Genomic DNA, 207362 nt, shown 5'->3' on the forward strand with positions numbered 1-207362 from the left:
TGTGCAAACTTTAAAATTTAAATATTCATTTTCTCTAAGATCCAGCTCAGTAAAAGATTACCCCAGTTCCCTGCAATTTTAAACTACAAGATCAAAGCTAATAATTTGTTATAAAAGTTATATATTGAAAAGAAATAATGAAAAACACAATTGGGAAATATTTAAGAAAAAATATGCAGGACTAGCACCTGCTGTGTCAACCCTGTTCCCTAAATTCAATCAATCATATACCCACTGGCATAACCAATAGATAATGCCTTTAAACAGTAAATTAAGCTGAACAAAACCAGCTCAACAAGGTTAAGAAATAAATTTCACATCAAGGTAGTATGCTTTATTTCTGAAACAGTTCTGTAGTTCTTACATTCAGATCTATTTTAAATGTTTCTTTGTTAAACTCACTCGTATTCACCTGCTGTTTTTTTAAAGATCTGTTGTTTAAAGGTTAAAATCTCTGTAAAACCTAAAAATGTTTTAAAATTTGCTGAAAATGCAACAAACTCTCAATTAAAATTTATTTAAAATAATACCCTCCACTGATGTTACTTTTACCCCCTGAAAAACTCCAGAGGAGCATTAACAAAAGATTTAACTACTGTGCAAAATTTCTTCACGAAAAGTGTTTAAAGGCTGGTGCAAAATGGGAAGCAAATTCTAAACAAGTTTGGCTTCTTGGAAACAAAAACCGCTGTGTCTGAGAAGAATAATCGTCAGTGATTCTCCAGAAAGAACCAGCCTTCATCTTTTCCGGCGACAGGTGCGCTTGTGTTCCGCATGCCAGTGCTCCTGCTGACACTTGATTGAGCAGTAGGATGTGTTCCAGCAGCAGTGGTACATGGCCTCCTCCTCACAGTTGTAGCACTGCAGGCAAGAAACCATAACCAGCAGTTAAACGTGGGATGAAATGCATAGGAAACTGGGTACAGTGATTGACTGACAGACTTTTGAAACTGTGCTTTTAAAGCTCTTTCTGGCTCAAGCTTAAACTAGTATCACCAAGAACATCAGAACATGTTTTCTGTCCTGAGCAGGATGGCAGGAAACAATGGGATGGATGACCGAGGCTCAGCACGCAGTCCTTTGTCAGCAAACTCAAGCTTACTTGGGCACAACATCAACTTTTTCATCTCCACTAGGTCATTCCCGTCAGGACACAAGCGTAAGTAATTTCTATTTTCTTAAAAAGGTCCTGAGATTCTGGAAAGATGACAGAGCAGAAGCACCAGGATCTCCCTTCCCACCTGGACAACAGCTGTACTGTAGAGTCTGTCTGAAGTAACTATTTTGGAACTCTGAAGTCTACTGAAGGCTTGAACAGCAAGTTATGGTTAATTTTGGCTCTTAGCACAGTAACAGCTACCTCTTCCCTATTCTCCACCCAAGCAGCTGTGAATGGAGCACCTTATGGGAGCCAGGGTGGGCAAAAAAGATGCTGCTTCTGGTCACAGAAATGGGCGGCCATTGCTGTTCCACCCCCCGCCCCCGCTGTCACAACTCCTCCAGCTGAAGTGACTTCCAGAAGAGTTAAAGGGCCACTGCCATTTTATTCCCCCTTTTGCAAGCCAGACATTCAAAATCAACTGCATATACAGGAGAAATCAGAAAGTGAATGTGCGTACCCAAGGAGAGGCTCAGAAAAGACCTAAGAAGACATTTAGTTTACACCTCAATCTGAGCTTTGGCACAGAAAGGGACAGCCTACAACAATCAAAGAAACAAAAACAGCAAACTATGAGGAGGAGAAAATGAGTTCCAGTTACCATATTACTAGATTCAAATGTCTAGTGTTCAACAAAAAACCACAAGGCATACAAAGAAGCAGGAAAGTATGACTATTCAAAGGAAAAAAAAAAAATCAACAGAAACTGGCCATGAAAAAGACCTACTGGTAGATATATTAGACAAAGACTTTAAAACAACTATTAAAGAAGGTCAAAGAACTAAAGGAAAATATGGAGAAAGTCAAGAAAATGATGTATGAACAACTGGAATCATCAATAAAAAGATAGATAGAAGCCAAAAAGAAAACGTGGAGCTGAGAAGTCATTAACTGAAGTGAAAAACTGACTTCAGGGATTCAAAGGCAGATTTGAGCAGAGAGAAGACAGGACAATGGAAATTAACAAGAGAGGTGAAAAGATTGGAGAGCAAACAGAGCCTAAAAAGACCTGTGGGACACCAGCCAATGGACCAAGATATGCATCATGGGAGTCCCAGAAGGAGGGGAGAGAGAAATGAGCAGAGAGAATACTGGGGAAGTTTTTAGCCAGTATTCCTTCAATCTGATGAAAGATATGAATATAAATATTCAGTAACTCCAAGTCAGATGAACTCAGAGAGCCACACTGAAACATGTTGTAACCAAACTTTTGAAACTCCTGAGAGCAGCAAGAAAGAGGGGAGCTGTCGCACACAAAGGATCATCAATATGTTATCAGCAGATTTCTCATCAGAAATTCTGGAGGCCAAAAGACCTGATATAGTCAGAGTGCTAAAAGAAGGAAAAAAACCTGTCAGTTAAGAATCCTATATGCAGCAAAACTCTCCTTTGTACCTGCAAGAAGTACTCAGGGGGTCCTGCAGGTGAAATGAAAGGACACTAGACAGTGACCTGGAGCCACGTGGAGAAACAGAAGATCTCAACTGTGGTAAACACATGGGCAATTATAAAAGCCAGTACTATGGCTTACAATGGCTTGTAACTACTTTTTCTTTTCTATGATTTAAGAAACCAAGATTTAAAGAAAAAAAGTTATTAGTATAAAAGCTAGTATTACTGTAAATTAGTTTGTAACCCCAAATCTTTTTTCTACATAAGTTAGGAGACTAATACATTTAAAAGAATTTTTAATTTATGTTTTTGGGCACACAATGTATGACGATGTAATCTTATAACATGAGCAATCAAAAAGGGTTGAGATGGAGCTGTAAAGGAACAGAGATTTTATATATGTTATTAAACTAAAATTGCTATAAATTCAAATTAGAGTCTCATAACTTTAGGCTGTTAAATGTAATTCCCGTGGTAACCACAAAGAAAACTGCTGTAGCATATAAACAAAAGGAAAGGAACTTAAACATTTCCCTACAAAAAATCAACTAAACACAAAAACAAGAATGCAGGAAATGAGGGTCAAAAAAGTTATGGGGCTTTAAATTTACACAGATTAAACTCTCCAATCAAAAGACACAGATTGGCAGAATGGATAAAAACATGTCTATAATATGCTGTCTAGAAGAGACTCACTTAAGACCTAAAGACACAAATGGGCTGAAAGTGAAAGGATGGAAAAAGATATTCCATGCAAATTGGAACCAAAAGAGAGCAAGGTAGCTATACTAATTTCACACAAAATAGACTTTAAATCAAAAAAAGGTTACAACAGACAAAGAAGGACACTATATATTAATAAAGGTTCAATACAGTAAGAAGACATAACAATTATAAATATTTACATACGTAATGACTAAAACATAAGAAGCAAAAACACACAGTTCTACAATAATAGAGACTTCAACATCCCACTCACACTAAGGGATAGAACCACCAGACATAGGTAAGGAAATGGAGGCCCTAACACAATAAACCAACTAGATCTAACAGATACACACAGAGCACTCTGCCCAACAACAAGAGCACACATTCTTCAAGTGCATGTGGGACACTTTACAAATTAAGTCTCAACATATTTTAAAAGGTAGATATCATACTAAGTATCTTTTTTGACCACAATGGGATAAAATAAGAAAGCAAAAACAAAAGTAAAACTGGAAAATTCAAAGTTGTGGAAATTTAAAAAAACACTTTTAAACAACCAATGGATCAAAGAAAAATTTAGGTTATGCAGTGAGGCAGTGCTCGGAGGGAAATTTATAGCTGTAATATCTACCTGAAGAAAGATCTCAGATCAGTAGCCAAAGAGTCCACCTTAAGGAATTAGTAAAAAAGCAAGCTAGAGCAGAAGTTAGCAGGAGGAAGAAAATAAATAAATAAATAAAGATTAGCACAGAGATCAACAAAATAGAGAAGAGGAAAATAATAAAGAAAAATCAACGAAACCAAAAGTTGGTTCTTCGAAAAGATGAACAAAAGTGATAAACCTTTAGCTAGATGGACCAAGAAGAAAAGAGAGGACTCAAGTTACTAAATGAAAAATAAAAGTGGGGATCTTACTACTGATTCTACAAAAATAAAAAAGATTGTAACAATGCACTATTAACAATTATACACAACAAACTGGATAACCTAGATGAAATGGACAAATTCCTACAAACCCAAAACCTACCAAGACTAAATCTTGAAAAAATCTGAATAGACCCATAACTAATAAGCAGATTGACCTATTAATCAAAAATCTCCCAATAAATAAAGCCCTGGACCTGATGGCTTCTCTAGTAAAGTCTACCAAACATTTAAAGAGCTGTCAAACCGTCTCATACTTTTCTCAAAGATGGAAGAGGAGGGAATATTTCCTAACTCACTCTGTGAGTCCAGCATAATCCTGATACCAAGCCAGACAAAGACACTACAAGAAAAGAAAACTACAGATCCACATGCCTTATGACCATTGAGATAAAATCCTCAACAAAATACTAGCAAATGGAATTCGGCAGCATATTAAAAGAATTACAGGGCTTCCCTGGTGGCGCAGTGGTTAAGAATCTGCCTGCCAATGCAGGGGACACGGGTTCGAGCCCTGGTCTGGGAAGATCCCACGTGCCGCAGAGCAACTAAGCCCGTGCGCCACAACTACTGAGCCTGCGCATCTGGAGCCTGTGCCCCGGAACAGGAGAGGCCGCGACGGTAAGAGGCCTGTGCACCGCGATGAAGAGTGGCCCCCGCTCGCCGCAACTGGAGAAAGCCCTCGCACAGAAATGAAGACCCAACACAGCCAAAAATAAATTAATTAATTAAAAAAAAAAAGAATTATACACCAATGATGTGATGCGACATATAAGAATCAATCAATGTAATACGCCACATCAACATAATGAAGGAAAAACCACATGGTCATCTCAGTCAATGAAGAAAAACATGTGACAAAATTCAGCACACGTTCATGATAAAAACACTCAACAAACGGGAACAGAAGGAAACTACCTACCTCCACATAATAAAAGCCACATATGAAAAACCCACAGCAAACAGCATACTCAAAGATCAGGAACAACGCCAAGATGCCCACTTTCACCACTTCTATTCAATATAGTACTGGAAGTCCTGGCCAGAGCACTTAGGCAAACCAAGAAATCAAAGGCATGCTAATTGTAAAGGAAGAAGTAAAATTATCTTTGCATATGATATGATCTTATATGTAGAAACCCTGAATACTCCAGAATGAAGTTGCTAGAACTAACAGATGAATTTGGCAAAGTAGCAGGATACAAAGTCGATATACTAAAATCAACTGCATTTCTATACACAAACAACAAACAATCTCAAGAGCAAATTATGAAAGCAATTCTATTTAAAACAGCCTAAAAAAGCCAAAATACTTAAGAATTAACTTAACCAAGGAGGTGAAAGACTTGTACAATGAGAGTTGAAAGAAATTAAAGACAACATAAATAAATGGAAACACATGCCATGTTCATGGATTGGAAGACTTAATATTGTTAAAATGTCAATACTACTGAAAGTGATCTGAAGATTCAATGCAATCCCTATCAAAATCCCAGTGACATTTTTATAGTAGAAATGGAAACACCCACCCAAATTTTCATATGGAACCTCAAGCGACCCCAAATAGCCAAAACAATCTTGAAAAAATAAAACAAATCTGGAGGAATTATACATCCTGATTTCAATACTTACTACAAAGCTACATTAATCCAACCTGTTAAGTACTGGCATAAAGACAGACATACAGACCAATGGAACAAAATAGAGAGCACAGAAATAAACATATATGGTCAATTGTTTTTTGATGAGGGTGCCAAGACCGTTTAATGGGGAACAGATAGTCTTTTCAACGAAGGATGCTGGAAAATCTGGATATCCACATACAAAAGAATGAAGTTGGACCCTTACTAACACCATATATAAAAATTAACTCAAAATGGGTCAAAGACATACATCTTACAATAAGATCTTAGAATTAAGACAGTAAATCTCTTAGAAGAAAATAAAGAACAAAAACTTCATGACACTGGATTTGGCAATGAATTTTTGGATATGACACCAAAGGCACAGTTAACAAAGAAAAAAATAGACAAATGGCACTTTATGAAAATTATCCACAGAATTAAAAAAGCAACCCACAGAATGGGAGAAAATATTTGCAAATCATGTATCTGAAAAGGGATTAATATCCAGAATATATGGAGAACTCCTAAGACTCAACTCAAAAAATGGGCAAAGGGCTTGAAGAGACATTTATCAAAGATACAGGAATGCCAATAATCACATGAAAAGATGCTCAACATCACCAGTCATTAGGGAAATGCAAAATCAAAACTACAGTGAAACACCACCTCACACCTATTTGTATGACTACTATCAAAATAAAACAAGAGTTGGTGGGGATGTAGAGAAATTGGAACCCTGGTGCACTGTCATGTGGGAATGTAAAATGGTACAACTGCTGTGGAAAACAGCATGGTGGTTCCTCAAAAAATTTAAAATATAATTACCATAGAACCACGCAATTCCACTCTGGGTATATGCCCAAAAGAACTGAAAGCAGGATCTCAAAGAGATATTTGTACACCCATGTTTATAGAAGCATTATTCACAATAGCTAAACCATGAAAGTAACCCAAGTGACCATCAGTGGGTAAATGGATAAGCAAAAACGTGTTATATACATGCACTGGACTACTATTCAGCCTTAAAAGGGGAGAAACTTCTGCAATATACTGCAACATGGATGAAACTCAGTGCCGTTATGCTAAGTTAAATCAGCCAGTCCTAAAAAGACTGTGTGATTCACTTATAAGAGGTGCCAACAGTAGTCACAGTCACAGACACAATGTAGAATGGTGGTTACCAGGGGCGGGGGGAGAGGAGAACAGGGAGTGACTGTTTAATAGGTAAAGAGCCTCAGTTTTACAGGGTGAAAGAAGTTATGGGAATAAGATGGCAGTGACGTTGCACAACCTGAGTGTATTTAATAGCACTGAACTGTAAACTTAAAAATGATTAAGATAGTAAATTTATTTTACCACAGTTTTTTAAAAAGGCTCTTTACCTCATATTTCTTTCCATTTACCACCCCCATTTTTCTGCTCCCCTTCTCAAACATCTTGGAAGAATTACCTACACTTGTTATTTCAGATTTTTCTCTTCCCCTCTTTTTTAAGCCCACTGCAGTCTTTCACCCGTGCCTTGCCACTGAATACGCTATTATCAAGGTCACTTATGGTCTAAAGCCAGTGGTTAATTCTCAGCCTTTATCTTATGGGGCAACGTCTGGAGAAGTTTTGATTGTCACCACTCGGGGGGCGGGGATAGAGGCTTAGCTGCTGCTAAACATCCTACAGTGCACAGGAGTGTCCCCGATTTTTTGGTCCAAATGTCAATAGTACTCTGGTATATTTCCTGTGATTTTACTATGTCAGCAATTGTGACTTCAGTGAGGTTACTATTTAAAAAGTGTGGATAGCATGTTTTAATTTTGGAAGTAGCTGTAATAGTCAGATTTGGGTTTGAATCTTAGATCTGTGCTAATTAATCAAGTGAGTTTAGACCAAGTTCATTTAACTTCTTAGTTTCCTCATCATCAAATAATACTTCAGGCAGCACCATCCCTTCTATTACTTAATGCATTCATCATTTTGTATTTCTGCCTTTCTTTGTGGATATATTTAAAAGATGTATCATTCTTAACTATGTTTCTCTTGATTGTATGCCATCTTAACATCCACTTTTTGGGTATCTGACATACCTACATACTCTCTTGTCCTACAGTACTGTACTGCTTCTTACAATAATGTAGGATTTAACTATAGTACAAGAATAACTATAATACAAGAATAATTCTAAATCTTTTACCAGTCTACTAGAAATGATATACGAGCAGAAGTAGCTTAGGAGGGTGAGTCCCAGCTCTACCAACCAGGTTTCTAGTCACTCTGTTTAATCTCATAAGCCTCAAATTCCTTATCTAAAAAAATGGGTATAAATAAAAGCAGTATGGTTTGGCATAAAAACAGACACATAGATTAATGGAACAGAATAGAGAGCCCAGAAATAAACCTATGCCAACATGGTCTATTAATTTATGACAAAGGAGCCAAGAGTATACAATGGGGAAAGGACAGTCTCTTCAATGAGTGGTATTGAGAAAAGTTGGGTAATGACATGCAAAAGAATGAAACTGGACTGCTATCTTACACCATACACAAAAATCAACTCAAAATGGATCAAAGCCTTTAACACAAGACCTGAAACTATAAAACTCCTAGAATAAAACATAGGGGGTGGGCTTCCCTGGTGGCGCAGTGGTTGGGAGTCTGCCTGCTAATGCAGGGGACGCGGGTTCGAGCCCTGGTCTGGGAAGATCCCACATGCCGCAGAGCGGCTGGGCCCGTGAGCCACAATTGCTGAGCCTGCGCGTCTGGAGCTGTGCTCCGCAACAGGAGGGGCCGCGATGGTGAGAGGCCCGCGCACCGTGATGAGGAGTGGCCCCCGCTTGCCACAACTAGAGAAGGCCCTAGCACAGAAACGAAGACCCAACATAGCAATCAATCAATCAATCAATTAATCAATAAAAAAAAAAAAAAATAAATCTTCAAATCATTATAAAAAAAAAAAAAAAAAAAAAAAAAAAAAAAAAAAAAAACATAGGGGGTAAACTCCTAGACATTGGTCTCGGCAATGATATTTTTTTTGTTTGACACCAAAAGCAAAGGCCACAAAAGTAAAAGTAAAAGTAAAAAGTGGGGCTACATCAAACTAAAAAGCTTCTGCACAGCAAAGAGAACCATCAACAAAATAAAACGGCAACCTTGGAATAGGAAAAAATATTTGCAAACCACATATCCCATAAGAGATTAATATCCAAAATACATAAAGAACTCATACAACTCAATGGAAAAAAACCTCCCAATAACCCAATCAAAAAATAGGCAGAGGACCTGAATTGATATTTTTCCAAAGAAGATATACAAATGGCCAACAGACACATAAAAACAGCTCAACATCACCAATCACCAGGGAAATGCTAATCAGTATCAGTGATATATCACCTCACACCTGTTAGAATGGCCATCGTAAAAAAAGACAAGTGTTGGTAAGGATGTGGAGAAAAGGAAACTCTTGTGCACTGTTGGTGGGAATGTAAATTGGTGCAGCCACGATGGAAAACAGTATGGAGGTTCCTCAAAAAGTTAAAAATAATACTACCATACTATCCAGCAATTCCATTTCTGGGTATTTACCCAAAGGAAATGAAAACAGGGTATCGAAAAGATATCTGTGCTCCAATGTTCACTGAAGCATATTCACAATAGGCAAGATATCTATATACAACCTACATGTCCATCAATGGATGAACGGATTAAGTAGACATAGTTTGTATGTATGTATATATATTACTACACACACACACACACACACACACACACACACACACACACACACACACACACACACACACACACACACACACACACTGGAAGGTTATTCAGCCACGAGCTGGGAAGGAAATGCTGCCATTTGTGACAACATGGATGGGCCTCAAGGGCATTATGCTAAGTAAAATAAGTCAAATATCGCATGGTATCATTTATATGTGGAATCAAATAAATAGGTATAATAATACCAACTTCAGCTATTTCATCAATGGTAAAACGTTATAAAAAGCAGTATTATAATTCTTTATTTTAGCCACCTCTTCCCATTTCCTTGATTCATGAGTAAACTTATGGGAACTTCCCCTTATAAGTCTAGTGTCTGTTTTCTAGCTTTCTCTCAACTTTGCATGAAGACAGAATTAAAGACATGGTGTTGGGGCATTCTGCTTGATAAGATCTTGAGCACACCTTAATAATTCCATCTAGTGATATTTATATTTCATCATTCATCTGTCTTTCCTTCTAAGTTATCTTCATATATTCTTCTAAGTTATATCTGTTTCTCTTTTCCTTCTTGTCAAATCTTCATCAAAATTTTTAAAATGTTTATTTTCCCTCATGAAACATTTACGTATATTTAAAGACTCTTTTCAGAATGTAGTCTGGATCAAATGAAGAATCACAAAACTTCATACAGTAATTCATCAAAATTAAAAGCAAGTTATGAGCTTTTGGGAACAAAACTTTGTCCACATAGCTCAGTCAGTTGGCAGAGAAACATCTGTATGCTCAGAAGCTGCTGATCTGGGCGGAAGATAGGAGTCACAAACAGGACATAATAAAAAATGAACATTTGTCAGTTTTCCAGTTAAGTTAGAGACCCGTGAGATGTTACTATCATAAAGTAAAAGTAATCGATTTCTTTACTAGAATCTAATGTATAAATGTTAAGTGCAGTAAAATCTGAAAATCCTTAGTTTGCTATTACGATACTTACATTTACAATTTTACAAGTTAGATATTACCTGTCAGGAGTTACCAGCAAAAGTCAGGGCCAGCCCACTTATCAAAATAAAATACTCGCATAGATGGAAAAGTTATATAAATCAGTTATACTAAATATGTTATGTCCCAAAGTATCATATTCTCAATTTAACAAAATAATCCTGAGCAATACTCAGTAATGTGGGATCTGGAGTTTAAAAAAAATCTTTTAAGTTAATTAAAGTTGACAATTTCACATCAGCTCTTATTTCAGGAGTAATTTTTGCATATGCCATATATATCTTTCTGAATTAATTTTCATCATACCTATGGTATATTTTTCAGAAATCAGATTCTAAGAAAATAGTGGTATTTACCCACTGCTTCTTCTTGGTCTGAGAAATTAGTTGTTTGTGCTGTGTTGCTAGCTTCTTGATTTCTTCTACAAATTCTTCTTTACACTTTTCCTTTACTTGCTTACATTTTCTGTCTATCTCACCCTGCATATTTGCTACAGCTTTATTTACAGCTTGTCTTTTTTCTTCTTCCATTTCAGAACGCAGCTGAAATGAAAAAAAAAGTTAACCCACAATATGTCAGCTCATAATTTACACAGACCATTAAGCAAAACCTTAATACATAGTTTCTACTTAACTGATGTACCTCTTCCCTTTATTTCATTAAGGGCTATAAAATATTTTAGATGAGAAAAGTACTACTGTTAATTAAAATATTATAAAAAGATATTTTATTATAGTCCTAGTTTTAAAAAACAGCTACCTGGTTGATGCCTAAGTGACAGAAGCTAAACCACAATAGGAAGACTATTCTCTTATCCTGCCCAGATGTCTGAAGGCAACACTGGCGGTGGAGGCTGCGTTACCTTTTCTAGAGCTTCTCGTACGACTCTTTCAGTTTCTCGCTTGTGATCAGACTTCATTCGGTCTTTAAAGTCATTGAAAATTTTGGTGTATTTGTCGTGGCACATGCTTTGACACACTCCGTCACTGGTGGTCTGGGTGCTTCGATGCAGCATTCTTGGTGAAGAGGCACTTAACTTCTTGGTCTGAGTTGATACAGAAACTTTTTCGATTGGCTGAGGCATCGTGGGGATTTCCTGGCTGGAACTGACTGCTTCTGTTTCAGGCTCTGGTTCCTAAAGGATAAGGAAAGTGCTATAGAATTCACTAGTTCAAGAGCAAGCTCTATTAGGAGAAAAACAGAGTGATATACATAAATAGCCACATAAAAAACTGCAGTTCAAAAACCATGTAAGAAAATGGAAAATTGTTTTGTGTATTTTACAATTAAAAATAAATTTAAAAAAATTTAAAACACATGCAATTAGTAGGTACAATAATTCTAAACAGGAACTTCATTTACAATTACATATCAATATTATGGTTTTTCTTTTCAAAACAGACTAAACAAAAAAATTTATCATACAAAATCATTATCAATTTATAGTCACTTCTTTGGTTTAGGTTCTTTAACAAATACCCTAAACCACTTCTCACTGAATATGTGTGAGGATTTTGCCCATATTTACACCTGATTTTAAAATATGCATGGATTATATAATTTTAAAAGGCTGAGCTCAGCCATAGTTTCCTCCAGTTTTTAAATGTTGGCCTCATTGATTTGTTGGATAAACACTTTGTTTTTTATTAGTGCTATGAGAAAATATCAGAGTTCTAGAAAATACAGCAAAGTGCCCTCCCACTTAGCCAGCCGTGGTCACTGCTGTTTAACTGGTAAGGAGACTTGCAGCTCCCGTGTGTTACTCTATGACGGGAACAGTGGGAAGACTGGGTCCAACTTGGTTGCTACAGGTTGACTGACGGCAATGCTTTTCGCAAGGACCTGTGAGGAGCACTGCCTTGATCACAACTGTGAAAATATTTCCTGTTTCAATTGCCACCTGGACACTGCAAGGCAGGCAACTTACTTCTTTTTTGGGTTCCACACTTTGATTACGTCGTCCTTTCTTTGTTCTCGGTTCTTGAGTGACCTTTAGCTGTGGGCATCATAAAAGTAATAGCACATTATTCCCGACACTATGAAACACTTCTCTGCTGCTAAGACTAGCCAGGGACCCACAGGTCAGGGGGGAGCACTTGTTCCCTTCCGCATTAGCTCTTTCAAGACCACGTGGTTGGCACTCACGGAATGATTCCTCTGGGCCGAGGGCTTGAAAGAGCTAATGTGCTGGTAGAGTCAGGATCAGGGCTGGTGGTGGCTTCCGTGTATTGGAACTGGTTCTGGTTTCTTTCGCAGAGCACTTTACAAATGTTACAGGAAAGGAATAAGGAAAGTCAGAGTCTGCTCATTCCAGGGAGGAGTGTGCGCTGACACCTGCACATGCAGAACAAGAAACGACAGGCTCTCACTGGCGCCTCGCACCTGCTCATTACTGGTAGAGGAGATGCTGGATTCTGCCTCCTCCTCCCCTCGGTCCTCATTCTTAGACTTCCAAAACCTCCCTTCACGAAGGAAGCGCTGATGCAGCTCCAGCTCATCACAGGCCTTCTTCCAGCCCATGCTGCGCTTAACATGCAGCCGGTGAACGTTGACTGTGATGTCCTGTATGTTTTCAGAAGGAATCCAGGCCCTGTGAACAACATTGAAAGGGATGGTTAGAAATTTCCAAAATGGGAGGGACTTCCCTGGCCGTCCAGTGGTTGAGACTTCGCCTTCCAACACACAGGGAGCTAAGATTCCACATGCCTCGTGGCCAAAAAACCAAAACATAAAACAAAGCAATATTGTAACAAATTCGATAAAGACTTTAAAAATGGTCCACATCAAAAAAAAAAAAAGAAGAAGAAATTTCCAAAATGGTAGAAACTCTACCCATTGTAAAGTACAATTTGTGGCTTGAATAAAAACTCTTACCAAGTAGAAAATAGGTGAAGTGACATTTGTTTTTCACAGTCATCAAAGCAAAGTTCTCAGAATGGGAGTGATTCACAGCTCTTTTTAAAATGTTCAATATCTCATTGTTTTGAATACTGTAAATTATTCAAAATCTAGCTATTTGCATGTTAGAACTATAGAATCATTTGTAAATGCCCAGAAATTTTCATGAGACACATACAAAATGAGGGCATCTAACAACTAGTATCTAGTAAGTCATCACATTCCTATTCATCAGATGAACCATGACCAACAAATGGAAAACTGTTTGTATCATTCAGCAACCAGGTACTCAACTGCGAACACATAAGTTGATCTAAAACTACATTTGGTTCTATTGGGAAGAATGCTAGAAATTTAAGAAAATTTTCCTTGGTGCTAATCGCTTGACTGGACTTAAATTAGCATCCAGCTCAACCAAGGCTTACCGTGTGCCAGTGGAAGGCACCACAAAGCACACAGTGCGTGGGACCTATGACTGTTCCCGCCTCATTTGACAGCTGGCAGAGATGCTGCCAAAATGGGGTTAAGGAAAGCTATTAATTAGCAGCTGGAACCCAGTGAGGGTCCTCACTGTGCCTAGTTTATTAAGCTGGCACTTCTATATACATTGCCACTGCCTTTAACTGAGAAACAATGATAAAACAATGCAGCACAGAGTCGAGGTGACTCTGGGGTAGTCTGGAGAGGAAGAGGGTTTTGGCTGTGAGTGGTCACAGGTTTCATTTGGGCTCCAACTTGAAGGAGGAGTAAGATTTAAACAGGGGACCATATGAGGGGAGGACTTCTAGGCAGAAGGGATGTCACAAATGAAATAAGAAAATATAAGGATATGTGAGCCACAGTTAATAAGACATTTTCTAGAGCACAGGGTACAAGTTGGGATCCAGCACTGCGAATACACAGATTTGCTCTTTTCAGTCTTATTAGGAGTTTCACAAATACTAGACCTATGACTGTTCTGAAGGGATCTTACTGAATCCCGGCACATATGCCTAAAGCCAAAAATGTAGACTTCTAACTTGCTTGTACAAACTAAGCTGTTTGCTTTAGAATTTAAAAGCACATTTTAAATATATAATAATCCATAGTTATATGGTAATGATAACTGAAATTGTTAAATTTGAACCTATTTATAAATATTACATTAACAGTGTCATCTGACAGTGCTTTATTAGAAACCAAAGTAAACTACACTTTGAAAAAGAGTGCAAATAAAATTTTGCTGGGCTTCCCTGGTGGCGCAGTGGTTGAGAATCTGCCTGCTAATGCAGGGGACACGGGTTCGAGCCCTGGTCTGGGAAGATCCCACATGCCGCGGAGCAGCTGGGCCCGTGAGCCACAATTGCTGAGCCTGCGCGTCTGGAGCCTGTGCCCCGCGACGGGAGGGGCCGCGATAGAGAAAGGCCCGCGCACCGCAATGAAGAGCGGTCCCCGCACCGCGATGAAGAGTGGCCCCCGCTTGCCGCAACTGGAGAAAGCCCTCGCACGAACCGAAGACCCAACACAGCCAAAAATAAATAAATAAATAAATAAATAAGAAAATCCTTTAAAAAAAAAAAAAAGAAAATTTTGCTTGTGGAAGAGTTCCTTGCCATTAGATCTTGTATTTATATTATATTTACTCTTTCAGTCAACAAACATTTATTGAGCACCTATTACATACCAGTCAATCAATAAAAGTGTTAAAACAGTTTTTAAAACCAGTATGTTTTTTGAGAGAGATTTCTGTTATAAGCAGTGCTGACTACCTGGAATCAATTTGTGACCTAGGAGAGAATCTTATCCCCTTGGATATATTTAGTCTATCGAATCTATTTAATCTACTGAATTTATTAAATTTATTCAATTTATCTATTACCAGGTGGAACCCAGTGAGGGTCCTCGCTGTGCCTAATTATTAGGTTGGCACTTCTACATACATGGCCACTGCCTTTAATCTATTGAATTTAATCTACTGATCTAATCTACTGAATCTATTCTTAACATGAGACTTAAGTCTCAATGCAATTCATAAAAACATTCCTATTCTCTCTTAATCATCTCCATTATTGTAGATAATCAGATTTCAGTTTTAAAGAGTGTCACTGAGCATGCAATCTGACCTACACTAAAAATAAAAGGCAAACTGCACCCTACAATTTACAGTAAGTTTAATAAAAAGAGGTAAAATCGAATCTGGCTATGCCTACACATCTGTCAATCCAGAATTCTCTGAATATATGCACAATAAAATGGCTCAGTGATCTGATGGCAAATGAACCCAAAATGTCCCCTTTCTTTCTTCCCTGTGCCATTGCTCCCTCCAACTACAGGCAGCAGAAAGATTTAGCCCTGCTGACAGTCAGACCCTATCAGCTACTTTTTTTCCTCTGACAGGCAGAACCCTGCATACCCTATGAAAACCCTGCCTGTACTTACCAGGACCACAGGCATCTACTCCCTGAACGTTACCACCTGCTCAGGGTTCAGGGTCTAGGGAGGGAGCAGCATGTTCTGGTGTGAGCATACAGAGGGACTGGTCCAAAATCATTTATTTGCTTAAATTTTTTTTCTCCCACCTAAGTGTAGAGACATGATAAACTGGCTAAAGAATATTTACTGTATTTATTCATGGTGATCTCTGCGTAACAATGTGGTATTTAATACCACTGAACGGCACACTAAAAAATGTTTACAATAGTTTTAAAAAAGTATTTATTAATGAAAACTTGCAGCTGGGGGCCCTTATAGGCCATCTCTTCTTGGTATATAACATGTTGCTTAAGTAATTAAAACTCTATTATTTTTATAGAGTTCATTTTTTAATATATCAATTATTCTAACATGATAGAGTATCATTTTTAAGGTATGTACCCATCATTCACTTCAAATATCTTGCTGGGTATATTGTAACCAGGAAAAGCAAATGAAAAAGATTCATAGTAAAATTGTATTTATAGTAAAATTGTAGATCTTTTATTTTCTAAAATAAAGTCCTTAGAGTCCCATCTGTCTATAATTTTTTTAGATAAAATCTTCCAAGAAATAAGAAGTTTGGGGGGAAAAGACTCTGGAAATGTAATTTTCTGTTTTAATTCCCTCTTCAGATGACAAACTTACTCTAAGGACCCAAGTAAATCAGCTCAAATATTCTTTTAAAATATTTTCTGCACAGTATATACTGAATGATATAAAACAAACTCACTCATATTATTAATAAAATACCACTCATGGTTGAAGATACTATAAAGTTGTTTTAAAATTAGTGAAAAAAGAAAATATAGGAAAATTCTGATTATCAGATTGTTCTCATCTGGTAGTATGGTTTTTAAAAAATAACTGAATTCTTCATTTTTCTAAATTAACTGTTTATTTAATGAAATTCAAAAAACTAAGTCAAATTTTTCCCTCATATACATTCTTAGATCATAACATTGACACTCTCCTGTACTCCTGAGTTGATTATTTTTGTCTATGGCTTTGACAGAACCTTGAAAGTACGGTTGAAACTACCGTAATGATATTACAATTCTATGAAATGAACACATCCTGAGAAGCCTTCCACTTAACTCCTAATATGGATTCAATCCCACCATTAACACGCTTCGGAACTCAACAGTGTCAACTATTGAAACTGTCCTGTTTAGTAACCATTATCTGAAATACCATGTATAGAAAGCACTGTTAGGTGCCCAGTCAAGTTATGTGCTGATTTGTTTTTTAATTTAAAATACACTTCAGGGCTTCCCTGGTGGCGCAGTGGTTAAGAATCCACCTGCCAACGCAGGGGACATGGGCTCGAGCCCTGGTCCAGGAAGATCCCACATGCCGCGGAGCAACTGAGCCCGTGCACCATAACTACTGAGCCCGCATGCCACAACTACTGAGCCCGTGAGCCACAACTACTGAAGCCTGCACGCCTAGAGCCCGTGCTCTGCAACAAGAGAACTCACCGCAATGAGAAGCCCGCGCACCGAAACGAAGAGTAGCCCCTGCTCGCTGCAACTAGAGAAAGCCCGCACGCAGCAACAAATACCCAACGCAGCCAAAAATAAATAAATACAATAAATAAATTTATAAAAAAATAAAATGAAATACAGTTCACACCGTTTCTAATGGCAAAGCCCCCAGAGCACTGGTAAAGCAGGACTGGGCACCCCCCACGACTCCTGGAGGCCCAGGGGTGATGGCTGCACATGATTACCTCTGGTGGTGGTGACCGAAGAAGCGGACGTCAACCTGATTGTCCTCTTTCTGCATGACTTTGGCCGGCCAGAATCCAAAACCTTTCATTTTAGCCCAAACCAGTTCATGATTAGGTATCTGGAAATAAAATGTTTTACCTTGTCATACTACTTTTAAAGTATTAAATACAAGAATATCATTAATACTGAACTACGCAGTCAAGCATAATCCATTATTTTGAAAATATTTTTTTTTCTAACTCCTAAGCACACAGAACTTACCCCCACCCCAGGATTGACTGATTTTGCCTCCAAGAAAAACACCAAAAAAATTAAAATTTGCATAAGCAATGTGGACCTTCATTTCGCAGAAAAGACAGTGAAAAGAATCTCAATAGCCTGTGGCATCTGGAATGAAGCCAACAGTGTAACAGTGGCAAACAGAACACCCTGACTTTGCTTCACGAAATACAGTCCAACCCTGGGAGCCTATAAGAAATGGGAGAATTTTAGGCCCTCCTCCCGATCTATCAAGTCGGAGATGCAAATTTTAATGAGACCCTCAAGTGACTGAGGAGCACAGTAATGTCTCGGAGAGTAGGGGCTCTCAGGCAGGCTCTTACACCATGGCCGGGGGTGGGCGACTGCCCCTGGAACACTCCTTGAAATCATGCCATTTTAGGGGCAATCACACAGCTATAAGTATATATAAAGACTTAGATTTCTTGTGAGAGAATGAGAGGAAAAGCAAATTTTTACTTTATATATTAAGGGATTCAGTGTTTATTCCTAGTCTTGAGGGTCCTCATTTTAAAGTCACAAATGGATACTGATCCCAAGTTGTTTTCCCCGTGTTTCAGTTTTTATACTCATTAAAACCATACATACCATGACACAAAGAAAAATATTTAGAAGGATTGTAATCTTCAAGCAAATTGGAAATAAACTTCCTTAGAGTAAGACATCAGACACTTAAGAGGTTAAAAAAAAAAATCTCAAAATTTTACATACACAAGGATAGCAGAACCAATTGTCAGGACGAGCATTTGATAAATAGAAGCAATTCTTGCAAAGTTGTAATTCATCCAGCTGAAAAAGAAAATCAACTATTTAGCCTACATAAAATACACACATGCATAAAACTATATAAAATAGATCCATGCAAATTAACATTCTCTTTCATGTATACAGTCTTCAGTTTTGTCCCTTAAGCTTAAAATTCTAATTTTCCAATGAATAATACCAGAAGAGCCTGCCACTTTCTTCTTGGAACCTCCCGAAGGTCCCAGATTGCACTTGGAATAGAGGACAGATTCCTTAGGGGGCCACTGCATCTGACCTCTGCTTCCCCAGCCTCACTGATACCTTTCCAGTTCAGCACTCAGATTAAAGGCTATTTCCTCAGAAATGTCTCTTGATCTACCCATATAAAATATCCGCTACCAATAAAAGCAGTCCCTACTTTGCCTCATTCTCTTAGTGTTATTTTCTTTCATAACATTTTTTTATAACTTGTAAAGAAACCTATTTTGTCTGTCCTTTTCTTGAGTCTCCCTCTTCAGAATACAACTGTATGAGCAGGAAGCCAGCATCCTGATTCCCATTTTATTCCTCCTAACACAGCACATAGTAGACACTCAATAAACATGTTTAACGAATTTTTTAAAAGTCATATTTGAAATGGAATCAAGAAACAAAACTTTTTATATAAATTGAGACACTTTTGCAAAGATAGTATGGTTATAGATGAGTGTTTCAAATAAGAAAGACCACCCAAAAAATCCTTCCCTAAATATATATTTCATTTATTGTATAAATATGAATGCTGTTGTTTGGACGCTTTTTTGCCTGTGTAGTGTAGTAAGAACTCAAATTTGAACCTTTCATTCCCAGAGGGTAATGTTTATTGAGTGCCTGCCCAGTGCAACACATTTACATGTAGTTATATAACTAATACTCTTTAGGGTAGTTAAAGAGGAGAAAACAAAGTTTCTGTTTCTTCTAACTAGTAGAAGTTACTTAGTAACTAAATCTAACTCCCAGGATTTCTCTGAAAATAGTTCTGCCAGAATTCTTCCCTCTGTTTGCGTTATTTGCCATGTATGTCATACATGGAAATAAAATTATATTTAAAGAAAATGGCAAAATTAAAATGTACATATCAGAGTGGAATTCTGAAATAGATTAATGTGGAATATAGCAAGAGTTTAGTTATTAGGCGTGGATAGTACCTCATGACATGTGTCTTTATAGAGCATCCTTGCTATGTCAGCTTGCTCACTGTCTGCTGTAATTAAAGACAGGTATCTATTACCAGTGATCTAGAAACACAAGACTATCAAAATTAATACAGCCATTTAAATTTTCTGTCATTTTTAACAAAAGTGGACACATACCATTTAAAACAAAAACGTATATTTAAAATAAAATTAAGGCAGTAAAAGAAAATGCTATCAGCAGCTTTAATTTTATATCCAATATAACATAATACTCTAGGTACAGAGGGACCTCTTTCATTACTTTTGAATGAGGGGATATTAATGCGGAAAATCAAAAGTAATCAAAGTGCTTATAAAAAGCCTTTCAACTAAGTTTATAAGTTTATATATAAAACCATGAATATTATTTAGTGTAACTAGAGTTCTGCTTTTGGCCAGTCAATTCTATAAGCTATAACTCCATTACCAAATATTTTTAAGTTTAAACCCTAACATTATTACTTACTTACAGATCATTCAGGTATTGTTTTAATGTAATATTTTATAAAAGATATTTCTCGACATGGAATGTAAATGGTATGAATTTTAAAAACTACACAAAACAAAAAAACAAAAAATATTCAACCTCCATAGAAAATCACTGTGTTGTGGAGAAGCAATTGAGCATCAGCTTTGAACTCTTCGTAACTTCGGTACTTCCCTTCGTTCACTTTCTGCAGAGGGAAAACAACAAAATGGCAAAGGGTTAATGGTGAAAACACCTGTCGGCATTACAGCGTTAGAGTGCAGGAAACAGGCGAATTTTCCAGAATGGCATTACGACTACTCCTGTGTCCCATGGTACTGACAGAATGTGCGTAAAAGAAACCCACAACTCCGTCTGCAGTTAGACTATTACAGGATGGTGAAGTGCACAGAGCCCACATCCTGCAGCCACGTTGTCCCCGATATTTATTTACTAGCATGAACTCTGCAGCGTGAACACCGCATTCTGTAATAACAAAAGCTGCTGCTAAGCACTGTAAATAACGAAAGCTTTGGTCAGTGGGGTTGATGAGACCCTAACTACATATCTACTATTTTTATAACTCAAGAGAATAAAAATTGAAAGAAGAGCTGTTAGCCTCTGTGACAGTTTGCCGTTACCACAAAGAAGATACGGTTATAATTCTGAATTGGGATTAGGTGCTGATGTATAAATAATTTTAAAGTCCTAGGAGGTCCTCTATGCACCAAGGCAAATGATGGTTCTGTCTGGCATCAAGGGTCACAGGGCTCTTTTATGAATATTGATATCTGAACTCCACCCTGAACTTCTCATGGCCTTGGGCTCACAGGTGCTCAGGCCTTGGCATTGTGCAGCGCTCCCAGGCTACCTGCCTATACCCAGGTGGGGACAACCGCACCCCGCAGTCCCCAAGCACCATCATAGCTCGTATTTTGGTCTGGACTGTGAGCTCCTGAAAGCATGAAAATCATGTCTTCCTCTTCATTTTCTTTGTGGTGCTTCTGCTCATGGTCAGCACTTGCTAACAAGGCACCATCAGCCCAGCCAGCGTGCTCCATGGACCCAACAGGATCAGATTGCAGAACGTGGGGAGGGGCCACACAGGGAGAGGGCAGGAAGGGCAGCTGAGTTCTTCATTGTTCTCAGAGGCTCAGAGTCAGGAAAAGAGGCTATGCCTGAAGCCACACAATCTAGGGGTAGGAGGTAAAATTTAAATTGCTCGTTTTTATGAACAACCTTCATTTATCCCTTTCTTCCACTGAAATAATACACCTTCATTCTTCCTCAGCTATTAAGCAGATTAAGAAATGAGTAAGATGATTTTAAATTATTCCTATGGTCTCCCTATTATGGCCAACCATAAGATTTTAAAACTTCAAAACGATACATAGGTACAGAATTAGTAAATCTGCAAAGCTAACTGGAAACAGAAAGTGTTCACTGGATGTTATTGCAATTTGTAATTAAATATTAACCAACCCATTAACAATCCTCAGCTAGAGTAGGTAAAAATAAGAACTTCATTAAAGAAGGATAAAGTTTTCTAGTTAAAACTTTGTTTTGTTCAAGTGCATGTCATTGTGTTTCCCAAGATCCTAGATCAGTTCTATGTTCTAATCTTCCCTTGAGAGAGACTCCTAAGTACTGCTTCTGAAACTAGGAAACCACATCCACATGTTAATTACATCTGGAACATTACACTGACCAGGCTACAATGCATTTTCTTTAAGCAGCAAGTGTCAAGAATCAACAGGCTGCTGAAAACCAAGCCTCTTACAAGATGACCCCTAAAGAGCACTAGAGGGAGTGCATGCCATTCACAAGGGCAGCTGCTCAGGCAGGAGGGCGGCAGGTGCACGACCAGGGCTGTGCTGTCAGGGAGCTTTACCTCCTGAATGGCAGGGACGTCGACCGCCGAGTGCACCAGCCGCCGGTACATGGGGTGTTTGTTGTCCTTCCCCTTTTTATTAAGGTCAATAGCCTGAAAGGTCATGAGACACATCAGTTTAAACGTGGCTAGAGAGAGGGGTAAAACATCAATTTCTAAACAACAAGTACTTTAGAACTTAATGAAAAATGTACATGCACTATAGTTTAATGTGGCATTCCTTAAGGTTTGAATAGAAAGAACAGTTATTTTGGAAAATTCAATTTCATTTTAAACACTAATTATCAATGAAAATGTTCATTCTGATAAATGGAATTTTAAAATATAAATGTTTCTAATCTAATACAGCTAAAGAAATGCCTGAGTTGAAAACAAAGACAAAACAAATTTAAAAGCCTTTTATAGAACTATTTACTGCACAAAAGAAACGGGACAGCAGTGGTTTCCACCCCTCATACTGCTCTATGCATATTTGTTCCTTGTCAGTCACTAACTTTTAAGGAGTAAGCCAGAGTGAAATATGTTCTGGGCGATTCTGAGAGCCCCCCTTACAGGACTCACCCTCTCCTTCATGCGGGAGACGATGAACCTCAGGTACGTACTCATCTCCTGCTTGTTCGTATTTTTCTTCTTGATGCTCTGTTGAAGATAGAAAAGGCCAAGATAAAATCTGATCATTTGTAAGTCTATATTCTTGTAAAAGATGTCTCATATAAAAGATTATAGTATGCAAAGATTTTCTTAAAAGATGTACTATTTCCAACATTATCTGATGCAGAGAAATCTTCAAAATTTGCATACCAAAAACAACATTTAACAAGGTAAGAATTGGAAAATATTATACTGTCCTTGACATAATAACTTAGAGAACTATGCATTGTTTTCTTGATGTTTTAAAACTTCAACCAATTTTCAGGTGAAAAGAAATAATGACAATAACAATAATGATATAATAATGATATAATGTAGAATCACTTATTTTATTAAAAAAAAATCAATGGCTGAAATCCTTTAGGGAATATTTTAAAATAGCAATATTGAATAGTGAATTTCAACATAACATTATTCTCTGTTAAAAAGATTATTAAATGTCTGTGTCACAAAGGAATTACATACACTGCAGCACACACATCTACATAACTATTTTAAAGTGTTACGGATCTCTTCAGTAATAACTCCAATTTCTGTTAGTCTTGCCTAAAAGTTAATTAGGTTCCTTAATTTATCTCTCAGAAAATTTAACTTTACATGAAGAAAAAAAGACAGGATTTTTTACCTTTTATGTCATTTCTAGACAGCTAGGAAACAAGGACCAATGTTCCCATTTCCCTAGTCAAGGTTAATATAATATACCATGACAGACACTGGACCATAAGTAGACTGCACTGCAGAGGACTGAGCAGGTTTTGGGCCACTATTTAATAGACGCTTTAACTTTTTCAGGCCGTTACATTATGAGTCTCTACCCAGTGGTATTATTACTTACTCCCAAAAGAATTTTATACACAGGAAGTCATCTCAATATGCTAAGTACAATGGAAGAAGGAGCAAAAATTTCTCATGTCAATGAGAAACCTTAGCTATGGCTTAAGCAAACTGATTATACATACACAACATTAAAATATCTGCCTAAAAAGTGGAAAACTGTTTTCTGAGCTGGAGACTTACTTTCACACACTTCATGTTTGACATGACCCCCTCCCTCCCTCCTCACCTGGATTCTTTGGCAACACAGTCAGTGCTCTCCTTACTCAGCTTTATTCTATGACCTGTGCCGTTTTATTATGGAGCAGTTTTTCTCAACCCCGGATGTACCTCAGATTCACTGGTGGACTCCCATAAAATGCAGCTGGGCTCCACCCCTGAGCATCTGAATTGGAATTTCTAAGGGAAAGTTCATTCATTTACTGTTAATTCCTCAGGTGGTTGTGACATCTGGCCAAGACCAAGTACCAGTGGTGTAGATGTGGAGTTTAAAATGCAATGACATTTCCTGAACCCCAGGTTTTATAATCTTCGGGGAAAGGGACTTTGATGTAGCTTGTAAATTCTCATTTTAAACAAAATCCCCAGTGAGTCCCAGGCACACAGACACATGAGAACTATTAACTGCTCCCTCCTGTAAGCCAGAGTAAAACAGTGGATCTGAAACACAATCAGCTATTAACGCTCTTGCGTAAACACTCTTGCTAGCACGGCCATCCCTCCAAGCACTGCTTTCTGTACTAAACAGCTTGATGAGCTGCTGGATATAGGGAAGAAAGGGTAGGAAGGCCAAGAAGGCTTTTTCCTCACCTCTTGGGAAACCTATATTCCCTTAAAAAGAGAGGAGAATAAAAACAAATGCTTCCAGGGAGTTTCCTGGTGGCCTAATGGTTAGGATTCCGGGCTTTCACTGCCGTGGCCCGGGTTCAATCCCTGGTTGGGGAACTGAGATCCTGCAAGCCGCATGGCATGGCCAAAAACAAACAGACAAAAAACCAAATGCTTCCAACTACATGCTCTATCATGCCAACTCTGAAATATTTTGGTTGCACTACTAACACTGCAGATCCCAAATATCGTTCTGATCGTTAAATCATACAACTGTGTATAAATTCAGGTATAACAGCAATCTATATCAGATTAGAAGTCTTGTAATACTATCTGTGGGGCCATGGTTCTTTTAATAGGTAACATATTATTCAGGTGAACTATACAACCAGCACTGTATGTAGTGCTGAAATATTACTTTAATGCTCACTAAAAATTGTGCCCAACTAAGCAGGGTGGGAACACTCTCCTCTCTGGGGCTCCCACTGAACACCTCGAGCTCAACCAGGCAGTGAGTGCTCTTGAAGGCGATGTCCACTAGCGCTGGGACGTCTGCAGTCACTTGAGAGGCGACGGTGGGGATGGGTGCTCACTGCATCCCCTGCAACGTGGCTGCTGCGTATTCTACACACGCACAGGAATACATTTTTCTCATTTCTGCACTCTCAACATCAACCTATGAAGTACTTCACTGTTAGTTACAATCCAACTCCTTTTGGTTTTAGAGCCTTAGAAAATAAAGCAATTCAATGTTTCTCTGTGGGTGAAATTTATGCAGTGCTAGAATCAGAATATCTCTACAGGCATACCTCGTTTTATTGCACTTGGCAGATACTGTGTTTTTTACAAACTGAAGGTTTGTGGCAACCCTGCATTGAGCAAGTCTATCAGTGCCCTTTTTCCGACAGCATTCGCTCACTTTGTGTCACTAGGTCACATGTAGTAATTCTCATAGTATTTCAGACTTTTTCAATATTACTGTATTATTATATTTGTTACGGTGATCTTTGATCAATGATCTTTGATGTTACTATTGCGAAACGATTATGACTCGCTGAAGGCTCAGGCGATGGTTAGCATTTTTTAGCGATGAAGTACTTTTTAATGAAGGTATGTACCTTTTTTGGCATAATGCTATTGTATACTTACTAGTTTAAACATAACTTCTATGTGCATCCAGAAACCAACTAGTTTGTGCAACTAACTTGATTGTGATATTTGCTTTACTGTTGTGGTCTGGAACCAAATCTGCAATACCTCCGAGGTATGCCTGTATAGCTAAAATATCCTAACCAACTGGTTCTTTCTTTGAAACAAAAAATATTGAAACTTTTTGAAACAGTAGGGAAAACCCTATTTTACTTTGCTTAAGTTTAGGTAACTGTGCATTACATTGTTCATGTAATTCCCCTGTTTAAATGAAGGTCTATTTTCAGTTCCTATTTTCTTTCCATAGAGTATCTACAAAATACATGGGTATTACATGCTCTCAGAATGCTTTTACTTTGGTTTCACCTGTTTAAACATTTTTAGATTAATTGCTAATTTAGCATAACCACGTGCAGCAACATTTCTTTCTGGGAAGACTCCAAATGTACAGAGTTCAGGCCGAGGGCCTTAATTTTACAAAACTATAATAAATGATAAATTAGAGGATAAAAATCTGATTTTGTATCATGTTTAAATTTGCTTAGAGTAAGGTGCTAGAGTATCTCTCCTCTTCAGTGTGCAATTCAAAGTGGCGATATATGCTTAGAAAAGTCACTATATTTCAGCAAAATGTAAAAGGAAACAAGGGGGATGGATGACTTTCTGTGGCTAAATGGATGTGACCCACCCCCACCCTTCACAGCTCCAACTCTGGCAAAATATTACTACCTAGAAAGTCTCCTACACATTTTATAAAGTGCCACCCAGATTTAGGCATCCCACTTCAGTGCTGATCACCTCTGGTTGTGCATTAGAACCGCCTGGGAAAGCCTTTAAAAAAACACCAATGTCCATTTATACAAAGTTCTGGAACAGGCACAACTTATCTGATGGACACAAATGACAGTGACGCCCATCTGGTATGGGGTGGGATTCAATGGTCATGTCGGTGGGATTTGGGTGCACAGCTATGTGTGCATTTGTCTATTTCTCAAGTGGCATATTCAAGACTTGTGCAAATCACTGCAATGTAAATTTTACCGCCAAGGAAAAAGCCACCACTGTCTAGGTGCCACCCAGAGATGGTGCTGACACTGGTTTACAGAGGAGCCTGGGCACTGGCAGTCCTAACACCCCAGGTATTTCTCACAGGCAGTCCTGACTGAGAACCACTGCACAGCAACATAAGAGAGGCTGTTTCTTTACACAAACACACATAGTGGCCCAACTCACCTCTGCTGCTGTCCCGAGAGGAGTCAAGAGGCAGAGCTGCGAAGCTGGCTTCTAAAGTGACACCAGATCTAGAAGCCTCTCTGTCTACTTGCTCACACTAACAGAAAGGCACCTCTCTTACATTTCAACTATTTGTTGGTTCTCTTCAGTTAACATATTAGAAACTTCAATCATTCTGGCTGTATAGGAGTCACCAAAAGAAGTTTCCTATCCAAGGAGGATTACTTTTTTGAAAGCCTCTATGTTAACTTGTTTATTTTAATTTTTTTACTTGCTGCCCAATACATCTTTTCTGGTGACAGATATGGGATTCTACTGAAGATGTAGGGCAAGAACTGAAGTGCGTGTGAACACTCCAGTTGGTAGGTGTATCCAGGAGGCTGGCGGAGCCCACTTCCCACACGTGCAGGCTGAGGCACTTGCTCAGAGAAGGGAAGCAAACAAAAGAGAAAACCCTGAACAGATGCAAAATCTCTTCCAACAATTTGTAGGGATGAAGCACTTGTCATAAGATGCTTTCACATTTGCTAAACTTGTGGGCTTTCTTTTTAACACTTTCTGGTTAGGATTTAGAGAGTTGGTATTTCGCAAAGGAAATCAACAGAGCACACAGCTCTGTCCAGAGCTGCACCCTAAGACTTCTAGGGACATCTTAGGTAGCATGTTGTGAGCTGCCTTACGTGACAGTCACAGCAGAGTTAGTGCCTGTCAGCCAAACCAGGACATTGGTGTGGCTTGAAAAAAAGCCACTATAAGAGAAATGAAAGAGGTAGCTTCTAAGGTAAACACCATTCTGCTGTAACATAACTAAGCAGAAAGCTCTTGACAACAAGGTAAGAAAAACAGAAAAATAGTGCTGTATAAAATCTGCAGATTATTTAAGATCCAATTCTTTCTCAGACTTCGAAGAACTGCTTTGCAGACCTCAGAACTCCTCAGTAAAGGCCTTTTTGTAAGAGTGACAGCTCAGGATCCACCAGAGTGAAGCCCAGTTAAGTTTTGGTAACTACCCATATCACCTGGCAGCATACAGGAGTGACTTCTGTCAATATCTACAAATAATAAAGAGCGAAACTTCCTATTACATGCCCAAAGTTGCTGCAACCATTGTTAGACGACAGAAATCATGGCCGAAGCTGTGTTACAAAGGTGGATAAGACATCCACTAACCTAAGATGCACTTAGGTATATTACAGATAACCGAGGGGCTGCTTCCCTTTAAGGGAAAAATAATAGAAAATCTTGAATATCTTCTTGAGTAAGGAATTCTTAAGCCAGTTACAATAATTGCTGGATTATAGCAAATCAAATGAGCCTAGGTAGATACCACAAGACAAAACATGAATAAAGTAATTCAGCCATGCTCAGTGCCTTACAGTGTTTTTTGGCTGGAAGCAGGTAGGAACAAGTTTTGATCCTGTCAAGGTTTATCCACAGCTGATTATTGATAACAATGCCCAAGCACCATTATTTGAAGGAACATTCAGGACTGAATGGTCTGGAATTTTCAATGTGCCCTAGAAACATAGGGCACTTCAGTTGTAGAAACATATTTTAGCAGAGAATTAATTTCTGGAAATACCACTTCTATACACCAAGTATCCAAAAGAAAAAAAGAAGTGTAAAATCAGAAATCCAGGGGTCTTTTCCTTAGATAATATATTTGTGCTGCTCACCTCGCCAAATCCAAGCTCCCAAGTCTGTTATTAACAAGGGCTTCCCACTTTCTTGGGGATTCCCAACACCCAAAATGTTCTTCCCACAGCAGGCTGGACCAGAGGCAAGCAAACTTCTGTGAAGGGCCAGATGGTAACTATTTTAGGCTTTGAGGACATTCAGTTGGTGGCTGTCTCGACTACTCAGCCCTGCTACTGTGGTGAGAAGACAGCTATAAATAATGCATGCATTCCATGAGCAGGGCTATGTTCCAATAAAACGTGTAGATACTGAAATTTTAATTTCTTATAATTTTCATGTGTCACAAAATACTATTTCTCTTTTTCTTCAACCATTTAAAAGTATAAAACCCACCCTCAGCTCATGAGCAGTACAAAAACAGGTGGTGGGCTTGATTTGGCCCATGGGTCATAGTCTGCCAACCCCTGGACTATAAGTTCTATGACAGCAGGGTCCATGACGGTCTAGTTCAGTGTTCTTTTGCCAGGGCCTCGTACAGTATCTGTCAAATAGTAAATACTCAATAAATACTAGTTGAATTGAACTAATGGCAGTCATTACTAACCAACTTCATTGCCTCCTAGAAAAAAACATCCCATGTAGTTGAACTCAACAATACAAGATCCTTCCAAAATGTGAAATACTTATTCACACCCAAGCCATGTTAGCACATTCTAGCCACTATAAACCATTTTGTTAATGTACCATTTCACTGTCAGATGACACCTAAACATGGCTGATGTCCTCTGACAACCAGAGGCTCACTTGATGTTAGTGAGCGTGCAGGAAAGCTCCTGAGCCTCAACCCCAAGGATGTGTTCTAAACAAGCACATCCAGTGATTCTGCTACAGATGGCCTCTGGGGCTTACTGGAGAAATACTAGTCTGCATATAAATTACCTATATTGTCAGAGGAACCAGGAAGCTCCAAGCTCTCCTCCATAACTATCTGTAATCACAGAATAGAAATGAATCCCAATGAATTTTAGCTGCACATAAATTGCCTATGTTAAGAAAATCAGGGGCTCTGCAATATTCTCTATAACCACTTGTAATACTGGAATACAAAGGAATCAAAGAATTTATAAGAAACTCAATATTTGAGATTTTAACAGTAGAGCTGGTCTGGTGGGAGTGGCCCCAAGCCCTACTATTTCTCCTCTGTACCACTGGGACCCCAGCAGCCCCTCAATGACAATCACTTTCTAGCACAGTCTTCTAAAAATATACCAATGTTCAGTCTTGTTCACCCCCAGTACCGACACACTGAAATTAACTCTCCGCTACAAGAGCAGAAGAACAGAACACCACACCTGCTGCCAGCACCAGCAATAGGAACTTGGTTGAACACTTCTGCATTCGGAGTGCATGACTCCCTACAGCTCCATCCTACATCTCCCATGGCCAGTCCAGCAACAATCATTTGCACTTGAGTTTCTGGCACTAGTTTTTTGGGTTTTTTTTTTTTAAACTTAAGTTAAAGGAACTTAAGTTTAAAAATCTCCCCTAGGCTGTCACAAATATGCCTTCTTACTCATAGGTAAAAGTTGAACTTGGAGGATAATTCAAACCACAAAGAACATCTTGAGGTGGATTCTTGGAGTGTGTTGGCAAACATGACTCTACTCCCAAGCACTCCCTACTTAAGAAGTTGCTCCTACAGAATCACTAACGCACAGGGTTTCCAGACTTCTTCATAGAGATTTACAAAACAGCACTGAATGCTACTTCAGCTGTATCTATATTTATTAATTTTAACAGAGTCAACTCTTTGCTCTCTGATTGAGGTTGGGAGGTTTTGACTAAGTTCAGATGATATAATCAGCTTTGTATCTGCCAGTCTAGGGTGATTTACCAACTATTAAAGTATAGTCTCAAATTAATTTCACAAGTCACACAACTGACTGGTATTGTGAAAACATGGAGTATTTCTATATCCACTACATCCACATAGAAATTGCTATAATACTAGCTATAGAGAGAAGGGTGTCATGTTATTCTTGTTATGTCAGGAATTTTATCATTCAAGATTAAATTTACTTTTGGACATAACTTTAAGTTCTTTTGCAGCATGTTACAGGGATTTAAGAATAGGAAAGGGACATTCGAAAAAGTTTATGGAACACAGGTTGTGTCTACTTGTTCCTTCCATCTTCTACCAACACTAGTCTTTAAAGAAAGAACAAGATACAAAAGGCAGAGGGAGGACGGAGTCTTCAATGGAGTAAACCTTTCCGTTCTCTCTTCTGAAAATAACTTACATGTCTCTGTTTTGGGGTCGTGGAATAAGTATCATATGTTCTCTGCTTAATGAGGCTGACAACCAGCCAACATTACACTACCTACCTCCCCACTCCTTCCCCTACCTCCCCACTCCTACCTCTCCACCCCTTCCTCTCCCGCGTCATCACCTGCAGAGACAATAAAAGGAAATTGTGTGCACTTTGTACATATTTTCAGTACATCAATACTGGAAACATTAAATGAGCTTTCTATTTATCTAGATTAAGTTGTAACCATCTTGATGTAGGAACCAGCCCAACTATTATCTCTTTAATCCCTTATAGCTAAAAATAAAAGATAAAGCTCAACTAACATTTTTTAAAAGCCACTAAAAAGATACATCTCAAGGACAAAATACACCCCAAACATTTCACACTCACATCCAACCCTTTCTGACTGTAACTTGTTAAATTCATTATGGGGAGGCAATGTGGAAAGTGTGGAGATTTTTTCTTTCTTGCTTGGCTCCAGGTAGTTTTATAAAGAGCTTATATAACAATACATGAGATTTTACAGTTTTATATCCTAGATCCAATTTTTAAAATCCTTTATCAATGTTCCCATTACTTTTTCCTCTAGTAAAGCCCGGAATGAATACCAAAACTGCCTTATAAAGTAATTGGTTCAGACAAAGATCTTCTTAAAAATTAATTTTCTACTTTTGTGAATATAAAAATAAGATCCCATTGTCTTTAAAAATTGTAAAAAAAAAATTTGATTAATGTTCATTTGTAGCTTTTAATACTATGATTGTCTACATTTTTTAAAAACGCTTCTATTTTATTTAAAAATCAAATCTCTACTCCAGAATTGATAATATATATCTTGAAGGTAAAGGTACTTACTTTCAGGGTGAAAATATTAATAAACTTCCCACATTAAAAAAGGAAGACTAATCAGAAAGCAAGAATAGTTACAGTTTCACAGTAGATACACAGAGTAAAGAATATACGTTCAAAATATTTTCATTTCGCATTTTGTCCTGTTTCACTCTGAACATTAAATGAGAATTCTCCTTAATTTTGAGATTTAAAAAAACTATACTGCCTACATACCCAAAAGAATGAAAAATGAATTCAGAAGTAAATTTCTATCTCCACTTTCAAGAAATAGCTTTCATCATGAGTCACAGTACAAATGACTCAAATATTACTTACCCAGAACTAAGTTAACGGTGACAAGTCAGTATGTACCCATGGTGACCTCCTAAATAGCAACTTAGTCTTGGTTTAGTTTTAGTAAACAGTTAAATTCCCTTATTTTCAGTAGCTGTCTAATGAGTATACTGTACCCCATGTGAAAAATATATATATACCTGGGGATTAACATCCAATCTAAAAGTTAATTTTAAATGCTTTCTATAGACTTCTTTCTGTATATATCTATTAAGTTTCCTGTAAAATAGACATCTTCATTCTAAATATTTTAAGGAGAAGCTGCAGTAGTAGGGAGATTTTAGGAATAATTCCTACTAGTGTAGCTCCCTTCCTCGGATCTCCTTAGATGGCCTACTAGTCAAGCATCAGAGAATCAGGCGCTGCAAATTTGGGAGAGCTTTGCGGATTAGATGTAGAACCAAAGTATTCTTAAATAAGTAAAATTCTCCCATATAAATTCTTCTTCATTTTCTTATCTATATTTTCTTGTGTTTCTGTATTTTATTAGTAGGCTAAGTTGATTCACCATACATTTGTACATTAACACACATTTTCAAGTTTGTGACCCTTAAACAGAGAAAAATACCATATGAAACATTTGTGGGCAGATGAGTATTTTATAGTTTTAAAGACATACTGGAATAATATATCCCCTATCCAATACTTTGAATGGTATTTTTCTTTTGTGACTTAAGTTGATCCCTTCATATATAAGTCACGACAAGTGCATCATAAATGGGATGTAAAGTGAACCAAAGATGTTAAGGATATAAATAGTAATACAACATTTTTATATTATAAGACAATTATAAAAGCCTAAGATATGGGTAAGGGAATAAGAGGTACAAACCACAATGCATAAAATAAATAAGCTACAAGGATATTTAGTACAACACAGGAAATATAGCCAATATTTATAATAACTAAATGGAATGTAACTTCCAAAAATTGTGAATCACTATGTTGTACAACCTGAAACATATAATATGTATGTCAACTATACCTCAATTAAAAAAAAAAAAAAAAGACGTCCCAACTTAAAAAAAAATCTTTGGATGGATTTCACTGGAGCAGCACAGTGGACCAAATATGGAAAAGGAGGCAAGGAGGTCACTGCAGACTTCCCATTCTAGTACTTTCCATGGGAGCACAGTTCAGAGCCCTACATTCTGCTCCCTAATGACAGATTTTAGTCCAAACATAAAATTTTCATTTGTCTGAATTTGAAAGGAGCAGTAACATGAATCTACAACTCCTTAAAGTTATAAAAACAAAATTCATTTATGTAAGGAACATGAACATATTAAAAGAGGATGGAGGAAATAGGGACCTTTCAAAATACTATTGTCTCAGAACTGTTAGCCTGGAAAGTGCCAGCTATTTTGTTTTGCTATACAGTTTCCGCTGCAGTTGATCTTCTGATTTTTAGGAAGTACCAGCTTAATAGCAAACACAGCACTATCAAATATTGTAGCCATTGATCTGTGCACTATACGTTACATTGCACCACACTGTAACTTACACAGCCACAATGCAGTGCTTGCTGTACAATCTGCTGTGCAGAGGAGGGGCAGCAGGGCGCAAGCTGGTTTATAACCTTGCTTTAGAATTCTTCCAAGTCGTAACTATGGCTTGATGGGGAGAAAAAAATGCCAGGCCACTCATGAGGCTGACATTTTATACCAAAATGTTTCTCTTGGAGTACTATAGGCATTTAGGTATGCAGTTATAACACTGCACTGTCTAATACAGTAAGTAGCCATAAGCCACATGTGCCAAACTGAAATCCAGTTCCTGGGTCTCCAAGCCACATTCAAGTACTCAACAAACACATGCCCAGTGGCTCCTACTGGACAGCAGAGGGAGAACACTTCCACGCCCATAGAAAGATCTACCAGAGAGCTATGGTCTAAAAGGCAACATGGCGCCAACCTGGGGCGTGGTCTTAGGGTTTCCTGTAAGATGTCACCTTGCCCATGTATTAAAAAACCCAAGTAGATATCATTCACATAGTACCATGATGTTTACCAGCAGGGCTGGAGGCCAACAAGTGTGCAGTGCGTGCACGCACACACACATACATGTACATGCATAGCTGCACACACACAAGACACACGCATGAGTACACACGTGTATGCACACAACTCTGACATGCCTACACACATACACATTCACACACAGACATGCATTGCATACACGTATGCTCACAGGCACACACGCACACACAGTCTTGTGCACACACACAGGCCTGCCTTCTGCAACTACAGCATCAAGGAAAAAATGACTTTGTAACCTGCAAACTATATAAATGAAAATGAAGGAACATTAAAATGAGAGATATCCATTTGGAGCCTATCAAATTGGTAACAAAAAATTGGAGAATACTTTCAATGTTGGTATAAATGGGTATAATCTTCTGAAGGACAACTTGGTGATTTTTTTAATCACAAACTGAAATGTGCCTATCCTTTAAGAATTCCACTTCAATGAATTTATTTATCCTGTGAAAGCAATCAAACAGAATTAGGTAGACATACGTAAATTAATTCTTTTTAAAAAATATAATTGACTACATTTTGTTTTGAAGATATATCCTTTAGGCAAATAAAATCATTAAAGCAATTTTCACTTAAAAGTTATGGTTTTCTCATTTTTTTTCCTGGAAAATTCATGGCTATTTCAGGAATATAAAATTCAAATATATCTAAATATAACAAAATATAAACTTCAGTTTCATACAGAAATAAATTATTATGAGCAGACTGCTCTTCCAGGTGTAAGGGGGGCACGATCCCAGACACAGTGGTACTGGTGTCCCATCCCCCGCCCACCTTGACAGGTGAGTTTCAGTGCAGTGTTGCTGGTCAGACAGCACATGGAAACAACATAAATGTGCATCAGGGAAGCCCTTTCACATTGTAGAAAAAAGATGTCTGGGACATTGTTGAGGAAGCAAACTGGCTATGATCCAGCAGTGTATGTAAGCCATCAATCCATCCAGTTACACAGATGGATACAAATGGATGTGCATGTGCGCACAGAGAGGTCTGTGAGCACATTCACCTATGATGCAGTCTGCAGTCGCATTTCTGGGAATTTTATTTTTTTGCTTTATCCTCCTCTAAATTATTTGATTTTTTTTTTTTACAGTAAACTTTTAAAAAAGTAATTAAAAATTCTTTTTTATTTTCAATTAATAAGAGTTCTCAGTAACAGGAGTGTGAAACAGGACATTACTTGAACTTTTTTCAAAGCAAAATGCTAATCTGATATTCATAGGCTCTATTTCAATAACAATCTACTGTACTTGTAAAATAATAGTTTAATTATTGTTTAGAAAGGCAGACATTCCAAAGAAATATCTTCAGGGTTCTGAGATTCTTGAGATTTATTATGAAAACTGAAAAAACTATTCTAAATTGAGAAAAATTCCCATCATTGCCTTCTTAAGATATTTTGGAATTCATCAGATATATGATATAAAGTTACCTGAGCTGAAGTGAATCTGGTAACACAGCTGACAGCTGGGTGAGAGGTAACCTATTCAATGCTGTAAGGGACAGAGGTTATATAAAAACAAGTCTTCTGACCACTATAAAGTATTAGAAATGTTTTCATCTTCAATTTTATATAGCAGTGATTGGCTTCTATCCACTATTTTTCCTGTATTGAAATTTGGCCCTTGCATCTCACCTTCAAAATTCCTTATTAGTAAATCTAACTAATATATATTCTTTCCAAACATTAATTTCAAAGAAAAGTAGAGAAGTCATTATGCTGACTTGGAACCATAATTTTTAAGTTTCGGTCTATAGACTTAGTTCTCTTAGTCCAAGAATATTTAAATCTGGTCAGTCACTCTCATGTTAGATTATTAAAAACAGCTTTACTGGAAGTCTTGACACATCGTTTAAAAAAATAAATTAACCCAAAACCAACCAAAAAAGATATTTAAAATTCTCTTAGAATCTCAAGGTTATTATTATCCCTTTTCTCAGGAAAGAAACTGTTAGCACTTATCCTTTTCTTGAACATAACAATTAAAAAAATAGAACAGATCTAACATAGAAATAACTATCTCTTTGGAATTTTTAAAGCTCAAGCTAAAACTCACCATCCCCAACCCAGACACAGGCTTTTTGAGTCTAACAAAAGAGTAGCTCACAGTCTATGAAAGGAATATGTGAATCACAATTTTTTATTGACTCATAGCATCATTTCAGTAAGCATAATTATATCACAATGTGAAAATATCTAGCCTGACAAAGACAAAAAGAAAACCAAAGGAAAGAAGAGAAAGGCAGGATGGGATTGGCTAAGTTCTACTTTGGCTATCACATTTCTGTGTGAGCCAGCAACTCACTGAAATTTAAAATTTTTCATCTTATCAGTAAAGAGTAGAGCAAACACATTTAGAAAATGGAATCTGACTACTTGATAGTGAATTCTGATGGAGAAAGCATTACTCATTTTCTTCAAAGGTTTAAGTGTTCAACTTCCATTCTTCATGTAAGGAATATAAAACATCTACCATAACGTTTAACCCAACCTCAAAAATCCCAGTGTTTTTGTTTAAATTCTTTACTATGAGAATATGAACTAAATATTAGATATTAAAAAGCTATGGCTATAAAGACACAGGTGTGTCCAGAATTGTATTTCCTAAGTCCCTGAGTCCCTATTATTTGATCAGTGACCACACCTCTTTTATATTTTCACTACATTAATGCTTTTGTTCTTCAGATCTCATTAATTCTTTACTTCCTCTAGTGTAAATTGTTACCAAAAACCAGGAGATATTTACTGGTAAAACACAAATCCATGAGAGTAAAATATGAGTATTAATGCAGTTCCCACATGACCAATAACACTGATTTCTTGTAGCCATTATAATTCCTGCAGACCTCAAAGAGGAGGTCTATACCTTGAGGCCTGATACTGATCTATTCAGACCTAGGGATTTATCACAACTTATCTAGCATTTAGGCATTTGATTACAAGTCATCATTACACATTTTTTAAAATGCGATCCCTATGGTCTTTTTTTTCCTGCCTACTGAATATGTACAGTAGTGCTGTTAAGAAGCATACCAAGGTAATACAAAGCCACAGACACTAAGGGAAGACTAGAATGATCACTGTACTTTGCTCATCGTGCTGGCAAATGGGCCAGGAAATTTTTAGCTGATACCAAAGAGGAGATAATTATAAAGACAAAACTTTTTTTGGACGAATAAATGAGTATTATAAAACATATTCACCAACAGGACTCATGAGTAATCTGGGCAATTTGCATGGTTCCAAGTAAGTATCTCAACAATTGTAAGTACAAAACAATAGAAGTTCCAATCAAATAATTCTTTACTGGTCACCATCAATGCCATACATAATGTAGTGTTTAGGCATCTCACATCACTCATATACACACATACCACATCTGCAACCAACAAGCACAGCCATGTATACTTTTCAATGGGGAAATAATATGAATGAAAATAATTGTGGGAAGTACCTATTTTACCTACCAGACTATTTCATTTTGTAGAATTCTTTATATACAACTGTTCCATCCCTCCACCCTCCAAATAAAAGAAATAAACTAACCCATGATATGACAAAAAATAAAGGCAACATTACATGGATATAAAATGGGAAGTAGATACAGAACGTTTCCAACAATGTGCCTTTTGCTACCTGTGTTTTCTGAGCAGCAGAGAGGACTGACTGAACAGACCTTGGTATGGGAGAGTGGTTCTTGATTCCTAAAGACTATCCATTAAAGAGTCACACAATCCAGAGGGAATTGTAAAGTAAGAGAAGAGAGTATATTTTTACATGATTGAAACTTTCTAAAATCCATACCCTGAATATGTGTCCTGTGATATTCATTTATGAGTGTTCTATGTTCATTAACCAACATTGCAATAGATAACCCCCACCCTCCAGTACTTTATCCATTAACCTGGCAAGACCACCTGGGATATCTTTGTGCAGCTATTATTAATGAATTCCACCCCTCTGACCAGCACATTAAAGCTCATAGGTACTCACCCTGCAAACTGGGCACTGCCAGTGACTACTGCTGTCTCTAAGCCTGTACTCATCAGACAAACACTTGGAATGATACACACGAAAACACAGGTCACATATCAACACCTCTCCAGGCAAATGGCATTCAAAACAATACCAGTCATGATTTTCTGTTTCCCAGTCCTACAAAAAATACAAAATAGTTTCGTATGACATTTTGTCAATATCTGCAATGACTAAGAACAAAATTGAAACTAAAGTCCATCAGAAGTTAGGCATTATAAACAATTTTAGACATTTACTGTGTTAAAACAAGAGGGAAAAAATACCTAGAAATTCGCTTCTTTAAATTTTTAATTCTCTCCTAAACATATTAATATTCAGAAATATCTTAAGGTGATCTGATAACAAAACCAGTCCAAAATGAAATAAGTCCAAAGCCAATCCCAGTTCTAACATTATCTTTCGTTTTTATATAGTCTATGGGATAATTTCTTCAGTAAATGGAATACCCCAAAGCAAGATCTATAACTTAGTATTTCAAATAAACAAACCTCTGTTTTGTTCTGATTTTTTAAAAATATACTAAGTACTTAGCATACTTTGGGAACAGAGAGAATAGTAATAAATGGTGATGCTCACTATTCTTATCTTCTCATCCATGGTATTGGATGCTTTATTGAAAATAACCATTAATCAGAATGTCCATGTTCTGATAGGTTGTCAAATTTTCAGGGTCTGTTGAATTTGGAAAAATAAATTGAAAATGTGAAACTAAAGGTTTAATCACATTCTCCAAAGGACATTACCACAAAAAAAAACAAAAAAGGAAGCAGGCTTATTTTCTTATTGGGACTATTCCTGGAAATAAAAGACCATAACTGCAGGTATACAGGTTTCTTCAACATTTTCTTTTTTGTTACACTCTTTTTTTTGTACAGCCAGTACCATTTAAACACAAACAGGAGAATAGTGTAAGTTCCCTTAATTTGGAATTCATTCTTCATAAATATCACTCTTAGCTTTTATCAAAAAATACCCCTGTTAAGAGTGATGGATTAATTCTCAACCTTCTTTTGTAGATGTGGTAGTTGCATGAATAAGGGTTAAACCCACATTTAGTGTTTTCAAGGCCACTTCCCAATGGGAATCTTGAAATTTCAAACTTGGGTTCTGCCATCATTTTTCTTTTTATAAATCACTGTCTATTCTGCTTCTGGGAGAGAGCAGCTTTTTCATTCCCTCTTACATCAATAACTCCCCCAATAAATTGGCTTCGATAGGGCACTTGTCTAGTAAGCACTGACTCACTGGCACCTAAGGTCCAAATGTATTACTGCTTGACCATATGAGAAGGCTATGTCTCTCTCCTTCAAAAGGGAAAGGAGTTGCTACTGTTCTGAAATTCACACCTTCCAACCCACATTCAGAGTCATGGCTAAAGTACATTAGTAAGTTCTACAAAAATGTAAACTTTTTGGTTTGCTTTTTAGTAAGAAATTGGCGGTCTTTATCAACCAAAGTAATAAAGAAAAAAGCATGACCATTTTTAGTTATTTGCTGCAGATGTATAAACTCTGGAGATTTACTATGGAGGAATAATTTCAGTCAGACTGCTTAAAAAATCGTAAGATACTGATTTGACAGAAAACCCTAATCTGTGCACAGTAGGAAAAAATCTCCCCCCAAAAAGTCTGACCCAGTGATGCCACAGAGACACAGTATAAGTTGTGGTTCCTGGCTGTACTAAGATAACAATCATTGGTGCACCCCTTTCACAGAGCTCATAAGTAAGCTGCATTTTAGCTCTCTCAATGTTTGTATCAAAAATCATTGATGATCTAGGTTTCAATGGAGATAAGATTTTTTTTTTAATTAACTCTTCCCAAGTTTAAAACAAAGGATTTCAGAATATTTTCCTCATATCTGTTCAGAAACATCTTAAAGGATTTTCGTGGCTTATATATACTCATTATTAACAAAAGAAACTGCCATTCTTCATCATTTGAATTGTTTTACATTAATTCATCTTCCTGTGATTCTCAAAATGGTAGTTACTAGGTTAACTAAGAAAAGGAAGCAAGAGAACACAATTTTGGTGCATAGCTCCAGCCTCCCCATATCACCTCCTACCTTCGTCTATCCCTACCTTCTCCCATCCACCTATGAAACGAGGATGAAAACGGATCTTTCTTCAATGGGGTGTTTAATTCTAGACCTAGTTTTTCATAAAAATTATAGAAATGAAAGTGTAATACAAATGAAGTAAAAGTAGAGAAACATTTGGATATATGTTTATATAATGGCATACAACTAACTTATCTGATATAAAAGAAAGTATGAGCTGGGAATGTATGTGCTGTTCATTCTTTTAATCACTGCAATAGCTGTTTAGAATATACAAAACATGCAAAAGTCAAGTTCAAAAGTTACTACATTCTGAATCCAGGAAACATTCTTCTGAGGTATAAACGATATAAGCATGTTTATTATAGGTAGAGTTGCCTACGGTTTGTCTTTTAGTAAATAGAATTCATTTATACAGTGCTTTTGACTAATACTCAATAATGTATGCCAAAAAGCTAAGCTTGCATTTTCACTGGATTTCACCAGAAATCAGCAACTACTCTACATTCAGTCTGATCAACATCATAATATGTGAAATGCCACTTCAATACAAGAAAGTTTTTAAAAAGCAAACCTATGAGCACAAAATCCAAAACTAGAAGCAATGTAAAGATAGTATGGTTTTAATGAACAGTTCTAGCAAGAGTTAACTAAGCTAGCCTAAAGAAAGAGAAATTTAATTTTTAAAAAAGCAGAATTAAAGTAAAATAACATAGTGCAAAATTAGTTCACCTTGTTTGGGGTTGCTGTCCTGGAGAAAGGCTGCATACTGTAGGCCTTTCAAAATAAAAACAAAATAATCTTGGTCTCTCTACTATAACTTTGCTCAATATCAGGCAATACACAGAGCTAAAGGGATTTTGTACATGGTCAAACTGTTTATTATTTGCTTTACGACATATTATTTCGCAGATGATATCAATTGATAATCTATCAATGTGCTAATCATTAATGAAAAGACAGTAGCATGCAAACTCAAGAATCATCACTAGTTTAAGAGGAAACTTTTACACTACCACAAAAGCTACAAAATGGACATAGAGAAAATCTATAGGAATTCATGTGCCATGAAACCTATAAAGATGTTAGAAAAACATTTTACTAACAAATTCAGTGTCATTATAAATTTGCACAAGATCATGAATGTATGTCTTATTGATCCGAAACTGGTTCAAGCTGGACTTTTCTTTAAAAATCAGGAGTGACGAATGTAAATGTGGTAAACTCGATAATTCACCACAGTGTGAAGTTTATACAGGCTGTCTTCAGAACCTAGTAGAAAACATTCTACCACCAAGAGGCTCTGTCACCATTTATAGCGTTCAGTTAAGACTCTGGAGCCAGACTGGCTCAAATCCCAGCTTATAGGGTTTTTGTAAGAATCAAACGAGCTAAAATGCTCGTTAACTGTTAGCTGGTGTTATTAAGATGATCTATTTGCTATAGAGCACAAAACGGGAATTGACAAGTCACAAAATGATGTGACACTTTCAATTATACACGTGAATTTCTTCTTCAGGACCTTAAGTTCATTAAGACAGCTGACTCTGTAAGCAAGATGGAGCAAAAACACTGTTAACTTGACTTTAGAGAAAACACTGAAGCAAGAGGGCTCAGTGGGAGAACTGTGTCTGGACAGGGCCTCCCAAACTATCTACCCTCATATTCAAAAGAGAGTTCAGCTTTTAAATTAATCCCCTATTTCTACATAATGAGCAGATAAATCTTACATCATCAAATATGTGTTTCATGTGGTATTTTAACATAGATACAATGTAAAATTAATTAATTCTATACAATTCTAGGTTTAGTTTAATTCTGTTAATAAATTCAGTTCATCATTGAGAGGTAAGAATTTTAAATATTATTTTTTAAATTAAAATATTAAAACATTGCTTAGTGAAATAAAATTTAGAAAGAGGGCAAAAAAAGACAGAACTCTCATACACACACACACAAGGTGAAAAGAGTATAACAGGATAGCGTGACCCAAAATATTCTATTAAATAAAGTGGAAATTCTTCACCAAAGCAAGCATAACCTCTAAGTACATTACAATTTGTTTTGCACATAGAACCATAGTATAACTGTTTTCTAATTAATAATCACCAATACTTCACTTACTACTTAATACTTTACTTACTTAGTAAATAAACAATTGTTTATATTTTTGTATCTGATGCAGGTAACGACCTTTGGAAGAAATGTGTAGTTCTGCACATAATTAACATAAATATAATAAAATATATTTCACATTAAAAAAATCAACAGAATCCAAGGGATATGAAGTTTTGGACTTAGGGTATTTAAAACATATGACTGATTAATTTATGACAACTATAATTATAACAAGAAAAATGCAAAGATGTAAACTTTTAAAAAAAAAATCTTACTTCACTGTGCTATATTTATGAAGTGGGCTAGGAAAGTCAAGCTGTTTGCGGGCCTCTCAATGTTTTTTTCAAGAACAAAGCAAGGGAACACTTCTGGACAGGGCTGTTTAATGGTGTGATTTCTGAAGAATAAGACATAAATCCAATCCTACCTCTTATACAAAAGATGTGAGCTTCCAGCCAAGTTTTAAGAGGTATATGAACCTTAGTTTCTTTTAGACTGGTCCTTTTGAATCAGGAGAAGCAGATGAAGATGGAAAGAAGTGCCTATCTTGTCCCTCTGTAAACTAAAACTAAATCCACTTATCCCCAATATAACATGTTAATCTCTTCAAGAAACCATAAAATTTGTATTTTCATTAATGATGCTTCTTAAAAGGTATCAAACCTTAACTAAAGACCTACGTAAAAACTAGCATGAGGTCCTGCTTATCAGCAGAACAAACTGGATTATGTAAAAAGTACTGAAGCTGAAGCAGGGCTGACCAGCCAAGACCTGAGCTCATGTCTGCAGTTGCTCTCAAACCTGGTGGAAGGACTTTAACTGAAAATGTAAGCTGTGGTTCCTAAGCTGATACTTTATTTTTGGACTGGCATTAACCACGCAAGAAGAAATGAGACCCTGAGTCCAGATCTGGCAGGTAAGTAAAGAGAGAAGTAGTCTCATAGCAAACATCACCTTTTTTACACTTTAAAGTCATCCTCTACACTGGTGACCAAATTATTTAATGTCAGATAAAAAGTATCTGTCAAATTATAGGAGAGAATCATAGCTTTGTGCCAGGGACGATGAATCAAGTTGGGAGTCACCAAATAAATAATGTCAACTGCCTCAATATTAAAACACATGTTTGATATGTTTTATCTGCAAATGATCCATAACTCAAGGTCACCTGCCCTACTATACTCATACAGGCATACCTCGGAGATACTGCAGGTTCAGTTCCAGACCACCGCAATAAAGCTATTATTGCAAGAAGGTGAGTCACACGAATTTTTTTGGTTTCTCAGTGACATAAAAGTTGTGTTTACACTATACTGCAGTCTATTAAGTGTGCAATAACATTATGTCTAAAAAAACGTACAGACATTAATTTAAAAATACTTTATTGCTAAAAATGCTAACCATCATCTGACAACGCAGGGTTGCCACAAACCTTCAATTTGTAAAAAAGCACAATAAGCCAAATCACAATAAAACGAGGTATGCCTGTATTACATTAAATATTTTTATAAGACCTTCCTATCTTTAGTGGGTTAAGAGTTTAACTCATAAGAAATTAACTTGTATTTATTACAAAGGGAGCTAAATACCAAACTCAACTCAGCTGAGCAATGGTAAAATTCTGCCCAAGAAATATATTTCTCAAGTTGTTAGACTAGAGGATGTGAAATATCGTGATCAAATATGGATTGAATGTAGCCATCCATGTACATTAGTTTAGAGCAAGCGGATGATGAAGCAATCTATGGAAACATGTAGTCTTTCTTTAAAAAAAAAAAAATCAAAAGAAACAAGCCTTGATATAACACAACAGTTTCACACTGTGCCCAGGTCTACTGGCCTTTTACCAATATAATTTCAAAAGCTTTAAAAACGATCTCTAGAAGAATTATTCAGATCATGAGTGAATATTAATGACAGAAATCTGGAAATTAAAGATTACCATAGAAAACTTACAAGAGTGTTGCCCAGGTTCAGCAAGATTGTCGTTTTAAAAATTGGTTGGTACATATACCTTTACTTGTTTAATTTTGCTAATATTTAAGCTAACCATTTAAAATTGAGAGAGGCCTCATTTTTAATAATTATGTTTTTCATTCTACTATCTCAAATGGACATATTTAAAATATCACCATGAAGATGCTTGTCTACTGCTGAATTTTATCATAGTTTCTCCAAATACATTATCACTTCAATAGAGATACAAATGGTGGTTAAGATCAGCATCTCAGAATGTCTAAAAATCATTCCATTCCTAGCAGAAAGAATCTCAGTACAATGGAGGCTACTCTTTGACTTACACAGGCTTCCTCTTAAATGGTTATATATAATTATATCCTGAAATAGTCTTAGAGTTAGGCTTTTATTACACGATAGCTGGGTTTAATAAAAATAATATTATTCAAGATATGCATATTTCTCAATTGCATCAAGTTTTAAAAAATAAGCATTGGAAAAAAGGTAGCGAGGCGGAATAAAAACATGACACAACAGACTCTTTGCTCAATGACGGTTGAGTGGCCTAAAGAAATGACACTCTTGCCTACCTTCTCTTTCTCAACATAATCGTGGCCGTGAATACAAGAGGATTCCAGCCTCTTTGCTAATACAAGGTATCTCGAGGGATATAACCTGTGGGACTTATCAAGAGGAATCAACTTTTCCCCCACCTCTGAGCTATAGCTACTATTTTTAGAGGTTATACAAGGAAAAGAAGAAGAGCTTTACTACCATTTTTCAAATGACAGAACTTCCTGAGTAAAGAATCTTTGTAACTTTGAATAAAGGTTTAAAAATGAATAGCCAAAAACTCCTATCCCTTTCCTTCCCAAGGCCATATATACCTACTTGACTTTTTCTTCTCTTGATAATGAGTAGAAAGTGAACAAGATAAATAATAACGTACACCTTTCAATCTAAAGACTCAAGCTTTTAGAGGAATCATATCACATACAAAGTGGAGAAACTATAAAGGAGAGTCCCAGACTGAAACGCCAGCATGCAGGGCTGTCACTAGCCCACAAAGTACCTTTGTGCCAATTAGAAGGTTGACCCTTCCCTAAGACTGATTTTGTTAGAACAGGCCGCTTTACTGCCGTATGCTAGAGATCTGCTGAATAAACATGCAAGTACCTGATGTCTGAGAAGTAGATGGCACTTCCTAAGCTGTGCGGTTCACAACCGGCCCCAATACACAGCAGCCTGCATGCACAGGCCACACAGTCCCTACAAACACACAGAGCTGGCCATTGTAAGATGACTGTGTTGTGCCAAGCGTGACCCATGTCAGTCACGTGTCCTTCTAGAGTATTCTTAGGGCGTGAAAACTGTAGCACACAGACAGCCCCGGGGTCGCCAGGTGGTCCACCGGCCATAGCCATGAGATGCACATATAATTAGTTTCATCATTTTATAGCTGCGCCTTTAATATAGATCCATCATCCTAAGGGAAAATCTCGTAACAAATCTTGTGTTTGAGGTTACGGGTTAAAAGTAAAAAAAACCGTGATGGGAATTTTTGCTTGCTGTTTAGTAAGAAATTTGTGTGCTTCTGCTACACTATATATAGGCACTTCTTGTTTTAAACATACTTATTCACTGGTCAAAAACTTGCTTTGAGTACATAGCTATATGCTTTCTATAGATAATCTCATTTAATCCTCAAAACAATCAAATGAAAGCAATATTAATGTGTCCCTGTTACAGCTGAGGAATGAGGATCAGAGGTTAAGAAATTTCCTCAAGGTCACACAACTAAAAAAATATTTGAGATGGGATTGAAACCCCCATCAATTGTAACATATATGACCTTACCTCTTTCAACTACACTACATTGCCTATGCATTTTTAATAGTTGCATATTTCATAAACTAGGTATAATTTTTATATACTTAGTTGTACTTAAATCATATATGCATACTTGGTATAAAAATGCTTGTGAATAAGAACCAACCAGAATTAATAAAATCTGTATACACTGTTTGATTTACATGTAAGATTTCATCTAGAAAAAAGAAAAAGGATGATGCTATAAAAATATATGCAGTAAGAACATGTAAAAATAAAAGTAGAATACAGAACCTAATGCAGTCATGAACATACAACTCATTAATTGCTTGTTGAATTAAACTGAACAAAAAAACCTCAACTTGAAGGGGAAAAAAAGCACATGGAAAAGGACAAATCTAAAAAGGAGAAATAAAATCGCTTTTATGAAAAAATGTACACATGATCCACAAACCAAAGTCCTGTGGATTAAGTTGCATTTACTATTGGTTAGTTACTATATAAATCTCAGAAATTATTGGGTTGGCCAAAAAGTTCGTTCGGGTTTTTCTGTAACGTGTTATGGAAAAATCTAAACAAACTTTTTGGCCAACCCAGTATCAATATACCCTTCTGTACTAAATCTGTGCATGGCTAAGTGTTTTAGGATTAGAAATTTTATATTATCTAGATTATTTTGAGTGTATAATAAGCTATCAGTTAACCATGGCCCTCCTTTAAATGTCTGCTGTAGATAGATTTATGTCACTTGACATTATTATTATTATTATGGCCTAGCACCCAAAGTTTCTTTATTGGCAAAAAGCTTTACTTTTCTGTAAGGTAAAGAAGAATTAGCTTACAGAAGAATTATGCTGGTATAAACATTTTCACCTAAGTTTTCAAGAACACTTCTAGTGCACAAATCAAGTGATACCAATGAAATTAAACATTTTTTTCTTCCATGTTTTCTGTTTGTGGAAAACGTGAATTTTCTTTCCAGAAACTTTCAAGGCACATAATAAATTGATAATAACAGTGTAAAAAACTAACAGCTTCTCTAAGTATATAACTGATAGCTGCCTCTGTGGACCAGCTCCCCACAGAAAACAGTGTTCTTTGTTTATTGCTCTCAGACCTGACAGGTGGGTGTCTGTGTGTTGGCTCAATTGCCTAGAGCCAGAAAGGGAAAGACAATGTTTTGGGGAAATGTTTCCACAAATAACCAATTTTAAGATTTTGTATCATTTTTATAATTTTAGGTTTTAGAGAATTCATGATAAAACACTCTCAATGTATCTAATTACTAAATCTATTCCTTTCAGAACTAAAAAATTAATGTTTATTATATTTGAAAGCTTTCCTTTACAAAAACAGACTTTTCATGAAGGTATTAGAAAAATCAAAAGCAAATAAGGTAGGAAGACAGAAATATTACACATGAAACCAACCTTTACATTAAAAAAATGTACTTCTATATGTGCCCCTAAGTAAAAAAGTATATATCCCTTTCAAATCTGTCTAGATGGCATCAACATTATCCTCATCGAAACATTTTTTACTAATATTTACTGAAGAAAACGCTTAGGAATACCATTAAATTGTGCGTACATTAAAAGGGCTTTCCTTTGTTTTATTTTTCAGATTCAAGGTAATCTAGACAGAAAAAGCAGGCTCCAAGTTTTCTCGTAAAGAATCAGGAAGGAAAGTATCCATCCTACCAATACAGGTCCTTAATGTTAATAAAAACTGTGGGAGTGAATATTACTAAACTTCTGAAAATAAATTTCTATGGGTTATATTTAAATAACGTTCCAGATTTATAAAATAAAAAAAACTTACAATCTCATCGCCTGGCAACCAATATCCTTCCTGTTCGATACCAGCTTTTGAACCTTTGCAGCCCACTGTTAGCGTTTCCACAATAAGACCATCTTTCACAGCCAAGCTCAGCTGACGAGTGGTCTCTTTTGGATGCATACCGTGGACTCGAGACATGTACCTGAATACAGAGGAAAAACAAATTTAAAATCCCTTAGTACTAAAAAATAAAAACGAATAAAAATAAGAAAATAGAGGTGATTTCTCTTTTATTGTGACATACTTTACAGAGCCCTGCAGAAAGAGAGAAAAGCCAGTCCTCAATACTTAACTCTTTCAATTATCACGAAATTTTAAACCTTAAATCTACTTTGTATATTTAGAGGAATATTTGTTCAAAATAGTTCCAAACTAGCATATACAAATCATTTAACAGATTTTAGTCACACATCCCATTTAGTTCTAGCCTCTGTAGCAACTGTCACTAACCTCCACTCTACAGATTCTAAGTCTAGAATTTTATAATCTTCAAGATGTTAGAATATAAAGTACTTTTACTCAAAACTTAGGGAATGACACTAAAGAAAATACAGGAATTACACGAGTGGTTGTCAACATATAAAGAAAACAAGAATGCATGCTGTGATCAATAAGGCAAAAATGTGATTTTCGATTAAAAATATTTTGAACTAGATCACTGAAGAATACAAGCTCTCCCTGATTTATAGTTACATGGCATATTTTTTAATTAAAAAATTTTATTTCAAACACACCCTATACCACAGAGAATAATACTGCAGATTCTCTTGTACTCAGCAATCATACTGAACACATGGCATATTTGCTTCATATCATTTTGTTTTTTAAGGAAATAAAATGTTACAGCTACAGTTGAATTTGTGCCATTTTCCATTCCCCTCCAATCAAACCCCAACACCCTCTACCAGTAAACTAGGATATCCCAAAACAAAAACATACTATGAGACAAACCAGGCTGGCCTCAGTCTCTCCAGAGAAACATTCTGTGCTGGAAGACAGGGCAGAAGTGCCCAAGGGTCTGCAAGAAAATTAAGTACGACACAAGGATTCTGTATCCAGTTAATCTGTCATTTAAGTATCAAAGCAGTCAAAACAAATCATTTTCAAAATGCAAGGGCTTCCCTGGTGGCGCAGTGGTTAAGAATCCTCCTGCCAATGCAGGAGACATGGGTTCGAGCCCTAGTCCGGGAAGATCCCACATGCCGTGGAGCAACTAAGCTCATGCGCCACAACTTCTGAGCCTGTGCTCTAGAGCCCACGAGCCACAACTACTGAGCCCGTATGCCACAACTACTGAAGCCCACGGGCCCTAGAGCCCGTACTCTGTAACAAGAGAAGCCACCGCAATGAGAAGCCTGCGCACCAAAACGAAGAGTAGCCCCTGCTCAAGCACAACTAGAGAAAGCTCCTGCGCAGCAACAAAGGCCCAATGCAGCCAAAAATAAACATAATTAATTAATTAATTTTAAAAACAAAAACAAAAAAACAAAATGCAAGAACTTGGGACATCCCTGGCAGTCCAGTGGTTAAGACTCCACACTTCCAATTTAGGGGTTGCGGGTTCGATCCCTGGTTGGGGAAATAAGATCCCACATGCTGCTTGGCGTGGCCCAAAAATTAAAAAAAAAAAAAAAGGAAGAACTCATCACTGAAGAAACTTCTAAACTCAGGGGATGAATTTCAAGCAAGACAAGGAGTATACCGTGGCAGAGGGACTGCAGAGCCTTCTGTGTCTACAGTTCGTGGAAGAGAACTGTTTTCTGTTTAGGAGATAAATAACTTTATATAGTGCTGTTTTCTCTGCCAATGCAGTTAACTGGAGGATAAGAAGGAAGTGACGTGGGGAGTCGCAGCCCCACTGTAGTAGGAGAAGGGCAGGAGAAGACAAGGTGGAGTCAGTCCACACAGACTGATTTGTCAACTTTATTGTCAGTCAACGGAGACAAATCATGCAGTAGAGGTATAAATATACTTTGATATATAAAGGTCAACACCAATGGAAATAATCAACTGAAGTTTGGAATATGGGAAGGGAAATGGGCAAAAGTGAAAATGTACTAATTTCCTCACTGTTCACAATAGGGAGCCAACAGAAATTCTCTTAGGAATTAAGCACACCACTGCATTTAAGTTTATAAAGGTACTCTTTGAACAAAAAAACAAAATTTCTAAGTTATCTGAAGAAACTCATAAAACACACATTATGTAGTAAGACAAAAACCAACAAAAGAAAGGATATTAAACATGAGGACCAAAACCAAACAAGTTTGTCTTTCTAATATATACAAATTGCCTAAACTCAACAATTAAAAGAAAAAGACACATTGGATCACAAAACAAAAAATATACTATCTACAGGAGACACACTTAAAGTGACTTAGACTGAAAAAGAATGGGCAAAGGCCTATCATAAAAATGTAATCCAAATGAAACAGGGATCAATACTGCAATGGATAGGATTTGGAAATCAGGGCAAAAATCATTTTTAAGAAAGACAAACAGGGCATAGGTAGTTATAAAACAAAAACTATAAGAAATAAAGGAAATATGGACAGGAATACAGAATTACGAGACTTTAATTCACTTTTCTCAGTCCACAAAAACATCTACTGAACAAAATTAAGTATGGATACAGAAGACCTAATTCATAAGACAGATCTAATTGATTTTATTCTGAAATCCAAAAAAAACTTGTCAATAGGTCCCAGAAAGATTCATTAAAATTGACCATGAAGTCAGCCATAAAAATGACCTTGGGACTTCCCTGGTGGCACAGTGGTTAAGAATCCGCCTGCCAATGCAGGGGACACCGGTTCAATCCCTGGTCCGGGAAGATCCCACATGCCGCAGCGCAACTAAACCCATGTGCCACAACTACTGAGCCCGCAAGCCACAACCACTGAGCCCGCGCACCTAGAGCCCATGCTCCGCAACAAGAGAAGCCACCACAATGAGAAGCCCGTGCACCACAACGAAGAGTAGCCCCCACTCACTGCAACTAGAGAAAGCCTGCACGCAGCAGCAAAGACCCAACGCAGCCAAAAAAAATGACCTTAATAGATTCCGAAAGTGATATAGACATTTCCTAGTTGCAGTGAACTTAAACCAGACATTAATAACGAAACTAGAAAACTCTCATAAACCACTGAATCAAAAGGTTATCTGAAAACTGCAAAAAATCTAAAAACAATAATTAAAAAGCTAAAGCAGTGCTAGTGAAAAAAAAAACACAAAAATTGTAGAACAATTAATCCAAGAGTCCCTCCTCAGTGAAAAATAAAATGAAGCCATCATTAGCTAATCTAATCAAGAATGAAGCCACAAAGCACAAAAACATAAAAACTAAGAAATGCAGAGACAAAGCCATATATAAAAGGGAAATTAACACAGTCATAAGCAACTACTTTGTTCATTTCTGTGCGAAGATATAATCACTACGATATTCTAGGAAAATATAAATGACCAAAAGTTGACCACAGAAAAAAAGAGAATACTTAAAAAGGCCAATGTTCCCAAAGAAATAAACAGGGGAAGTTGGCAAATAACTTGTCCAGAAAAACACCAGGTAGGGACATATTCACAAGGTAATTCTATCAAACTTTTAGTGACCAGGTAACTCCAATGCAATTTAGACTCTTCCAGGACATAATAAAGAAGGAAAGCAAGGAATCTAACATAATAATGGTAACAAAACCCCACAAAAATTGCATAGAAAAAGAAAACTAGTGTCCCATAGGAATACTGGTATAAAAATCCTAAATAAAATATTTGAATATACAGTCTAATATTAAATATTAACATAAATTAATGTTAATATATTAATACATTCAAATATCAAAAGAATGTACCATAACTGGGTATTTAATTCCAGGAATTCTAGGAAGATTTATTATTAAGAAATCTAGAAATATAATTCACCCCATTAATAGATCGAAAGTGAAAAATCACAAAATTTCTAAACATGTTGAAAATTATTTAGTAAAATTCAACGTCTAGCCCCTAACAAAATAGGAATGAATAAGCACTTCCTTAACCTGATCAGGAATATCCAAAAATGTCTTTGACACTCTGCCAAAGGGAATAATCAACATAGCTGAAAATAGAGAAAGAAATGAGGTATAAAAGTTGGTAAGGAGTTAAAATGATCATTATTTGCAGAATACATAACTATAAAACCCAAGAAAATCAGCTAGTGTGCTATTTTAAATCAAAGAATTTAATCAGTTATTTGGGTACAAACTAATACACTAAAATTAATAGCATTCATATACACATACATAACAAAAAACTTTAGGAGATTTAAAATAAGACAAGACCCCAATTATTTACTACAGCAATAAGAAAAATAAAATACTTAATAATAGAAGAAAGGACAAGATCTATATGAAGAAATTTTTGAAAAGCTACTGATATAAAAAAAAGAGCAAATGGAAAGACATGCTCGATATTTAGATGAAAGACAACAAAATCCAAATTGCCTCTAAGATAATTTAACTGAACACCACCACAAACTAGGCAAGTTGATTCTGAAGTTCTGTAGAGGATTAAACAAGAACTTCTCAGCAATTCTGCTTCTAGATATTCATCCTATAGACATAGTCAGACACGTGTGAAATAATACCCAAGGGAGGAAATTCATTTTAGCATTTTTGACAGCAAGAAGAGATTAGAAACATCTAAACATACATCTTAGGGGCCTGGCTAATTTATAATATAACATGCCAAGGATTATTATATAATCATTAAAAGAAATGAAGCAGTGTTACAGACATTAAGATGACATAAGTTCTAAGATATATTATGTTTAAAAAATCATGGGGCTTCCCTGGTGGCGCAGTGGTTGAGAATCTGCCTGCTAATGCAGGGAACACGGGTTCGAGCCCTGGTCTGGGAGGATCCCACATGCTGTGGAGTGGCTGGGCCCGTGAGCCACAATTACTGAGCCTGCGCGTCTGGAGCCTGTGCTCCGCAACGGGAGAGGCCGCGCGCGAGAGAGGCCCGCGCACAGCGATGAAGAGTGGCCCCCACTTGCCACAACTAGTGAAAGCTCTCGCACAGAAACGAAGACCCAACATAGCCATAAATTAAAAATAAATAAATAAAAAAATCATGGTATAAGGGATAATATCCAAAATATATAAAGAATTCATACAATTCAATAGCAAAAAACCAGGCAGAGGACCTGAATAGACACTCCAAAGAAGACATACAGATGGCCAACAGGTATATGAAAAGATGCTCAACATCACTAATCATCAGGGAAATGCAAATCAAAAATCACAATGAGATATCACTTCACACCTGTTAGAATGGCCATCACCAAAAAGACAGGAGATAACAAGTGTTGGTGAGGATGTGGAGAAAAGGGAACCTTTGTACAGTGTTAGTGGGAATGTAAATTGCTTTAGCCACTATGGAAAAGAAATGGAGGTTCCTCAAAAAATTTAAAATAGAACTACCATATCATCCAGCAATTCTATTTCTGGGTATTTATCTGAAGAAAATGAAAACACATCTGCACCCCCATGTTCCCTGAAGCATTATTTACAATAGCCAAGATATTTACATGAGACAAGACATGGAAACAACCTAAGTGTCCATGGACAGACAAATGAATAAAGAAAATGTGAGATATAGATATATAATGGAATATTACTCAGCCATAAAAAAGGAAATAAATCTTGCCTTTTGTGACAACATAGATGGATCTTGAAGGCATCATGCTAAGTGAAATAAGTCAGACAGGGAAAGACAAATACCATATGATCTCACTTATATGTGAAACAAACCAAAAAAAAAAAAAAAAAAAAAAAAAAAAGCTCATTTGATACAGAGAACAGACTGGTGGTTGCCAGAGGTGGGGAGTGGGGAGTGGGGAGGGGAGTGGGCAAAACGGGTGACCGTGGTCAAAAGGTACAAACTTCCAGTTATTAGATAAGTAACTCATGGAGATATAGTGTACATCATGGTGACTATAATTAATAACACTGTACTGCATGTTTGAAAGTTGCTAAGAGAATAGATCTTAAAATTCCTCATCACAAGAAAAAAGTTTTTTGTAACTGTGTGGTGATGGGTGTTAAACTAGACTTATGGTGATCATTTTGCAATACATACAAATATTGAATCATTATCCTGTATACCTAAAACTAATACAATGTTATTTGTCACTTATACTTCAATTTTAAAAAAAGTCAGTGAAAAGAAATCATGTATAAAATGGTACAATTTTTCAAAAACATTATATAATTATCTCTGTATAAGAGTTCTAGAGGTATATTCTAGGAACTGTAAAAGACATTACTTCCAAGAACAATGGTTCAGTAGGCAGGGGCAGGAGGAAGACTTTTTTTTTTTTTTAAACAGTACTCCCTTTTGATTTTTGTTCATGTACCTATCGGCTAAAGACTATTTTTACGAAAAAGTAGCCACCATCTACAATCCATCCAAATGTACGAAAGCTCCTTTCTCCCACACAAGTTTGCCAATCTTGGGCAGGTCCCCTCCTTCCTTTCTAAACTCATCTTAGCTCTTCTGTCCTTTATTCCTCCATAATAAATTTAAAGTCAATTGGCAAGATCCATGAAAAACACTGCTGTGATTTAGATTAGAGAATAAATACCATTACAATATTAAGTAATGTTAAGTTTCACTGATGAACTTTGCATAATTGTTAATTTATTTATAACTTTTTCTATGTCCTTAATAAGGTCTTATAATTTTTCCCCATAAAACTCTTGCACATCTTTTGGGTTTTTCCTAGGTACTGCATGTTTTTTGTTTCTTTTGAAAAGAGGGTTTTATTTAATATTTTCTGGTTGCTGGTTGCTGGTACAGCAAGGTTGGGAAACCCTGCTAAACCCTTATTAGTTTTAGGTTTGTCTAAGTACGTCTACTGAACTTGTCTTTTCTTATTGTGCTAATTAGGACTTCCAGTACAATGTACCCTTAGGTAGTATTAATATGGGTATCCTTGTTTCAGATCTTGCAAGGGATTCATATAACAGTTCATCATTAAACACAACACTTGCTGAAGGTTACTATTAGATATATTTTATCAATATAAAGTGATAAATATAAATATGATGCTTGCTAAAGGATATTGGTAGCTTTTATTAAGAAAATTCCTTTCCAGTCCCAGTTTGCTGTTTTAACAAGAAACGCATTATACTTTATTATTCCTTGATACATTTTAGTCCACTGAATTTCACCACACAAATGGGTCTTCTTAGCCACTGTGCACTCAAACAGCAGTAGAGCATGGATGAAGGCACAAGAAAAGAGAACTTTCCTTTCTCTTAGTGACAGCATGTTGGGCTTGACTTCCTTAGTTCAGAGCAATGCCTAAACTTGAGGAATTCCTTACTTTTTCTCACTTGTTTTTCTCAAAAAGTAGAACAGAACCAGAATGCTGCAGATGTTACACAAATGAGGAGTAATGTCATCTTACTGAGTATTATAGGCTAAGCATACTGGATAAGCCTTAAGACTATCCAAGGTAATTATAAATATATTCTGAAGGATTGAGTGACTTAAACAATACCTTAAATATAACAAAGGGTCCCAACCCATTTTTCCTTTTCTTAGATCATCAAGTACTCAGGAAGGTTTAGTTCCTGTGAAAATACTTATGCTAATAATTCAGGTTAAGGTCACTCCAGGTCTCTCATTTTCTTACCTGCTACATATCCATCACAAGGACTGATCTTCAAATAAAGAGACAAAAATAGCAGTTTGGGTTTGAGATGCATTTACAATGGCCATCTAGTCTCCTATTTTAATTTCACTTAGTATAAATCATGAAATAGTATGTAAATGTCTACAATTTAAATATTATAGTCAATTTCTCTGAAGTTTTTCAACAGCTTTTTAATTGTTTCCCATCCTATCCGTTTGCTTTCCAATAATTTCCCTCCCAATGTCTCTCCTAGGATGCTACTTTCCAACAGGTGCTGAGCACTGAAGTGTGCCCAAGCAAAAGGCTGCAGAACTCAGGGTTATTTCATCTCCCCTGAGATAATTCTGCATGTTCCAAGACAAAAAAGTATAGTTGATGGAAACAGCCATTGCTAATTTAACATTTTTACAAAAGTAAATAGTCTTATGAATCATAATTTCCTAAAATTAATTATCTATCTTTAACCATTCTAATAATGATTCAATCTCAGAAACTTGTGTCATGCAGTTTGAAATGAGTATATTGAGAGATGGGCACACTAATGAAAACAATATAACTATGATCATATCCTGCAGAAGGAACCACCAAAAAACACACTGGTATGTTTTCTGTTAATTAAAAAATATGAGGAATGCCTTGTATTGTCCTCCTGCCCCTTACCTCACGGGTCCCCAACCCCCAGGCCGAGGCCTGTTAGGGACCGGGCCACACAGAAGATGAGCGGCGGGCAAGTGAGTGAAGAAGCTTCATCTGCTGCTCCCCATCGCTCCCCATCACTCCCATTACTGCCTGAACCACCTCCCCGCAACCCCCGGTCCGTGGAAGAATTGTCTTTCACAAAACTGGTCCCTGGTGCCAAAAAGTTTGGGGACCGCTGCCTTACTTACACCTTCACACTATCATGAAGGCTAGAGGCCTCCATTTTGATGGAAATATAGCAAATTTATTTTAAGTGTACTCTGGATGATCTGGATAAAATCAGTACTGCCCCATAATTTCAGTACCTAACGGCTCCCAACTGGCCTCAGTGAACTGGCTCAGGGGCTGAAAAAAGACTCAACTGAAAACATCACAATCATAAGTTTTGAGACAAAATTTTAAGTGAAGATTGATCTAATTTCATGATGTTAACAGAGATTCTGAATATAAAAGCTATGGACATAACAGAGGAAAAGATCCAAAATATCTGACTAGATAAGAAATGTGAAATTTCTCCATGACATAAACATCACAAATCTATTTTTTTTTCTAGCCTCTGGAGCAACTACCACTAACTTCCATTCTGCAAATGAAAAGCAAACAATAAAATGGAATATTTTATTACAAATATGACAAAGAGCCTGTATTCTTAAAATATAAAACTATAACAGCAAGAAAACTATTTCACCTGTCAAGTGAGCAAGATACTTAAAATTATTCTCAGTGCTGGTAAAGGTGCATTAAGACAGCCACTCTCAACACAGCTTTGCTAAAAACACCGTCTGGAAAGTACTTTCTCACAGCATCTTATAGATGGCCCTATCATTGGACTCAGTAATTCTACTTCTATGGAAACAATCTGAATGAGATATGGGATTTATGGAGAAAAATGTTCCTCACATCTGAAATTTTATAGGGAAAAAAAAGGATCTAAGTGTCCATAATAGTAAAATAAATTATGGATATAAAGTAAGTTATATATTCACCCAATAGAGCAAAATGCACCTAATAAAATTAGTGTTTTAAGAAACACAACAGTGTGAGAAAATGTTCATGGTATAATATTAAAGATATAAATGGACAAGATTTTAAAATATATACATGTATATACATACAGGAGAGAGAGTTATACTACTGTCATGGTTGATTAGGTCATTCAGATCAATGCTCATTTCTCATTTCTTCACCCTTCCCATCCCCTTCTGATACATACTACCTTACTCTATTTACGTTACTTAATTCTTTTTCTAATTGTCCCCAAAATATTTTTGGAACAAATGAAGTTCTATAAAATATACTGTTTATATTTATTTGATACACATATGAATATACTATACATACACAAACTAAAAACCATCCACCATCCATCCTTCTTTATGGCCCCAGTTACAGGTATTCTACTCTTAGGTATTTATCCAAACATACATCATCTACACCAGTACATAAAAACACATTGTAACTTTTATCATAATCCCAAATGCCCCTTAGCAGGTGACTGGATTTTAAAAACTGTAGCATAGGTACTTTCCTGGCAGTCCAGACTCCACGCTTCCACTGCAGGGGCGTGGGTTCAAACCCTGATCAGGGAACTAAGGTCCCACATGCCATGCGGTGTGACCAAAAAGTAAAACAAACAAACAAAAAAAACTGTAGTATATCCATATAATGGAATACTACTTAGCAATAAAAAAGGAATAAACTATCAATATATGTAGCAAATGAATCTCAAAACATGCTGACCAGGAGAAGCTAATCACGAAAAAATATATACCATACGATTCCATTTATATAAAATTCTAGAACAAGCAAAGGTAATCAGTCACTGTGACAGAAAAGCCAATCACTGCCTGGGGCTGGGGAACAGGTGAACTGACTATAAAGGACTACAAGGGAACTTTCGGGGGTGATGACAACTTTCTATATCTTGATTAAGACGGTGGTTACACAGGGGCATTAATTTGCAGATGAAGAAAGGAAACTGACTTCCTTGAGAAAACACAGCTAGTTAATAGGAGAGCTGACAACAGAAACAGTCTAGTTCTAGTAGAGATTTCAAGCTTTCTGTAGCAAGGACAACTGGCTACAGGAAAAGAGCTGACATTCACTCAACATTCACAAGTAAGGTTAAGGCTGCTGAGTGAATGTCATGTGCCAGTCACTATCTTTTGGTGCTTGGCGTATACCAATACACAAAACAGAAAAAGATCCTTACCTATAAAGCTTACTTATTGGTGGGAAGAGGTTGCAGGGGCCGAGGGCAAACAAAAAATGGCACAACTAAATATTTAAGAGTAAACTATACGGTGTGCTAAGGGCCCCTAAAACATCTCCAAGAGTTACTGACTCTAAAGTTTGAATTCTAAAGAAGCAGGCAGACTCACTATAGAGAGAAAATTAAAACTGGATCCTTTTCTACCACCGCATAAAAAGAGAACTACAGATAAAGACCTAATTCTTGTGGTCTAATTAAGAAGAAGGATTCCTTAATAAAATTTCAAAAGCACAAAACATTAGGCAAAAAATATTGAATTTGATCATATCAAAATCTAAAATTTCTGTTCAACAAAGAACACTTTGGGAAAGGTTAATAAACAGATTAACAGAATAAGAAAAGATATTTACAAAAAAAGCATAAAGTGTATAGGAGAATTAACGGCAAGAGCTTCTACAAATCAACAGAAAAAGACAACCCCAATGGGAAAATGGGCAAAGTATAAAAACAGACATCCACAGAAAAGAAAGGCCAAAACCTTATAAGAACACCAAGAACTGGTGCTCTCATTAATAAAGACAGAAATGTAAATTAAAATATCTGAGTGACAAAATTTATGCAACTGGACGTCAAGTATATGCAGACGCTTGCAGAAACTCTGTCCTTGTGCACTACTGAACATGTAGATGGGCATCCTTTCTTGAGAGCTTGGTCAAATTAAGTGGATGCATTTCCTATAGTCAAAGTGTTCCTGGATACCCACATCAACAAATTACGCATGCAGGTCAAAATTAAACTGTTACATGTAACTGTGAAGAGTTGGAGCAATGCATGGTTATTTCCAAGGTGGAGGGAAAATGGAGACAACCTGAGCGTCCATCATAAGGAAATAATTCAAAGCATGAGGAGACTAGTGAAAAAACTGAAAACACCCAAGTTATCCAACCAATGGCAGCATGATGATAATATGTACCCAAAGGGTTGTAATAAAAGCTGAACAAGGTAATGAATGTAAAGCGATCAGACCAGTGCCCAGCACTAACCCACTCTACACCAATGGTTCCTGTACCAACCACTGTTTATCCTCTAAGCTTTCACCTTCATTACTTATATTACTGAATATTAAAACACTTAAGAGTTGTTATAAGAATTTAATAAATGACATATGGAGGCAATACAAAAGTAAAGGGGAAGAAGCATGGCCTCTTAAGTCACCAGGTCTCAGTTCAAATACCAGCTTTACAACTTACTAGCTATATGACCCTGAACAAGTGATTTAACCGCTATGCATCCCAGTGGGCATATCCTTAAGTAAAATTAATAGTGTCAATCCATGCGGTTGATCTGAAGGTAAGATAATGTAATGTAACCTCACAATAAATGTTTATCTTACTACTCATCCCTCCTCCCTCCCAAAACATAGCACGGAACAGTCTCACCAGATGGAATACTGTGCAACCATTACTAATAGTAATTTATGGTAACCATATAACAACAAGGAAAAAGGCTAAATAATGTTGAGAAAATAATAAGCATGTGAAAAATGACAAGAAATACATCAAAATGGGTCCCTTACTGGAATTGGAGTAGAGAAATTACAGGTGATTATTTCTCTGCTTTTTATTTTTCTGCAAGTATCCTACAATATGGTTATGCTACTTTTAGAAGTTTAAAAAAAATTTAACAGTAATGCTCTGCCACTAGGTGCTTTATAGACACAAGGATGGATCAAACTATGTAAATCAACAAACGTTAACACAGCACATTAACAGAATGAAAGATAAAAAAATCCTATGATGACCTCAATAGATGCAGATAAGGCATTTGACAACACTCAACAGCTCTTCATGATAAAAAACACTCAACAAATGGGGTACAGAAGGAAACTACTACAGCATAATAAAAGCCATATATGAAAAACCCCCAGCAACCATCATACTCAATGGTGAAAGACTGAAAGCTTTTCCTCTAAGATCAGGAACAAGACAAGGATGCCTGCTTTCACCACTTCCAGTCAACGTAGTACTGGAAGTTCTAGTCAGAGCAATTTGGCAAGAAAAATAAATAAAAGGAATCTAAATTGGAAAAGAAAAAGTAAAATGATCACAGTATTTGCCATTATCTGAAAAGGAAATTATGACAATAATTCCATTTACAACAGTGTCAAAAAGAATAAAATACTTAGGGGCTTCCCTGGTGGCGCAGTGGTTGAGAATCTGCCTGCTAATGCAGGGGACACGGGTTCGAGCCCTGGTCTGGGAAGATCCCACATGCCACGGAGCAGCTGGGCCCGTGAGCCACAATTGCTGAGCCTGCGCGTCTGGAGCCTGTGCCCCGCAACGGGAGGGGCCGCGATGGAGAAAGGCCCGCGCACCGCGATGAAGAGCGGTCCCCGCACCGCGATGAAGAGTGGCCCCCGCTTGCCGCAACTGGAGAAAGCCCTCGCATGAACTGAAGACCCAATACAGACAAAAATAAATAAATTAATTAATTAAAAAGAAAATCCTTAAAAAAAAAAAAAAAAAAACTCTTAAAAAAAAAAAAAAAAAAAAGAATAAAATACTTAGGAATTAAATTAACCAATGAGGTGAAAGACTTATACAATGAAAACTACAGAACACTGCTGAAATAAATTAAAGACATAAATACAGCTGACCCTTGAACATCATAGGGGTTGGGTGCGCCTACACCCATACAGTCAAAAATCCATGTATATCCTTACAGTCAGCCCTCCGTATCTATGGTTCCACATCCATGGATTCAACCAACTACAGATCATGTAGTACTGTAGTACATATTTATTTTTTTAAATGTCTGTGTATAAGTGGACCCACACAGTTGTTGTTCAAGGGTCAACTGTAAATGGAAACACATCCCATGTTTCTGGATTGGAAGAACTAATATTATTAAAATGTCAATATTACCCAAAGCAATCTATAGATTCAATGCAATCCCTATCAAAATCCCAATGATTTTTTTTCAGATATACAAAAACCAATCAGAAAATTCATATGGAATCTCAATGGACCCCAAATAGCCCAAACAATCTTGAAAGAAGAAGAAAAAATTGAAGGACTCATACTTCCTGATTTCAAAATCTACTTCAAAGCTACAGTAATCCAAACAGTGTGGTACTGGCATAAAGACAGACATACAGACAATGGAATAAGATAGCCCAGAAATAAAATCCTTGCATATACCGCCAAAGGATTTTTGACAAGGGTGCCAAGACTACTCAGTGGGGAACAGTCTTTTCAACAAATGGTGCTGTAAAAACTGGACATCAAAATGCAAAAGAATGATGTCAGACTTTCACCTAACAGCATATACAAAAATAAACTCAAAATGGATAAAAGACCTAAATGTAAGATCAAAAACAATAAAACTCTTGTAAGAAAACTTAGGACAAAAGCTTCACAACACTGGATTTGGTGATGATCTCTTGGATATGACATCGAAGGCACAGGCAACAAAAGAAAATATAGTCAAACTGGACTTCATGAAAATTTTAAAATTTTGTACATCAAGAGACACTACCCAAAGAGTTAAAAGGCAACCCACAAATAGGAAAAAATATTCAAAAATCATATATCTGATGAAAAATTATTATCCAGAACATACAGAGAACTCCTAAAACTCAACAACATATAAACCTGATTCAAAAACGGGCAAAGGACCTGAACAGACATTTCTCCAAAGAAGATGTTTAAAGGGCCAATAAGCACATGAAAAAATGCTCAACATCACTCATCATTAGGGCAATGTAAATCAAAACACAACAAGACTACTTAATGCACTGTGGTAAACGAAATGGGAAGGAAATCCAAAAAAGAGGGATATATGTATATGTATAGCCGATTCATTTTGCTGCACAGTAAAAACTAACACAACACTGTAAAGCAACTATACTCCAATTAAAAAAAAAAAAAAAACACAATGAGATACCATTCACACCCATCAGGATGGCTACTATCAAAATAACAGAAAATTATAAGTGTTGACTAGGTCACAGAAAATTTGGAACTCTTGTGCACTGTTGGTGGGAATGTAAAATGGTACAGCTGCTGTGGAAAACAGTATGGTGGCTCCTCACAAAATTAAAAATAGAATCATCATATGATCCAGCAATTCTACCTCTGGGTATATACCCAAAAGAATTGAAAGCAGAGTCTCAAAGAGGTATATGTATACCTATGTTCATAGCAGCATTGTTCACAATAGCTAAAACATGGAAGCAACCCAAGTGTTCAATGATGGGTGAATGGATAAGCATAAGGTGGTCTATATATACAATGGAATATTATTCATCCTTAAAAAAGAAGAAAATTCTGCAATATGCTACAACATGGATGAACATGAGGACATTATATTAAATGAAATAAGCCAGTCACAAGAAGACTAATACTGTGTGATTCCACTTATATGAGGTACTTCGAGTAGTCATAGTCATAGGGACAGAAAGTAGAATAGTGGCTGCCAGGGTCTGGGGGGAAGGAGGAGTTATTGTTAAATAGGTAATGAGTTTCAGTTTTGCAAGATGAAAAGAGCTATGGAGATGGGTGGTGGTGACAGCAGCACAACAATGTGAGTGTATTTCATACCACTGAACTGTATACTTAAAAATGGTTAAGATGGTAAATTTTATGTTCTGTATACTTTACCACAATAAAAAAAAATTAAAAATAATAATAATGATCTGCCACTATGTGCTTTATAGATGGATAGGTATACAACAAATATTTTAAAATTGCATTGAACAAAAAAGTAGTAAACTTCAAACCTAAACAGCATCATCAATGAATTTATTTTTAAAATTAGATTTTACTGTGAAGAACTAGGTTCTCCCTAATTCTAACATTTAACCTGTAACAAATAATTTACTCATACAGCCTCATATTCTTTACCCATATAGTGGGGCTAATATGAATGTCAGAGTTGCTGTTAGGGTGAAATGAGATAATATGGAAACACCAAGTAGATGACAATGTTTTTAAAACTTCAAAGTTTGCAAGGATACAAATATAAATTCATTAAATATCAAAAGGAAACATTTAATGGTTAGGAGCTTGGACTAAGACATTAGATCTATATTCAAATTTCAGTTCTACCGCCAAAAACCTGTGTGGCTGTAGGCATTTTATTTCACCTGCCTAAGCTTCATCATCTTCATCAACAAAATGAGGGTAATGACAATAGACCTCACGGAGTTCCAGTGTGAAAATTAAATGAGAAATCATAGAGGGCATTGTGCTTGTCACAAAATAATGACTCGATGTTCTCAATTATTATAATCTTCTTTGAAACTACTTCTTCAGTTAATGCAACCGAATATTTATTATAATTAAGAAACCTTTTCTCAGCGTCTTGTCCAAGCTACTATGCTTCATACTAAGATCCAAAGGTAGGAAAGATGCATGCCCTACCCTCAAGATGCTCACAAACAGCAAAGGAAGCAGAAATATTTTTTAAAGATCATAAAAGGCTATAACAAATAATAAAAATTCAGCTTTATACATATATTACTATGTGAGCAAAGAGTAAGAGTAACGGGATTGGTTATAGTGAGGAATAAATCAATATCTCAAAGGAAATCATGTTTGAGTTGGATCTTAAAAGAAAGGGGATGCTCTGTCCATTAATGTAGGAAAAATACAAAATAAAGAATCAAAATAATAGGGTTCTGAGGCAATTGAGAACAGTCTCATCAGATGGACTCTGAGTTGGGGGAGGCAGGTCATGGAAGGAAGGAAAGTTAGGGTCCGACTGTGAAAGGCTCAGCACTAACACCTTGTTCAAGTATTTGCACTTTACGTACAATGGGGAAATCAAGAACATAATCAGACCTAAAATCTAGAAAATTGATAAAATGTGAGGCTTAGGTCAACTTAAAGGTGTCAGAAATGACTTCCTAGGAGATATGTCTTGAAAAAGGAGTCTGTCTGGAGGACAAGTCCAGGAGGACCGGCATCCCAGCCAAGTGTGGAACACAGCAGAGCTGAGGCCCCCGAGAGTCCAGTGCGTCTGGAGTACAGGCCATTCTGAGCAGGAAACAGCAAGAGGTGATGCAAATGAGGAAGGCCGAGGTATTGACACCCTGCACAAGGGATTGGGAAAGCATGGGCAACAGAAGAAGGCTTTCAGTTGTGGAACATTTGATAAGATGGTGTTTTTGAAAAACATCTCTGACACCAATGACGGGAAGAGGAAACAGACTAGCAAGACCAGGAGACCAGAGGCCCAATTAGGAACCTGCTGCCACTGCAAAGGCAGGAAATTACACAAGGCTAAAACCCAGGCCAGGTGGGGAAGAGCAGACATTTAAGAGGACCATTCAATCTATCCAGTCTAGGATACTCCAAACACATTTACCATTCCCCTCTAGCCACAGGATTAAAAAAATCTCAATGCTGGCATTAGAGGCCCTCCTAGTCTGGGCCTCTCTGCCTTTTCATTCCCTTTCCCCCAAAACTCTACAGTCCCTCTGTTTTGACTCCCCTCTCTGCCTCACCAAATCCCATCCAACTTCCAAGTCCTGACCAATTCCATACCCTCCATAAGGCCTCCCTGACTCTCCCTCAGTGACTGCCCCCTCAAATAAGGTCTATCATGTTATTAATTAAACATTCCACTCACATGGGGCTGAGCTGTCTTCTGTCTGTGATACCTCTCCTATTATTTGGTACTACTGTTTTATTCTTTAATGGTTATTGACACTTTTCTGTGCCTTGTCTGTATGTTTCCATCACAGAACTGCAGAGAAATGTGAAACATGAAAACAGCTAGACAACAATCCAAGCCAAGGCGAGTGCCACTAGAAAAAACTCACTGTAGAACTGTGGATTATGGTTCTTCAGAATCAGTTACTTCTTCTGTAAGGCTGTTATTATGTAAAATAATAATAACAATGGTAACAGTGGTAAACTGTACCTGCCAATCTGCTACCATAAGAAGATATGTAAGAAAGAATAAATCAATGTAGACTGAAATGAGAATGTAGTTATGAGAATGAAGAATTCTTGGAAGTACATATACAGCATAACATTAACTGCTAATTTTTTAAAACTAACTTTATTTTCAAAGAAGTAACTTAGGCAATGGCCATTTTCCTATTCTATAATAAATCTTATGAGGGAATAGAAATTGACAAAGACAAAATTATAACTTAACAAATAGTTCCTAGAAATCATGGGTTTCATAAAACTGAACTGTAATAAATAAATAAACAAATAAATAAATAATGTGTACCTAGTTGCAACTTCAAAGGCAACCTACACATGAAGAAGACTTACAGTTTGGGCTTATGTCTGTCTGTAGTGACAGGAAGAACTCCAGGAGAACTCAAATTTCAATGCCAAACATGTCACAAGAGGTCAGAGGTCACATTTTCTAACTGGGGTTTGACCCTAAAGTAAGCAATACATGTAATTAATTGATGCCCTAATCTGAAACATTAACTTGAATGGGACTAAGTCAACCAATCCAATGTTAGTCTAATCATGCTAGTCACAAACATGGTTACCTCTAGAAACACAAAATCAAAGTTATTCAAGACAGGAAAGAAAGTTTCAACTGCTTTTTCCAACAGTCAACAAAAAAAATTAATTTGACCTCTCCCAATGACACCAATAATGTTAGCCAATAATGCTGGCAGAGACTAATATAAAATCCATACTTATTTCAAAAATATGTCTTTAAATTATAACTATTACTTAGAATACCTATGAAACTCTAATGCTATAATTATCCAAATTAGATATGAATAATTTGTTTGGATTAAAGAGGAAAAAATGACATGTAACTTATTTTTATTGGATATTAAAATATAGGTGACATTTTTAAAAATAACCTGACAATGAGTATTTTTATTGGATATTAAAATATAGGTGACATTTTAAAAAATAACCTGACAATGAGTATTTTTATTGGATATTAAAATATAGGTGACATTTTAAAAAATAACCTGACAATGAGTTATGAATCATATTGGGAATCTTAGGGATTCAAAGTTTAAATTTCATTTCTGTTACTGATTTGTCATATGAATCTTCACCTCTTTGCTCCTTGATTTAAAAACTGTAAAACACAGGCTAACATCATGATTTTAAACATAAAAATATTTTATAAATATTTGTTTTATATAAGTGCTAAGCAATCAACTATTTCAAAGCTTTAATTTCATTACACCTATCCAAATTTCAAAATATTGATGAATTCATATGTGCTACTTATAATTTAGCATTTATAGACCTTTAAAAGAGAAGCTACTCTTGCCTATGCTTATGTTCATCTAAACTGACTAATGTATATTCTTTTTTATGATAAAATGAATCATTTGTTTCCATCTTATGATGATTAAAACATCACAAAACATCTTTCAGTTTCTAAAAATATAAAATGTTTTTTATATTTTATAAAATTGTGGAGAGGCCAAAATTTATTTGTGCTTATTTAGTTTCCGAGTGCGGACATGTATGGAATTTTATATCATCATTAAATCAAATTTATAAACATGAGCTTTTAAATCAGAGGCATAGGTTACCCATTAATTTTAAACAATCAAACTTCATCCCATACATGTATTTTGATTTCAGATTGACTCTTTTTATAAAAATACATCCCCAAATAACAGAACTTGTCAAAGAAGTTTCTCTTAGTGATGTTTTTTAAATACTTGAAATATTAAATAAATCTCAACAGTGATTCTCTAATTTATAGCACCTTTTCTACTCCTTTTTGAACAGAAAACTAGCAGATTAAAAAAAAATAAAAGTAAAAGAAAGTGGTAAAAAAGACTCAGGACTCTTTCCAAGGGAGGTGTACTGACAACTAATAGGAGGCTACTGCTATGAACCCTGAAAGTTAGACATCATCATATTAGGTGGAAGAAACATTTGCAACACAGAAAAATTATCCTATTTTGTTAGAGAAATTGTTATTAGTCCCTAATTGTTCGATTAACTTGGAGGACCTGAAGCTTCTACTCATGACATTTCTTTTTAAATTTCAACACAAATTTAGTATTTTAATGATCCTTTGAAGATGATACTGCTGTAGATTCTGATGTGTCTAGTGTTATATACAAAAATGAAAAATGTTCCTTGAATTTGCCTCTGCTAGAAGGAATTTTTACCACTTTTAGCTCTGCTTTAGGACTTCAGAATATACGCAGTACCTTTAACAAATTTTTTTTTTCTTGAGAAAAACAGCAAGACTGCTGTGAGCTGGGAAGATGGTAGAAGTAACATGGTTTTTAATGTCTCCCAAACCCTCTACATAAAGTTACTAGAAGAGTTAGCAAAAGCAAACAAACAACCCAACCCCTGGACAACATAAACAACAAAATTAGTGATGAGAATCCCCATGAATCCCGAAGTCTTAGTAGGTGAGGACAAATCTCCAAACCTGCAATTGCAATTGGTATTGACACCTGTGCAGGAGAAAGCAAGGGACACAACAGACCACCTAATGGAAGTGAGTATAGGAGGATAAAACAACCAACAGGCAGTCATTGAAAAGCAAAGTGGGTCAATTCAAGAACAGCAGTTGAAACTGGGTAGGGTTTTACACGCTTCCATTTGCAGGTAATTGATGGTAATTTGTGAATTCATGGTAAAGCCTTAAGGGGCTAGAACATAGTGAGACCTATTAACACTCAAAATTAATAATCCAAAGCTCCCTTTCAGTACAGAGCTCCACAGTGCAGAGGAATTGCTAGTAATAAAAGTACCAAACACTACTGAAGTCTGGTCATAAAGATCTCCAATGTAAGGACAATGGGTACAAAAGAAATAGCGATTCTGGAAGAAGGTACAGAAGAAGCAGGAAATCATGGTAAATATGAGGCCATATTGTTAGCTCTTCATAAAAATGACATAAGAAGATGCTTTTAGAGCCATATCTAGAAAAACTATTCTCAACCACCTTTCCCTGACACAAGTTCTGGAAGCTTGATTTCACATGAAAGGACTGTGGTTGAAGAAGCAGGACATCCTTAAAATGAAAGCACGCCTGAGAGATGTGCCTATAACACAGATGAAAACTGTAACTACTATTTTAAAACACGTGAAAAGACATTAACGAAGATGATGTAAGATATAGGAAAGACATAAATCAGAATTAGAAAAACTCAGAAATGACTTAAACATGCGAAGTAAATGAAAAAATTCACTTCAGAAGTAAAAAGTCCAAAGTAGAAGGCACACAAGAGTGAGTACATAGCAGAAAAAGTCATAAGTAGACGTTGTAAAGAAAGAAAATATTAAAAACCAAAAATATATAGTAGCTTTATTCATAACTGCCCAAACTGAACATTACAAATATAGAAGACAGGAAAAGAAACCAACACAGTATAAGAGAAGGCCCCAATAAATGACAACTAAACAAGGTAATAAAAGTCCATGGATGACACATATACAATTGACCCTTGAACAACACGGGGGTTAGAGTCCGCCTCACCCCCAACACAGTCAAAATCTCCGTCTCCCTTTACAGTCAGCCCTCTGTATCTGCGGTTCCACATCTGGATTCAGCCAACCATGAATCATGTAGTACTGTGGTGTGTATTTATTGAAAGAAATACGCATATAAGTGGACCTGCACGGTTCAATCCATGTTGCTCAAGGGTCAAACTGTTATCATTTTTAAAGTAAAATTTTCAATATTTCAAAAAAACATATTAAAGGGACACTGTATACCCAACAAAACAACCTAGAATGACCAACATTGAGACACAGTCAAGTTCCTAGACTTCAAAGAAAAAAAAATCTTTGTGAATCTAGGCAAAAGGACAAAGTCACAACAGAAAGAAAACCAACTTGTCATCAGATTTTTTGATGGCAATGCTTTAAGCCAGAATAGATAACATATATAAGAACCTCAAAGAAAGAAAATAAAAGCTAAGGATTTTATATCCAAACACATTCACTTTCAAGTGAAAAGGCTGCAGACCAACTGTTATTATAACATGCAAGAACTCAAATATTTGTCCCCAGGAAGTCCTGATTATGAATCTACTAGATGGAGCTGCCACTATGTAAAACTATGAAGCTTCCTCAGAAAATTAAAAATAGAACTACCATATGATCCAGCAATTCCACTCCAGAGTACTTATCCAAAGAAAATGAAATCACTATCTTAAAAAGATATCTGCACCCTCATGTTCATAGCAGCACTATTTACAACAGCCAAGACATGGAAACAACCAAAGTGTCCATCCACAGACAAATGGATAGAGAAAATATGGTATACATGCACCGTGGAATATTATTCAGCCATAAAAAAGAAGGAAATCCCATCATTTTGTGATATCTTAAAAAGATATCTGCACCCTCATGTTCACAGCAGCACTATTTACAACAGCCAAGACATGGAAACAACCAAAGTGTCCATCCACAGACAAATGAATAGAGAAAATATGGTATACATGCACAGTGGAATATTATTCAGCCATAAAAAAAAGAAGGAAACCCCATCATTTTGTGACAACATGGATCAATCTTAAAGGCATTATGCTACGTGGAATAAGTCAGACAGAGAAAGATAAACACTATATGATCTCACGTATATGTGGATTCTTAAAAAACTAAACTCACGGATACAGAGAACAGATTGGTGGTTGCCAGAGGCAGGGGCTGGGGGTGGGGGTGGGCAAAATGAGTGAAGGTGGACAAAAGGTACAAACTTCCAGTTATAAGATAAATAAGTTCTGGGTGTGTAATGTACGGTATGGTTAACAATACAAAATTGTTAAGAGAGCATAAAAAGTTCTCTTCACAAGAAAAAAAATTTCACAACTAGGAGAGGTGATGGATGTTAACTATATTTACTGTGGTGATCATTTCACAATATAAACATGTATTAAATCATTATGTTGTACACCTTGAACTAATACAATGTTATATGTCAACTGTATCTCAATAAAACTGCGGGGGTGGGGAAGTGAAAAACTTTTTTTAAAGAATGTACTAGAGAATGAACTTTAGATATCAGTGGTGAGCATGAAATACACACTTACTTGGAGAAGTAAGACTAAATGGCAGTTGTAAGGAAGAAAGTATAATATGTAACTGCTATTTTCTGTGACAGTTTAGAATTAGTACAACTGTTTAAAGATGGGTAAGACAACTTATATGGTTTCCATGAAATGTATTATTAGTTAAGTGTTGATGCTATTATTCTCAGACAGCTTGGGATGCAGTGTTGGATGAAACAATTGAGTAACTACATGATATTCTAAGATGTTATTATCCATGATGTCCTAAAGAATCATGACTCTTACTGTGTAAGAAAGGAGATAAAGATTTTAGATAGCTCAGTAAAAACCAGTAGCCGTAAATTCAAGGGGAAAATATCAGTATGAATTCATGATGTAGTCTTTTTCTTTTACAATTATATGTATTTCCTAACTCGTCCACTAAAAGGCCTAGAAAGAGAGACCAACCTGGCAGCAATGAGCACATTGAAGGCCAAAAAATGCTCTTGAAACATAATTTCTAACTGCGAGAAACCAGAGACCCCTGGAGAAATCAGTGGTTCCTGGACTGGGGCAGGGTGTATCCTAGATGAGCCTGAAAAAAATCTGTCGTGTCAGAAAGCAGAGAGGAACTTCTGGGGCCAACATGAAGAGGCTCCAAATTGTCAAAGAAGGGAAAAGTTAAGCATCAATAGGGATTATATCAGAAACAGACTGAAATACATCAAATGTATTGAAACCCATGAATTCCAAATGACAAAAAAAAAAAACCTAATTGGTTGCCATTAGAGGATGCTATTGTGAAAACTGGTAGATAAAAGAATCAGTTATTCTACCTTTCTGATATGAACGATACCACATGGTAACCATATACTACATGATGGGAAGTTTATGTCCTTACAGAATTATTCCAGTTAAAAAAGAAAAGATAAAACTAGATTATCACTATTTTGCAATCCTTAATTAATTACTGGATCTAGCCACTGTATACCAAGCTTAGTACTAACCTCGCCAGAAGAAATACATTATGGCCCCCTGAGGGCAGAACACATCACCACCTATGAAGAAGTCTCACCCCCACCCCCAAGCCTTAGGATCAACTATTAATTTCCGTGAGATTCAAAGGAATGAGCAGCAGGTTAAAGTACACCACAGGGATGAAACCAGTGAAGGCAGACTACAGGAAACAACAGAGTAAATGAACCAGGTCCTTAGATAAATAAATTGCAAAGGAAAACAACAAAAAAAGATGAATGAGAAACCTACAGATTAAAAGATATTTCAAATAAAAACAAGCAGAACTAAAACATTATACAGAGGCAAACTACGGTGTTTAGGATGTGCCAGGCTTCAAAATATAAAGAGCCATGACCCCAAAGCCCAGACCTTAATGCGTGACTGAAGCTGTACAGTTTGTATTTTTATGGAGTCACTCACCAGTCAAATAGAGAATGAAACTTAATGACTACATATACATTCTTCACATCAACTCTACTAAAGCCTTCAGTAACTTAGATATTTGGATAAAGATTAAGGATACCTCTATGTTCAGACTTAGTTGTAACTAAGCAGAGCACCTTGATTTAAAATTAATCTAAAGCTTGAAAAGTATTTACCTATTTAGAATACAGAATAAGATTATTAGGCTTTAAAGCAAAAGATCTGACTTCCTGTCATGGTCCAATTCTTCTTCCTAACTTACCTTGGCAAGGGTTACAAGCAAGGAAATTAACACTGCTGAGAAGCCAAGGCACTGAGCTAGGCAATTATCTAGACAGCTCCTTCCCGGGGCTGACGGTCTGGCAGGGAAATCATTACACATGTGACTAGTGTTATGAAAGAAGTACAAGATGCTCTAAATGCACCCCCGTAATAAAAAGGAATATGACATACTCTCAGATGAGATGAGGCAGAAGAAACACTGGGAACCACTCAAACACTTACCCTCTGATTTTCTCAGTATTTTTTTCATCTTTAGATAAGGCTGATAAAACAATGACTATTTGGCAGGTAAATGAATTTACTCATATCTATCTTAAGATCTATGGATGGACCTTAGCACAGGAAGGTAAATAAGCCTTGGCACCCTTAAGGTTGTACTGATGAGGAAAGGAGGAGAGAGAATGTTTATGGACAAGCCATTGTGCACAACGAGAAGAGGTGTGCAGTGCTGTCAACAGCCTCTGCATCGCTCACAATTTAACATGTATACACAGGTACACACGTTACGGTCATCCAAAGACTACTCTGACACCCACATCAGCAACCTTGTCAGCCAAACTCTATACATGTCACCTGGAGTTCCCACAGCTTCCTAGAGAATGTCCCTAGAGCTTTCAGAGAAAGATGCCATGGATTAATAAGAAGTAATAGCCTGTAAAGTTGAAATAGTTCAGTCAAGATTAAATGACTTTAATTTAAAAAATTAAATCCAAAGAACATTATCTTTTTTCTACATTCTTCTGTAAGTAATTTTTGATATACATAAACTATGGTTTTTTTAAAAATCCCAACCACAGGAAAATACTTAAGGCTTTTTTTTCTTTGAGGTTTTTAAAAAAAACTTTTATTCCAATATCACCAATATTAAAAGTAATTTAATTATTATGCACTATTTATTTTATTCTTATTTTCCACATAGCTGTTACCTATTTTTTTCCCTTCTATTCACCTATAGGAGCTAGGAGTTGTACATGGGCAACTTTAAAATATTCAAAGGGTTAAATATAGAGTTAAAGCAATATATAGCACCATCTTTCTTTCTCATGTCCCTTCCCTCTTAAGTAACCTTTATAATCTTCTTCACTAGAATATGGCTAAGTGACAAAAATATGATACTTAACTTTGTTACTTATGAATAACGACAAAAATAAGCACTTAATTAAATGAGCTTCTGTAAATCATCTGTTTTCCATTTTTATAGGTAGCATCTAAAGGATGTGTTGGAGAATAAGTATAAAGAAAGTCTATTTAAATTATGAAAAAATATCATTCAAACATTTTTAAAAGATTAATTTAACTTTATTCCTTTAAAAATACCAAACAAAACAAAATCAAGTTCTATTTGAAGACTCCCTTATAATTAGTACATAACATGTAAATAGAGTATTCATACAGTAGTCTGATTTTTTTCTATTCTGAATCTTGGACTACCAAGATAAACAGCATTGGAAAATAAAGAAGAACTTTCTTCTGTCAACTGAAGATTTATTTACTATAACTTCTAAAATATAAAATGAAATTGTTAAAAATTCTTGGTTAGTGTGCTACAAACTAGTAAGATGTTACTATACCTACACCAAGCTATATAGTAGCATATATTATTCATACATTAAAATGAATAATGAACAGTAGACTTTTAGATAGCTTACATAAAATCAAGTGATTAACTAAAAGCCTTTTTAATAAAAGACAAATAAGGACTTGTTTTCAAGAGTTAAAAAATTTTTGAGAACTAAAAATCTATTAGTGTACTATTGGAAATAGTACACATTGATACTTTACTTATCTAATATTCATTTATACAACCGCTAAACACAAGTTGCTTGTGTATGTTTCAGTATTGATTTCCCTAACAACTTTATACCCCTGTAAGGGAAAGTGTCTAGTACTTTGTAATATATGTTAATTAGCATAATAAATAAATAAATAGTCTTTGGACCTTTTCTCCCAAAGTCTTATATAAAATTTTACATAGACCTTTTTTGATTAAAATTACTTACTTTGTAATACGGTCAATGTTGGCAATTTGCTTCTGATTCCGTATAATCTCAATGGCTGCCCAAAGATGCTGGATAGCTTTTGTGTCCGCCTGCCGTCTTTTTGTTAAGCGTGCCATGACCTGTTTACTCCTTCAGCTGTAGCAATATACAAAAACATAAGGGAAAAGCACGGATTACAAAATGAATTACCATCAACATAAGTAACACTCTCAGCACCTCAATATATGGTATGGCCAACTTTTTTATTTTCTACCATCCACATCACCAATTACTCCATAAAACTTTTCAATTCATTACTTCACAAAGAATGACACTACAAGACCAACAGTAAAAAAGGTCTTCCCAAGAAGAATGAGTGGCCATCTTATACCAATATGTCAAAGAAATATACATTTAAAATTTATTATAAAGCAAAAATGTTACTATATAAAATTTCATTTTTGATATTATATTGTGTGTAATTTGACAGATCAATGCAAAACGGAAATTAAATGTCCGAATTGTAAGTACTTTAGTTTATTATACTCATGGTTTAAATATTTTAATTCAATATAGACATATTCATAATGAAAACAACATTCCTTTTTTAAAAAAATAAAACCATAAACAGAGAATATAGAATAGTTGTTTCTGGCTGAGGTGTGAAAGGCTGGGGGTTGGTATACCAGAGGATGACATGGATGGACCCACATTATTAGAAATGTTCAGATGCTTGGATGAGGTGTTGGTCATTCATTATGTTATTAGGAAACAACATTGCTAATTTATTCAAATTTCAATATTCTGAATAGACTGAGGAAAATGGCCACCAGCTGTGTCCTGGCAAGACTGGGGGAAAAAACGGAGTTGCAGCCTGAATGTCTGATGAGAGATGGTACTGTAAGAAGAGGCCACATGCCTGGACTCTCCACTGGGCACAGAGGGACCTGTTAGGCACCGAGACACCTGACCCCTAAATCATACAGGTTATGATGTTGAGGCCCTTAGGCATAGGTAAACATCAAAGTTTTGGGGATGGCTGAAATCTCCTTGACCTGACCTTTCCTATCTTTTAAGAGGAGAGAATAAGAAAGGAAAATTCATTCTTAGCACTTCATTGTATTCCATGACTGGCCAGGAGAGCCTCATGAATCTTTTTCTCCACCTCTACATTTCTTTTCACAGCTAAATCAATTCTCCCTCTTTCTCCAAAAAACCCAAATAAAACCAGCAGTTGCCATTAAAGCTTAACTAGAGATTCTCTTCTGGTGAGTCTAGGATCAGTTAGGCTCCTGAAATAAGAAAGTGCTTTTCAGAATTACAAAATCAATTAAGAATCAAAAACAACAGCAGCATTCAAGTTTTAAAGAAAACTTAAGGAAAATCAGTTGGTTCAGTATAGACTTCAATATAAAATTAAGAGATTTTTAAAATTATAATTATTATTTATGAATGTCTCTGTTCTAGAAAGTAACCACTTTAAAATGTACAGAAACTTCTCAGTTTAAGTGCACTTGTATAGGAGTGTCAACTTTCCAAATCTGATAAGCAATATGGTATGGAATTTATTGGTAAGAATATACAATGTTAGAAAGTGACATCTAATGGTGAACTGTAAAAATACAACTTGTCAGATTATACAAATACTCAGATAAAATTTCAGTCATTCTTACACACTTAAAAAAATGTTGCCTATTTTGTGTAAGGCAATAGCTATACACAATGAAGTATTTTAAAATGTATAAACTCTAGTCCTTGACAGAAAATAACATAAAACTGGCAAAGGCAATTTGACATATACATGGAACTACTAACCGTAATGTCATATATGACATAAATGGTACAAAATATATGCTGTGAGAATTCAGACAAAACAGATACTACTTCTAGCTTAAGTAACACTACAAAATGGTAAATATGTGGGAAAATATAAAATTTCTTAATTTCTTGAAAAGATAATTGGCTGTTTAAAGCAAACAAAAATAATTGTTAGGTATCATTAGGTTTATAACATATGTAGAAGTAAAATATAGATGACAACCCAATAGCACAAAGGAGGGGAAGGGGTAGTAAATAATTATATCATTGTAAATTCTTACGTTTTATGTGAAATGGTATTTATTATACTAATTCAAGAGGAACTATGTTAAATCGAGGATGCATATTACAATCCTTGGAACAAACACTAGAATACAAACAGGTACAGTTGACATATATATAACTCAACTTATGTTTTCAAAATACATATAAAGTTAAGAATAGTTTATTCAGAAATACAAAAGATATATAATGGCAAAGCTAACATTTACAAATACTAAAATAAATAGCAAATATAACTATTTACATAACAACCAGAAGAATATAGTAGACTAGTAGCAGAAATTCTAAAAGTGATGTCACTTAATTCCTAGAAATGATTAAACTCAAGATTAAAGAATTAAGCAATGCTACACTTCAGGAAAACAGATGTAAAGTCAAAGCCAAAGATTTTTGACATCTACCTACACCGAGTCACACAGGTAGATATGCCTGGTAATGAAGGTACACCATAAAGAACATGCTCATAGTTACAGGAACTCAAGGAGAACACTGCAAAGATGCAAACCCAAGTCAGGTGAATACAGTGAAGCTTGGAGACATGTTATAAAAGTACCAAAAACAACCTGACTTATTAGGACAAGATCTCTTTAAAGTACAATCACTGAAATTCTCCTTTCTTATGAAATCTAAAATCATTCATTTCAGGCACGCTTGTTACATGTTAGGCATTCTTCTATGCTCTGGGAATATAATAATAAGGTAAACAAAAATCCTTCCATTAGCTAGTAAATATGATTAATAATGTGGCTAGATATAAGACAAGGATAGTAATTTAGGTGTCTGTAAATAAAAAGAAAATCTTAGAAAATTAGTTTCTTATATTCTAGGCACCTACAGCTTATCGTATAAGGCCTTTAACTGATTTTGGCCAAACCAAATTTTAGTCTATTGTACCTGAATGTATATTATATTTCTACTAAACTGAACTACTCAAAATTTCTAAATGTGTCCCCAAACTTCATAACTCTATCCCTTTGTTTAAGCAGTTCTCTCTGTCTAGAATGTTCTCCCTGCCCCTTTACTAATTACTAAAAATTCCCTGTTCTTTCTAGGACCTACTACGATGCAAATGTTCCTGACCAACGCTTTCACAAGAATCAAACTCAATTCTCTTGTGTATTCTAATTGTAATTTGTTTATTCATCTCTTACAAATGTATTGCCTTGTACAAATAATTTTAAATTCCTAAAAAGAATTTATTAATTCAAGTAAGGAAAAGACGTGTCTTGTTTATTTTTCATCTGTCTTCCAAGGTGCACAGCATAGTTATGAACATGATAAACTTCTGATATGGACTTATAAAATTAAACTTTTCCAGTTATATTATATAAACAATAAAGTCCCAGAGTAAGCCTTCGTTTATGTTATATCAAAGATTAAGACATCAAAAAGAAAGATCAGAAAACTTGTAGAGATATACAATATAGTCCTCAATCTTTTTTTTTTTTTTTAGCTCCAACACATCTGAGGAATATGACAGACTCACAGTGATTCTCAAGACTTCTATAGTTTAAAAAACAAAAAAAACCCCAAAAACTTCCCAGTAAACTTACCAATTTCATTTATTGTGGTAAAATACACATAAAATGTACCATCTTAACCATTCTTAAGTGTACAGTTCAGTGGTATCAATACATTCACATTGCTGTGCAACCATCACCACCATCCATCCCCACAACTCATTTAATCTTGTAAACTGAAATCCTATACCCATTAAACACTAACTCCCCATTACCCACCCCAGCCCCTGGCACCCATGATTCTACTTTCTGTTTTTATGACTGTGATGACTCTAAGTACCTCAAAGAAGAAGAATCACACAGGATTTGTCCATCTGTGACTGGCTTATTTCACTGAGCATAGTGTCCGTGAGATCCACCCATACTGTAGCATACTGCAGAATTTTCTTCCTTTTTAAGGCTGAATAATATTCCATTGCATGCATATACCACATTTTCCTTATCCATTCATCTGTGGATGGACACGTTTTAGCTATTGTGAATAATGCTACTATGAACATGCGTATACAAATATTTCAAGACCCTGCTTTCAATTCTCTTGGGCAAATACCCAGAAGTGGAATTGCTGCATCATATGGCAATTCTATTTTTAATTTTTTGAAGAACTACCATACTGTTTTCCATAGCAGCTGCATCATTTCATATACCCACCAACAGTGCACAAGGGTTCCAATTTCTCCACGTTCTCATCAACACTTATAATTTTGTAGTTTTTTGACACTAGTTATTCTGATGGGTGAAAGCTGGTCCAAGTAACTTTGGCAAGCCTCCAGGCAATACCGGTATTCTTTATCCCTACAAATCCAATTTAATGCAATCCCTTCCATCTATGTAAGTACCTTGTTTCCTATCATACAAATGCTACAAATGGGGGAAAAAAAGATAAAAGAGAAAGCAAATCAGGAAAAACTTATAAATAAGTAAAATTAAACAAGGAATTCTTGGTGACACATACATATATGGGGAAACTTTTTATTGCAAGGAAATGATAAACATGACAGGACAACAAGAGAATAGTTGCGGGGGGGGGCAGGAAAAAGAGGCTGCATTGAGGAGGAACACACTGGGAAAATACACAGCATCAAATATGTTCTGATTTTTACTTCTGGTGGAGGGGTGCAAGTTTTTGTTTTATTTTTATGTCATCTAACATAAATATATAAGTATTTTAAAGTATTTACATCAAATATTGCATAAAATTTAAAAATTAATCTCACTGTATAATGTGCATTTCTTTGTGACTTAGTTCAGGTTAAAATTTTCCCAAACTCTACTAGCAATTTGAAGTTACTTTTTATTGATAGTCTATTCATGCTATTTTCCCATTTACATATTAATTTCTTTACATATTAAAGTTATTCACAAAATACTTTTGTCTGTCTTTTAGTAAACATTAAATGAAATTATACTGAAATCTAGCTATGTATTCCCCTTATGGTCACCTTTAATGATTAGAAGTCCTTCCACACTCAAGTCCGAAAAATATTCAATTGTATTTTCCTCTTTTATACAATTTTTTAAAATACTGACTTCTTAATCCATCTGGGAATAACTTTTTTTTTATATCTTTATTGGAGTATAATTGCTTTACAATGTTCTGTTAGTTTCTGCTGTACAACAAAGTGAATCAGCTTTATGTACACATATATCCCCATATCCCCTCCCTCTTGAGCGTCCCTCCCACCCTCCCTTTCTCACCCCTCTAGGTGGTCACAAAGCACAGAGCTGATCTCCCTGTGCTATGCGGCTGCTTCCCACTGGCTATCTATTTTACATTTGGTAGTATATATATGTCCATCCCACTCTCTCACTTCGTCCCAGCTTCCCCTTTCCCCCCTGTGTCCTCAAGTCCGTTCTCTACATCTGCATCTTTATTCCTGCCCTGCCACTAGGTTCATCAGTACTGTTATCTGGGAATAACTTTTTTTTTTTTTTTTTTTTAAACAATTGGTTTTTTGTTTTTTTTTTTAATTTTATTTATTTATTTATGGCTGTGTTGGGTCTTCGTTTCTGTGCGAGGGCTTCCTCTAGTCGCGGCAAGTGGGGGCCACTCCTCATCGCGGTGCGCGGGCCTCTCACCACCGCGGCCCCTCTTGTTGCAGAGCACAGGCTCCAGACGCGCAGGCTCAGTAATTGTGGCTCACGGGCCCAGTTGCTCCGCGGCATGTGGGATCCTCCCAGACCAGGGCTCGAACCCGTGTCCCCTGCATTGGCAGGCAGATTCTCAACCACTGCGCCACCAGGGAAGCCCCTGGGAATAACTTTTTTAAGGTATTAATATTAATAAGCTTTATTTTTTTAGAGCAGTTTTAGGTTTACAGCAAAATTCAGCAGGAAATACAAAGAATCCCATGTCCCCACACTCCCACAGCCCCCCTGATTATCAACATCCCAAACCAGAGGGCACATGTCTTAAAATCAACGAACCTACAGTGACACACCATTATTACCCAAAGTCCATAGTTAACTGCTGGTGGTGTACATTCTATAGGTTTTCACATATGCATAAAGACATTAAAATGCTATACAGAATAGTTCCTCTCTCCTAAAAATTCTCTGTGCTCCATCTAGTCATCCTTCCCTCTCCCCACAATCCCTAGCAACCATTAATCTTACTTCTCCACTGTTTTACCTTTTCCAGAATGTCATATAGTTGGAATCATACAGGATATATAGCCTTTTCAAACTGGCTTCTTTAACCTAGTAAAATGGATTTAAGGTTCCTCCATGCCTTTTCATAGCTTGATAGCTCATTTCTTTTTAGTGCCAAATAATGTTCCATTGTCTAGATGCCCCTCAGTTTATTTATCCAGTCAACTTGAAGGACATCTTGGTGGCTTCTGTATTTTGACAATTATGAATAAAGCTGCTATAAACACCCTTGTGCAGGTTTCTGTGTGTAAGTAAGTTTTCAGCTCTTTTGGGTAAATACCAGGGGGGGTTATGACTGCTGAACTGTACACTAAGAGTATATTTCGTTTTGTAAGAAACTGACAAACTGTCTTCCAAAGTGGCTGCACCATTTTACATTCCCACCAGCAATGAATAAGTGTTCCTACTGCTCCACGTCCTCATCAGCGATCGGGGTTGTCAGTGTTTTGGATTCTAGCCATTTTAATAGATATATAGTGGTAAATCAATGTTGTTTTAATTTCCAATTCTCTAATGACATATGATGTTGAACATCTTTTCATGTGCTTACTTTCCATCTGTATATCGTCTTGGTGAGGTATCAGTTCAATTCTTTTGCTCATTTTTTAATCAGCTTGTTCATTTTCTTAATGCTGAGTCTTAAGATTTCTTTATATATTTCTACCAGTCTATGGCTTGTCTTCTCATTCTCCTGACACTGTCTTTCACAGAGCAAAGGTTTTTAATTTTAATGAAGTCCACTTTATCAATTATTTCTTTCATGGGTCGTGTCTTGGTGTTATATCTAAAAAGTCATCACCATATCCAAGGTCATCTAGGTTTTCTCCTGTTATCTTCTAGGAGTCTTATAGTTTTGCATTTTACATTTAGATCTATGACCCATTTTGAGCTAATTTTGGTGAAGGACATAAGGTTTGTGTTTAGGTTCATTTTTGTATGTGTGTGGATGTCCAGTTGCTCCAGCAGCATTTGATGAAAAGACTTTGCTTCGTTGCATTGCCTTTGCTCCTTTGTCAACAATCAGCTGACTATATTAATGTAGGTCTATTTCTGGGCTCTCTATTCTGTTCCATTGATTTATTTGGCTGTTACTTCACCAATACCACACTTTTAATTACTATAGCTTTATAACAAGTCTTGAAGTTGGGTAGTATCAGGCCCTGATTTTGTTCCTCTCCTTCAATACTGAGCTGGCTATCTGGGTCTTTTGCCTCTCCATACAAACTTTAGAATCAGTTCATCAATATCCACAAAATTACTTCCTGAGATTTTGACTGGGACAGCACTGAATCTATAGATCGAGTTGGGAAGAACTGATACCTTGACAATATTAGTCTTCCTATTCATGCACAACAGTTATCTTTCCACTTATTTAGTTCTTTGATTTTGTTCATCAGAATCTTGTTTTCCTCAAATAAATCTTGTAATAATATTTTTGTTAGATTTATACCTAAGTATTTCATTTGGGGGATTCTAATGTAAATGGTAATGTGTTTTTAACTTCAAATTCAACTTGTTCATTGCTGGTATATAGGAAAGTGATAAGACTTTTTATATTAACTTTGTATCCTACAATCTTGCTACAATTGCTTATTATTTCCAAGAGTTTTTTTGTCAATTCTTTTGTATTTTATTCATAGACAATCATGTCATCTGCAAACAGAGACGGCTTTATTTCTTCACTCCAATCTGTATGCTTTTATTTCCTTGTCTTCTCTCATTGCATTAGCTAGGAATTCCCAACAATGTTAAAAATGAATGGCGACAGGGGACATTGTTCTTGATCTTAGTGGGAAACCTGTGAGTTTCTTACTGTTAAGTATGGTGTCAATGTAGGGATTTTGTAGATAGTCTTTATCAAGTTGAGGAAATTCCTCTCTATTCCTAGTTTGCTATAAGTTTTAATTATGAATGGGTGTTGAATTTTGTCAAATGCTTTTCTGTATCTATTGAAATAATCACGATTTTTCTTCTTTAGCCTGTTGATGTGATAGATTACACTGACTTTCAAATGCTGAAGCAGGCTTGCACACCTGGGATAAATTCCACTTAGTCGTGGTATATAATGCTTTTTATACAATATTGGATTCAATTTGCTAATAGTTTGCTGAAGATTTTTACATTTATGTTCATGAGAGAGATTGGCTTATGGTAGTCCTGTTGGGGTTTTTTTTCTTCTTGTACTGTCTTTGTTTGATTTGGATATTAGGGTAATGCTGTCCTCAAAGAATGAGTTAGGAAGTATTATCTCTGCTTCTACCTTCTAGAAGAGATTGCAGAGAATAGGTATAATTTCATCCATAAATGTTCGGTAGAATTCGCCAGTGAACACATATGGTCATGGTTCTTTCTGTGTTTGAAGGTTATTAATTACTGATTCAATCTCTTTAAAAGATATATGCCTACTCAGATTGTCTACTTCTTTTTGTGTGAGTTTTGGCAGATTTGGCCTTTCAAGGAATTGGTCTATTTTACCTAAGTTATCAAATTATCAAATTTGTCACCACAGTTATGCATAATATCCCTTTATTATCTTTTCATGGTCCAGAAGCAGTAGTGATTGCCCCTCTTTCATTTCTGATATTAGTAATTTGTGTCGTCTTTTTCTTTCTTTTTTTTTTTTTTTAGTTAACCTATCTAGTAACTTCTGATTTTATTGATCTTTTCAAAAAACTAGCTTTTGTTTTGATTTTTTCTATTGATTTCCTACCTAAAATTTCATTGATTTCTGTTCTAATTCTTATTTCTTTTCTTCTGCTTACTTTGAATTAATTTCATCTTCTTTTTCTTGCTTTCCAAGGTAGAAGCTTAGATTGCGGATTTTAGATCTTTCTTCTTTTCTATTATAGACATTTCTCTCAAAGCACTATTTTCACTGCATCCCACATTGTGATAAGATGTATTTTCATTCTAATTTAGTTCAAAACTTTAAAAACTTTCTCTTGGGATGTCTTCTCTGACCTGTGTGTTGTTTAATTTCCAAGTATTTTAGGGTTTTGAGCTATCTTTCTGTTTTTGATATCTGGTTTAATTCCATTGCGGGCTAACAGCAGACATTGCAATGATTTCTATTCTTTTAAATTAATTAAGATAGACCAGAATATGGTCTATCTTGGTGAATGTTCCATGTGAACTTGCAAAGAATGTGTATTCTGCTGTCATAGAATGAAACAGTTTATAGGTATCAATTACATCCAATTCACTGATATTGTTGTGAAGAATTCAACTATGTCCTTACTGATCTTCTGCCTGCTGGATTTGTCCATTTCTGACAGGGGGGTGAAAAGTCTCCAACTATAATACTGCATTCATCTATTTCTCCCCACAGTTCTATCAGTTTTTCCTCACATATCTTGACACTCTGTTGTTAGGCACAGAGACATTAAGGATTGTTATATCTTAAGAGTATTGACCCCTTTATTATCATGTAACAGCCCTTTTTATACCTGATGTCATTCCTTGCTTTGAAGTCTGCTCTGTCTGAAATTAGTACAGCTACTCCTACTTTCTTTTGGTTAGTGTTAGTATGGCATATCTTTCTGTATCCCATTTCTTTTAATCTATGTGTGTCTTCATATTTAAAATGGGTTTCCTGTAGACAACATAGAGTTGGGTCTTGTTTTTTGATCCACTCTGACAATCTCATCTTTTTATTGGTATAGACTACTGACATTTAAGGTAATTGATATAGATGGATTAGTAGTACCTCTCAGATTTGTTACTGTTTTCTATTTGTTACCTTTGTTCATCGTGCCTATTTGTCTTCCACACATTCTGTCTTTTGTCTTTTTAACTGAGAACTTTATATGTAACAATTCCCTCTTTCTTAGCATATTACACTTTTTTTTTTTTTACTTTTTTTAGTGGTTGCAATATACATTTACAACTAACCCAATGTTTATTTTTCTGATTCACATGTAGTACAAATACCTCATAATATAAAATATTCCTAATCTCTCTCTTCCAAACCCAATATTGTTCCTGTCATTCCTTTCACTTATGCATAAACATACAAAAGCATGTACAGTTGACCCTTGAACAACATGGGTTTGAACTGTGCAGGTCCACTTACACGTGGATTTTTTTTCCCCCAATAAATACTACTGCAGTACTACATGATCTGCAGTTGGTTGAATCCACGGGTGTGGAAACGCAGATGTGGAGGACCAAATGTAAAGTTATATGCAGATCTTCCACTGTGTTGAGGGGCTGGTGACCCTAACTCCCACATTGTTCAAGAATCACTGTACATGCACATAAGCACACATAATCAAAAACACTGTTGCTAATATTTTGAACAGATCTTTTAGATCAATTAAGGATCAGAAAAATAAGTTTATTTTACCCTCATTTACTCATTCCTCAATACTCTTCTTTACGTAGACCTGAGTTTCAGACCTGTATCGTTTTCCTTTAACATTTGTTGTAAGGCGGTTGCAAAACTTTAACATTTGTTCTGGCAAAAAAACTCCATCAATGTTTGTCTAAGAAAGTATTTCCCCTTTACTACTGAAGGATAATTTCACTGAGTACACAAAATTCTAGGCTGGTGGGGTTTTTCCCTCAACAATTTAAATATTTCATTCCACTCTTTTTGCTTGCATGGTTTCTAAGAAGTCAGATGTAATTATTGCATTTGCTTCTCTATAGGTAAAAGGGTTCTCCTCTGCTGGCTTCTTCAGGATTGCTTCTTTATCTGTAATTTTCTTAAGTTTGAAAATGATATACCTAGGTGTAGTTTGGAGGGCATCTATCCTGCCTTTGGAGGGCATCTATCCTGCCTGGTATTCTCTCTTTTTTTTTTTTTTAAACATCTTTATTGGAGTATAATTGCTTTACAATGTTGTGTTACCTTGTGCTATATAACAAAGTGAATCAGCTATACGTATACATTCTCTCTCTTGAATGTGGTTTGGTGCCTGACATTAATTTGGGGAAATTCATAGTCATTACTGTTTCAAATATTGTTTCTGTTCCTTTCTCTCTTTCTTTTCCTTCTGGCATTCCTATTATGCATATGATACCATTTTGTAGTTGTCCCACTGTCCTTCATGTTCTGTTTTATTTTTTTCAGTCTTTTTCCTTTTTTTTTTTTTTTTTTTAAAGGATTTTCTTATTTATTTATTTATTTATTTATTTTTGGCTGTGTTGGGTCTTCGGTTCGTGCGAGGGCTTTCTCCAGTTGCGGCAAGCGGGGGCCACTCTTCATCGCGGTGCGGGGACCGCTCTTCATCGCGGTGCGCGGGCCTTTCTCTATCGCGGCCCCTCCCGTCGCGGGGCACAGGCTCCAGACGCGCAGGCTCAGCAATTGTGGCTCACGGGCCCAGCCGCTCCGCGGCATGTGGGATCTTCCCAGACCAGGGCTCGAACCCGTGTCCCCTGCATTAGCAGGCAGATTCTCAACCACTGCGCCACCAGGGAAGCCCCCAGTCTTTTTCCTTTTTACTTTTCAGTTTTGGAAGTTTCTATTGTCATATCTTCAAGCTCAGATGTTCTTTCCTAAGCTGTGTCCAATCTACTAATGATCCCACCAAAGGCATTCTCTATTTCTGCTATGGTGTGTTTGCACTCTAGCATTTCTTTCTGATCTTTCTTGGAATTTCCATCTCTTTCAGTATACATGTAATCTTAAATATTGTCCACTTTTTCCATTAAAGCTCTCAGCATATTAATCAACTTTTAAAAAAATTCCCTTTCTGATAATTCCAACATCCCTGCCATATTAACCCACATTGCAATGCTTGTTCAGTCTCTTCAAACTGTTTTCTGCCTTCGAGTATGCCTGGTATTTTTCTGAAAGGCAGACATAATGTACTGGGTAGAAGGAACTTCAGTTAAAGGCCTTTAGTAATGGGAGGGAGTTGAGTATTTCACTTTCCCAGGTCAGTTAGGCTCTAACCAAACACCAGATGGTTAGGCTCTGGTAAAATAGTTTCTCATGAGGGCACACCTTGTTAAGAAGAACAGAATGCTCTGGCATATTTAAAGCTGGTTCCTTGTCCCTATCCCCGATGGAATCATGAGAGGATTGTTCTCCAACAGTCTCTGTGAGAGTCTGGTAGAACTCCCAGAGAAAAACCCCACAGAAGGGTGAGGAGCCCCTAAGACTGGGTCCCACTGGGTTTTTCACTCAGACTTGTCTGCCCTGAGCCTCCAGCAATTTGTCAGTTACATCCAGGTTTCCTTACCCCAGCACTGGTTCCTGCAGAGGTTTCTGTTGGTAGGTTTTTGTAAGTTGTGATTCTATCTGCCTTTCTGTCTCTCCAACTTTTGTGGCAGCAATTTGTCCCGTGGCCTAACTTTTCTCATGGATCTCAGTAGATTTGTTGATTTTACAGTTCTTCAGTTCGTTACTTGCTATTAAGATAGAGTGACAACTTCTAATCATCTTACATGCCCAACCAGAAACTGTGGAATTACTTTTTGAATATGACTTAAGATGAAAGTATAGGTTTTCACAGAGGTCATCAATTGTAGTAGCACAATTTACTGAAAGATTTCTTCCTTCTCTAATGGAATGTGATACATTCCTAAATTATATACTAAATTCTTATCTATACTAGCATTAGTTTCTTTGATGTGTTTGGTCTTTTGTTAGTATCCCATAATTTTATTTAATGTGTTTTATTATTAATTATTATTAAGTTAAAGTTATAATTATCAAGTTGTATTCAGTTATTATTTATTATAGCTTATTTATTATAAGTTACATATATAAAAGTTATCATTTTAATCAATTCCATGTTGTCTTTCATTGCTACATAATTATTTCATATGTGAGTATTATCTGCCCAACATTATCAGTTTTTTGAAAGAAGGCCATATTTTAAAACCTCCTTATGTCCCTAACAAATTCTACCACAAACTGTACACTAAAACACTTACTCATTGAATACATTCCCCAATAAGTCTTGAGGGAAAATAATAATAATAATACAGGGAAGAGGAATAAAGCTAGCCTTTAATAATGATAAATGGTTGACTACTAGGTCTTAAGTAGACTCAAGAACCTCCAAAACAATCAGCTGCTGCCCAAATTCCATACATGACAAACAGAGAAACAAACTTACAGGAGGAGTTCTAGATGATGCAGTTATTAAACACAGACTTTAAAATAATTTTATGCTTGATATGTTCAAGAAATTAAAAGATAATTCCAGCAGAGAATAAGAAGCAATAACAAGAAACTAAACGGAAAGGACAGAACTGAAGAACTACAATACCTAAATCACTAAACTGATGGGTTTCGCATCAGATTAGATACAGATGAACAGAAAATTGGTGAACCTAAGAACTATTTCAAAAGAAAATATCCAGAAGAAAGCATAGAGAAAACAAGAGCATAAGAGACATATGAATATGATAATAAGGCCTAACTTATATTTCATTGCAATCCCAAGAACAGAGAAAAGAACTGAGCAAAATTAACTTTCAAAGAGACTGTGGCTGATAATTTTCCATTACTGACAAAAGATGTCAAGCAACAGATTCAAGAGTCACTACCAGAAAGCAAAACCAGATTAATGCAAAGACAGCTACACCTTGGCACATCATAGTAAAGCTGCTGAAAACAAAAAGACAAAAAGAAAAAATATTTTAAGCAACCAGAGGAAAAGTCATAATGCCTTCAAAGGAGCAATAATACAACTGCAAGTTGACTTCTCAACCAAAACAACAAAAGTCAGAAGATAATGAAATAATACCATCAAAGTGCTCAAAGGCTGTAACTGCCAACCAAAAACTCTAGGCCTGCAAAAAAGAAAGGTAAATAAGATATAGTTTATATAAACCAATACTTCATCACCAGCAGTCCAACAATACAGAAACTAAAGATGTTCCTCACGCAGAAGGAAAAGAATCCCACATAAAAAGTCAAACTGCAAAAAGGAACAGAAGACCTTTACACACTGAGGACACAGTTACTACCTCTACTAGAGTAATCAATAAAAGGACAGTAAAATAATGAAGACCTACCAAGCTTTTGATGGGGAAAAAAATAATACAAAATGCTTCATCAACACCCCTGCCAATAAAGAAGAAAGAAAAAGGAGGAAGATATATAAAAGCCATATACTATGATGATAGATTTAAACTCAAATATATCAGTAATTACATTAAATCTAAACAGAGCAGCTTCAATAAAAGATAGCAATTTTGAGCCTGAATTAAAAACAATGATAAAACAGAAAGCTAGCTACATGCTGCTTGCAAAAGATACATCTTAAATACAAGGACATAAAAAGTTTGTAAAGAAAAGGGTAAAAAAAAAAGTATCATGCAAAAATATTATCAAAAAGAAAGTTGGCAAGAGTGCAATAATGTAAAGTATTGTTAAGAAAAAAGAGGGTCACTTCATAATAATAAAAAGATCCAGCTTATTAGGAAATGTTCTAAATTTTATGTATTTAACATAATCTTATAACACATAAAGCAAAAACTGACAAAACTGAAAGAAAAAAATAGGCAAATCCACAATCATAGCAGGAGATTTTTACATACCTCTCACAACCACTCATAAAACAAAGAAAAAATTACTAGGCATATAAAAGATTTACAAAAACATTTAACAAATTTGACCTGATATATATAAACCTCTGCAGCCAATACCTGCAGAATGCACATTCTTTTCAAATGCACACGGAATTTTTACAAAATTGATCATGTGTTGGGTATAGCAAGTCTCAACAAATTTCAAAGGATTGAAATTATACAGTCTGCTCTCTGTCCACAAGAGAACTGAAAAAGTCAGTAACAAAAGATAGCCAAAAAAAAAAAAAATTCCTATGTTTCTGAAAGCCAAAAAACATACGTCTGAATAGTTAACTTTAAAAATTCACAATAAAAATCAGGAAATATAATGAAAGGAACAAAAATGTAAATACTAATTGTCAAAAGTTCTGAGACGTACTTAAGTTTATTGCCTTAAATGTGTTAATAAGAAAAGGAGGGGCTAAAAGCATCTACCTCAAGAAATTACAAAATAAAAACTCAAACCAAAAATGTAGAAAGAAATTAAACACACACACACACACACATATATAATAAAGAGAAATCAATGAACTAGAAAACAACCATACAAGACTTCCCTTGTGGTCCAGTGGCTAAGACTCCATGCTCCTAATGCAGGGGGCCCAGGTTCGATCCCTGGTCAGGGAACTAGATCCCACATGCCGCAACTAAAAGTTCGCATGCCACAACGATGATCCCGCCAAATAAATAAATAAATACTTTTTTAAAAAAGAAAACAAATATACAAAAGAGAGATTCAATAAATGGAAAAGTTGATTCTTCAAAAGGGCAAAATTGACAAACTCCTGGTGAAACCACTAAACAACTACCAAAAGAGTTGTTTTTATTTTCATAACTCTAGGAGGTGGATCCAAAAAGATCTTGATGCAATTTATGTCAAAGAGTGTTTTGCATATGTTTTCCTCTAAGAATTTTACAGTATCTGGTCTTACATTAGGTCTTTAATCCATTTTGAGTTTATTTTTGTATACGGTGTTAGAGAATGTTCTAATTTCATTCTTTTATATGTAGCTATCCAGTTTTCCAAGCACCACTTATTGAAGAGACTGTCTTTTCTACCTGTATATTCTTGCTTTTGTCATAGATTAATTGATCATAAGAAACAGAAAATCTGAAAAAGCCTACATAACTATTAAAGAGGTTGAATAATAATTTAAACCACACCTCTGCCAAAAAAAAAAAAAAACCAAAAACCACTCCAGAACCAGAGTGCTTCACCTTAGACTCTACCAAACATTTCAAAAAGAAAAAAACACCAATCTTACAGAAACTCTTTCTGAGAAAAGAAACATGTACAAATTTGTGATATGAGATCAATGTAACCTTGATATCAAAACATGACAAAGGACACTAGGACAAAGTAAAGTTAGAGATCTATCTCATTCATGAACATGAATGCAAAAATCCTAAATGAAGTACTAGCAAATCAAGTTCAGCAATACACAAAGAACAATACAGTGTGACCGTGTTTGTTACAGTCATAGCATTTCATGCATTAATAGACTTAAGGAAAATAACCATAGAATCAGCTCAATAAATGCAGGAAAAAACTGAATAAAACTCTTCATTCATAACCAAAACTAAAAGCAAAATAGGAATAGAGGGGAAACGCCTTAATCTGAAAAAGGGTACCCATATAAAACCAACAGCAGAAAAATCATACTCAGTGAAATGTTGAAAGTTTTCTCTCTGCAAATGGGAATGTGTGACGATATCATACTCACCACTTCTATTCAACATTATACTGGGCTCTTTCCTTAATTTCTCTCTCTGCTCTTTCATTGTTAGTGTACAGAAATGCAAAAGATTTCTGTGTATTAATTTTGTATCCTGTAACTTTATCAAATTCATTGATGAACTCTAGTAGTTTTCTGGTAGCATCTTTAGGATTTTCTATGTATAGTATCATATCATCTGCAAACAGTTTTACTACTTTTTTTCCAATTTGGATTCCTTTTATTTCCTTTTCTGCTCTGATTGCCATGGCTTGGACTTCCAAAACTATGTTGAATAAAAGTGGCGAGAGTGGACATACTTGTCCTGTTCCTGATCTTAGAGGAAATATTTTCTGCTTTTCACCGTTGAGTATGATATTAGCTATGGATTTTTCATATACGGCCTTCATAATGTTGAGGTATGTTCCCTCTATGCCCACTTTCTAGAGAGTTTTTAATCATAAATGGGTGTTGAATTTCCAGAAAGAGAAACTAAAACAACAACCCCATTTACCATCGCACCAAAAAGAATAAAATACCTGGGAATAAACCTACCTAAGGAGTCAAAAGCCCTGTACTCCAAAGACTGTAGGACACTGATGAAAGAAATCAAAGATGACACAAACAGAAAGATATACCACGTTCTTGGACTGGAAGAATCAATATTGTCAAAACGACTATACTACCCAAGGTAATCTACAGATTCAATGCCATCCCTCTCAAACTACCAATGGCATTTTTCACAGAACTAGGACAAAAAATTTTTAAATTTGTATGGAAACTCAAAAGATCCCGAATAGCCAAAGCAATCTTGAGGAAGAAAAATGGAGCTGGAGGAATAAGGCTCCCTGATTTCAGACTATACTACAAAGCTACAGTAATCAAAACAGTATGGTTCTGGCATAAAAACAGAAATAGAGATGACTGGAACAAGATAGAAAGCCCAAAAATAAAACCAATGCACCTATGGTCAATTAATCTACAACAAAGGAAGCAAGAATATGGAGGAAAGACAGTCTCTTCAATAACTGGGGCTTGGAAAACTGGACAGCTTCATGTAAAGAATAAAATTAGAACATTCTCTAACACCATACACAAAAATAAACTCAAAACGGATTAAAGAGCTAAATGTAAGACCAGATACTATAAAACTCTTAGAGGAAAACATAGACAAAACACTGACATAAATTGCATCAAGATCTTTTTGGATCCACCTCCTAGAGTAATAAAAATAAAAACAAAAATAAACAAATGGGACCTAATTAAACTTAAAAAGCTTTCGCACAGCAAAGGAAACCATAAACAAACAAACAAAAAACCCCACAGAATGGGAGAAAATATTCACAAACAATGCAACAGACAAGGAATTAATCTCCAAAATACACAAGCAGCTCATGCAGCTCAATATTAATAAACAACACAATCAAAAAATGGGCAGAAGGGACTTCCCTGGTGGTGCAGTGGTTAAGAATCCTCCTGCCAATGCAGGGGACATGAGTTCAATCCCTGGTCCGGGAAGATCCCACATGCTGTGGAGCAACTAAGCCTGCTAGCCACAACTACTGAGCCCGTGAGCCACAACTACTGAGCCCATGTGCCAAAGCTACTGAAGCTCACGTGCCTAGAGCCCATGCTCCGCAATAAGAGAAGCCACTGCAATGAGAAGCCCACACACCACAACGAAGAGTAGCCCCCGCTGGCCGCAACTAGAGAAAGCCCGCAGGCAGTAACGAAGACCCAACGCAGCCAAAAATAAATAAATAAAATAAATAAATTTATTAAAAAAAAAAAAAGGGCAGAAGACCTAAACAGACATTTCTCCAATGAAGACATACAGATGGCCAATAAGCACATGAAAAGATGCTCAACGTAGCTAAATATTAGAGAAATGCAAATCAAAACTACAATGGATCACCTCACACCAGTCAGAACAACCATCATCAAAGAGTCTACAAACAACAAATGCTGGAGAAGGTGTGGAGAAAAGGGAACCCTCCTACACTGTTGGTGGGAATGTAAATTGGTGCAGCCACTATGGAGAACAGTATGGAGGTTCCTCAAAAAACTAAAAACAGAGCTACCACACGATCCAGCAACTGCACTCCTAGACATATATCTGGAGAAAATTCTAATTCAAAAATATACATGCACCCCAATGTTCATTGCAGCACTTGCTTACAATAACCAAAACATGGAAGCAACCAAAATGTCCATCGACAGATGAATGGATAAAGATGTGGTACATATATATGATGGAATATTACCCAGCCATAAAAAAAGAATGAAATAATGCCATTTGCAGCAACATGGATGGACCTACAGAGTATCATACTATGTGAAGTAAGTCAGATAAAGACAAGTATCATATGATATCACTTATACGTAGAATCTTAAAAAAAAATGATACAAATGAACTTATTTACAAAACAGAAACAGACTCACAGACTTAGAAAATAAGCTTATGGCTACCAAAGGGGAAGTTGGGGGAGGGATAAATTAGTAGGAGTTTGGGATTAACATATACACACTACTATTAAAAAGATAATCAACAAGGACCTACTGTATAGCACAGGGAATTCTACTTAATATTCTGTAATAATCTATGTGGGAAAAGAATAGATAAATGTACATGTATAACTGAATCACTATGCTGTACATCTGAAACTAACAAAACTTTGTAAATCAACTATACTCCAATATAAAGTAAAAAAAAATTTTTTTAATTGTACTGGAAGGACTTCTCTGGTGGCGCAGTGGTTAAGAATCCACCTGCCAATGCAGGGGACACGGGTTCCAGCCATGGTCCGGGAAGATCCCACATGCCGTGGAGCAACTAAGCCCGTGCGCCACAACTACTGAGCCTGCGCTCTAGAGCCCACCTGCTGCAAACTACAGAGCCCACACACCTACAGCCCTGTGCTCTGCAACGAGAGAAGCCACTGCAATGAGAAGCCTAAGCACCGCAACAAAGAGCAGCCCCTGCTCAACGCAACTAGAGAAAGCCCACGCAGCAATGAAGACCTAATGCAGCCAAAATATAAATAAATTAATTAAAATTGTACTGGAGGACCTAGTCAGTGCAATAAGACAAGAAAAAGAAATGATACATATGGACTGGAAAAGCAGAATTAAAACTACCATAATTCAGAGATGACATATTTCTATCTATAGAAAAATCCCCCAAAAATCTACAGATGAATTATTAAAATAAGTGACTTCAATAATATAAGTGGATATAAGGTATATACAAAGAATTATTTGTTTCTGTATACCAGTAATGAACAATGAGTAAATGAAAAAAATTAAAATTTTATTTACAATGTTACCTAAGGAAGTCGGATCTAGTAGTAAATCTAAACAAAAGATATGCAAGATCTCTATTCAGAAATCCTTAAAACATTATTGAGAAAAAGTAAAAATAACCTAAATAATAGAAAAATACAACATATTCATAGATTAGAAAACTAATACGGTAAAAAATGTTAATTCTTCCCCAAACTAATTCACAAATTCAGTTCAATTCCAATCAATAGGCTAGTGGAATTTTTGCTGTGTAAATTAACAAACTGATTCAGAAGTTGATACGGAAATGTAAACAGCCAAGAACAACCAGGAACAAAAAAAGATATGGATAACAAATAAGATATAATTGGAAGATCTGATATCACATATCAAGATTTATTGTAAAGCTACAGTAATTAATAAGACAGTGTCCAACAGGAATAAGAACACTCATATAAATTCACGGGAAGGAACAGAGAATCTGAAAATAGACTCATGTATATATGGACACCTGATTTATGTGACAAAGATGGCACAGCAGAGCAACAGATTTAAGACAACTCTTTCCATAAACAATGCTGGGTCAATGAGATGATCACTATGGTGGGAAAAAATCAATCAAACCTTACCACAACAGATCAGAGGGCAATTATGGAATGGTGAAGAAAATCAATGTGTTTGTCCTCCACCTATCTGTGTATTTTTTACTCCTTCAACTAGAATGCAGACTCTATTTTCAAGAAATCTCCAAATTAACATAATAGTACATCTATTCTTTAAGTGATGCTTCCCTTCCTCTACTCACTAAAACTGAAATGCACCACAAAGAAAGGAGATGTGGGCTCAAAACACGGTGGGAAGTGAGGATGTCAGGAGCCTCCAGAAACTATGATCTGCCCACCAAACAGCTCTTACTTGGAAAACCTCAAACTAAGGTGCTTTGGGTTCATTTAACCTTTTGGCCTTATGTTCTAAGACCTGATATCCCATGCCTAAATGGAAAAATGAAGCCTCTGAAATGTATACTTTGTACTTAATCCCTGGCATTTGTTAGATCTGTAAATGGATCAGATAATTTAAAAGATTCTCACTTTAAAAATGTAATGGATTTATTAGAATAATCAAAACTACAACGAGATACCACCTCACACCCATTAGGATGGTTACTAGGTTACTATCAAAAAAACAGAAAACAACAAGAACTGGCAAGGATGTGAAGAAACTGCAACCCTTGTACAGTTGGTGGGAACGTAAAATGGTGCAGCCACTGTAGAAACAGTATGATGATTTCTCAAAAAATTTTAAATAGAATTATCATAGGATCCAGCAATTCCACTTCTGGGTATATACCCAAAAGGACTGAAAGCAGGTTCTCAAAGAGATATTTGTACACCCATGTTTATAGCAGCACTATTCGTAACAGCTAAAACATGGAAGCAACCCAAGTGTCCAACAATGGATGCACAGATAACAAAATGTGGTCTACACACACAACAGAATATTACTAATCCTTAAAAATGAAAGAAACTCTGCAATATGCTACATGTATGAACCTTGAGGACATTACACTCAGTGAAACAAGCCAGTCGAAAGAAGACAAATACTGTATGATCCACTTACATAAGGTATTTACGGTAAAAATCATAGAAACAGAAAAGTTTAATCGTAGTTGTCAGGGGTTGGGGAGAGAGTGGAGAGTTATTATTTAATAGGTATAGGATTTCAGTTTTACAAGTTTAAATGAGTTATAGGGATGGATGGCTGCACAACAATGTGAATGTGAATGTGAAATATACATTTTTAAATGGTTAAGATGGTAAATTTTACATTACCTGTAGTTTACAAGAAAAAAGATTTTTAATGTAACAAATTGTATGCCTCTGTGTTTACTCTTGGTTTTTCATGAAATCAATGGCCACGTTCAGAACAAAACCTGAAAACAGTCCTCTCGTTCCTATCTCTCTATCACAAATCCTCACCCCCACCATTTTCATAGAAAATCTTCCCCAGTTGCTATTACCCAGGAAAGGAAATAAAATATTCCATTTGTGAATTTGAGCTATGGCCATCTACAACCCGGAAGAGCAAATCTGACTTCACAAAAGGTTAAAAAGGAAGAAGGAATCTGGTTCATTCACAGATCTAACAATCAAATGCCAGGGATTAAGTGCAAAGTATACATTTCAAAGTGGAGGGGAAGGTAGGGGAAGGAAAGAGGGAAGGGGAAGGATGGAGGGAGAGGAAGCAGGGGAAGGGAAGAAAATTGATAAAAAGAAGCAAAAGAAAAGGAAGACCAACAGGAGCTGTGGAAAATAATGGGTTTTTTTAAGTTGCCCTGGTTACAGTGTGCAGAATGTATAAGAGAGGAGAAAAGATCACCAGCACTTAATTTTGGACTAGGAATGAGGGAGAGGTAAGTGTCAAGGTTTCTGGCTTACATGGCATGATGTATTGGGGTGTTTTCAATTGAGATAAGGAGTTTAGGATGAAGATCAAGTTTGCATAAGGTAGTGGTGTGTGCATTGGTTTGGGGGCCTACAAAGTTCTGGTTATCTTTTAGACATACCAGGGGAGATATCAGATAGGCATATGGAGAGAGGGCACTGAGAAGTTGAGAACATGTGTTGAAGATACAACTGTGTGAGTTACCTACATAAGTGCACTAACTGAAACCATCACTGTAGATTAGACTACCCAAGAGAACTTGGTAGAGAGAGAACATGGATCAAGTCTTGAGGAACCCAACATCTAAAGATTAGATAAAGGACATTTAACTTGGGGAGAGGATGCATGACCAAACAAGTAGGAGCAAATCTAGGGGAGCCCTCTTAAATCAGTGAAGACAGAATTTCAAGAAGTGCAGACTGCTGCTGCTAAGTCAAAAAGCAAAAAGAATTTAAAATGTCCACTAGATTTAGCAAAATGTTGGTCACTGGTGACTATAACAAGAGCTGTTCTGGTGAAGTAATAGAGCCCCAATCCAGACTGGAGAGGGTTAAGGAATAAGTAGGAGGTAGAGAAATAGAGAACAGAACTCTCTCCAGAAGACTGATCAAAAAAAAAGGGAAGGAGGCAGATGGAGAAGTAGCTGGAAAGAGATGAGAGGTCACCTGAAGGTCTGTGGTTTATTCAAATTTTATTCTCATTTAAACTAAAATAATACACGTACACGATTCTTTTTTTAAATTAAATAGTCCCACCCCTTGCTACCCCAACTCTGCTACCCTGAGGCAATCACTTTTAGTTCTGTTTTTGGTACTTACCTCAGTATTTACAAATAACACAATTATCCTACCCTTATTTATTGATTTCCTGCTCTATGTCATTTAATCTCTTTCACATACACACCTCCCCCCCACACACACACCCTTCCTTTTAACTTTTCAAGAAAGTTAGACCCCTACCTCTGATTAAATCAGTATCAATGATTAAACTATTAGGAGAACCCAAACATGCCCACAGCTAAGACGAGCAGTTTCCTCCTCTCTATCTCGTTGTAGTTTTGATTATTCTAATCACTGACCAACACATTCAACTGCTCCAAACCTTAACCTGCCTCCCCAGCTCCCAGAAACCCCGGCCTCTGCTTGGCTCCATCAGGACAGTTTTCACAAAGAGCTGGGTGATTGTGGAATTCACCTCCTAAGCTTCTTCACCTCAGGGATCACAGTCTTACATTGCCTACTATCCAGTGCCTAGGAGCTCATATATCTCATATATCTCATCCAGCTTCACAACTGTTTATGATGGGAATGCAAGGCTGGTACCAGTTCCTCCATCATGGCTGGAAGTGGAAGTCTAAGCTTCCTCCTAATACCCCTGTTTTTAATGGGTAGCACCCATTTTCAGGTGGGACTACTTCACAATTGCTCTGGGTGCCCTTTACAGAAAATACACTTCAAGACTTCTCAGTAGAGGACAGGGTAGTGACGTGGATGAAGGTGCTGGAGGAGGGAGCTGGGCATAGAACTGTACACACTAGGGTGAATCACCCTACTCTTACTGCCCCACCACACACACCACTTTCCCTGCCACCAAAGGGACAAAGTACTTCTAATTCTTGAGATTTCCAGGATTTTGAGACTCAAATTGGCATGTTTTTTGGTCCTTCCCTCTGCAGGCACTTAGCTATCCAGACTGCTAAATCAAAAACACTTCATCCACCTTCTTTCCAGTTTCTAAAATGTTGATGACACCTCTTCTGTGCTCTAGTCTATCTCTTTCTTTTTGTCCTTATAAGATTAGGTATTTTTACTCATTTCAATAGGGTTTCAGGTAAGAATACATGTTCACTTCATCATGTTCTGACAAAGCCAGGTTTGAACTTTTATTTCAAAATAGAAGACTTGAAAATGTTTGAGATCCAGTAAGAGTATTCACTTGAGAGGCTAAGGTTGACTACACATGAGAGAGAAGGAATGTATCAACTTTCTGGAAATCCAGAAGATGAATACAAGTGAGAGAAGTAATCAGCCTTTACTAGTAACATACCATATGCAAATTAATAGTTCTCATCATATTCAAAAGATTTCTTAACATTTTTAAATCTAGAGAATCCTAAGGAAAGCACTCATTTTTTGGCAATCCCATAAAGTTATTGAGATCAATACAAATTCAATAATGCCAGAACCTAACTGGGGAGGTAAATAAGTCTATTTGAATAGAAATTTAGGGTGCATATTGGGTAATTAAAAATTTCTCCATTTTGAAGAACAAAGCTGGAGACATCAAACTTCCGGATTTCAAATTGTATTACTATAGCTAACCACTGGTGAATATTTGCAAGTCGTTAAGAGAGTAGATCCTATGAGTTCTCATCACAAGGAAAACAATTTTTTTCCTTTCTATATGAAATGATGGATGTTAACTTGTAGTAATTATTTCACAATATATGTAAGTCAAATCACTATGCTGTGTGCTATGCTTACACCTTAAGCTCATACAGTGCTGTATGTCAACTATTTCTTAATAAAACTTGAAGAAAAAATCTTAACTAGAGACAAAATCTATATTACAAAGCTATGGTAACAAAAAAGTAGGGTACTAGCATAAAAACAGACGCAAGAGATCAATGGAACAGAACAAAGAGCCCAGAAGTAAACCCATGCACATATGGTCAATTAATACATGACAAAGGAACCAAGAATATACAATGGGGAAAGGACAGTCTCAAAAACTGAACAGCCAAATACAAAAGAATGAAACTAGACCACTATCTTATACCATGCACAAGAATTAACTCAAAACAGATTAAAGACTCAAACATAAGACCTGAAACCATAAACTCCTAGAAAAATATAGGGGGTAAGCTCCTAGACATCTGTCTTGGCAATGATTTTGACACCAAAAGCAAAGGCAACAAAAGCAAAAATAAGTGAAACTACATCAAACTAAAAAGCCTCTGCACAGCAAATAAAACCATCAACAAAATGAAAAAGTAACTTGCAGAATGAGAGAATATCTGCAAATCATATACAATAAGGCATTAATATCAAAAATATGCAAAAACTCAGACTTTCCTGATGGTCCAGTGGTTAAGGATTCTGCGCTTCCAATACAGGGCGCACGGGTTTGATCCCCAGAGGGGGAACTAGGATCCCACATGCCACGTGGCGTGGCCAAAAAAAGAAAAAATATATATATACAAAAACTCATAAAACTCAATACAAAAAAGAAGTCCAATTTAAAAATGGGCAGATGATCTCAACAGACATTTTTCTAAAGACCACATATAGGTGGCCGACAAGTACCTGAAAAGTTACTAGATATCACTAATCATCAGGGGAATGCAGATCAAAATCACAATGAGATTATCACCACACACCTATTAGAATAACTATTATTGAAAATACAATAAATAACAACTATTGGCAAGGATATGGAGAAAAGGGAACAATCAGGCCCTGCTAGTGGGAATGTAAATTGGTACAATCACTATGGAAAATAGTGTGGAAGTTTCTCAAAAAGTTAAAAATAGGGCTGCAAGGTGGCAGAATAGAAGAACTGAGAGCTCACCTCCTCCCACAAATACATCAAAAACATATCTACATGTAGAAAAATTCTCACAGAACACCTGCTGAACGCTTAAAGAAAATCTCATAAAACCAAAACTGCAAGAAAGATCACCACGTAACCAGGTGGGACAAAAGGAAAAAAAAAAAAAGAATTGGGATGGGACCTGCACCCCTGGGAGGAAACTGTAAAAGAAGAAAGGTTCCCTCACCCTGGGAAGCCCCTTCACCAGCAGGGAGATCAGTCGGGACAAAAAGGGAGCTTCGGAGACTCAGAGAAGAGCACAGCAATGGGTTTGTAGCAGGCAGAACAGAGAGAGACCAGCATAGATGGTCCATGCCCCTTGGTGCATTCCCCAGCCGGAGATGCATGTCTGCTGGTGTGCGAGGCGGTTGGGTGCTGAAACTAGGGCTTCAGAGGACAGACCCGAGGAGAGGACTGGGGTTGGCTGCATGGAGACAGCCTGAAGGGGCTGAAGTGTGGTACAGGCTGCAACCAGGGTGTGTACACGGACAACGCCTGGGCCCACCATAGAGGTGAAGCGCCATAATTAAGGGGCATGCAAAAGGGAGGCGGGCCTGCCACAGCAGCCCCTTTGCATGCTCACAGCAGGCAGGGCACCACCTCTACAAGCTCTGGGAGTTCACAAGCGCCAGCAGGTTGCCCACATGTGGAGGCAGGACTGAATTCAGAGCCCATCCCCAGGGGCCACATGACTTAGAATCAGGGCTGAAATCAGAGCCCTCTCCCCACAGCTATGCGCTCCACGGTTTACGCTACCGTGGCCGGCTTTGTAAACTCAGCACCTGTGGGACAGCCGAGTGGACTATGGGTGCACTGGTGCCTGGAGCAAGTCCAGCATTAGCAGCTGTAGGCTTTGTGGGTGTGCATGCACAGGGATGGGGTTGGGGTCTGGGCTGCTTCCATAGGTCCCACAGTGGGTCCAGGTACAAGACTACTGCAGTCCTGGTACCTGACTCCAGTGGATCTGCACCTATGGATCTGCACACAAAAGTCCAGGACCTGATGGTTTCACTGGAAAATTCTACCAAACACACAAAGAAGAACTTATACTGATCCTTCTCAAACTCTTCCAAAAGACTGAAGAGGAGGGAATACTCCCAAAGACATTCTATGAAGCCACCATCACCCTGATACCAAAACCAGACAGAGATACTACCAAAAAAGAAAACTACAGGCCAATATCTTTGATGAAGATGAGCACAAAAATTCTCAACAAAATATTGGCAAACCGAATCCAACAACATATAAAAGAGATGATACACCACGACTAAGTTGGATTCATCCCAGGGTCACAAGGATGGTTCAACACATGCAAATCAATCAATGTGATATACCACATCAACAACAACAAGAAACCACATGATCATCTCAGTAGAGGCAGAAAAAGCATTTGATAAAATCCAACATCCATTCATAATAAAAACTCTTATCAAAGTGGGCATAGAGGGAATATAACTCAACATTATAAAAGCTGTTTATGACAAACCCACAGCTGACATAATAGTCAACAGTGAAAAGCTGAAAGCCTTCCTGCTAAATTCTGCAAGAAGACAAGTATGCCCACTGTCACCCCTTCTATTCAACATGGTTTTGGAAGTCCTTGTCACAGCAATCAGACAAGGAAAAGAAGTAAACAATATCCAAATTGGAAAGGAAGAGGTAAAATTGTCATGATATGTAGATGACATAATACTCTATACAGAAAACTCTAAAGACTCCACACAAAGACTACTAGAACTGATAAAGGAATTCAGCAAGGTAGCAGGATACAATGTTAACATACAGAAACCTGTTAAATTTCTTTACACTAACAATGAACTATCAGAAAGGGAAATTTTTTTTTAAATCCCTTTTAAAAGCACATCAAAAAAAAAACCTTAGGAATAAACCTGACCAAGGAGGTGAAAGACTTATATGCTGAAAACTATAAAACATTGATAAAGAAAATTGAAGATGATTCAAAGAAATGGAAAGATATCCCATGCTCTTAGATTGGAAGAATTAACATTGTTAAAATGGCTATACTACCCAAAGCAATCTACAGATTTAATGCAATCCCCATCAAATTACCCATGACACTTTTCACAGAACTAGAACAAATAATCCCAAAATCTATATGGAACCACAAAATACCAAGAACTACCAAAGCAATCCTGAGGAAAAACAACAAAGCTAGAGGAATAACCCTCCCTGTCTTCAGACACTACTACAAAGCTACATTAATCAAAATAGTGTGGTACTAGCACAAAAACAGACATAAGGATCAACAGAGAGCCCAGAAATAAATCCACACACCTACTGTCAATTAATCTTTGACAAAGGAAGCAAGAATATACAATGCAGAAAAGACAGTCTCTTCAGCAAGTGGTGTTGGGAAAGGTGGACAGCCACATGTAAGTCAATGAAGTTAGAAAACTCCCTCATGCCACACACAAAAATAAACTCAAAATGGTTTAAAGACTTAAATATAAGACATGACACCATAAAGTTCCTAGAAGAGAACATAGGCAAAACATTCTCTGACACAAATCGTATCAATGTTTTCTTATGTCAGTCTCCCAAGGCAAAAGAAATAAAAGCAAAAATAAACAAATGGGACCTAATCAAACTTAAAAGCTTTTGCAGAGCAAAGGAAACCATAAACAAAACAAAAAAACAACCTACGGGCTGGAGAAAATATTTGGAAATGATGTGACTGACAAGGGCTTAATTTCCAAAATATACAAACAGTTCATACAACTCAATAACAACAACAACAAAACCACCCAGTCAAAAAATGGGCAGAAGACTTTAACAGACACTGAAGAAGACACACAGATGGCCCATAAGCACATGAAAAGATGCCCAACTTTACTAATTATCAGAGAAATGCAAATCAAAACTACAATGAGGTATCACCTCACACCAGTCATAATGGCCAACATTAAAAAATCTACAAACAATAAATGCTGGAGAGGGTATGGAGAAAAGGGAACCCTCCTACACTGTTGGTGGAAATGTAAATTGGTGCAGCTGCTATGGAAAACAGTATGGAGGTTCCTCAGAAAACTAAAAACAGAATTACCATATGATCCAGCAATCACACTCCTGGGCATATTATCTGGAGAAAACTCTAATTCAATAAGATACATGCACCCCTATGTTCACAGCAGCACTATTTACAGTAGCCAAGACATGGAAGCAACCTAAATGTCCATCAACAGATGAATGGACAAAGATGTGGTGTATATATACAATGGAATACTATGCAGCCATAAAAAAAGAATGAAATAATGTCATTTGCAGCTACATGGATGGACCTAGAGATTATCATACTAAGCAAAGTAAGTCAGAAAGAGAAAGACAAATACCATATGATACCACTTATATGTGGATTCTAAAATATGACACAAATGAACTTATTTATGAAACACAAATAGAGAGCAGATTTGTGGTTGCCCAGAGGGAGGTGGGGTGGGGGAGGATGGATTGGAAGTTTGGGATTAGCTGATGCAAACTATTATATATAGAATGGATAAACAACAAGGTCCTACTGTAAAGCACAGGGAACTACATTCAATATCCTGTAATAAACCATAATGGAAAAGAAAAAATTAAAAATAGAACTCCCATGTGATCCAGTAATCACACTTCTAGGTATTTATCTGAAGGAAATGAAAACTCTATCTCAAAGAGATATCTGTACCCCCATGTTCACTGCAACATTATTCACAATAGTCAAAAGATGGAAACAACGTACGTGTTCATGAATGGATGAATGAATAAGGAGGATGTGGTATATATATACAATGGAATATTATTCAGACATAGCAAAGAAAGAAATCCTGTCTTTTGCAACACCATAGATGGACCCTGAGAGCATTAAGCTAAATAAGTCAGAGAAAGACAAATACTGTATGATCTCACTTATATGTGAAATCTAAAATAACCAAACTCTTATAAATAGAGAACAGATTGGTGGTTGCCAGAGGCAGGCAAAGGTGGGAGAAAAATGGGTAAAGGTGGTCAAAGGGTACAAGTTTCCAGTTAAATATTTCCAGATAAGTAAGTCCTGGGGATATAACGTACAGCACAGTGACTACAGTTAACAATAGTGTGTTATATATTTGGAAGCGGCTAATAGGGTAAATCTTAAAAGTTCTCACAACAAGGAAAAAATATACATAACTATGTGAGGTGATGGAAGTTAACTAAACTTACTATGGTAATCATTTCACAATATATAGGTATATCAAGTCATGTTGTATACTTAAAACTAATACGTTACATGTCGTCTACGTTTCAAATGAAAAATTTTTTTTTGCATTTTGAACACATCAAAAACACATGAACACATACAAAAAATTACCTAATGCACAGCTTTGCCATCTACAGCACATTTCTCCATAAAAATGGAAGTCTGCAATGAATCAAATTATGGAAGAGATTTGGATGTAACTGATCTTATAAACAATTTACTAAACAAAATTTTAGAACTATATTATGAAATCTGTTAGTTTTTCTGCTTTCCCTAAGTAATTTTAACCAAAGTGGATAATGCGTGCAAACCTAATGAATACCAATTTGCAAAAATTCTTCTATTAAAATTTTACACTTCTAACAAAAAGCAGCTTGTTACTATATAAAGCTTAAACCTTCCAAAATGTGACATTTTTATTCACAGAAAAAACAAATTTTTCTTTCATAAGCAAGAATGTCATCTGAAAACAAAGGGAGTAAAGCTAGTAACTATTCATTTCCACAGAGACAAAAAGAACTGAAAAGGACTTCCCTGGTGGCGCAGTGGTTGAGAGTCTGCCTGCCGATGCGGGGGACACGAGTTCGGGCCCTGCTCCGGGAGGACCCCACATGCCACAGAGCAACTGAGCCTGTGCCCCGCAACAGGAGAGGCCACTGCAATCAGAAGCCCACGCGCAGCAGCGGGGACCCAATGCAGCCAAAAATAAATAGATAAATAAAATTAAAAAAAAAAAAAAAAAAAAAAAAAAAGAACTGAAAAGATGTAGGTTAAAAGGTTGTTTTTATTTTTAACGTCTTGTAATGAAAATTATGATTAACACAAATGTCTCTCTCCTTATAGAAAATACACAAGTATGTTATAAAAACATTACATAGCTAAGAGGTGAAAGTTTTGTGTTGGCCAAAAAGTTCGTTTGGGAAACCCAATTTTGAATATTGGCCAACCCAATGTTTGCTTTTATTTATTATTTTTTTAATTAATTAATTATTTATTTATTTATTTATGGCTGTGTTGGGTCTTCATTTCTGTGCGAGGGCTTTCTCCAGTTGCGGCAAGTGGGGGCCACTGTTCATCGCGGTGCGCGGGCCTCTCACTATCGCGGCCTCTCTTGTTGCGGAGCACAGGCTCCAGATGCGCAGGCTCAGCAACTGTGGCTCACGGGCGTAGTTGCTCTGCGGCATGTGGGATCTTCCCAGACCAGGGCTCGAACCCGTGTCCCCTGCATTGGCCGGAAGATTCTCAACCACTGCGCCACCAGGGAAGCCCTTTTTTTTTTTTTTTAAATTAATTTTTTGGCCACGCCACACGGCATGTGGGATCTTAATTCCCGACCAGGGATCGAACCCACGCCCCCTGCATTGGAAGCACAGAGTCTTAACCACTGGACCACCAGGGAGCTCCCTGAAAGTATTTGCTTTTAGACAACACTCCTAATTTAGTTTTTCCATATTGTTGGACCAAGGAAGTTTTTTTATCAGTGACCTAAATAAATCAACGTTACAATTAGAAGTTCAAAAAATTACAAGCATAATACCTTTTTTTAAATCATAACTTTGTTTTATACTGATTAATGGTGGTGATTTCTTAACGACTTTTTCTAAAATGTTTCAAATACCTAAAAATTATTAAATTAAAAGAAACTCCTCAGTTGTCTATAGCAATTCATACTAAAAGCATACTTTATTTTGTTCAATGGATATTAAAGAAACTAGAAGATGGAAGTAGTTTTATGAAAGTATAAAGTCCCTTTAGTGGAAAATGCTGTCATAATTGTACTTATTTTTTTAAAAAAAGAATCAAAGAATCGATCTAGTTATCATGTATCCATTGTTTATGAGTACCTACTATTTGCTAAGCGCTGCTCTAGGTAACTGGGATATAGTGGTGGACAACTCAGAAAGGTTCCTGCACTTATATAGGGGGACAAAACATAAACATAAAAACAAGTAAGATGAAATCACATAGTGAGTGATAAATCGTATGAAGAAAATAAAAGAAGGAAAATAATAACAGGCAATGGGGAGAGCTACTGTGATGGTTAACTGTACATGTCAATTTCACTGGCCACAGGGTGCCCAGATAGCTGATTAGATAGTGTTTCTGGATGAGATTCACATTTGAATCAGTAGACTCAGAAGAGTAGATTTCCCTCCTCACTGTGCGTGGGCCTCATCCAATCCATTGAGGGCCTAAATAGAATGAAAGGTGGAGGAAGAAGGAATTTGCCCTTTTCTCCCTGCCTTACTGCTTGTGCTGGGTCACCTCATCTCATATTCTCCTGAGTGAGATGTATACCATCAGCTCCTCTGGCTTTCAAGCCTTCAGACTCTGACAGAAACTACACCATCAGCTTTCCTATGTCTCCAAGCTTCAGATCATGGGACCTCTCAGCCTCCATAAACACATAGTAAACTCTTCACAATAAATCTCCACGTGCATATGTGTGTTGCGGGGAGAGGGGGTCCACCACTGGTTCTGTTTCTCTGGAGAACCCTAGCACTGTTCCTTTACACTGGTTGGTCAAAGTTGCTATGGTAGTCATTAGTATTGTTCATCATCAAATATTTCTAATTCTTGTCCTAGGCACTGGTAGGACTGCACTTCCCCACTGCCCTGAAATTAGGTTTGGCCATGTGACTAGATTTGGCAAATGGAATCTGAGTAAATGGGATTTACGCCACTTCCACTTGGGAAGATTTAGAATCTATGATTTGTTATGCTTTATTTTTCTTTATGCCATGGGCAATGGTGATGGCTCCAGACGGTGGCTGCTCTGTCATCCTAAATCCCAGAATGAGAACAACACACAGCAGAGCTCCCAGTCAATCAGTGAGGAACATGTCAGATGAGCAAGGGAATGCTGTTCATTCAAGAAGCCACTGAGATGTGGAGGCTGCCTGTTATCACAGCATGACCTAACCAATCCTAACTATCATAGGAAGTTAAAGAGACTCTATTTGAGGTAAGACTTGAATGATGAAAAAGAGCAAGCCGCACAAAGGGAAAAACACATGTAAAGGCCACAGTGAGAAAGAACTTAGTATATTTGAGGGGCAGAAAAGACTGGCTAGAATGTAGTAAATAAGGAGAGTTGTAGTGTGAAAAGAGGCAGAGAGGCAGAGGTTAAGAGGCAGAAGCTAAGAATAGACCACACGGGATCCAAAATCCAGAATAACCAGCGTGGATTTCCACATAATTTCAATGGGCAGCAATTGAGAGGATTTTGAACTTCAGGGGAGTAGGAGGGATAACATAATTTGATTTGTTTCAAGAAGGTTATCCTTTGATTACAGATTTTAAGATGGCAGAGTAAAAGACCTTTCTACCCCTTCTCTGAAAGTAACAAACAAAAACAAACGTCTTTGATGAACATATACTCCACAAAAAGTGAAGAAAGACAATGAATATAGGAATTTTAAGTTTCTGGCCAAACAGAGGAAGATCAAATTTACATAGGGAAATAGTGATGAAAAGCAAGCCACTTGCCTAGAACTCCAGAAAGATTTGGGAATAGAATGCAGCAGGTACAGGGATAATTTGGGATGTTGAATAGACATCAGGTTGTCAAACAGCTACCCATCCTCATCCCTGAGGGAACAGGAATACAGGCTATGAATAAGCTAAACCAGAGAGACTGAACCTAGCATGACAGAATAGTAGTGGTTAAGATACAGACTAAAAACAAGGAGCTAAGTAAAAAGCTACATAATGAATTGTGAATAGCTGGCAGGCCCTTTCAACTGCCAAACTCCAGACTCAGGCCAAGAGGCCAAGTGAGACCTTTCTGGAAAAATAAAATTATCCCAGAGGAAGGGCCTTTAAACATTAACATTTGAGGGAACCTAAAGAAACAGCTATCTAGCCACCTGACATCCTTACAGTAAAGCCCATACACAGAATTTTCAACTAGCTTTCTAGCATCTCACCCTTAAATATAAACCTACAGCCAAGGATCACCAGACATTTGAGAACCACTTCTTAATAAAAGAGAGAAAAGAGGTATATCAAGCAAAGAGAAAAGCTTGGGGCCTGGTGGGGAAGAGGGGAACAACTCAAAATAGAAAATGAAGGAACAGTAAATATTTTCCAAATATACATAATTAATATCATTGAAGAGTAGGAAAAGGAACTGTATTTATGAAACCATAAATAGGGTAACATAAACAGGAATATTCAGAAAATTTTTACATAGGATGCATAACAAATTCAGTTAAAGGAGTAGAAAATAAAGTTGAGGCGATATCCAATAAAGTAGAACCAAAAGACGAGAAACGCACGATCCGACACTAGAGGAAAAAACTTTATGTGATACAATATCTGAATAACAAGAGTTTCAGGAAAAGAAGTTGTAGGTGAGAAAATTATCCAAGAAATAACTCAAGAAAAGTACTTAGCACTGAAAATAGGCATTTACAGATGGAAAGAGTCCATCAAGTGCTCAGCACATGAATGGCAGGAGGCCCAAAGCACATCAACTTAGAATGTCAAATACAAGAAAGAAAAAGAAGAGCTCCAGGCTTCCACTACAATGGGGAGTGGTCACAAACCAAGAAGTATCAAATTTCTCAACAGCAATGTGGAAGCTGGGCAATAATGGGCAAGTGCCTTGTAGATTTGAAGGAAAAATTATTTTCAACCTAAATTCCTATTCAAATGATCAACTAGTGAAGGTTGAATAGAGATTTTCAAACATGCAAGTAACCCCAAAATCTATGTCCTATGCACTCTTTCTCAGGAAGTTACTAATATCAATAGATTAATCATAAGAAAAGGAGATCCCATATTGTCCAGGAAACAGGACTGAGCACAGAAAGGAGGCAAAGGGAACTCCTGGACCAAAAGCTCTACAGCAGACCCAGAGAGAATCCAGTCCCATATTAGGGAGAGCATGAGAGGCATCAAGACGTCATCTCAGGGAGTAAGACTGAAACGGAGCAATTATCTTAGAGTCAATAAACACAAAAGCTTATGCTATGAACAACAAATAATACATGTAAGTTTATAGATATCCTTGCAGAAATCTTAAATAAAACTTTGGCAAACAATCAAACAGCACATTAAAATAAATGCATTATTCTAGAAATGCAATGATGGTTCAATATTAGGAAGTACATTAACACAATTAAAAATATTAGAAGAGCTAAGAAGAATATGATCACCTCTGTAAGTACCAAAAAAGCACCTTACAAGATTTAACACCCATTCATGTTTAAAAAAAAAAAAAAAAAAGCAGCTCAAGAATTTAAGAACTGAGGGATACTTCTTTGATAAACACATACTGGCCACAAAGCCAGCATTTTACTTAATGGAGAAATATTAGATAATTTTCTGCTGAAGTAAAGAACAAGTTAAGGTTCCTCACTATATTCATTCTTATTTATTTATTTACTTTATTATTTTTTTAATTTATTTATTTTATTTATTTTTGGCTGCGTTGGGTCTTTGTTGCTGCATGCAGGCTTTCTCCAGTTGCGGTGAGTGGGGGCTACTCTTCATTGCCGTGCGCGGGTTTCTCACTGCAGTGGCTTCTCTTGTTGCAGAGCACGGGCTCTAGGCGCACGGGCTTCAGTAGTCATGGCACGTGGGCTCAGTAGTTGTGGCATACAGGCTCAGTAGTTGTGCCTCGCAGGCTCTAGAGCACAGGCTCAGTAGTTGTGGCGCACGGGCTTAGTCGCTCTGCGGCATGTGGGATCTCCCCGGACCAGGGCTCGAACCCGTGTCCCCTGCATTGGCAGGCGGATTCTTAACCACTGTGCCACCAGGGGAGCCCTTCATTCTTATTTAATATTGCATTTGAGGTATTTACCAATGCAATTACACAACAGAAAGAAATCAGAGTAACAGAAATTGGAATAAAAAGGAATAACTACCTCTACTTGCAGATAATATGATTATGCATCCAGAAAAATATGAAGAATGAATGCAAAAATACAAATAAGGAAATTTACTAAAACAGGATAGAAAATAAACATGTAGAAATCAATGCCTTTATATAATGTACAATAAAGAGTTAGAAGAAATAATACAAGAATATATCCTATTTACAATAATAAAAGATAAAAGAAAATGAAATATCTACTCATAAACTTAAGATATATGAAAACCAGTATGGTAAAAATTATAAAGTCCTCCAGAAAAACACAGATATATAACTGAATAAATGGAAAGATATACCATTTCTTGGATAGAAAGACTCATATCATAAAGATGTCGATTCTTCCTATGTTAATTTGTAAGTTAATGCAATTTCACTTAAAACACTCTAAAACTCCATTTCCTTTGGAGCTAGAAAAGTGTTCTGTAAAACTTCATTTGGAAGAATAAGCAAGAATTTCCAAAAAAGAAAAACAATGAGGAAGAGCTAGCCCTACCATGGATTAATACATAATCAATTATATACAATTAACATAGTCAGGTACTGGCACATAAGAAGACAGAAACTACTGGAACAAAATAGAAAGTTCAGATTTAGCCCCAAATGTTTACAGAAATATATTATATGATAAAGGAAACAGCTCAAATCAATGGTGAAAAGAAGGATTTTTAATAAATAACATTAGGACAACTGGATTTTTCCACCTATACACTAGAATAAATTCCTAATGTTTCAAAAGTCTACACATAAAAATAATGAAACCAGCCAAATACTAGAAGAAAGCAGAGATAAATTCCTTTAAAACCGAGAGTTGAAAAAAAAACATTCCTGTGTTTCAAAATCCAGAAGCAAAACAACAGGAGAATGGGATAGGGAGGGGGAGTGGGATAAATTAGGAGTATGGGATTGACACATACAAACTACTATACATAAAATAGATAAGCAACAAGGATTTACTGTATAGCACAGGGGAGTATATTCAGTACCTATAATGGAAAATAACCTGAAAATACATATATATAACTGAATCACTTTGCTATACACCTGAAACTAATACAATATTGTAAATCAACTATAGTTCAATTAAAAAAATAAGGGAAAGGTTGATAAATTCAACTACCATGACCAATAACAACAAAAAACAAAAACAAAAATCTAAAAACAAGTAAGCAAATGAACACAATTATAGCCCTTTGCATGGCCAAAATACTGCAAGACCAAGGTAAAAATATACATGATAAGTTGAATAGGTAAAAGTATAAAAAACATTTGCACTTATGTCATAAATTACATATCACTAATATGTAAATAACCTCAACTTTCAGAAAAAGCTCAAAAATCCAATAGAAAAAAATGGACAAAAGATGTGGACAGGCAGAAAACAGAAAAAGTAATACAAAAGGCCCATAAACTTATGGAAAGATGCTTAATTTGCCTCATAATTAGAGAAGAGTAATTTAGCACGACATTTTAACATACCATTTCTCACCTCTCAGACTAAAGACAAACAATCCAGTTTAAACATGGGAAAAGGATTTAAACAGACATTTCTCCAAAGAGGATATACAAATGGCCAATAAGCACATGAAAAGATGCCCAGATCATTAGTCATTAGGGAAATGCAAGTCAAAACCACGAGATACTACTTCACACTCATTGGATGGCTATACTGAAAAACTAGACAAGTGTTGACAAAGATATAGAGGAATTGGTATCCTCATACATCACTAGTGGGAATGTAAAATGGTACAGGTGCTTTAGAAAATTGTTTGGCAGCTCCTCAAAAGAAGGGAGAAAAATTGTTGCCATATGACCCAGCAATTCTACTTGGCATATGGCCCAAGAAAATTAGGGACATGTTCATCAAAGGGTAGAAACTTGCAGTTAGAAGATAAATTCTGGGGATCTAATGCACAGCATTGTGATTATAGTTAACAATACTGTATTATACACTTGAAAGTTGTAAGAAACTAGATCTTAAATGTTCTCACCACAAAAAAGAAATGATACGTTATGTGATGGAAGTGTTAACTAACTCTATGGTGGTAATCATAGGGCAATATATATGTATCAAATCAACACATACACCTTAAATTTACACGTTATATGTCAATTATACCTCAATTAAAAAAACCTATGTCCAACAAAACTTTGTGCATGTATATTCATAGCAGCATCATTCTTAATAGCCAAAAAGTGAAAACAACCCACATATCCATTAATTGATGAATGGATAAACAAAATGTGGTATATCCAATGGAATATTATTCCTGCAATGGAGTACTACTGAGCCATAAAAAGGAATGAAGCACTGACACATGCTACAACATGGATGAAACCTGAAAACATCATTTTAAGTGAGGAAGCCAGACACAAAAGACTACGACTACATGTTGTGTGACTCCACTGATATGAAATATTCAGAATAGGCCAATCAATGGAGACAGTAAGCAGATGAGTGGTTGCCTGGGTCGAGGGAGGGGAAATGGGAAGTGTACTAATGGATTCGAAGTTTCTTTTTGGGGTGTGAAAATTGTCTAGAATTACATAGTGGTAATGGCTCCACATCCTTGAGAATGTGCTAGAAACAACTGAATTGTGCATTTAAAAAGTCACCAAACATGTCATTTTGTTGATGTGAGGAGTCACGAGAGGATTATTTTATAGCTTCTATTAAAAGTTTTCAACTTAAAAGGAAATTTCAAACCATGATCACTTATTTTTAAATGTGTCTCCCCTTCCCTGCCTGAGACCAGCTCCCTTCCCACTAGGGAGTAGCTCCTGTCTGCTTTCACTGTTACTAGATTTTTAAAACAACTATTATGGAAAATTTCAAGTACATACAAAAGTAGAATTATATGAACCTTTTATGCTTCAACAATTAACATCTTGCCATATATTTTAAATCTAAATTATTTTCCTCAAATTCCCAAGACAAAGGTATCAAATGTTCATTACTGTCCATAGTAATTTATCCTTAATAACAAAAACAATGATTAAGTGTAAGTTATAAAATTCAGTTAAAAAAACAAACTTGAGTCTTTATATCCTCCTCCCCCCTACCAGCAAAAAAATCAAAGAAATGATAGATTACATACCACTGACTCCCCAATACCAATGAAAAGATCTATGCCTATATAACCTAAAATATTGAGTAATATAAAGGTATTTTTTGAATTTTTAATTTGACTCAAATTATTTTGTGTTTTTACTAAATAAGTCCTCTGAACCATATCCTGGAAAATTATGAAAACTCAGACCAAACAATGAGAAATTCTCCACTCCACAAATATGCTACCTCCCAAATGAATATAATCCACCAATATACTTCCAAATACATGGTTTTCACATTATCTAAAGGTTAGAGAACTATTTTAACTTTAAGGACCTTTAAGCTAAAGCATGTATCATATTTGTAATTAGCATATTTATGTTGAGAAAGTAATCACGTGAAGGGGACTTGCCTGGTGATCCAGTGGTTAAGACTCTGTGCTCCCAATGCAAGGGGCCTGGGTTTGATCCCTGGTCAGGTAACTAGATCCCACATGCCTCAACTAAAGATCCTACATACCGCCACAAAGATCCCACACACCGCAACGAAGATCCGCGTGCTGCAACACAGAGCCAGCGCAGCCTAATTAATTAATTTTTAAAAAGCAAGCAATCACATGAAAAGATAAAAAGATTTTCCAGTAAGTTACAGTGATGTAACTCATGTAGTTAAAACACTAAAATACAGTAATGCCTAGTTTATCCTTAAAAATAAGATATAAAGATCTTCCAAGTAAATGATTTTTTTATGCATTAAAAATTTCTTAAAACAATGTGATTGGAAATCTAACATACACGTATTAGAAATGTCCACACCTGTTTAACCGGCGTGCTGTATATAACAAACACATTTTCTTAACAACCCAGGGTCAGCATCACCTGCAGCAGTACATCAACACACCCCTGAGGTACACAGGACCTGCCTGCCCCTACACCAGGCTTCTCCACCTTGGGGCTATTGTGGGCCAGATGACCGTTGTGGAGCTGTCCTGTACATCGTAAGGTGTTAGCAGCATCCCTGGCCTCTACCCACCAAATGCCAAGAGTATCCCCCAAGGCTTGACTTCCAAAAATGTCTCCAGACATTGCCAAATGTCCCCTAGGGGGCAAACTGACTGCTACAAACCAAACAGGCGTGCTTTTTGCATTCATGTGCTTGATTTTTGTAATTTCTACCTTCTCCCTCAGTGTTCACACTCAGTGGCACAGTAACCTCTTCTTAGTATGCATTTCTCAAAGGATTCCTTGTTCCTTTTTTAACTGTTTTAAACGTGTTGTCCACCAAAATATCAGAAAAACACCCTCATGACAGATGGTCTCCCAGGGAGGACCTCGGTCATGGTGGAAGACGGTAGAAGCTCTCCTCTGAGTAAAGTGTGTCTGTTTTTAGATCATAATTATTATGGATTATTAGTTAGCCTTTTTAGATTTTTTGGTCTCGTTTTAATTTTCGCCAAAACTGAAAGTGCAAAAATTGTATCACATTTTGTTTTTCTTAAAATTGCCATTGAGGCCAAACATCTTTCAAGTTTTTTGTTTTGTTTTGTTCTTTAACATTTGTAGCTCTTCTTTAGAAAAGTACTGTGTTCTCTATCTCCTATTATATGATTTGCCATTTTATTAATGATTCTTCAAAATTCTTTATGAACACCTGATGAATAGTATGTTTTGGGTTATCATTTATGTTGCCAATATTGTCCCAGTTTCCTTCTTTGTTTATGATGAGTTTTTTTCAGTTTTAAGTTTTTATGTAATCAAACTTGCCAATCTTTCCCTCTACAGTTTTTGCCCCTGGTATCAACCACTTTCCTCAATATTTAAAAAACACATACCAAAACAATGTACATTTTTCCCCCATAAAATCTCAATTTCTCTGAAATACATGTAATTTGTTTAATCATATAAAATGTTTTCTGGAAAAAAAAATCCTAATCCTTCTTTCAAAGCCAAATTTACCAAGGGCCTAGTATATACTAAGCCCTACCTAGCTTGTAAAAAGAGATAAAATTACAGGGAAAAAAATGTCCAATTAATAGAATTCAAAACTAAGAGGAATTTTCTTATATTTCATTTGTAGCCGTGAAATTTCAGCACAATATTTATTGTTTTATAAAATGAAATAAAAGATACAAAAATGAAAATCATCATAAAAACCCTGACACAGAAGAACTTTAGTACTGCATCTATAGTCAGCTGTCATTATTCGTGGATTCCACATTGTGAATTCACCTACTTGCTAGATCTGTGACCCCGAGTCAATACTCATGGCCTTCTGGCAGTTACTGGCAGACAGGCACACACGCCAGCCGAGGTGGGACAGGGCAATGCTTTGCCCTCATGTTCCAGCTCCGTCAAGCAGTGTCCTTTTCTAACTCTATGTAAGCCACATGCCTGGAGTTGTTGTGCTTTTTAAGTTGGTGTTTTTGCTGTTTAAAATGGCCCCCACAGTGCTGAGGTGTGTCCTGTCTCCTGGGCGTCAAAGGCTGGGATGCACCTGGTGTGTCTGCTGAGTGCAGCTCAGGCCCAGTTAAGGTGCTTCCTAAAGACTCAACCATCCCAACGTCCAGAACCAGGAACCTGTCTACAGAGAAGACAGGAAAACTGCCAAGTTCCTGGATCCATAAAAAGTGCAGCGGGCAGCGCTGTCCTGAGGCTGAAAGCCACAGAAATTCACAATCACGTCAGGGTTCAGGAAAATGCTAAACCCTCCTCAGCTAGAGCTGGCCTGCAGGTTTCAAAGGTGATATCATGTGAAAAATGAAATTTGCAAGCAAATCCTCTACAGGAAAAGTGCTCTGTAGGAGAACATGTTTGGACACTGAGCCCTTTTTTTTTTTAACCAGGATGTTGGCAAATGAACCTATTCACTGGAAATTTTGGTTAGAAAAATGTGTGGCCAGAGGCTTGCAGGTACTGAACCCTGCATTTCCCCTGGGGTAAAGGGTCAGTATTGGCTGATTCAGTGTTTGTGGTGACCTTACAGAACATAACTACAGTGAATAACAAAAATCGACTGAAATTAAAACAAAATGTGATCTTTACTTTTTAAATGTTTTGAGAATACCATTTTTATAACATTATAAACATCCTGAAAACCATTTTAAGTAGGGAGATGAAGAAAACTGAAGCTTTTATGATGTTTCCATTTAGAGATGGCCAACTCTGGATAAATACCAGCATGGTAGAACAGGGATTACTGTGTCCCTATAATCAGCTCATAACATTAACTTCCTAATAAGGCTTTTAAAGTGACCCAATCACTGTCTTATAGGAACTTAGATATCTATGAAATAAGGCGTATAATGTTTGTATTAAAAATTATTTTAAATTAGCCATTCATTTATTACACAGCAACCATACCAGCTCATGCTAAGTTAGCCAGAATGTTTCATCTCTCAAAAAATGTTTTTCAAGAGGAGTCTCTCATAATTTGGAGACTGTATAATGGTAAATGTGAAATCTGAAGAAAATGACAAATAGCAATTCTGTACTTCAGAACTGATGGAATATGAATTAGAGTACATATTAGCACCATGCTGAATGTATTCAAGGTCAAAGAGAGACAACATAAAATCAGTCAATTTTATCCAATGCAAACAGTTTATATTAAAAGAAACATGTCTTGCTTAATAAACATTTGAATGAATTTAAAAGGTAGACAACTCAAATAACGGCTTATACTTTCACGCACATTAATAATCACAGCATACTTATACCGGCAAGATCTAGGTACTTTCTCAGTCTGTACTGACCTCTCTTTTTTCCTAATACATTTACCTTTACAATTACCATCTCTTTAATTAATGAAATGAGACCAAAGTTTGCAACTGAACTTTTCCATTATTTGGATTCTGAATGCATGAGAATCAACTATAACTGTTTAAACCCTCAATTATTTGGCAGTCCATACAAGGATATTTTACCGCAACAAAGGAGCATATCTCACTTAACTACATCTACTTTACCATAATGAATGAGCAAAAGAATAAAGAACTTAGAAACTATATAACCACTTTCTAGATTAAAGCAAATACACAGGACGGGTGAGAACATGTGGCACTCCTCCTGCACTAATGTCAAACATCCAGAACAGCGGGCATTAAGGCTGGCAATGGCCTCTGGGCAGGACTGGGGAACACACATTCCTGTCTTGTTTTTCATACTGTCTTATTGAACTGTTATAATATATATCACAAAGCTTATAATATATTTGAAAGTATATAAAGTATTACTTATGCAAGAAAATCTGAAATCTTATAATTATCTTACACACTGTGAAATGTGTACAGCAGACACAAGCAATAGCAGACACTGACGTCTGCAAATAAATCCAGCACTTCCTATAGCTAAACTGCCAAATACTTGTTATTTTAATACAATGTCTGTTTCTAAAGTACTTTGAGTTTTAATTTGGGTAAAACATGTTTCCCATAATCTTGACAAGTAGCGTCAAAAAAGTCTGGTCTCATTTCACATTTCTAATAGATAGAGTAATGACTGCCAAGGACAGACACTGTGTTAAGAATTTTGAGGTCAAGGAGCAAACAGTGGGAAGGAGCGGGAGGAGAGTGAGTCTCCAGGAAACTTTAAAAAGAATATAATTATTAGTTGTGGTTTATGAAGGCATATTGTTTTCTGAAATAATCCCATCTCATAAGCATTAAAAATGGCCATGGCCATAACCACAGGTGGCACAGTACACAGGGACCGGATTACATGGAGTTTCATAAGCCAATCCTTTCATAAAGGATTTGAAACTTTAACCTAAGGGCAATGGAAGCCACTGAAGAATTCTCAGCAGAAGACAGTGATTAGACTCCCAACAGAAGACAGTGATTAGACTCCCAGCAGCTATTTAGCCTGCATCAATCATGGTAATCCCATCTTCCTTATCAGCTGACATCACGTCCAGCAAGTGCTACGTGACTCAATGAGGGAGAAGTGTGCTAGGGCTACTTTTAGGACCAATTCCTAGCCCTAAAAAATGGCCTCTTCTCCCTCTAAATATCACTAGGTCTTAATATGATGCCCAAAACTGATGCAGCCTTCTTGCCGCCCTGAGGGGAACTAGCCTGAGAATAAAGCTGATGCTGAGGGCTGGACAAAGGAAAGATGGTTCTTTGAGCTGTTGCTTGTGTCACCTGGAGTCTATCCTCTCTCTGGACTTCCAGTTAGATGAGAGAATAAGTTTGCATTAGCCAGTTTGAGTCAAGTTCTTCTGTAAGTTCCGGCTGAAAGCACCTTAGCTGATACAATAATTATTCCCATGTTGGTGGTAAGTGAAACCAATGAGTCGGGATGAGACTCTGGAGGGAGGCAGGTAGTGAAGAAAGAATGGAGTCCTAGGGCAGAGTGGGGGGCACCTCATGTTTCATTCTAGGCAGTAGAAGAGCAGCTGGTAAACAGACTAGCAGCAGTCAAAGGTTCTAAAGAAAAGCAAAAGAGTGTGGCATTACAAAAAACAAAAACAAAAAGGAGTGTTTCACGAAGGGAATGGTCAACTGTGCCTCTCGGCTGATGAAAGTCAAGTAGAATGGAGGGCTGAAAGGCTCAGGTGGACTCAGCAACTTGGCAGTCACAGCACCTCCCTGGAACAGCTTCAGTCGCCTGATAGTGTAGAAGCTGGACTGGGAAGAAGTACAGAAACAAAAAGAAAGATGATTCTTTGGATAAGTGTTCAGAAAGAAGAAGGATTATATAGGGGAGAAAAGAAAACCAGAGCAGTGGATGTGGAGTTCTGAAAAGATTTTTGTTGTTTTCTGTTTTGTTTGTTTTGTAACGGTGAGATGATGTCAGAGTATATCTAAATGAAAATCGAAGAGAGCAAGTATAGAAGGGAATGCAAATGAGATAGGTAAGAGGTTTCAGAAGGGATCATCTACAGAGACAGAGGTGAAGAGAATGAGAGAAGGAGATGTGAGGGCAGGCATGTCTGCAGATCTGGAGTAAAGCAAGTTACTTCCCACAGGAAGCCTTCCTTCTCCTCTGGAAAAAGAGGCTAAACTCCTCTACAAGAGTAATGGGGGGTAGAGAGGTGTGAGGAAAGTGAAGAAAGTTTAGTAAGTCATTATTGAAAGTGGACGGTGAACTGATCAGAGAAAGTCTGAGAGCCCAGATGACCATGTATGTTGGTTTCCAAGAACCTACATACAGTGTCATGAGCTCTGTAGTTTCCCTCTACCAGCATGCAGGCTGTTAGGGTAAATTCATCCAGAATTCGGGTTTTGCCTATATATTGTAGGCACTGAAAAGATAAAGGGGCATTCTTTTGTCTACCTACATGCACTTATGTGACCTACTATATGTACAGCACTGTACTAGGTATTATAAAGAAATTTTAAAAGTTAGTGTTCTCAGGTCAAGGAACTGGGAAAATAAGATAATTATAGGAAGGTAAGATAATTATAAGACGATTATAAAAGGCAATATAGAATAAGAACTAGTTGAGGCAAACTTTAAATGCTGTAAGGGGACAGATCACTGTGGGATAGCAATAAGATGGAGAAGATGAAACTTGATAGAGATCTCAAATGCCAACAAATTTTAAATTAAATTTTAAGCTAACTTCAGCACTGGGGGCAGAATGCGGAGGGGAAAGGAGGATACCCGAGCAAAAGTTATAAAGTATTATTAATGTAAAAGTACTACTTGTGCATTAAAGAAAACACTTACTGAAAGAGTAAACATAACTGGCTGAAGTAAAAGTTTTACTTAGGGGAACAGGAGATAAGACTAGAAAATTAGACTAAGAACAGACTCCAAAATATCCTGATGACAGGATTATAAGCTCTGGGAGAAGGAAAATGAATGAGGAGAGGTTTACAATTGTCTCCGAATACTGCCTATTAGCAGATTTCAGGCCACAGTGCAGGGAAAGAAAACAGGAACAGAGCCTGTGGTCTCCCTGAGTTGAGGAGACAGAGCAGAGACCGCAATGACCAGTTTTCAGCTCAGCATTTCATTTGGTAGAATTCAAATTTTTTAGTCAATTACTTTCTCTATGAATCAGATGTCAGATCCTCTTCCCTCCCTATTATTATAATATTTAGAATCATTCTATGAAATAGTATCTCTACTTAGGAACAAACAGTATATAAAATAATTTGTAATAGTATACCCATCTAACATTTTCCACTCTATTCTGCAAGGTCCAATTTTATAGGAATATTCTATTTAAAAATGCAGTTCTGACAAGAGCAACCAATATAATTCTTGAACATATCTGGTAATCTAAAACTGAGAAATTTATGTTTATTTAAGACAATCTGACTTAACACACTTTAAAATAGACAAAAGCGAGAGGACTGATGTCAGTGGGAAACGGCCTGCAGAGGAGGCTGTGGCATCCGGCTGGAAGAGCGAATGACCTGCTCAGAACTTGAAGACCAACAGTCAGCACCAGGCCAAATGAGGCTTCTCCAGGCCACTCCTCCTCCTCTAAAGCCCTGACTTCCGAAGACTGATGGATTCTGCACTAGAGAGGAAGGAAGAGAAACCAGTGCAAATTCTCAGGCTCTCCATAGGTCCTCAGGAAGCCCACTGGGAAGCCTCAGCATGCTGAGGGAGAAGTGCAAGAACAGGAGAGAACACAGATACTGGCCATCAGTGACTGCAGTGACAGTGAATCTCACAGCTCACAGGCTTCTTCCCTCAGAATCTTCTGGTACTCAGTTTAGACAATGAATCTGCTCCTGCTCTGGCCCTATCTCTGGGGAACAACCTGTAAGTGGAAATGACACCCCCAATCTGTAGGAACATCAAGGATCACCTGAAATCCAGACAAAAGCCAAGGATACCCAGGTTGCTAAGCAGCAGTGCCAGGAAAACCTCCTCAGATGGTCTCACTATTGCCTGCAGGCACAACTTCACCATGGCTGGCATAATCGCCCAGGGAAAGACATCCAAGTGCTTCTGATGCCTGTCAGGGTCACAAGCTTACTCCACAACCTGCAGGAACACTTGGCCACTGCTCAAACTACAGGAAATCTCAGAGACACTGAACTGGGTGGCAGCCTACCCCCGGACATCATTTGCCTCAGACACAATGCAGGACCATTAGGAAACACCAACCAACCCCACCTTTGCTATCCACCTTCCCTGACCATCAGCAGAGTAACAATACCAGAGCATTTCTGAGGAACCTGAAAAGACTTGAGGTTTTCTTCTGGGATATATTTATTTTTCAGGCTATTTTGATTATCCTGTGTAGGAAACTTCAAGAATAAGATTCCTGAAAAATAATTTCTGAGACAGAGAGCTGAAGGTTGTAGAGTACATCATTTTCTATAAACCATTATAAAAGGAACTTTCTAGAAGTCGTCATATGTACTTGGCCTACTTAAAAAAATAAAAATTTGTAACTTTAAAATTTAAAAAAAAATCCCAACTGGAACTTTAAAATAGAACCCAGACCCATCCCCAGAGATTCTGACTTAATGTTTTTGTTAAGAAAAAAAGTAATTCAGATGCTCAGTCATGACTGAGAACCAGTGTACCATCAAGAGCTTCCCATGTGTCATCCAAAATCCCAAAGAATTTATTTAAAAGAACAAATAAGATGCAAGTACTACTTCAATAAGGCTTACAACAGTATTTTTTCGTTAGCATTTGTTTAAAATACGCAAATGAATCAAGAGAAAGTCTGCCTTTCAACTGGATTGGTGGTTGTTCAGCCTTTTTTTTCTTTTTTTAATATTTTATTTATTTGTTTGTTTATTTTTGGCTGCACTGGGTCTTCATTGCTGCGCACAGGCTTTCTCTAGTTGTGGCGAGCAGCGGCTACTCTTCATTGCAGTGTGCAGGCTTCTCATTGCGGTGGCTTCTCTTGTTGTGGAGCACGGGCTCTAGCCGCACGGGCTTCCGTAGTTGTGGCTCGCGGGCTCTAGAGTGCAGGCTCAGTAGTTGTGGAACACGGGCTTAGCTGCTCCGTGGCATGTGGGATCTTCCCGGACCAGGGCTTGAACCCGTATCCCCTGCATTGGCAGGCAGATTCTTTACCCCTGCGCCACCAGGGAAGCCCGGTTGTTCAGCTTTTAATTCACTAGGAAATAACTGAGACTAAAGCTAGGTTTATTTTAATAATCATAAGAAAATAAAATTTAACTTTCAAATTACTCAAATGGAAGTTTCTTAACTAAAACAACCTAACACGAATACTGATCACAATCGAGAGGCTTCTTCAGAACTGTATGTGTAGAAAATATATGTGCAGAATAAGAAAATATGTTATTTCAAAATAAAAGATATCAGGTATTTTGACATTACACTAAGTGTGACATTTTTAAACATAAAAGAAATGTTAAATTACAAGTACAGTAGAAAAATAAACCACTTTAAACTTTATACCCTCTACAATTTAAAAAGATAACGTCTCTAATAGTAAATAAAATGCCCCGAAAACCTTTTAAATATGGTATCAATGGCAAGCCCAAATAAATCAATCTCACTTGTTCCTACCACAAGTACTGGCCAGCTAAAGTATATATATTCAATACTAATTTGAGAAGGGCTCCATGTCAAAACTCAATTGAAAATTAAGAACTTGATCTCCCTAACAGCATTTTTCAGATACAGTTTTGAGACAGAAAAGCAATCAACAAGCAGATAAATCAAGAATCTACAAAAAAAATAAAGCGTTCATAATAGCTTTCAAGCTGAGATACTTTAGCCTTCATTAAAAGACTATTTCTTTTTAAAATATCTTTCTATAACTATTAAATATGAGAAAATCTTATATAATATCCCCGCTGATGAGCATCAACACAATCTGAACCTGGGCATGCTACAACTCAATTGATCTATGTCTCTCTTCACCATATGCTTCACACTATTTTATTTTAGACAATAAACACCTACTGACTCCTGAAGCCTCAGCACTTAGAGTAACTTTCAAGAAATTAGCTATTTCAATCCAAATTGAACTTATGCAACAGAGGAATACTAAAAGATTCCTCAAGACAATGCCCCTTCTAATGCAGCACAAAAACTTTAGTGGTAAAGTTAATTTCAAATATTTTCAAACATTTCTCTCCTATACGTAAGTATTAAAATGATTGTAAGTTCCCCCCACACACCCTGTGGCAAGTTACCTTCATAATGTGAGTTGCCAATAGTTACAGCAAGAAAATGAGCCAATTATTTATGCTTGTTCTTAGGTTACGAGCTGTCATTACCAGTGAAACTGGAATTAACCAGAACTTTACGTATGGAATGTTCTGATTACCAGGAGGTTTCTAATATTCCTTTCTTTCCACCTCCTACTTTTGAAAGAAGAGTGAGCATAGTTTCACGTTCTGTTACTATTCCATACTTTTGCAGACATAAATGTATACTTGTAAGATGACAGTGTATGAGTACAAAGATCCAAGAAGTTGGTGAGTTTTAGGGAGACAGAGCAGCCAAATGCAGTATAGGGGTACTTCCCTGGTGGCGCAGTGGTTAAAAATCCGCCTGCCAATGCAGGGGACACGGGTTCGAACCCTGGTCCCGGAAGATCCCACACGCCGTGGAGCAACTAAGCCCGCGCGCCACAACTACTGAGCCTGCGCTCTAGAGCCTGCAAGCCACAACTAACGAGCCCACGTGCCACAACTACTTAAGTCCTCACGCGTAGAGCCTGTGCTCTGCAACAAAGAGAAGGCACCGCAATGAGAAGCCCGCGCACTACAACAAAGAGTAGCCCCCGCTCTCCGCAATGAGAGAAAGCCCGGCGCAGAAACGAAGACCCAAGGAAGGAAGGAAAGAAGGGAGGGAGGGAGGAAGTAAATAAATAATTTTTTTGTTTTAAATGGAGTATAGGTTTGCTAGTCATAGACGTGAATTCAAATACCCATTTGATCATGTGTTCTGTGTGACCCCAGGCACTAATAACTTAACTCTTCCAAGTCTCTTCTCTATTATAAGTTATATAATACTTATAACTGTGCTGTATAATATTGTAATTTATCATATAATCATACTATAATAAATACTTCCCTCATTATGCTGCTGTGAGAACTAAATGGAGTATGTAAATTGCCTAGGATAGTAGGTGCTCAATGACACCTTCCTTTAGAAACAATGGTGCTGTCACAAGCAATACCTTTACAATGATAAACAGCTTTCTAAAAACTGCTTACAAAGAAGACTTCTAAAGGGACATAATGTGTGTACATAATCGAAGTACAATGTATTTATGACATATTATCTTGCAATACACCACAGTATCTTCCTCATTTTAAAAATATAGCATTTTAAATCCCAATTGTGAGAGTTGGTATTAAGTAACAAGCTCTCAAAACAAATCCATTTCTAACTATTTGTATATATCTTTCTTTTGTTTACATGATAAATGCTTGGATAGGAAAGAAGAGTCTTCCTTCTTTAAATTCTATTTTAAGTTTACTTAGCACACAAGCAGGTCAAATTAGGAAAAAATATTAAAGGTTTTAAGTGGGACTATCTTAGTGCTTAGATAGTATCAGGAGAACAAAACAAAATTACTAATCATAACAAAGTTGTTTTTAAAAATCCTCAAGTGGGGGCTTCCCTGGTGGTGCAGTGGTTGAGAATCCGCCTGCCAATGCAGGGAACACGGGTTCGAGCCCAAGTCTGGGAAGATCCCACATGCCGCAGAGCAACTAAGCCCGTGCGCCACAACTACTGAGCCTGCACCCTAGAGCCCGTGAGCCACAACTACTGAGCCCACGTGCTGCAATTACTGAAGCCTGTACGCTCTAGTGCCCGTGCTCTGTGAAGAGAAGTCACCGCAATGAGAAGCCCGCGCACCGCAACGAAGAGTAGCCCCCACTCGCTGCAACTAGAGAAAGCTCGCGTGCAGCAACAAAGACTCAACGCAGCCAAAAATTAAATAATTTTTTTAAATCCTCAAGTAGTTAATAAAGTCGCAAAGTTACAAATTAGAATGAATTTGAAATCAGTGTTAAGACTTCAAAAGTAATCTCAGCTCAAATACAATGTACCCTAACTCACAAACATTGCTCCATAGCACCTGTACTTAATTTCTTGTTGCACTTTATTGCACTTGCTTCAGTAACTGTGTTATCTAGCAAGTGTCTAGCACATAGCAGTTTCAATAAATAACAATGAATGAACTCAAGATATCAAAACATATTCTACCTATTACAAGAAAATACAATATATTTTAATGTGCTCTTATGAAACATTATGGAATAACTATAAAAGCATTTCTTTAAAACAAAACTAGTTTATTATACTTAAATATTACTCAGTTTACAAAATTAAAACACTATGTATAAGTTTTCAGCAACACATTTTTCCAACTACTATATAAGAGTACAAGGTAATCTACTCAATATATTCCTCTCATCTCTGAAGAACAGATGAGTCCATATGATCCCTTAAAAATGCTGATATGACAGTATTCCATTACCTTTGTCATTTCTATTAATCTCTTTGTCTATTTCTTTAATTTCACATGAAGTTAGGCAAATGATTAGCCATTATGTATTGATGAATAGAAAACAAACCCCCAAAATACAATGAATGATGTCTAAATATTTACTAGTTGAACATAAATTAGATTTGTAAAATTGAGTTGAATACCTAAGCCTAACAATTTGCTAAATTTCCCTACTAAATACATAATGGTCTCTACAAATATTTTCTTAATTTCCAAATAAATATTTTTTAAATTTTGCATACTATTTATTTGCATTTGTAAGTAATTTGATATCAAATATTGTACAGCATTTTCACAATAGAAACTACAGGCATACTTCATTTTATTGCACTTCACCTTACAGGCCCTCACAAATACTGTTTTCACAAACTGAAGGTTTGTGGCAACCCTGCATTGAGCCAAGTCTACTGGCGCCATTTTTCCAACAGCATTTGCTCACTTTGTGTTTCTGTGTCACATTTTGGTAATTCTTGCAACATTTTAAGTTTTTTCATTATTACTGTATTTGTTATGGTGATCTGTAATCAGTGATCTTTGATGTGACTACTAAAGCTCACTAAAGGCTCAGATGTTGGTTAGCATTTTTAGCAATAAAGTATTTTTTAATTAAGGTATGTATACTGGTTTTTGGACATAATGCTACTGCACACTTAACAGACTACAGTATAGTGTATATATAACTTTTATATGCATTGGGAAACCAAAAAACTCACATGACTTGCTTTATTGTGATATCTCCTTTACTACGGTGGTCTGGAGCAGAACCCATGGTATCTCTGAGGTATGCCTGTAAATAGCTTTCCAAGAATTTTCTAAGTGGAAAATCAGTAATAGGCACACACACACCCAAAAGGATCTTTCCTTAAGGCAGCACATATGTTTAAGATACTACATGTGAGATATTACATCATACTGATGGGTATTTAGATTTCAATTTGTATCTCCCTTCCATTATGTTCATTTCTATCATTTCACCTCTTATCACAGAGATTCTCAAGCCTGTATGTTATATGGATCATATTCTCTCAAAAAGCTACTACTGATAGTTCATTCACTTCTTATTCTAGAGAGTATGTATGTGTGTTGAGGGGTGTGGGTGTGCTACAAGGAGGTGGAACCTTACACAGTTAAAAGGAAGACTGCTATGCTTTTAAGATGATCACATGTATGATTTTTAAAAGTGGGATAGTGTACATAAAGAACTTTGCACAATGGCTGACACTTGGTAAACATACAATATATGAGGCCTATTTTCATCATGGTACTCATTTATGTTATAAACTTGTGGATACAAAAACATTTCAAAAATCAAGACCAAAGGAAGACAGACCACTGATGATATGGAGAACCTTCAGATCACTATTGATCTTCACAGAATCATGGTACCAAAGCAGATTTCAATTGTTTTGAAATTTTGACAATGCCACTGAAACAAAGTAACTGAAAGTCTTCATGTAAGAGATACGGATAGCAATTAAACTCCTTGTTTTTCAGATGGGGAAACTGAGACCAGGCATGGCAAGTTTAAATAATTTGCCCAAGATCACTCTGCTAGTAATGACAGAGGTGAGATTCAGACCCAAGTCACCTGGCCTCAAACTCATGTTGCTATACTACCTCCAAATTACAAGAATCTAATCAACCTGTAAAAAAATTCAACGTTAAGTCCAAGTTAAGGTTTTCAAACAGTGAAACTTTTTTTTTTTTTTTCTTTTTAAGTCAGACTCTTCTCCTTAACATTTTCTCCTTTTTTCCAGATACAGCCTCTTGGCTTAAATGTTTTCTATGGAGAATTCAATTGAAGGCTGGTAGGGGTAGTTAAACAAAATCTGATACCAGAGGTTTAGGGCTTTAAGCAACAGTAGGACAGTATTTGATACTTTATTACAAATGTTAAAATTCTTAATTAGCTTCAATCAGTGTCTCAGTTTAGGTATGCCAAAGGGTATGAATGTCTCTCTTATACACTACCTGACAACCCTTAAAGGAAAAGTGGGTACTGTTACAAAAAGGTGAGAGTTCAAATAAACACAGGTCAATTCATGGAAACATGCAAGATGACATACACTCAAAGTATCAACGTAATGATATCTTAGGAATACTGCATATGAACTAAGGAGATAATTTTAACATTTTAATTGATTTTTCTTTGTAAAGCTGGGAGCACTCACATATATGTTTATTTAACCACCTTGCAACAGGTAACAATAAATAAACTGCCCAATTACAAAATGTAAAAGGGAGATTCCGTTTTCATATGAACAACATCTAAGGAGAAACATATGAACAACATCTAAGGGGAAAAAGTACCACAATAGAGATCCTCTGTTAATCATGCATGGAGTTAAGCAAGAAAAATATTTTATTGATTCTGTCATAATCACAGCCCATATTTTCTGACCTCTGATTCTCTAACTTGGCCATCTTATAAAGAAGAGTCCACCAAAATAATGACTAATCAACGCTAAAGACAAAGAAAATAGCATGCCTGTACAAAATTCATATTTCATCTCCTGCTTCTACAAGTTAGAATTCAGAAGTCACAAAGGTGACCGTGCTTACCAGAAAGCACTCAAACTTTTAAAGTACAACCAAGACTATCTCTCTGCTAACTTCAAACCATTAATTACAATCAATGACCCAAAAACCTGAAAAGGTTATGCATCCCATAATTACTAAGTTACAACTACTACATTTCTCGGTTTAAAAGAAAAACGTTTTACTTTCTGCCTTTAAACAGACTAAATTATTTTTAAGCAGTCTCTTGTTTCCACAGGACACCGCTTATTGTAGGATGCAGAACACCTGGGTGAGGCAGACCAGCGGACCCAGGACCTAAACCTCATAAGCCCTGTGGGCCTCTAAAAATCTGACCCAAGCGGGCCCCTCCAACCTTCAGGCAACCATCCCTCAACAGGGTACCTGCTTTGAGTTCACAGGACCCCGGGTACTATGTACACACCCCACAAGTGCACACGAAGCACCACGAACACACAGTATGTAACACCAGGTATGACATGCCCACACCGGGAACCATGTGGACCCGTATATAACACCAGGCACCAGAGACAACTAGGTACCATGCACACACCAGGTATGATATCCCCACCACATATAACACCAAGTACCAGGTGCACACCGAGCACCAGAAACACAACGGGTATCATGCATGCTCCCACGGTATATAACACCAGGCACACATTCGGGATCACGGACACACCAGGCAGCATGCACACACTAGGAATCATGCCCCACCACATACCAGATGCACACTGGGCACCACCGACACACAGCATATAACACCAGGCGCCACGGACACACCGGGCACCATGACCACACGGTACGTAACACCGACCACCATGGACACACTGGGTATCACACCCCCACCGTACATAACACCGGGCACCACGGACACACCGTGAGCGCCTCCAGCGCTGGGCCAGAAAGGCGTTAAGGGGACAGTCCACGCGGAAGTTGGGGTCCCAGGCCGGCTGCTGCGCGCCAGCTTAGCTCCCCTCCGGACGCCCGTAGGGATGGGTGGCGGACACTCAGGCGGTCCTGGGGGCCCGGGAGGATCTGCGGAGGAGGCGGAGGCCTCGCTGCCGCCCGTTCCCAGCCCCGGGGACCAGGCCTCGTCTGGGCCCTTGGGGACCACCCTGCCCAGCCGCGGCGTTCGCTCCCAACAACTAGCCGTCAAGGCAGACGCCCGCCCCCCACCCGCCCCCAAACTCACAGGGCCGCGTCCCGGCGGACCGCGAGCCGAACCGCTGGCCCCGAGGCCTGGGCGCGCGGGGAGGACCGGCCCGGCGGGCGGCGCTCACGCGACTCCCCGGCTTCGCGGCCCGTGCAGGCCCCGCGCCGTCCTGCTCCTGCGGGGCCTCCTCCTCCTGCACGGCCGCCCTTCCCCGGCCGGCCGAAGGCGGGGGGCGCAGCCGAACCCCCGCAGACCAGCAGGCCCCTGCCCGACGCAAACAAAGCTCCGCCGTCCACTCGGCGCTGTCTGCGGGGGGCGAGCAGCGGTCACGCCCGCGGCCCGAGAAGCTGCAGCCGGGCCCGAGCTCCACAAACACCCCGCCTCGGACACCCCGCCCGCGCCCCCGCCCCCGCCCCGCCACCGAGGCCGAGTGTCTCCCACCATTATGCTCCGGTCCTCGCCGCCGCCGCGCCCAGCCCTCCCCCTCCGCGCCCGGCCCGCCGCCCGCGCCGCCTCCTTCCCGCCGCCGCCGCCTCCTCCGGGCCAGGGCCGGCGGGGAGCGGGGGGGCTGCGGTCTCCCGGCCTCCCAGCCACCGCGGGCCCGGCCTCCCTGCCGCCCGCGCCGGTTCCCCGGCCTCCCCGCCTCCGGTTACGCGGACCCGGCCTCCCTGCCGCCCGCCCCGGCTCCCCGACCTCCCGACCTCCGGCTCCACGGGCCCGGCCTCCTCCCTGGCTCCCCGGCTCCGCGGACCCGGCCTCCCCGCTCCGGCTCCGCGCCTCAGGGGCGCCATGTTTACAAGCCTCCACCACAGAAACTCGCGAGCACCCGGCGAGGGAAGCGCTGAGGCCCCGCCGCCGCACTTACGGTGTCTCCTCGCCGAGCGGCGGGCCGTGGCTGGGCGCGGAGTTGAGGCGCCGCCGCTGCCGGGAAACTTTGCGTCCTGCGAGGCCGCGGCGCCGCTCACATGGCGGGCTGAGCGGGGCGGCCGCTCGCCGGCCCGGCCTCCTCACCGCCGCCCGCCCGCCGCCCCCGGGCTTTATTGTGTGGCCCGCCGGCCGGCCGCGCTGCGGGCTCGGGCTCGGGCTCGGCGCGGGCTCCCTCCCGGCCCGGCCCGCCGTGCACGCCCACACCCACCTTCCCGCCGTCCTGTGCTCCGCGCCTCTCCCCAAATTTGAGCATATTCTTACGTATCCACACATGCACTTCATATCAACACACACGTGAAAGCTACGTACGTGCGGGCACGCGGGAGCCGGGAGCGGAGCGCACAAAGATCCGGCGCCCGCAGCATCGTCAGCTCGGACCCGCGGCCGCGGGCACTGCCCGGCCGACGCCTGCTTTCGTGTGCCTCGTACCTGCCTAGAGTCACCGTCGGAATGGCAAAGTCTTGGAGAAGCATTAATATTTTAATTGACAAGATCGGTAAAATGGTGTTAATACCTTTTAAATTCTGTCAGCGAAACAAATTGCAGGAATATGCTGAATTCCTCATTCCATACGTGCACAAACAGGACTTCAGAAAGAACGGGACCACCCATTACCGTTTTGGCAAAAACACTACCAATTTGTGTAAGGAGAAGGTTATCTTTCTTAGTTTGTAATTCTAGATCTAAGAAGAGAAGATCCCCATATGTGGATTAAGAAAGTCTCAGAGATAAGCATACTTAATAGATTTCACATGTTTTCTCTAATGACCTTTGTCCATAGGAGTTTGGAAAGAAGACCTATCAGCCGAAACTTCCTACTCTGATTCTCTTCGGACATATATACCTGAAAATCACCAGAAGACACTTGTCCAAGAAATTTGGGGATTCTAATCCAATTCAACAATCTTTCACAGCTGGTCTCTAAGTTAGAATTTAGAAATGGGTGGTACTTGAATAGGAGTTCTATGATGTACACCAGTGGAAGAAACATAGTATTTCATAGCCCTGGTTCTAATACATCCCAGAGAGATTTTGGTTATCTCAAGAGACATCACAAAATAATTTAAACTCATTTTAATTGTATGGATAAATATGTGCCATTAAAATCGAGCAGAGGGATTAAAAGATGTCAGAAAAAAATCAAGACATGCCTGGTTTGAATGCGGGACCAGGAATTCTAACAATGAATAGCTTTAAGTAAATCATCTTTTAAGTCATCTGTAAAATAGAGGACTGCATGATTCTATATATTTCACAGAGGCCACTCAAGGAAGACATCATATATGTATTAAAGGAAACACATTTTGGGAAAGAAGTCACTAACCCTAACTGCACATTTTTCTCCAATCAAAGTTTTTAGCCATCATTTTTACTTTTGTACGCAGATATTCTCTCTCATTCTACCTTGGTTTTGCCTAGAATTTAACCTTTGGCCCTATACTCCCTTCAGAACAGTTTTATTTACCTTATTTTCCCCCCAGCTGAGTAACTAATAGGCAGGGGAGATGGTCTGGGGGCCAGTGGTTTGGGGTTGGGAGTTGGAGGGAGGTCCAGAAGACCCAAATAGTTATTTCCATACAACTTATGTTATACCATGAATTTATCTGCCAAACTGCAAAGAGAAGGCAAGGAACTGAGGTGTCAAGGAAGAGAGGGAAAAGGAAGAGTAGTGGGCAGTGAGGAATGGTTTACATCAACTTGGGCATGTTTCGGAGATTTAGCGCCACCCAAAGAAAGACCCCACGCAGCACTCCTAATTCTTCCCAACCCCAACTAACGCTAGACAAGTAATGTCTGACTTGATCAGCATATCACTTTTTCCAGATTCTGCTTCAAGAAATATTATGTAAATAGAGAAGGCATGGATTATTCAACAAATTGGTGTGGAATTTTTGTCTGTTTAAAAAAATAAATCAAATCATATCCTTACCTTACACTCCACACTCTAAAATAATCCAAATGACTTAAATAATACATATGTATAAACTGAAAATCATTATTCTAAAGGTAGAAGAAAATATAGGTGAATGTTTGTAATATTAGTGTGGAGGAAAATATCCTAAGCTCTAAAGCAATGATTTTTATCAGAAAAGAGTGATAAATTTGACTATATAAAAATTTATGTATCCTATATGTCAAAAACAAATATAGACCTATTTTAAAATATGCCCATTAGGGTTACAACTTTTATACTTTATAAGGAGTTTCTTCTAATACCCTTTTCCCCACTTTCTTCACATAATGAGGACCAATTCAGATTTTTTAGGACCAGTTTAGAGAGGGTGACTTCACAGTTATATAGAGTTGGGGGTATCCTGCTAAATTCCCATCTCAGAGTGTTCCTGGTTTGCTAGTATGTAGCAATAACAAGCTCATGCACATGCTCCTGAAAGTCTTGCTTTTATTTCTTTAAAGTTGGGTTTTATGTTTCTATTTTGCATTAAAGGTTGAATTACATAAACATTGAATACTGTATGTATGCTTTGTTTGAGAACATAGTCTTAAGTGTGATGTACAGAATAACTATGAAAAACCTTCAGGAATGCAGGTGAACAGCACGTTATACAGAAATTAGTGAATAGAAATTGTTATGTGTTATCACAAGTACTGTAAACTAGTGAAGTAAAATAGCTCTATTTCAATGAGACTTGGTGTTTTTCATTTATGGGGACTCTGGAATATATATATATATATATATATATATATATATCTCACCTTTTCTAATTTAAAATAATAGTAGTTGCATTTTCAACTTACAATAATGTTTTTTTGATAACAAATTACTCTTATAAGGTGAGGAAGACTTTACAAGTAAAATTAAAAGGCAAACAAACTGGGAGAATATATATATATATGCAAGAAATAAGAACTAGGGTAATAGTCTTTAAATATAAAAAGCTATGTCACATCAGTAAGATAAATACCACACACACCACCAAAAAGAGAAACAAGGCCATGGATAATTTAGGAAAAAAGAAATATAAATTATTAATAAATATTGACAAATGTTCTAATTCCCTAGTAATATAATGACAAAATAACACAACACTGCTTTTCTTCAATGGCAGAATTCTTCTTCAATGATAATGCTATTGAGGGTTAGCGAGATGGACACTCTTTCATACACTATTGATAGGAAATTGAATTGGTATGAATACTGGTTGAAATACCAGAGCCTTAAAAATATTTATATCTTTAAGCCCAGACATCCACATTTAGAAATCTATCCTAAATATATCTTGTGAAAGACAAGCAAGAATGTATGCACAAATTGTTCTTCCCAGCTTAAAAAACGTCAATGATTTTCTGCAGCATCTTGAATAAATCAAACCCTGTTCTTTGGCTCACAAGGCCCAGCTTTGCCTCACAAGGCCCAGCTTTGCCTGGCCCCTACCTACCTCCTAATTTTAACCTCATTCTACATTTCATTCCTGCCTCACTAACCTTTGTCATCAGAACAGTACAAAGTTTGTCCCCTCCTTCTGGAACATCCTTCAGAACAGTACAAAGTTTGTCCCCTCCTTCTGGAACATCCTTCCCCTGTCTCCCTGGGGATAATCCTACTCATTCTTCAGGTGTCTATTCAATTGTCACTTTTTCCAAAAAGTGAGCCCCCAATCTAAGTTGGCGCTCTCCATTTTTCTCCATAAAACAGGATTATTGAAATGATATATTTACCTTAGAGTTTATAGACTAACGAGCTGATTTGCTCTCCATAGCGTACTCAGACACCCAATGAATATGGTAAATGCAAAAGTGGCACGGACAAAATTGGTGGTCTCATTGCACTTGAGAGGGTACTATCAAGATACTAGCATTTTGCTTTTAAATAACATAATACCAGTGGCTCTGTCACTCAAGTATTGTAGTCCTTCTTAATGCACGTTAATCAAAATTACATGTTAATTAAATCATGTTATACTTAGGTTAATAGCTCAGGGCTGTGGGATAAAGGATATTGTAAATGCAGGTCTCCCAAGCCCTGAGAGGAGCCAAGTAATATTCTCTCTGGCTATGCATGCATGAGTGAGAGTGTGTGTGTGTGTGTGTGTGTGTGTGTGTGTGTGAAACAGGCAGGTATATATGCCTGGGGTGATATTTTTGAAGCATTTTAACACGCTTTTCTCCTTTGCATTTTCATGCACGAGGTCCCTAGTTAGCCTGAGGCATCTGCATACCTTGGAGAGCATTAGGATTGGCACAGTAAGAATTTATATAGACAGAAAGTCAATATCAAGTGGCTGACACTCCAAATAAGAAATATTAATCTACAGCAAGATGAATGGATTGCAAGCATGGCTTTGTTCAGAGATAACACAATTCTCCAAATCACTTTTTCTCCTTTTTTAACACTTTTACAAACAGATCTGGCATAGGAGACCTGAACTTCACCACCCACTGGGGAGCTGGAATGAAACTGGCGGGGAAGAGGAGGCAGGAAGTTGGTAGTGAGGTTTGTAACCACTTAGGGTTAGACACTTTTTCCAAATATATATAACAAAAATATTTGGCACTCAAAACTATTTGATGAATTAATGAATGAGATTCATCACAATGTTTTTTGTAATACCAATAAAATAAAGTCAAAATAAGGTAAAAATCCAGCATTAGAAACTGTTAACTGGAAAGGAATATAAAATCACAGATGCATATGATTTCAATTTTGTGAAATATTAAAAGGAAATACTCTGTGGAAAGAAATGTTAACAGTGAACATTCCTCTGAGTTACAGATATCTTCTTTTATAAAAATCTTTTTTTCATAATTAGGAAAAAATTACTAATAATACTAGCCTAAGAGACTGGTTATTCCCACAATACTGTGTATCCCTTACTTGAAATAATATATGTTTTCAGAAAACTAATAAAATTAAGTTGTTTAGAATCTTATTTTCCATTGATTTCTTTAGTCAGTGTATAGGGAGATTTTGTGCCTGCAATCTATCCATAGCTCACATCCAAAAATTTATATAAAAAGCCAAAAAATATAACTATTGGGCAATTGAAGCTAATAAAAATGAATGTGGATATATGTGGGTAGTGGTCACAGCAACCTCTCCAGACATCGGTTTTCTCCTTTGTAAATGAGGGAGGTTTACTCACTGCCTTTTCAGGTTCCCATTGGCACCAAAGTTCTACGATCGCCAAAGTACTACTCTCACACCTGTTCCCAGAGGTCCTTTAATCTCTACTGTTCTAAGGACCCTTGTGAAAGTTTGTTTTTCAGGTGTTCTTTCTCTTCATGCGCCCTTATTCTCTTTACCCCTGGTTTCCTTACTTTCATTTTCCCCCTTCTGATTGTTTTTGGCAGAGTGTTCAATGATTCCTGGCCTCTAAACAGACACCACCAGACCTGTTAACTCCAGGTAGAGGCCTCTCTCCTTCTTCTTTATCTAAACATAGAAAATACCAGGAAATGCACATCTGCATTTTTATAATCATCCTCCAACCTCTTGTCAGAGATAACTTTTCAACATTGTCACTTTTTAGGGAGGACAAAATTTAGTCACATTCTACACCGTCATCTTATTAAGAATTTCTTGTAGTGAGTTTACATTAAAATAAGAGATACCTGCATTACCCATTATTACTAAGGTCTACACTCCCAGTGATGGCAGATGAACAAATCTGATCACATGGAAATGTGAACAGAAGGTGCTTTTCAATGCTACGTTTTACATAAATTCTTTTCTCTCATTGCCACCCAACAAATGAGAACCTTTGGGAACTATTCTGAGTTTCTTTAAAATACAGTACTGCGGGGGCTTCCCTGGTGGCACAGTGGTTGAGAGTCTGCCTGCCAATGCAGGGGACACGGGTTCGAGCCCTGGTCTGGGAAGATCCCACATGCCACGGAGCAGCTGGGCCCGTGAGCCACAGTTACTGAGCCTGCGCGTCTGGAGCCTGTGCCCCGCAACGGGAGGGGCCGCGATAGTGAGGGGCCCGCGCACCGCGATGAAGAGCGGTTCCCGCACCGCGATGAAGCGTGGCCCCCGCTTGCCGCAACTGGAGAAAGCCCTCGCACGAACCGAGGACCCAACACAGCCAAAAATAAAAATAAATAAATAAATAAATAAAGTAGCTATAAAATCCAGTACTGCGGTGTATAGTATTTAATATATTCTTTTTTATTCCCTTCCTTCAGCTTCATGATAGTTGTTATTGGGTAGTTATGTCCCTTCCCACTCAGATTCATATTTAATAAAATGTCAGATCTATTCAACACAGTATTGGAAGTCCTCGACACAGCAATTAGACAAGTAAAAGAAATAAAAGGTATCCAAACTGGAAGGGAAGAGGTAAAATTGTCATTGTATGCAGATGACATGATACTATATATAGAAAACCCTAAAGACTCCACACAAAAACTACTAGAACTGGTAAACAAATTCAGCAAGGTAGCAGGATACAAGATTAACATACAGAAATCTGTTAAATTTCTTTACACTAGCAATGAAATATCAGAAAGGGAAATTTTTTTAAAAAATCCCTTTTAAAAGCACATCAAAAAAAAAAAAAAATACTTAGGAATAAATCTGACCAAGGAGGTGAAAGACTTATATGGTGAAAACTATAAAACATTGGTAAAGGAAATTGAAGATGATTCAAAGAAATGGAAAGATATCCCATGCTCTTAGATTGGAAGAATTAACATTGTTAAAATGGCTATACTACCCAAAGCAATCTACAGATTTAATGCTATCCCTATCAAATTACCCATGACAGTTTTCACAGAACTAGAACAAATAATCCTAAAATCTATATGGAACCACAAAAAAACCAGAACTGCCAAAGCAATCCTGAGGAAAAAGAGCAAAGTTGGAGGCATAACCCTCCCAGTCATCAGACACTACTAAAAAGCTACAGTAATCAAAACAGCATGGTATTGGCACAAAAACAGACACATGGATGAATGGAACAGAATATAGAGCCCAGAAATAAATCCACACACCTATGGTCAATTAATCTTCAACAAAGGAGGAAAGAATATACAATGGAGAAAAGACAGTCTCTTCAGCACGTGGTGTTGGGAAAGTTGGACAGCCACATGTAAATCAATGAAGTTAGAACACTCCCTCACACCATACCCAAAAATAAACTCAAAATGGCTTCAAGACTTAAATATAAGACATGACACCATAGGGCTTCCCTGGTGGTGCAATGGATAAGAATCTGCCTGCCAATGCAGGGGACACAGGTTCGATCCGTGCTCTGGGAAGATCCCACATGCCACGGAGCAACTAAGCCCATGCACCACAACTACTGAGCCTGTGCTCTAGAGCCCGAGAGCCACAGCTATTGACGCCCATGCACCTAGAGCCCGTGCTCAGCAACAGAGAAGCCACCGCAATGAGAAGCCCACATACCGCAATGAAGAGTAGCCCCCTCTTGCCGCAACTAGAGAAAGCCCACATGCAGCAACGAAGACCCAACACAGCCAAAAAAATAAACAAATAATTTCTTTAAAATACTAAAAAAAAAAAAAAAAAAAAAAGACATGACACCATAAAGTTCCTAGAAGAGAATATAGGCAAAACATTCTCTGACATAAATCTTATCAATGTTATCTTAGGTCAGTCTCCCAAGGCAAAAGAAATAATAGCAAAAATAAACAAATGGGACCTAATCAAACTTAAAAGCTTTTGCACAGCAAATGAAACCATAAACAAAACAAAAAGACAACCTATGGACTGGGAGAAAGTATTCTCAAAAGATGAGACCGACAAGGGTTTAATTTCCAAAATATACAAACAGTTCATACAATTCAATAACAAAAAACCTAAACAACTCAAGCAAAAAATGGGCAGAAGACCTAAATAGACATTTCTCCAAAGAAGACATACAGATGGCCAATAAGCACATGAAAAGATGCCCAACTTTGCTAATTATCAGAGAAATGCAAATCAAAACTACAATGAGGTATCACATCACACTGGTCAGAATGGCCATCATTAAAAGGTCTACAAATAATAAATGCTGGAGAGGGTGTGTAGAAAAGGGAACCCTCCCACACTGTTGGTGGGAATGTAAATTGGTTCCACCATTCCACTGTATGGAGAACAGTATGGAGGTTCCTCAAAAAACTAAAAATAGAGTTATCATATGATTCAGCAATCCCACTCCTAGGGCATCTATCCATAGGAAACCCTAATTCAAAAACATACATGCACCCCAATGTTCATAGCAGTACTATTTACAGTAGCCAAGACATGGAAGCAACCTATATGTGATATATATATCACATCTCAGCCATAAAAAAGCAGAAATAATGCCATTTGCAGCAACATGGATGGACCTAGAGATTATCATATGAAATGATATGTCAGACAAAGACAAATATCATATGATATCACTTTATGGAATATAAAATATGATTCAAATGAACTTATTTACAAAACAGAAGCAGACCTCACAGACATAGAAGACAAACTTATGGTTACCAAAAGGGAAAGTGGGGACTGGGGGGAGGGAAAAATTAAGAGTTTGTGATTGGCAGATGCAAGCTTCTGTGTATAAAATAGATAAACAATGAGGCCCTACTGTATAGTACAGGGAACTATATTCAATATCTTGTAATGAACTATAACAAAAAATAATATGAAAAATAATATATATGTATTTATGTATAACTGAATCACTTTGTACACCAGAAACTAACACAACATTGTAAATTAATTATACTTCAATTTTTAAATTAATCAATTAATTAATAATAAAAGAAAATGTCAGAGTATTTTTTATCGTAGACTTTGGAATTAATTGTATCTTGTATCCTCCATTTTTTGATATTTAGAGAAGCTTTCTTTCAGATGTGACTAATTGACATAAAATTAAAATGATGTTATCTTTATGCATGTTTTGGGTTTGTAATACCAACAGAGTTGAGAGAAATTTTTTAAAGCCTTAGGGGACAGGAACACTAGAGATAACAATTCTAAATAAATAGTTCATGAGAAAATTGTCTTCTATTAGCAGTGAAATATAAAATGTCCTTCTTTATTCTTACCTTCTCTCTAGTATTTGAAGGAAACTGTCTCACTGAATTGCCCAACGATAAATCCCTTAAAAAGCAGAAGAAAAATGTATGAGACATTTTAGATCTCCCAGGGGAAATGTGTAGGAATTAAAAATCTAGATGAACAGTCAAATGAAAAGTAAATAACTGTAGCGCCAAATTATACTTTCTTAAAAATTATTACATTCCGGAAATATTTCCTGAATCATTTGTTCATTGTCTCTACATCTGCAGTTTGATGGTCTCTTTTGCTCATATGCAGTATTTAGGTAAAGTTGGAGAAAAGCTGCAGAGAGCACTACATACTTCCTTTTTTTTTTTTTCTTTTTATTTAACTGCAGACACAGAATTTCAAACACAGGAAGTTCTGCTTCCTCGACAGCTGCACGCAAAAACCAATGCATTTCTTTCTGTTTCTGACGCAAGTCTGTCCAAAAGGCCACCTCTTGCAATCGAGGCTTTTTCTGCCTCCCTCTTCATGGTGAAGGCCTGGGTTAACTTTCATACACATGCCATTCAAGAGTGAATTGTCATTTCTTATTTGTACTCATTTCTCTTTTCTTATTGCCATTTTGAAAACTCCTCCAGAATATGGGCAAAGAAAGTCAAAGAAAAAGTGAAACTCAGCACATTTTTGGTTTTTTATTAGTAATCATATTTTTTTAAAGGAAAGTTGCTGAAAGAGAAACTAAGTGAATCTACAGATTAGAACATCAAGGGATAAGTACAGAGTTTCTTACATAGTTGCTAATGTACTGAATGCTAATTATAAAACTGTCTTAGTGTATGCCTCCATTCTAGGTAAGCCTTTAACTGAAATAAAGAGTTGCCATCTGTTTTAAATGCATATGTATTTATTTCTAGTTAACATTTAACCAAGAGTTTCTGTTAGAGAGGTGCTTAGTTGTTATGTGTTAAACACATTTTGGAATCCTTCACGTAAATGACGTATTATGTCAGCAAGTTCTCATGCGTGCACGTGCACATGCACACACACACACAATAGCAGCGTAGGTAAATAAATTGAGATTTATTCATAGATATGATTTATGTAATCATTAAAGAAGTTGTTGATAAAGATTATTTTTCCATAGTAAGTGAAAAACTATGATATTCATTGGAGAAAATGATCACAACCATATAAAAATATATATTAATTGAAAAAAGACAAGAAGGAAATATGATAAATTGCTAAATATATTAATCTCTGGAAAGTAAAATTATATGTAGTTTACTTTTTCATATTTTTATTTTCTTGATCCTGTATTCATTTTGCAGTTATAAAAAAAAATTGTGAAAATAAAATATGTTTCTAGGTCAAAGGAATTGAATATTGACACTTTTATATTGTTCAACCTAATAGCATTAGTCTTCAGATTCCCTGAGTGGGATTTTTGAAAAATAAAAATAAGAGTTAAGGGACTTCCCTGGTGGCACAGTGGTTAAGACTCTGAGCTCCCAATGCAGGGAGCCTGGGTTCGATCCCTGGTCAGGGAACTAGATCCCACATGCATGCCGCAACTAAGGAGCCGGCAAGCTGCAACTAAGGAGCCTGCCTGCCTCAACTAAGGAGCCTGCCTGCCTCAACTAAGGAGCCTGCCTGCCACAACCAAATAAATAAATAAATAAATAAATTTTAAAAATAAGAGTTAAGCCAGACTTAAGTGTGTTCTTTAGGAAAATGGTAATCCAATAGAATAAGCTGGAGTCCAATTAGAAGAAAGTGCTCATGGCATTTCATGTAGGTTTTCCCTCAAACTCAGTTTTTAAAAGTCAGTTCAATATTTTACATTGAAAATTATAATGATGTTGAACTCACACAGATTATAAAAGTAAGAAACTTTCTATGTGATAGTGAGGAGTTACAGTTACAAAGTTTATCTCATCTATAAATGTAACTTCGATTGTTAAATCCCTTATACAATAAAGACCTTTATTCAAAAAACTAAAATATTCTGAGCTCTATGTTGTAGGGAGTGAAATGCCCTTTACCACACTAGCTCATTTCATCCTTAACAACTGATAACTTCACTACTCACATTTTACTCATGAGGAAACTGAGATTGAGAAAAATAAAATATCTTTCCTACGCTCAGAGCTGGCAAGACTGAACTCACACTTGCATCCAGGATTACCTACTGACAGAATCTGAAGTCTGGGCTATTCTTGATATCATTTCAAATGTATTCCTCAGTTAGAAACACATTTTTAAAAAGAATTTACCTATAATATCACACACACACAAAATCTCTCTGCCTTGCATTAAAATTTCTATTCTGCCATCAGAATAAGAAATTAAATTTTTAATTTTTTTTCTTTTTTGGCACCGCAGCACGTGGGATCTTAGTTCCCTGACCAGGGATCAAACCCATGCCCCGTGCAGTAGAAGCTCAGAGTCTTAACCACTGGACCACCAGGGAAGTCACGTAAGAAATTAAATTTTTTAAATAGAAGATACACATTCATTAAACAAAGGACTTTAGATATGTGAAAAACTCTAAAACAAACAAAGGAAAAGAAACCCAAAATACTGTATTCAAATGAGTCACCCAAAGTGAAAAAGAAAAACTTTCCCTTTGATCATCTACTGCTTAGGACCATAGAATTCACAGTTGAGCTCACCTTGGTTATTGCCTTTTTCACTTCCTTTAAGAAGTCTAGAATGCTTAGATTCTGCTCTGGCAAGTTTAGGTTGATAATGCCAGGGAAAGAGAAGAACTCATCAGGTGTGAGAGTTACAATTCTTAGGTTCTTTTATTTATTTTTTAGCGATTTTTTTTTTTTTTTTTTTTTTTTTTACTTTAGACATTGCTATCTTATTTTTTTCTAACTTTTTAATTTTATTTTTATTTTTTGGTCTTAGTTGTGGCAGGTGGGCTCCTTAGTTGTGGCATGCGATTCTTAGTTGTGGCATGCATGTGGGATCTACTTCCCTGACCAGGGATCGAACCCAGGGTCCCCTGCAGTGGAAGCATGGAGTCTTAACCACTGGACTGCCAGGGAAGTCCCTAGGTTCTTTTAATATTAACCCTTTTATCAAAGCATTAAAAATTTAGCCTGGATGACAGGGTTTTAAATTATAATTTGAATTGAAATATTTTTATTATTGCTACTTTTATAAAATCACATTCATCTCTGTGTGTGATTCTGTAGCATATCCTATTTTCATGGTAAAAACTTTGGTTCAGATTTGAGTCTACATAGTTTGCCAATTGCCTTTTAACTTTTTATTGTGGTTGCCATAAAGTTTACAATATACATTTATAACTAATCCAACTCTACTTTCAAATAACACTACACCACTTTACAGGTAATGTGAGTACCTTATAATAACAAAATAATCCTAATTCCTCTCTCCTATCCCTTCATCATTGCTTTCATTCATTTCACTTATATATAAGCATACATAAACATATCTATATATCTGTATGTATATATATAATCTACACCTAAGCATACATACTCAAATATACGTTACTGTTAGTACTTTGAATGAACTGTTATCTGTTTGATCAATTGAGAAGAAGAAAAGTAAAACTTTTAATTTTACTTTCTTTTATTCCTTCTCTGATGCTCTTTCTTTTTTTTTTTTTTAATTGGAGTATAATTGCTTTACAATGATGTATTAGTTTCTGCTGCAGAATAAAGTGAATCAGCTATATGTATACATGTATCCCCTCCCTCTTGAGCTTCCCTCCCATCCCAACTCCATCCCACCCCTCTAGGTCATCACAGAGCACTGAGCTGATCTCCCCGTGCTATACAGTAGCTTCCCACTAGCTATCTGTTTTACACATGATAGTGTATATATGTCAATGTTACTGTCTCAGTTGGTCCCACCCTCCCCTTCCCCCACTGTGTCCACAAGTCCGTTCTCTATGTCTGTGTCTCTTTTCCTGCCCTGCAAATAGGTTCATCAGTACCATTTTTCTAGCTTTTTTTTTTTTTAAGTCTAATTTCCAGGTTATTGTCTTTTCAGAGAACAGTATTTCTTCAGTCTCTAAGGACCTAACTCCTTACAGGGGCTTTGGTGGAGGTTGTGGGGCAGCCCCCGCAGGTCTAAATCAGGGTGAAGGTGTTTGATCCTTCCAGGCTTCCCAAGAAGGAGAACTGTTCCTATCTTGCTGTGAATGGCACAACTCACACAGTAATGTAGTTTCACATACAGCTTTGGAAGCACACAGGCATGGAAAACGCTCGCTTTGGAAATGTCCCTGATGGCTTCGCCCTCTACTATGTTCCAGATGTCGAACTTCGTAACGGCCTTGTCCTTGGGCACGCATCGGGCACAGGTGGTGCAGGGAATAGGCTGCACGTGGCCACAGCCCTTTTTGGCACGACCATTGTTCCTTCTTTCCTTGGTCATCTTGGAAGTGAGGAGGCAAGAGAGCCTCCTCCTTTCTTGATGTAGATCTGAGTTAATGACCTTTATCATTTTCTTTCTCTCTAAAAAACTTCCTTTAAACATGTTTTGCAAGGCAGGTCTACTGGCAACAAAATCCCTCAATTTTTGTCTGTCTGAGAGAGCTTTTATTTCTCCTTCACTTTTGAATGGTAATTTTAAAGGGTACATAATTCTAGGTTGGTGGGGTTTTTCTCTCAGCCCTTTAAATATTTCACTCCACTCTCTTCTTGCTTCCATGGTTTCTGAGGAGAAACCATGTAATGGTTTAAATTTAAACCATATAATGGTTTAAATTTAAATGATGTAAATCTTTCCTTTGCTCATCTATAGATAAGGTGTTTTTTCCCCTCTGGCTTCTTTCTTCTTTTACCTTTGATTTTCTATATTTGAAAACGATATGCCTAGGTGTAATTTTTTTGGCATTTATCCTGTTTGGTGTTCTCTGAGCTTCATGAGTCCGTGGTACTCTGTCTGACATCAATTTGGGGGAATTCTCAGTCATCATTGTTTCAAATATTTCTTCTGTTCCTTTCCCTCTTTCTTTTCCTTCTGGTAACCCCATTATGCATATGTTATGGCTTTTGTAGTTGTCTCACTGTCCTTGGACATCCTGTTCTGTTTTTGGAGGGTTTTTTTTCAGTCTTTGGTCTCTTTGCTTTTCAGTTTTAGAGGTTTCTATTGATGTATCCTCAAGATTAGAGATTCTTTCCACAGCCAGGTCCAGTCTACCAATAAACTGATCAAAGGCATTCTTCATTTCTGTTACAGTACTTTTGATCTCTAGCATTTCTTTTTGGTTCTTTCTTAGGGCTTTTATCTCTCTGCTTACACTCCCCATCTGTTCTTGCATGCTGTCTACTTTATTCATTAGAGCACTTGGCATATTAGTGATAATTGTTTTAAATTGCTGGTCAGATAATTCCAATATCCCTGCCATGCCAGGTACTGATGCTTGTTCTGTCTCTCCAAATTGTGGGGCTTTTTTTGTTTTGGGTTTTTTTTTTTTTTTTGCCTTTTAGGAGGCTTGTAATTTTTTCTTGATAGCCAAACATGATGTACTGAGCAAAAGGAATTGCTATAAATAGGCTTTTAATGTTCTGGTGGGGAGGTGTGTGTTATGTCTATGATTAGGTTTCAGTTTTTTAGTGGGTCTATGCCTCTGGTCTGTGAACTGCACAAGTGTTTTTTAGTTTTTTTTCTCTTCTCTTTTAGTTGGAACAGGATAGCTAGAATGGGCTAGAGTTGAGTATCATGCCCTGTGTCCTCCCCTTATAGATCCAAGAAGAGTTGTTGATTCTGCAGTTTGTTCAACATTTACTTGTTGTTAGGATGGAGTAGTAACTTCCAAGCTCCTTACATGCAGAACCAGAAACTGTATTCATAAGTTTATTAAAAATCTTTAGTGGGGGACTTCCCTGGTGGCACAGTGGATAAGACTGTGCTCCCAATGCAGGGGGCCTAGGTTCGATCCCTGGTCAGGGAACTAGATCTCACACACATGCCACAACTAAGAGTTCACATGCTGCAACTAAAGAGCCCGCCTGCCGCAACTAAGACCCAGTGCAACCAAATAAATACATTTTTTAAACTTTATTTATTTATTTATATTTATTTTTGGCTGTGTTGGGTCTTTGTTTCTGTGCGAGGGCTTTCTCCAGTTGCGGAGAGCGGGGGCCACTCTTCATTGCGGTGCGTGGGCCTCTCACCGTCACGGCCTCTCTCTTTGCGGAGCACAGGCTCCAGACGCGCAGGCTCAGTAGTTGTGGCTCACGGGCTTAGTCGCTCCGTGGCATGTGGGATCTTCCCACACCAGGGCTCGAACCCGTGTCCCCTGCACTGGCAGGCAGATTCTTAGCCACTGCGCCACCAGGGAAGCCCAATAAATATTTTTTAAAAAATCTTTAGTGGCAAAAACTGGGTTTTAGTCTGTAAAACTCTGAATATCATCAACCACAGAGAAGATGAGAATGCCATTTTGAGCTTAGCCAGATTTTGAGAAAACAATATCTGAGTTTCACTTTACTCACTAACCTGGACAATTGTAATTCAAATTGTAATTCAATACCCAAATGTCATGTTATTGTGTATACTGGGCTAAGGTACGTACCCCTTGTATGATATAACTGTGTGGAGAACTTGTACATTTAATTTATCAGTACGTACGTACTGACACATACTAGGTACCCAATAAACAGCAGCTTTTAGAATTATTAGGTAAATAGTAAGTGCTTAATAAAGATTTGTTCATTTAAAATATGAAAAATAGACAAAATGGTATTTCATTATTAATACTTATAAATTTTATTCCTCACTGAAATAACTAGGCTCTTTAGCTGGAACCACAGTTAAGGGAATTCCTCTCCAATTTTTAGGGTTTACTTTCATTCTGAATTATTCATTTACTTCTATGCAATGACATTCCAAATCAGTAATGTGTCATCTTTCAACTGCTGACATCATGGAATTTCCTTGTCTCCGGACATTGCTGCAGATACGGAAAAAAAAATACAATGTGTTTTCAATTTACTCATTTAAAAAAAATTTTTTTATATACAACTAATTCTTTTTAATAGTTGCACAATTTATTCATTTTAACTTATTCTTTTACCAGTGGTTGAAGTATACTCTTTTTTTTTTTTTAACATTTATTTATTTATTTATGGCTGTGTTGGGTCTTCATTTCTGTGCGAGGGCTTTCTCTAGTTGTGGCAAGTGGGGGCCACTCTTCATCGCGGTGCGCAGGCCTCTCATTATCGCGGCCTCTCCCGTTGCGGAGCACAGGCTCCAGACGCGCAGGCTCAGTAATTGTGGCTCACGGGCCTAGTTGCTCCGCGGCATGTGGGATCTTCCCAGACCAGGGCTCGAACCCCTGACCCCTGCATTGGCAGGCAGATTCTCAACCACTGCGCCACCAGGGAAGCCCGAAGTATATTCTTAAATGAGCAAACTTGCTTGTATTTCTATTTTTTCTATTTGCTGGACTTTTTTTTGAACAGTGTATATCATGGCCTTTGGGATATCAATGGCCACAATTCAGCACAGTTCTGTTATAGAACATCCAGGGGAACAACTTGAAATCATTGTTTATTTGTTAATAGAGGGAGCTGGAACAGTGATTTTTGGTAGACACTAAACAGGACTTAATATAATTTTATGCTAAGCAGATATATTTCAAAAATAAAAGTGCTTAATGGAATACATGGGAAAGAGATTCTGTACAATACTCTGCCTTTTAAATTCTTAACCACTATATTTATTACTTCAACAATTTCTACCACTCCGTGTCTCAACCTACAAAGTATGCTATGGTCTTGATGAGAGATTAATGAGAAAGCAGAAAGGTGTCCTAGAATTTGTAGTTACATTTTGAAAGTTTACAAAGGGTATTAAAATTTCTGAAGGATGAATTGTTTAGAATGTTTAGAAAATTAATATATAATTTTGTCAAAACAAGCCTGAAATTTAATAGTCATTTAAGTCATTGTTTTGATCTCATTCTCTTTGCTAGCTATTTTCATTTAGGACAATATCTGGGATGCCAGGGAGAGGGGGGTTCTGTGAAGGGCTTGTCTAAGTGGGGGTGTGCAGGGGTGTGCAGAGAGGGTGTGTGAATGTTCAAGGAGATTTACTGGGTCAAAGAAGATGTGCACATGATTCCATGCTGTGCCCAGTACACAATGGCGACCAGAGTCCATCTGGACACTGCTTCTAGGAAGGCTTGCTCAGAGCACCCTACTCATCAGGTTTTCTTGACCTCAATCTTAGGAAGTACACAAAATGTTTATTAAAACCTAAGTAAGAAAATTAATAGAATTTCATGTTTTATCCTTCATGTAAAATGAGAGAGGAGAAAAATATTTTTTCTTTAAACTATCTTCCTGTTCATCTTTTCCGTATTGTAACTAAGACAACTCACATGTATAATTCCACTTTTATAAGACATTGTACCTTATAAATGGCCTCATAATTGTGCTATAGATATAAACGCTACAGAATCTGTCCAGGAGTGAGTCAGTTATCTGGTTCCACATTCGTTACTGTTCCCTCTGCATTTTCCCACCTAAGTCTGGGTTTTATAGAATGATCACCCTGTTCCAATCCTTCCTTCAGACCTCATTTCCCAGGTGAGTAACACTGATCACAACATTCCCATGGACAAAGGGAGAGTCTGCCGAGAACAGACATGCCAATCTCAGCCCACGGTAGGGAGGGCTTTCTTCTTGGTGTCGGCAATCTTGTCCTCATCCAGCTCTGAAGAGATCATACAAAATGAAACCCATGTTCAGATATGAGGTTCATGTCTCTTAATCTTTTTTTTTCCTTTGATATGCATGTAAATCTTTTTTTTTAATTGGGGTATAGTTGTTTTACAATGTTGTGTTAGTTTCTACTGTACAGTGGAGTGAGGTAGAGTTCTCTGTGCTACATAGCAGGTTCTCATTAGTTATCTATTTTGTACATATTAGTGTTGTTAATCTTTACCAAGGTAATTTATTTATTGGTAATTTTTTAAAAAGTATCAAAGTTTCAGATCTATATAATAGTTTCATGGGAAGTGTTTTTAAAATACTTTAAAAAACAGTACAATCCCTATTTTACATGATCATTAAAGTCAGTAAAATATTTTAGTGCTTGTTTCCTTCCCTGGAGAATGCAGAATTTCAATCATTTTCAGTGAAAAAAAGAATAAGGACTTCCCTGGTGGTACAGTGGTTAAGACTCTGCACTCCCAGTGCAGGGAGCCCAGGTTCTATCCCTGGGAAGGGAACTAGATCCCACATGCATGCCGCAACTAAGGAACCGGTGAGCTGCAACTAAGGAGTCCGCCTGCCTCAACTAAGACCCAGTGCAACCAAATAAATAAATTTTTTTTAAAAAAAGAAAAATAATTGGTCTTAGCACCCATTTAAAAAATGGAGTTAGTAGACATCATTACAAAAATCTTTAAATCTGATGTATGATGATACACAATTCTATATGTTTAAAAAGAAAATAAGATTCTTCTATAAAATAATAATTCTAATAACTGAACTTAGAATACTTAGAAACAAGTTAGAATAGCATGCCTGATGAAATATCAAAACTAATATAAGGCTTATGTAGTATTTTTTACTAAGTTCAGAAACATAAAGCACTTTTCCCATCCAGCGCACACAGCCCAATATCAGTCAAGGAACATTTCACTTATGCCGTTCCTACAAACGAAAGCACTAGTGCTAAAAATTCCAATGCTTATGAAATACATAAATATTTTGTTTTATTCCAGGGAATATTTTCTAAAATTCAGACAATGTAACAACGTGAAATAGAAATAAATTCCCTTATTTGAACTTCCTCTATTCTGATAAAGAAGTTTTTCTTATTCCTTTTTCAGAAGAGATCAAAGAAGTAGCTGCCTTTTAGAGTTAACTCATGACTGGCAGTTACCTACTTCGTTCATCCTCATCAGAAGTTTGCCTTCATTCCTTTTGTACGATTGTGATAGGTTACAATCCTTTTATTGAGCATATGGCTTAGATCCTGTGTAGGGCCAGTGAGCTCCTCTCCCCAGATCTGAACAGGCAGGCAGAGATTCCCTTCAGCTCTGCACTTGGCAGTCACTTCACACAAGGTGCAACGTTTACCAAAGAGAATTAGAAAGCTTTTCTCTACTTAAATATATTCTTGTTAAATAATGTGTTTTAGAAGAAAATAAATGTTTACCTTGCATGTTGATAAAATTGGGTAAAGTTAAATTTCAAGTCCTTCATTTGAAAGTAATCACCATTAAAGAATTGTTTAGCAGATCTGCTTAACCCTGGACGTGAACTCAACGATGGATTCACCAAAGATTGGGGAACAAAATCTCTCCAAGTATTGATAGTACATTAGGAATTTTCTCTCTCAGAAGGCACTATCTCAGCATAGTGTAAAGAATTCCCTCTTTTGATTCCCTGTGGGTCTTGGTTACATGGGCTCTGATTGTAACCATTAAACAAACCTCCTTGGATACTCAGCCTCTGTTTTTATGCCTGGCTGGAGGGAATAATGGCCCCGTAGTCACTGCAGCCTGCTGTGTGGTTGCTGGGAGAGTGGATTAGCTATGCCTGTTTTGGTTTTGAATGAATATACCCCCTGGCAAGCCATGCAGCCAAAATAGTTTGTTAGGTGGCACATTTATAGAACTGGTGGCTCACCCTTACAAACACCCTATATTCCTATGGGGTTCAGATTTCTTTATCAAAAATGCACAGATATGGGAGCAGCACTCATAGAATAAGCCTGTCTTTCTTTTTTTTTTATAGATTTATTTTATTTATTTATTTTTGGCTGCATTGGGCCTTTGTTGCTGCACGCGGGCTTTCTCTAGTTGCGGCGAGCGGGGGATACTATTTGTTGCGGTGCGCGGGCTTCTCACTGTGGTGGCTTCTCGTTGCGGAGCACAGGCTCTAGGCACGCGGGCTCAGTAGTTGTGGCTCGCGGGCTCTAGAGCACAGGCTCAGTAGTTGTGGCACACGGGCTTAGTTGCTCCGTGGCATGTGGGATCTTCCCGGACCAGGGCTCGAACCCGTGTTCCCTGCATTGGCAGGCGGATGCTCAACCACTGCGCCACCAGGGAAGCCCCAAGCCTGTCTTTCTTACTTCATCTCCTCTTTCTATCTTTTGAAAGAAGAGAAGAATGTAAGGACATGTCCACAAACCTTTATGTAGTTCCATTCCTATCACATCTCCAGGAAAATCAGACCAACTAGTTTATATGAATAATCTATATCAGGAGATTAATAATCAGTGAGACTAGCTGACTCTGAAGTTTGTGCTCAATACATTACTCACAAAAAAGGTATTTGTCTGAAGTCTCTGCCCAGCTGGTTGCCTTCCCTGAACTCTTCAGTAGAAATGAGTATATTCTCTGAACAGTTGGGGGTCAATGAGGGATATGGGCAGGGGAAAGGTGTGTGGTTTCTGCGGGGTCCCTGGAGTTCCAGCATCAAAAGTCCTGAGAACTTGGGGGAGGAGTCAGCCCCACTCAAGCCAAGAGTGGAGATAACCTAGGTTGTGGGGAATGAATTTTCAACTGGGTTTGTTATACTTAAAGCAGTTATGAGGATGCCCTTCTCTTCAAATGGAAGTTTGTATACCTAAAGGTCTGTTAATCATGTCCTGGAAGAAGAAACTGTCTGAATTAAATCTCTCTCAAGACAATACACTTCTACAAAATTAGACAGAGGGAGTAGTCAAAAATTGTTTTGGAAAATTAGTAGCTGGAATAGTTAAAATTCCTATAGTACCAATTCTAGTAAAGAAGTACTCCAGTAAGTTTCCCCTGCTGCCATATGATGATTTTCCCAGAGATACTGGGTGAGTGGAATGAATTTCATTAGCTAAAGGGAGTATATGTTCAATCCAATACGTACCATACTAACTATATCAATATAATAGAGAAAATTAATAATATATTTATGTATAAGGAACTCACCAATTTCCAGAGGAAGTTAAAAGGATTACATCTTCTTTTATTTTCCTCTATTAAGGGAGAAAGGATTAGAAGTCTAATTTCATCTTCCCCGTTTTGTTTTTCACCCAGAAAATACAGTTTTTATTTCTTTCTTTCTATACGTATTTAGTTATTCTTGACTTCCCTCCAGGTTCAAGTAGTTGATTTCTATTTTTTTACTTTGTTACTTTGTTTTCCCACTTCTTCTTAAGCCAGTCAGCAACTGTGGCTCTGTGATTTTTGCTTTACTGTTGAATCTTTGCTAGAGATGAAGTGATGTAGGCTAGAGCATGTATCAATGACTCTGCAGACTTCCACTTAAGTTTGCCTTCTCTCAACACTTTTATTCACATATAAAAATATACCCATACACATACACAAACACAAGCGCTTATGGTAATTTTCTATTTAAGTAAACTGATTTGAGTACTTTTTAATTTATTAATTTATTTTTTGAGTACTTTTTTAATTCAAGGAGTTCTTTTGTAATGAAAACACACACCCCTAGCTTATCTAGCAGCAATAGGAAAAGAAATGCAATCTTCTGGCCCAAGTACAAATTCTTCTTCATAAAATCTTTAAATATTCAATATCAATTCCTTTGAAATAAGTGTTTTTTTTCTCTCTATTCTGGCTATGTTTTAGTGCAAATACATTTGTCTCCTTTAGGTCCTAAAGTTTTCAACTGAAACATGTTTTGTTTTGTTTTTTCTCTTTTTCTTTCAAAATTGTTTTGCATATTTGAACCTACATAGCAGCAGTTAAAAATGGCCTGCATCTGTAATGAAGAGACCTTTGAAGGCTCATAAAGCTTACTGATGCTTTTTGTTAGAAGAGGTCATAGATATTTAAAAGATTGCGAAAATGTTAAATTAAACTTCTCCCAGTTTGTCAAGGGCATACTTTTCTCTTGTAATCTAGATTCCTTATGCCTTCATTAGTTGTTAGTTGCTTTTTTTGGGGGGGGTTTATATTTATTTGTTTGGTTGCACTGGGTCTTAGTTGTGGCAGGCGGGCTCCTTAGTTGTGGCATGCGAGCTCTTAGTTGCGGCATGCATGTGGGATCTAGTTCCCTGACCAGGAATCAAACCCGGGCCCTCGGCATAGGGAGCGCAGAGTCCTATCCACTGCGCCACCACAGAAGTCCCTAATTGTTAGTTTAAAATTAGTTATTTAAAATAACTGAAAACTGTGTCTGAGTCTTGTTGGACTACATCTTGTACATGAGAGTAAGACATCATAATTCAATTTTTCTGATTGAGTTCAGCACAGGACAAGCAACACTTCCTTCAAACTCTGAGAGAAACACATTCATCTATCTCTTCCTAAATAATGAGGTGAAACTGATATAAAAAAGGGATGGCATAGCCTCACATTGAGTCACTGAGCTTAGTTCTCCTCCCCACTTATCTACCAGATCCTCTTTTTTTTTTTTTTTTTTCCAGATCCTCTTTTTTTAGAGGCTTCTCCTTAGAGCAGCAATGGCCAGGAGAACTCTGTGGTGATGGAAATGTTCTGTATCTGCACTGTCCAATAAGGTAGCTACTAGACATGTGTGGCTTTTGAGCACTTGACATATGGCCAGTGCATTTGATGGACTGAAGTGTAAATTTAATTTAATTTAATTTAATTTAATTTAATTTTAGTGGCTAATTGCTGACATTTGCATAATATAGCCTTATCGTTGTTTGCCTCTAGCTAGTTAAGAAAATATTTGTTATCCTCAGACATATGTTTAGAAGATTATAATTCTTGTCCCATAACTAAGAAGAATAGCCTGATCAGTAATCATAATGTAACAAATTTTACACTGAATCTTTCTATAGTTTAATAACTTGGTGTAGACTTAAGAACTTTAAGTGATTCTTATGCCTAAGTATGATCACAAGAAACAGAAATTTTTGAAGGGAACATGTATTCCGTAAAATATACCTTGAGATAAAAGGAATTTAATTATCACTATTATGATGCAATAATAGAATTGATATATCTTGATATTACTGATATTTATTATAAATAAAAAGTAATCTGCCTAATTAATCTCCTATTATTCATTCTATATATGACTTTTAGAAGTCTCTAGTTCAGAAATTTGGTGAGACACGTGCATACTTCATACTCCCTCAATTCTTCGTGAGTTAACAGGTTTTTTTCCCTACTGTTTCTCTTCTCTCTTGCATATCTTCCTTTTTTTTTTTTTAAGACCTGCTAGGCATTGTCGATCTCACCAATTATATTCAGCCTTTGTCCTACAAAGAGTTTATTACATTGCAAAGAGACATAAAATCATTGAGTTTTGGCATTCCAATATTTTAAAGACTGTGATGATGGAACAACATTGTACAGAGACACCAATAATGCAGTGTTTCTGTGCTTGAAAGAAACCCCACAATGCCAAAACAAAGGTTTTGTTCCCATCCCTTGATTTCATGTATGGCTCAGACAGTGTCACCAACTTAACCAGGTTAACTGCTCTCCCTCACAGCATCAGTTCAGCCACCAAATCTACGCATAAGCCTGGGGTAAAGAAGCTACAGAGGAAAACCTTGGGGAGATGAGAGTTATGAAGGGAAAAACTACTTGTTGTTCTAACCACTCCTCCCAGGAGGAAACTCTGACCCCCCCCCCCCCCAGGGAGTTTCCCTGGGAGCTTTGCCATTGAAACCCACGATACATCCCCTGGCAACAAATGGATCACTGCTCTGCTGAAAGTAGCACAGATGGGGGATGGGGGTTGGGAGTGGTGAAGCTCACAAAGGAACTAGGCTATAAAGGGTCTGTCCACTTAAAAAATAAGCCCAGTTGCATTTCAAGATTTCTTGAGGTCTTTCTCTCATTCAAAAGGGGTCCAGAGTGACTACCTCTTTGCCTGGTATATAAATCTGTGTGCTTTCTTCCTTCTGGGTTTTTTTTTTTTCTCTTTTGGGTGAGGGTGGGTTCTATTGTCCATTGATTTGCGTTTTTATTTTTTAATTGAGAAAAGCCTCATTACGGAAGTGATAATTTCATCTTCAGGTCTCCTGTGTCATTACGTTAAGTGACACACTATTCTTTATTTCCCCATTAAGTATATTAATAGGTAACTGTAGAGAGTTCTTAGAATTGCGCTTTGTGTACATAATACTCATAGATGTAAGTTTCTTGTACACGAAATTAAGAAAACAAGAAGCCACATGAAAGAGTTAACATGGGAAGTGAAATTAACTAATTTACTTCATATTATATGTATTTACTTACATAGTATTATATATAGTTATTTTTGAGATTCAGGCAATACGAAAGAGAAAAGAAATATATTTTGTGTGAAATCCTGTTTCTGTCCTGTCCTGGTGTATTTGGAGTTAATATGTATCCTTTCCATCTTAATGTATGTAAAATTCATTCTAAAACCTTATAAGTAAGTATCTGAATTTTTCTAAGTTATTCTAAGCAAGGTTTGTCAAAATAGAGCATCTGAAAAATGGTTTTTTCCTCATTTATTGACAAAATATCTTATTTTAAGACTTTGTTTTCAGTAGATAAGTTGCCCGTTGGTGGTTTACTCTGTAATTTTTGACATTTTGGGTAGCATTGTGACAGTAGTGTACAGGTAGTGGAGTAGTGTAGGGGAGAACACATGAAATTCAGGCAGGATGACTTTGTATGATCTTGCATTTCTTGGGTCTGGTAATGTATGCCAACTCACAGTCTACCCAAGTCTATTTCTTTTATTTTGAACTCAAGTTTAGTTGGTCCCTTTTTGGTGTTTGAATTTACATGCCTCAGGAAGCAGTACCTTCTAAGCACCTTCTTAATAAGTAAACAGGTTCTAATTGGGGATCAGTTTTTGTTTCCCATCACTGCTGACTTCTTTTTGGTCATAAGAATGAGATTATATTATATTCATGAATATGAGGTTAATCAAATGAAAGATAGGTTTCAAAAATAAAAATAATCAAAATTTTCATCTCTGTAAATAAAGAGTGAAACCACTAGCTAATTTGGATGTTAAAAGTCACAAAGATGTCAGGGGTAGGGGATTAAGAGATACACACTATTATGTATAAAATAAATAAGCTACAAGGATATATTGTACAACACAAGGAAAGTAGACAATATTTTATGATAACTATAAATGGAGTATAACCTTTAAAAATTGTGAACCACTATGTTATATACCTGTAACTTATATAATATTGTACATCAACTATTAAAAAATAAAAAAGCAATCACAAGGATGTGTTTAGAAACTCTGACTACCAGAGGCAGAGCTGCATGCTTCAGAACAAGGGCTCTGCTTCAACAGAAATTCTCAAGTCTAAGGCCACCAGATGCTATAGAAATGAGGGAAGGAACGGATTCTTCTACATCTGGAATGGAGGCTTCTTGTGATGCTTCACCCATTAAAATAACACACAAATAGCTTTAGGTTTCCATTTTTTACAAGCATTTGTATGTGTAGTGCATAGGTTAGGTATATAGTTCTTAAGACCCAATAAAGGTTTGCACTGTAGCCAGCTTTCATTGCTAATTCAGTTCAAACACCATTGTTCCTCTGAATTAAATGTTTTCCCTTCATAATAATATCAACCATTCATTGAGTGCCATATGTTATCTCAATTCTCACGAAGCTCTGTGAGGTAGTTATTATTATCCCTCTTTTACATATGAAGAAACTAAAGTTCAGAATGCCTAGGTAGGTTTTTCAATATCACACACCCAAGTCTCTCTGGATCCAAAGCAGTGCTCTTTGCCTTTACACTACGAAAATTTATGTCTACAATCCTGGCTTGGTTGGACACAGAGGGGCTGAATCAAGGGACCCTTCTTCCATCTGGATTCACCGTAATTTTCATAAAACATGTGTCGATCTAATATACTTAACCACTGTAAATAATGAATATAGTTAGCATTTTATAAGGCACATGCCTGCCATGTGTATTATGCATATTCCTTACTTCCCCTTTTCCCTCTTCTGCTACCGATATGGCTTTATAAAACTGGAATTGAGGAAGGGGAAATAAAATTAACTGATAAAACCTCTAGTCAAATGCTAGCTTGAGGAAAAGCATACAAATACAATTTAGTTGGAAGATATGAACTTGTAATTTGCTCATTGTATTAGTCTACTCAGACTGCCATAAGAAAATACCTTAGACTGAAATTTATTAACAGAGCAACAGAAGTTTATTTTCTCACACTTCCAGAGGCTAGGAAGTCCAAGATTGAAGTGCTAGCTGGTTAGGTTTCTGATAAGGACTGTATTCCTGGCTTGCTGATGGTTGCCTTCTTGCTGTGTCCTCACATGGGCAGGGAGTGGGGGAGTGAGGGAATGAGATAACTGGCCTCTTCTTATAAGGACCCTAATCCTATAAGATCAAGGCCCCACCCTTATGACCTCGTTTAAACCTTAATTACTTCCTTACTCTTAATAAAGCCAAATTGGGGGCTAGGTTTTCAACATATGAATTTTTGAGGACACAGTTTAGTCCATAGCACTCATGATTTTTCCATTCACTATTTTGTGCTTGTCTGAGAGTAAAGTAGGCCTGTCATTATCACTAAAAGCACAGGGATAGTCCATAGGTCACATAATAAACCATTGTGAAGGGATTTATAAATACTTTAAAAGAAAGTTTGACTATCTTACTATGTAAAAATACAATAATTTCTTTTTTAAAATATTTATTTATTTATTTATTTAATTTGGCTGCATCAGGTCTTAGTTGCAGCACATGGGATCTTTAGCTGCGGCCTGCGTGATCTTTAGTTGCAGCATGCGAACTCTTAGTTGCAGCATGTGGGATTAGTTCTCTGACCAGGATTCAAACCTGGGCCCCCTGCACTGGGTGCACGGAGTCTTAGCCACTGGACCACCTGGGAAGTCCCCAAAATACAACAGTTTCTAATAAAATTGTTATAACAAATATATAAACAATACAAAAATTATGGGACGAAGGAAAGGCAGTTCTAAGAAAGAAGTTTGTAGCTATAAATACCTATATTAAGAAAAAAAAAATGTCTCAAACAAGCAATCTTATTTTACACCTTAAGCAACTAGAAGAAGAAGAACAAACTAAGCCCAAAGTTAAGAAGGGAAATAACAAAGATCAGAGCAGAAATAAATGAAATACAGACTAAAAAGAAAGAAAAGAGAAAAGATCAATGAAACAATGAAACTAAGAGTGGTTTTTTTGAAAAGACAAACAAAATAGACAAACCTTTAGCTAGACTTACCAAGAAAAGAAGACTCAAATAAAATTAGAAATTAAAGAGAAGACATTACAACTGATACTACACAAATACAAAGGACCCTAAGAAACTACTATGAACAATTATACACCAACAGATTGGACAACCTGGAAGAAATGGAGAAATTACTAGAAACATACAACCAACCGAGACTAAATTATGAAAAAATAGATAATATGAGCAGACCAATTGCTAATAAAGGAGATTGAATCAGTAATAAAAAAAAACCTCCTGACAAAGAAAATTCCAGGACCAGATAGCTTCACTGTCGAATTCTGCTCAACATTTAAAGAAGAGCTAATACCAGTCCTTCTCAAACTCTCCCAAAAAATAGAAGACAAGAAAACACTTCCAACCTGCTGTACAAAAAAACAGAACAAAATTTAAAAAAACACTTCCAAACTTATTTTACAAGGGTAACATTACCCTGATACCAAAGCCAGACAAGAACACTACAAGAAAAGAATATTACAAGTCATATCATTAATGAACATAGATGCAAAAATTCTCAACAAAATATTAGTGAATCATATTCAATAGTATGAAAACAATGATTCAACATGATCAAATGGGATTTATTCCAGGGATACAGGATGGTTCAACATCTGCAAATCAATCAATAATACAATACACTACATTAACAAAATGAAGGATAAAAATCACATGATCATCTCAATAGGACAGTCTCTTTAATAAATGGTGTTAGGAAAACTGGATTGTCATATGCAAAAGAATGAAATTGCACTCTTATCTTACACCATACAAAAAAATCAACTCAAAATGGATTAAAGACATGAACATAAGACCTGAAACTGTAAAACTTCTAGAAGAAATATAAAGGGTAAGCTCCTTGACGTTGGTCTTGGCAATGATTTTCTGGATTTGACACCAAGAGCAAAGGCAACAAAAGCAAAAATAACAGGTGGGATTATATAAAACTAAAAATCTTGTACTGTGCCCCTGTCAGAGAATAAGCCATTCCACATAAGTGAATTTTCCAGGAAACTAAAAATTGCAGTGTCAAAGACCTATTTTATTAATACATTTGAAATAAATATTTCTAAAATTTATTATATTTTTCATCTTTTTTGGTAAATAATGAATGCAATTTTTAAATGGGGCAGAGAATAATTTGTTGATTATGTGTCTCTGAAAAATTATCATCAAGTTTCTAGGGAAACAAAGCTAAGTCTTCTACAGAAAACTACTGAAACTTAAGACAAAATATTTCAGTTCCTGGAACTCCCAACTGAATACTGCTAAAAAGTCAGAAGTCGGGACTTCTCTGGTGGTCCGGTGGCTAAGACTCTGCACTCCCAATGCAGGGGGCCCGGGTTCAATCTCTGATCAAGGAACTAGATCCCACGTGCTACAACTAAGAGTTCGCATATTGCAACTAAAGATTCCACATGCTGCAGCTAAAGATCCTGCACACCACGATGAAGATCCCACACACAGCAACAAAGATCCCCTGTGTTGCAGCTAAGACCCCACACAGCCAAATAAATAAATAAATGAATATTTTTTAAAAGGTCAGAAGTCATTTATCACAGAAGGTTTTTCTCCCATGGATAATTCTATAATCTGTTTATTCTATATATTCATTTTTTGTTTCATACTTTTCAATTCAGAGTTGTTATAAACTTGACAATAGTATTTCTGCTACTATTATACCAGTGAACCAAATGTGGGGAAAAAGTTTCTGCTCAGCAAAGGAAACCATCAACAAAATGAAAACGCAACCTATGGAATGGGAGAACATATTTCAAACCACATATCTGTTGAGAGATTAATATCCAAAATATACAAGGAACTCATACAACTTAATAGCAAAAAACCTACAAACAACCCAATTAAAATATGGGCAAAAGATTGGAATAGAGTTTTTCCAGAGAAGACATATGAATGGCTAACAGGCACATAAAAAGGGGCTTAACATCACTAATCATCAGAGAAATGCAAATCAAAACTGCAATATTACCTCACACCACTTAGGAGGACTATTAACAAAAAGGCAAGTGATAATAGGTGTTGGCAAGGATGTTGAGAAAAGGGAATCTCCTGTCCTCAACCTGGAAGAACCTGTTATAATAAGCTCTTGTGACCTCCTTGTTGTAAGTGCTGGCCAGATGTCCATGACCAGAGCCATCAACCAAGCCCAGAAACTCTGGTCAGCGAGAATCACAGCAGAAATCATGTATGACTTGTCACAGTCCCAAGAGGAATTACAGGAGTACTGCAGACATGATGAACTCACCTATGTGACCCTTGTCTCAGATAAAGAAGGAAGCCATGTCAAGGTTAAATCTTTTGAGAAGGAATGGCTAACAGAGAAATGAGTGCTGGAGTCCAATCTCGTGGTCCACGTTGGGCAGAAACTGAGGACTAAAGTCAGTGATGAAAGTGTTACTAAACTTAGATTTGGCTGCTCACTGCTTGAAAGCCAATACTCAAGATACAAGTATTGGTAGAAAGGAAAGGTTGTCTTATTTAGGAGGCCAGCAATCCTGGGAAGAAGGTGGACTCATGTCACAAAGAACCAACTCCCAACTGCCAATCAAGGGGCATGAGATTTTAAAGGGAAGTTTCAGGGGTTGTAAGTGGAGGGAGTGGGCTACATGCAGAACAGCACAGTCAACTCTGACAATCAACTTGAATTTGGTCATGTGGTGGTCTGATCAGTGTCATCTTGATTGTTTTAAGTACAGTTAATCTTCAGTTCCAGGGTCTGTTTGTTCCCATTTCCTTGAGGCCAGTTCTTGGAATTGTGTAAGATGGAGCAGTTTATGTCATGGCTACAGTCTGGTCATCATGCAGTTAACTTCTTCCACCTGGTTGGGGTTTGTGTATCTGCAAAACAGCTCAAAGTACATGGCTCAGAATATTATCTATAGCCCTTGAGGAGGAACTAGAGGTCCTTGACTTTAATGACTAAACTATTATTATTTTGTCTTATTGACTGCTTTTCTTTGCTTCTGCATTTTTCTCACTCCTCTGATTAAATTAATTCTTTGGCTAAACTTTTTCTACAGACAAGAGGCAAGTGGAGGACGTCGGGGGCAGGTGTCACAGGAAGGCCCCTTGGGTCCTGCTCGGTTACAAAAGGACTATCAGAGAAGTTTCTGAAAATCTTGCAGTACAAAATCTGAAGGGGTCATTTTCAAATGCTTCAGGTTTGTTGAAATCCATGAAGCAACATTTGTTCATATTGTGAGTGTGATTGTCCCAGAGAAGCTGTCAGCCAGCACTAGGGGATGGTATGAAACTCAGATAAAAACACTTCATACCTGCCTTGCCAACTTACATCAGAAAAGCAGTGAAATTGAAATTTTGGCTGTGGATCTACCCAAAGAAACAATCTTACAGTTTTTATCATTAGAGTGGGATGCTGATGAACAGGCATTTAACACAACTGTGAAGTAGCTGCTGTCATGCTTGTCAAAATAAAGATACCTCAAATTAGTCTGTGATGAAATTTATAACATCAAAGTAGAAAAAAATGTGTCTGTGCTATTCCTGTATAGCTACAGCGATGAATACTACAGAAACTTATTTTAATTCTCAAGAATGATCATTACATTGTTCAAAAAGACAGGAGCTTATACTATAAATTGTTGCACATTCATTGTAATTTAAAATTAACTTTACATTCTAAGAAGCTGTCCTACAAAGTAAGTTGTAAGTTTTTCATGTGTAATATATTATAAATTTATCTTTTTGAACACAATAAATGCTTTCATATTTAAAAAAGGGAACTCTTATGCACACATGATGGGAATGTAAACTGGTACAGCAACAGTGGAAAACAGTTTTTGAGGTTCCTCAAAAAATTAAAATAGAACTACCATATGATCTAGCAATCCCACGTCTGAGTATATATCCGAAGGAAACAAAAACATTATCTCAAAGAGATAGCTGTACTCCCATGTTCATTGCAGCATTATTCACAATAACCAAGGTATGAAAACAACCTAAGTGTCTGTCAGTGGAAGAATAATCAAGAAATTATTAGATACACTTACAGACACAAACACACACACACACACACACACACACACACACACACAGGAATATTACTCAGCCTTAAAAAAAAATGGAAATCCTGTCATTTTTGACAATGTGGATAACCTGGAAGGCATTATGCTAAATGAAATAAGCCAGACAAAGACAAACACTGTATGGTATTGAAACGGAGCAGGACCCTATGGTCTATGCCACCCATGTCCTCAGCCTGCCTTTTGTCTGTGGAAAAACTTTAGACAAACAATAAGTTTAATCAGAGAAGTGAGAAAATGCAGAAACAAAGGACAAGAGTCAAAGGAGACCAAATAATAATAGTTTAGTCATTAAGCATAGTCAAGGACCTTTAGTTCCTTCTCAAGGGCTATCGATAATATTCTGAGCCATATCCTGTGAGCTGTCTTGTAGATACTGAAACCCACACCAGGTGGAGAAGTTAACTTCGTGATGACCAGACTGTAGCCATGACATCAGCTGCCACAATTCCGAGAATTGGCCTCAAGAAATGGAAACAAACCTACCCTGGAAATAAAGACTAATTGTACTTAAAACAATCCAGATGACGCTGATCAGACCACCAATGACCAAGTTCAAGATGACTGTCAGAGCTGACTGTGCTATTTCTGCATGTAGCCCCCTCCCTCAGCCTATAAAAGCTCTTGCCCCCGATTGTCAGTGGGGGTGAGTTGGCCTATGGACAGGCGTCCGCCCTCCCCCACACTTGCTGGCATCCAAAATAAAGCAAACTTTCCTTTCCACCAACCTTTCCCCTTTATTGGCTTTTGAGGGGTCAGCAGCCAGACCCCACTTTCGGTTACAGTATCACTTAGATGGGGAATCTAAAAAAAAGTTGAACACATAGAAACAGAGTAGAAAAGTGGTTTCCAGGGACTGCAGATGGGGGAAATCAGAGGCTGGTAAAAAGGAAAAAGTCAGTTATGAGATGAATAAGGTCTGAGGATCGAATGTATAACATGGTGACTATGAGTTGATAACACTCAGTTATCAGTTTCAGTTTTGTATAACTGAAATTTGCTAAGAGAGTAAAACTTAAATGTTCTCACCACAAAAAGAAAAAAGGCAAATATGTTAGGTGATGGATATGTTAATTAACTTGACTGGAGGGAGGGGAATCCTTTCACAACGTAGATGTATATCAAATCATCCTGTTGCACACTTTAATTATCTTACAATTTTATTTGTCATTTATACCTCAATAAAGCAGAAAAAATAAGTACCCATGTGCACTCCTAAGTTTTCCCTTAGGTCTCCTTGTGAGAATCACTAAATTATTTAGTTACCTCTTAAGTGTGCTTTTCTTCCTTCTAAATTAGGAGTCTTTAAATAAATTTGTCAGCAAGATTGTTTAAATAAATCTTGTTCTATACAAAATTAGCTTTAAGGAGTTGACAGGATTGATTCAGGGGACAGAAAATTCTGATAAGAATTGGATGTTAGATTACAGACGGGGTCCACGGGTGCTAAGGGGAGGAGAAGTGTTCAGAAACAGGGGAACAAAGTAGCAAAGAAAGAAAGCCCTCAGACCAGGGTAGGTAGTATACTAGGGCGTTTGTGCTTTTTTTGTTCCAAAGGGAACTTCTGAGAACAAAATATGCAGGCTTGTAATTTTTATTGTTTTCCTAACAATACAAACTCTTTATTTTATTTTTCTTTAACAAGTCACCCTCATCATTCAGCTTGAGGTTCTTCACTGAGAACCTAGTCCATAATGCAGATTCAATTTTCAGACAAAATTTCCTGAGGCAGTGTATATATTTTATTTTAGACCAAACAATGGGTAACATACTAAAGTCCTCCACCCCACTAATACTGTGATTCTACTAACAAAAACTATTAAATATTAGGCCTGGTTTTTCTTTAAAACTTTACTTTTGTTTTTCATTTGATTCTATTTCCAAAAGTTTTTGGCTACACATAATTTTACTAAGGTATTTGTATTGGACTCAATGTAATATCATTTTAACCAAAAACGTCCCTTTTGTCTTTGAATTGGTACCATATTTGTATTTTAGAAACATTTAGTTTCCTAGCACCCAGTGATTTAAAAAAATAACTGGCTTAGTACAAAAACTTTCACAAATCATTTATCTAAAACTACCACTGACCCTTGAACAACACCAGGGTTAGAGGTGCCCATTCCTACACAGTCTGAAATCGGTGCTCCATATTCATGGTTCTGCATCCACAGATTCAACCAACCTTAGATTATGTAGTAACATAGTATGCATTTATTGAAAAAAAATCTACATATAAGTGGACTTGTGCAGTTGAAACCCATGTTGTTCAGGGTCAATTGTACTTGCTTATATAAGTTGCAATTTCCTAAGAATCCCCTCTCCTGTTTGGGGCAATGGACAGTGTGTGTGTGTGTGTGTGTGTGTGTGTGTGTGTGTGTGTGTGCGTGTTTTTGAACCAGCATTCTCATTTATCTCGTTAAAAGCTTAAAACAGGGCTTCCCTGGTGGCGCAGCGGTTGAGAATCTGCCTGCCAATGCAGGGGACACGGGTTCGAGCCTTGGTCTGGGAAGATCCCACATGCCGCGGAGCAGCTTGGCCCGTGAGCCACAACTACTGAGCCTGCGCGTCTGGAGCCTGTGCTCCGCAACAAGAGAGGCCGGGATAGTGAGAGGCCCGCGCACCGTGATGAAGAGTGGCCCCCGCTTGCCGCAACTGGAGAAAGCCCTAGCACAGAAACGAAGACCCAACACAGCCATAAATAAATAAATAAATTAATTAATTAATTAAAAAAAAAAAAAAGCTTAAAACAACAACGAAGAATACTGAACTTATTCGTTTCATTAAAAGTCACAACCTTTTCTTGGTTAATTGATGGTCGGTCTTTTTCCCCCTGATATTAATTCAATATTCTGTATTGTATTATTTTTCCCTAGGAAACTTATAATTCAATGCATCATGTGTTCATTACTACTTTTCTATATTTTTATTTAGTTGTTTAATAAAGGTCTTCAAAAAACACAAGTTGGATTTTTTCAGTTTTATTTTTCTCCTGTTTTTTTTTTTTTTTTTTTTTTGTATGGAAAATTTCAAACACAAAGTCAAGGGAATGGAATGATTCACTGCCATGTACTATTTTTTTTTTTTTTAATATTTATTTATTTTGTCTGCACCGGGTCTTAGCTGTGGCATGTGGGATCTTTTTTCTTTTTTTAATTCTTTATTTTATTTATTTATTTTTGGCTGTGTTGGGTCTTCATTTCTGTGCGAGGGCTTTCTCTAGTTGCGGCAAGCGGGGGCCACTCTTCATCGCGGTGCGCAGGCCTCTCACTATCCCGGCCTCTCTTGTTGTGGAGCACAGGCTCCAGATGCGCAGGCTCAGTAGGTGTGGCTCACGGGCCCAGTTGCTCCACGGCATGTGGGATCGTCCCAGACCAGGGCTCGAACCCGTGTCCCCTGCATTGGCAGGCAGATTCTCAACCACTGCTCCACCAGGGAAGCCCCACTGCCATGTACTATTATCCAGCTTTTACAAACACATGGTCAGTCTTGCCACATTTTGTATATTTTTGCTTTAGTCAGCTTGTTTTTTTCTTGCATTTCCTTAAGATACTCAGACTTTATCTACTATTGTATATAATGTTTTACCTTATTTTTGTGTACCGTCTTGACCATGTTTCTCAAATACTGTAAATTTACTTTTAGTAGTACCTAAAGCCTTGTCTTGTCTCCTCAGGCATCATTCACACTAGATGATAAACATATGGATGTGTATTCTGGTACTCACGTGTCAACAACAAGGCATTTTTTATTTGAGTCTACCTGGATTACGAAGAGTGAAAAACTGGCCAAACCAGTTTGACCAACACAGGAAATGTGACCAAAAATAGTACATTTTTCAAGTTTAGTGAAGGTTAAACTGACAATTTAAAATTTCTGAACGTTGACTAAACCATCAACTCTATTTCCTGGTGTTTTTCTTTCTTTGTATATGAGGAAAATTGAAGCAAAGAGTCAAAATATCATGGACTGTGGGAGGGAGATTGGCTTCCTTCATTTTTCTTAGTTCTTACTTTCTTATTCTTTCAATCGTCCAAAATAACTTGGGGATTTAGTAATTTATTAAAGATCTGCCATATCAGCATATCATGTCACTTAATTTTCTACAATGAATTAATATTATTGATGCCATATTGATTCTTTAAACCATGTAATAGAAAAATTAGAGCAAATTTAAAGGAGTATCATATCTAAATATATGTTAAATGCTTTCTTATGAACTTTAATATTGTTAACCTATGTTTATCTAAATTTTTCTTTCACGTTTATCACATTCCTAAGTCTCTCTTTTTTGAGACATTTGAAAATAACAGTGCTAGGCACACAGCAAAATTGTGAGGAAGGTACAGAGATTTCCCATATACCCCCTGCCCCTCTCCAAATAGCCACTCCATAAATGTTACCAAACCAAACTTGGGTCCACTCACCTATGGACATTTGCATTTCCTTGATGACATGTTTTTTGTTTGTTTGTTTTTATTAATTAATTTATTTATTTATGGCTGTGTCGGGTCTTCGTTTCTGTGCGAGGGCTTTCTCTAGTTGTGGCAAGCGGGGGTCACTCTTCATCGCGGTGCGTGGGCCTCTCACTATCACGGCCTCTCTTGTTGCGGAGCACAGGCTCCAGACGCGCAGGCTCAGTAATTGTGGCTCACGGGCCCAGTTGCTCCGTGGCATGTGTGATCTTCCCAGACCAGGGCTCGAACCCGTGTCCCCTGCATTGGCAGGCAGATTCTCAACCACTGCGCCACCAGGGAAGCCCTGATGACATGTTTTGAGGAACATCTTTTCATATGCGTATTTCCCATCTGTGTATCTTCTCTACTCTAAGTACCTCATATAAGTGGAATGCCAACAAACACATGAAACACTTCTCATATAAAAAGACACAGTATAAGTCTTCTTGTGACTGGCTTATTTCATTTAGCATAATGTTCCCAAGGTTTATCCATGTTATACAATATTGCAGAATTTCCTTCCTTTTTAAGGCTAAATAATATTCCATTATGTATATAACACATTTTTCTTATCTTTCCATCTGTGGATGAATATTTCAGTTGCATCCACATTTTAGCTGTTGTGAATAATGCTGCTGTGATTGTGGGTATATAAATATCCCTTTGAGACCCTGCTTTCAATTCTTTTGGTTATATCCCCAGAAGTGGAATTGCTGGATCCTATGGTATATCTATTTTTAAGTTCCTGAGGAACTGTCATATTGTTTTCTACAGTGGCTGTAACATTTTCTGTCCCCACGAACTGGGCATAAGGGGTCCCATTTCTCCACATCTGGGCCAACACTTGTTATTTTCTGTTTTTTTGATAGTAGTTATCCTGATGGGTGTGAGATGGTATTTCATTGTAGTTTTTTTTTTTTTTTAAACATCTTTATTGGAGTATAATTGCTTTACAATGGTGTGTTAGTTTCTGCTGTATAACAAAGTGAATCAGCTATACATATACATATATGCCCATATCTCCTCCCTCTTGTATCTCCCTCCCACACTTCCTATCCCACCCCTCTAGGTGAACACAAAGCACCGAGCTGATCTCCCTGTGCTATGCAGCTTCTTCCCACTAGCTATCTATTTTACAGTTGGTAGTGTATATATGTCCATGCCACTCTCTCACTTTGTCCCAACTTACCCTTCCCCCTCCCCGTGTCCTCAAGTCCATTCTCTACGTCTCTGTCTTTGTTCCTGTCCTGCGCCTAGGTTCTTCAGAACTTTTTTTTTTTTTTTTAGATTCCATATATATGTGTTAGCATACGGTATTTGTTTTTCTCTTTCTGACTTACTTCACTCCGTATGACAGTCTCTAGGTCCATCCACCTCACTACAAATAACTCAATTTCATTTCTTTTTATGGCTAAGTAATATTCCATTGTATATATGTGCCACATCTTCTTTATCCATTCGTCTGTCGATGGACACTTAGGTTGCTTCCATGTCCTCGATATTGTAAATAGAGCTGCAATGAACATTTTGGTACATGACTCTTTTTGAATTATGGTTTTCTCAGGATATATGCCCAGTAGTGGGATTGCTGGGTCATATGGTAGTTCTATTTTTAGGTTTTTTTTTTGTTTTTTTTTTTATTTTTATTTTTTAAACATCTTTATTGAAGTATAATTGCTTCACAATGGTGTGTTAGTTTCTGCTTTATAACAAAGTGAATCAGTTACACATATACACACGTTCCCATATCTCCTCCCTCCTGCATCTCCCTCCCTCCCACCCTCCCCATCCCACCCCCCCAGGCGGTCACATAGCACCGAGCTGATCTCCTTGTGCTATGCGGCTGCTTCCCACAAGCTATCTATTTTACATTTGGTAGTGTATATATGTCCATGACACTCTCTCACCCTGTCACATCTCACCCCTCCTCCTCCCCATATCCTCAAGTCCATTCTTTAGTAGGTCTGTGTCTTTATTCCCATCTTGCCACTAGGTTCTTCATGGTCTTTTTTTTTTTTTTTCCCCTTAGATTCCATATATATGTGTTAGCATACTGTATTTGTTTTTCTCTTTCTGACTTACTTCACTCTGTATGACAGACTCTAACTCCATCCACCTCATTACAAATACCTCCATTTCATTTCTTTTTATGGCTGAGTAATATTCCATTGTATATATGTGCCACATCTTCTTTATCCATTCATCTGTCGATGGACATTTAGGTTGCTTCCATGTCCTAGCTATTGTAAATAGAGCTGCAATGAACATTTTGGTACATGACTCTTTTTGAGTTATAGTTTTCTCAGGGTATATGCCCAGTAGTGGGATTGCTCGGTCGTATGGTAGTTCTATTTTTAGTTTTTTAAGGAACCTCCATACTGTTCTCCATAGTGGCTGTATCAATTTACATTCCCACCAACAGTGCAAGAGTGTTCCCTTTTCTCCACACCCTCTCCGGCATTTATTGTTTGTAGATTTTTTGATGATGGCCATTCTGACCGGTGTGAGATGGTACCTCATTGTACTTTTGATTTGCATTTCTCTAATGATTAGTGATGTTGAGCATCTTTTCATGTGCTTCTTGGCCATCTGTATGTCTTCTTTGGAGAAATAGCCATTGAGATCTTCTGCCCATTTTTGGATTGTGTTTTTTGTTTTCTTTGATATTGAGCTGCATGAGCTGCTTGTATATTTTAGAGATTAATCCCTTGTCAGTTGCTTCATTTGCAAATGTTTTCTCCCATTCTGAGGGTTGTCTTTTCATCTTGTTTATGGTTTCCTGTGCAAAAGCTTTTAAGTTTCATCAGGTCCCATTTGTTTATTTTTGTTTTTATTTCCATTTCTCTAGGAGGTGGGTCAAAAAGGATCTTGCTGTGATTTATGTCATAGAGTGTTCTGCCTATGTTTTCCTCTAAGAGTTTTATAGTGTCTGGCCCTACATTTAGGTCTTTAATCCATTTTGAGTTTATATTTGTGTATGGTGTTAGGGAGTGTTCTAACTTCACTCTTTCACATGTAGCTGTCCAGTTTTCCCAGCACCACTTATTGAAGAGGCTGTCTTTTCTCCATTGTATATTCTTGTCTCCTTTATCAAGATAAGGTGACCATATGTGCATGGGTTTATCTCTGGGCTTTCTATCCTGTTCCATTCATCTATATTTCTATTTTTGTGCCAATACCATACTGTCTTGATTACTGTAGCTTTGTAGTAAAGTCTGAAGTCAGGGAGCCTGATTCCTCCAGCTCCGTTTTTCTTTCTCAAGATTGCTTTGGCTATTTGGGGTCTTTTGTGTTTCCATACAAATTGTGAAGTTTTTTTCTAGTTCTGTGAAAAATTCCAGTGGTAGTTTGATAGGGATTGCATTGAATCTGTAGATTGCTTTGGGTAGAATAGTCATTTTCACAATGTTGATTCTTCCAATCCAAGAACATGGTATATCTCTCCATCTGTTTGTATCACCTTTAATTTATTTCATCAGTATCTTACAGTTTTCTGCATACAGGTCTTTTGTCTCCTTAGGTAGGTTTATTCCTAGATATTTTATTCTTTTTGTTGCAACGGTAAATGGGAGTGTTTCCTTAATTTCTCTTTCAGAATTTTCATCATTACTGTATAGGAATACAAGAGACTTCTGTGTATTAATTTTTTATCCTGCTACTTTCCCAAATTCATTGATTAGCTCTAGTAGTTTTCTGGTAGCATCTTTAGGATTCTCTATGTATAGTATCATGTCATCTGCAAACAGTGACAGTTTTACTTCTTCTTTTCCAATTTGGATTCCTTTTATTTCTTTTTCTTCTCTGATTGCTGTGGCTAAAACTTCCAAAACTATGTTGAATAATAGTGGTGAGAGTGGGCAACCTTGTCTTGTTCCTGATCTTAGTGGAAATGGTTTCAGTTTTTCACCATTGAGGACGATGTTTGCTGTGGGTTTGTCATATATGGCCTTTATTATGTTGAGGTAAGTCCCCTCTATGCCTACTTTCTGGAGAGTTTTTATCATAACTGGGTGTTGAATTTTGTTGAAAGATTTTTCTGCATCTATTGAGATGATCATATGGTTTTTCTCCTTCAGTTTGTTAATATGGTTTATCATACTGATTGATTTGCGTATATTGAAGAATCCTTGCATTCCTGGGATAAACCCCACTTGATCATGGTGTGTGATCCTTTTTGTGTGTGTGTGTGTGTGTGTGTGTGTGTGTGATCCTTTTAATGTGCTGTTGGATTCTGTTTGCTAGTATTTTATTGAGGGTTTTTGCATCCATGTTCATCAGTGATATTGGCCTGTAGTTTTCTTTTTTTGTGACATCTTTGCCTGGGTTTGGTATCAGGGTGCGGGTGGCCTCATTGAATGAGTTTGGGAGTGTTCCTCCCTCTGCTATATTTTGGAAGAGTTTGAGAAGGATAGGTGTTAGCTCTTCTCTAAATGTTTGATAGAATTTGCCTGTGAAGCCATCTCGTCCTGGGCTTTTGTTTGTTGGAAGATTTTTAGTCACAGTTTCAATTTCAGTGGTTGTGATTGGTCTGTTTATATTTTCTATTTCTTCCTGGTTCAGTCTCGGAAGGTTGTACTTTTCTAAGAATTTGTCCATTTCTTCCAGGTTGTCCATTTTATTGGCATAGAGTTGCTTGTAGTAACACTCATGATCCTTTGTATTTCTGCAGTGTCAGTTGTTACTGCTTTTTCATTTCTAATTCTGTTGATTTGAGTCTTGTCCCTTTTTTTCTTGATGAGCCTGGCTAATGGTTTATCAATTTTGATTATCTTCTCAAAGAACCAGCTTTTAGTTTTATTGACCATTGCTATTGTTTCCTTCATTTCTTTTTCATTTATTTCTGATCTGATCTTTATGATTTCTTTCCTTCTGCTAATTTTGGGGTTTTTGTTCTTCTTTCTCTAATTGCTTTAGGTGTAAGGTTAGGTTCTTTATTTGAAATGTTTCTTGTTTCTTGAGGTTGGATTGTATTGCTATAAACTTCCCCCTTAGAACTACTTTTGCTGCATGCCATAGGTTTTAGGTCATTGTGTTTTCATTGTCATTTGTTTCTAGGTATTTTTTGACTTCTTCAGTGATCTCTTGATTATTAAGTAGTGTATTGTTTAGCCTCCATGTGTTTGTATTTTTTACAGATTTTTTTCCTGTAATTGATATCTAGTCTCATAGCATTGTGGTCAGCAAAGATACTTCATATGATTTCAGTTTTCTGAAAGTTACTGAGGCTTGATTTGTGACCCAAGATATGATCTATCCTGAAGAATGTTCTATGAGCACTTGAGAAGAACGTGTATTCTGTTGTTTTGGGATGGAATGTCCTATAAATATCAATTAAGTCCATCTTGTTTAATGTATCATTTAAAGTTTGTGTTTCCTTATTTATTTTCATTTTGGATGATCTGTCCACTGGTGAAAGTGGGGTGTTAAAGCCCCCTACTATGATTGCGTTGCTGTCAACTTCCCCTTTTATGGCTGTTAGCATTTGCCTTATGTATTGAGGTGCTCCTGTGTTGGGTGCATAAATATTTACAATTGTTATATTCTTCTTGGATTGATCCCTTGATCATTATGTAGTGTCCTTCTTTGTCTCTTGTAATAGTCTTTATTTTAAAGTCTATTTTGACTGATATGAGAACTGCTACTCCAGCTTTCTTTTGATTTCCTTTTGCATGGAATATCTTTTTCCATCCCCTCACTTTCAGTCTGTATGTGTCCCTAGGTCTGAAGTGGGTCTCTTGTAGACAGCATATATACAGGTCTTGTTTTTGTATCCATTCAACCAGTCTATGTCTTTGGTTGGAGCATTTGATCCATTTACATTTAAGTTAGTTATCAATATGTATGTTCCTATGACCATTTTCTTAATTGTTTTGGGTTTGTTATTGTAGGTCTCTTCCTTCTCTTGTGTTTCCTGCCTAGAGAAGTTCCTTTAGCATTTGTTGTAAAGCTGGTTTGGTAGTGGTGAATTCTCTTAACTTTTGCTTATCTGTAAAGATTTTAATTTCTCCATCTGAATCTCTGAATGAGATCCTTGCTGGGTAGAGTAATCATGCTTGTAGGTTTCTCCCTTTCATCACTTTAAATATGTTTTGCCACTCCCTTCTGGCTTGCAGAGTTTCTGCTGAAAGATCAGCTGTTAACCTTATGGGGATTCCCTTGTATGTTATTTGTTGCTTTTCCCTTGCTGCTTTTAATATTTTTTCTTTGTATTTAATTTTTGATAGTTTGATTAATATGTGTCTTGGCATGTTTCTCCTTGGATTTATCCTGTATGGGACTCTCTGTGATTCCTGGACTTGATTGACTATTTCCTTTCCCATATTAGTGAAGTGTTCAAGTATGATCTCCTCAAATATTTTCTCAGTCCCTTTCTTTTTCTCTTTTTCTTCTGGGACCCCTATAATTCGAATGTTGGTGCGTTTAGTGTTGTCCCAGAGGTCTCTGAGACGGTCCTGAATTCTTTTCATTCTTTTTTCTTTATTCTGCTCTGTGGTAGTTATTTCCACTATTTTATCTTGCAGGTCACTTATCCGTTCTTCTGCCTCAGTTATTCTGCTATTGATTCCTTGTAGAGAATTTTTAATTTCATTTATTGTGTTGTTCATCATTGTTTGTTTGCTCTTTAGTTCTTCTAGGTTGTTAAACGTTTCTTGTATTTTCTCATTTTATTTCCAAGATTTTGGATCATCTTTACTATCATGACTATGAATTCTTTTTCAGGTAGACTGCCTATATCCTCTTCATTTGTTTGGTCTGGTGGGTTTTTACCTTGCTCCTTCATCTGCTGCATATTTCTCTGTCTTCTCATTTTGTTTAATTTACTGTGGTTGGGGTCTCCTTTTTGCAGGCTGCATGTTCATAGTTCCCATTGTCTTTGGTGTCTGCCCCCAGTGGGTGAGGTTGGTTCAGTGGCTTGTGTAGGCTTCCTGGTGGAGGGGACTGGTGCCTGTGTTCTGGTGGGTAGGGCTGGATCTTGTCTTCCTGGTGGGCAGGGCCGCATCCAGTGGTGTGCTTTGGGGTGTCTGTGAACTTAGTGTGAACTTAGTATGATTTTAGGCAGCCTCTCTGCTAATGGGTGGGGCTGTGTTCCTGTCTTGCTAGTTGTTTGGCATGGAACGTCCAGCATTGGCGTTTGCTGGTCGTTGAGCGGAGCTGGGTCTTAGCGTTGAGATGGAGATCTCTGGGAGAGCTCTCACCAGTTGATATTACATGGGGCTGGGAGGTCTCTGGTTGTCTAATGTCCTGAACTCAGCTCTCCCACCTCAGAGACTCAGGCCTGACACCAGGCCGGAGCACCAAGACTCTGTCAGCCACACGGCTCAGAAGAAAAGGGAGAAAAAAAGAAAGAAAATAAATAAATAAATTTTAAAATTATTAAAATTGAAAAAAAAAAAATAATAATAAAGAGAACAACCAAACCAATAAACAAATCCACCAATGATAACAAGTGCTAAAAACTAAACTAAGGTAAACATAAAAATCAGAAACAAATCAGTTACAGACAGCAAACCCCAAGTCTACAGTTTGCTCCCAAAGTCCACCACCTCAATTTTGGGATGATTCGTTGTCTATTCAGGTATTCCACAGATGCAGGGTTTATCAAGTTGATTGTGGGAGTTTAATCTGCTGCTCCTGAGGCTGCATGGAGAAATTTCCCTTTCTCTTCTTTGTTTGCACAGCTCCTGGGGTTCAGCTTTGCTTTTGGCCCCACCTCTGCGTGTAGGTCGAACTCAGGTATCTGTTCCCCACCCAAACAGGAGGGGGTTAAAGCAGCGGCTGATTAGGGGGCTCTGGCTCATTCAGGCCAGGGGGAAGGAAGGGTATGGTAGTTATAATTAGAATGTGGGGCCAGCCTGAAGTGGCAGAGGCTGGCGTGATGTTGCAACAACCTGAGGTGCACTGTGTGTTCTCCTGGGGAAGTTGTCCCTGGATCACGAGACCCTGGCAGTGGCAGGCTGCACAGGCTCCCGGGGGGGAATGTCTTTAGTGAGCTGTGTCTGCACACAGGATTCTTGGTGGCTGCAGCAGCAGTGTTAGCATTTCATTCCCGTCTCTGGGGTCCGAGCTGATAGCTGTGGCTCGCACCCATCTCTGGAGCTCGTTTAGGTGGTGCTCTGCCTGTGGGCTGACGGGGAAGGAATCCCCTCTCCCCGTGCACCCTGAAACAATGGTCTCTTGCCTCTTAAGCAGGTCCAGACATTTTCCCGGACTCCCTCCCAGCTAGCTGTGGCGCACTAGTCCCCTTCAGGCTGTGTTCACGCAGCCAACCCCAGTCCTCTCCCTGGGGTCTGACCTCCGAAGCCCATGCCTCAGCTCCCAGCCCCCACCCGCCCCAGTGGGTGAGCAGACAAGCCTCTCGGGCTGGTGAGTGCTGGTCGGCACCCATCCTCTGTGTGGGAATCTCTCTGCTTTGCCCTCTGCAGCCCTGTTGCTGTGCTCTCCTCCGTGGCTCCAAAGCTTCCCCCCCACACACACCCCCATCTCCGCCAGTGAATGGGCTTCCTAGTGTGTGGAAACTTTTCCTTCTTCACAGCTCCCTCCCAGAGGTGCATGTCCCCTCCCTATCCTTTTGTCTCTGTTTTTTGTTTTTTCTTTTGCCCTACCCAGGTACGTGAGGATTTTCTTGCCTTTTGAGAAGTCTGAGGTCTTCTGCCAGCATTCAGTGGGTGTTCTGTAGGAGTTGTTCCACATGTAGATGTATTTTTGATGTATTTGTGAGGAGGAAGGCGGTCTCCACGTCTTACTCCTCTGCCATCTTGAAGGTCCCCTTCATTGTAGTTTTGATTTGCATTTCCCTAATGATTAGCGATGCTGAGTATCTTTTCTTGTGCTTACTGGCTTTATATATATCGAAGGGATCAAAGTCACATCCCCTGCATTGGGAGGCGAATTCTTAACTACTGTGCCACCTGGGAAGTCCCAGGTTGTTTGTTTTTTTATTGTTGAGTTTTAGGGTTTCTCTGTATATTCTGGTCATTAATCTCTCATCATATACATGATTTGCAAAGTTTTTTTCTCCCATTCTGTGGGTTGCCTTTTTACTCTGAGGACAGTGTCTTTTGGTGAACAAATTCAAAAATTTTCATGAAGTCCAATTTTTTTTTTTATTGTTGTTGCCTATGCCTTTGGTGTTATACCAAGAAATCATTGCCAAATCCAATGTCTTGAAGCTTTTGTCCTAAGGAAGAAGCTGAATTTATTGAAATATGGAAAAAGAGCTTGGATAAGGACTTTTAAACATTAATAAGATTTATCCCCAGGTTTCCAAGAAGCTAGACAAATGGGGGTTTAGGGAAGGAAGAAGGAATAAGCTAAACTCAACACTCTTGAAAGCTTCTTGTAAAGGCAGAGAACTGAAATCTAATTCCTCCTCTTCCTTAGGTTAGGAAAGACACTGAAATAGATTTAATAAGGTACAGATAAGATGAAGGGAAGAGATTCTATGAGGGATCTAGGAAGAAGTGATAGAGAACACCTTCCAAACAGATGTCTTTATACAAGCCTGCTGTTAGATGTCCAACCTTGCAGGTTTGCTCTAAACAAGTTTGACTCATACATGGAAGTAAAGATGGCCTGGATGCCACGAGGTCAGAGAGCTGCAGTGCTTGTCTAAGGGAATGTTATAAATGTCCTTGACTTTCAGAAGTGTGGGTGTTCCTCTTAAAATCCCGACATCTTTTAGGACTGAAGATGATCGGGATGTTTCAGAGAATAAAGGCCAAATCCACTCTCAGGTATAATGGACTGTATTTTAACAAACACCACTACTTTATTGCACGCCTAATGAATGACATTTTCAGTGAAGCTTTCTCAAATTCATCTGGAACAGACCACTAAGTATCTACAGATGTGCCCTTGTGTTTTCATAAAGGAAAACACTATTGAATTTGGCTAATGAAACTCTGGCTCATGTATTTGAAGAAGATAACTTAAAATGGATGAAGCAATATGTCTTCTTTCTAGATGAGATCTTTTTTAACAAATGTATGACATCAGTTTGAGTAGGGACACTGGCTTAGTCCAAGTGATCCATATTCTCTCATCTTTATTTCTTTGACTGCTGCCTTGTCCCAGAATAACAGCAATAATCTACCTCCTACAGGAAAGAGTACAGTCATCCTGATGCTGTAACCTGGTCTCTGCAGATGGCATATAAATTTGAATTTCAGACATCTTAGACAGAATTCATGGGGTTAAGACAAAAACTAGGTGGTTTTGGTGAGTGATGAATTATTTTTAAAAATGGAAAAAATTTTTTTTTAATTTATTTACTTATTTATGTTTTTGGCTGCCTTTGGTCTTTGTTGCTGCACATGGCTTTCTCTAGTTGCCGCAAGCAGGAGATACTCTTCTTTGCAGTGCGCGGGCTTCTCATTGCAGTGGCTTCTCTTGTTGCAGAGCACGTGCTCTAGGCACGTGGGCTTCAGTAGTTGTGGCATGCGGGCTCAGTAGTTGTGGTTCGTGGGCTCTAGAGCACAGGCTCAGTAGCTGTGGCACACGGGGCTTAGTTGTTCTGCGGCATGTGGGTTCTTCCTGGACCAGGGCTTGCACCCGTGTCCCCTGCATTAGCAAGTGGATTCTTAACTACTGCACCACCAGGGAAGTCCCTCATCTCCTAGTCTTGATGAGCTTCTCTGCTCCCTTTAATCTTTCCTCAGGTGGTTTCTTGGCTGCTCCTCCCTTAATTAGCAACAGTTTGAATCTGCCCTTTGGAATTCAGGGAAGGTCATGGAGGCTGGAGCCTTGCCTATGAGAAATGGGGAGTGTGTGTGTGTGTGTGTGTGTGTGTGTGTGCGCGCACGTGTGCGTGTGCATGCGCATGCAAAAAATGGCCTCCATGCCTCGGAGCCCCACAGGGCCTTGCTTGGTTTCACTTGCAATAACACCCTGGGCTGCTCTGGACTCTGATCACTGCTTCTTCCATTGCCCCATTATTTAAGCACCCTGGGATTGACTCCTAAGGAAATCTCACCCACTGGTGCCCTCTGCACCGACTCGAAAACACACAGGGACCAGACAGAAGATGTACTTATTGGGGAGAGAAGACACCAGCTGTCTGGTGTTTAGGACGTGGCCCTCCTGAGGCCTGGGGAAAAGCCATCAGTCAAGAACCCCCGAGTGACCCCTGTTATGCAGGTGGGCCTCTCTCCCCGTACTGCAAAGGCACCCCCTCTTGGGCTAGCCACTTAGGGAGGTGGTTTATTCCTCAGAAATGTGCTGGGCATGTGCTTCCCCTGGGTAACTGTTACTTTTTGGCCCATGGATAAATCCATTGTCTTACCAGGACAACACCAACTCCTCCTTCCCTTCTCTGGGGTGGGCTCTAGCCCACCCTTGCTTAGATAATGCCTAATCTGTGCACAATGCACATTAGGCCAGCTAAGTTCTCGGGACCTAGGTATAACCATTCATAATATCACCCAGCCCTGAGATCAAAGGGCAATGAGACTCATTCCGGCAGGAGTAGGGATCCCTCTCAGACTGGAGGCCCCTTGGGGAGGTGTCCCGTACTGTGAAATCACTCTACAAAATCTCACCTGGGCCCTTGAGTACTTGTCTAAAAATGCGGGGGATGCCTTACAAGGACTCTGTACTTCTCTGGACTCACTAGCAAATGTTCTTCTCGACAATAGCCTAGCCCTTGACTATCTCTTGGGTGAGCAAGGGAGAGTATGTGCAGTTATGAATGAAACTTGCTGCATGTATGTCAATAACTCTGGTCAGATTGAGGGCAACATAAAAGAGATACATGAGCAAGCTCAGTGGTTACATAGATGTAACACACAAGGTCCTGATCCAAGCTCCATCTGGAATATGGTCAAACAGAGCCTCCCCAGTTTAACCTGGTTTCTTCCATTTCTTGGCCCACTAACTGCTATTATCCTCCTGCTTATCTTTGGGTCTTGCCTCCTTAACTACCTTGTCAACTTTGTTTGTAAATGCCTTGAAGCCATCAAACTTCAGATGATACTAACCCTAGGGTACAAGCAACTGGGACTGCAGGCTGGTGAACATCAGATATATTTTAGGCCAGTCAGGGAACAGTTCTGCTCCTCTAATCCAGGGAAAAACTATGCCCATGTTCAGCAGCAAGCAGCTTCACAAGGCAGAGCTTTGACCTTCAGCATGCCCTCAAGAATGAGGAACAGTTCAAAACCCACCAACCCTTCCTTGAACAGGAATAAACATATCTTTTTAAGTCACAGGGTCCAGAGACAAAGAAAGGTATACAAAGAGACAAACAAAAACCAGATAGAAACAACTGGAACCAAGGTGGCTACGAATCTCACCTCCAACAGACCCTCAGTCTCATTGTATGCTGATTTTACTATATTAGCTACTAGATGACACACCTACTGGCAGTCATGACTGGAAGATGCAGACCAAAAAAAGGATAAAAAGATGGTGGCCACCTCATTCCCTCAGAAAGCCCTGCCCCTTCATCAGTAGCCAAAGGCATAGGACTCCCCATCATTAGCCTCATTCCTTCTCCCTTTGTCTTTACTCTTTAAAATCAAATCCCTCTCTTCACATGGGTGAGAAGTTGATCTGTGAACTAGGTCCCCACTTTTCCCTTCTTTGGCCATTGAATAAAACTTGTGTGGCATCGATCTCAGCTTTGGTTTTGCTTTTTGGCTGCATGAACCTGAACTAGCATCTATACTTTCTTTTAATTCTTTTAATTCTTGTCCTTATACCAATAACAAGCATGATTGAAAATAACCTCTTAAAAAGAAGGGTCTCTGCAGTATATTTATTACCTTGTTTTGTAAATCAGAAGAGGAGAACAACATATCTCTCTAAGACTCAAGGAAGAAGCTCCAGCTCCACCTTCAGCTCCCAAAGCTGAAATTCTACTGAAATGATTCCCTGAACGATTTGCCTGTTTTTCTTTAAGTACTATCTTTAAGTACTATGTAAGCATGAAAAAATGACGTAAAAAAACCTGACATTTGGGGACTTCCCTGGTGGTCCAGTGGTTAAGACTCTGCACTTCCACTGCAGGGAGCATGGGCTCGATCTCTGGTTGGGGAACTAAGATCCTGCATGCCGCATGGTGTGGCCAAAAGAACAAAACAAAAAATCCCCCCAAAAACCTGACATTACTATGTACTTTGTGCATTACATATCCTTCCACATATATAAATAGTATACATATGCTTTATCATACATAATACATGATCATATAATCATGTATTAATTATCTACTCCTGTGTACGTGTTTTTAATTTGGGGGGATGCTATGGCCATCAGAGGCCTTAACACAGTCAAACAACTTGTAGCTGAGCTTAAATTGAATATTATTTACCAAGGTAATCAGCTATAATGTGTTATTGAGTCAATGGTCACAGTGCATAGAACAATTACATACACATGTACATACGCACACGTGTTTCAAGTAAATAGCTTCCTTAATCAAACCCTCCTACTTCCCACTAAATCTCATACTTTGTATGCCATTATTGCCCTGCCAAACCCCCCAAACAAGGCAAAGCGTAAAACTACATGAGTCAACTAACTCATCTAACAAACATATTGCCCTTACCTGACCAACCCAAAGTTAGTATAAGTACAAACTAGCCTCCTCATAATACCAATCAGTTACCTGTAGAAGTCTTACGTAGAAAGACATCCCCCTAGATCTGCCATTTACCTCAAATAAAATAAAAAATAAAGTACATTTTAATAGTTTGCATAAGAAAAAAATTAAATATTTCAATACTAATTTTAACAAAACCCAAACTACTAAACCAAATACCAATATATCACTTAAATACAGAAATCTTCTATGTACAAAGTCCTACTTAACCTGTTGGTGTATCTTAATAATTATAGTGAAGCACTGTAAATGCCTAGATGAATTTGCTAACTCCATAAACACATAGGTGTGGTCCCAGCCTACTAATTCCTGATAAAATTACACATGCAAGTATCTGCATCCCATTGAGAATGTCCTCTAAATCATAAAAGATTAAAAGGAGGAGGAACCAAGCACACTAAAGTTAATGCCTTGCTTAACTTTGTCCTCATGGGAAATGGCAGTGTAAAAATTAAGCCATAAAAGGAAGTTCAAGTAAGTTATATTAACTAATTAGGGTTGGCAAACTTCATATCAGCCACCTTGGTCACAAGACTAACCCATATTAATAGAAATCCAGTGTAAAGTGTGTTAAAGATTATCCCAAAATAAAGTTATGTCCTAGCTAACCTGTAAAAAACATAGCTAAAATAAAAATAAGCTATGAAAATGACTTTAACGTTTCTGATTACATGACAGATGAAATCCAAACTGGGATTAGATATCCCACTATGTTATCCCTAAATTCAAATAATTATAACAATAAAATTATTCCCAAAATACTACTAGCATGAGCCTAAAAGTCAAAGAAGTTGGTGGTGCTTCACGCTGTTCTAGAGGAACCTGTTCTATAATCAATAAACTCTGACAAACCTCACCAGCCCTATATACCGTCATCCTCAGGAAACCCTGGTAAAGAACAATAGCAAGCATAGTTATCAGACACAAAAATATTAGGTCAAGGTAACCTATGGGAAGGGAAGAAGTGGGCTACATTTGCTACCTCAAGAACATAAAATAATTCATACAAAAGTTTTTATGAAATAAAAAACCCAAGGAAGACTTAGTAGTAAATTAAGAATAGAGTGTTTAATTGAATCAGGACATGAAGCATGCACATATTGCCCAACACCCTCCTCAGATACAGATAACTTTTCATAACCTATTAACAAGTACCAAACATACAGGAGGATATGAGTTGTAAGGAGGTGAGCACACTGGAAAGTGTGCTTGGATGAACCCAAGTGTAGCTTAAAGAAAAGCATCTGGTTTACACCCTGGAGATTTTGTACTGCATGAACACTTTGTACTAAAACTAGCCCAAACTTTCCACCAATTTCAACTATCATTAAGTAAATTAAATACAACATTCATTCAACATCTAAAGTATAGGAGATAGAAATTTGTCTGGTGCTATAGATAAAGTACCATAAAAGAATGATGAAAGAAACATTAAAAGTACCCAAAACTTAACCCTTTTACCTTTTGCATAATGATTTAACTAGAAAACTTTAACAAAGAGGACTTAGGTTAAATGCCCTGAAATCAGACGAGCTGCTTATGAACAGTTTATAAGAACAAACTCCTCTATATGGCAAAAGAGTGAAAAAGATTTATGAGTAGAGGTGACAAGCCTAACAAGCCTGGTGACAGCTGGTTGTCCAGAAAAGAATTTTAGCTTAACTTTAAATATTAATTTAAAAACATAACTTTTAACATAATTTTAAATGTTTTTATAAAAAGATACAGCTTTTTAGATATAAGATACAACCTTCCCAAGAGAGTATGCATAAATATCACCATAGTTGGCTTAAAAGCAGCCACCAATTAAGAAAGCATTCAAGATCAACAACACATTCATCTTAATACCAATAGTAAATAAACCAACTTCTAATTTAATACTGGACTAATCTATTAATTAATAGAAGCAATATTGTTAATATGAGTAACAAGAAATATTTCTCCATGCAGAATCTTAGAACAGATAGCCCACTGATAGTTAACAGTAAAATAAACCTAAACTAACACTTAATCTAGTCAAATATTGTTAACCCAACACAAGTATGCATTTAAGGAAAGATTTTTAAAAGTAAAAGGAACTTGGCAATCACAAACCCTGCCTGTTTACCAAAAACATTACCTCTAGCACTTCTGGTATTAGAGGAACTGCCTGCCCAGTGATACCTCTTTAACAGTCACAGTATCCCGACTGTGAAAACACAGCCTAATCATTTGTTCTTTAAAGAAGGATGTGTATGACTGGTCACACAAGGGATTTACTGTCTCTTTTAATCAGTGAAATGGACCTTCCTGTGAAAAGGTGGAAATAAGATGAGGAGACCCTAAGAAGCTTTAATGAATTAATCTAAAAAATAAACAATAAACAAATTTTAAGGGATAACATAACTTTTAATGGATTAACAATTTTGCTTGGGTGACCTCAAAGAATAAAACAACCTCAGAGGGATTAAAATTTAGACCTACTAGTCAAAATGCTTTACCACTTATTGATTCAAAACATTGATCAATGGAACAAGTTACCCTAGGGATGATAGCTCAATCCTATTCTAAAGTTCATATCGACAATAGGGTTTTTGACCTCAGTGTTGGTTCAGGACATCCCAATGGTGTGACTGCTACTAATGGTCTGTTTGTTCAATGATTAAAGTCTTATGTGATCTGACTTCAGACTAGAGTAATCCCAGTCGGTTTCTATCTATTATACATTTATCTCAGTATGAAAGGACAAGAGAAATGAGGCGTACTTTACAAAAGCGCCTTCAAACTAAATGATGATATAATCTACATTCCATTAATTTATACATACCTTACTGTAGACAGGGTTTGTTAGGGTTTGCAGAGCCCAGCAACTGCATAAAATTTAAACCTCTATTCCCAGAGGTTCATGTCCTCTTCCTAAGAATATGTTTATAATGAGCATTCTTTCACTAATTACCCAATTTTACTCGCCATAGCATTCCTTACATTAACTGAATGGAAAATCCTAGGCTATATTCAAATCCAGAAAGGGCCAAACATCTTCAGCCCTATGGATTATTACAGCCCATTGCTGATGCAGTCAAATTATTTATTAAGGGACCACTATGACCATCAACATCACCAACTTATATGCTTATTATTGTGCCAATGCTAGCTTTAACCCTGTCTGTCACAATATGAATTCCTCTTCTCATACCTTATCCACTAATTAATATAAACTAGGCATACTATTTATATTAGCCATATCAAGCCTAGCCATTTATTCCATCCTCTGACCTGGATGAGCTTCAGATTTAAAATATGCAGTAATTGGAGCTCTATGGACAGCAGCACAGGAAACTTCATATGAAGTAACAGTAGCAGTTATTCTCTTAACCATCCTACTGATAAATGGATCATTTGCACCTTCAACGGTAATTATTACACATGTCGACTGAAAAAAAATGCACAATGTGAGAGTTGTGAGTTAAGTTTTATTTGAGGCAAAATGAGGACTATAGCCCAGGAGACAGCATTTCAGACAACTCAGAGAAACTGCTCCAAAGAGGTAGGGAGGAAGGTCAGTATATACGTGATTTTGGTGAAGAGGGGTACATACACATTTTTGCAGAAGGTCGCTGCTAGTCTTGTGAAACAGACGTCACCATGAAAGATTTTAATGCTTTTCTAGATATGAGGAGATGGAAGAATTGGGCTCATAAAATCTTCTCCTAAAAATATCTAACTATCTGAAGGCCTGTTCTTCCAGTTTTCCCCAGAGCACAGAGTGCCTCATTCCTGATCTCCACCCTGAACTCCTTTCAGCGGGTGTTGAAGGTCAGCAGTCTCAACAGCTTATGATTTAATCCTTGTAGAGGTAGGTGGAAAGCGCCAAACTTTAGTTGGCACACAAGAACACCTATAACTAATTTTCCTCCTGACCATAAATTGATTATCTCTATTCTAGCAGAAATCCCATTTGATTTAACAGAAGGAGAAACCTGTATTTGGCTTCAATGTAGAAAACGTAGCAGGACCATTTGCCCTGTTCTTCCTAGCAGAATATGTCAATATCATTATAAGAAACATTTTCATAAAATCTTATTTTTAGGAGCATTTCACAACTCCTACATACCAGAATTATATACAGCTAATGTCATCATTAAAACACTCCTCCTAACAATCTCCTTTCTATAAAATCGAGCATCGTATGCACAATTTTGATATGATCAACTTATACATCTCTTATTTTTTTTAATTTTATTTTATATTGACGTATAGTTGATTTACAATGCTGTGCCAATCTCTGCTGTACAGCAAAGTGACTCAGTTATACACATAGAGACATTCCTTTTTTAAAATATTCTTTTCCATTATGGTTTATCACAGGATATTGAATATAGTTCCCTGTGCTATACAGTAGGACCATGTTGTTTATCCATTCTATATATAATAGTTTACATCTGCTGATCCCAAACTCCCAGTCCTTCCCTCCCCCATGCCACTCCCCCTTGGCAACCACAAGTCTGTTGTCTATGTCTGTGTGTCTGTTTCTGCTTTGTAGATAGGTTCATTTGTGCCATATTCAGATTCCACATATAAGTGATATGACATGGTATTTGTCTTTCTCTTTCTGACTTACATCTCTTATAAAATTTGTTTACCACTAACATTAGCCCTATGTATTATATATGAGAGGTTTCACTACCTGTCATCACATCAGGCATCACACCACAAACATAAGTAATATGTGTGAGGAAAGAGTTACTATGATAGAGTAAATAATAAAGGTTTAAATGCTCTTATTCCTAGAATCATAGGAACTGAACCTACTCTTAAGAATTTTACATTCTCCATGCTACCACATAACACCACATGTAACAGCAAGGCCTGCTAAATAAGCTATTAGGCCCATACCCCCAAAAATGTTGTTGTATATCCTTCCTGTACTAATAAAACCTATTTTTGCTATCATTCTACTGACCATCATCTCAGGAACCATAATTGTAGTAACAAGCTCACACTGGTTACTGTTATCCCCATTCTAATAAAAAAATTTAACTCATGAGCTATAGAAACATACAACAAATATTTTCTAAAACAATCCACCACATCGATACTACTTGAAATGACTATTATTGTTAATCTAATATACTCTGGTCAAAGAACACAATGAATTACAAAAATCTTTAATCCAGTAGCATCCACCGTCATTAACACTAGCCCTTGTCACAAAAGTAGGACTTTCCCCATTTCACTTCTGAGTTCATGAAGTAACATAAGGCATTCCATGAACAGCAGGCCTGATGCTATTAACATGACAAAATTACACCCCTATCAGTTTTATACCACATGTCACCATCCATCAACCTAAACATACTATTAATCATAGTGATATTATGAATCATAATTGGAAGCGGAGGCAGACTTAGCCATACTCACCTAGAAAAAATTAGAGCCTCCTCATTAATTGCCCATGTAGGATGAATAACAATTATTATAACGTACATTCCAATTAAGACAATCCTAAACATACTAATTTATAACATAACACTATCTTCTTACTATTTATGCCCAGATCATGTACTACAACAGTATCATTATCACACACATGAGATAAAACACCTCTCATCACAATCCTTATCCTCACCATTATAGTATCATTAGGAGGTCACCCACCACTTCAGGGTTTTTACCCAAATGAATAATTATCCAAGATATAGCAAAAATGATAACATCATTTTACCAACACTAATAGCCATCACAGCAGTCCTCAGCATATATTTCTACTTGCAGCTAACATACTCCATATCACTAACTATATTCCCTTCATTAAACAACACAAAAATAAAACAACTTGAACATGCAAAACAAATAACCTTCTTATCATTACTAATCACAATAGCCACACAATTACCACCCTTAACTCCGATTTCTATCAGTGCTGGACTAGGAATTTAGGTTAGTTTAGACCAAGAGCTTTCAAAGCCCTGAGCAAGTATAATTTACTTAATTCCTGAAAGTAAGGATTGCAAGACCCTATCCTACATCAATTGAATGCCAATCAAACACTTTAATTAAGCTAAATCCTTACTAGATTGATGTTCTTCCACCCCAGGAAATTTTAGTTAACAGGTATGTACTCTAGTCAACTGGTTTCAATTTATTTCTGCCATCAAGGAAAAAAAGACAGGAAAAGCACTGGCAGAATTGAAGCTGCTTCTTTGAAGTTACAGTTCAATTTGTTAAGTCACCACAGGGTTTAGCAAAAAGAGGGCTCAATCTCCGTCTTTAGATTTACAGTCTAATGCCAGCTCTGTCATTTTACCTCTGTTCATAAACTGCTGATTATTTTCAACAAATCGCAAAGATATCGGCATCTTATATTTACTATTTGGTGCTTGAGCTGGAGTAGCAGGCAGCACCTTAAGTCTATTAATCCATGTTGAGCTATACTAACCTGGAGCGCTACTTGGAGATGACCAAATGTGTGACATAGTCATAACAGTCCCTGCACTTGTAATAATTTTCTTTATAGTTGTGCCCATTATGATTGCAGGGTTCAGAAACTGACCTGTTGCACTAATAACTGGGGCAGCTGAAGTAGCATTTCCCCAAATAAATCTTATAAACTTTTGACTACTTCCCCCATCATTCTTACTCCTACTCATATCACCAATAGTAGAAGCTGGTTCTGGTACCAGTGGAACTGTAAATTCAGCTCTAGCCGGCAATGTGGACCATGCAGGAGCCTCTGTTGACTTAGCCATTTTCTCCTTACATTTAGCGAGTATCTCTTCAATTCTTGGTGTTATGAATTTTATTACTATAATCTTTAATATAAAAGCAGCAGACACATCCCAATACCAAACACTGTTATTTGTTTAATCTGCCCCAACTATAGCCATATTACTATAATTATCACTCTCAGTCCGAGCAGCCAGAATTGCCATACTGTTAACAGAAATCTAAACACTACTTTTCTTTGACCCTGCAGGAGGAGACCCAATCCTATACCAACACCTATTTTGATTCTTTGGTCACTCTGAAGTATGTATTCATAGCCTACCAGGGTTTGGAATAATCTCACATATTGTTACATATTATTTAGGACAAAATGAGCCTTTCAGATATACGGGAATAGCATGAGTCATGATATCCATTTGAAATGGAGCAGGACCTATGGTCCTTGCCCGGCATGTCCTCAGCCTGCCTTTTGTCTGTGGAAAAACTTTAGACAAACAATAAGTTTAATCAGAGAAGTGAGAAAATGCAGAACAAAGAAAAGCAGTCAAACAGGACAAAACAATAATAGTTTAGTCATTAAGCATAGTCAGGTACCTTTAGTTCCTTCTCAAGGGCTATAGATAATATTCTGAACCGTATCCTGTGAGCTGTTTTGTAGATACTGAAACCTCCACCAGGTGGAAGAAGTTAACTACATGATAACCAGACTGTAGCCATGACATAAGCTGCCACAATTCTGAGAATTGACCTCAAAGAAATGGGAACAAACTGACCTTGGAACTGAAGATTAACTGTACTTAAAACAATCAAGATGATGCTGGTCAGACCACCACATGACCAATTTCAATATGACTGTCAGAGCTGACTGTATTGTTTCTGCATGTAGCCCCCTTCCTCTGTCTATAAAAACTCTTGCCCCTGATTGTCAGTGGGGTAGCGGGGAGTCGGCCTTTGGACAGGAGTTCGCCATCCCCCCCAGTTGCCGCCATCCAAAATAAAACAAACTTTCCTTTCCACCAACCTTGCCTCTTTATTGACTTTAGAGCAGCGAGTGGCCGGACCCCACTTTAAGTTACATGTTGGCTTTTTAGGATTTATTGTGTGGGTCCATCATATGTTTACAGTAGGGTTAGATGTCTTCACAGAGGTTATATTAAATGATCTCCCACTATATTATGAGCCTTAGGTTTTATTTTTCTTTTTACAGTAGGTGCTTTGACAGGACTTGTCTTAGCTAATTCATCCATACAATTCCAGTATGTAATGTCAATGGGAGCAGTCTTCACTGTTAGAGGAGGCTTCGTACACTGATTTCCACTATTCTCAGGTTATACACTTAAACTCAACATGAGCAAAAATTTACTTCACAGTTATATTTGTAGTAGTAAATATGATTTTCTTCCTGAAGCACTTTCTCACCCTTTCAGGGATGTCCTGATGGTATTCCAACTACCCTGATGCACACACAACATGAAATATTTCATCTATAGGCTCATTCATCTTATTAACAGCAGTAATGCTAATAATCTTCATAATTTGAGAAGGCTTTGCATCCAAACGAGAAGTCTCAGTAGTAGAAGCTACTACTACTAACCTAGAATGGTTACATGGATGCCCTCCACCACATCCTACATTTGAAGATCCTACCTATGTAAAGTTAAAATAAGGAAGGAATTGAATCCTTTTCAACTGGTGTCAAGCCAACACCATAATCATTGTCTTTCTCAATAAATGAGATAATACTGAAAAAGTATATAACTTTCTCAAAGTTAAATCATAGGCAAAAATTCTGTATATCACTAAGGCACATCCATTTCATCTAGGCTCTCAAGATGCAACATCATCTATTATGGAAGAACTTTTACATTTTCATAATCACACATTAATAATCATTTTTAAAATAAGTTCTCTAGCCCTCTGTATTATTTCACTAATATTGACAACTAAACTGACTCATATACATACAACAAATGCACAGGTAGAGAAAAGTTGAACAATTCACAAGCCATCATTGTAATCTTAATTGCCCTATCATCATTGTGAATCCTTTGCATGATATATGAAATCAATAACTCTTCCTGAACCATAAAAATTAGGGGTCATTAAGGATACTGAAGGTATGAATACACAGATTATGAAGATTTAAATGTTGATTCCTCTATAATCCCCACATCAGATCTAAAACCAGGAGAATTATGACTAATAGAAGTCAATAAGGGACTTCCTGGTGGTCTAGTGGTAAAGAATCCGTCTTCCAATGCAGGGGACGCGGGTTCGATCCCTGGTCAGGGAACTAAGATCCCACACACTGCAAGGCAACTAAGCCTGCATACCACAACTACTGAGCTCCAGTGCCTCAATAGAGAGCCTGCATGCCACAAACTACAGAGTCCACGTGCCCTGGAGCCCGAGCGCCATAACTAGAGAGAAGCCCACACAACAAAACGGAAAGCCCGTGCACTGCAACGAAAGATCCCGCATGCCTCAGTGAAGATCCTGCATGCCGCAACTAAGACCCGATGCAGCCAAAAAAATAAATTAAATAAATAATAGATATTTTTTAAAAAAGAAATCAATGGAATTTAAAAAAAAAGAAGTCAATAAATGAGTAGCATGGAGATAATCATCAAATGTTAGTTTCATCCCAAAATGTTTTACACTCATGAGCTGTTCCTTCTTTAGGCCTAAAAAACAGCTGCTATCCCAGGACGCCTAAATTAAAGAATCCTAATATCAACAGGACCAGGCGTTATGTTGTGGACGATGATCAGTAGAGGTCGTTTTCCTGTGTTCAAAGACAGGACAGAAGGAGATGGCTGAGATGCAGGGATGAATTTGGAGCCCGTGGGGGATGCACTCTCTGAGCTCCATGACGGGAATGGGGCCTCTGGGGTCCCAGGCCACCCATCACGCCTTCCTGAGTGGAGTATCAGGAACATTCTGTGTTGGTGATGCAATGGCCTGAGGGCTTGTCACAGCCCTGATGCTGTGTCCAATGTGGGCCCCGCTCTTGGGACCACATCCCACACTCTGTGGGTCCACCCTGCAGGGTCGTTCCTGACACAGGAGTAGAGACCATCCAGCAAGCAGCCCCCTCCCCAACAGGCAAGAAGAGGGGGTGGAAGTGGGGGCACCAGAGGAATCTCACTCAGACAGCAACACCCCAGGATCGCTATCGGGGACACTGATGATGCAGATGAGGCACAGCCCAAGAGACGGGACCAGAGGGCCCAACAGGCAGCTGGTCAGGTCCTGGCTCATCTGCACTCCAGACACCTTTGTCCCTCATACACCCCCTTCCTCATACACCCTCACCCTAAATGCAGATTCTTCAGATGCAAACAGGCAGAACATCAGACTGAAAGTCAGCTCTTCCAAAATGACCCATCAGCAAACACTGCAGGATTCCATTCAAATAGGGGCCCTGAAGTCAACAACCCATGGACCAAGGTGGATGTCAGTGCCAGGGTCAGTGGGAGGGCATGGGAGTGAGACTTTCATGGTTGAGGAATTTGGGTTTTACAAGAAGAAAAGTTCTAGGGATGGTGTGATGCCTCCACGAGAAGGTGAACATATCTGATGCCTCAGAAACATGCACCTAAAAGGGTGTTGATGGTAAAGGGCATGCGATGTGTGTTTTATTTCACTTAAAATAAAATAAAATAAAATTTTAAAATGATGTCTTATTAATTGGGATTCCAATTAGACTCCCCTTTATCACAAATGTGTGAGGCCCAAGCACCATCCCCCACCTTGGGGGCCATAATGGTACCCTCCCATGGCACATGGGGGACCATTCTTAGGGGACTACTCTGTGATACCTGAGGTCTGTCCAGGGGAACCCAGAGAGTGGTGACCCCCAAGATTAGATATGCAATATGCTATGATATTACTATGATACCACCAAGGGTTATTTGTCACTCAGCAGAACATGGAACAGCAACTTGCTCAAAGGTACCTGTCCTCATAAGAATGTGACAAGATTAAGACAAGAAAAAGGACCACAGGTTAATCAGAACAACACCCTCAATTCAGATGTTGGAAATCTCAGAGGGCACAAGTCATACTGCAGGCAAAGAGCAGATATGGGGTCTCCCCCTTCATGTGAGCCTGACCCATATACATGGGGTGAGACCCACACAATCCCCAGACCTTGCACCTGGGGTCACCCGTCCACACTCCCTAAGGTGACCCCACCTCCCAAGACCCTGCACCTGGGGTCACACAACCACACTCTTCAGGGTGACCCTCACCTCCCCAGACCCTGAACCTGGGGTTACCTGTCCACACTCACCAGAGTGACCCTCACCTCCCCAGACTCCACACCTGGGGTCACATATCTACCTTGGTCAGGACACCACGGCTGTGCTAAATGGGACCATATGTGTGAGCAAGGTAGGTTCCTAGACCTCCTGGGACCATAGAAAGAAGTGTAGGGTCTGTCTCCTCTCCCCACACTTGGCCCAGAGAAGTCAGTCCCCTCCTGTTTCCACTTTGGTTCCATGTTATTTTAATTGTTTTTAATGCTTTCATGCTAAAGTTGAACACACAGCCTTTGTTCTGGCAGGCTCAGCCCTTTCCTTTCTCACTGAGGTATTGAGAAAACTCATGGGACAGGAGGGCTGAAAGAGGAGGGCAGGCCCAGACTCTGCTGTGTAGGGATGGTTGACTGGAAGTACAGCAGAGAGCAACTTCACCTGTTGCCCATCAACTTTAAGCCCAGATCCACATGCCCTGCAATCAATTCACCAGGTAAACCTGCCTCCCCACTCGCCCTGTGTGTGCTGGTGAATTGGAATAATTACCAGGTAGCCCACCTGAAGAATCTCCATGAGTCCCAGGGAAGGTGAACCTCACAGGGATGAGGACTGAGGCCCCTACCACAGCATTGACTCTCAGCACGCATCCCCTGGGAGGGCCAGGTAACCACACTCAGAGCAGTGGCTGTTACCCAGACAAGCCCACCTCAGCTCCAGACCCCAGACATCTGAGCACTGACATTTGGATGCAAGTACAGAGCTTCCCAGCACTGAGGCCAAGCCAGATCTCTACCCAGCTCTCCACGCCCACCCTGAAGCTGCCAGCACTGAGGCAAGGCTGCGTCTCTATCTAGGTCCCATATCCTAGTGTATGCAGAATATGGTCAGGTCTAAATGTACTTGATGTAAAAAAGATGGTAAGGTCTAAATTTCCCAGCATGGACAGAATGTGTTCTGGTCTAAATGTTCCAGTATAGACAGAACGAGCTCAGGTCTAAATGTACTCAGTGTAGACAGTACACCATCAGGTATCAATGTGCTCAAAGAGACAGAATACTTTTAGGTCTAAATATACTCAGTGTAAACAGGCACCTTCAGGGTAAATGTTCCAATGTTACAGTGCAGACAGAACATAGCCAGGTATAAATGTGCTTAGTGTAGACAGATCACTCTTGGGTCTAAATATCCCAGTGTAGACAGAATATGGGAGATCTAAATCTACTGTGTAGACAGAACTTGGTCAGGTTTAAACTAGCTTAGGGCTGCTCTCCTAGGAGGTACAGGTCACACAAGTGGGGTCTCTCATCTCTGGACAGGGGGCTCACTCTCATGTGGGAACTAAGACATACATTGCTTGGAGACTAAATCAACATCAGGCTCCACACTTCACCCACATCAGGAAACTGAACAAAATCTTTCTGTCATTAAACATTTCAGCATGCAAAACAAAAATGTTACCAATTTCTTTGGCCACGTGATGGTTGGGATCCAGGAGTTGTAACAAGGAAGAGCAAAGTCTGACTCCATGTTGGATCTGTTTCTTTTACTTTAACCTTTGCTCTCCATTGCTTTTTGTTACTATAATCACTGAAATGATGTTACCTATAGCTATTGGCACACATAATGACCTGCCTAGGGGAACCCTGCCCCTCTGCTTGAATGTTAAAGTGACTTTGTTCCTCCCACATGGAAACATTCCGACTCTGCCCACCTGTGAATGGCTGCAGAAAAGAAGAAATTAACACATCTCTTCTCTGATCTGGCCAAGCCAGGAGATATTTTGCAAGACTTATGACCTTTTTACTTTACTTCCTCACATCCTCCCTCGCTCTGTTCTATAAAAGAAACTGACATCCAGACCCCAATAAGATGGTACTCCAGGACATTAGTCCACCATCTTCTTGGACTCCTGGCTTCCCAAATAAAGTCACTATTCCTTGCCTCAACACCTTGTCTCCTGATTTATTGGCCTGCCATGTGGCAAGCAGAGAGAGCTTGGACTCGGTAACAAATTTGGCTTAGCCAGCCAGGAGCCTTGCTGCTCTTGGCTAGCTGGCCCCGGTCAGAGAATTTTGGGGCAAGGCCCTAGCAGCTGCTGGGACCATTTGTCCTGAAGATCTTTCCTTCAAAATTCTCTGAAGTAGCACTGGCTGCCCCAGCGATTGGCAGTTGAAGCAAGGAACCTCTACAAACTTTTGTGAGTCGACAGACTCAATTTTGGAGGGTAAGTTGCTCCATTGTGCACACTGGGAACATATTCCCCCTCGATTTGGGCTCTTCCTTTATGGGACAAGCCAATTTGTTTTGTTGGGGGACCCCTTTGGAGAGGGGAATTGTTGTTGGACTCTACCTGATTTGGGAACTGGTTTGTTGGTTTTGGTTTTGATTTTGTGTGCATCAATGCTGGAATTTGTTTGGGGCTTTTGTGTTGGAATTTGCATCTTTTGTGTTTTGATGTTATCAAACTTATAAAAATGAGAAATACTCCATCTATCCTGAAGGAGAGCCCTTTGGGGCATATATTAGATAAGTGAGCAAAACGTAGCAGTGAGTCTATGACTAAGAAAGACATGATATACTATTGTAATAAGGTGTGGACCCAGTATATGTTAGGATCAGAAGAGCTATGGCCCCTGAATGTCTCACTCAATTATTATACGATCTTGCAATTAGAAGTGTTTTGCAAAAGAGCAGGGAAAAGAGGTGAGGTTCCATATGTAGAAGCTTTTATGCTGTTTTATCAGGAGGAAAAGAAATCAGAGGGCAGCCACCTTATGGTGCAGCAGTCTGAAAGAAAACCCAAGAGGGGACCTAGACAAAAGAGCTTAAACAAAATTCAGGAGATAAAGCAAAAACCAAATGAGGATTCATCAGAGTTTCTAGAAAGGATTTATCAAGCTTATAGGCGCTACACGGATGCAGACCCTGAGGCCCCTGAAAACGTAAGGATGGTAAATATGACCTTCATCAGGCAAAGCGCCTCAGATATAAGAAGAAAATTATAGAAGTTACATGGTGCATTTGGAATGAACCCTTCTCAATTAGTAGATGTTGCTTTTAAAGTGCTTAACAACAGGGAACAATGACAGAAGCAAGAAGATGCAAAACGGAATGCAGCTTTTCTGGCAGTAGCATTGAATTCCCAAAAAGGAAGTAACTTAAAGGAAGGTAAGCCACCACTGGGGAAGGAACAATGTGCTTACTGCAAGGAGGAAGGGCATTAGAAAAAAGATTTCCCTAGACTAAATAATAAGAAGGAGGGTAATAGAAGGAAGACAGAAGCCTCTCATATGGTAGAAAGAGAGACTCTGATAATGAATGAAGAGCCCAGGGGACTCCCTTGGGCTTGAGGCGTCGATTCTAATTTCCCCACAGGAGCCCCAGGTAACTTTGACAGTGGGGAACAAGTTGACTGACTTTCTAATAGATATGGGTGCCACATATTCTATGGTAAACACCAAGGTGGCACAGAAAACACCTCAGTCTATCCCAGTCAAGGGAGTTTCTGGAGAAGTACAAAATCATTTGTTCTTACAACCTCTAGAATGCCAGCTAAGGGACTTTACCCTGAAACATCCAGGGTGTCCAAACCCCTTTTAGGACGAGATCTCCTTTGTAAAATGGAGGCTGGGACACCTAATCTAAAACAATATCCTCTGAGACAAGAGGCCCAAAAGGGAATTCAGCCAATTTTGGAAAAGTTTTTGAAAACAGGACTGATTAAACCTTTCAAGTCCCCACATAACACCACTATCTTCCTGGTCAAAAGGCCAAACTCAGCAGAGTATCGCTTTGTCCAAGATTTGAGGGCTATTAATGAAGTAGTACAAGACTTACAACACCCTGTGGTGTCTAACCCATACACTCTGCTCACAACTATTCCAGGAGAATATGGCTGGTTCTCAGTCCTGGACTTAAAAGATGCCTTTTTTTCTGCATTCCTATTGCAGAAGAATCACAGCAGCTAAAAGTAAAACATTCCAACATAGGTAAACGGGTATGTCAGTCCTTCAATATCATTGAGGTAGCCACCCAATTCTTTGAAGAAAAGAAAAAAAGAACTGTCCTTGTTTTACAACTCTAGATTTTACAGATCTAAGTTTGTTGATCTAATTAATATAGACATGTCTTTAGATTCATTAATATTAAGCATAATCCCTTTTTGTGCCTGGGAATCAAATAAGACCTTATTACATCTGTCGCAAGGAAAATAACTTGATATGATGAAACTTTAAAGTAAATGTAAACGAGATAAGAGCTTTTAGGTAAACTCTACAGGAATAATTATGTTCTGAAAATTATCTAAATAGTCTCTCCAGATTTTAGTAACTATTACTTGCCTCTTGGTATTCACTAGAAATTAAGGTTTTTAAGAGTTGGGGATTCTAATTTAAATACATAGTTAAAGCTACTAAAAATAATAAAACATTTCAATATATAATAGGAAAGTGGGATATATGTTTTGAGTAAAAAGGAATTTTATGCATGGTCAGGATGAAATTGGATTAAACTTAATTGGGTAAATGGATTTTGTTATTAAAAGTAGACTGGTGCAGGACCAGACTTTGTTCCTCTTTGCTAAGAGAACAAGTTTACTTAGAATGCTGCTTTTGATATCAGATTGTGTGAACTATCTTGCCTTTAACCGAGCTGTATTTGTTTTTAAATTTTCTATCTGACCAAATGTCTAAAAACTTTTTTTTGATATTTTTGACGAATTTCCTATCAAATTCTTTTTTTTTTAATTTATTTATTTTTGGCTGCGTTGGGTCTTTGTTGCTGCACACAGGCTTTCTCTAGTTGCGGTGAGTGGGGGCTACTCTTCAGTGCAGTGCGCGGGCTTCTCATTGCAGTGGCTTCTCTTGCTGCAGGGCACAGCCTCTAGGTGTGCAGGCTTCAGTAGTTGTGGCATGTGGGCTCAGTAGTTGTGGCTCATGGGCTCTAGAGCGCAGGCTCAGTAGTTGTGGTGCATGGACTTAGTTGCTCCGCGGCATGTGGGATCTTCCCAGACCAGGGCTCGAGCCTATGTCCCCTGCATTGGCAGGTGGATTCTTAACCACTGCGCCACGAGGGAAGTCCCCACCTATCAAATTCTAATTAAAGTTCTTTTGACTTCAGCTAGCTTTGGGATGCTTCAGAGGGCCCCTGAGAGCCTTCCCTATTGCATAGGTTTTGCCTGCTGTGGAGCATTGGTTGGGATTTTCCCTTTTGAACTAGCCTTGGTCATTCATTCAGCTTCATCTCCGATGGGGCATTGGTTGGGGTGCTTCCCTTTTGTACTGACGGGGCATTGGTTGGGAATCTTCCTTTTCTGGGACTAGGGAACTGTGACCCTGAGGTGCTTCAGAGAAAATATATATACATATTAAAAATATATATATATATATTAAACTGACTAGAATTGGTTGGTATGCTAAATTACATGGAAAGCATTGTCAAATGCATGATTAGCCTCCTCAGATTATACAGTATGAATAAATGTTATTAATATAGACATTCTAAAAATTATGTAAAGTTTCTGAAATTTGCCTATGTCCTGGTATAATGTTATAGTTTTAGTTGTTATCTTAAAATGTTGTAAATCACAACAACTTGGATAAGCTTCTTTGCCAAGAAGAATTGTAATCAGATCTTTAACTTTGCATTTTTAAGATCTTTATCATTCATAGGCAGCTAAGGTGATGCTTTGCAAAACTGCCACATCTTCAAGAAGACTCATAAAAAGAAACTTTTTAAACAAATACAAGTTTCTGATAGCCTTTAGATAATACCATTAGACTGTGTAACAAATGACAAAACTAATGGGAAACTGCTTATTTCATCCAGATCAACAGGAATTAATTACATGGGACTGAATGAACTGATGAATAAGATTTACAACTTTATGACTTTGGGAAATATACTAGCCTTAATCTTTGTTTTCCAAAAAAACCTTTTCTCTTATGCTATGACCTACAACAAGTTGATAAAGTATACCCTTGTAAACAGAGATGAAACATTTATCTTTTTCTCTCTACCTGATCCTGCCAGAATTTGGCTTCTCCAGTTGGCTCTCCTGTGAACTTGATGGTTTAATGTAACTGGATTACAACTAGTTATACTAAGCATTGTTTTAATTTGTCCTTTGTTTCAAAATTGTTTATGCTTTGTGTCTCCCTGCGACACTATGACTTTGTCATTGTTACTAGCTGCATTACTTATATCCTTTCTATTTTAAAAGATTGTTGTCTCTTACAGTACCCAGTGTATAACCAAGACTCCAACAAAATTGATGATGGCTCAACATCTTGAGGAAATAGATCACATTTATGACTCTTATAGAATAATTGTAATACTGTGATTCTAAGTATGGGAAGAAGCAATAAGGGAAAACATTTCCTGGATCATAATAGACTAGAAAGACAGAGGATCTAGAGAACCTTTAATTATCAACGGGGCCTAATCCAGAAATTAGCACCTGGAGTGGCATATCAACAAGAATTTTTGCCTGATCTGGGATAAGCCTCCCAGTGCCGTGGGACAAAATTTGGTCATGAAATGTCTCCCAAATATTGGTCGAATTCCGGACCAAGAGGAGGATCTGAGAAATGGAATATTTCCTGCCACAGTCATCATCGATTGCAGCCCTGCAACATGAGCTGGTGAGCCTTGAGGAAGCTCAGGAAGGAAAGAATGCCTGCCATCTAGCAGCCATCAGACTGCAGCCACTCCCTACGGTGAGCCTTGAGGAAACTCAGGATGTGAAAATCCAGGATACAGGCCCCAGATAGCTGAGGTGCATATCAAAGGAATGATTTCAGTGAGCCCAGACTCTTGCATCTCCCCATACATAGAAAAGCACTGAATTCCTTAACTTGAGAGTGCAGTTTCCTTACAGCTGGACAAGGGTGGGTCAGTCTACTTGTTTAACCCTGTTCTACTGAACAACACAGCATCAGGTTCAAATAGTTGAGAGTTGTACTATTTACTAAAAATTCTAAGAATTATTCCCTGCCCAAGGCTGATCAGTTCCATTCCACGATCACCCCTAGGCACCCTTACACATCAGGAAGCAGTTAGAGAGGTTGTCATCCTTTTTCCCACAAGATTGTGGAATGGACATTGAGAGTGGGGAATTGTAACAGGGAAGGGCAAAATCTGACTCCATGTTGGATCTGTTTCTTTTACTTTAACATTTGCTTTTCATTGCTTTTGTTATTATGATCATTAAAAGGATGCTGTCTATAGCTGTAAGCATATATAATGGTCTGCCTTGGGGAACCCTGCCCCTCTGCCTGAATGTTAAACTAAAGTGTTTTGGTCTGCTCACAGGGAGACATTCTGACACTGCCCACCTGTGAAAGGCTGCAGAAAAGAAGAAATTAGCACATCCCTTCCCTGATGCTGGCCAAGCCGGGAGATATTTTGCAAGACTAATGGCCTTTTTACTTTACTTTCTCACTTCCTCCCCTCTCTGTTCTATAGAAGAAGCTAGCAGGCATCCAGACCATGATAAGATGGTACTCTAGGACATTAGTTCACCATCTTCTCGGATGCCTGGCTTTCCAAATAAAGTCACTATTCCTTGCCTCAACACCTCATCTCCCGATTTATTGGACTGTCGTGTGGTGAGCAGAGTGAGCTTGGACTTGGTAATAGGGTGAGCAGGGAGCTTCATGTAGTGCAGCCCAGGATCCTGCAAGGACAGACCAGAAGTGGCCTGACTCCAGCGTCCCAGGCTTCCAGCCGAAGGTGGCCACCCTGGAAGCCTGGGCAGAACAGTCCATCCTACAGGCTGATTCCGGGTGGAGCGTGCTCAGTGTTGCTGAAAGCCCCACACTCAGATCCTGCTTCCCAGCAGCATGTGCAGGGTGTCGGGGGGTGCTGATGTCTCCTATGGCTCCTGGTCAAGTGACTTCATGCACTGGGATGACGCCCAGAATGGGCACCATGCTGTCTTCTTCGAGGGAAGCCGTCCAAGCAGAGGACCCACAGGCCGAGCTCCTTGTGCACTGGCCCATCTCCGCCCAGTGACCCACTTGTCTACCAGGGGCCTACATCTCACCCCCACTATCCCTGTGTGCACAGTACCTGCTCTTTCAAAAGCACAGAGTCTCACATGAAGGAGACCCAGGGGGGGCTGTCAACCCCTCCACTCCTGATGCTGAGTTTGAGGTGAATGAATCCCCTTCACTGGACAACAGGACCCTCCGAGGAAAGAGGAGCTGACCCCATCAGAGTTGGGGCTGTGCTGAGCAAGTTACTCCCTAAATATTATGACATGAGAAATTAATATAGATACTAAATGTGTCCATTGATGGGTGAACAGAAAACCAAAACATGGTCCCTCCACACAGGGTATGTTATTCAGCCTAAAAAGGAAGGCAATTCTGACACAGGATACAGCATGGATGACCCTTGAGGGCATTATGCTCAGTGATATAAGCCAGACACAAAAGGACAAATACTGTGTGATTCCACTCATACGAAGCCCCTGGAGCAGTCAGATCCACAGAGACAGATGAGAAATTCACCTTCTGTCATTCTTGGGGTGTAACCTGCACTTTTAACCAAGACCTGGGGGTCCTGTGCAGAGGCTGAAAGCCCAGCACCACATGGTGCACAGTCACCCTGTGTGACCAGAGCCCAGGAGGAAGGGTGAGTTGGGCCTGCATGTTTATAGGACCAGCGCCCTATGGTCTCATGTGACACCAACTCACTGGTTAGTGTCCTGTGAGAGCTGCTCCTCAGGGCGCCATGCGGGCAAGACAGAATAGTCAGGGGCCACGGCGCTGCCTTCACTTCAGGCCCACTCATGGTAACTGTCTAGCTGGAAAGTGCTGAGGCTCCAGGGGAGGGTCCTTCCTGCCTCTTCCAGCTTCTGGGGGCTCCAGGCATCCCTGGGCTTGTGGATGCAGCCCTCCCATCTCTGCCTTCATCTTCACGTGGCTTCTCCTCTGTGTCTGAGTCTCTGCTCATTTTATAAGGACACAGGATTGGGACCAACCTAATGGTCCTTGTCTTACCTACTTCCACGACCAGGCCCTACTTCCAAATGAGGTCACGTCCTGAGGCTGTGGGGTCAGGACATGGATATCTCTTTCCCTGGGAGTACACAATTCCCCTTCAGTCTGAGATAACAAATAATGTTGCCCAGAAAACAAGCAACCCCCTTACCTAAGCCAGCCCCTCGACAAGGTCCAAGCCTGCCTGGTCTCTTGGAAACTGACCTGGGCAGGAGAGTGCAGCTTACGGCCCAAGTGTGAAAGACGCCAGGAAGCACCCGTGTGAAGTTCCCCTTCGCAGCTGTAGCACTGAACCAGCTGATGAGGTCCAGCAGGGTAACTCTGTCCTCTTTATAGGACTCAACCCACGTGGTCTGGGGGCGACAGGCAGCAGTGAGCGGGTGTGTGATTAAGCGTATGTAATGGGCCTGCAGTGAGCAGGTGAGCACACGTGTGTGTGTGACATCAGGCACATGTGATGATCATCAGTGAGCACACATGTGTGAGAGATCAGGTGCATGTGACGGGCCAGCAGTGCACACACACGTCATCAGGTGCATGTGGCATCTTGGCAGGCAGGGCACCCACCACAGGGCTGCAGTGCTGCCATGGGCTCGAGCCACTGACCCTGCCTGGTGTGGAGCATCCCTCCCCCACCCCCCCCGTCCCTCTCCCACCACGTGCCCCAGCAGCTCCCATGCCCCCAACCGCTCCCCCCTCAGTGGCTGCACCAGCACAGAGTACTTGCCCTGGACAAGTACTTCTTGAAGAGGGTCACCTCCGTTGTGATGGTGACCTTCCTCTTCTGCTGCTTCAGTGGAGGTCACTCCTGCTAGTGGCTGCTCTGCACCAAGGCATCCGGGCTGCAGAGGGGTGGTCCCTGCACCTGAGACCAAAGAGAAGGACTTGAGGGGCTGTGTTTTCCCCCACCGGGAGACCCATGTCCAGGGGGGGCAGGGGGCCATGTCAGACACACAGGGCCAGATATTCTGGTTCATCTTCACTCAACACGGTGGGTGAAAGGAGAGCCGTGTGGGACCTCAGACCATGTAGGACAAGGCGCATGTCGAGGACCATCTCACCACTGTCGGCTGGCCCATTCAGTTTGCTCTCCTGTGAAATGCTGTTCATGACTGGCCCAGTTTTCTGCTGGGCTATTTATGGGACATATATATGGCAATTGTTTATTGGGTTATTTTACATATATGTGTGTGTGTATACATCACCATATGTATATATTTAGACAAATGCATAATGTCATGTATCCACAATTATAGTAACATACAGGGTATTTCTCTGTTCTAAAAATTCTCTATATTCTGCCTGTGTGATGCCCCCAGCCCCTGGCAACACCACCCACTTACTGTCTCTGTAATCTGCCCTCCCCAACATATCATTTGGTTGGAATCACATAGGACGTAGCGTCTCAGACCAACTTCCTGTTCTTTTTTTATTTGAAATTGTCTTTTCATTCCACATCACTCAGAATGTTATTCCAGTGCAATGGACTTTGATGCCTAGAAGTCTCACTGACTACCCAGCATATCCATGTCTATAAACAGATAATTAAATTTTTGTTTTACTTACTATGACCATAGAGTTCTAAGGGTTACATTTTTTTCTGAATTATTATTACAATTATAAGTAGTTCCAAATCATTAAAACAGTATACATATGATTACACATTTTTTATAATTATTAAACAAAGATAAATACTTATTTGAAACATATCTTTTAATAGAAGGAATGTGAATTTTCCCTTTTATTTTTTACATTCAATTATAACTAATTGCTAGGAAGAGAAAAGATTCAATAAGTAGATCTATTCCTAGTTTGTATTTTTTAGATATTAGCGCTGAGACACCTTGTTCAGATAAGAGTGGGAGTTTTGTTATAAAAATGTCACTTATTCTTTCAATTCCTTCCCAATTACATACCCAAATATTACACAAAAGGTTTGGTAACCTATCAGCTGACAATGTGATTAGCTTTTCTTTCAATCTTATTGAAGGCAAACCATGGGTGAATTTCAAGAGGATTTATGAGAATCCCTTCTCAGTGTCTGGGAAGCAGCCTTCACCAGGCTCAGCAACTGAGCAACTGTCAATATGGCCAGCTATTCTTTCACTGAGAAAGTCTTGCTTAACCTGATGGCCCAGGAAAGTTGCAACACTGTCCATCTTATTCCACCTTTGTGCATGTAGTATTTTACTTTAATAAAGGGTTCTTACTTCAGGGTGTGCTTTAAGTGCATTTTCTTCAAATCTGCATATTTAGTTTATTCTGCTTGTGGAAGATGATTGGCACGTCCATCCTCCCTGCTTGGCCCACCAGCCTGGTTGGATTCTCTGATAGTCAAGACTCATTTCAATGTTCACTGCAAGAAAAATGGGTGTGTTTGTGTTGAGAGGAGGCTCACCAAACAGGTGAGAGGCAAACTTCAGGACACATCCCTAAAAGCAGCCCCGCCCAGATCAGAATAAGATGGAGCTGGGGTGAACATGGTTCCTATTTAAGTAAGTCACAATAACAAGAGAGATCAAAATGCCACTCCTCATTAAGCCACTGAAGGTGCAATGATGCATTATTAGCTAAAACTCCAGGATATTTTAACAGCTTTATCGAGGTGTAATCGACCTACGACAAATGCACACCTTTAAAGTGTACAGTCTGATAGGTTTTGAAACAGGTGTACCCCATCAAGATAATGATTGTACTGTGGATGAAAAATTAATCAGTGATCAATCTAAGAAAGAAATGGAGAATTTTATTTGCGCCAACCTGAGGATTATAACCCGGGAGGCAGTTTTTCAGAAAGCTCTGAGGACTGTTCTGAAGAGGTAAGGGGGAGGCCAGTATATATGTGATTTTGACGAAGGGGTACGTGCAACCAAGCACAGAGCTTGGTAGGAGGTTACTGCTATTCAGGAGGAACAGATACCTTAATGGTTTTAGTGCTTTTCTAAGTGTGGGAAGAGGCAAGAATCCAGGTTCATAAAAATTTTCTCCTGAAAATATCTAACTCTCTGAGGGCCAGTTCTGCCAGAGCACAAAGTGCCTCATCCTGATCTTCACCCTGAATTCCTTTCAGGGTGTATTGTAAGTCAGCGACTGTGGTGGCTGATGACTTAATTCTTGTAGAACTGGATGGTGGGCAACATTCTTTATGTTACAATCCCCTCCCTTTTGGTCTTAATTTTGACCAAGGTTTGGGAGGCATTTCATGACCAATTTATCCCATGGCGCTAGGAATGCTCATTCCCAGGTCAGGTGAGGATTTCCTTGATAGGCCACTCAATGTGCTGTTACTGGACTAGGCCTTGTTAACAGTAGCCCAAAGCCTCTGGGCTGCCTGTCCTACTAGTCTGTTATGGTCCAGGAAATGGTTCCCTCTTGTGGCTTCCTCCCATATTTAGAGTTACATTATTACAATCACTGAGTTTATAGAACTATGTATTTGACAATTGTTTTAGGTCACCTAGTCATCATTATTTTTAGTGGAGGCTCAGTCACACATTTGGTAATGAAAGAAACAAAAATCTTGTAAAATAGGTAGAATACAAGTAATATAGCTAGTGACATTAATAAGGTCATAAGTAAGTATTTAAGCTAAGCACTTCTTTTAGGTGTGGCCCAGTATCTCCGCAGGTCATCTGACCAGTCTGTTCTGCACCAATCATTATCTTTAAGGGAAATGATATAGTGGCCTTGTCCATAAAGTCCACCAAAGACGTCTGCACGTACAAGGTGAGTGGTGGGTCATCGTGACCCCTTACGGGATAAGGAAAGAAATGTTATCTTCTAAGGAGTTACATGGCTGTCTCCAGGAGAAAAAATTGATTTTTGTGGCTGAGCAGATATTTCTGCCATTGGGGAGGTCAGGTGAACACATAATGCAGATGCACAATGCACACTAGCGGGGAGGGAGGAGGCCAAAGAGCAGAGAAAAAGTTTATGTTTTAAATTTTTCTTGTCCTACCTTAAAATATGAATTTTTATTTCATCAATACCCTCATCCCCAGAACTTTCCTCCCGCCCTCCCCAATCCAGACAAACTCGGATCTGCTCTCTGTCACTACAGATTACTTTGCATTTTCTGGAAATGTACATATGAGTACATTTCCAGAAAATGCAAAGGGGCGGGCAGATCAGGTCTGCAGGTAGAATACACTGTATTAATATAAAAGTGTACAGATAGAAAGTTATAAACATTTTCTAAGGTTTGATGAGGACCAGCCACATGCGGAGTAAACAAAAGAAGCTCTGGCCACTCCAGGAAAGCACACCCGCTGGGAAGATGTCACAGAGTGCTTGCTCCAGGGCACAACCCGCAGCTGATTTCCTGCCACCCGGTGAGGCCACCTGCCCCATCTTCTGTCTCGCCCTCAACACAAACGTCCCTGGGCTGGGAAAGGCAGGCAGTCTTGTGTTACAGGCATGTGCCTGCTCTGGGCTGAATCGTATCCTCAAAATTCACATGTTGAGTCCTGACCCTCAGGGTCTCAGAATGGACTGTGTTTGGAGATGAGGTCTTTAAAGAAGAGATTAAAGTAAAATGAAGTCAGTAGAGTGGGCTATACTCCAACGTGACTGGTGCCCTATAAGGAAGAGGAGATTGGGACACAGACACACACAGAGGGATGACCACATGAGGACACAGGGAGAAGACGGCCGTCTACACACCAAGGAGAGAGGTCTCAGGAGGAACCAGCCCTGCTGACAACTTGCTCTGGAACTTCCAGCCTCCAGGACTGTGAGAAATAAATGTCTGTTTTTTAAGCAGCCCTGTGTGTTGTATTTATTATAGTAGCTAAGTTAAGACTCCTTGCATTTATGGGGACTTAAAGATTTACTGTCCTAGAAAGAGGGGGTTGCACCAGGGTCCCTCTGCTTGTGAGCTACTCTGAGCACAGGGGCTTCAGGTGGGCCAGCTTCAGGGGCAGCTGCAAAGTGACCCCTTCCAAACCATGCACTCTCCTGGGCCCTGGACAGGGGGGCACATGTCCCTGTTTGGGAACCTCTGGTCTCACCTGGGGTCTCCCAGGTACAGGCGGAATTGTGTATTTGTGGTCAACACGAAGGTTGCAGTTCTCGGGCACATTGTGGGTGTGCCCTGAGCTGCCAGGCATCCTGCAGGAAGGGCTGCCCTGTGCCTGCTTGCCCTTCCTGGGAAGGACCTGCCAGTGATTTTCTGAGCCGAGAATCTGACTCTGTTCCACTTCAAACAAGTTATTTCTGTATATCTTTAAGATAAGCTAAATTATGCAGGAATATCACAATGATGTGGTTCTAGGAAAGCTTGTTCTCATAGTTATTCAGAACTTTAACAAGAATTCTCCAACATTTTAGAAAATCACATCTCCTGGCTCAGAGTTTCTGAATTGCCAGTAAATGCACCAGGATTGCTGTCAGCACAGTAATTCAAATTATATACAAAGATGCCTATTTGCTCTCATTTAAAAACATTAAATATAAAGGTTGAATCGAGTTGAATGTTATCTACAGTTTCTTAAATCTAAATTGAAGAAAATCTCAAGCAAACATCTGATTACTTAGTGTAGCTGAAGCCAAGCACTCACCTATTAAATTATGTATTATTTCATTAAAATATATTTCTCTTTAATGCTCCTCTCTATTGTAACTATAACTGCATGGATACATACATAAATATAATTATATTTAAATTATATGCGTAGAGAGATTACGTTATCTCTGCATTTGATTTCAGAAAGTGAGGAGAGTGTCACAAAATACTTGCTACAAAAGGGGTGAGGGTCTGACGGGCTGACAGAACCCCCATGACACAGCATTTCATTCCCGCTAAGGTGCTAGAATCGAAAAGACAGACAATGACAAGGGGAGAGATTGGAACCTTCAAACACCACTGGCGGGAATGTGAAATGATGCTGCTGTTTTGGAAAACAGTCTGGCAGTCCCTCAAAATGTCAGACATGGAGTCACCACATGACCCAGCAATTCCACTCCTACGTATAAACACAAGAGAAAGGAAAACTCATGTCCACACAAACACTTGTACATGCATGTTCATAGCAGCATGATTCACAAGAGCCAAAAGGTGGAAACCACCCAAACGACCATCAACAGGTGAACAGAGAACAGATACACAATGTGGTCCATTGTGTGGTCCATCCACACGATGGAACGTTACTCAGCCATGAAAAGGAGTGAAGCTCTGACACAGGCTACAACATGGATGAACCTTGAAAACAAGATGCTCAGTGAGAGAAGCCAGGCACAGAAGGACACTGTCTTATTCTGCTTGGGCTGCCGTAGCAAAATACCAGGCTGGGGGCTTAAACAACAGAAATATATTTCCTATAGTTCTGGAGGCCAGAAGTCTGAGATCAGGGTGTCAGGATGGTCAGGTTCTGGTGAAGCTCTGTTCTTGGTTGCAGATGGTGTCTTCTCACTGTGTCCTCACATGGAGGAAGGGGCAAGGGGACTCTCTGGGGTCTCTTTTATAAGGACACTGATTCCATTCACAGTGGCTCCACTCTCGTGACCTCATCACCTCCTCAAGGCCCCATCTCCTAATACCATCACCTTGGGGGTTAGGATTCCAACATGTGAATTTTGGGGGGACACAAACATTCAGCCAAGAATAACCACAAACTGTATGATTCCATTTATAGGAAACATCTAGAACAGGCAAATCCACAGAGACAGGAAGTGGGTTAGTGGTGCCAGGTGCTGGGGGCGGGGAAGAAAAATGGGAAATGACTGCTCATGGGCATGGGGATGGGGTCTCCTTTGGGGGGCTGAGAATGTTTTGGAACCAGATACAGGTGGTGCTTGCACAACATTGGGAACTTGATAAATGCCACTGAGTTGTCCACTTTAACGGTAAATGGTGAGTTTTATGTTACATATATCTTACCACAGTTTAAAAAAAAAATCATTGTTCATCACATCAACAACTTGACAGCACAAGGAATTCCCACTTCTGCTGAAAGACCCCGTCTGCTTGCCCAGGTGCTTCCTGGGTGACAACATTGGGGCTGTGGAGTGTAGATGAGGGCATGAACGACCCCACACAGGGACGGTCCAGAGGCAGACCCAGTGCTCAGCACACGTGTAGATGCATCCCCAACAGCGCAGGACAGAATCCACTGGGAGGGTTGGCCGGCTTTACCATCGAGCTGTGAACAGCCTCGTGGGGCCGGTGGCTGTGCACTGGGGACTGACTGACCACAGCCCTGGGCGCCAGGGGCTGTGGCCTGATTCCTCTCACCCCGAGGCTGGGAACTGCCGGGTGAAGTGGACAGCACTTCAGTCAGTCCATGGTCGCTACTGGACCACAGGCACGGCTGCAGAGTAAGACTGGAGCACCTCCAGTTACTTGAAAACCCGCATGGTAGAAACATGATTTTTACATAACACACAGGAGCCGTGAAAGGTTATTTTCTTATGTGAGCTGATAACACCACCCCCACCATGTGTGGACGCCCACTGCCCTGCTCACCTTCCCCACGGTGGTTGGAGTTGAGTCCTTGCCCCCCGCCACCCTGCAGAATTGGCCTCCAAGGCCCACTTGGGGTCCTCCCCGAACCCTGAGGATGTGTCCTGCCTGAGGCTCCTGACACAATATGCTTCTGCTCAGGCTGGCCTGCAGAGATCACACAGAGGTCTGAGCAGTCAGGTCCCAAAGCAGCAGGACGTGACCCTGGACACAGACGCGTCCACCCTGCGCAGAGGTGTCCCTACGAGCAAGTGTGAGGTCACTTTTTAGGGCCACACCCCTGTCCCACCTGAGGCAACAAGCCTGCCCCACTGCCCGGCCCAAGTCCCTTTCTCTGTGGAGCTCAAGCCCACATCTTCCCCAGCCCTGCCTCACCCACCCCCTCCACCCCAGCACCGTGTAAGTTTGTCTGTCAGCATAACTGATGCCATCCTGGGCCCGTACAGCTCCTCCTGTCCATCCACTGACCCTACCCAGGATTGTAC

At 38.1% G+C, this 207362-nt stretch overlaps 1 protein-coding gene and 2 pseudogenes across 18 annotated transcripts; 1 reads left to right on the top strand and 2 right to left on the bottom strand.

The window, feature by feature from the left end:
• Window positions 1-308: 308 nt before the first annotated feature.
• Window positions 309-130629, bottom strand: ZMYND11 (zinc finger MYND-type containing 11). Of its 18 annotated transcripts, XM_057543087.1 has the most exons (17): window positions 130151-130414; window positions 78071-78241; window positions 74192-74326; window positions 47892-48051; window positions 40899-40943; window positions 38061-38222; window positions 22759-22836; window positions 22198-22290; window positions 20427-20514; window positions 19814-19869; window positions 18594-18671; window positions 17603-17721; window positions 12904-13111; window positions 12449-12517; window positions 11384-11656; window positions 10878-11063; window positions 309-861 (listed from the first exon to the last, which is right to left on the bottom strand). In XM_057543087.1, exons 3-17 carry the CDS (start codon window positions 74305-74307, stop codon window positions 739-741), a joined length of 1854 nt encoding a protein of 617 aa, XP_057399070.1. In that variant the 5' UTR covers window positions 74308-74326; window positions 78071-78241; window positions 130151-130414; the 3' UTR covers window positions 309-738. The 18 variants fall into 18 exon arrangements, with proteins under 18 accessions (XP_057399070.1, XP_028018715.1, XP_007167538.1 ...); XM_028162914.2 differs by lacking the exons at window positions 78071-78241; window positions 130151-130414 and adding an exon at window positions 130522-130629; XM_007167476.3 differs by lacking the exons at window positions 78071-78241; window positions 130151-130414 and adding an exon at window positions 130421-130504.
• Window positions 130630-143243: 12614 nt separating this feature from the next.
• On the bottom strand, window positions 143244-143593 carry LOC103010713 (40S ribosomal protein S26-like; annotated as a pseudogene).
• A 15873-nt stretch (window positions 143594-159466) lies between these two features.
• On the top strand, window positions 159467-160895 carry LOC103012344 (eIF-2-alpha kinase GCN2-like; annotated as a pseudogene).
• Window positions 160896-207362: the final 46467 nt, after the last annotated feature.

This window comes from Balaenoptera acutorostrata, chromosome 3 (assembly GCF_949987535.1).
Source record: "Balaenoptera acutorostrata chromosome 3, mBalAcu1.1, whole genome shotgun sequence".
Taxonomy (NCBI): domain Eukaryota; kingdom Metazoa; phylum Chordata; class Mammalia; order Artiodactyla; family Balaenopteridae; genus Balaenoptera; species Balaenoptera acutorostrata.

Bases quoted from the DNA above. Each gene is read 5' to 3' on its own strand.
- ZMYND11 (XM_028162914.2), bottom strand. From the start codon at position 74,307: ATGGCACGCTTAACAAAAAGACGGCAGGCGGACACAAAAGCTATCCAG. The intron at 19,870-20,426 runs GTTGAATATTTT...CTTTAATTACAG, and splicing joins CACAGTGATTTTCTATGGAG to CAGACAGTGAGCAAGCTGAC. The intron at 11,657-12,448 runs GTAAGTTGCCTG...CTTATCCTTTAG, and splicing joins GTGTGGAACCCAAAAAAGAA to GAACCAGAGCCTGAAACAGA.